The 288,358-nt window shown below is 39.1% G+C and overlaps 5 protein-coding genes across 8 annotated transcripts; 2 read left to right on the forward strand and 3 right to left on the reverse strand.

Annotated features, from left to right (window-relative positions):
* Positions 1–76,382: 76,382 nt before the first annotated feature.
* Positions 76,383–204,702, reverse strand: WDR27 (WD repeat domain 27). The gene is given in 24 exon segments (XM_075748612.1): positions 76,383–77,076; positions 129,409–129,507; positions 144,180–144,282; positions 157,538–157,635; positions 166,249–166,370; positions 166,681–166,778; positions 175,413–175,546; positions 176,135–176,256; positions 180,621–180,710; positions 183,596–183,699; positions 184,891–184,962; positions 185,497–185,575; positions 187,162–187,238; positions 188,548–188,681; positions 190,216–190,283; positions 190,702–190,805; positions 193,847–193,979; positions 195,307–195,421; positions 196,304–196,374; positions 197,491–197,542; positions 199,591–199,704; positions 200,200–200,324; positions 202,779–202,920; positions 203,805–204,702. Coding segments are annotated over 24 exon segments (2,487 nt in total). The 5' UTR covers positions 203,988–204,702; the 3' UTR covers positions 76,383–77,028.
* Positions 204,703–208,100: 3,398 nt separating this feature from the next.
* On the forward strand, positions 208,101–211,243 carry C3H6orf120 (chromosome 3 C6orf120 homolog). 2 transcript variants are annotated; one of them, XM_075748627.1, is made up of 2 exons: positions 208,101–208,789; positions 210,218–211,243. In XM_075748627.1, exon 2 carries the CDS (start codon positions 210,263–210,265, stop codon positions 210,818–210,820), a length of 558 nt encoding a protein of 185 aa, XP_075604742.1. In that variant the 5' UTR covers positions 208,101–208,789; positions 210,218–210,262; the 3' UTR covers positions 210,821–211,243. The 2 variants fall into 2 exon arrangements, with proteins under 2 accessions (XP_075604742.1, XP_075604743.1); XM_075748628.1 differs by having other exon boundaries at positions 208,101–208,506.
* A 798-nt stretch (positions 211,244–212,041) lies between these two features.
* Positions 212,042–231,071, reverse strand: PHF10 (PHD finger protein 10). Of its 3 annotated transcripts, none has more exons than XM_075748614.1 (12): positions 230,436–231,071; positions 227,547–227,653; positions 226,862–226,992; positions 225,992–226,069; positions 224,481–224,614; positions 224,217–224,366; positions 222,919–223,028; positions 221,265–221,418; positions 218,693–218,848; positions 213,832–213,940; positions 213,357–213,545; positions 212,042–212,246 (listed from the first exon to the last, which is right to left on the reverse strand). In XM_075748614.1, exons 1-12 carry the CDS (start codon positions 231,054–231,056, stop codon positions 212,161–212,163), a joined length of 2,025 nt encoding a protein of 674 aa, XP_075604729.1. In that variant the 5' UTR covers positions 231,057–231,071; the 3' UTR covers positions 212,042–212,160. The 3 variants fall into 3 exon arrangements, with proteins under 3 accessions (XP_075604729.1, XP_075604728.1, XP_075604730.1); XM_075748613.1 differs by having other exon boundaries at positions 212,044–212,246; positions 225,992–226,075; XM_075748615.1 differs by lacking the exon at positions 218,693–218,848 and having other exon boundaries at positions 212,045–212,246; positions 225,992–226,075.
* Positions 231,072–232,174: 1,103 nt separating this feature from the next.
* Positions 232,175–238,812, reverse strand: DYNLT2 (dynein light chain Tctex-type 2). Its single transcript, XM_075748626.1, is given in 6 exon segments — positions 232,175–232,467; positions 233,749–233,800; positions 233,802–233,899; positions 234,734–234,940; positions 238,173–238,275; positions 238,360–238,812. Coding segments are annotated over 6 exon segments (618 nt in total). The 5' UTR covers positions 238,407–238,812; the 3' UTR covers positions 232,175–232,356.
* A 364-nt stretch (positions 238,813–239,176) lies between these two features.
* On the forward strand, positions 239,177–257,559 carry ERMARD (ER membrane associated RNA degradation). Its single transcript, XM_075748616.1, has 18 exons — positions 239,177–239,247; positions 240,257–240,425; positions 241,507–241,646; positions 242,127–242,228; positions 243,984–244,073; positions 245,142–245,239; positions 245,828–245,964; positions 247,281–247,395; positions 247,970–248,072; positions 248,520–248,549; positions 249,056–249,121; positions 249,917–250,087; positions 250,899–250,982; positions 251,806–251,885; positions 252,702–252,830; positions 255,441–255,650; positions 256,207–256,320; positions 256,999–257,559. Exons 2-18 carry the CDS (start codon positions 240,257–240,259, stop codon positions 257,156–257,158), a joined length of 1,998 nt encoding a protein of 665 aa, XP_075604731.1. The 5' UTR covers positions 239,177–239,247; the 3' UTR covers positions 257,159–257,559.
* Positions 257,560–288,358: the final 30,799 nt, after the last annotated feature.

A 288,358-nucleotide genomic window follows, 5' to 3' on the forward strand; every position in this document is an offset into this window, starting at 1 on the left:
GAAACAATAGCATTACATATTCATCTTTACATAGAGATATCTTTAAGGAAAGAAACGCAAACCCAAAAACGATCACAAGTGAAATACTTGGCAGTGACAGAGATAACTCTGTATTTATCAGAGAGTTCTTTCAAGATGTGATTTACAAAGCAGAGGCAGCCAGCAGAAGTCAGGAAGGGGAATGCCATGTTTCTCAGCAGATAAATGACGAGTGGACCTGGATGGGGCTCAGAAAATGAGAAGTGTTGACTGCTTACAAAGCACGCTTCGTTCGCTGTGACTGATTGCACAGTGTCATCATTTGGATTAGGTGAGCCGGAATGCAAGACTGGCCTAAAAGCTTTTTAGTCATGTTGGAAAAAATGCACATAACGATGAATATTAACCACACATCTCTGGAAACTTTTTTCAGCGTCCTCAGATTACTTGAATTGCAGGCTTTTGAGCAACTTGTGGTCCTCCCATGATTCTTCTAAAACATTCCAGGCAATACTTGTGTTTATAATTTATTGTTAGATAAAAAGGCAGCTACAGCTTCAGATCAACTGTCTTGAAATCCTGTAACAGTAGGGAAAAAGGACTTCAGAAAACAGAATTGGTGTCACAGGTCTCATTAAATACCAGCAGTATCCACGCTTATTCTGAGTTGGCCTAAAATGGGACATTAATCCAAAACTGTGATCCCAAAAACCACTGGTCCAGCTGCTACCGAACCTTGTAGGCAGGCAAACTACAGAAACTGACTCCAAAACTCCCTAGGTATCTCAGATGTCCCTGAGGAACTGTGGAGAAGTCTCAAGGTAGATCAGTGTCTGGGTCACCATGATCAGAATAAAAATAATAGGTGTTTCTTTGTTTAAAAAGCTTAAGTACCTTAAGGGCTCAACTCTCTTAGTTTTCTAGACCATGCATCACACATACCTAGAGGCTCCTTAAAATATGCAGCAGTGGCTGCTACTTTCTTTTAAAACCAAGCTGGAGGAAAAATCTCTTTTATATAATGCCCTGGGTATTAAAAAAAAAAATAAAAATCACACAGTATGTGGAAGATCTGGTTTTAGTCCCCTCCACTGCCTATAAAGATTGAAGTCCTACAGCGAGCATCCTAGTTACTGACATAGGGCAGTAGGTGTGCAAGAAGTGGAGTGCGGTGGCTGTGGAGGAGAGAGGAATCGTCCACTACCCATCACCATCCTTTCCTTCAGAAACTGTTCCCTCAACAATTTGAATCTTCATGCCAGAAACAAGGCATACAAAAGGGACATGATTCCGCACCCCAGTGAATGGGGAAGTGATAAATGGAAAAGGACTAGTCGTCCAGTTCTTACTCCAATAACTGTTTATTAGGCATTTGAGAAGACAAAGATTGGATGACATGAACAAATAAATGGCTCTCAGCAATTTAGGGTCTAAAAGAAGACTGTGGATTACACCGTGGGACAATGTGACATTTTGACACTTAACTTTTGGGTGAGAGTCCCTCTTTAAGGCTGGTTAGAGATTTACCTTCTAAGAAAGAGCTGCTGTCACATTCCAGGCCAAAGAATATGAAAGCCTCTGTAAATATAAATGTCCAGGACCTCAACCTATCTCCTGGTACAGTAGTATTGGTGCAGTAGGAGCTGAGAGGATACCACACTGACTTGCTCTTGGAATGATATCAAGTAATGAAATGCTCACAGATCTATGAGGGATAAAAGTGAGACTGTTTCATCTATTTTCATTGCCCAAACTATGAAAATTCCATGGAGTGAACAACTAGCATAATGGAGCAAGTGATAAATGGAACAATAAGGCTGACGTCAATGCTCTTACCACAGTTTATATATTCAACTTCATAAGCAATGTTGTGGTACTGTTCTTTTCTAGTGGGAAAAAATAATAATAATAATAAATTTGAAAATAAAATTAAATAGCAGAAAGCAGAGACAAACAAGCAAGGAAGCTTTATGTTCTTTCTCACAGAGCATGCCAACATGACAACTGTAATGTGTCATGCAGCACCTAACAGCTGTATTTTAGAGTTCAAGAAAAAAGGGGTAATGGTTTCCTTAGAACAAGGTCTTGCAGAAAATGTATATGAATAAGAAAATTATAAAACTGAATTCTTAGCCTACTTGATCAACTTGTCTGAAGCTATTGCGCAAACTCTTTCTAATGAAGTTTGTGGCTTGCTGAGTGATTTCCCAACATTGCTTTTTTATTGCTGTTACTGAACGATTCAGAAAAGAAAAGTTAAAAACATTGTATTTGGTCTGTGATCATAACAAATCTTTAAGAGATACTGACAACCGCACAAATCTTTCACTTAAGGAAAGATGAGTGTTGTAAGGTCTGTTAATGTAGACTGAGACAGTGCAATTTATCTCCTGACTTAACTATCTAAAAGTGAGTGCGTAGTGTCTGCGTATATGATAAACAGTGGCATGTCCAAAGGGTAACTGATCTCACTTATCTTAGACATCAAACTCAGAGGAGATTGAATCTTGCTCTAGAGATATTTGTCTGTTGCACTGATAGTATGGAGAGCCTATACAAGTAGTTTGGGCCAGATGTTTAGTTTTTAAATGGATAAAGCCTTCCAGTACCTAAAGAGGGCCTACAGGAAAGATGGAGAGGGACGGTTTATCAGGGAGTGTAGTGATAGGACAAGGGGTAATGGCTTTAAGCTGAAAGAGGGTAGATTTAGATTAGATATAAGGAAGAAATTCTTTACTGTGAGGGTGGTGAGGCACTGGAACAGGTTGCCCAGAGAGGTTGTGGATGCCCCATCCCTGGAAGTGTTCAAGGCCAGGTTGGTTGGGGCTTTGGGCAGCCTGGTCTAGTGGAGGGTGTCCTTGCCCATGGCAGGGGGGTTGGAACTAGATGGTCTTTAGGGTCTCTTCCAACCTAAACCATTCTATGATTCTATGAAAGTTATATTCAACTAATACCATCCAGAATGTCTATCAGTTGTATTTGGCACCAGATTAGGGTCATGTTAGTATGTCTGTAAAAACAATATCCATATAATATTCCAATATATCTAGCACACAAAAACCTTTTATTTATCAAAACTACAGTGAAATACTTCTCCAAGTAATTTAAGCATTCCAGTCTCACGTCTTTTTTTACTATCTCTACCATGACTTCCACTATGAACCAAACTCAAAGAACACAAGCCAGGAGAGTTCTCTGTCGATTTCAAAACAATATCAGTCAAAGGTCACCTCAAGTTTTCAGTGTTGTTCTGATTTTTTTTTTCCCTAGAAAGCTTTTTTTCTCTTGACTTCCTCTGCCATATCTAGGTATGTTCATTTCATATATTCTATGTGTTGTCCTCTCCTGTTGAATCATAGTTGAATATTCTACCCCATCTTCAGCTTTTCCTTTCTTCAAGGATCTTAAATCATAAAGTCAGTGTAGTAGCTTCTTACTCAACAGCTGTGATCCCTATGTGTATCCAAAATTATATTTGCTTACTTTACTGAAAAATACATGTTTTACTACTCTGGGAAAGATTACTTAAAGGTTTTATAGGTCTATAAGAGTAGTGAACCAATTTTCCAGTAGTAACTCATGTAGTTGCTATAAAAGACAGTATGAAAGGAGTTCTTTAAAGATTTTTTTTCTCCAGAAACTATGAAACAGAAATGAAGAGAAGCCAAAGAGGAATAAAGAGATGTAAAGAAGCAATTTGAAATGCAATTTTTCTCTCATGAACAGCACAGGGACTGAAAAAGGAGCATACAAGTGTTCTTCAATGTTGTTCATATATTTTGTCTTATTTGGACCCCAGCACAAGTTTGCATATCTTTAAGAACCTACATACCCTCCTTGAGGTCAATAAAGTTACTCATGTTCCTGGATTTAAACCCACTGTGGAGTAGGTGCTATCATTCTGTGTTTTCATTAATGACCAGCACAAGTTGCTCTGGTCTTTTCAAGGACTGCCACGTGATGAGATAATGAGTGTATCATTCACAAATATTTTTTTGTTAGAAGGGAAAGTAATTTCCTTCTGTGATAACTGCTTGATAGATTTAATTTGCATATTTGACATGCAGTGGTTATCATTTTGGAAAACATCACAGACATATGAAGGCTCTTGGTAGTAGTTACATACTTGGAAAGCTAGAGGCACAAGCCAGCTAGTGTCAGAAAGAAGTGAAAGGACATTTCAAATGGTACCAGTCACAGATAAACAAATTTTTTCCTTGTAACTTTTCAATCCACTAATCCGTGACAGATGTCAGCTACACTGCTTAATTTTGCTGTCAGCCAAGATAAATATTTTTGGGATGACCTTCTCAGAACAGAGGAACAGAAAATTGTTTGGAAATATTATGAAACTAGAAAATAAAAGATAATTAAACAAATCTCAAGCCTTTGTAATGTGTTCAAGGATAAGATCCAAAAAAAAAAAAAAACCAAAACATGTAAGCACACAAATTATCATTGATGTTCTTAACTCCAAAATAAAGAAACAAACATCCTCTCTGGCTTCCTTAGGTGCCTAAAGGCCACAGATGTCTACTTTTTTTTTTTTTTCACAGACCTTCCTTAAGTACCTCAAGTGGTGCTGCTTTCCCTGTGCAGAAGGGCTGCCGCCTTTGCCAGGGCTGAGCATCGAGGCAGCTCACCCACTGTAGGGACCACGGCACACTGGCAAAGTGTCCCCAGAGCTTCCTCATCCAATGCACAATAGCAGAACCAAATCCACAGAAACACATGGGAGACGGGGGTGTATCCATGGACATTTTGACTATAAAACATGACTGGAAGAGGAGAGGACGAATATTCTTATAGTTAGGATACTTCCCAAGGTATGGGGAGGCCCAGTCTAAGTTCCTTCCCCAGGGATTCAGACATCTCCCACTGGAAAGGGGAGTGCTGTACCTAGCTGGGCACACAGTCCTTGGGATATTTGAGGGGCCATTCCTCAGAGCTACTGTTGAAAACCTGTGAGCACAAGAGTTATGGGACCAGAAGGAGAACGTTCAGAAAGGAATGCTACCCCAAAGCCTAGCATGGCCAGAGTACCCAGCTGGGACAGGGACACTGGAGTGAAAATATGTGTTTGTGAGTTTTGAAAGGAAAAGGAGGGAGGACAGACAAAATTCTACCTTTAGCTTGAATGTTGTAAAGACAGATTGTTACTGGTGTGCCTGAGGTTTTTTTTTTTCCACTGCACTTAGCCCAGACAATCATTTTCAAAGGTGAAGAACACAAATAAGTAAAATTAATGTAATCATAAAGTAACATCACATAATTCCCAGTGAAAACTGGGAGGAATCTGATAGTGTGAGGATCTACATTTAACATGTGCAGTGACGCAGAACAAATACTTGGTTGACATGTTACAAATAATAAATGTAGTCTGCATTACTGGTCTGGCTTTGAAGAATTTTTCCTGAATATATTTTGGCCTAAGAGTATCAGCTGATATATCACCTATTTTCTTTGGCTCTGTAATGATGCTGTCAATTACATCATGGTGGAACTTAGACATATTATGCTTATGAAGTTGAATGTTACGGCACTCGGGTGCATTGGCTTAGTATTTGATCTGCCTACACATACAATTGCTCTTTGAGGGAATGGTTATGAGGCATGACTGAAGTGCCAGCACTAAATAAAAATAATGGTGACTTACTTTAGTGATAAGTGATAGGAAAAGAAAACTGTATGCTTAAAATGAAGGCTTACTCATATCTGTATAGAACTATTATTCTGTCTTGATTATTAGTTCCTTGTATTTCTCCTACTTCTATCCTATATGATCTGGCAAATTCTTTACTTGCAAAATCAAATAATTTAAATCAAAGTTTCACAAACCTTCCATTTCAAATTTGCAAAGCTGATATTTCTGGGTACATTCTCAGCATTGAAAATTCTTAGGCCCCATTCAAAACCAAACCAAAGCTTGGAGAAATACTGAAAAATTCCTATGTGGAAAAAAGAATGTGTGTGTTTCAGTATTTCATTCATGTTTTATAATTTCCTTGCTTATTTCTGTCTGGTTTTGAAATGATAAAGAGTCTTGATCATAGCCAGTTAACCAGAAACAGAATAAGACAAATTCTATGCCAAGGAAAGATATGTAATATTTAATATTTCAATGAAAGATAAGATAGATGTAGGAGAGCTTAAGAGAAGAACAGGATGATATTAATCACCCCGACGGCTGAGGAGCTGTCAAGTTTTCTGCAGCTGTTATCACAAAGCAGAATCCCAAGGATATGCTTAAAGGAAAGCAACGATTTCGCTGTTAGGGAGGTCCTCCTAAGGAAAAACATGAGCATGAAAAAAGGAAGAATTAACATCCTGTTTGAAATAAATCTAACAGGTGATGAGGCCATGTCTCATTAGAAGCAGGCACAGGACTTTCCAGCAATGAAGAAAAAATGACAATTGGAATACGGATAGGTGAGTAGATACATAGGCTACATTTGATAGAATATAGAAACAGAAGCCAGTAAAGGGGTGCAAAGAGAGATAACTTACAGTGGTTTAAGAAGTGGGGAATTTGTAGTAGTTGTCCTGGAGCAGTATTAAAAAGGAAAAAATCCATTTGTCTTAGTTGGAAAAAAAAAAGATATTGTATTAATTTAGGTGAGAAGTGAAGTTTTAATTCGAGGGGAGGGGAGTTTATAAAAGAGCCATATCTTAGAAAAGATAAGAAGAAAGAACCTGCCAGGCTGAGATGTAATCCAGGTAACAAGGAGCCAATAAGTGGTCTGAACAAAGGTGATGTGCTGGCTGCATACCCCAGGAATGTGGGTAAAGCAGTGTCGTGGTGCTGTCCACAGGCTACGGAAGAGGCAGAGGGAGAGATTAGAGTGCACGACTGACTCCCTCGTCTTGTAACAGTTTTATTCGGTCATTCTTTCCATTCTTCTATTATAAGAACTAGGTAGATTTTAGTAGATTAAAATCTGATGTTTGGGAGACAGCAAGAAAGGTATAGCTTCTATATGAATCATTCCAATTAAATGGTTCTATTTCTGTTTTCTGAAAACTCACAGGTATGTGTTTAATGAAAGTTAGAAAATGTATTGTCCTGGAAATAATTTTCTACTAAAACAACAAATGGCAAGAGGATATTTTACAATATTAATCAAAATAAAATCTTGCATAATTTTCATTTATAGTCTGATCATTCCAAACCTATTAATTTCCTGTTCTGTTGTTAAATACAATTATTATCTGAGGAGAAGTAATTTGAACAAAATGTTCTGACAGATGTCTGCTAATCATGTCCAGAAATCCCACAATGTTCCAAAAAGGTGTTTTCCATAACACTGGTGAAAATGTCATGTGTTCTTCAATGTTCTTATCATTTTGTTTCACAGTCACCTTCTCTGACGTGGCCTGCAGGAGAATTCTTTTGTGTCTGATCTAATCTGCATTTCTGTACAGGTTTTTTTGAACCTAGTAAGCACATTGCCAGTGTTTGGATCATGAACATAAAATGCTATATTTAAACCTTGAACTCTGTCTTGTGCTACAGGACATTTCAGAACATGTGTTTAGCCTAATCATAAACCCAAATATCCAAACACCTCCGAAGTCTTTTGAGATCAAGTTCAGTATTTTGCCTCACTTTCTAAATCAGTGCAAGCAAGACATTGCACATTTTTGCTTTCCTCTTTCAGTAGTATCTCTTCAAGAAGATATTGAGATAAAACATAATAGACTGATGTATTTGTCAGCCTTCATACTGGTGTGCTCAAGGTGAAAATGGATTATTTTCCCCAAAGCTGCTTCAGAGTGCCAGATAGCTACAGTCTTGAAGCTACATCCTAGCCCCAAGTGTTGCACATGAGGAAATGTTGACCTCCTGAATTAGCCTAAGCCTGAGACAAACTTATGACAGGGCAATCAACATAATATGCTTTGTAATGCTCAGACTCACTGCTTTGTATAGTACCTGCCACATTTCTCACATGGGGGCGGGGGGGGGGGAAGCAAAATATGTCACCTCCAGAAAACCCTCTAATCCATGTACTGAATATTCAAAGGCATTAATGTATCTTTTATCTCCAGTCAAACTGAAACTGTAGATAAGTATGAGGAATGCCCCTACATAACTTAAAACTTAAGAAAGCCACAGTTGTTTCTTATACTGAATTGTGAATTTTTATGTGAACAAACTGTTCTTGGATTACTATTACTTTAGAAGGAATCTGACAAAATTATATACAGTTTTTACTCATTAACTGTGATACTGAATAACAGATTCTAAAGATAAGAATAAAAACTAACTGATGGAGTTACTTTTGAGTTAGGTATGTATTATGTACTTTTACGTTAAATATGTATTATATGCGACAGAATTTTTGGGGTATATATACCGCTAAATATAAAAGTTTATAATGGATTTACATTTTGAATTACCCAAGAGATAAATAATCCAAAGACTAACAAATATGTCAGTGCTGGTGCCAGTCATTATAAAAATGTTATTTTACCAGGAAGGACTAAAAATGAAGGAGTCCTTACTTTTGGTCTAAATTAATGTAAGAATACCATCTTTGCTTCAAACCAGGGGTAGTTCAGCCCACAATCCTGTTTCCAACAGTGGCCATCAGCAAGCAAGCAAGAGTAAGAGCAAGACATATTAGTTCCCCCTAATACTTTCCAGGTCTCCAGTGAGGGTTTGATCATTGACTTCTTAACCAAATGTAATTACGCATGTTTAGTAACTGTCAGTGGATATATCTCAAATATGTGTTCTGTCTCTCCCTAAGCTGAAGTAAATTTTTAACATTCACAGCATAATTTATCAGAGAGTTCTACAGGTCTGTTATCTGCTCCATGAAGAACTGTCTCCTCCTGTTCATTTTAAAGACGGCAGCACATACTTCATCTAAGATGAAGTTAAAGTGGAAAAGACAGTGAAACCGTTGATCCTCCATCCATCCTCTATAAGCTATTCATGATTTTCAGACTTTTATAGTGCCTCTCAAATTTGTCTCTTTTTTTTAAGTTGAAGAGACTAAATTTACCTTCTTGGTCCTCAAATGGATGCTATTCCTTACCTTTCATCATAGAATCATTAAAGTTGCAAGGGACCTTTAGATGTCTTAGAGTCCAACCTCCTCCTCAAAGCAGGGCCACCTGCAATGTTAGATTCAGTTGACATTTGAGTATCTTCAACAGTGGAGTTTCCACAGCTTCTCTGTGCAATCTTGTTACCCTTTTTCAACCTTCCCCATTCTAACATGTCCTCTCTGATGAAGGCACCACAACTTCACACCATGTTCAGAATACAAATGAACTGTAAATTTAGAGTGGCATGATGACATTCTCTACTTTGTTCTCTCTTTCACACCTGAGTACTCATAACATCTGATGTGCTTCTCTCTTTTTTTCTGCTACTACAGAGTGATGATTTGATGTTTCCATGGGAATATCTGTCATAACCTCAAGACCATATTCTTGAGAAGGAAGCTGAGGTCTGTCAGAGCCCATCTGTGCCTGATCCAAGGTGCAGGTTCTGACCTGATACCTAACTGGTGGGATTGGTCTAAAAGTAGTGTCTGCCCAAAAATGGAGTGACTTGACAGAGGTAGTTCTCAAGCATTCCCCTGTAGCCAGGAGAGAGATTACGAAGTGATTTATCCTACATTGAGATCTCTTGTCACAAGTGCTGAATTGCCCTCTGTGCCTCCCTGTTGATTTCTAGGAGGACCCTAGTCTCACAGTTTTTCAAAAGAAAGTATCAGGTGAAAAAGATCCCAACAAAAATCCTCAGCTAGGAACACCTACTTAGCCTACTTAGTTGCGGATAAATCGAAGGCAGTGTACGACTACTGAAAAATCCACACCAATCTCTTCTTCAGAAATTTTATTTCCACCATGTTCAGTGCGAACCCACTGCCAAAGTTGTACATGCACTTTGAAAGGATGCTGTGAAAAAAATTGTGTAATGATGTGATATGTCTAGCATGAGGTAGGGAAAAATATGGCATAGGAAAATTATAGAAGCCAGGGTCTTCAAGCATCTGGCCAGTTTGCTATTCTGCATTCTCTGGGAATGAGCTGAGTATTTTCCATTTTTAAAATGTTAAGTCTACAAGTTAATTGAGTAAGTAACTTTCAAGTTCTATAAAACAAAATTAATAATTCCACCTTCATGTTCCAAGTCCCAGTAGAGATCAGGTTGTTAAGTATCCGTGTAAGCTGAAAGTGTCATTCAGCTACTAAGTTTCAACCAACTTGCTTCCACTTAAAAAAAAAAAAATACAGTTAATGATAACATTATATAGATTTATGGTGTGATAATTTATCTAGATCTCAACTCCTAAATAATTATCATCTATCATAATCTGTGCGGAAAGGAAAATGCCCCATTCAAAGATTTTTAGTGTAATTCTACAGACTGAATCATCTATTTTACAACCTTAGCTGCAAAATCAGTTCTACAATCATCTTTTCTTCATTATTCAGTTGCTTAAAATGCTGAATCTTATATCATTGGGTGTCCCCTCAGTCATATGTGTATGCCTAATGGGAAAATAGTGAGTAGTTCTGAATTTGATCTCAGTCTTGCCTCAATAAGTATTGCTTGTTCCAGCTCTCAACAATAATTTTGCTCACATTGCGCACACAAGCCAAATCTGTCAGAACAAGTCTTTGGACAACAAGGGTTTTTTATCTGGAATGCTTTTAGAAGCTTCACCAACCAACCAGAGCATATCTTACAACCCCCACTCTGGGCATTTATTAAAGGATTCACTTAATTCACTATTAATTGTCTGCTATAAAGCCACTTGGTGTTTGCTGTAATAACTGCTTCAACAAAGTGCTGTTTTAGCAGAGTACTGATGGAATTCAAAGGTCCGAGTTTCTGTGTTAACAGTAGAAAAAAAGAGGAACAGACAAATTTTACTGAAAACACCAAGCTGAAGGCTCTGGGAAGGAATGCTAGAAAGGTGTTTACTTTGCTGCATTAATTATTGTCAATTCTTTATGTAGAATTGCTAGCCTTGCTTAGAAATTGGTTATTTCTCATTTGCAAAGCTTTTGGGATGCCAGTTTTCCAATGATGCCTTTGTTAAATGGCTATAGACTCCATGGCATTTTTTCTGGGTATTTTTTTGAGATTTTTTAAGAATAGTTATTTAACTTCTTGTGGTACAGCTGATAAACATTGGTGAGTTGGAGTACTGCCACCTATAGAAGATCAGGAAGATGTCAGAAGAAGGCTATGTAGATGTACCCAAGGCACATCCATTTGAGGCAATGGTAGGTAGTCTAGTCTCTTTGATGGGAGGCAGCACTTAGATTTGTGGAAGGAAAAAGAAAATAAAGACCTACTTTTCTCCAGGAAAAAAAAAAAAAAAAGGGGGGGTGGGGTGGGGTCGCAGAGTCAAAAGACTCAAAGCTGGGTGCAGGGCAAGAACCAATAATGCTTTTAAGCAGTTGAGATGTGGAAAAAAAACACAAAACTGTTTGTATGATGTATGCTCCGTTTTTGAAAATACCTGGATCCTCTCTCTGAGCCTCAGTGACTAGATTGGTCGGATCTGTGCATGAGACAGCTAGAGAGTTGTGAATTCTGCACAAGTTTACGACATCACTCCAAAGAAAACCAACTTCCTCTAGAATTATTTTATTTTGACCTGGGTTTCAGTTAATTACTGAACATTATGAAAAACATTCCTTTCACAAACTAACAGAATGAAGAGTGTACACACGCTGCAAATCAGTAGTGTCAGGTTATTTGCACATGAGGCCTGGGGAAAAAGTCAAACACAGAGAAATGAGCATGAGCTGTCATACTGCTAAGATCTAACATGCTTAGTTTGCTTTTGTTTTCAAAAAAAGACCTCAACTAACAAATGCCATGGGAAGTTGTTTTCTTTACAGCCACTAACTACATATTGGGGACTGAGTTTCATCTTGCAGAGAAGACAGCATTGCTTCGAACAAATAAGAAGGAACACCTAATCCTTAGTGGTCTAGACAACAGTATCTTTATACATATGCTGTGCTTTATTTGCAGCATTCCCTGGTATTCTTCCAAGAAATGTAATTTCATGAAGATTCATCTCAGAAGACTGGCTACTCCCTCTTCTCCATGCATTCCATATGGTGTTTTCTGGGCTGCCTGGGATATGTTAGTTCTTAAATACCAAAAAACAACACACAAATATAAACCTCTCCGTGGCCTCCACTAGCATTTTTTTGACTGTTGGTTGAAACTGCTGATAGGTACAGCTAGCGTACCTAATTGTCTCACAAGATGTGTTTTTACTCTGGTGGAATGACAGTGAAATTGCTGTATAAGTTAATTATATAATCTGTGCACATTCAAAATCTGTGCAGTCATAAAAAGAAGATTGAAAGGGACCTCTGGAGGTCATCTTGTCCAACACTGCTCAAGCAGGGACACCCAGAGCCAGTTGCTAAGGACCATGTCTGGACATCTTTTGGGTTTCTCCAAGGATGGAGACTCCATAACCTCTCTCGGTAACGTGTGCCAGTGCTCAGTGACCCTCCTGGTGAAAAAGTCTTTCCCGGTGTTATCTTTTTTCTTATTCTCCTTTCTCTTCTTCGTTGGTTTTTTTTTTTGGTTTGTTTTTTTTTTTTAGAGGCTTTTAATGACACTTAGCTAAGGTGTGTGGGGAAAAAAAACAACCTGGAGAACCAAAGTTTTTCCAACAGATTGAATTTAAAAATGCCCATGAATTTCTAATAGAGCTGTGATCAATTAATGTCACCAGTTAAATATATCCTGTGGATCTTGGACATGTATTACCTCTAACAGGGCAATTAATAATTTTTCCTTTACAGTATTACTACACTGAAGTAGGATCTGTTGCTTCATTGCATAAATGATGGAGAAAACCAAGAAACAAAATGACTGAAAGCAGTAACAGAGGAGCCCTTCCTGGATCCCCAGGTGAAGTTAAGAAACAGTCTTCATATTGCATTTTGGTGCCTTTGAAGTTTTGTGAAGTAAGCAAATTATGTTAGCAATTTTTCTAACCTCAATAAATTTATCTCCAAATAGAATGTGAATTTTGTGACATTGATGGGTGAGCTAGAGATATACAGAGTCCTAGAAATATATGGAAATCAGGGTAGAAGAAAAAGCCACACAGTGTACTGTACTCCTTCAGGAGTTCTTTTCACTTGAGAGCACATTTCTTTATTAATAAAATGCATTTGATGTGTGGGCCTTGAACAGATGTACACTTTTCAAAACTTAATAAATCATATAGTCTGTGGTTTTCCAAAAATGCTGTTCCACCCACTCTCCTGTTCAGAGAAAACTGCAACAAATAACAGTCTTTTCCTTTAAGGTTCGCTGATTCATGGTCTGTCAAAACAACAGGTAAAAAAATTCCACAGCTCAGGATCTTTCTTTGAGACTGCTTAGGTCCCTCTGATTTTCATTGAAAAGACTCAGACGTAATAACGCAGGAAGAAAGAGAAGGACATCCAGAAAGGAGTAGGTTTTATAGGCCAACATCAACTACTTGAACTGGGCACAGAAATGAATGAAAGGTCATACAGCTAGCAAGACAATTGACTAAAAATTAACCAGAAGTTGTTGGAAGCTCTTTTTCTTCATAGAAGCTGAAAGTGTTGAATGTTTTCCTCATCAAATGAAAAGATGATGCCTTTGCTTTAGTGAATGTGCCATTTGTACACACGAAATGATGAGTGTGTATAGAAACTACGGCAAATGCATGTGATATAACTAGGACTATTCATACACACATCCATGCACAATTTGTGTAATTAATTTTAACACAGTATTAATAAAAGACTAGTTAACATATGATTATAATGCAGTACAGTTCATAAGAAACAAATGTTTCACCACAGCTTTGAGCATCTTAGACTGAAAAAGACTGAATGACAAGAGAAGGGTTTACCTGAGGGCCAAAGAAGGCTGTGCTGTAAGCCTTCAAAGCCAACACGGTGCATGTATCACTGGGTGGGGAAAATACTGCTGCTGCCTGTCCTGAGCAGCACTCTAACTACATCCTGCTCTGACTCAGTTTTGGGTCTTTGTTCAAGCCTTTCTAGATGTATCAGCACAAAATAGCATTGCTGCTGGGGATCAATCCTTCATCCGACAGGACCTCTGCTTCACAATCATTCACGAATGCTAACTGGCAAGCAAGGAAAAAATCAGTGCTAAAGGTCAAAAAAGGCATTTGGGAAAGTATGGGTTTATGTGGTGTTCTAAAATGATTTGCATTAGCTGTCTTATTTTTGCCATGAAGTGTTTTTACTAATACTGCTGCTAGCAGCTACGAAGACCTAGCCTTTTAAATCCGCTCTTCCCCCATAGTGGTTTTTTTCCTTGTGGGGCAGATTCTCCCTCACCTTCAGTGAACCATCTTGATATGAAGAGCAATTATGTCATTTTGGATTGATATCAATGTATCTCACGCTAGAATGTGGCGCATAACATAAATACTTAACCCATCTCAAACCAAGACACCTCTAAACAGTCCTGCTGGCCTTCATATAAATACTAAAAAAAGTAAGTTTTTGAAGAAAAACTCAGTTCAAAACTCATTTCAAGAGTCATTCCTTGCAGAGAATATTACTGGAAGAGAGTAAGGCCAGAAGATCTGTGCACAATGCACAGTCCTGTGCTGTCCTAATGTAAAGCACAGAGAGCACACTGGCTCACGCTCCCTGCAGTAACACCAAAAGCAAGTGTCCTTTGAACAGTGCGTCACTCAGCCTTATTATGAAGGATGAGTGTTCCCAGGTCTTGCTACCTAAACTTGTTTAAAACAGAAGAGCCTAGTAAAGCAGATAATGAATGAGGGACTAGCACAGGGGCAGAAAAGAGCTGTTATCAGAGGGAATTAAAGAGTCCCTTGGAAGTGATGGGCCAGCAATAAGAATTCTGCTTGAATCCAACTAGAGGACCTGGTTCAAGTACCAAAAGTTCTCAGTATGCAGGACTCGTTGTTACTAGGATAGGGTCTCTGTACTATTCCAATTTGGCTGCTTCAACACTGTCTTTAATTTCTTCTCAGAAAGGCAGTTTCCCTCCAAACATTTTTGTCTCCAGCTGTAAGCTAAAGCAGCTGATTTAATTTTTCCAGAGGTGGCATATCTTCTTAGTCACTCGTATGAACTGCTATTTCAACAGACATTTTTGGGGACAAAATGCTGTACTGCCTGTACTGCCTTCCTGTAGGAAAACGTCAAAAAGCATGGAAAAATTAACATAAAATCATAGAGCTTACAAAAAAGCAGCCAGAGTCAGACTGATGGGGGGGGGGGGGGCAGTGGGGGGGTGGGTAGTGAATCCGCAGAATTTTGGGGTCTGTTCAGCTACAAAAGCAGAAAATATGAAAATGAACTTTATTATGCTGCACAAAATGGATACTTCTTGAAGCAGTGTAAGATGAGAACAAAGGTAGCAGCAGCCTCATGGCCCAACACTTCAGGCAGAAATGCAAAGAAGTTTGGCAGAAAACTGAGGCATTTTCCACTTAATGCCTAACAGAAGCGATCTTTGGCTACTTCCAGAAAGCCTTCGGCTGCTGAGGGACTCTCCTTTCAGTGGCTTCATGAAATGCATCAACAGCTTTCAATGTTGGACTGCATTGCAAGTCCAATTTATTTTTAGCTAGCACTTATGTTTCTTTGCCTTACATTCCTTTTATAAAGAAAGTTATCTGGAGGTACAGTCATTAGCATCCTTTGGAGTGTTAAACTAGAAGTTACTAAGAAAAGCAGGTTACATATTTCTATTCATACAACTACTTTACATTAAAAGGATATGTATCAGGCACTACTCGGCATTTTTAAATGTCAGACTTCCATAACATCTAAAAGAATTTCATTTTATGGTGACTAACAAAATAAAAGACCAGGATAAAAAACTTCCTTGATTGAACGTTTTCTTTTTATTCTTATTATAAGAATGAGACCTGGAAAAAAATAAATTGCATCACGTGCAAAAATAATTGTTTGCAGATTTGATCTAGATGTATTAATGCACAGACAGGTATAGACAGAACTGTGCACTTCTGTGTCTATAAACATCTGCTTTGCAAACATGTGCAATTGCTAATGTACATTTAAGAAAATGACTGCATATTTCTCCATCTGTGTCCCAGTAAAATGAGTTTCTGCTAACTGTGTATGCTGTGCTAGATTCACAACCTCTAAACAGCTTTGATTTCCCTCATTTGCACACAGTACACATTATTACATATTGTGTCAACACATGAAGATTTGTGAAGTATATATTATGCATCCACCTGCAATTTCTCAGAAGGAACATTTTCCTTAAAATGTCTTGAGCCTAAAAGCAAAATAGAACAAAAGCTGGATACAGAAGAATAAAGTGTGGCTGCTAAATCAGCAAATTTGAGCCAGTAATCTTTTTAAAAATAAGGACAATCCTGTGATACCAAAATGGCAGATGCCTGATTTATTAGGCACTGATGGAGACTGCTGACACAATACTTGAAGTATGGTTATGGACATTTTCTTTCTTCTTTCCTGTAGATTTTACCATTATGGAGATATTAAATTTCAAAAATATTTGCTGTCATGAGAAGGTCTCTCTCCCACTGTTCCTTCAGCAAACTAAAAGTGGCAGAAAGAAAATAGTTTGCTGGCAGTATAAGTGCAGTCTTCATTTACAGAAGAATAATTCGGAACATTTGTCACATGTAAAAATCTGTAAGAAGCAACATTTAAAGGCAAATTAATGATGAGCTGTATTACATTCTCAATTGCACTGATGCAAGTCAGAAGAATTTCTGTTTGCTGTAACGAAGTTACCCCCTCTTTACACCAGTATAGCTGATTGCTGAAGTGGGTATTTAGGTTGCAAAGTATAGGTGGAGTGGCAGCCTCTGCAGACTCTGCATGAGCCCATCATTTCTGTTCAGGCTATGGCACATGCAAAGCTGACCAATTTCTGCAGACAAATAGGAGCAGCCTCACGTTCACGAGCCTTGGTCCTCATGGGGGATGTCAACCACCTCAATATCTGTTGGAGGGGCAACACAGCAGGGCATAAGCAATCCAAGAGGTTCCTGGAATGCGTTGATGATAACTTCTTCCTCCAAGTGACAGAGGAGCCAACGAGGACAGGTGTCATGCTGGACGTTGTTCTCACCAGCAAGGAGGGGCTGGTGGGGAATGTGAAGCTCAAGGGCAGCCTTGGCTGTAGTGAACATGAAATGGTGGAGTTCAAAATCCTCAGGGCAGCAAGAGATTGCACAGCAAGCTCACTACCCTGGACTTCAGGAGAATAGACTTTGGCCTCTTCAGGGACCTGCTGGGTAGAGTACCATGGGACAAAGCCCTGGAGGGAAGAGGGGCCCAAGAAAGCTGGTTAGTATTCAAGAATCACCGTCTCCGAGCTCAGGAGCAATGCATCCCAACAAAAGTAAGGAGGCAAAAAACATTCAGAGGCCTGCATGGATGAACAAGGAGCTCCTGGACAAACTCACACACAGAAAGGAAGCCTACAGAGGGTGGAAGCAAGGGCAGGTAGCCTGAGAAGAACACAGAGAAACTGTCTGACCAGCCAGGGATCAGGTTAGAAAAGCTGATAGAATTAAGTCTGGCCAGGGATGTCAAGGGCCACAAGAAAAGCTTCCATAGCTACATCAGTGATAAAAGGAAGACTAAGGAAAATGTGGGCCCTCTCCAGAAGAAAATGGGAGACATGGTTACCTGGGATATGGAGAAATGAGAAATTCAAAGAGTTGCAGTCAACGGTTTGATGTCCAAGTGGAGACCAGTGACGAATGGCGTTCTTCAGGGGTCAGTATTTGGAATGGCACTGTTTAACATCTTTTCAGTGACATGGACAGCGGGATTGAATGCACCCTCAGCAAGTTTGCCAACGACACCAAGCTGTGTGGTGCGGTTAACATACTGGAGGGAAGGGATGCCAGAGGGACCTGGACAAGCTTGAGAGGTGGACGTGTGCAGATCACATGAAGTTCAACAAGGCCACGTGCAAGGTCCTGCACATGGGTTGGGACAATCCCAAGCACAACTACAGGCTGGACGGAGAATGGAGTGAGAGCAGCACTGAGGAGAAGAACTTGGGGGTGTTGATGGATGAGAAGCTCAACATGACATGGCAATGTGTGCTTGCAGCCCAGAAAGACAACCATGTCCTGGGCTGCATCAAAAGAGGTGTGACCAGCAGGTCGAGGGAGGTGATTCTACCTCCCTATTCTGCTATCATGAAACCGCACCTAGAGTATTACTCTGGGTTCCCCAACATAAGAAGAACATGGATCTCTTGCAGTGAGTCCAGAGGGGGGTCACAAAGATGATCCAAGGGCTGGAGCACCTCTCCTATGAAGACAGGCTGAGACAGTTGGGTTTGTTCAGCCTGGAGAAGAGAAGGCTCTGGGGAGATCTTATAGCAGCCATCCAGTAAGTAAAAGGGTGTACAAGAAAGCTGGAGAGGGACTGTTTACAAGGGCATGGAGTGACAGGACAAGTGGTAATGGCTTTAAGCTGAAGGAGGGTAGATTTAGATTAGATGTTAGGAAGAAATTCTTTACTGTGAGGCTGGTGAGGCACTGGAACATGTTGCCCAGAGAAGTTGTGGCTGCCCCATCCCTGGCAGTGTCCAAGGCCAGGTTGGATGGGGCTTTGGGCAACCTGGTCTAGTTGAGGGTGTCCCTGCCCATGGCAGGGGGGTTGGAACTAGATGATCTTTAAGGTCTCTTCCAACCCAAACCATTCTATGATTCTATGATTCTATTATAAATCTTCATCTACCTAAATCATGGCAAAGGATTAGAACGTGGCTGTACTGCCTGTCGTACCAAAATGAAGAGCAGCTATTCCCAGGTCTTTGTTTCTAGTGCAAGGCTCTTAGCCCCTGCAATTGTGTCATAAGCAGCTCTCTGTAGTGTCAGAAAATCTGTAAAGTAACTGATAGCAGCAGATTTTATCAGTTTCTGCCATTTTAATAAAGATATGTTTTTTTTTAAAAAACTAATTAAAATGGCTGCAGAAGATATATTGATCCAAATGCTAATTTTAACTGGTTATAGTCAGGAAACTGCTGAAATCTAGATAAACAATGAGAGGACAGACAATTCCCCTGCAGTAATTGTTCTGATTCAAGAAGGATTTTCCTTGTATTTTATTTAGTCATAAAAGTGTCCATTTGCAAATTTATATCCCTCCTTCCCTCTTCCTTTCACTTCACTCACTGTACATGACCAATCACATATTCCTCGGGAAATCCAGCAGACTGCAGGAGTGCTAACGCTGTGCCAGTATTTGCAGAAAGGCAAGCAAAATGGTCAGCTAGTGTGACAACAATCTTAGACACAAAAAAAGGAACCAGCTTATAAAACACATCCGAAAAGGACCTCAGGTGGTCTATTGCCCTGCCTTGAGACAAAATGAACATTAGCAACAAGGCCACTTAGACAGCCAGTAAAAACTTTCATGCACAAGGCTGAATACATCAAAAGTGACTGCAAAGATCTGGGTTTCTGCTGGCATTTTTATCAAGTCTAAGGCTAAGAACCCAGGTGAACAGTTTTAAAAAAGATGTTTTCTTCCTAATACAATCCATCTTAAAATGCATAGATGCAAAAACTGATTCCCTGAGTTTCCAGAAGACTTGGTGGCAGTACAATCCAAAAAGAGCTAAAGGACAGGAATTGAATCAATACTCTGGTCATTACTGTGAAGAGGCAGTACAGATAAAAGTCACAAAAAAAGGCTTTGGGATAGAAAAAGCAATTTATTATGAGAGATGAGAAACATTTAGCAAATTTGTCTTGCAAAAAGAACCTTGACAGGTGCCTTATTTGTAGTAGGTATAAAGTGTGTATGAGGAGACAATATGAAGTACCAGAATATAACAGGAGAGAAAGCAATGACAGAAAAATACAATGTCTGATGATGGAGGTCAGCCAAGTGCAACTGAGAAAGAAGCTGTAGTTGCTCTGGTTTTAGCAACTGGAATAAAGCACCAAGGAATTCTCGAGTCTTCATGCTTCCAGCTTCAAACTTTCCATTTTTCTAAAAGCTTTCACCAAACAGAAGTTATAAGACTCAGACCAAGGCCAGCGAAAATGATACAATGAAATTTGATATACCGTGATCTTATGCTTTAGACCTAATTGCTCAGCTTCCATTAAATTGTGTGGCTCTCAAACATAACATAAGGAATGGATAGCATTTAGATTGAATGCCTCCAAAGGAAAGCAGATGCCATAGACAATATTGCCGGTAATCCTTTCTGGTGCTAAACCAACTCCTACTGCACACCCTGCTCTCCTGGGATGTGCTATCCTTAAGACAGGAATTTTATAAAATAGAACTTTGATCTATGTTGTATCTGACATTATTCCAATTATCTTGCCAAATTCCAAGTGTGACTAAACACAGTCTTCACCTTTACCCTCACAGCTTCTGCTGGAAAAAGATTTCCTTTCTTCTTTTCCAATGCAGCATTCTATGAGGAAATGCATATGTAAGACAGTGAAAAATAGAGTAGAATTATAAGGTTTTTATACAGCATGGATCTCTTCTGAGCAGGAGAGATATTGTTCTGACGTTAAGCTTTTTCAAATACAAATATGCCCTCTAAATAGATAGCCAAATGTTGAATTAAAAACAGTGGAAAGATTCCCATTAACTTTCCTGAGCACGGGATCAAACTTAAATACAGGTAAGGTAGCCAATGAAGTGCTGTACATGCTATGTACACACAGACAGATTTTTAGATTTTAGCTTTGTATTCAACTATTAACCTTATCCGGAGATTTTCTTCACAACTGTCTCGTACTGATAAAAAACTCTCTACTGGATTTAAGGGCAGTCATCCAGTGCTGTTTACGTACACTGCTTTAACCCTAAGTGCACTTTGTATGGATTACAAAAATACAAATAGCACCTGATTAAACAAATTCAAAGAATATGGAGTGTCAATGGATAAAGACAAAGTTGCAATTGTATGTACCTCAGCTGAGGAGTATGACAGTGAGGATCAGAAACTCAGTGACTGCAGCATGTCTAGGGTGAGGATCAACTTTGAAAACACTTGGAAATAGACTTCTTTTCCACATCACACTGGTGAAATATTCCCCAGGGGGTGGAGGGGGGAGGAGGGGAAGAAGAAGCTAATATGTCAGCATTTTGATTCATTCAATTTCAAACACCACCACCACCCCTATGCTACAGTCCAAAATCAGAGTGATTGTTGCTACTCTGTACTAGTAAACTACTGAGAGAAATGGGAGACCAGTGGTGTGAAATTTATTGCAGCTCCTAGGTCTCGCACAGTAGTATCTTAACAGAGTTCTTGACTGTTAATAACCCCCTTTACCAGCTTTCAATTCCCTCATCCTACCCTACCACCATCATTGTTGTGAGCACATTAAGGCAGCTGTATGGAGATAGGTTAAAGCTGGAGGTGCAGGCAGGTGAGAGTAGCCAGGGACATGTGCCTTTGGGGAAAGCAGTGGAACTGGTGTAACTTTTGGTCACTTAAAAGTTTCAAGCTCTGTAATGCTAATTTCATGTTAACAAGATGATTGCGTGATAACATGCTAACTCCCTACTCACCTACAGCTGTTAGTACACTGGAGACGTTTTTCTGCACGCTGAAACTGCCGAGAGCTATGCCGGGCACGAGGCTCCAGAGCCAGGAACAGCTCTCATCGCTGATGCAGTTACAGCCAGGTGCCACAGACCTGCCCCCAGCAAGATGCTAACTGGGTTTGAATTTTTGAGATTCTTTTTTGTTAGTATACATACAATCTCCTACCCTGAGCCTCATCCCAGAGAGGAAATAATTGGCATACTCTTGCCAATGGTAGCCAATTTTCAAAAACATGAGTGAGGGAGAGAAAGTGTTTTGAATCTGTCTTCAGTCATGATGCTTGATCCAGTTGCTACTGTTCAAAGAACTGTAAAAAGCATAATATAATTTTCCCAGGCTAGACAATGCAATAAAAGGCAATTCCACAGGTAATAGAAATCTCAACCAAGGAATTTCAGAGCTGCAGTGCTCAGATTCCCTTTCCTTTCTGTTTAGCTGCATAGAATAAGCCTTTTTTTGTCTTGAAACTCAGGGTTAAAATATGAAAATGTTCACAACCACTGGTACCATTGGTTTACAGAGCTGCTTACATTTAAAAAAAAGGGGAGAAAGTGATTCAGCAAACTTTTTAGGACAGCCTTGAATATTGTCTTCTGCAGATCTCAGGGCTTGTTAACTGTTGAGCTGGTTTTTTCTGTCTTCAAATATTGCTAGTGAAACACTTTGCCTAAGGGAAGAAAAAAGTTCTGCTTATTTTTACAGTAGGGATTTAGAGGTGTTCCTGATGTGATGAAACTGCCAAGTTTAGACAGAAGTACCCTAAATCTGGCAAGATTTGTGCAAATTTCTCTGCATGCAGCAGAGCCCTAACACCTCTCTCCTGGTCTCTACAACACCCTTCTGAACCTGTTCCCGAGGCGTTCCTGAGGAGACAGCCAACCATGATGTATGACGTGTGTTTGCAAAGGATCAGCTTGATGTGACCACCAGAGGAATGTTGCCTTTGCTGGAAGAACTGTCTTTCACAAGAGATTTTCTGTTCCTTTTCAAGTTGTTTTTCAAGCATTATTATTATCATTAGCATTTAATGAATGTTCTACATGTTCAAATATGCACCATATTTATTAGTTTGTGTCTGAGATTATCTTGAATTCTTTGAATTTCCTGTTACATTTAATCTATTCATTATAAAAAGGCAGATGCAGGTTTCTTACATCTAGTATGCACAGGAAAATCCTAAAGTTATTTCCCCAGAGCAAAGGATTCTTCATCCATGGGCTAGAACACTGGTAGAAAAGTGTAACTTTGTGTTCAATCTGTGTCAAAAAAAATTGTAAAATTAAGTCACTAGAAAGTAAATTATCCTTATATTAATATATAAGCCATTACCATTACTCTGGAGAAACCAAGTCATGAGACATGCTGTTCCATCCCTCCACATAAACATCCAAATACAGGGGCATATTAAAAATATTTGAAATGAATATTTAAACAAAAGTTTTGAAGGTTTCTTTGTACAAAACCAAGTACCAAAAAAGAACACAAACTCAATTTTCATCTGTGTGTACATTAAAGATCAGCACATGGTATACTCCACCCTTGTCTGGCTCACACACAAGTCCCATTATTAGACAATCCCTTGATTCTCAGTTTACATTAGATGTAGCTAAAACCCAAGGTGGGACTGCAAATCTGGCGCTAGCTACATAGATCTTTCTTTTTCTTGTCCTTTTCCTACTTTGAAACTTAAGCATCTGTATATATTTTTTCCCTTAATGTTAAATAAATTTAATTTTGTGCTTAAATGAACAAAGGGGGTTTGTGCAATGAAGGTGTGTTTGAGGGGAGTTTGATATGTCATCAGTACTAAAGATCAGGCTTATAAATACCATAGAAAAAATGGCATCCTCCAGCCAATTAGTAAGTCACTGCAGCTGGTTTGATTTAGTCATCCCAAGGAAGAAATCCTGGCTCCTTGTAAAAGGGGATGTGAACAAAGTGAAGGAACTGGAATCCACTGACCTCCACAAATACCCATTTCTATGCAACAACATAACAAGAAATTATGAGGGTCATTCTCTGAAGTTACCAGCTGAGAATTAAAAATGATTAATTCCTGACTTTAGTTTTCCACAAAGAAACTGCAAATCTCAAAGAGGAAGGGAAACGCACAAGTATGAATAGGAGGTGTCAGCAGAGCAACCTTTCCAAAACTGCCCACCACTGGCGAAAAAAATTGCAAACTTAAAAGTTGAGCTAGAAAGAAAAAGAAGAAAACAAATTCTGAAGTGACTGTTAAGAGCTTGGATTTTCATCCACTTAAAATCCATAACATTTTTTAATTCTGTGTGCCTCCAGTGCAGTTTGTTGGGCTGAGCATATGCCTGTTAGCATTATGTTTTCATGTGCTCCCTAAGATTTCTAGGTGCCATATAGACACATAACAGGCACATATCCTTTCACTTTCCTCTGTTGCAGCTTTTTCCCCTGCTCAACCAGAGAAGTGACTAGCACTAGGTCATAAATAGAAAGTGATGGAGTATGAATGTTTCGCGGAAAGCTGATTGGAAAAGGACGTTTTCCTTCTAACAATATTCATACCTCTGGGTAATTTGGAACAACACTTTTTTTTCTGGCATACCACATCAGACATTTTGTTTTTTATTCTATTTTTCACTGAAACTAGAAACAGCTGCTGTCTGATGTCGGCTGGTATATGTGGTAGTAGTGTGGGTGGAGGACGAGATTTCTTTTCCCTCACAAGAAAGACGCAACTATGGAAAGTATGAGGTTACGGAAAAGTGGTAGCAGGTGATATAAAACATTTCTATGGTTTACATAGGTTAGAGGACATAGATCCAAATTGCCTCTGAATGATTCCAGTTGTCACATCTGTAAAGTACAAAGGTTGGATAACCGCAACAGTGATTAGCAGAGCAAAAGAATCTATTTTCTTTGAAATTATAATCCCTAGGGGAGGATGCTTGGCAAACATTTTTTGGGCTATGACAACCAACACTTGCCCCTCTGACATATTCCAAAGCCACTGTGTGGAATAGGAGAATAAAAGCAGCAAGGGCCTAGCTGTCCATCACTCCCTTGTAATTATACCTCTGGTTTTTTCATTTCTCTTCTCAAAGCAGGAATATTTTTAGCAGTGCCACTTAGTTATTTTGATTTTTGAGCACTGTACCACAACACAAGCTTTCCCTGAGTTAGTTAATCCTATATAATGTTCCTTCAGAAGCTCCATGAAAATCATAAATGGAAGGAAGTTTACCAATCTAAGCAGAAACAGGTAACATGCCTTCCAAACACCTACTCATCAGTTCCTACATCCACATACTCAAGTACACAGCCCCAGCGATTCAGGCTGAGACGTTACAGTACCTGCACAGTCGCGCAGCTACCCCCTGGACAGCTGTAGGGACATGTGCCACAGCCATCAGTAAAGCCATGGCATGGAGAGATGAGCAGGGAGCAACTGCTCTTCCACTACAAGAAACTCTAAGTCACAGGCCCAATAAAACCAAAGAAAAGCTTGGTTTTTTTCACACAGTGTGTAATTGTATTGAGGAATTGTTGCTTGTTGCAAAATCTACATGAGTTCAAAGCTGACCAAATTAATGCAAGAAAAACCTATCAAAGGTCATCAAATACAAAGACTCCATCTCCAAGTGGGGAAGTTTGTAAGCCACAACCCATTGGGGGCTAGAAGAGCATTTAGGGGAAGTATGGCTACACTTATTTTTTATACTCTTCACTCTACATCTGCTTTCAGGTACTTTCAGAGACAGGATGCAGGATACTGGTGAGCCTTTGCTTGGAGCCCAGTACATACCTCCTTATGGTCTTGTGTCATTTAACATAGCACAGGACCTGAAAAGGTCTTTGTAGACCGACATAGGAATGGGAATGTCCTAACAAGTTCTAAGACCTTAAATTTTGAAACGTCTCTGAAAGAAGGATGGATGTTTGGGATGAGAGAGCTGGTGGATACTCTCTTTCTTTCTTCTCTGCCTTTGGAGCGATAGGCTGCCTGTGTTATTCTCTCCTTGCTCTTTCTCCTTGTGCCTTGGCAGACAGACCTCAGTCTTCTTTTGCAAGGCAGCCTTGCAGGACAGACTAGACTGCAGCATTTTCATGCTAATTAGAGCCAAATATTACAATCATGGAGGCACAGGAAATTTCGAGAGCTTCTATGGAAGTGTCATCATGGGCTTTCTTGATGTTTCTTGTCTTTTGCTGAGTCTTTGCTCAAGTATGCAGGCAGCCTAGGTCTAACTCCCAGTCTCAGAGCACCTAGTTTCAGAGCATTGCAAACAGATCAAAGCAGGTTCCCTTCAGTATGACTCCTGGATGTTTTACAAGGCACCACAGACACAGGAGTGCTGCTCTCTGGGTTGAATATGGGGACCTGTTCTTTCTATGTGCAGGTAAAGAAAGAAAATTACTCTTTCTCTGTCTTGAACAACAGTAAAAGTCTGACTCCTGCTGGGACTGGAGTTGTGCATTGTAGGCTGTTATACACCCTATATGGTCTGAATAACTCCCCTTGGGCACCTGGCTCTTAGGGACTTCTGCTATGGTCCCTCTCCACACACATCCTCAAAAGCCTTGAAATGGGCTGGTTTTCTGCCCCTTGGGTGTGGATGAGTTCAACCGGGATCACCCCAGGCTTGTGACCTCTCTAAAAGAGGGGCTCCTGCTTCAGTGCCAGGGGATAATGTAAGGAGACCAGGGACATGCTGCTCTGTGCAAGCCTCTGGGCAGGCATGCACCACCAGGTGGGCTGTGAAATATAGGTTGTAGCCCAGATTGGCCTTGGGGAAACAGCACGGAGGACTGCAGAAACCTAGCCCCTGGCCAGCCTTCCCTACTGCATTTTGCCAAGAGTTGTAGAAAACACAAGGCAGGCCGTTCACTTTGTGTTGTATAGCTAAACAACGTGGCTGTGAGGTCTATGGGAAGAAAGCAAACAGCATCTCCATGAGCCCTTTAGAAAACCTGGGTGATTGTACAACCTCAGTTCAACAGACATAGAGCTCACAAATATTTGTGTATTTATTCTAGTTAGTTTTCCCTTAAGGAAATGCAATCTTCCGTTAATCTGTACCCTATAATTTCTCATGTCGAGCTCTCCTGAAGTGAACATATGCTGTATGCCAGTGACTAAAGACTAAGTAGAAACTAATTTCAGGGTTTGGCCCATGGTGATTTTAAGAAGTCACACCTGGGCTGGGACTTTGGGTGCCAAGATTTTATCTTGGAGCTAATTTTTACAGCCAAGTTTGAAACCCCTGAAAATGAGAAGAGAGGGGAATGTTATAATGGAAAGGCTGGCATAACTTCAACTACTGTAGAGCAGCCCAAGAAGCTGATGAGGCTGAGTTAGAAGCAAATCTGCCAACTTTCACTCTGTTCAAATAAGGTAAGTCATGCTAAAACGTTTGACTGCTTTAAAAAAATAAAATAAAGTTGCCTTCACCTCTTCAGAAAGCTACCAGTTAGAAAAAAAAAACAGTTAAAAATAATGCAAATACACTTTCAGTCAAACTCTGTTTTGTTTTCTTTGTGCCATGTGATTTTTCTGCTCAGTAAAATGGGATGTGGGAAACTACCTTTAAAATGAATTTGACTATTCCTGGCTTGAAATTCGGGCTCTACCTATCCAGAAAAAGGCAGTGTAGTCTGGGCCATTCCCCAACAATAGAGTGGCGGCAGGCTAAATATAACCACACTCACAGTCCTAGAGCTGGCATCTAACACCAGGGGCTTACAATAACACTGGAGCTGCTGCTGCTCCAGCAACAGCCGAGGCAAGGGGAGGGAAAGCTCTGTTTTTCAGCCGGGACCTCATTCTTCGCTCAGCTGTTTGCTATTAGGGCTGGAGCAGTAGCAGTGAGAAATTCATTGCTGCTTGCTCTCTGAATCCTGACACAGTAACAGCACAGATCCAACTAGCCAAATCCACAAAGGATCAAGGGAAGGGGAAAAAGAGAGCAACAAACTTTTGAGTGCTTGCCGTCTCGCTTTTATAGCACCTTTCATCCCTAAGGAACCTATTTACTGAGGGTCAGACTCTGCCCCATTCCTGCAGAGGTGCATATTAGCGAGTGCTGGAAGCAATACAAGGAATTTCCTCTCACCCTGCTCCTCCACCCTCCTGGTGCAACCTGTGTGATTGGGAGGTATTCCCATCAGCACGAGGGCTGCCGTGTCCCTCCAGCTGTCACCTGCACTGCGCCTCCTGCCAGATACCCTCCCCTGCCTGGCTGGGAGGGGAGATGAGGGACAACGCGGAGTGAAATGGTGGGGAGACAGGAGTGTTCCCAGCACGGAGTTGCAGCTCTCTGTGCCTTGAAGGGCACAAAATCAAGCACTAACTTGGTTAAACTCATCTTGATGCTCTGACAGCTATTGGATCCAATTCTGCTGGCACTGACACAGGTGTAAATTGAGGTGTTTTACACTGTAAATATTTTTTGATATCTTGTTTTAGAGGAAAAAAAAGGAGAATCGGACTCATCTTACCAGCACATCTCTATTTGTATCAGTGGAGTCAGTAACATGCCCCAGTGCTGGGGGTGAGGACTGAGCCCCACTGGTGTTTAGTGGAGAATATAGACTCCATAAGGGTGACACAGGCTGGGTGAAAAGCAAAGACTCCTTCCCAAGATGACTGCTCCGGAGCATTTGCCACTTGGGAAAACTAAAATTGCTCTCTGGGACTCTGCTTTTGTGCAGTAGGTAAGTGCTACCAAAGTGAATTGCTGCATTTCAGAGCAGGCTTCCCTGCTACTGCAGAGAGCAGAGCTTTCAGCTTCTCACAGAGGAGAGCTCTGGAGGAGGAGCCTTGGCTTGGGGTCCCTGGGTACAAAGGGTGATTTCTGCTAGTCCTGCTCTAAAGTACTGCAGCTGAATGACGGCTGCTGGATGCAGACAGCACGGGTGAGAGTTCGTGCTTAGAAGCTGGTCACAGCAGTGGAGCTGGTTTGCTTTCGTTCTTCTGCAGTCTATTTATGCTTGAAAATAAAAATGGTATGTGAGAACACAGGCGCTTTTCTGCCAGTATTGCTGCTTCCCCTTCTGGGGACTCCGTGCTGTCTGGCTTGGGAGCTAAGCGATAAGATTCCCAGGACTGGGAATTTTGCATTTCATTGCCTCCTCGTCCTGTTGACATAATGATCTCATATGCAAAAACAAATCACCCCCTGACCTCAGCATAACAAGTTTAATGCGATACTTGACACATGGGCTCTGAGACTGTCTGCCTGCTTTCTCCTGCTGCTCTAGAATAAAAGGGTCTGTTTCCTGCTATCTGCAGCCTGCAAACTCCTGCACCGTTGGGGCTATTGCCAGCTGTCACCTGTGAGCCTATCCCTCCCAGCCATGCTTTCTGATTACGCTGAATGAGTCAAGCACGTCCCCATAGGCTGACAAACTAGACACGAAGGAATTCTTGAGTACATTCGAAAAAAATCAGGCAGCAAATGATTGCCTTTATACAGAAATAATCTGTATTACTAAGAAGCAAATCTGTCACTAGTAACCAGGACTGACTGTAAAGGGTACACGTACAATGTAAGCAGTATGAACAGAAATATCTTGATATTCAACACACTTGGAAGAGAACCCCATGTGCTACACCACCTTAGATCAGGTCTAAGTCAATCAGTGCATGCTATGTGTTGGCTTGCATCCTAGCCCAGATGTGGATGGATCTAGCTGGCTGAGCTGGTGAAGAAAATCAGGTGGGGACCAGCTTCAGCTTGAGCCTTTCCCTTACAGGCAGGAGGGCCAGTGCCTCTTTCAGTGATACAAAAGAGGCAAAAAGAAAAGATTCACAGTTGAGAAAGCATCATCCAGCCACCCCACAGGAGCAGCTCCCCTTTGTTTCTAGCCCATGGCACACCATCTTTACCTCTTCTTTGTAAGCTTCTGCTAAACACGTAGCTGTTCAGGGCTGGCTGTTCTCAGAAGCATACCTAGTACATCCAGGGGAGCTAGTACATCCCACTGCACCAGTTGAAACCATGAGGTTTTGATCTGATTTTTTGATGATGTCTGCAGACCATTTGCAATGGGTACCTGAAAAATAATTAAGAAATACGTAGTTGTTCACAGGCTTACATTACATTGCATTGGCAGACAGGGCCTCTATGCATACCAGAAATCTTCAGGAGCACATCTGCTGAGGAACCAGGGATCACTGCTACTCGGGGCTGTACTCCCAACATGTAGACATGCAAGTCTTGAGCTGTGCCTGATCCCTGTAGCTACTTAATTGAACAGGCTAGTGTCAGCCTGGATTGTGACACCTTTATTCACTTTAAAGAAAAAAGCAACTTGACCAGTGAGAAAGGGGAACAAAATAGAGTCCACAGCCTGTGTCACACTCTCTCTATAGCATTACTATGAAAATACAATGAATAAAAGCCATAGCTAATCAATTATTTCATCACTATCAGAAGTGGTTACATTTGAATGTCTGTTAAGAAGCCCAGTGTGCATCTGCGTGGAGTTTAGATCATCTGACACCTGTCCTGAGTCCTCTGTGACTTTTTGGTATAAAACCATGACATCTCCCAGCAATGGATTATTTTGCCCTGGACACCTGAATTAGCCTTTCAATAGACTTTTATTCTAACCATTGAAGTATCCATTTCATCTCTGAGAAATAACTGGAGTTTACTGTGCTAAGGCACATCTGGTATGAACCTCATTAATCTTGAAGCAGTATGGTATATGCCTAGCACAATTTTGGCACTGTGAAAGAAGGAAATAAGAGCGTTCCTTCAAAAGCTGTGGACACCTGGTATTCTACACAGGTTGCTATAGAAAGCATAGCCCACCTTAACAGCACACTTACAGATACAGCATCGTAGCAGCCATCTTGACTTATTTTGCAGGGAAAAAAAGGAAAAGTTTTCTCCATGTGCTGCGTGATGTGTCTTTACTGGTCCTCAGCTGATTCTGCATGTTATCTACAAGTCCATTGTCTTCCATGAAGGCTCTTCCTGGGTTACGAATGTCTTGCCCCATGAAATCAGCTGTGAACACTGAAGAAATATTAATTTCAAATATATAAAGACTTCACAAGACCTCCGAGGACATGTTCATTGAATTTTCTTTCAGCAGCTTCTGTAACTAAGACAACCATGCAACCATATGCCAGCCTTCCACACTTGCTCGCTCCATGACGAAAATCAAATCTGGTGTTCATCCTTCCACTACTATACTTTATGTGGCAAATAGTAGCTTCCACCTTGTTAGAATATGAAAAGCAGAGAAAGGAAATGCCTTTGTAAACATTTGAAATTATCACTTTCTTTACTAGAGAGAGAGACAGCAAAATCTGTGCTTTTAAAAATACCACTTGAATCTTTGAATTTCTTCAAAAACATTAACTAATCAATTCCTCTGCAGATCTTTGTGCTGGTAGTCATCATCTCTAATATATACCTGAGCAAGTGATCCTAGAGAGATTTGCCCACTTACGTCTGAGCTGGTCACCTCAGCTTTGTCCTCTTAGCCTATTTCCTCCTTTCATTCCCTATCTGACTATGCATGAGTTGAATACAACCCTCAATCATGGTGACAGTGATTTTTTTCAGTGTTTTGGAGGCAGGCAACCATCAGGGTTCAGTTGTGACATCCAATTGTATCTTACAACCTAAAAGGGCCATTTAAATTTAGAGTACCATGTGTGAGTAAAGATAGCACAGTGTGATTTAAAGTTTAGGTTAAGGAACATGCTAAATTATTGAACTCCAAGCATGTGCTTATATGAAATACTCCATTACTCTTCGATTTCAGTGGGATGTGTCAAGGAAAATGTACTATGAATAAAGCTGTCAGACAAAAATCCAATTACATCTTACTAAATTTTAAAGAGATTACCTACTATTATGATGACATTACCGATGGTGTTGCTGCATGTGCTTTTAGGTTCTCAGCACTCAACTCCTGTTCAGTATTTGAGGAAATAATGCATTGTTAGCTTTGCAGTGCTAAGTGGCCATATGCATCTATCTGAAGCAGCAGTATTTTTGACAAGAGAGAGCTATGCTCAGGCATACTGGTCTAGCTCCAGTGTCTGAGCTAGGAAGGTTTATATGTTTGCTGTTTGATTGCCTCTCTTCCAGAACAGGAGCACACAATACAAATAATACTAGTTATATTAGTTAAAAGTGCTCCTAGGCTGGTTTAGCCCTCAAAAGGAAATTAAATTGCAATCCTTCCAAAATGTGCTATTATTTTGTAGGGACAACATTACATCAAAAAATATTAGAAAATTTATGACCCACAGGGAAATATAAAGTAAAGCTGCTAAATTAGTCTACTTTGGATTATGTTAATGAGTTTCAATGACAACAAAAAGAAACAACTCCAGAGCAGCCCTATCTGCATCACTCGAAGACTCTCTTTCAGTTGTACCTTACCTCAGGCACCTACTCTGGGGCCACAGTGAACTGGGTCAGCAATGTTTGGGCTCCCATAACAAACTAGCTGGTGTAGCCATAACATATAGCTATGTCTTAGTATCAGACAATTTACATAATTTTGGATATGGACATGCTGACTCTGAGCTTGGTGGGCACCAGGAAGCAGAGGGCAACTTCATTGCTCCTGAGGGAAAGCAGCCGCATGCTGTTCTTGCTCTGACAAGCAGGCAACTTTACCAAGTCTTAGCCTTTTGTTTTCAGTCAATGAACTTTTCTTGCATTTCACAAATGTTGGTGTTTATTTCAAGCCTTACAGACAGGGATGGTATGAATTTATTTTTCCCACAAATCTTCTCACACTTATAGCTGTAGAGAAAAGCCGAAGAATTTGATGTAGTTAAAATTTAAATTCCCAAAGACAAAAGGGCAATAAAGCAAATCCAAATGAGTTTATTTGAAGCTCAAGGTTTTTAGGACAGTCACATCATTTTTGGGAAGCTTAACTTAACCCAGAGAAAGGGAGGATATTTGCATGTTTGGGATTGAAGGTCATGAAGCAACAGTCTACAGCAGAGCAGCGCACACATGGTACCGCTCCTTCCTGCCCCAGGGCTCCCACGGCAGCACACCGACCACACACAGCCCAGACCGCGCTTGTCAGGGGCCAGCAAACAACAGCCCAACAGCAAGGCTTCCCTCTGCCTTCAGCTGCTAGACCAGAGGCAGAGGAGCAAAAAGGAACCGCTTCCTACTGTCACCTTTCCCTGAAGGACAGAGCTGCAATGCCTACAGAGTGGGAACAAGGCTTGGGGAACCGGCACACGCTCCCCAAGCCACGTAAGCTTCCCAGTGACACAGCGCACGGGACGTGGAGCAAGTCTTGACCAGTGCAATGTGATTGTTCACAGAACTATTAAGCCTAAAGGCCATATGAAGTCTCGAGTTTCTGGTGTTTTAGTGAGACTAGAATTGAAGAGAAACGATCTTATTTACCACATGGTAAATCAGCTGTCCTTTCCTTTCTGAAGAAGAAAAAAAAAAAAAAAAAGCTGCTGTAAGCTTTACTGTAGCAATAGGCAAAGTTAATTTACTATCATCTTCCTTCCTCCAGGGCACTGTCTGCTAGAGAGCACATCTGAGAGGGTCCCTAAGCAGAGCTGCTATGTGAGGAATCCTGACCAGCAGAAAAAAACAGGACACAGGAAGCGCTTTATTCCAGGGCAACACTCACCTGGTTCCTATTGCTGGTGAAACCACCTCCTCTGCCTGAAACCAGCCAGGCTTACAGGCCGTGTTGATGCAGGTCACTTCAAGTGTTGTGAGGCCATGGTATAAACTCACCTGGATCACCATGAAGTATGGGTTGCTTTATGTAGTGCTCTGTACTTTTGTGACTGAGAATGGCAGAGGCTTCACAGCCATGGAGCCAAAATATGACCCTGCAGTGTAGAGTAGCAGCTTTGCAGCAGGCTGATGGATGTGCAAGGTGATCAGGCCACCAAGGAGGGAGCTGAGGCTCATTCCTTGATCTGTAACAAGGTGCTATAGGACAAAAACAACAACAACAAAAAACCAAAAACAACCAAAACAAACAAACAAAAAAAAAGAGCTCTCTTCACTGTCTCCCTTGTTCTCCTACTTGGATCCTGGGGTGCCTCAAAGGTTTTCTCACCTGTTCAGAATGCAAACAGATGCTGCAAACCCAGCCCCTTCATCATGTATTTGGAGGGGGAAGTACTTTGTGGTTCCTTTCAGTCCCAGGGGACAGATCTTTCCTATTTGATGGCTCTGTTTCAGTCTACACGTATATAATCTCTCTAGCTGACCCCTCTGAGATGAATTCATCCTCAGCTCCACAGTGAAAATCTGGGAGAAGTCCTTGACCCCTTGGTCCCTCACTAGGAGAAGAGAAATGGGAATTACAAGGCATCTAATAAGGTTTGTAAGAGCCCGTACTGCAGTATTACGTGTAGCCAGAATGCAGAGATTATTATTAGGATGCTCAGCACCTTCCTTTCTTGGTCCCAAACACTCTCTGATGCTTCAGTTTGTCCTCTTTCAGGATTGTCAGATTTCAAAGTTGGAAAACCTTTTGGAAATACCTCTTTCAAATTTCAGTTGGGGATGATAGAAACCCACTCCCTGCTGCCAGGCAGATCTCCATCTCTGCAGATAAAATGTTTAAGCTGCTCAGACTTCACCCAGACCCTTTCGTGGGTTGAACAGGATGCTGACCCATCACACACAAAGCCTCCCTTGATCTTTCTCCCTGTCAAAGCACCCGCAGACCGCTGCCAAACTGTTCTGCAGTGCCATCTAGTGAGACAGACACATTTTCACAGAGCTTCTCACTCAGCCTGGGCACATCAATAGTTCCTACAATGCTTTTCATTTTTTCACTAAGGCTTCTCTTTCCTTCTCATATAAACCCCCTTCTGTGTCTTTTGGTGTTCAGAGTCCAGCCAGAACAGTTCTTCCCTCCTAATATGAGGCCAAAGTCTTGGCTCCCAAGTGGTTTACCAGGCTACCAAGAGTAACCCTGCTGAAAGTGGATAGCAGCTTCGCAGTCTGCAACACATTAGATGGGTGTAGATGGTATCTCCTGCCCTTCAAGAAAACCTGGAAATGTGGAGTTAGGACACGTGTGAATGCAGTCTTCCATGCTGGGGATGGTGTGCAGGTGGGAAGGAGACAGACATGGGGTGTATGAGGGGAATGACTAGCTAGATAACGGACTTGGGTAGGGAGGTGAGAAGAGGGCAAGCGATGAGTTGGGGAAGGAAAATCTGAGGTTGCAAAGAGGGTGGAGCTATGGAGCAAGAGGACCAGAGGTGTGGCAGAAGAGGAGATGGAGACACAGCAAAGCAAGGTGTGAGGACCATGTTATGGGTGCCTGCTCAGAGAGGCAGGATGAAGAAGAAGGAATTAAATTAGCAGAAGAGCCAAATGAAGGAGAGTAAGACTGGAAAGAGTAAGGATAGACAACATAGTGAGGCAATGGGAGACAAAAGCAGTGGAGAAACGTAAATCTTCTGTGGCCCACCTGGGAAGTTGTGACAGCAAATGGGAATGGCCAGGCATGAGCAGCAGCACTGAGAAGCTGGGAGCAAGCTAGGATTGGGCTGGGACGGTTGTTCATGGGGATGTGCTGAGAATGGGCCTGTGGCAAGTGTCAAAGGTAAGTGCTGAGTGCTGACTACGCACATGTGTCAATATTCCAGTTTTCAGTTTGATTGTTTAAAGACTTATGAAATTGAATGTATACATGTGAAGCACGTGCAGGCAGAAACCTTACATTATATTATTAATATATAATATAAGTTAATATATAATATAAATTCTATCTTATACTGCAGGACTAAAGCTCCAGCTCTGAGCTCCCCAAAATTAATAACTGTTGGATAGGATTGCCTATACTTCTTTATTCACCACGTGCCTTTAAATGAATACATGTTGTCACTAGAGAGAAGTCAAGAGGGTGCAGTAAGAGACTTGTCTGTGGGGGACTGTGCCTGCCTTTTTGTAGGCAGCAGATTGCAGGAGAGGATGAGCTCATGGATAAAGCAGCTGAAGGATGCCACAGAGCCAGACTCCATCTCTTCCCTTCCCCCAGCAAGCCCAGGGGACACATGTAGTCTTTTAAGCCAGACTTTTCTCAGGTGGTTCTCAATGTGTGCTCTTTGCTTTGGGGGTGCTAGACCAGAGATCTATGAATGTGGTTTGCAGAAAGGCAGAGACATAAAGCCATAAATAACATCATGACGAATTCCCACACTGAATCACTGCTCAGGACTGTACCATAAACCCAGCCTGGCTGGAGGGCACGTATACGACAGGGAAACCATCAGCTTGCACAATGGCAGTTTCTGGCTTTCTCATGCCTAGCCAACCCATTTCCACATGCCCAAGCACAAATCTACTTTTTCAGAAGGTAGGTCTCCCTGTGGTCTGATCTGCCATGATTTTTCATGTACCTTTATGGGGCTAGGAGTCAGTACTAATAAATGTAACTGCATGTAAACTGATCTTTTAATAAAACTGCAGTTATTGGGGGAAAAAATCTTTGTCAGATTTCAGAATAGTCTATGTTGCATTTTCCATTTTGCTTGGACAGAAATGTGAAGTGGTGGCTGCACTGAGGAAGAAGAAAGCAGCCTCTTACAGCCCTTAACTGTATCTCCAAGCACCTGAAGGAATACCACAATCATTCCCTGTTTTCAGTTCAGTAAGGGTAGGAACTTAATGTATTTCTAAGTAGCAAAAGGGGAAAAAATATGAAAGGGAGAAAAGCCACAATAAACTCATGGGGTATTTTCCATCCTGTGCGGCTGGCTTTTCAGTATTTACATTACATAATATACAGCTACTAGAATTACTGTGTCCTATTCCAGAGAAGCTTCCGGAAACCAAATTATTTGGTGGCTAGGCATGAACACTAACCCCATCATTTGAAACACAAGCTAATAATATAGAAGTTTATTCTACCCAAGGGCATGTGTATCAATCATATTTGAGATGCATTCCTCTGTATGATAGATTCAGCTTGATGGGCATGTTTACAAAGGCTTTCTTCCTAGGATAATTGGACGGTTTTGGTTTGGAGGAATAGAGACATTTGAAAAGTATTCTAGCATAGTGTAAAACACTCCAGAGATCTGGCTACAAAGAGTTGAGGCCTGAGGAAATGAGCAAAACTCAGAAAGGAGAAATGAAATCATCAGACTCAAACGGCCAAGAGGCCTGCTTGGGTAGGCTGTGGTCACTAAAAGAGCCATGGTCAACATAGTTGCCCCTTCCTGCCTATACTACACAAGGCTCAAGACCACTGGTCATTTGTAATGCATGATCTCACCAGGCCTCCCTCTGATTTTTCCCAAGAAACCCTTCCCGTGGATCAGTAAAGACCTGTCAGTGAGATCCCCAGGGCTTGCAAAGTCTTTACAGCTGACGTGGCATCCAACTGCCTGAAGCACAGCATGAAACTCATGGACAGTGGACTTTGCTATTGCAATATCACATTTAACTCCTCAGCTCCAAAACATAATTCACCACCAACATACGAGGTCAAGCATGACAGCTAGGTTTACACAACAGTGGAGATTCACTGCTTCCTGCATGTTCCTCTCTCCCTACTGCCCATAATGACAGTCCAAATCAGCATCTTTAGCAGTTCCCAAATGCTCCACTGATTTGTCCCATAAAAGATTTCTTCCCACAATTTAAAACTATGAAAAGATGCATTCATTTCCCATATTCGCCCATGAATTGTCTGTATTTTTTTCTCAGAAATATGCTGAAGACTTCTATTCACAAACTACCAGTAATTCGTTACTCACAACTAGCCAAAACCAGAGATGTTACGTGTGCTAGTTTTACCAGAAAGTCAGGGGTCAGGTTGGACTGGGTCACCAAGCTGCTATTTCTTTGCAGCTGTCAGACTGAGCCCTTTTACAAATAAAAGAATAATAGTAATTTAAAAATCCCAGCTGTCTAATGTCCATTTTCAGAAGTAGAGAGGAGTCCCAGCTTGCAAGAGCTTCCTTTTAAGCTATGTCTGGTTCAGACCGACTCTTCAGGACAGGGAGTGCTGGAGGAGTGCCCCAGCTATATCTCCTGCCTGAGGACCTCCGTCTGTCTATAAAGGGTCTGGCCCCCAAACCATCCTCAGCACATCTGAAGAAATTAGGTCAACACGTTTCATATCCAAACTTGTTATGAGAATGTCCATCTTTTATGTAATCATAAACCTGAGGGAAAGGGAAACAGTGATGAGAGCCAAGTCACAAGAAACAAAAGCATCACTACAGTGGGAGAAGACAGGGAGGAAGCGTGGAAGACAATGGGCAGCCCAAGGGGTACTGTAAGGAGAGGCTGCTAGGTTTTAAGGAATAATGAGGGAAGAAAGCTGTAGGGGGTATGAGATCTCTTTCTTTCTGTGCTGAAGTGGCAGGTCTCCTTTCCCTGTGAGACTCTGGAATAATGATGCTTCTCAGATATTAACATGTTACAGCTTTGGGGCTCTGAAACCAAAAAGCATTTTTTCCTTGGTATCAAAAACATCAGTGTCCCTCTGCTTTTTCCTGGGAAGTTCAGAGTAAAATTCATGCTTGCAAAATTTAAAATAGACAGTCTTTACCCACACATCTGTTTCTAATGACGAGAAAATGATACTTTCCTTGCATTTTCTTTAAATCTTACCCCCATTCCTCCCACCCCAAAGCCCATGTTTGCTGGTTTCATCCTTGCAAAGAGATTTCATGTAGCCCTCACTTTCAGAGGAGCTGGCAGCTGCCACAGAACTACTGGAAAAGTGTTTAACCAGTGTAAGAGTGTTTACCCTGTTTAGGAACAAGTTTGGGGGTTTCATGTTCATGGTGCCAGCACTCCAATATATCTCTGAGGCAAGGTCGCCTGGTAATAAGTCCAGGTTGTGTCTTTCTTGAGGGCTTTGCCCATTTACTGGGAAGAAATGTGAGCTGGCCACTGTTTTAGCTTCCAAAAGCATCAACGTTATGTTCAGAAGCAGATGGTATTGCAAAAGGGTGCTAGTTAAAAACCTTTATCCACCAGAAACTGCCCACAAACAAGGTTAGAAACCATCAAGTGTCAAAACCTACAGCTGAAGAGTAACTTAAGTGTCTACTACCAGAAACTATGGTCCTCAGGGTTGACTAACCACAAACAGAAACAATGATGTCAGAATGTACAGAAGTGTGAAGCTGTTAAAAAGTGTGGCAGGACAGGTAACCACTCACATGGCTTAAACTGTATGGTATGGGTCTATAAACACCAAATAATCCTTTACAGGTTCGGTACTCCCATTTGGAGCACCCAAAAAGCAGTCATTTAACACCAGGGAGATTTTTAAACAGTTTCTTCCAAATGGGCAACAGCTCTAGACTAGAAGTTGCCAACACTAGCAGGAGTACAGGTCTAGTTTTTACAGGCCAACCGTTTCCCTCAGCTTCACAGGCATGTAGATGCAAATATCCACCCTAAACCAGCTCATTACAAGTAAAATCGTCAAAGACGAAACTGGACCCAACATACCACCAGTGAAAACATCCTTGGAAAGCTGCATTCCTGATGAGGCTCCAGTGCTACTTCAAGGGCAAGATACCCCATGGATTCAAAGATTCCTGAAAACATTGGCACTAAGAAGAAAAGTAACCTTTTTGCAAAGGGAGAACACCTGTGAGAGCTTGTTTTGCTGTGCAAAGTGTGCTCTACCAGCGGAGAGGGAAAGAGGAGAGGCAAGCATGCTGCAAAACCTCATCGTACATCTTGTCATACTCTGAAATGTAGGTTTTTTAATAAAACAAAGCAGACTGTGAGTTTAGCAAGTGACTTTCACATCATTAAAAAGCTTTTTGATAAGATCACCTGTCACACAAGCAGTCAAATGCCTCAAAGTCTGAGAAAGTCCAGGTTAGCAGACAGAAACACTACCAGTTTCATCGGCTATATTGAAAAGAAAACAATTCCAGACAGACAGTAGTTTTATTAAGTTATGACTTGTCTCTTAGCATCACATTACTATCTTCTGGATGATTTATGTTGTCCTAGGAAAACTCTGGCGTGCAAAATTTTCAATCAAAAGACATGAGTTCAGTCATTTCTCTGAGCCTGCCATAAACAAAGTTGTTTTATGCCAACTGGACATAACCAGGCAAGCTCTCCGACATTCCTGCTGCAACAAGTAATTGTTATTATTCCAGATTTAAAAATGACAATAGCTTTCTTGTCTCCTTACATAAGAGTGAGCCATCATTTGCTTTGTTAGGCCTGGAAGGGAGCACTTTGTACCTCAGAGAACTACTTAATAGAATTGATTTTAGCACACGTGCTTCAGTTTGGTCAGCACAACAGTATGTTCACTTTACTTCATAGGGTGAATGAATCCTCAGTACAATAAACTTGTTTTAAACTGTTGAACTTTCAACCTGTTGAAGCCTCACATTGGTTTTTGTTGCAGTTACTAATAGTTTTTTTGTTAGGGCAAAATCCAGATGTTGCAAGTGACCCCAGCCCATGTTAGATATCTAAATAAACAAGGCAATTGAGGAAAGTAGCAAAGAAGACATTCAGACTCATAAGAAAAAAGCAACAGCAGCATGGAACAATAGTGTCACTTGTCTAAAATCATTTGACAGGTTTCATATATGTTGTTGTATTACTACAGCAGAGCCTATTAGAGGCCCAGTTCAGTGCAGGGGGAATGAATCTTTGACTGACCAGCCTCCATTGCACAGATCCTTCTAGCCTTTCTTCAGAGACACACCAGCAATTACATTCCCTAGAGTAGCTCTCTGAAATGCAGCGGGTTTGCCTTTAACTAAATTTTGTCTTTAACATAACTTGTGGAGGACTTTTCACATCCACAAGAAGGAAAAGCATATTAAGAGAGAAGGGATTTTTTTACTCTTTAAAGATGTTGGTTGTCTCAAGCTGAACTGCAGGAGCAGAAGGATTAACAGGCTTGGTGCTGCAAAGGTAATCACAGACCTGCAGTCTATCACACAGCCAGACCTGCTTTTGTATGATTCCTTAGAACATGCCTTCTTGTGGAAGCAACATTGACTGTTCTAGCTGTGAGCATCCAGAATTTCCTGTAGTAGCTAATCTCATTCTCAGGGAAGTAAGGGGGGATTCACCACAACATCTGTGGGAGCAGGAATATTCCTGTCCAAGAACAAGATATGTTTTCTGTTGACAGAAAAATTTACCAGAGTTCGGATTTTATCTGATTTTCAATCAGACATTCAAATGAGTTACAAGGATTAATTAAAAATACCAACATAGAAAAAGTAAAAGTTAAACCAGAAATGCTTTAGGTCTTAGCCAACCTTGAACTGCTGTGGATGACTAACCTCCCTCTTCCTTCTACAAGGCTATTTGTGCCTTTCTCCGGAGCATCTGGTTCTGGCCATGGACTGAAACTATACCTAGGGCCACATGGATTTCGAATGTAGTTCAATTCAGCGATTTCCATGTTTCATTTAGAAATATCGGTAGTTCAGCTGTGCAGATATTTGTTGATCAAAGATGGGAAACTGTCCCCTGAAAGAATTACTGCAATCCCCATTCTCTTAGACCCATTTTTAACACTCTCCAATTTTGAAAGCAGAGCATCCCAACACTGGTGCTTTGCACTTGGATTCCCCCTGCTATTAAAAGAAGGAACATCAGGACACCAAGTTATCTGATAAAGAGAGGCACTGAGAACTGTTCCCCAGAACACGCCTTTGCTGCCAAACTCTGCCTGTGAGAGTAGCTGGTGCTCGGGTCATTGGGGCCCTAAATGCAAAAAGCATCCACTGATGCAGAACAGCAGAACTTCAGTTTTAATGTAGCCCATCTCTATACAATGCAAAGGTTTGACCATCAGCAAAGTAAACAACATTCTAGTCCACCAAAAAGTCTCTCTCGCAGTTATGAGAAACAGATAATACTTCTTAGGAAGAAAATGTTTCCTTTCAACAGATCTGGGCATAACAGTCCAAGCATGTTTTACCTGGAAGGCACTATTTATTTTTTTTTTTCCCCCACCATTTATGTCAGAACAATACATTTAGTTTCTTTGGCCTCTTGTTTTAAGAAAATTCCATGTCTGTGGAAACGGTCTCAACAAGCTGGAAAGACAGAGTTGGCGTCAGGCCAATGGCATAGTAAGAAAGCCTGCACAGTTTGCCTAAGAAAGGACTTTTCATTAGAAACAAACCATCTTCATCCTCCAAATGCTGAGTCTGTCACATATCTTGCAAATTCACACTTCTCTTTCTTTCCTCCTTTCAGAAAAACAAGCAAAACCAGAATCCCAGACCCAACAACAAAAATATAGCTATAAGCAGCAGCAATGTGTATAACTGAGAAGGACATCCTCTTGCAAGTGAGGAATGAGCACGTGCTGCTGTGACTGCTTTGACTTGCTCATCGCTGTTCCTCTTCCTTCCCCACCACCAGTGCATGACCCAGCATCTCTCCCAAGAAGAAAAGCTGAGGAGATGTGCAGAAGAGGAGGGGGCTGCTCCTTTGTTGACAGGGCAGAGAGGCTTCTCTGACAGCGCTGGAGCCCAGCAGACTCAATGGGCCTGCAGGAATCTCCCACAAGTAGCCCATGGTCTTGTATGCCCAGGGAGGTGCAGGAAAGTCTGCGTCCTCCTGTGCCCCATCCCACTCAGTGGGTTAGGGTGAGGTTAACTTTTAAATTCTCTGTGCAGTAATGAGGAGTAACGACAATTACTCTACAGGTCCAAAGAAATCACAAATTTACTTAAAACTCAGCAGAACTACAAAAGATAGTGGCTTGGCAAAAGTTATGACAATACTTAAAACTTAGCAGGACTACGAAAGGTAATGGCTTAGCAAAACTTGTGACAATATTATCCTAATGTGCCAAAAATGAAGTTAGAGAGAGTGATAGAGAGGAAAAGAACGAGTGAGAAAGAAAAAGAGAGAGAGAGAGAAAGAAAAGATATCACCACCCTTGGATCCAGCAATGAGGAATGTTCTCTGCTTGTAGCTGTAGTCCTCAGGTGGTGGGCGCGCACCGAGAGCTTGTGTTTCCCCTTTTTATAATCCAAAATGCTCCGCATAGGTGGGGGTCTGTCATCACTGAGCAGGCGCAGGATGTGCTCAGGAATGTTCCAGAAATGAGTCGGTGGGTTGTGGGGGTCTTGGGGGTCTCACTGTCCCCCCGCACTTCGGGGCTGACCGAGTGATGGCCCTTCAGGAGCACGCACGCACAGGACACAGATGGTCTTTTGTCTGCGTGTCTCAGGAACAGGGGAGGGGCTCACAATATGGTATCCTGCCTCCGCAGGTTCTGTCCTTGGGTGAGACGGATGTCTGTGCCATTTCCTCGACATTCCCTCATTATCAGTTTATCCCTGCTTGGGTCAAGACGGATGTTTGCAACATCCACTTGTTATCAGGGCCTTACAACCTGTTAAAACTATCATTCTGGAGGATCATCTTTGCTTTTCTCATCCTCACAAGTGTGATTGCTTGTCACAAGTGATCCTAGGCAAAACTGCAAATGTGTCAGAGGGACTTGTGAGCTAACAAACAACACAGAGAAGAAAAGCAAAGCCAGAATACTTTGCATCCATCTTCATCTTTCACCAGCAAAGCACAAAGCCTAGCAAATGCAGAAAGACACTTCCGGCAGCTCCAAGTCCCTTATACTTAGTCCCGCACTGTTACACACCAAAAAAATCACACTTCAGTGGGTGCTTTGCAAATGTCACTTGGGAAGGAATGTCACAAGACAGCCTGCAGAAGGATATGAGCTGTTTGCTGCTTATCTCCTTACAACGCACTATGCTGTCCAAGTCTGCCCAGGGTTTAGACCCACACAGCTCCTCCAAGTTTCCCTGGTAAGGACCAAGTTTGATCTCACTTGTGTAGAGATGTGGTGCATAAAGAAGCCACTGCAGGTTGCCTTGTATTAATTTTTGGTGAGATCAGAATCTGACCCAATACAGCCTTTTTGTGTGTGTGTTTATTTCTGTTTAAATCCTTTCAACAGGCGTTTCTAGCTACACCCGCAAGGGATGACTGCAAACATTCTTCTCATATGACTGGTGCATTGTAATTATTGCAGCTCTCTGGTGTGGGGTTGGTTGGGGTTTTTTTTAGGATTGTAGCCCTTCCCCATCCTTTTACGTCCCATTACAAAGGAGAGTAAAGGTTCACTGGCTGGATTTCCAAAAGGGCGGACAAATTTATTACCGCTAATAATATTTTCAGCTACAAAATTAAATCAGCTGAGCAGCCAAAGCTTCTGACTGAGGTAGGAGGATCCCACGTTTGGGACTATTCTCTTGCTCTGTGTAACACATCAGCAGTCCCCGGTCAGAGCTCAGTCTCCTCTGGCCACGAGTGTGAGAGGGGGAGCGCTGACGGCTCAGCAGGCTGGCTCCTTGCAGGCGTTTAGGGGTCCCCTGCCACCTAAGAGCCTAGCAGGACGTGGGACAAGGAGGGCAAAGCAAGGGGGAAAGAGCAATGTGGGAGAAATAAATCTCTGTTCCCTGGACACCATGAGCTCAGGGAGGGCAGCAGGGGGAGGGGGGATGGGAGTTGGGCCATCTGAAAGGACAACCAGCTGTGTTGGCCCGGGGTGCAAATTGGCTGATAGGGAAGAAATGGTTTCCAGGGCGACACGGGGCTGTGGTGTCACAGCGTGCCATTGCCCTGTTTTGTTCGGCATGTCTTTGCTTCCTCTGCAGCATCGAGTACTGGCAACTGCCCACAGACGAGGAAGGTTTCCTGCACTGGCAAAAATGGCTTACTTTCCCATTCCTGGCTCCCTCATCCATTACTCACACCCGTCCCCAGGCTGCAGCTCACCAACCCCCAAGCCTCCCCCCCTCCCCATCTCCTCCCAAAACAGTTTCTTTTTGGGTGGGGTCATGTCAGTGGTCACAGCCAAAAGGACATCCCACAGAAAGCTCAAGCAGCATGCCTGAAGGGGTAGTGAGCTGTGGCACAAGAGCAGGAATGAACCTCCTGTGATGAGGTAGAGCCAAGGGATCATCTTTTGTTGTCTTCATACCAGAGGAAACTTTATCACGTAACGGCACCTGAGATGGGAAATTCTGGTCTTCTCTACCATGATGTGAGCACAGGATTCATCCACCAACTTCAGAGATGTCCTTCTTATGTGCATCTTCCACCAAAAGCCATTTCTGGAAAAGCATGCCTTGCCTTGCCACACCACTGGCTCTGGCAGGATGTTAACCATATGGGCAATGCTTTCATAAATGTCATTCATTGGCTTTCTTCTTCCCTCTCAATCTCACTTCATTTTTCTATTACCCTTAAATATTTTTAAAATTTTTCTTATTGTGTGAGTACATAAGAGTTTTAAACAAAACTTTTGCGATGATATGCAGTACCTGATTGGCCCATAAGAGTTAGATTATATGGGGTACTATTAATATATGCTAATTAAATGTGCCCAGTGGTGGTTTATCATATAAGTAAAAAATAAGCTTTAAGCCAAAGAACTTTCGCTGTGATATTCAGGGTTGTTTTCCTTTCCTTCTTCCCAGACCGTGAAAGTATTTAAAACCAGCTATAGATCAAGTTTATAATGGGAACATTATAGTTTTGTTGTGCTCCTGGAAAGAGATAGGAGTCAGGCTAAATCCAGAGTATCAGTAGCAATTTTGAATTAATTCCAACTTGTGCACATCTTGAGAGTCTATCTGTTAGAGGTGGTTAACGTTCATAGCTTAATCGTAGACGTTTGCGATTAATATTGATCTGTTTCTGCTTATGACTCAGAGTGCTTTGCTGCCAGACACACTGAAAACCCCCAAGAGGCAGTGACAATGAGTGCATTCATTACCTTAGCAGAGAAAGCGAGGGGAAGGGGGGGGGGGGGAATGGTAAACTCATTTTACAAATTGAAGTTATGACTATTATGGGTTATTTTATTGTTTGTCTCACTGCATGATCTTGCTGGAATCTCTCCTGAGCATCATGCTGAGAGAGAGCTTGTGCCCTTGGGAGCCGTCCCAGCCCAGCCAGGCACCAAGCTCCTCCAGGGGAGACATGCAAACCCTCAGAGTGACTGCTCCCATGGGGCTCAGACAGGGCAGCGGGGTCTCAGCAGGAGCCCCAGCTCAGCCCAGGAGCCCCAGCTCAGCCCAGGAGCTTGCAGGCAGTGCTCACATGTCCCACAGGCTGCTTCTCAGGGGTAGGCGGCCCCAGGGGAGGAGCAGGAGCTGTTTCCACCCAGGCTGGTACCACTCAGAACCAAAAGAAGGGAAAAAGAATGGATCCTCCTGCTCCACCTATAAGCCTAGTCATCCTCCCTGGAGGACCTCTCCCTGATTTACTTCTAAGAGACAATTCCAGATCTGCCTCAGTAGTGAGCATGAAGGAAAAATGAAAATAAAACTGTTGGACATCAGCAAGTAATGTCTCCTTCATTTCCGGCCACACCTCATTTGAAGGAGTGGGATCTCTCAAGCAAGCTGCAAAATATTACAGACATCAGGAGCAGCAAAGGAAACTCATTTCTACCTTTTAGCGGCAGGGTGGACTGTCTGAGGCTCTGGTTCCCATTCTTCTGAGGCAGGATTTGTTTTATTCACCCCAAGGGCCAGGGCACAGCGTGGCCACGTGCAGGAAGAGAGCTATCGGATATCAAGCTCTAACAGGATTTCTACGGTGGGTCTGTTTTCCCTGTCCCAAACAGCCATTTCTTCCTGCATGTCCTGAAATAAAAAATCTGCTCCCAAGCCTGGACAACAAAAACTACCCTCTGTGCCTTCTTTCTCATTTACTTTCCACAGTGGGCTTTCTAGATTTGGCACCCCGATCCCTTCTTCAAGCCTTCCGCAGTGCCAGGCAGTACCTCGTGGGAGTTTCCTCAGCCCAGCCGATTTTCAGAACTTCTAAGATTAAAAACATATATGTAAGAAAGAAAAACAAAGAGGTCCAAGCAAATGCCAAAAATACAGCACAGTATCATTCAGATATTAACTGAAATATAAGCAAATAAAGCGAATAAATGTGTCCAGTTAACTGGGGTGGCTGGTTGGTTACACAACCTTCAAAACAAGGACTGAGCTGAGGATTTCAGTGTGTTTGTTTCTCTGAGTCATAAGTGTATCAGGCTCCCTGGGAAAGGCCAGCCAAAGGAGATCGCTCTCTGTCTTCCCTTCTGCTTCATTCCATTGACCATAAACAATTCCCGTACGTGTTCTTAAATGGTACCAAATAACAGGAATTGGATCTGGTTCACAGGGAGCGCACCAGTGTCCCATAATCCTCATTGCTGTCTCCCTCCTATCAAGTTCATTATCTCAGCATGGCTGTTCTGCTGTGTTGTTTCTATTTATATGACCTTTTTTTCCCCTAAATCACTTGTTGCATTGATCCATTGGGTAAATAGAAATGAGAGGCCCCAGACACAGAAATAAACACAAAATTATTGATATTTTATTGTTTCTGCAGAATATTTAAAAAAAAAAATCACACACACACACACACACACACAAAAAAAAAACCTCTTCAAGACAGCGTGAAATTTGCAAATGTCTCTTGTCCCCATCTTTTAGCTGACTGATTAAGGTCCCCAGAGGGTACCAGGAAAGGCAAGGCTGGGTACTGGAAGTCTGTCATCCTCGGAATTAGGTTTTGCACACATCAGATTCCTGCTGGGACACAGAGCACCTAGTTCCAAAACTGTAGCTCGTGGATCACTGTGCCTTCACCACAAACTTGCTGAAAATTATTTGATCACAAAGATCAGCTGAACTTGTCTTTACTTCCAACTTCTAGGTCCCACTGAGAGAAACTAGAAATACCACTGTTTATTAAATGCCTAAATAACATTTATTTTCTATAGTAGCCATACTTGTAGGTTTTCATAACAAAGAGACTAAAAACATTCACATTGCAATCTCCCTGCAGTTCAGAATTTAGGCATGAAAGTGTATGCTGGAAACATGTAAGTGTGGGACACATGTATGTGTGCATGTATAGGTGAAAAACTAAAGGCTGACAGACAAGCAGAGAAATAAGTAGTTGAGAAAACACTCTGTACATGTTTTTAACAAGATCTGACACGTGTTCTTAGGCTGTAAATTACTTTATGTTACAAAATGCATATGTGCATGAGTTATTTGCTTAGTGATCATCCCTTTTTTTTAATTGGACATGTACAATATGAGGTTACAATGTCTAGAAAGGTCTCATAGCAATTTTTGTTTAAAGAATCTGTCTTTCCTGATTAAAAACCTTGACTACTGAAACTTTTCTCACTGGTCTTTGTCGTTAACTAAGGTTGGTCTGAACTCTCTGCCTGATGTGCCTTAAATGTTGGAAGAGGCTAAAAAGAAGACAATAGAGCTGCTTTCTCCATCTCTGCTCTGAAAAAAGTAAGCAGCATGTAGTCTCGTTATGGTGCTTACACTGTATGAGGCCAAAATGCTTCCCTGGTTAGCCCCTCTCCAAAAATCACAGCCAGCCTCATTCTGTGCAAATGCTGCCATCAACAGCAGAGCGTGCCTGGCTGTACCCGTGCCTCCTGCAAGGCTCACGGTGAGGCTCTGCTTTCATTTCCATCTTCTCACACCTGGAACCCACACCCAGGCAGTGGGTTTCCATCAGAAAACAAAACACGTATTTCCCAGATTCTCTGTTGCAAAGTCAGCCAGGACAAGACTCAGCTCTCATCCAGCCTTGGGAACCCAACTCCATTTGTTCACAGCCCAAGTGTCTAGCTAAGGTAGGAGGTGACACTCTTGACTATATATGCTCCAAGGTAAAATAGATGCCACCTCCCACTTTTAAGATCAGTGCTCCTTCATGACGTGAGGTTGGAATTGTGAGGGCAATTGCATTCGTTTCACACCTTCCTTGCGAGCATTGCATAGCTGAGATGTCTGTGGCTCCTGTGATTCAGTGGAATAATTTCTTAAGCCAATGTTGAGAGTGGAGGTTGTTCACTATTTCTATACAGCAAGTAATGCAGCCTGTCAACAGGTAACGGCACTGTTCAGTGTCCTAAAGATTTCCTTACCCTACTTAGTTTGTATCAATTCTCCTCGAGCTGCAGCAGCAGCATCTGCTGCACTTACAATATAGTCTTTCACTTCCTACTGTGAACCTTAAAAAAAACATCTACAGGGGCAGAAATCACACCACAAGGACATACACATTCATCTGCCTCATATAAATAATGCCCAAATTCAGACGCAACTCCTGACTGCAGGGATCTTTGTTCCCTGAGTTTAGCTCTATTTCCACTTCCACAGAGCATTTCCTGGTGGAGGAAAGTTATCACCTCAGACCCATTGGATTTATTTTTATTACAGCTTATGCAGGGCCACTGATCTGTCAGTCATCCCTCTTCTGAGGACGTGAGAATAGGGATGGCATAGTCATCCCTATTCTGTTCTTACAGCAACAGACCCCAAGCAGCAAAATCAAAATAACTCTTGCTTTCTAGCAAGAGTCTCAGGGACAGCCGTGAAAGATTAATGACTGGTTTCCATTTTTCTTGCTGTCTCTACAGCAAAAAGAAAAGTAGAAACCTTCATTACACACATGTATGCAATGAGACCAGCGGTCAGCACTGACACTTGATGTGGTTTCAAAACTGCAGAAGCAGTCCCCCAAGGTCTATTCTACTTGGCAGGCAATATTTTTTTTCCTGCATGAAATAAAAACAGATACAAACCTGGGACTTCCAGTTGCTGCAAAGGATAAAAAGTGTACCATGTAGTTAATTATTTGGGGTTGATCAAGATCCACCAACTTGGATTTCTGACTAACCTTCAAATGGGTTTTCCCCCTAAACTGACTGGAAAAAAGAAACATCATAAATATCTCCTGAAGTGATCTTCTTACAAGATTTCTGACCCATTTGCGCAAACTGTAGTAGTTTGGATAGTTCAAATAAAGGTCAGCTGAGCATTCAACTTTGTACCTTACAAATCATGGAGTCTTGCCCCACCACACTAACATCCAGCATTGTGAATCCTGTGATCACATCAAATTACCTACACTACAATAGAGATATTTGCAGGTGGAGCTGTAAAAATCAGGTTTCAATGGGAAACAATAGGAACATTTAATTCCAAGCAATATGCAAATAAAAATTAACAATTTTACACAATCTTTCTTGAAGGATTTACAACTGGTTTGAATTCTTTTCAACTTTTTATTTCAGAAAATATTTCTCCTAATTATAAAGAAGAAAATATTTTTAATTCATTTCCCAGTAAACTCTAGTTTCAAGTATGTTATTAGGATGGAATTAGGCAGTACAGGAAATGTGTGTGGTGCCCATTTTGGACATGCAAAACAATAAAGATTTAAAAAATGTAATGATTTTTAACATGGAGCATTTGGATGATTAGCAAACAGGAACCACTATATCACTACAGTTGACAGAAGACACTAAATTTGTGTGCAGCTTCTAGGTCTTCAAATACTTTCTTTAGTTGTCGAACCATGGTAGAACATGGATTAAAAACATTCATCGCAAATTAACTAAGAAGGTAAATAAGAACAACACAGTCCTCTTCAGACTGCCCCAACCTGTCCAGGAATACGTAGCACAGAAAGAACCCCTTGCAGATCTCAGAGTCTTTGGCACGGTCCCTAGTAGCTGTCTGCACTAGGTGCTGTCACATCATCTAAGGTAGAAGAGTTTCAAGAGGCAGAAACTTCCAGCTTTGCTTTTTTCCTGGAAAACACAAATTTCTATTTGCTCTTTACCAAAGATGAACAAACAAAAGAAATTGCATCCCATGTTGAACCGAAAACAATGCATTACTTCTGCCTGAATTTCTTTAGCCACATCTGCTTTGTGTCTTGCTAACCTTATGTAGTCTTTTTGATTCTGAATATGTGGCGGATGTCCAGGATGCCTTTCATCCCAGAACCTGTGGTTGTGTGCTCTGAAGGATCAGCCAACAGCAATAGCGATGTTGCCTCACTCTTCAAGCAGCAGCACAAACATGCCCCTCTAGGATTCTACGTGCAGTAGTAGTTGCAGCTGGACATTCCTGGTGCATATGATTTGTCAGGGAGATAGAGGTATCTAAAAAAATTTTGGATATTTCACAAATATTAAAAAAAAAAAAAAAAAGACAACTATATTTTGAATGCAAAGGGAACGATAGCTCCTTCCTGTCTTCTGCACAGGTCACAGACAAGAAGAAGATTCTCTCTTTTGACTTTATATTGACAGATTTCATTCTCGTCTGAAAACAGGAGATTTGAGGTTGGGGGGAAACAGGGTCTGTCCCCCATCCCTACCAGAACTGGAGTTGAAATTCACCTTTTGTTCTTCCAGCTCTTACAAAATCAAAGAAAGCAGATGTAGGGAGGGCTCTATGACCCAACAAAGGTTAAGATGTAAACATCCACAGGTTCTGAACTGTGAAATATATTCTAGCTTGTTCATGGCCTGGAAAATAAACACATTTGACCACAGTAGTGCTCAGCAGCTGGTTGTTGGATTAGAGCTGGACAGCTGGAAGCCTACAGTTTAAAAAGTGTTATCTAGAACACAGTGGTAAATGGAATGGTTTGTTATAAATATCTGAGTAGCCAAAAGGTCAAGAAGCAAATAAAGGAACAAGGGGAGAGAATAAAAATGTTAACTCATTTTTTGAACTACGCATTTGGGTTATTCCTTGGTATAAAGCATATCCAAAGTGAATGGAGTGCTCAGCTTAAGCAATATAAAATTTATAAGAAAAATACTTTCTATATTCTGAGAAAAATTAATACTTTTCTATAGAGAGTTCCTCCTGATGAATCCTCCAGAATTAATGGCAATGTCTAGTGCATCTGTCTCCACTTAGGGTTGGGTTCATCATGCATAGTTTTGGGTCTCAAAAACATAGACATCCAATCTAAGTTAGTTATGTATACATCTTCCACAGACAATGGAGAGTGCTAGCTATCTTCCCAGAATATTAATTTCACTCATCTTAGCCATCCACCTCTGTCCAAAAAGCTCACAAGATTTTTTTGAGACCCATCAGTATAATCAGGTGCTCTACATCTATTTCAGGGCATGGGAACGTTAAGTATTCCGCAGGCCATGCCTGGACTCCCAACACACTACCTTTGAGCAGGCTGGAGGGAAATAGCAGAAGGCTGGCTGCAGAGTGAGCGTGAAGTCTGAGAGAACAACTCTGACAGGCCATCAGGGAGGTATACAAGTGTTTGCAGTGGTTTTTCTGTAAGCCTAAATAGCATTTCTTGTACAAAGTAATCTCATGGCATTCTACAGAAACTGATCATATTGCCTGTGCCGTCCCCAAAAGAGAGCTAAAAGCACTAACCCCCTCTCTCTTCCAATACAATACACGTAGGAGTGGTACCAGACTAGAAGAGGCTGGTGGTAAAGTTAGAGTAACTTCAGAGACCTGCCTTACCAACAACAGAGCAGATATAACAGGGATAAGGTATTCCTTCTCCCATTAAGGCAAGAAGGTGGGGGGGGGTGGGGGGAAGAGAAACTACTAGTTGCTGAATATTGGGAGCCTGTTATTTTTATATAAATTCTGTAAAAAGTTGGGGTTTTTTAAATGTAAACACAGGCAATCAAATGAAGTCAACATATGCTCTGATCTCTAAATATGCTCCGATCAATCTGTAAGGACAGGACATAGGTGGAGGGAGCTAATGAGGTTGTGGTCAAAGGCACTAAAGGGCCAAGGTGAAAGACTGAGGAGTCTTCCAGAAACTACTGAGTGGATTTTGCTAGTATCTCACAATATCATAAATGAGTGAAACTGTTCTGTTTGATAATTTGCAAACTTAGAAAATTACTAGGCGTCAATAAGCAGATATCTGAATAATAAATCATTTCACTGACAACTTCTAACTCATTTTCCTTTGTACTGGGGAGGGATTGGCTCTCACAATATTGGATAAAAGTTCTCAATAACAGTTAAGTTTCCTTACCAGGAGGTACACTATACAAATCTTCCCCAAATGTAAAGGGAGACAAAATAGAAAGGAGCTGAACAAAGTCAGAGGAAAAAGAAAGGAGACAAACCAGAAGAAGCATAGATTATTTTTTTTCTTTGATTTGCTGATTCATTTGGCTTTTTCAAATGAGTGAAAAATCATGAAAATGCACTACAAGAAAACACTATCAGCATGTACACATCAATCTCATGTAAATATATAAAAGTGAAGGCACATTGTATTAACTACAACCTTTTAAAGACTCTATATTTGAAAAGCTCATTCAGACTTAATTCAGTACGTAAACTGCAGAAGCATCTAGTACACTATATTCAGCTTTATTCACTTATGGAAAAATCCTTTGGAATGTAATAAGAGTGAAGCCCAAACAGTCCAATAGAAATTACTTTATCCAACATTTGTATCCCTCCTATACAATTCTATAAATTGATTTTTAAATTCTGTAGGAAGACTATCACTCTATTAAAATCTATCATATATTTTCCATACAGGTTACGTGCAAAAGTGCTTATAGAAAATATTCCTGTGTTCTCCTGCAGCAAAAAATCTCCAGCAAAACCTGTGACCTTCTATATATCCATTCGTTAATACTCGATTGATACTGGAGAAGAGAGAACTTTCCTTTTCTTTGGACATAATGGTATTTGGAAAGAGACCCCCTGCAATCCATCCAACAGGGCTCAGTGATGTGAGAAAGGAGACCACTAACACATCAATGCTCTGTAATATTGGAAGGGAGACCCCCTTTTCACTGAATTAGTGCCTGGAAAATCTGCTCCCCTTATGCTTTTTCCATGTGATTTGCTGGAGCTCGCTCTTGCTCCATTGCTGGGAAGGCCAGGACATATCCCCTGGCAGTTTTTAAAACTTTTATAAACTGGAAAGTATTTTGCTGGCTTGAACTTTGCTTGCCTAGAATCTATGAAAGATGCTGCTGTTATTGTTGGGGTGTTAGTTGAGTTAAATCATGTTATTCATTCCTGTTCAATGGAGTGGTTTGATTTATTTTTAAAGCTTTGTTATTTACCTCAGGATGTCAATTAATTCAATTCCCAATTGCTTATTTGTGCTTCCTCCCTTTGGTTCATTCTGGTATGTGCAGGAACTTAGTGGGGGGGAAAGGGGAAAAAAATTTATTGTTCCAGCTTGGTTTCCAATTTGTTATTTTAGTCTAGGTGAGAAGGCCAATCTGCAGTGATTCAAATACCTGCAAGGTGGGACAGAGATGGGTGTTCTGGTGCCAAGAAAGCAAGCCCTTTTGCTGAGCAGAGTCCACTTTGTCTTAATAACAGCTGTGTTTTCAGCATCCTTGAACTCTGAGGAAGCCATGTATGGGGATCCTTGATGTTTCAGGTGAAACAAAACTGTGAGTTTGTGATAAGAATTTGCATGTATGAAATGTTAGTCCAGTGGCACATCATGGTGGTTTTTTTAAGGTGATGACCTCAGTCTTCCTGAACTTTCATTGGCTGAAATATTGACATGAAATCCTGGAAATGCATGTGTATGTGTGTGTGCTCACAAAGAGGGAGGAGGAGAAAGATGTGTTCTTAAGTATCGTTCCAGTTTACATAAAAATCATGTAAAGATCTGAAAGTGTGTATAAAGTTGAGATCTTAAAGTAATTTACCATTTAGTGCACTCAAAAACTTGCCAACAATTCATTCACTCACTTACTTGGCTCCTTGTCTACAAAATTCACTGTGGAAAGGATTTAAACAAAGAGTTTGATGGAAATGGGAGACTGAGTCAAGACTATATTCCTGTGCTACTGAGGAAATATGTCTTGAGTAAAGTAAGCATAATATTTAGTGTGCCTGGAATTGAGTTTTAAGCTATAGTTTTAAGCTGGTGATTTGTGTACTTTGAACTCTATAATGGAAATAATACCAACCGTTGGTTTGGGTAAGACTAAATCCTGGGAGGGCTTTTGTTTCAATGGTTCATTCTTCTATTAAAGAGAAAGTTATCACGTCTGAAAGCAATCACACTAGAAAACCATTTGGGGAGTATAAATAAGTCTCCTTAAATCAAACTCAAAGTTTCCTGCAAGTCATAAAGTACTAGGAAAACATCCGTTTGGATGTTTCTATTTATCTGCCTACTTATATTGCTATTATAAATGCACCTCTTAGCTGCAGATAAACAGAATGCATTATAAAATACCATGGCTAGTTCCTACTGTCAGCATTAATAAAGACTTGAAGGTAGAGAAAAGCAAACAAATGTGTAACACACGTACATTTATCTGTGCTAGTGATTAATTTATGAATCAGCTGAGAAAGGGTCACTGGGACCTCACCAGATCATTACACAGAAGACTAAACAGGTGGGTGTAATATGAGGGCACCCCTGGCCCATGTCAGATTGGAAGTTCCAATCTGCTGAACAACTCCAATCTGCTTGTCAACTACCCCGTGGTCTTCTACTGCCTCTTCAAAGCATCCAGCAAGTTGTTTCCAACGCTCCACATCAACGAAGCTCTCTCCTGGTGTGCTCCATCAGCTGTTGTCTGGCACAAGGGCACAATATGTGCTCTGTATCATTGGAAGCAAAGTACCTTGGGAATGACACACGTAAGAAGAACTTTTGGAAAGGTCATTTTAATCTGTGTCAAAATAGAGTGCTTGGAAGAGTCACAGCTTGGACGAAAAGAGATTTCAACTGTATTCTTCAAATGTGGCATTTCTAAGAGGTCTGGACGTGAGTTATATGATTCTGGTCTCTGGGCTCATAAAAACATAGAAAAAGTAGGGTGAATCATGGTGAAATATTTTCTGGCCTGGTCTGAAATAGCCCAGATGAGTGCCAATGTAGTTGGAATGGATCTCGACAGTTTGGGTTTTTCTCATCAAAATAAGCATATGTGCTCTGCTCTGTATACAGCACATGGATGGCAAACCCCACAGGGCATGGGCAGATGGGCAAGAATACTGGATGTCTGTGCAGAGAGAAGGGGCTCATTGAATTAGCTGAATTTCTGTAGATGTAAACAGACCTTGCTAAGCAACATAAAATAACTAACGAGCCATAGTTCAGTGAGAATCACTGGCAAAATGGCATTACTTCTGGCTTCATTTTTTGTTATGAAATTATAGTAAGAAAATGAATTTGTGAACTTTAATTTCAGTACCTTTGCTCTGGGCAGAAATTAACTCTTCCTCTTCTGTATGGGCCTTGTTTCCTCCTGATACCACAATACTCCTTCATTTTTTATCCTATCTAAACCGAACATTGCCTGTTGCAGTGCTCCTGGACAACTTTTTCACAAGGTTGAAAGGAGAGCAGAAATTCAGGTGGACAGGAAGAAAAGAGTTCAGTATTGCCCCCAAAATGTGTTGCAGAGTGCAGTAGCTGTTTATTGTTGGTTTTTGATGGATTGTGAGGAATGGAGGGCTAGTCTTGAAGTCTTTCGTCATGAACGATCCTCTGAATTGCAGGTACAGCATACTCCATTACAACAGTGCATCCATGCTTATTGACAGTAAAATGATCCATGTTTCAAAATAAGCCTATTTATTTTTGCATGGAAGGTTGCACAATGTGCAGCACTCCCTGACTTTGGCACACGGGCTCTGGCAGACCACCCGCATGCTCTCTGCTGTATGTCATCCACAGAACAGAAGTAAAGCCCTGCTGAGATCTGAAGTTATTGATCCACTTCTCAGACAGAGATCTTTTTGTGGAGAATGACTAGATTCTCAGGGAAAAAAAAAGAAAAGAAAAAAGAAAAGAAAAAAAAAGCAAAAAGAGAAAAGAAGGGTGAATCATGTCTTCACTAGTGTAATTCTGAGTAACAGAACAAATTCCTCAAGGATAACTTTCGCTTTTCACAGAAACAACTAAAACCAGCAGCATGTACCTACTATTTAACAATTCCTTAAAATAACCCTATCATTAGGAGGTGGCAAATACAGTCTGGTTCTCAGTGTTTATTCCCAGTTCTGACCAAAAATGTTCCTGTGGGCATGCTGCACAGAGACCAAAACCCATGAGTGCCTGTAAAATGGTTACAACTGGAGAAAAACTGCCAGCTACCACTAAGCAAAGCTTTTAAAATAACAGCACTTCATGAAAATAGTTTGCAAGTGGCTTTAAGTACTCCGATCATTTCTGTTGTCTAAAAAGCTTCAAAAATTAAATTTACTTTGCAAATACCCACCATAAGAAAAGAATGAAGCAAATGGCACTACTGTCTTACTTGTGCTAGAAAAAAAGAGCAGGCACCATGAACACAGGTCTGGTATCCCACAGTAACCCAATTAAATTCCAGTAGCAAGGCTATTAAAAACTTACCATCCTCCTATGAAGGAGTATCAACAGAGGACACCAAAGTAGATATGATATCAGTATATACTGTACCCATAACATCATGGATTGCAATACCCAGTTTGGAAACTGAATTTCCTCAATACAAGAGGAATATACTTCTCAGCAACTCCAAAACACACACTTGAATATTCAAGGGACCTTTGCACTAAGACGAAACTAATCCAGGCCCAAGGCTCCACAGCAAGTCTGCAGCCTCCCAGGCTCTCAGCATGCTCACCTTCAAATCTATGCAATGTCTTCTCTGAAGGGCTTGAAACGCTGGCCATCCCAAACATGTGTCTTTCCTAACTTCCCCTGAGGTTCTGCATCCCTTTCTTCTGACTTCACCCCTTCACGTAATGGACTCCTATTAGGATTGTTTATTTCAGTATCACCTCCCAAATTAACATTGCTTGTCCAGGTGAGAACACCAGACCTACAGTTTCCCCATGAGTCTAAACTAGATGTCAGGCACAACTTTGGCATCTGATTCTCTGTTTAAAAGAAACTGCTTAGCATTGATTCAGGAATTACCCAACACTCAACAAATCCCCTACTGCTTGATTTACCTTTAATAATGAATTGGGTCTAGTCAGGATTTATGAGGCAATTGATGGCCAACTGCAAAATACCCATCCCAAGGGCACCTCCTGGGTTTGAAATACTAGCTCGGTCTCTACTTTATTCAAGCAAACTTTTTGGACATCTCTGAGCTTCTAACTGACTCCCACAACGCTGTCACTTTAAGAAATGACCATCTCTGTACCTCAATCAGCCTTTCCAGACCCACCAGCCCAGTCAGGAATGGTGGATGGGGGCAGGGGAGGACTTCTGGGGGTTTTGCTACTCTTCTGCAGAGTTGCAGAAGATGCCGGTAGCCTTGAATGACAAAAAGATTAAAATGGATGCAGGTCATTGACAATTCCATTGTCTGTCTTATCCACTGTTCTGGAGACTTCCCCAGACGTGGAGTTCCATGTTGATGACAAACGTCAGCAGCATCAGCATCCAGATCCTTGTCTTCTCAAATATAGCTGTGTACTGTTAATGAAAACCAACAGCTGGGGAGCCAAGAACATGGGAGCAGACATAAGGCTTCTTACTTGAAACCTTGTCCCTGATCTACCACTTTTACTATATTTATAGGAGAACAAAGAACAAGTTGGAAATTGTTGTTTAAGGTTTTCCAGAGTTCACTAACTGCCTCCTAGGAAGGATCTGAGTCAAGCAATGCAGCCAAGCATCTTCCCCACAGCCACAGGGCTAGGCTGGATTTAATGGCAGTCCAGGAGGTGAGTAATTCAGGTCCTGTGGCACTGTTGTGAAGGAGGTCCTTTTCCCCCCCTCCTGTCACTTGATTCACTCCCAGTTCTGACAAAGGCACTCCAGCTTGGTGACTTCATGGGATGAAGAACCTACTAGTTCCCTCGATAGCTTTCCTCATGCACTGTTAAAAACATATGGCCATAGATTCTTGTTATCTTTTCTTGCATGGATGAAAGAAAAATTTAGTACTTTCCACCAGACATGAAGGTATTCAAACAGAGCAACCAAGACTCATCTTCGTTTTGATAATCTAAACAACTGAAGCAGTTTAAATACCTCAGTATGAATCATTTCTCCAACTCTTCAATTGTTTCTGGTGTTCTTTTTTACAATTCCTCTCTAATTTTTTTTCATTTTTCTTGATGACTGGTTGACAGAAGCATTGAATGTTTAATGTCTAACATGTTCAAAGCAAAATAACTTTGCTACTCTTCTAGGTCTCCTCAGCTGTGTCCCAGTTTTGTGTTGCAAGTTAATAATCAGCTATAAGTCCTCTACGACCTCTTTTCCACCTGCCGTGTTCTCATTTTTTGTATATGACTGCCAGTTTTGCTCCAGTGGCTAACTTTATCGTAATTTTATTTTTATTTCTTCATGTTAGGGTTACATTGAAGATTGCCAGCTCTACAATGACTCATTGGAGAGCACCCTTTGAAATAATTAATTTGATAATGATTCTCTAGTGACAATTACTTATTTCATTGTGTTTTGTGAGATTCATCTCACACACAATTCATCCATTTAAAACCCACTGCTACTGTGCAGTTCTAATTTCAATTATCATACCATAGTAAGCAAATTGTTTTACATGGTCTAAATACACTCCATTATGCAGCTCTTTAGCATTAGTCATTAGAAACCTCATCAAAGATTCACACAAGTTTTGTTTAACAATAACTTTTCATGCATTATTCTGTCATAATTTACAGCCTTGTTTTTTAACCACCATTTGATATCTGTATCACTTTGCCTGCTATTTTATCCAAGACCTAATTCAGATCAAGTATTTTTCATCCGAACATGGTGTAGTACTTTTCTTAAATATTGGCAGAACATTAGCACACTTCAATTTTCTGAAATGTTCTCAGTTTTCAAAGATTTATTTAAAATTAGTATCAGGAGGCCAAAGATATTCTCAGCTTTCTGGACAGAAGTTATCTATGTCTGTATAAGAATGTAATAAAAATATATTGACTTTGTCTATTTTCTGCTCTTACAATTACTGCTTATTATATTTTTTATTTTCAGCTAGTGCCATGAGTTTGCCATTGTACCATGGTTTTAGGCCAGAGACATCCCTTTTTTCTGATGGCAGAAGGAAGTCTTGTAATCATCTCAAACCTCTTTAGGGACAACAAGCATCTCACTTCCAAAACTACCCTCCCGCTCAGCAACACTGAGTTCATCCTATGGGGGAGATGTGTATAGGACGCAATGACCTCAGAGAGCATGCTCCATTGTTTTCATGATGTTAAGTGTACATTTGTCTGTTCAAAGTTAAGGGCTTTAGGAAGGAAAAGTTTAATTTCTATTTTTGCACTGTTAACATTGAAGCTTTTTGTGCGTAAGTATTAGTGTAAGTCTTCATCATTGCCCAGCTGATATTTGTGAATTAAATGAGTCATGTACCCACTGCAGCTCTTGTATTTGCCTGGCTGAACAGTTTTGTTGAGGACTTTACAGAAAGAAGGATCAGTTCTTTCCAGCTCTGAAGTTCTTAGATGATAGGAAACAATGGCTCTGAGGATCAGGGCCCCAGTCATTTTATTTATGTTTTCCTTTATTATTTTTAAATGTAACATAAGATTTTAAATAACTTTTGTCTGACTCTTGAGCCTAATCTTCTATTATTTTATATAGTATGGCTCACCCAAGAGCATCCATTAAATAGAACTTGATTCATAATTCAGAATTCTAATTCCATAATTTTTATCAGTATTATTTTGTCTACTAGAAAGATGCTACTCCATACAGTACTCAGCTTGTTGAGATCAGCATATGCCTTCAACCACAAAAGGAAAACAATAAAAACCGACCTCCTTATGAAGGCAAATATGCTCTTTCAACTGAGTATCAACATGGGGAGGAACTCAGCAGAGATGCCTCAGAATGGAAAGAAAATTTCCAAAGAGACAAAAATCCTTTCAAATGTGCACTTTAGTGAAATCCACTAACCAACACCAACTGTGTCCCTGTAAGGAAACAGCTAGCTCCTCCAAGGGAATACAACAGCATGTGTGTTGAGGTTCCTGAGCTTCAACGTTGTCTAGAATCACTTCAAAAAATGTGGGACAGAAACCAACAAGGACAAAATAATAATCATGATGAAAAAGTAATAAATAATGGGGAAAAAAATATCCACACTGTAAACTGCTATATTTCAGAACATCCTTTGCAAAGCAGAATGGTAAGGGTGGCGATTACCACAGTAAAAGAGATGTGTTGTACCAAAGGGATCCCTTAAGCTTTTTCCCTTGATTGGCTCCATCTGAGCCTAGAATGGTCCCACTCAGCCATGAAGAAAACTGATGCCATCTTCTTCTAGCCCCCAAACTAGTTGTCCTCAATGCATATGCCTGTCTTTGCAGCTAACATCGTCTTGACCAACGGCTTGCAATACAGTAAGCCTCTATATTAAGTAACCAGTCAGTGCAAGTCTGCTTAGTTCAATATACTGGCTGAATGTAAGCTTGGCATGCTTTCAAAATGTGGCTTCATAACTTCTATTTAGCTCTCTTGTAAGTTATATGGCCTCATAGCATGCATGGCTGCTTGCTCTATGCTTTGCAAAACACCGGTGTTTCTCTGCCTTCCTTGATGCTTTTGTCCCTCTTTGGGTCCCCTTGAATTCATGTTCTCCACTCCCACTCCTGCTCTTGCACCCCTCAAGCAGAATGGGCCTTTTCCTCTAAGAAATCAGAACCTGGAGACTGTTGTGGATAACACCTTCACCCCCTCCATCCCTTCTGGTACCACTGCATGCCCGTGGCCCCTTCCTTTCGCTGAGGCTCGCCCTGGTTCTGAGCCTGCACCAGGACTGTGGCCCTGGGAAGGACCTGGGAGCCACACAGACCTGAGCAGCTTGACAGGGAGGGCAAAGTCACCTTTAGCTTTTGGCTGTAGATAGCACGCTCTGCATGAACAAAGACAGAGTTTCTTTGTTTCGGGAGCGGAGGACTTGGCAGACAAGATAAAACGTCTCAGATAAAGAACTTATGTCAGTCTCCCTTTGGCTGTTTCTGAGATTTCTGAATGTTTTGGCAAATTTTGACCCTCTCCTCTGGACCTGGAAAGCAGCTCCTTTACTTCGTAGTACAACCTGCTTTGTTTCCACAGGTTGCCAGTGACCTAATCGTGGCGCAGGCTAGTATAAATCTCTGACCTGGCCGGCACGTTACTGCAGCCTGCCAATTAGATGTCTGCACTTCATATACAGCTTTATGTCTTAGCAGTTGAACATTTTGCACTGAAATGGGGACCTCCAGACTTTACTCGGTGAACTGGAAAGTTCTGGGCAAATTGAACTGCTGCCTCACCTGCAGCCCTGATCTTACTGTCAGAGTCAAAACCCAGAGCTGAGTTTCTGTCCATCTGATAGTTCTTAACTCAGACCAGACTCCAGAAGACACACTGCAAAGCTCCTGTGGGTCAGCGTTGCTGATTGCAACTGAGGGCGAAGCAGCCCTTTCAGTACTTTTTAGACAATGAAGTGTTTACAGTTACTCAGTTTGATTAACAGCTGCAGCCATGCTCAGCCCAGCTCAGCCTAGAAAAATTACGTGTGTCCTGTTTACAGCTTCAGCTGAATGGAGGCAGGAAAGATAAAAGATTTGCTTTATAAATTACTGATATGTTGCCTAAATCTGGCTCACGAAGCAAAACATCAACAGCTGTGGAGCATGGGATTTTTAATTCCTGGACAAACTGTCATGGTTGTTTTCCCAGTGACGTGGCCAATTCACAGCCCTGCAGCCGAGATACCACTGAAATAAGGCAGCTTGTGAATTGGCTGGAGGGAGAATAATGAATCTGAGCTTCTCCCCCAGCCTCTGCTACAGATTTGCTGTGTAAATGAAATAGCTCTGTGCCTCCGTTTACACCTCCGTGAAGGACCTAAGCTGTCACAGTGAGGGCGAGTAAAGGGCTTCACTGCTTCTCCAGAGCATTTTGAAGGCAGGTAACTGAAAGCATCAGAGCCGGCAGATTAATAGGAACAGACTTAGAGAATAAGAACATGATTTGCGAATGATAATACTGTAATCAGACACTGTTGAGTATTACAAAAATATTTTTTGTAAACTTCAGGATTTTTATTTGGTAACACCCATGTTTCTTCCTGGTCGGTCAGCAACAGACTACCATCTAGTCTTCATCTAGTACTTCTTTATTCCTGCTAAAACCCATATGTGAATCACGCAGGGGGACTTCTAAATCAGAACTGGTATTCACTGTTTGTACTGGAAGATAAAAAATTCACAGAAAACTATTTTTTTCATCCAATCAAAGGACTGAAGTGGCTGCAGGTGACTCAGTTTATCGGTCCCATGTGCCATCCACATACTCAAACATATTTTTTATGTACACACACAAGTAATGCAAAAAAAAATTTTAAAAAAGAAGCTTTTACAATGCCTATATTTAGATAGACACTTCAGAAGGAATAATTAAGAAAGCCAGGACAAGAGCTTGTGTACAAATTGCTGTGTAAATCCTGCTAACCCAATTTTCATTTGAAAACATGCAGCAGTGCTTCCACACTGTGCTTCAGGTATTAAATACGCCTGGGGAGACAGCAATCTGCTGTGGAAAGGAGGAAGGTGAGCCTGGGGCAGTGGGTGCAGGCAGATGCAGAGCAGAACTCTTGTGTAGCCATCCAGGCAGTTACCCCCACCTTGGAGAAGGAAGTTTGACACACTGCTCCCTCCCGGTAGGAGGTTTCAGTAGCTTTGTGCAATTACTAATAGCATGTTTATCGGAGCCCAGCTGGCACCGCTCCCAGCCAGGAGACATATTCCCTCCTTCCCTACCCCCTGCCTGTCCCCAAGCACCTCAGAGGACCTTCCTGGACCCCTGTACCGGTCATGTCATTCCTGCCTCCAGACATCAGGAATTATAAGGCATGAGATGAAAGGAAGTTGGCAAGAAAAGAGTGGGGTCCAAGCAAAGGGAAATAAAGAAATCCCTCAAGAAGCAGCCAAAATGATAAGGGGTTGCAGGCTTGAAAATTCTGTGGCTGACACCAAAGCCTGTGGCTAATACCAACAGTATTTCTGAGCACTTGTATGAACCAAAGCAAGCTATTCTGTCCCATCCTTTATTTATTATCTCACAAAGGAATAACAAATCAGAGGAATAGCATCATGCAAAACAGAATGAAAAAAAGAAAACATTTTCAAAGTTGCTTCAGTATGTAAAGATCCTGTGCTTCGATCCTGCTTCTTAGATCATGGATGCAGCCTGGAGTTCAATGTTACCAATATATTTTTGCTACTAAATATCCTAAACACTGCTGTCAGTAATGCATTAAGCTGAAGGAAAATAACCATCCCGTTAGGGTCCTCCTATTTGTGTATGTGTGTCTCTGTTCTTGAGGAGATGTTGCCAGAGAACACAACTGGAGAATCATGAGTCAACAATCTTTTATATTCACATAATATCCTTTGGGATTGTGTACGTTCTAGCACAAAGTCATATGTTATGTGATCATGGAGAATAAGCATTTAATCGTTACTATTATATACGGCCATGACTTTGTTTTGATGGATCAACTGAGCATTGTTTGCATAGCAAGCACCATAGAGTCTACATTTCAAGCCAAGTGGCTAAACAAAGCAGTACCGTTTCCCATATGTTATGTGAACTTCATTATCACCCTTCACATTTGGAACTGGAGGTGACATTCTTTTTTTTGCATGCATTGCTTTTTTGGCATTTTGTATTTAAATCTTCAAAAAGAATGTCATAGCAAAAAAATTTAGGAGGGTCTCTTCTCAGCAGCCTTTGAGGACAGAGTCTCAAGAAATAAGATATTCTCCCAAGCAGAGACAGCAGAACCCCACTGTGCCAGTCAGGAGGAACACAAGAACATCAAGACAACAACACTGATCCATTATACTTTGTCTATACTTTGGGGCAAATCTTAACATGACATATCAGCTCTGACTGTGCTCTGCAGCATGATGCTTCTGAGTTCAGACACAGTGTACCCAGCCAGCCTGACCACTCAGTGTTAGACTGATTTTCAGACCAAATTAAAAAAAAAATCTTTAAATCATTTTGCTCTCTGGAGCTCAGAGACAGTGGAGGATGCAAGGGAAGGGATTGGCAGATGGTGGGAGAAAGAACGAGAGCCAGGATGTCCCAGTGTTATCCTAATCCATGCACAGACTTTGTTCCCTTCTGGTCTTTTGCAGAGGTTTATACCACAGCAGTCCTGAATCTTGCATCAATTGAGTGTACCTATGCTGAATTTCATGTAGGATAGTTATGAACATGGCTATTTTTTTCATTGAGACTTACCCAAAGCATACAAGGTGCCTGGAAGAAACACTTGCAAGTCTGGTCCTGCAGTATAGAAGAGTCAAAGTGAATGCAGAAGACATGACTGGGCTTGGAGGAAAAGCTGGTGCCCATTAGTACTGTTTGGTTCCTCAATAAGACACACACACTTCTGGGTCATTCACCTAAATACATTTCTCCTCTGTGAGACACAGAGGTGGGTTGCAGTGGCTTCTGTCTTAAAGCAACCTCAGTGAAGTGAAGTGAGGTGGCTGGGCAATCCTGAAGCTTCTTGGCACACGGATATATTTCTGCAAGTTCCCTCTGCCCATCAAAAATCTATTCAGTCTGGAAAAAAGGAATTTAAAGCAGTTAAAACTTTGTGGGAGGGGAATTTCAAACATTTTAAAATAGAACCTGAGTAATCAATGCCACAGCATGCCAAGTTCAACATGTATGAAGCATACAGTACCAGCAATTACTAGTCTGTAGTTAACACTCTGGTTGCCTTGAGGCCAGGGAGTTCAACAGACCCAAGAATTTTAACCCTTTTCATCTCTGCATTTGTACCACTATAAAAATTCACATCACGTGAGTATCTCTGTGCTATGAATGTACCTTGATTGAAAACGATTGAGAACCCCAAAGCTCAGACTTGTATGTACTTGTCCTATAGATAAGATTGAAAATAGAAAATCTGTACGTAGAAAACTTAAAATGCTATCAAGAAGAATATTATTTCGTATTTCAGATTGCATTTGAAAGTCATGTCAGTAAAGACCTACTGCTTTTATTTTCCTAACAAAGCAATATTGAATGTTTTACCTCTTAATTTGGATTTTCAAGGTCCTCCAGTGCTAGAAAGAGTCCAAATGAAAGTGGTCTAAGGCTGTAGGCTAGAAGGACTTGAAATATGTTTTTTCCTTCCGATTTAAAGACATGGCCAAGGCTATGAATAAACCACTCCTGGATTTGATTGTTAACTAATAACAAAATTGGCTTTTTATCCAAGAAGCGCACACATGCAACAAAACCAATCAAACCTAACTTACTTGTCATTTCTGGAATACAAACAAATTCCTTTCAGCCACCCACTGAGTTACCCAGAAGAAATGGTACTGGAATTTCTTTATTGCACTTGCAGGAAACATGAGATGCTTTCCTGTGTGACACACACTGCATGTGTGTCAGTACTGCCACAACTCTACTCCTTAGGTGGCAGAAGTTGTCAAACCTGACTAATATGAGTACCTTTGAATGTAGTCCTTCAACTTAGCTGACAAAACCTTTAGGTAGGTTTTAGGCTAGGGCAACTAAGTCAAGCTGAAGTCTGAAATTCTTTCATCCTTCCAAAAGCCTGTTTAGTGCTCTTAGTTTAGCATTAAAAGCATTTTCCAGCCTCCCTGTGGCTACCTAATCGTGGCAATGCAGTGGTATTTCAGCTCATCACAGAATCACAGTATGCCTGAGGTTGGAAGGGACCTCTGGAGATCATCTGGTCCAACCCCTCTGCTCAAGCAAGTTGTCCAGGATCTCGACCCATAACCCCTTGACTGGCTCCTAACTCATCCCAAGGCAGAGCTCCATACATTCCAACTGCCCTCTCATCTGTAAAGCAGGACAAATTTCAGACCCTGATGCCTGAATTTTGTGTTCCAGCCCAGAGGAAGAGTTTTTGGTTTTGCATAGGAGAGATTTGTGAGTTGGATCTGGGAGGATGTCCACAGGGCTAGGTCTCCTACCATACTGCCTGGAAACTACGTCTGGGTAGAATCGGAGGACTTAGGATATCTAGCAGATATCCCACAGACCTGTCGTAGCCTTATCCTGACTAACACGGCAGGCAGAGACCCTGCCCTCGCACGCACCATCAGGGCCAGGTCAGTGCCACGGCTGATGTTTCCCAACACGCTGGCTCTCTGGTGCATGAAGTGTGGCAATGGGATGAGCAAGCTCTGTAAATCCCATGGTCTGCGATCTCCTGGTAGAAACACAGGAGTCCTTTATGAGCAGATCCTGGAATAACTTCGGTGACAGGTCTTGATAGTAAGCAATTGACTTTAAAACTGCAGTTGGACTCAAGGAAAGCCTCCCCCACTTCCTGCTTTGTTCAGCAAAACAAAGTCAATATAATTTGAAGCTGTGGTTCTGCTATTAAATTTAGGCCACTCAAACAGCACAAAGTGATCTACCAGGTCTGGCAGCTGTCTAGGGGGTTGCACTGAGCAAATGTACTTCTCATAGTCTGAATGCGCCTGGAGATCCCGTGTGGTTGCTGTGCATTAGGACGCAATCTGAATCTACTACTGTCACTGGGATTTTGCCAGTTAGTCTAGTCATAACCTCATCTTCTGACTGAAACCTTCATTAAAATTAAAATGGTTTAACGGACAATGATTTATGGGACAAAAATATGAAAAATGCAATCTTTTGTCCTCCTGCAAAATACAACATGGAAGTAAGAATGGGCTGATGAACATAGGCTATTCCCAGCCTGGAAATTCAGGATTTCAGGCCATCTAAGAGAACACTAGTGGAAAGGAAGGCAATTAACTTATTAAAATAGCATATAGACCAGCAGGTTTTTTTTCTCTGAAAGGGCAGAGTAGCAGGACTTTTTTCTAGTCTGGATTTGCAGACACATCCTATCAGAGTAAAGGGGCACTCTAGTTCCTAGCCCCTTGAAATCCCGTACACTTCTGGAGTTTGCTGATACAGGACAGGTAACTAGACCTGGTGGAAGTTTTTCCACTGAGAAAATTTTCCACTGGAAAAGGCTGATACTGTGGCAACTTCAGAAAGAAACTTGGCACATTTCTGGCAGAGGACTGGCTGCTTATTTGTCAATTCAGCTCGCCTATGGTTTGGACTCCTGGTTTCTCTGTACACATCCTGGTGGACTTGCTGTTTGAGGCCTTCACGTCTCTGCTTTTGCTCAGGGCCTCCAAGAAGATACCAGGGATTTGGATGCCTTTGGTTTTCCAGATGTCAGAGGCTGCTACAAGCTGAGTAAGCAGCTCACCAGTTCCCCAAGCTTTTCTCCCTTACTATATGGGGCAGCCCAGCAGTCAAGCAATGGACTCCATGGCGAGCTCTCAGCCCACCCAGCAATTTGGATTCTCAGACTCCCAGGCTCTGCAGTGCTTGGGAACAAGAGTAGCTGTTCACTGGCTCCTAGAGCTCGTCTGGGACTTTGGGGGTCCCCTTCCCAGGTATCTGACTTATCAACTAACCATCTTCCCATGATCTTTCCTATACTGAAAAGCAGGACAATGTGGAGGCAGGCAGCCTGTCTGCCTACAAACCAGGCAGGAGCAGCAAGGAGAGCAGAACATTTCATTTTTCGTCTCGTGAAGTACTATTTCCTGGAAACCCTCCCATGTTGGGAAATAAACCCCAAAGTCTGCCATTTGACGTTTTGTCCTCATTCAAAACAAAGCCCTTTTTACAATACAGCAACATTTCCCAGGAAGAGATTCTTATTTTGCCAGCACCACGGATGGGGCTATTTGTTAATTATATTTCAGATGGGAGCCAGATACACATTCCCTCTCTCTCTGAAGCGTGCACACAAAGGAAGGGTGAGGGAAGCAGAGCTAAATGTGACTGCAACGTTGAATTTCTGCAGACCTCTCTTCCTTAAGGAAAAAATGCCAAGGATGAGTCCTGGAGTTTCAGGCATTTCAGATGATCCTTTTTTTTTTTTTTTTTTTCCCCCCTCAAAATAAAGGCTAGAAGAGCCCTTTTTGTGGTGAATGGCTAATGGCAAAAGCAGAGGAGGACAAGCATCTAGAGGAAGGGTTAAGAGACCAAGAAAAGCTCAGAATGTCTTTTTCTGGCATTGCTTTTGAATCTAGACTTTTATGTTAGGAAGTTTTACCAACTGAATAATAGTGAAGGGATTAGGATTGGAGAGGAAGTAGCCGTAGCAACTAATTTCATTTTATTTATTCTTTTTATAGAAACATTTCTTTCCTATCACACAGAAGGCCAGTTTTATGGGGAAGACTCTTCTGTGGGTTACCTGATGTAGGGATCCATGAGCCTGAAGTCAGTATCTTTAGCAAAAAGATCATTTCTGATTTGACTATAGCTTTTACTATCATATATGTCCTTGGAAACACCAATTAAACCAAAACAAATACTTCAAATTAGTCACTTAACCAGGCTTATTTTCTGGATATCGTTTCCTCTGCTCCATTTAGAGAAAATACAGGGAGTATGTGTTCCTAGTGAATCTTAGAGAAGGTTGGGACTTGAAGCTCTTGTATCTTTCACACAATTTGGTAACCTACTGGAAAAGAATTTGGAAAAAGCACTACAAGAGGAAACCTCACCCTTCTTACAGGTTTCCCTCTGGGAGGAAGCTATTTCACTTCCTAATTGCATTTTTTATAGGTGTCTTCTTAAGAAATGTATTAACTACATACAATAAATATGAAATGCATAGGGATTTTGCTGGGTGTTAGTTCTAGTTGTCATTTATTAACTTAAAAATGTTTTTCCAGTCTGTCTGCCAAAGGACTATGTAGGATGATGATGGTGTGTGTATACTATGACATATATAAAGGGTGTGCAACTTCACTACCCTTAGTGAATGTCCACACTTTGAAGAAAAATGCCTTAAATCTCCAGTCTCCTCCACCCAAACTATATTTGTTTTTACATCATCCTTATAGTCTTTATTTTAATCACTGTATATTAGATTATTCCGACTGTTCTCAGCATGCAGATCATTTTTGAAGGTGCTTAAAAGTGAGATAATAAAGAAGATTATTTATATTAAGGTACTGACTGTCAATCTGGAAAGTGCAAAAACATAAAATATTTCTGAAGAAGAATAGTAAAAGCACATTTGAATGTCTCTTGAATGAAACTTGAAATGATATTTTTACAGCTATCTTATTACACCACGTTGTTTTCTTAAGCAGTTTCAGTATAGCTTACTATCACAAAATCAAAAAAAACTGCAGTGGATGAAAAAGCCTTTGGATGAGTGAATGAAAAAAAAAAAAAAATCATACTACTCCGTTAGGACAGAAGAAGGTAATTGGCATTTACTGGCTCCCACAACTCCACATCATGCTTCTCTTGAATATATTCTCTGTTATGACTTCATGGGTGGGAGCAAAGAGGAAGAATGGGTAAAAGGAAACATACCACTATGTCAGACCACTGATCACACTGGTTTCAACTAGGGGAGGGAAAAAAACTCCTTCCAACTGTATTTTTCATAGCCCAGGATCACACATGGTGGAAGGCATTTCATTCATTTTTTCAGCTTCTATTTCCTTTCCTCAAGATGTCTTTTTATCTACAATTGTGGAGTGTGTGTTTTATATTCATTAGGCCACACTCGCCCCCAGTGTAACGCTAGCCAACTGTGTGGAGTTGGGCCAGGAACACTTTCAGCCTCTGGTCTCCTTCTTTTTGGGATCGTTACCACCTGAAACCAGCATCCTCCCCCGAGGCTTTTGGGTCGGCTAGTCAGTGTGCACAGACGTGAGGCAACACTTTCTGCCCAGGATTGGTAGCTGCCTGCGAGTCCTGTCTACAAATCGGTAAAACGAGATGCCTCTGGGCGTTGTGGGAGAGTAAACTATATACAGACGTTTCTCACTTCCAAAATGAGAGCTTAAATGGCAAGTTTAGGGGCAGGTGCTGTCCTGGGAAAGCAAAAAGTGCTTAATCCAGGCATTTTGGCAGATCTCTGAGTAATAGCATGGAAGCAGAACCACAGCTACATTACTACGTGCTGTTACTTTTCACAGCTCACGTTGCAAGCTGGCTCTAGGTTGAATTTGCCATTATAGACTCCACAAAGCAAAGTACTCACCCAGTATTCCAGTGAACTCTGAATTTGGGCCTGTATTTAAGTTATAGCTGTCTTTTCTTATTTATTGTCTCACTGTGCCTTAAAATAATGGAATGTGCCACAAAGATTTGGCAGTGCATAAGCTTACTCCCTGTAGGAGCAGAGTGCAGCCTGACTGTCCACATCGCAGTCCCCAAGCAGAAAGATGATGGGTGATGCTTGTAAATGATTAGAAGTCTTCTTTCATGTAGAGACTAAAAAAATTTTGGATTAAAAGGGCTTTAAGACTAATGAGGCTCAGAACTTTGAAATCCTGTCTTGTTTTAAAATTAAAACAAGGCACAGCAAAATCACGTTAACTTTTATCCTTTGCTTTTATTGCTGTTAATTGCCACATGAAGAGCCTGAAACAATGGGGAAAATGCTTTCTTCAGATAGTCTGCATTTTTTCTCTGGCCTGAAGAAAATTGTATAATTCTTTTCTTCTGTTAATTCAACTGTTCAGAGAAATATTACGCAATAATATCCAAGCTCCCTGTTCTTGACACAGCTAATGAGACAAATGGCAGCAGGGAGCCTCCAGTAGGTCTCTTGGAATGACCAGTCCTGCAATGGGATGCTGTAGCCTTTACAGGAAAGCTGCATAAAAAACCAGAAAATGCTATCTAGAAGAATAGACTAGTAACTCTTTTCTTTTCCTGTCTCTTTCCAAAAGATGCAAATTCTCTGAGTCTGAATCAGTACAGCTAGACTGCAGTATTTGGTGCTACTTTAATACAAGGCCGTTGGACAGAAGAAAAGTCAGAGATTTAATTAATCTTAATTCTATCAGTGCAAATGAGGAACGGGTCTTTGAAAATTAATGCAGAGATTATTAAGCCAACATGAAGTCATAGTGGCTAACATGCCTGGTCCGAGGGCCAATTGCCTTTCTCACGGTAGGAATCTCCTTGAACCTATCAGGAGAGTCAGGCCAACAAATTGTTTCAAAGCCCATGCCTTCAGATAAAACTAAAATGCATGCATATAAGTATGTGCATGATTGATTGATTTTTACAACAGGGGACTAATGTATCTACACAAAGACCTGATGAATGAAGGAACAAGAAATTTGCTCTGTGACGTAGTAAAGTAATGATGACACTCACATGTTGTTGACCTCAACAACATCAGCAAAATCTGAAGTGCCCTGCCTTCACTGGATTTCTAGAATAAGGCAGTAATTTCAGCTAATTATATCTCACTGAATGTCTTCTCCCCCTGCCACCATCTAAATGAAATAAAAAGAACGCCTTCCTTGGCAGTGAATATATAACCTAGGAGCCAAGTCAGCAGGCGATTGACTTCCTCCACCCACCAGAATCATTACTTATTCAATTTACAGACAATAATAAATTAGGATAGGCTGGAGGCACTTGGGAGCGCAGGATTAGAATTCAGTGTGTCAATTGTAAAAATGAGCTGAAATTTGCAGGATACAGAAAACATAGGGGGTGAACATGACTCAGTAATGCCACGTAGCTCTAGACAAACCCAACATCTCAGTAGAATGTCAAATTATGAGTGCCGTATTTAAGATGCACCAAGCTGTGGCTTTAGCCTACACGGCACTGACATAGCAAGTAGTGGTGTGATCTTCTGGGAGCACTGCACTTCCAGAAAGAGGAACATGGGACTGTACAGAAAACAACAAAAAATAACAGAGGTCTAGAAAACATGACCTCTGAAGACAGATTGAAAGACCTGGCTTTGTTTAGACTAGAAAAAAGAAGTCTGAGGGGAGACATAATAACAATTGCCAAGTATGTAGAAGGTTGCTACAAAGACAATGTAATGAATTATTCCCTGTGCCTAATGGATTAAGACAGAGAGTAATGGGTTTAAATTGCACCAAGGGGATTTCCCACCTGGGGAGGCTGTGGAGTCTCTGTCAGCAGAGGTTTTGAGGAAGAGTTTAGACAAACATCTGTCAAGAATGATTTATAAGTAGCTGCTTTGGGCTAGTGGACTGGTCTTTGGAGGTAACTTCTCAAGGGTTCATCTTTCTTCTGCAACTGGATGACAGGATCAACCTAATTGCCACATTATCTTACAATACTTTTCTGCTCAGAACAGATTTTTGTCCAGTAGCAAACAAAGCAAAACAAAACACAACAAATTACAAACTCTCTCTTGTTTGAACAGAAGGGAAGGCATGAGTTCATTTGTTTACATTAATTAAGACAGCGCAAATCTTTCATTGTGGTTCATTTAACATTGGCCACAACATGAGATTAATCTGGAAGCTCTTAATCTGGGAATGGAATGTATATCACTTTATGTGAAATCAAATTCATCATAGCTATAATTCTGCTCATTCATGCCACATCAGTTACTCTGTGTTTGGTCCAATACCTTCCTTTTAGCAACATTTGGCTTTCATGAAAATGTATACAAGAAAGGCCTTCAGCTAAACACTAACTTTGGATTAAAATATTTTTTCAGGTAATGGTACCGTATTCATATCAAACATATAAAGATTTCATAGAATCATAGAATCACAGAATGGTTTGGGTTGGAGGAGACCTCAGAAATCATCTAGTTCCCACCCACCTGCCATGCGTAGGGACACCCTTCACTAGACCAGGTTGCCCAAAGCCCCATCCTCTGGACTCACTCCAACAGCTCAATGTCTTTCTTGCACATAAAACAGTTAACATAGAACTTGCTTGTCATCAGTAACTTCTGTAGACCTCCTCAGGTGTATCCAGCTTTCAGAGCTTACACTGTTCCATCACTAAAAAAAAATGTTATTAATAGAAGCATGCTGTTCTCCCTTGAAAGTTATTAAAATGTCTGAGACAGAGTCCATCCAAGTCCATCTCAGTCCATCTGAGACAGCAGCACCATGTTAAAAAGAAGTAAGCAGAATTATCCTTGTTTTACTGAAGAGCATAATTCTGAAGAGCAGAATTTGGCTTAAGTGATCATAGGAATACTGGTGGGTTGAAGTCCAATTTAGACCGTAAGATGAAAAGGCGTATGTCCCATCTCACTGTCCTTAAATAAGATTACTCCTTTAAACCTGTGAGGATTTCAAGGAAGGTACTATATTAGTCTTCCATTTCTGTTGGTTTGTATTTTTTGCATTGAAGCAAAGCATCCTAAATTATATTAATAGCAATTTCATAACACTTAATTTCATTTTTATTTATCAGGCACATCCCAAAATTTTTCTGAAATTGTTTTATTCAATTTTTATTCATATTTTTTCTCCCTGCAATAAAATATCATAAGACAAACAGGTCTGTTCATTGTTTAAAAGGGAAAATACGATTCACAATGCAGTTTTGAAAAGATAATTTGGTATGATTAAAAGAAGAAATAATGGAAGGAAGAAAAGAACAAGTGCCACTGACTACCTCCAAATATTCCAGGAGTATTTAACAGTGTATTTAAATGTAATCATCATTATAATGGAAAGCAATATAGTCTTGAAGAATACATCCAAAGAGCACTTCTTTCATGGTGAATTAGGGAAATGGAAAAGGCTAAGGGAAAGCAAAGTTCATTCATGGGCTTGCTTTTCCCCTTCTTCTGACAGTGCAACCCAAACTTGTACATTGCTCATTCTATGCAGAAAAATGGGTAGTACCTGATATTTTGCAAACTATTTAATCCCAAACAGTTTTTAACAGGATCCACTACAGAACAGTGCTGGCTGCCCCCTGTGCTTTCTGACCCATAGAGCACTTGACCAAACTGCTGTGTAAATCGATTTTAAGAACTCTGCAACATTTGGTAGAAGATGTTCTTAGGTGCTTAGGGACACAGTTTAATGGTGGACTTGGCAGTGCTACGTTCACAGTTGGACTTGATGATCTTAAAGATCTTTTTCAACCTAAGCAATTCCATGATTCTGTGATTCTTCTATGATTTTATGTTCAGCTGGGAAAGTCTCCCACATAACAGCATAGAGAAAGTCACAAAAACACCACTCCTCTCCCCAACATATAGGACATTCAAGGACAGATGTTACATGATGACAAAGCAAATATTTAATGAAACTAGGCTATTCTTCCAACTGTTTTCCTCACACATTGCCACATATTCCTTCGAAGCCAGACCTCTAATTTTCATAAGATATTTGGGAGATACACTACAGTCATTTTTTTCCAAAAGCAGACTGAAAGCATACTCAAAATTCCTGACAATGACCTATCAAATATTTACACTTACAGCTGTCTGTGCAATTTTATATAGCTGAGATACACTATACGCCTTAGCTAATCAGGAAATTTTCCTATCTGCTTTTAGGACTGTCTCATTTCAAATAGTCTTGTCTTTGTGCCAGAAACTGAAAATATAAACTGTCAGGTTTGCCTGTTTAAAACCAAAGGTATAGTGCTTCTGTGGGTACAGCATTATGTTGAAGAGTAATCTTTTATGACTGTAACTCTTTAGTAATTAAGTATAGTCTCCTGTTTCCTTCTATCAAACAGATCTCAGAATGAAAATCTAGTGATTATGAAAATTTAATATATAATATTGTAAGATGGTAGCACCATCCATGACTGTTTTTTCCTCCTATTTGCCATTAGAAAACCTGCTTTCAAGCATTTAACTTTGCCAAACTTGAAGTGTGTCAGCTAAAGTTTTCCATTCTCAAAACCACAAGCATTCAAGCATTTCTGAGGAGCCTGGGGGGGGTGGAAATATTTTTTTTTTTTTTGAACATATGAAAAAATTGTAGTGAATTGCCATTTGAAAAGTTCTAGTGCCTGTGTGGTAGGGCAGATTCTCTCTCACTCTCGGAAGGAAAAAGGGGTTAACAAATTTTTGGGCTACCAAAAATGGGCAAAAAGATGGGCAAAAAGCTGCACATCTATAAGTCCTGAACAGATGATAGTCTCTATTCAGCATGGATTGGTGATGCTGTGGTCATGGCCAAAATGCCTTAAAGGGCTTTCCTGTCCAGCAAAAGTCCTTGATGAAAGTAACCAGAAAGCACCAGACAGCTGAGTCTCACTTTAAGGAAAGAGGGATTAGGTTTGGAAGAAGATTAGGAGAGGTTTTGGGGATATACACTTGCTGACAGGGAACTGACAACAGTTAGTCCTAGAAGGTAGGAGATCTAGAAAATGGAAGCCTTTCCCTTTTACTTCAATCCCATGGGACTGTGGCAACCTCCATGCTTGCAGCAAGGATTCAGAGTTTTTTTCTGAGAGTGTCCTCTGCCTTGAGAATGTTATTCTGTTTAAAGAATGTGGCACTTAAACAAACAAGAAAAATAATAATTACAGTTCACACCTCCTCAGCAGATGTTTCAAGCTCTCCAAAGAATGAGTCACTAACTAAGCAAGTTGTGACCCAGGGCTCAGGAACATTTTCCTTGCAAATACAACTATGAGCCATTCTATTTTTTCTGTATTTCAATAGTCACTCTTGGGATGGAGTCCAGAGCATGCAGATGAGAAAGTTAGCTAAATGGAGTTTGGAGAAGACCATGGAGTTTGGAGAAGATCCTGAGAATCCCTGTGGTGGAGATAAAAACTCCAGTCTTCCTGATAATGCATGAGTGTAGTGTACCATTGTGCAGCCACAACATAGAAGATGATCTCTTGGTTAATCTGATTTTGAACTGAAAAAGTATTCAAAAAGTACTTTAGTTAATCTGATTAATAAAGTTTAGTGATTCTGTTCTGGCAAATTTAACTGAAATGGCAGCACAATTTAGTAAGGAAAAGAAAAAAATTCTGTCTCCTTCCACCAGTCATATACATGCTCTCTACTCTTACCTAGAGACAATGAACAGTTAGAATGCCTAGTTTTAAAAAACTAGTTGTCTAACAAAACTTTCATAAGTTTTGTTTTAAGACAAGTAAACTAGGAGGAATACAAGAAATGAACATTTTTTCCCATAACTTTATTTTCATATTAGTTAAATTTAAAAAACAAATATTTAAACAGTTATTAAAAGACAGAAATAGTTTCTTTACATTTAAAGCTGTTTTAATAATAACAGAGTGTAGGAACAAGGTAATATTTTAGAGAGAAGATTTTTCTCAAATATTCCCTAAGAAATTTACAGAATGTAGCACAAAGAGTAAACCAGTAAAATTCTGCCTTCAAACAACATCCTTGCTGATTGCAGTATCCCCAAAGGAGTATAGCAGAAGGACTCTCAAAATGTTTCTGAAAAGACATACAATTCTTCTCTCTCTCAGATTAATTTAAATATTTAGTCACAGGCAGATCTGGCTTTAAAAATGGAACAGTTGTTATTTTAACTGCATTTTCAATCTAGAGTAAAGTGGTCCCAGTCTAGCAAGGCACTACAGAATACACCTAAGTATAAGCATCCAAGAAGTCCTCTGAAAGCCACTTCTGTGGTGATTTGCTAGAATGAAGGCAGAATGAGTAGTCTCTTTTCTTGATCTTTTGCTCTTATTTTTGCAATAAAGGTAACAGACTGTACAATAGAAAAACTTTGAGAACAGCTTGAAGAACTTGCAGAAAACAAAGTCAGAAGAAAACTGCAGTTTAAAAGGGAATATTATGCTGCTTGCCTATGGCCAGTTACCAGTCTCCTTTCTCTCAGCAAGTCGTTATTCTCAGATCACCAGGGCCAAAGCTCCACAGGCTGGAAAATATCAGGGTAGAAACAATTGGAGTTTGCCATCCAAGGTGGCTGTGGTGAGCTGCAGTTCAAAAGAAAAGAACATAGGGCTTTAATAAAGATTTTTCCAGTGAGTGAAGTTTGCTTTAGGGCAACGAACTGTATGAAGATCATTAAGAAGACATTTAAATTGCTTCTATGATGAGGTCCAGGATTCGTTTCAAAAAAGGACCAACTTAACCTATAGATTCTTCTCAACCAAGCTACTCTTAAAATAGTGATTTATTTAGATTTTTCTTTTCCAAGTATTTTCAAATTTGTGTCAACATCCACTAACACATCAACAGTCTGTAAAACCGAAGCATATGTTTAAACCACATAGAAAGTCAAACAGACTTCACTGTGTATGACTCAGAAAGGGAGCATGGAAGAAATAAGAAAGAGCTGGACTAAATGAAGATGGAAAATACTATGAATTAAATCAGGCATACCAACAAATGTAGTTTTCTGATTTTCATTGGTGTTAAATGTAGTATATGAATTCCTTTGTAAGAAAGTATGTTGGAAAAGGCCACATATTTTTATGAAGAGGCAAGCATCGAAGACATGCATAAAGAGCCTTCAACTGCATTATCTTTCTTTTACTAGTCTCACAAAGTCTTAATTATAAAATAAGAGCAAATAATATTTTCTGCAATTACTTCTGCAAACAAGTACTTAAAAACCTGCTGTAGCTCAGAAAGTGATGATCTACAAATGGCACCTTTTATTCAAGATGTTTACTCCTTGTATATTAGGATTTACAGTAATTCACACCAGTGACAAATATCTGAAGAGCTGGAACCAAAAATGTATCTCATGCTCTAACTGGTTCATCTGGTTAACTTTTCTCATCCTCATTTTTCTTGATCTGTTCTTTGTTTGATGTGTTTACTCATTTGTTTTCTTCCTTTGGATAAAGTGGCTCTGTGGTCAATAAATTATCTTCTTGGCTTTGTATTCCCTCCTTCAACATCTCCAATGACAAATTCTTTTAATCTCTCACAACTGTTATCTCCCAAGACAGTGACTTTTGTTCTCTTATTCTTTCTCACTCTCGCTTACGTAATCTTAAAGTATAGACTACCCAGAAATATCCAGTCTAATTCCTCCAACTATATTTTTTACAGCTATCCAAGACTATTACATCTTTCCAAAGACTTCTATTAGCTCCTTATCTACCTCTGTAACGTACTATTGGAAAGATGGTATATCTATATAAATATCTAAGGAATGTATTCTTTCTGAGTTTCTGTACCCATTTATCTTGTGGGAAAAAAGAAAATGTTTTTATTATTATTTCATCTTATCAGAGAAATCAGAGGTGGATTCTATTCTAACTGAAGTTTTGTTATTATGGGAGATAATATAGAAACCTTGTTTAGTTTTCAATTGAAAATAAAATAATGGGAAATGAACTTAATTTTTACAAGACCCAAGGAGGTCATCTGGTCCATCTTACTGCTCTAGGTGCAACCACTGAAAACATTAGAAGAGCTTAGCTATGGCTTTGTCTGGCTAAATGTTGAAAAACCATAAGGCAATTTCACAGCTTGTTCTAGGGTTGCACTGCCCTCCCAGCGCCTTTTTTTCTTTTTTCTTTTTTCTAATGTCCAACCTGCACCTCAAAAGCTGCAATGTGGGGTCAATCTCTCTTGTCATATTCTCTGGCAGTTATGAAACACTGCTTGGCTTCCACCTGCTAAATGTAAATGTATTCCCTGCACTATTATATTCTTCCAGAGTTATCCTGTTTTTATTATCCATTAAAAGTGATCTTTCTACTCCATCTAACCACCTTCCACACTTTTGACAACACCAAACCACAGAATCATTGAAATTTTGGCTGAACTAAAAATGCCCACCTGTTGGCTTTCAGATGTCTCTTTGTTGGTCATGTGCTCTAAACCACTGATCATCTCACAAGTCCTCCTCCTTCCCTTTTCCTTTTTCCTGCTTTTTCAACCTGCTTTCCTTGGCAGCAGATAAAAGAAGCTGCCTTTTGAGTGCATCATTCTTCTGAGAACTGTTACACTCAGAATCTTGCCATGGACAAAAGAAATATACCCTATATAGAGAGACAGTAATCTTTTTTTTTTTTTTTTTAGTCCAACCAATGTTTTAAAAGCCTAATCAAAACAAAACAATTATTAGTTAAAATGACACTCGTAATCCAAAAATTGCCTAATTATTACAGAAAAGTTTCATCAAAAATAGAGCTTTTGATGGGCTCAGTGAGTCACTAGCATCCTGAGCTCTTCCCTGAGAGACCCTGAGCTCGAGGAGTACCATGTCATGGTGGGGATTTTCTTTCTGCTCAGGCTGAGGTTCCCTTGGGTTATTTTTAGACATTCCATGGGTTAATGTAAACTAGCTCTACTCTGGTCCCATGGATTGAAAGTCTGTTAGCACACTGAGTGCATCCCTGCAGTTCAACTTTTGGTTTCACTTGATCAGAGGCAAATCCAATTCACATACTCAGTGAGTGTACAGCAATGAGAAGCAAAGCTGGATAAGTACGGACAACTGGGAGATTCACTTCAAAAGCACATTTTAGATCCAAATTAAAATGCTAATGCACATTCACAGGGAGTCCAGCTTAGCCTGCAGATTTTAGAATAAAATTCTATGCCTGATTGTTAGACAAGCATTTTCACTTCTAAGAGTGTCATACTTGTTTCAGAACTGACTGAAGATAAATGTAGAACACCCATAGCAACAGTTTTACAGTGTGTTACATTTCAGACAATATAGAAATCTTAGTTAATAGTACAATAGTAATACAATAACAGTACAAAGTTAATTGTACACTGATTCAACATAGATTAAAAGAGCTACTAAAAATCTAACCTGTAGGGTTCTTGAAATTCCTGAATTATTACACTTAAGACCTATCAAAATTTACAGATAAAGAATGTGCTCAGCAATATTTAGAAACTATAGAAATTTAAATAAGATTTTAAAGAAAAAAATAATATTTAAATTATGCCAATGTTACATTTCCAAAAAGTGCAAACATGTAACTTCGTTCAAACCCCTCGGCTCCCAAACATGCTACTCCAAAATTGTGTTTTAAATTATATTTGAAATGTCTATAGTAGTTAAGTCAATATACTACTTAAAATAATAATAAAAAATTTCTATCTTATAATTGTATATTCAAAATTTGGCATCAGTTCTGTGAATAACTTGAAACCTATTTAAAGATTTCCTATGGGACGAACACTAGAACGTTACAGAATATTAGCATATCAGAGCATCGACTATTTTTCATATTGATGGATATATGAGTAGTGAAAAAAAGATCTTCAAGTAGGGCAGAGAAGGTGGTATAGTTTTTGTGCATTTTAGAGCTTCTTAAATAAGCTTCAAGGTTTAGAAAGCACATATGACATCTGATGCCAGAACTGGGGAAGAACAAGTTCTTGAACACAGTTGTCTACTTGATGGGCTGCAGAAGATATAAAAGTTTACTGCAATAAAGTTAAAACAGTGACGTGTAGGTTGGAAGGCTGAGAGTAAACTAACAGGATGAATTTCAAGACATTGCTTACTGAATTTCCTTTTATAATAACATAGTATGTATTCTTTGTAGAATTATCTTTTGGGGGTGGGAAATATGCTTCTGTAGTGATGCCACACACAAAAAAAAGTGCTGTAAATTAGAGACCTGGAGTTTTTTAAGCCACAACCACAAACAATTGACTTTGTATAGAAATGCATATAACAAATATTTTGGCTTAATATTTCACACAACACTTATGTGTATACAGTGTAAGCTTCAAGATATACTGTACTTCAGGAAATAGTAAGAATCAAAGTAATTCCAGCTAGTTTCACATTACAGGCACATAATATGATTTAGATTTCTTTTAATTAGTATAAATATGTAAATATGCATAATATGCAAATAGAGATAAAAATCTTGAAAAGGTCCACTAGGTACACAGCAAAAAGTGTCATCTTGCCAAAAACGTTGTATCTCAACAGACCAGATGGGAACGTAGTTTTTAGGGGTTTACTATTTTCAGTTTTCATTATTCAAACTATTTTTTGAAAATAGCAGGGCATACGTAGAACCAAAACTGCCAGAAGCAGACGATGTAGTCCAATATGTCTCTGTAAAGCTATCCTTTGAGCTTCAAAAAGATAAAGAGGTTTTCAGGTCAAGCTGTTATATATAATTTATGGAAGTAGCTGCCACAAACTGTATTTTCAAAGTAGCAATCACTGTTCAGGGAAGCATCTGTTTATGGTTTGGTTAGTCAGTTAATCTTATTGTTCCCTTCATTTTCTTATATAGCATATATTGATATGATAGAAAAAAAGTGAACAAAACAGAAATGAAAGTATCACATACTGAGTTGTTATTGAGTAATACTTGCATATGTGACTGGAGAAATATTTACATATAAATAACCTAAATGTTGTTGACGCACCAATTGCAACTCCAACTTCTCTGTAAGAAACTTCTGACTGACCACTACATAAGTTTAGAGCCTTTCTGCATTCCACCACATACTTGAAAGGTAAGATAAACATACCAAGTTAGATGAATACACACATTTTCTAATTTAACTTGCACTTTTTCACATCTGCTTTTGAATGTCCTAGTGGCATTTTTACATTATAGAATTTAGTTCAAGAACATCTCTTTAACATTGTCTGGACTCCTATTCCGCTTGTTACAGAGACTTGCCATTGCCTGTGCTTCACAGAATCATAGAATCACAGAACGGTTTGAGTTGGAAGGGACCCTAAAGACCATCTAGTTCCAACCCCCCTGCCATGGGCAGGGACACCCTCCACTAGACCAGGTTGCCCAAAGCCCCATTCAACCTGGCCTTGAACACTGCCAGGGATGGTGCAGCCACAACTTCTCTGGGCAACCTGTTCCAGTGTCTCACCACCATCACAGTAAAGAATTTCTTCCTCATATCTAATCTAAATCTACCCTCTTTCAGTTTAAACCCATTATCCCTTGTTCTATCACTACACTCCTGATAAATAATCCCTCTCCACTGTTTTTATTTTTAAAAGTGTAAACTTTAAATGCTGGTGGAAATCTTTACATGCCAACACTCTTTGAAAACTTACAAAATTGAAATAACTCAGAACTAAACTTATATCAGAAATAAAATGTAACTGTAATGATTTTTAACATCAGCTAAGTATATATTTGCATTTATTTTTGTATTACATACATATAAATCCTTATACAATATTTTAAAACTCCAGACTCTTAATAATACTGGTAACCTACACTGATACACATTTTAGGAAACAACTCAGATATCTCTTCAATGGATATTGTCAGTCTATTACAATAGATTTTTGTTTATATCACCTTTGAATGAATAGATGTAATCTCTGAATTTACTAGTGGAACACTCATAGCTGCAATATAAATGTGTCAGAAAGCAAATGATGTGGCTGAAATGAAATTGGCAGGAATGCCACTAAACACCAGTGTTAATCAATGAAAACAAACCCATCAATACTGTAGTACTTACTGTTGCTCTTGAATTTTGCATTGGTTTGACAGCTAGCAACAATCAAGAGCAACAGGAAAAGGAGACATTATGGAACTGACTTTTATTATATTTTTCCTGTTCAGAAAGTGGTGTCTAAAGCAATGTAGAATTCACCACCTTTACCCCTGAAGATCTACAGCACGTGAAGGCTTTACCAACTCTGGGTTTGTGGTTTAACCTAAGAACAGAAGACGTGTAAGTAGCACTTTGAAAAGATTTGTTTTCTTGAAAGATGATTGCTTAATTTGACAGCTACACTCTAAGCATTAAATCAGTTAGATCAAAGCCACATGTTTTTTAACAGACAGAAGACAGAAGTTTTTATTGTTAAGATAGTTCCCCTATTGCAGAAATGAGAACTGAGGAGAAAATATAAAAAACAGGTTAGCGCCTTTAGCCATAATTCCCTGAGGTGTAGCATACACATGCATAGGAGGTGATTACATGTAGTGTCATTCAAGAGCTGACGACTCTTCTGTCTTCATAGTACCCCTAGATGATATGTTCACAATTTTCCTGCCATTATGCTCAATGCATGGATAAGCGTAGACTGAGAACATTGCTCTGATTATCTTTCTCTCAAACACAGAATTCACATCTCTAATTTCCAGACAGAAATCACCAAAGAACAGAAGACTGCCAGAAAGTGAACTTAAGCATGTCTAAAAAAATTTCCATGTGGCTTAGATCAAAAGGGTTGACACTTTAGGTGGAATTCATCTCACCTAACTTTTAGTGTCTCTAATAGCTATATTTGATATGTCTGGCATATCAGAGATGGTTTACGTATCTAGAGGGACCCAAGTTCAGAGGGCACCAGGAATAAGACATTAAAACAGTTGTTAGACGAGCCACTGATGATGTATATAGAGAGACATTCTAGGTAGGACTTGGGCCTTAAAAAGAAGAAAGTCTTTTCTAGAATTGGTAGGAAAGATAATTGTAAAGAAAGCCAAATCATTCAACAGATTGAATTTATAACAGGCAAACAATGCCTCAGAGTTGGCAAGATGAGCTGTAGAGGTCAAAGAATAAAGATATTTTTCCAGACCACCTATATGTGTGGAATCCCATCAGAAAACTTATGAATAATGTAACAGATCCACCATATACAGTATTTTCACTAGTCACTCAAGAAAATCAACATTTAAAGAAAAAGATAACTGAATGCAACGTAGAGAGGTCATCTAAGTCAGCTTCCTACTGGATCTTCATAGCAAAACTTTATTTTTAACACCTTGTATTTTTATTTGTAATTGTCTCTCCAAATAAAATATTCAAGAAACACAGATCTGAAAGCAACAGATCTTAATTTTATGGACTCACCTGGCATTCTTGTCATTTAGAGATCTTAAAATTGTTACATCAAATAGATACTTTGGCAAAGCCAAACCATGTGAACATATTTATTTGAAATTTCTGTCCAGACTTCTCAGTGTGTTTATTCAAGTGCTTTTATTTGGAGCAGAAGAACAGATATAGTGGAGCAAAGATCCACCTAGCTAGACTCCATCTTGGAGTCTTCTCCAAGAGTGCTGTAAACAACTACCCAGGTAAGACTGAGAGGCTCTTGCAGCTTTAATGTAGGTGCACCTACATTCAATGTTAGGGAACCTACCACTAGGACCTAACCTAGTGTTAGGTCAATGGCTGGACTCAATGATCTTAAAGGTCTTTTGCAACCTAAACGATTCTATGATTCTATGATTCTATGACTTCCTGAGCCAGATACAATTTCTACATATTTTGTAATGTAGTCAAGGGTTGACTCGGGTGGCCCCCTCGCCATGAAACAGTCATTCTAGAAGCTAAAATCTGACCTCTACATACATCCTGATAGAGTAGGCTAATGGACCTTCCTGCCCACACTGATCTACCATAACACAGGCAGTGTTGTCATCCTGGTCTTGTTATTAGGATATAAGTCTAATACTCTATTCTTCCTATACAGGCCTGGAATTTCAACCTGTACAGGACTCCTGATTACTTGTTGAGGTTTATTAATTTGTCTTTCTTCTGCATTGTCTTTAACATAAAGCATACCTTCACTGCCAGCAAGTTTTAGTCTATGTTCCTCGTACATTTTGTAACCTTGTACTGGAGTGTCTCATTGATTACCCTTCTTCCACCGAATTTATGATAAGCCTAACAGATCACCCAGGGCTGCCTTCACCCAGCGCTGATCATTCCATTTTCCCATCTTATTTATTCATATTTGTGCAAAAGCATCACTAGGTCCGTTCTTGGCAGCCTAACTTCTATTTCCTACCTGACTATTTTTACCCTCTGACATATCTGTGAGAATACAGAATTTCTGCATCTTGATCTTTCATTGAAGTGTCATCCCAAACCCAAGCTTAAGTTTTAAAACCTTAGTTCCCTTATGACTCAGATTAAGTTCATCTCTTCAGGACAGATGTTCGTGGAACCTCCTAGGTATTTTCCATAAGGTATCATATTTTTAAATATATTACCTATTTCAGCACATGCATCTCTGCTGTCAGCTTTTAGTAAGTATTATTTATGTGCTTAGAAAAAGCAAAATTCTCATTTAAATTTAATATGACTTCTTATAGGCCAGTAAAACCAGTAATTCCCAATAACTCTTTTGATGTGTGAAATTTACTTGACCAAAATATAATATGTGAAGCAATCTTAAATCTATCTTCTCACTTATATAATTACATTCAGAAATCATTTTATTTAAATCTAATATTGATGAAGGAAACATGAAGGATTAAGCTACCCCAAATAACTACAGACTCCTGTAATGGATCTAATTTGTTTGACTTTGCCTTCTCAAACATATATAAGAATCCGTGTAAGTATATACAAATTTTCCATCAGCAAGATAATAAAAAACAAATTAAATACCCTCATCTAAAAGAATATAATCCACTTCATATTTTTCTGTCTCTAGACCTAATGAAGAAACAAATACATGACAGAAGGTAGTTATACTGCTTATACCACTACTGTAAAATAGGTCAACACAGCAGCAATGCAAATACTCTGAGGATAGATGTGATGCAGAATAGGATTTTATGGAAAGCTCTGCACATTTTCCAGGGTTAAGATCTAACCCAACACTTGTTAAGTCTGGCAAGGGGCATTGAATCAGATCTTAATGTAAAAAAGCCAATAACTGGAACAACACTAATTTAGAGTTACTCTTTACAACTCACAGTGATCAAAAAAAATCTAGTTTCACTGCTTGCTTCTATACTATTAATGACAACTTACATAGGCCCCCAAATGCTGTTTTTCTTTTAATAGGCCATATTAAATATTTCCATTCCAGAAAGCATGCCATTTTGGCAGTAGACACTCACATGTGCAGAGCACTAAGACAAAGTAGTGGTAAATGTTCCTTACACAACTAAATACATATCAATACATCAAATCCCAGTTGCTAGAATCCAAATGAAAGGAGAGAACTTAAAAAATAACTGAAAACAGAAATAAGTCAGACTTAATAAAAGGATAGGGTGAGCAGCGGCAACATTGGAGACTGGTTCGATAAACATAGCATTCATGTTTTAAGCACTCTCATATATGAAGTGTTGTTTGACAGGAGAACTAGTGGGAGAGTGTCTCATACAACATTTGGATCATGAACCTGAATAAATTATTTTTTCCTTTTTTTAGTGTGAGCTTTGCTCACTACAGATGTTCTCTTTCTCCAAACTTTTTATTTTTTAATGAAATCATTATATTGGCTTGGGTTTTATGACATCATACCTGTTTTTATGTCAAAACCTATTATTATTTTTGTTTCTGATTTCACAGCAAGCAGAAAGCTGAAGTGTAAAAGAATAGCTACTTTAAAAACCCCAAACATCTTAGCAATAAAATGTGAACTTAGGAAAGGACTCATTAAGTACAATTTTTTTTTTTTTCATACAATCTTTTATTTATTATTAAGTTTGGTTCCAGCAAAAAGTTCTGTCTCAACAGACACTCCATCCTGGTGGTCTAACACCTTAGGGGACTGCTCAAAGAATGTGTGGAGCCTGACGCTTTGAATCAGCTAATTCTGTTTCAGGTTAGTATTTATCAAACACAGTGCAGTGCTCATTTTGAAATGGGGGGATGTGGTGGTGGTATCTATCTCACTCTTGTAATGGGAATGTGTTCACACTTTGTAAAGAAAAATCACAAATGGTAATATTGCGGAAATAGGTGTGAGATTAGAGGATGAACTACACTTTTCTCTTCCAGAAATGAAACACCCAAGGATGGGGTCGAGGTATTGAAGCACAGCAATAAAGAAAAGTACAATTCATTACTTTACATATTTTGTGATTGAAAGGGAAAGTTCTCTACAGACCACATCTCTTGTAAGAAGAGAACACCACAGTTCACCTCCCATATCACAGAGGTATTTAAGTTTTACTTATTATCATTTTAGAGATGAAGCTTAGTCCTTTTCTTTGGAATCACAGATATCCTTGTTAAACAATGTTCAGTATAAAATATAAATTTTGGATTTGTCATTGGTGTAATTACAAGGCAACAGCAATGGAAGTAGGTAAATAAGTATATATAAATTCTTAAAGTAGCCTTCCATCAGAATTATTCAGTTCTTTCAAATACACATCTCAGCTTTTCCACTTTTAATTGAAATCATACATTGATGTATCAATCAGTACAAGAAAGAAAAAGTACTTTTTTTTTGGTAAATTTTCTTCCACTTATTCAGATCCAGAAGAAAATAATAGGGAGGAAATCTAGTGTGGATAAGGATTGATGGAAGATTAAAAAAAAAAAAAAAAAAGTTAGTATTTCCAGTTTTCTGAATATAATTTGAAATGGATCTTACATAAACATAATGAAGAGTCCAAGACAAAAACATTTGTTCAAAAGGTAATCATGGTAAATGTCTTACTGCATATCTCAGGTCTCAAATTAAGAAACTAAAGTTCAATAAGGAAGAACTGGAACAAAACCTAGAAAAGTGACAGAACTTATTTAATCTTTTCCTGGATCAAGGGAGAGAGAACATGAATAAAACACAATAAATATTGATGAAATTATTCAAGCTTAAAAAAGAGTAGAAATTTCAAAACAAGAGTGAGCCATTTATATCTAATCCATGCTCACATCTGAGGTTCAGGCAAATCATTACTGCTTTCCAATGCATTCAGCCTTAGTTAAATTTCTGAACAAGCCCTATATCTCAGGCAGGGATTTTATCCTTTAGTATAATAAAGGTAAAATTCCAGCTGACTTCTATTTCTATGCCTCATTACTACTAATAATTCTTCTTTGTCTCCCATTTTCTTTCCATTGTGTCAACATCAATGAGAAATGAAGAACAGAATTCTTTTACACTTTTCAGTCACACTACATAATCTTGATCTTGTTATCCCCCCAACATAACAGCTCACTTATTTTGTTGCTTCTTTTATATATTTATAGCTAAATATAACTTTATTTTTGCAATATTGGGATTTTTTCAACATCTAATTTACCTTGACTCTTCGTGTTTGTCATTTAAATCCTCTCTGTGTTGTTAATATCTTATAGATAAGTATGTGCCAACAGAAAATGATCATTCAGGAAAGATAAGAAATATTAGTTTTCCTTAGGGAGAGGAGGTCATCAGAGATCTTCGCTGGTCAAAAAGGCAATATTAGATCTTCATCATCATCATCTAGCTAAGCTGCTCATAAAGACAGGTTGCACAAGCCGAATAAGCTTTCAAAGACTCCTCTGTAAACTACGAAGTCCTAAAGAAGGTTAACAGATCTTGTTCTGACCAGATTTCCTTCAGCAGTTTTACCTCTGGGTTATCACTTCATTTTTTGGCTCACTTCTGAGCAGCAGGTGTTGCCATCAGCCATGAGGGACATAGTGAGCAGTTTTGGTCGTCTTGCACTATCAGCCTGCCTCCCCAAAAATGAAACGAAGCTCATGGTATAGAGTTGAAAAAACATTAAGTTGTTGGTCGTACATTTTTGGGCATGCTGTTTCACTGGTCTCAGTTATGGGGTTCTCTAAGATAATCAAAGCAGTGCACGTGCCCATCACCAGCCAATATAAAGACAGAAGAGGAAAAGTAAATCTTTAACAAAAAAAACTTTGGCAGTGCCATCTTACTCAGTATGATATAATGTTCCCAGGAGAACTGACTTCGAGAAGAAAGCAAAAAGGAGAGAATAGTCTCTCAACAGTAACCACTGTGCACACAGTTTACAAACAAAAATGCTAAGAGGGAAAAGAAAGAGAAAAAAGACCCAAGTAGTGCAGGAAAGAATGGTACTAGAAACCATAGTTCAGAACCATTTTGTACTAAGAAACAAGAGAAAATGCAGTAGTCACAATGCACAGGAAGAAAAGAAAAACAGAAAAAGAAATAAAACAAGAAAAGATTTATTTCTCTGTAAGCACACAAATGAACTGACAAAAACTCTAAGCATAAAAAGCAATATATAGCAGATATATAAATCATGTCCCTGTCCCAGGGAGTGGGATGTATGTGCCCTTTCTTGATACAATCTAGGTTACAAAGTCTCTGCTTCAAGTACTGATGGCACACCCACCCACTTTGTGAATGAGTGTGTGTGCTCCCATTGGAAAAAAAAGGCAACATACCATGACCATTGCCTCTTCTGCTATAACCTTGCTTTCACCCCACCATCGGTAAAATCATGCCATACATTAACAATGGATGTTTATATGGCCATATATGCATGAGTTCATATCCATACACATATATAAAGTTTACTTTTTACTTTCTTCAAACTTCAGAAGTTGGTTATGTGCTGGTTGTGTGTCAAAGAACACCTCAGAGCCTCTCTTACTGAAAGCACAAAGGTTCAGAAAGCTGCATTTAAACAAGAGTACTATGTTAGTATTACCATGTCTTTATAAATATACATCAATTAACATATAAAAACACACAACACAATGTAAAATACAGCTGGTTTGCCTCAAGATATTATCCTGAGGGAATTAAAAATGTCTTATTTTGCTGGTACATGTACATAAAAGCAGGAGACCGATTACATCTTTCCATTGTTAGAATAACATAACCCAAACCTATACTATTTGTTCAGAGTTCACAGTATCTAGACAGCATGTGAACATTCATATCTGAGATTTCCTTTGAGAGTTCGTACTCAGAGTCAGTGCTTCTTTGCTTTCTGATAAAAACGAGAAGAATGTCCGTGTTCCTGGATGAAGCCCTGCACTCACTGGACTCAAAAGGAAAGTCATCATCAGCAACTACAAAAAGTTGGAATTCATCTTTAGGAGTTTGTGGTTTATACCACCAACAAAGATTACCACTTCTTCTTTAGGTATTCATATCAACTGCTACATCTGTTTTGTAGTCACAAAAAGAGACTCACAAAGCATTATCTTTGCTTAAAAATCTTGAGGAGATTGAAATGTGGCATAGGAATGCCACAAAAATATTTTCAATTGTAAGAACAGTGAGAACCTCTGCAACAGATTCTCATTTCTGACAGGATTTGAACTGGATAATTCTACTGGTTTCCAAACTCAAAATTTCCATTGTTTTGACTGGTACCATAGTCAGTTACATCTCACTTGCAAATGATCCTTCTATCACAAAATCTGACCATGCATTCCTCAGAATGGAATCCATAAAAGCAGCATGCTGAGTGGGGAGCTGTTTGACAACAGAGAAAGGATGAAATCAAGAATATGCCTTAACTTCTGTCTTTTCCCAGAGTTCAGTGCCTCACCATGGACTAGTCTGTGGGAAGCTCACTTCATTCAGGATTCATGGCCAAGAACACTTTCCTGAAAATTTTGTTTATGGGTGGCATTGCTGTAACTGGTGGCTGACTACTGTGATCCATGAAGGATTGTTTGCTTTGTTTTGTTTTATTTTGTCTTCTTCTGAATGTTTTATTCAATGTTCACTTCATGTATATATATATATATAAAATTCAGACAGCAAGCTCTTCTAGACAAGCACTACCACATTTTTGGGTACTATCAAAGAACTGGTACTGCATAAGAGAAACTGGTGCTAGGAAGAGAACCTCCAGTATGTGTTACATTATGTGGCTGCAGTTATGTGCACAGCAGTTGTTTCGGTGTCACTCATTTCCAGATGAACCAAATAATAACCTGCACTGACATTTCCCCACAAAGGGAGTATAGGACATGGAAAAAAAAGAATATTCTAGATCAAGAAATGTTGATCTGTTTTATTTATTATCAAGATTCATTCTGTAACTAAGAGGTTTTCTGTCCCTACATGTCCAATTAGAAGTCTGTTCCAGGTCCCCAGTCATTTGATTATTGGGCAGGAAACTAGGACATAGTTTTTAAGTTTTTTCCACAATTGCTGTTTCTAAGGATTCGTTTTTGAAAGTTTCATGGCTGGACTAAGAATTCTGCTAAGAATTTCACATATGCCACATTCCACAGTATGTCACAATTCCGTAAAATTTTCCTTTCCTTGTAGTTCCGTGCAGCACACAAGAATTTGCCCAAACCAGAGGACAGCTGCTAATCTGGATATTAATTTTTTCAGCCACATATCCACACCTATTTGACTTTAAATGAGGGGCACTGTAGTAAAGAGTTTGTCATAGTTAGAGTATACTGAACCCAATCTTAAAGCAATCAGATTGCTGTCAGGTTGCCCAGAGAGACTATGGAGTCTCCGTCCTTGGAGATACTCAAAAGCTGTCTGCACACAGTCCTGAGCAACCTGCTGTAGGTGGCCCTGCTTGAGCAGGGGAGTTGGACTAGATGACCTCCAGAGGTCTCTTCCAACCTCAACCACTCTGTGATTCTGTGATACCAGAATGGTGAAGCAGGGATCTGAAGATACTGCATGATGAACAGCAACAAAGAGTGCAATGAAGTAAAAAGTACATTATTGACCTCAGTCATCATTATAGGAGAAAGAAGGATGCCCAAGGTTAGTCAAACTCTTGGCTACATTAAAGAAAAATTCCATTAAATTCAAAAGAATGAAAATATATAATTAGCAGTATGAAAATGTCTAATAAACCAGTTTTTAATGTAGAAAACACTTTTACTATATTCTTACAATACCAGTTTTTGAAAGTCTGCAAAATACACTTAGAACTCAAATGGATGGACAAATGATCAGGAATGGTTTCCAGATCATTTTCTTTAATGATGGGTTTGAAACAACTTAAATGTAATCTCAGACATTCTTCAAAAGACTGCCTTAATCTCTGAGGCTGCTAATGTTTGCATGACATCATTGTCATTACGATCCTGTCTCTTCACTCAGTAATGAGAAAAACTGAGGGAAACATGAAAAAGAATTTTTACTAGTGTCCTACTCAGGTGTACAATTTCAAATTCCACTTCAAAATCTGGACATTAGCTCACAGCGTAATACACTAAAAAACCAAAATTCTTTCATGCAAACCTAGCCACACAAGCATAGTCCCCTTACAAAGTAGCTGGTTTATACCCCTAATTATCCTTGATACACCAGAGGAATGGATTTTTCTTCCTAAAACTGAACCATGTATCAGAACTTAACAGGCTCACATTTCTTCTTTTATTATTCCACACTCAAGAGACTGAACATGTTTACTTAGAGTGTATTGCTTCTTTCCTTTTTTTCTCAAAACCCTGATATTCTTTTACAACTTCTGCTTTTAAAATAGTCACTTTATCATGAAATAATGTATCACAAGAGAAAGACAACTATCAAAAGAGTAAACTTTTATATGAAGGAACTTCTATGACTTCTTGCATTCAACATTTTCAAAATAGAATGCAAGAGTAAATCCAAATTTTCAATATGATTCCTCTTCAATATGATTCTTCTATACCCATATGGTATTTACAAAAATTCTTCTACTGGCATAAAGTTCATGTGTTGCAAAAGCAGCAAGAAAGATCAACATTTTTTTAAAACGTGAGTACTAACTACTGATCACTTAGGTGCAAAGCAGCATAATGAAGTCATTTGTGCCTGGCAGATCAAGACCCAATTGAAAGTAACTGCAAGTGGATGTATTTCTTCAGGGTACCTACATATACAGTTCAAATAGTCACCATAGTTTAAAAGATTTTAAAAGATAAAAGATGTCTTATTAATAGAAAATCAACATTTTCTCACATTAGTTGTCTAAAAGAAAGATATATATACTAAAATATTTAGCAGTTACCAAAGTGACAGGAGGCATCCTAAATTTTGTTGGGTTTTAGTTTACTTCTGGGTTAACAATTTAAATAAAGAAAATAAAAGTGATTAGTTAGTAATCTTATATGCCCATACCATGAAAATTTGCTGAGATATAGTAAATCTATTTAAATGCTTAATTTATACTAAAAATAACACCAATGTAATTTTTAAAGAACACTAAAATAGTAGAAATGCTACACGTCAGTTCTGCCTTGACCCTACTAAATATAGTATGATCTTTTTATATAAGTTAAATTTACTAATGACTTTCAGGCACACTAAGTAATAGACATGTATCCCAAAATTTATTTAAAATGAAAGTACAGTGATTAACTAAAAAAAATACCAGATGTCTCCTCTTCTGGCCTAAAATAGTAGAAAAGAAGGAAATTTATATTTACATCTTCCATAAACACCTGTATGCAAGAAAGTTTAACCTGAGACTAAAATGTAACTTTATACATGAACTTCAGAATTGTGCCTTCCTGATCGAGGTTGTGGAAATGTAATTTCATGAAAAAAACATTGTACTAGTATTATATTATCACTTTCCTGAAGAAAGAAACAGAAGGTCCTGGGAGATCCTACTGTGTGAAAAATACTTCTGGAAGCAACTACTGAATGTAATTCTTAAGATGAACCTTGAAAAAAAGGAAAAGCCAAATGTGTTGCCCATGTATAATGAAGTACAGTTGTTGGCAGTCAAAAAAACATAAAAAATAATGAGACTTCACCACATGATAAAAGTATCTTCCCAATACTTGGTAACACATGGCAACAGTCTGTACATGAAAGAGTCCGGGTAGCTCATTAATAGCAATTTGAATGTGCCTTTATAGTCTCCATAAACTATATTCTCAGAGACATGGGCTATTGTCACTCAGAATCTAATACACTAAAAAGCATGGATGAGCCCTAAATCTGAGTGCTTTCCTGACTTTAAAATGAGCAAGCCCACTTGTCAAAGAATGGAAGATGAGTTTTTTACAGTGCAGGCAGCTACAAGGCAGCTACAAGACTCTATGGCAGGATCAGCCATATGGCGTGAATTTTCCATTCATGATCGCTACAGTATGTATAAGCATCTTGAGGAGAGGGAACGTTCATTGCACTTTTGCCATTCCACAGATGACTCTCAAAATTTCCAAATAGACTTACATTTTGAGATGATCATTGTTGACGTTAATAATTGCAAAAAACATTCTGAGATGCAAAGTTTTAAAGACAAAGCAGAGCATCACATATCTAATGAAAAGAAAAACTGTGGACACATAAATGTAGATCATTTTTGTTAAGAGGAATTTCCCAAAGAGTACAAATGCCATTTATCTGAAGTCAGCAAAGCTGGCTTTTCTGATAGTGCAAAACACTCATTTAGCTGGAAAACTCTAGACTGTTAGACGAAAGCTCAGACTAATGATTCACAAGGAATTTGAAAATCATGCACACCAGGGTGTGCTGATTCATCTTGCTTACAGGCATTTTCTACATGTCATCCTGTAAAAGCACAGGTCATGATGCCTCCCTAGCAATCATTGGTGTGCAAGATCGCTTACCAGCCCATGCTCTGAAACGACAATGGGACTTGTTCTGCCACGGAGCAGGCACACCTTCGCTCTTGTATTGCTTGGCTGAAACAACTGTCCCAGCTAATGCATTTTCTGGGACCACACATAGCTCTTTTCCTGAACAGTAAGAAAAAACACTTCCATTTTCCGGAACCACCTTCATGGAACCCTGCCTGCCATCAGTTCATGAGTGTCTTCAAGCCTGCACTAAACTAGTCAGATTAGGAAATAGGTCTAAATCCCTACTCTAATACCTCTGTGTATACTCAGGCTGCTTTTGGTTTTCATCAGGAAAACCAAACCTTCATGACTAAGTGCAAAAAAAAAGCCTTTTAGTGCCTTGGTTGTCCAATTTGAAACTGGGGACAAGACTTTCCTACCACCTGTAGTAGGCTCGTATATCAGTCAAGATAACACAGGAAAGAAAGAGGGAGAATTTACATGTGTTATAGAGGCTAATTATTTTTAAAAGTATTGCTTTCTTGAACTTATAAATATATTCCTTGTTGCATAACAAAATCATAGAATCACAGAACAGTTTGGGCTGGAAGGGACCTTAAAGATCATTTAGTTCCAACCTCCCTACCATAAACAGGGACAACTTCCGCTAGGCTAACATAGAATATGAAAAAAAAAAAAAAAAAGAGTCCTGTGTTTTGATGAAATTTAGATTTTAAAAATTTTTAAGATTATTGAAATCTTGTGCAGAGTCACCTTTAAATCTTTTAAATCCATACTGTAAGTTTTAGTGATACTTAAATATAAATGTCTCTTCAATAGTCTCCTATTCCAATGCAAAATATGAGATGAGGGTGTACATATTTTTTCCTCTGTAACCTTGCACTGTTACTAAGAGTAGGTCATCACATCTGGAATACTCTTCACTTCTTCCCTCACAAAAGAAAGCAGGAATAGAAGGAAAGCATGAAGTGATTTTGCTTTTCACTTTACATTTTAACTTGGTTAAATTAGGAAGTTTAATGTTTCTGGTAGCTGAAATGAACCCATCAAAGATGCAATTTCCAGATTCCTCACCATTGTGATTTAACTATGAAACAGTGGAATTACTACATGTGGAATTACTTATTTCATAATATGAAGATTATTTATAAACAAATTATTTAATGTTGTTTGCTGCCATTTAGGAAATAAGTTCCTACAAATGATACACTTTGCTGTGTGTCAGTTCCTCATTAACCTGATACCTTGTGGACAGCATATATTATATAAATACATCACACTGGAAAATTGCAATGAATGTATCTGAAGTCATGCACTTTGAAAAGAGATTATATATATGGGGAAGAGGGAGGAAGGGCATGACGAGAAGGCATACTATGTACTGAGTTTATAAACTGCCCAAAAATAAAATTCTCAGAAAAGAGGATTGCTACTCAATTGACACATTCCTCAGATGTGACTTCAGTGCACTCGGTGCTGGAGATCCCAGTACTCAGCACATGAAGAACTGAGTGACTTGCCAGACTATTAGGAACAAATAGCTTTCACTAGCCAGATACTAGATCAACAATCGTAAAGGATAATCTGAACCAACTTCCATGGCCAAAGCCCAGGGACTTCAAGCATTTACAGAAGTATCACTAAGACAAAGACTCATATATCAAATTTGTTATTTTACAAAGGAAAATAAAATACTTTTTTTAGGGCATGTTTCATTTCTAAAAGAAAATTTTGCTCATGTGCTATGGTTGGGAAAATTCATTATTTAATACAGGAGGCTAAAATCTTAGTATACATAATCCCTCTGAAGTAAAAAAAGTTATATAAATGATCAGTTTGGTTCTCTATTCACATTTTTAATTCCATGTGATTTTCTACAGTGTTCTGTTCTCTCAGAGATGTTACAGGCTAACTGAATCATATTTTTCTTTTCTACCTTAATGTAATTTCTATTAATAATGAATTGTTTATCCTATGGTAATGAGGGAAATGTTATTTATGTGAACATAATGTAAAATATCTTCATGCTACATATGCTTTTGACTATAATCCTATAAAATATGAAAGCCCCTAAATATGCACCTTGGTAAACATTTTCTGTACCTATCAAGTGACATGGTGAACACACAAAATTAATAATATTTTAATTTTCAGAGCACTGAATATTTACCGATTTCTGTTAACTTTTCAAAATTGTAAATATGGAGAAATATTCTGCAGGAAAAACTGCAATGCCACATTGCAATTTGGAACAAAAAAATTACTAAAATAGTATACACTCACAAAATACTCAGAACACTAACAGAAGACTAACTAGAGTTAGTTTCCTGGAATTTCTTAGCTCACAAAAGAAAAACAGAAGAGAAATTAGATTAATAGCTTTCTTAAAATGTGTTTTTCCTAAGTGCACGATTTGTACAGCCAAATGAGAAGTTTAAATGTAGCATGTCAAGTAACAAGCTCATTCAGTGTGCTGTACCTCAAATATACATATAAAAACATTTGCATTAAGTAACTCGGGGGGGCGCAGTTAGAATGTAAACATTAAATTTAAACCCAAGTTTTAAGACAACTGTAAGTCTCATAGGGACAAGTCTGCTATTTATATTATAATAGAAACAAAACCAAAGAACTTTAAGGCATGAAATTTGGGGCATGCCTATACTGTGAAATGGACCGTGGTGCTGTTATCCTTGAGTCAACAGAGAATCAAGGCGATACGTCCATATGGCTTAGTACAGCACTATGCAGATGTACTTGTGTGAGTTCACAGATGATGTAGCCATGTTAGTTTGGTATCATCTTCCAGTGAGTTAGTGAGTCTGACAGGAGTTATTAGATCACCTACAATGCTGGAATAAACCAGTTAAACTGTCTCAAGCCACAAACTGACTTGCCAGTACTCCACTGATGAGTTTATGCAAATAAAGCAAGGCTGGAGTGCACACCTATACAATTATGTCCTTACTGCTGTCAGGACTTCAGTCTTTACTGATAAAGGGAGGCCATTTATCAATAACTCAAAAGTGGAGTAGTCTACCCAGACATTCAGTCTGTGTATGCAAGTGCAGTCAAGCATCTCAGACTACAGATATCTGTGAGGTATACAGATACCTCCCCTGTTCCCCTTCCTGCTGTCTGAACATGAGATAAAAGCCAAAGAGAGTGCCTCACCTTTTACAAACCCAACCTATCCCTTTGAAAAAGGAGTTCAAACCAAAGGGAAGGAATGCAGCTGTGAATATGCACAACACTTTCCCAATCAGGTTTTAAGGAAACAGTCTTTTCCTTCAGGTGATTATCCCTGGATACTCATGCTCTGGGTGACCCCAAGCAGTACCATTCCTAGTGTAACTGGTTAGACAAACTCAGAGGTACTAGAAGGACATAGGTCAATCTTCAGGTGGCAGGAAGCTTAGAAACATTTCCAGAATTTTCTTGGGAGTCTCTTTGGCTTGAGCTGACACCTTGCTGCTGATAATTCTCTCCAGGACCTTCACAGTGGATATGCTCAAAGCTGGCACTACTTCGAAGAGGAACTTAGTGAAAGCCTTAAGAATAATGGTATCAGGAAAACAAAATAATATGCAGTAGTTCTTTTTAAAAAGCTTGAATCTATGTATTGTTCCACGGAAGACAATGGTCACCAAAAGGTAATTTTCATTCAAAGATGAAGATACTAAGCTACAGACAGAAAGATTCACAGCAAGTTGATATTGCTTTCTGTGATATGGTATCTAGAGGGAGAAAATGTCACTCGCTCAAAGAAGTTAAGGATGTCAGCATGTGAAAAAATTAAATACTCTTTCATAAAAGTACTGAGCAGACACTGATGCTAAGTGCATCTTCATGCAGTTCACAGAATTCCTCATGCTAAAGGGGGAAGAAATGGGATTTCTGGGATTGAAAGGGATCTGATTACATTAGCATTAGAATGCCAGTCCACTACACTACATATTTGAAGGTTCCTTTCCATTATTAATTATGTGCCAAGTAAACCTGCTTTAACCCTCAGAGTCATACAATAGTCTTGTAGTGTGGAGCAGATTTATAAAGTTTGTGTGGAAGCTTCATTCCAAGCTGTTTGACAAGTCTGTCACCAAAGTTAAAGACTCCACTGATAAGCGGAGTAGGTTCTGAAATCAAGAGTTATCGCTACCATGCATGTGAAGTAATTTTCTTGGAAACATGCTGCCCTACTTTCCTCTGTATTTATAGTACTTAGAGGAAAACAACTTGAAAAAGCAGGAACAAAAGGACATATATTAGAGCCTGAGATAAAGACAAAAGATAGATCCAACAGGGATCCCTAGACTGGTCCCGGAGGAGAAAAGCTGGCATCTTCCTATAGGTGGTCCTATTGGCAGAAGAGGGGAAATTGGGAAAAGGTCGGTTGTGGGGCCAAGCCCCAGTTGGCAGCAGGAGCTCCTGGCATCAAGCCTGAGGCCACTGCAGACACTGGCTGTTTCAAGGGAAGCAGAGCTCGGCACTTTTTCTCTCCTCTATACTTGCCTGAATGGTTCACATCTGACATACAGAAGCACCAGGTTTTGATCGAAGTTACTATGAGCTGCCTGAGCTCCTTCTGTCGTACACCAGCCACACAGAAGGTGAGAATGCCCTTTGTATAAAAGCCTGGACTAACAAAAATCCTTGAAATCTAGAACCAAATTCTCTACTGAAAACACTCAAGTTTTTCTCAGTAACTGAATAAGAATCAAAGAGTGAACATCCATGACTTCCTGATGAGACAAAGACAGTAGAGAGAATGTTGGAATCTTTCCTGATACTTCTGCCTAGTTCAGGGTTTGGATACCCAAACACTTAGCTGGATGTGTTCTTCCTTAAAAACAAAGAGTGGAACCAGGCCTCCAAAATGAAGGCACTACTGAATCTCAATCAGTTCATCTAGGAGGTGATAAAGAGGCCAACAATGAAAGAAAATGGCAAAATTAACACTGAAAGGTCAATGATAAAATTTACACTAAAATGTCAACACAGGCAAAACATAGACAAAAAACCAGTAGCTAATCTAGAAGACAAACATGCAGAGTATAACTAAAGCACTACAGCAGAAGAGATTTACCTTCACTGGATAGTTATGAAGACAGGTGGTATATGCTCTAGAAGTTTCAAGCAGTGAACAGTAGAAGATTAGGAACATGTCCTGTGGTATTGCAGAGGCTATAAAAGCCTGGGGTCCTGTTTGCTGCCAAGGTTTGCAGGTCAGGTTTTAATTTTATTCTTACACTTCTAGTCCATTCAAGTTAATTAGCAAATGCCTAGATTTGCATCAAAACTTACGGAAATCAGTCCCACTGCACCTGCATGGAATACTTACTTACACAGAAAATAATTACAGGAATCTTCCTTCACGCTTTAAAGATTTTAACATTTTCTTGAATAAATTCGGAAAAAAGCTATTGTATATGCACCTTTCCACAAAGAACTGTGTTATTTTGTGTATTTGGGTTCCCCGTTTATCATGTTATATAATGTCATGACTGTGGCTCTAAGTACTACTCTAGTAGGCTGTTTATTATAATTCCATGACAGCCTCTGGGCACAATATTGCTCCAATGAAACAGATGGCTATTTCCACTAATGTCAATCAGAGTAAGATCTATAGTTTCAATCCTGTAATTTGAGCACACAAAACACAAAAGCACCCTTGCTTATATTTTGAAATCACTGTAAAATAAGTACAACTGCAATGATTAACCTTTAAACAAGGTTCTGTATGTAGAAAGAGATCCTGTCTCCAAATATCAAGATTTTTCACCATACATATTGTATAATGTCTTATTTAGGCCAATCAAACCCCAAGCTCTTGGCCTGAAAAGCAGACTCCACGGCCAAATAAAATAGCACAGTGGCTCTGTTATAAACATTTGATGAAAATTTGTCAAACCCAGAGTTTTCAATCCTCTGAGTATATTTTGTATTCTAAAGGAATGAAAGTCCTTATGTAATTAATTAAGCTATTTTCCAGTTTTTCTCTAAATTTTAACTTGTATTAGAAAATGGCTCTGGTGTAAATTAATAATATATTATTTCTTTTAAAATTAGAATACATACTAAAGCAATTTCCTTCCTAGAGCTCTGGGATTTAAAACTACATTTTTCAAGTTATAAGTCTGGAAAATTTGACATACAAAAGTATGTTTGATATTACTCTTACTATTAGTCCATCCTTATGCACAGTAATCTAGATAATCCTTTGCATTTTACATGTAAACAATAACATAAGAATCCACTGTTCCATAACACAAACTTTCTTCCATATGTCTATTAGAGCAAAATTCAATTTGTGTTTAATTAATACTATTCTTGTGAAATGTATTTAATTTCTAATGCCATTGTCTTGCAAATACAAGACAATTATCTTTTTTATTCACCTCATATTTACTGTTCTTTTTTATTTTAGCATTTTTTCATTACCCTTGCTCATTTTAAGAATTTTTCATTTTATAAAAATAAATATCAGCTCTACCCTTTCCAGCACTTTAAAGCTTTGCACTAAAATTGCGTATGAATACACAATTTTTCTTCATTTCTTTCTTTCCTTCTAGATTCTGTTCTACTTCTGTTTCTTTTTTGTTACATTTGGCAAGTTTAATTGTATACAATTATTTTACATAAAGTTTTAGTACTCTGATGTACTAAATTGCTAATACTTTTTTGAAGAATAATTTTAAGTCAAATCACTGTCAAATATATTCCAGTATATTCCAAAGAGCAAACCTATGATCTAGATACATTTTTCTCTGTAGTTTTGCCTGACTAAGATTTCTCCTTTTTGGTCGCAGACAGACCAGAAACAGGGAGAAATCTTAATACATATTTACCGAGTAGATGCATTGCATTTCCTTCAGGAAAAAAAGATTTTGCAAATTGAAACAAATAATCTTTTTTTTTTTTTTTTTTTTTTTTTTTTTTGGTGCCAGTACAAAGACAAGAACATTAGACTGTCAAGGTCTGAAGGTATGCACAGTGCTAATATCTCGCCTTCCAAAAGTACCTTTTGAATAAACACAAGTAACCAGATTAATAATATGTTCCATATATAAGTGTAGAGTAGGATGGTGCAATTAGCCTTCTGAGAATCTAGAATTTCATATGGGAGAACATAAAGTATAAGTATTTCAATGTGTAATTATCCAAACATTTATTAATGGCATAAGCTAACACTAGCAAGAATTATATTCATAAAGCAAATCCTTTCCCTTGGTTCTTATTTCATTTGAAAAAGTCAAAACTTAAAGAAGTTGTAAGACTGATGGAGCACTTTGGAACAGCATTTCCTAGAGTTGCCATCATTCCTATAAAGTTTAATCCATAAGGAATATTATATTGCCCTACATAGCAAATAAAAAAAGTTGAGAGGCTCAGGTTGATTTGTGTTAAAATTGAATGGAAAGCATTGTAGAAACTTTTAAAGATGATGACTCTACTCAATCCTCTTCCCCAAAAGCATAAGTTTCACAGCACTTTGCTGTGAAATGACACATAATACCAAAAAAGATTAAACAGGGAACATTTGCAAAGATCTCTGCATATTCCATGAAGGGTTATCTCTTCTACCTTTATGAGGAAAGATCTCAAAGACAAATTCTACTGAACATAAAATATGGGTTACCAGGAATTGCAATTGCCCTAATGACAGACAGTTTGTTCAGTATGTATATGGATCCAGGAGCATCAATCTGACCCAGACCTGGCTGACTGTGTTGCATCAGTTGAGCAGATGAGCAGAACACCTTTAACTGTAGGAACTGCCAACAGGTGTTTCAACTAACATTCTGAGAATTTTCTTTCTCTGCTTTTGGTGTGGCTACTATCTTGGATAAATAATGCTACTTTTCTAGCATGAAATTTCATGTCTGTAATCCCCATTGTTTCTTTCCTAACCATCACTATTTCTCCACAGTATTTTCCAACTTTTGTCTTCTTTTTCTTTTCCCTTACTTCCTTGCTTGTTTCCTTGTCAGTTGAGAAATTTCTCTACTGTTCTCCTTCCTATGCCTCAGAGGCCCAATCTCACAAATTCACTTGTTTCCTTTATTCTGTCCATTACTAACTAACATATCAATGTCATCTGGCTCTTCCTCCTTCCAATGTAAACATTCCTTAGTTTCTGTGTCCTTAAAAGGCCTGCTGTTATCCACACTTGTTTCTCCAGTTACAGATCACCTCTCATTTACTTAATAACAAAGAATGTGCTGTGTGCGGTCAGGTTTGGTGGGTTTTTTTCCAGTCCTCTAATGTACCTTTTGCCCTTGCATTTCGTTGAAATTACTCTTGACAATCCTTCTAATGATCTGTTCCTAGCCATAACTGAGAATAAACATGACATCCTTATTGCTTCCATCTATCAAGCTGCCTTCAATACAGCTGACAACACTTTTCCTGGAGTCTAGATCTGTCTTGGCTTAGTTGATTCTTCTCTGTCCTCATTATCTTCCTGCTTCATAAGTTGGTCTTTCAGAAGAGCATTCTCATTTCCCAGTCAATTCCCTACAACATGTCACAGAAGTCTGCCCTTTTCTCTTTTCCTTCCCTTTCGTTACATCTTCAGATAATATCAAACTACTATTTCTCTAAGCATGACTCAGAGTTAAGCCTCTGTTCCAGACTTATCTCCACAGCTATCTAACGATTCACCATTATTGCAAGTCCAACAAGATTAGAACAAGGATTCTCATTTCTCTTTCACTGCAATTTTTGCTCAAATCCTCTTCATCATTGTACACAGTGACTTGTCACTGGGACGGATAAATTTGAGGTCATTTGCAACTTTTATTTTCTACATCATCACATCTAGGTTATGTGTTAGTCCTACAAATTCTCTCTGCTTAAGATCTCAATGACGTAGTCTTCCACATTCTTTGAAATAGCTAAAACACTTATCTAAGTCTAGGTCTGATTGCAACAATGTCCTTTTTCCTCAGCTTGCTAGTTGTTTTCATCCTTCCTTTCCTTCACTATTGTCAACCCTTGATTCTAAACAAAAATCAGAAATCCACCATTTTGACCATGCCACCACCTTCCCTTCTTTTTTTCACTGCATAAGACCTAAGTTGTTTTCACTACCATATTTGCTAAGTTTGTCTCTACATCAAGCTTTGAGCATCTTGCTTACACAGGAGCACAACTCATCTGTGTCAGGCATCTTTACAAAAAATAATTCATTAGCTTGCCCTTCTATCTGAAAGAACAAAACAGTTATTGTGGAATGCTGCAAACAGTTTATTACTGCTACACTGATATATTTTGACATTCATAGATAGACATTAATCTAATTTATTCAAAATTAAATTAATAGCTAAAATGGGAAAATTAAAAAGATTATGTTTGAATGCCAAACAAAATTACTTCTGAAAAGATTATAAACATAATTATAATAATCTTTGATTATTGAGGTTCACTGTTATGGTAACATAGAGAGAAAATATGCATGTAAGTTATACTGTAGTCTTCCAGAGTGTTAATTCTTGCAGGTTATCTATAGAAAATGTCCATGTTGGATAAAGTTCTTTCACAACCAAAGATTTCATATAGACTTAGAGACAGACAGGTCTGGAGAAATTCTTATGTGTTTACTTTGAGCAGCATAGTGAGGACTCACAGGCAAGTGGATAAAAATTACTTTGATTTATAAGTGCAAAGAGACAGCTAGCTATTATTTTTTAATATCACAAATCTTTAAATTGAAAAGATTTACTAGTTTCAAAACATTTGATCTATAGCTATAACATTATTCTTTATATAACCTTTCAGTTAAAAAAAAAAAAAACAACCGTATTACATCAGCTATAATAATATGCCTTGCATGTCTCCAAAAAATAGCCTAAAATGGGCATTCAACACAAATTGCTAATGTTGAACACAGATTAAGTTTCTTTGGAACTTGGAATATTTAGCTTTGGGCATGCTGAATGTGGGTCTGATGTGAAATTCCAGTACTCACAGTTGCCCACACATTGACCATAGACTCTCTCTACAGCACAATGACCATCTATAAGAAGGCAGGGTAAGCAATCTCTAAATTTTCTTTAACTACATGCTGTAGTAAGAAACTTTCTGAATCAAGCAGACACACAATGGATGCTCATGAAGTCATTTCTTTAAAAATACATATGTTCTTACCTTCATGCAAACTCTCCAGCTCATCTGTTGGATGTTTAGAAAATTCCCTAGCACTGGTCCCAAAGAAATATGCCCTTAATAAAGGTCTGGAATTCAGTCAAAATGAGTAATTCTGTCCATTTTTTTCCTGTGGCTCCCTTTGTTTTCTTTCTCTTGCTACTCTTTCCTTACCTACACTTAAATCACTCTCATCAACCTACTTACTTCCCACTTCTCTCCAGTTCCACTGCTGACTCAGCACTCATGCAGGTCTGAAAGGTCACAGTTTCATTGCAGATCAAATGCTATGCAGAAGCCTAGATAGGGAGTATATTTCTGGCAGTCTCACTACCCTGTCAAATCTTTTGACAAGAATGCAACTCTTGACATTTAACAATTTCTTGAGAACATTGTAATTCCTCAGGTTTCCATTATTATAATTTTTACATAGAAAGTTATTTAAAAAAAACCAACAACAACAACAAAACAACCAAAAAAAACCAAAAAAAAAAAACACCAGCAAAGATGGATGTAACACTTTGGTTTTGTCGCAAATACTTCTATGATTGATCTTGTCCTGCTACTTGATATAAGGCAAAGAACAAAAGTACAAACAGTTGATTACATCAGCCTACCATTCATTATTCATCCTCAGCATCCAAGGTCCATTAATATGAATGAGATAGAGGCACATGAGCCATTCTGTGGATACTTCGCTTTCTGAAAAATCTGTTAGCATGATATCTTTTAAAAATCCACTAGTGAACTGGGAAGAGATTTTGTGAACAGTCCTTGAAATACTGAGAATGTTGCACCTCAGTATCACAGACAAGATTAATATTAAGTGGATTTTCAATAAGGACAGTTCTGATCAGGAGCTGTATTGATAATTAAGCCAATATATACTTTCTTTTCAAACTGTATTTACAAAAGTAAGCCAAAACCGGCATTTCATTAATGCTGAATTTCGAAAGCAAAGTAATGTTCAAGCCAAGGCTATGAGTTGTCCAGGAGAGCCACCAACCAATCAGAGACTGTTTGAAATTATCATGGAGTAGCTCTGATAAAGATGCATGGAAATCAAAAAGCACTGCCAACAGTTCTGAAAGACTTATTTATCCTTGACCTGTGCACCTCAGCATGGTATCAGATCCCATATGGGATCTAGCTGTGTAAAAATATTTTTTCAGCTGTACTGACAGAAGAAGATTGCTGCCTAAATTAACTTCCCATTTAGAAATGTTCAAATACATTGAAAAGCACAAATGGATCATTAATTTGCTGTCATTTTCTGCAATCCCATGAAAGATTTCTCTGCCATTACCCATCAGAAAAAAGGTTTTCCTTTGCCCAAAGAAATAATTAACTTTTTAAAAATACCTGCATTTCTTAAGTAGCATGAAGGAATAAATGTCTTCAATGACAAGTGATAATATTTATACATCACAATTATAAGCAGGCTGTAATGGCAGTCACAAATGGTTGTACACAACTACACATGATAAACAACAACTTTCCTAACATGCTTAAATCTATGAGGCTGATTTCACCAGAAATCAGGCCAACGCTTTCAGGATCTGGGATGGAATTGGACCATTAATAAGCTATAAAACATCTTTATTTCCTCCATACTAGTCATATCCCTCCTACAAATAATATTAGTTTACAAGACTGCATTCCCAGCCCCCCTTCACCATCTTCAGTCAGGGACCATATTTTTGCTGAACAGAAACATTCAAATGCCATATAAGAACTCTGGACATGCCTGAACACCTGTAGTTTGGCAATGTTAGACCTGAAGTTTTCTTCAGAGTAAGATGGTAAATTCTAGATTTTCCTATGATCTCTGTGAGCGTGAGTAAGACAGGAAGTCTTACTTATCAATGCACCAAACAACAGGGATGTGAATTCAGAAATCAAAAAAGGGATAGTTTACTCTTTCATAAAAACTAACATACAGAGATGTGGACATACCATCTGAGAAATCAGCTGTGAAATCAGTCTGTTGTGAGGCAACAGTTGATTTAAGATTCACATTAGGAATTTCAGAATCAGAAGAAACCAACAGTCAATTTTTCTGAATTCTTCATCAAGCAAACTTGCAGTAAATTCAAGCATATTGTCAAATTTGCACTTGCAAAATCAATGTAAGGATGGCTGCTTACTTTGATCTTGGAACAATCTTTTAATTTTTGTAATATAATTAGCTATGTATTTCTAAACAGCAAATGATAAAAGAAATCAACCCTACTTACAGCTAAAAGAACTGGTCTGTTTCTATTCTCTCTTCTATTATTATAGAAGTAGGGGGATAAGAAAAAAAGAGGACGTGTTACAGATTTCAGTAACAATATAGACTGGCTTATATGTTTGCATAACCAACCATAAAATTACCAACAGCTCATTCCTAACTGACCATAAGGTCACTCTGTGTGCCAGAATTAACTAATACTAATGCAGCGTAGTTTATTGTTGCAGGGCTGCTCTCAATCCCTTCATGCCCCAGCCTGTGTTGGGATCGTGGGTTGCCCCGACCCATGTGCAGGACCTTTCATTTGGCCTTGTTACATAGGTCCACTTCTCAAGCTTGTCCAAGTCCCTCTGGATGGCATCGCATCCCTCACGTCAGGTTTGTTGTACATATGAAACATGATGTAGTAAAAAATAAAGACTTGTCATAAATCAGTGAAAGATGCTTCATGAAAATACTAGATCCTTGCTATGATTTTGGCATCTATTTCATGCTGCCGAAGTATTCACATTGTTCAAGACAGAAACAAGCACCAAAAAAGTGCGAATGATAAGTCTTTTTGCTCACTTTTTACTTAAAAAATATTGAAACATTTTTTCTTGAGAGCTGAGCAGAAAAACATGTGTAAATAATTTGTCCAAAGAGCGAAAAATGTCAGAAATTAATAAACAACTAACATGCGAAAATGAAAACATTCACAAAACTCTAGTATGATTCAACTCTAATAGCCATTTATAGCAATATGATTTTCTGTTTTTTCTTCATTTTGTTTCACTTCACATAATTTTTTTTTGCTATTGTAGGATTGGCATTTTATAAAAAGACAGAAGACTACTTTTAATGCAGAATAAACATATATTACCCAGACTACTGGAAATGAAAAAAATTGCTACTTTGCTGATTTGTCATGGTTAAATTTCACAGTTTACCATCTCTGACATAAATACATTGACATAAACCACTAAGAATGGATAAATCCACTGATATATGAGGAATACATGGAAAGCATTGAAACCATTAGCAATAGCAGCACTGACATTTTAAACAAAAGGAACTGTACTATTGGAGGTAGGGTCATTCTTAAGAAACCATCAACAAAAAGAAACTGCTCTAACTGCAAGGTAATCAAAGTGATTCACTCCCATACTAAGCAAATATAATTCAAATCAATGGTTCCCTACAGCAGTTTGGCACACAAATTCCCTTCAACTTCAAGGTCTGGAAAAATTCTGTGGTTTGGCAAGAGAGCAGCACAAGGGTGCAACTGTATACAGTATTACGAAGCAAAACTGTATTCTTTCAGAAGAATGTAACTATACTAATAAATGTAAAGAGTTTATCTGTTTTTAAAGATATTATAACACGTGTATTCAGACATTCTGATCTTTCACCACCTTACCACAATCTGGTAACTATACCTGCCTCCGTAGTTATAAATTTAGAGTTGCAAACTCTGAATAAAAAGTCAGTTAATCAAAGTATACCTTAAAATGAGACTGTGACCTATGAGGCCATTTCATATGGAGTTATTATGTATGCAGAATCTGCTTTTTCTATAATGCCTCTCTCCTTCCCAGTGGAGTGGCTGTCACAAGGTTATCCATGGTTAGCAGAATTAAATGGAGAGTACACCTATAAACAGAGAGCACTACTCTCACTCTAGCTACAGTGAAACTGTCCCTCCCAGGAAATTCTTGGACCACCCATGATACATGCTGTTTAAGAGCTATTTGTTACTGATGGACTCTCGCAGATTGCCAGCGTATTATGACCACCCATTGTGGGTTTGCTTGAGGAATGCGGCTCAGGCCATTCAACAAAAACAGTAAGAGCCTCCATGACTTGAGCTGAAGGACTAAAAGCTCAAACACTGAATAAAAGATCTAACAAATGAATGAATGATAACTAAATAACTGACTTAAGAGTAGATTCCAATCCCATCTTCAAAAAGAATCTGTAAACTCTCAGAAGCCTAAAACACTTGAGTGTTTTTATATCCTGCTATTTAGTCCATAAGCCAACATCTGTAGCAGATGCCTTACACTTTCATGTATGAAATCCTGGAAAAGTACAAAAACCTTGGATACATTAATATGGGTTGCATGTTCTTGCAATCTACTTAGATTTCCAGACTCTAATGTTACTATTAATAAAGTGCCACTGTTGTCTTGTGAACATCTCTGACATGAATATTGCCGTATGACCTACTCTCTATCTACACTCCAAAATTCCATTTCCTACAGAATATTGTCGCTACCATCTACTGTATAAATCTCAGTCACTTTGATGTTCTCTTAGTTTTAACTGTAGCCATATTTATTTTTACTTTTAAATCATTCCAATTTTTAAAGCCTAGAAATTTGTAACTTAGAAGTGTAGTGGAAATGAAAATGAAACAAGATGCACAGTGGATATGGTTTGAATATTGTCCATTAATGACCTGTAACTGAAGTTTAGCTCTTAGGAAACCTTTCATTCTGGGTCTTGAATATAACTCTGATGGACCCTCTCATTTGTTAACCTTTTGAACTGTGAGGCCATATTTTGTGCTCATCAGGCACAAAAAGAGCAAATATTTAATAAATCAAATAATGTCAGAAAAAAAGGTATACACAGCTAAGTTGAAAGGCACTTTGCCATCTAATATATAATATTCTACTAAATTAAAGTAAGTGATTTTCAATACTGCTTTTTATAATCTACTCATTGGCACCACTTCTTTGGAACCACTGCACATTAAAACTGAAAATAACTCAATGGAACAGGAAATGTTTACAGAAGCGGGAACTTAAAAACTATGACTGTTTTTCGCTTCAGGCATAAGCACTATGACTGCTTGACCAGCTGTAGTGATGTCAGTCAAATGGATTCCAGGCCTGATATCATATAGATTATTTACAAAATTATTTAATGAAATAAACAAAAATATTTTGCTTCCTTACAATTTCCCATGTAGTACAATAGGTTAAAGAAAAGCCTCTCTCTTTTCTAGTACAAGTCTTAATTATGTAATTAAACAAATATATTAACATTTGTTTATTTAACTTGCTCCTGGAGAACCAAAGAACATTCTCTTTTCCTCCAGACCATCATGGTCTGTTTTGCTTGCATTTCTTTTTTGAAGAGGCCAGAAGTGCTAGCCCTAGTCCAGAGAATCCTATTAGCTCTCCTTGCATGCAAACAGCAGATAATATGGCTCATTTCACTGTATAAAACTCCCTTGCATTGGTCAACTTTTATTGGTTACACAATAAGCATATTTTCATGAAAGGTTAATAGTGATTTGCCTTTTTCAAAAAAACCTGTCTAAAAGAAGTATTTCTGCCATTCTAACAAACTCTGCAGTTCCTTAATACGCAACCTCATCATTCCATCTGAATGACTTAGTTAACAACTAGTTTTGTTAATTCGGTATAGCTTCCCTTTTTTAAAGGTTTTGTTTTCCTCTGGATAGTACTCATCCTCTGTGGCTGAGATATTTATAATGTGTATATATACCTGGATGCTATAGCCTGGGACTGAAAATATATTTTGTTTCTGAATTATTCCTCCCCATATCTATTTACCCACAGAAAGAAAGTTCATTTTATTGTTGGGTAATCCACCTTTTCCTCAGGAAAATATTTTGCAGATCATAGCAAATTCAAAAGCCAAACCATGGTCTTAAATGACATACAGCATATTTAAAGTTTTTCAAGAGAAAAGGATATTCTGTTTAAAAATAATAAAAGCATGTAACTCACACTTAAAGAAAGTGGAATCATATTTATTCCATATAGACTTTTGTATCACTTATAGGAATCTTGAAATAATGCACTTAACTTTCATGAAGGACCTTATTATTTACAAGATGTTTTAAAAGTCTGTGTTTCTGTATCTAAAGTAAAAGTAACAGGAGCTGTTCAAGTCATGGGATAGCAATGCTTGCATAACACTCCGTAAGTCAGTGTGAAAACCAGCCAGACTAGCAGCTTCCCAATGGAGAGTGTATCATATTCTGCAGTGCAAACAAAACATTTTGAAGTTGAGTCATTCATAGACAGAACTTGTTCCAACCTTCAAATATAGAGTAAATCTGAAATTTGGAAAGAGAATGCACTTAGAAGTGAAAAACACTTCACTCAATAAGTATCATAATATAACTGCATACATACATTATTGATAAGAGCCTCAAAAATTTCATTTCAGAGCAGATGCCAACATTTCAGATGCTAGCTGGAATCTATTCAAAACTTTCATATCAAGTATAGATTACAAGGAAAACAAAACAGTCATTCATGTTCATACTTCACACTAAAATACAATATTCTGCAAAGCAGAAAAGGAATTTTGGAAATTCTTATTAATTTTGTAATGAATCACAGCTTGGGTGTCCCTCATTAGGTATTTTTTTAACCTTAAGATGAGTCCTAATAGATATTTAACTAAAACATCCCAATGAAAACGTGATTTTTCAAAAACAGCACTTTTTTTGTAATTATTATTACTTCACAGCAAGTAAATTACAAATGACAGGCATTTATAGGCATCTTTGTTATTATTGATGTATTCCTCCTGACATTTGGACTGCTTCTTAAGCAAAAACAAAAAAAAGGTATTAATTTGGTATCAGACTTTATATTAAACCAGCCCTGAAAATAAAATGGAAGGAATGTAACTTCTAGTTAGAATCACAGGAGAAAATGTTATGTGCTCCAGATACAATAAAATGCTGCCAGATGTAGTGTGATATTTGGTTTACAGTACAGTTTCTTGGAAGTTCTCAAGATTTGTCTGCTGGTTCTATATCTACTACTCTTAAGAAATTCTAACACAAATATGTACACTTGAAAGAGTAACCTTTATGTCATGCTCTCCATAAATTTGTATGAACTGTAATCTTACTTTATGCCTTTTCTTAGAATGATAGCTCTATGATTTCTGTTTTCCTTTTTATTATTATTTATTATATTTGGCATTATACATTTATATATATAAAAAAAATCTTTACTATAGGAAAGTTAGCTAAAATCTGATAATTGGAATCAGATGTTGCTTTTCACTACTGCAGGCTTCTCACCCCCAGTGTAATGTCCAAATTCAAACTGGGCAATTAAATTCTGGTTATTCTGTTCTACAAAGGCTCCTATACTACACTCATCATCACATCTCACACCTAGAATTTTAATTGTAAAAAACATAATGTCATTCTGCAAGGGCATGTGTTACATTTTAATGTAACTATTAATGTAAACTATTTTAAAGCAGTGAAGACCAACCAGTGGCTTTGCAGGGCTACTGCTGAAACAGAGGTAGTAAAGGCTAATGGACTCAAGCTGCCTACACATGATCAGTATCTGTACCAGAATCCCTTACCTATAATAAAATTGTCCATATTATATATAATTTTTCATTGCCTGCAGTATACCGGACTTTATAGAACTAGGGGAAAAAACTTGTGGAAAGGCTGGCTTTCAAAACTTTTGACCTGCAGTAGATTTACAGTAACGATTCTCTCTGTGGAGCCCATCACTCATCCTGGGTAATACACTATCAGCATATGAATAATTTTACTCAACATTCTTACTGGCGAAGGACATTATCATATTGATAGTAGACCTACTAATTTTCACCTTCCCCATTAAGTTTCTGAATGCTAAAATATCTCCAGCAATTACAATGTTCTGAAAGGTCCCTCTTAATTTTTTTTTCAAATGCTTAAAAGGAGAGAAAAACGAAAACACAAATGGACAAAAACTCAAAGGTGAGTGAAAACAGAACTGCATGATGGAAGATAGAGAAGGAGGAGCTTCCTTAAATCCATAGATGATTATGCCTGCAAATGCCATGCTTTACAGATGTGCTGCAACTTGGGAAACTTCATATCATGTAATTACAATACAAGGTCTATTTCTAACAAATACTGTTGAATTTATGGCCACAAGTTTTGGGCACATACTGTGAGACCATGATTGACTGTAAGCAAAGAAAAAAATATTTCTGCTAAACATACATTTATAATTTGAGATTTAAAACTATGATTACTTTATCTCTGTTTGGATACATTAATTAAAAGCCTTTGCCTCAAATTTATCTCAGCATTATAGTGAGAAACAAGATTCATATTTCAGTAGTCAGCTTTTAAGACACCCAATAAATTAATTATATTTCTCATTTGTTTCAAGAATTTGTATTTTATTAGATTGATAAATTTGAAAGTAAAGAATATAACATTTTAGGCATATGAACAAAACTGCTCTGTCTAATCAAGGTCAAATTTCTTTAGAAGTAAAAAAGCCAACTTTTTTTTTTTTTTTTAGTTCTTCTGACACTAACAATTTGATGTAGAATTTCACAGCTTAATCTATTGCTTAGATTTCTTAAATATGCATAAGAAAATATAGAAACCTCTCTCTCCTTTTAGTTATTAGGTTTGTCAGATGGACACCTAGAAGGGACCTAGCCTAGTAGGTATCTTGGGTTTCAGTGAACAGTTAATGAAATTAAAGACTTTTTTTCAGAATATGACCAAAGCATTTGTGTGAAGTACATTGAAATAGCAGAAATATTTTCTTGCTCTTTTTTCAGTATTTATTAAAGGCATCATGAACTCAGGATCCTCTGTGTATAGATCTAGAATTAAGTAAGCAAAAATAAGATTTCCCAAATATGTTTATGTGCAAATATCTAATTAAAATAAGGTTTAGTAGATTCTTAAGATATATTGTGTAGATCATCTAGTTGTGGTGACGACAGCCTACTTTAAAAATAATGAAATCTAGTGATTTTTCTCCAAAAATTTTGTATGAAACCCACAGGGAGGTTTTTTTGTGTCAGTGGGATAAAATACAGACTGAAATCTTACCAAAGGGGAGTTTCTGAGACATTTAAAACATACTGTACACTCATAACAAAATGAACAAAGACTCCAAGACTTCTGCTTCCAAAAATGAGGGCAGAGCAATGATTCAAAATTCCACTCTATGCAGAGATACTTGCACTTGCATTCTATGCAAGTTTCAAATCATACTTCAAGATTGCAAGAACTGCTGGACTTCAGTTGTTTTCTCTCCACATTTTGTAAAATCTCTTAAAATAGTGATAGTAATGCAGAGATCTGTAGTTCTTGGTGTTACAACAAGTAGGTCAGCTAGTCCTAACACTAAGGTTGTAAAACAAGGTGGTCCAAATAGTAAGGTATAGAGTTCTTTATTCTCTAAATTTTCCAGTATTCTTGTTACTGAGAGCATTCCTCCTGTGACATAAATGACAGGATGACATCTGAGTCAACCTGAACACTCAAAAAAATAAAGGAAAAAAGCCTGAGGTGCAGAATTAACAATATTGCTGTACCACAAAGATGACACTGCTCTTGAGAGAATTACTTAGATGGTGTCCATATTACACACTGTTATGACCCAAAATAAGTAAGACAAACTGAAAATAAATGGCCCTGTTTCTTACCAGCATCACAACAGAGTACTTTACCTTTGCTCCAATAGATAGTGGAGAATATTCATTGTGGAAAATAATAAAGAGTTAACATTTCTGGAGAAGTGGAGCAGAGCCTAATTCTTAGGGAGGATAGGGATGAAGGAAGAAATGGGGAAAGCAGAAAAAGAGGGGCCTTGGCAATTTTGTATAAAGAGTTCAGGCATTATAGTAACTAGAATAATTGTTAGCTATATGTGTTGCCTAAACATATGATATAGAAATTTTTTAATGACATCATAACCACATACATGAGGTTTCAGTTGTTTTCTTTATGACATAATCAAACATCTAATATAACTTTAATCAGATCACCAGCAAAATATTTATTTAATGTGTAACTATAAAATAAAAACTAAGCTATTAAATTCAAATATAGAGGTGACTCTGCCTGTGGGCTGGGGAAAATATGTGAAGTCCTTCATCCAGCCCTGTCAGGTTATAGAACTTCTCAATCTCATATCATTTCTAAGCATCAGAAAGATCACAGAGATTTTCACTGCAAATAGATTATACAAATTACTATACTGGTTCAGACTACGCCACTATCCGGCCTCTGACAGTGGTCCAAAGTGGATGTTCAGGAAATGAGAATGTAGGAAAGAATGAACTTTTGAGAATATTAAGCAATATTATAAGAATAAACTAAGGATATCATCCCAAACATTATGCTTGCAGAACTTGAAATCCAGGTACATTTTGCAGAAAAAGGGATCTCTATGTATTTTAATTTACCTTTAACAATTTTCTTGGCCATGAATGCATCTATTCTTCCCTTAAAACAATATAGACTTTCAGCATTTGCAGCATCCCATTGTAAGGTATTCCAAAGCTTAATTACATGTTATGGAAAATCATCCTCTTTCATTTGTTTTTAAACTATGACAGGTTATCTTCATGTAACTTCCATTCATTCTGTATTGGAAGATGAACAACAATTCCTTATTCATCCTCTGCAGGCTGCAAAATTTACTCAAGATTTTTTTAGACATCTCATATAACACCTTAGAGTTGCTTCTTTTCTGGGCTGAAGAATCTTTACTCTAGTTAGTAGTTTCCTCTCTTGAAGCTGTTCCATGTCTTTGATCAACTTGGTCTTTTCTGAATCTTTTCCAATTCTATTAAAAGTTTTTTGAGATTGACAACTCAGACTTTGCACACAGACTATCATGGATTTATACAATGACAGTATGATGTCTCTGTTCTGCTTTCCATTTAATTCTTAATAATTCCTAACATTTTTTTGTTTACTCACTGCTACTGAACATTAAACTGATGCTTACATGCATCTATTGAACCCCAAGATCTTGTTCTAGATCAGTAGCAGCTGGCTCTAAGCCCATCAGTTTACAAAGTCAGGACTTTTTTCTCTTACTATGTGTATCACTTTTCTAAAATAGAATAGTAGTGAAACCAGTGTTCATTTTTTGCCCCAGACTCTAGTAATAATTACTGCCTAGTTAGAATTGTGAAATGTCTATTGCATCTGTTCTTATTCAGAATATTGACTATCTTCTTTTATTAACTGTCCCAGTTACTTGTAGGTGAAAGAATTATACTAATTTTAAACAAATAATTTGAATGGTGTATATTTCAGAACTTGAATAATATAAATGTAATTACACTAACCTCTGAAATACATGAAGAATTGATGAAATCAGTGATTGTTAATGAGGAGAGGGAGAGGAGAGGAGAGGAGAGGGAGAGGAGAGGAGAGGAGAGGAGAGGAGAGGAGAGGAGAGGAGAGGAGAGGAGAGGAGAGGAGAGGAGAGGAGAGGAGAGGAGAGGAGAGAGAAGAGAGGAGAGGAGAGGAGAGGAGAGGAGAGGAGAAGAGGAGAAGAGAAGAGAAGAGAAGAGAAGAGAAGAGAAGAGAAGAGAAGAGAAGAGAAGAGAAGAGAAGAGAAGAGAAGAGAAGAGAAGAGAAGAGAAGAGAAGAGAAGAGAAGAGAAGAGAAGAGAAGAGAAGAGAAGAGAAGAGAAGAGAAGAGAAGAGAAGAGAAGAGAAGAGAAGAGAAGAGAAGAGAAGAGAAGAGGAAGGGAAGGGAAGGGAAGGGAAGGGAAGGGAAGGGAAGGGAAGGGAAGGGAAGGGAAGGGAAGGGAAGGGAAGGGAAGGGAAGGGAAGGGAAGGGAAGGGAAGAGAAGAGAAGAGAAGAGAAGAGAAGAGAAGAGAAGAGAAGAGAAGAGAAGAGAAGAGAAGAGAAGAGAAGAGAAGAGAAGAGAAGAGAAGAGAAGAGAAGAGAAGAGAAGAGAAGAGAAGAGAAGAGAAGAGAAAAGAGAAGAGAAGAGAAGAGAAGAGAAGAGAAGAGAAGAGAAGAGAAGAGAAGAGAAGAGAAGAGAAGAGAAGAGAAGAGAAGAGAAGAGAAGAGAAGAGAAGAGAAGAGAAGAGAAGAGAAGAGAAGAGAAGAGAAGAGAAGAGAAGAGTATTTTCAGATGGAAGTGGCCTACAACAATCATCTAGTCCAAGTGCTTGACCACTTCAGGGCTGACTAGCATGTTATAAGGGCATTGTCCAAATGCCTCTTAAAAACTGACAGGCTTGGGGCATTGACCACCTGTCCAGGAAGCCTATTCCAGTGTTTGACCACTTTCTCCCTAAAGAAATGTTTCCTAATATAAAGCCTGAATCTCCCCTGACACAGCTTTGAACCACTCCAACAAGTCCTGGTTTCTGTCATGGCCTGAGAGAAGACTAACAGCACTAGTTTGTCCTTGGGAGCCAAGTGGCAATGGACGTGCCAGGGACACCCAGTAGCTGTGCCCAGTGCATGGCCACCAAGGGCAGCGACAGCCCCATAGGGACAGGGACTACCTTAGGGCCAGAACCCCAAAGGCCTTCCTCCAAAGGATGCTGGGTGGAGGGGCGGCAGCAGGGCTGCAGGTGCCCCGTCACCACCATGTCACAGTGCCACCACCTGGCAACGCAGCAGTCACAATGCCCCAGGGCAGGATAAGGTGGGCATCCTTCTGTGTCCCACTGCCAGCCTGGCTAGCTTTGCCCTCAGGACAGAGCTGGCCTCAGAGCAGTCCAAAGACATCCAAGAGGAAGTCCTTGAGAAACTGGTGGAATTACTTGGAGGGCGCTGAGGGAGGAAGACTAGGGGCTGAATGAGGCTGCTGGAGGTTCTCCACTGCAAGACCAGCTCCTGGGGGGCCACTTTCAAAGTTCATCTGATGGATGGAAATCCTTTTCAGCTGGATAGCAATGACAAGACCAAGGGAATGCCTTCTTGACGAGCATTGCAGAGCTTGCTGTTCTCATCCTCTGTGGAGCCAGCAGCAGCAGCTGTAAGATATGGGATGCACAGATATTGCTAGGGGTCCCAGTGCTTTGGAGTACCCAGTGGTTTCCTGCAGGGAACAATTCTTACCCCCAAGGTTAATCAGGCTAGGGGCATTTGGCCAGGCTCAGAAGCCCCTGAGATGGCTCCAGGTTGAGGGAGAGTAGGGTTGGGCACCTCCTGGGAGGCATGACCAGCCTGTGGAAGGAGGCTGGTCTTGCTCACATGCTCAGGGACCAGCCAATCGCCAGTTCTGGGGTCAGGCAGGAATTTTCCCCCAGGGCAGATTGGCATTGGTCCCTGGGGGGTTTTTGCCTTCCTCTGCAGCATTGAGCATGACCATTTGTCAGGGCTCCTCTGGTTCATTTTGGCTAGGTTACTCCCTGCTGCTCGTGCACCATGAAGAGTTCCCTTCATCCACTAGACAGGTGTCCTTACCATAGAAGAATATTGTATTGAATTAGTTAAACAGGACTTTCCCTTTGTGAACTTCTGCTGAATGTGCCTGATGATGGCATTGTTCTTTAAATGTCTTTCAATAGCACCTGGTATGAGCTTATTCATAATTTTTCCAGGAACTGTGGTTACGTTTTAATTAAAAACATATAAAAAATAATTTTCTATGAAAATCTATTAAAATAATGCAAATATTGCACAAAATGTACATGTATGAGTTTTGCTATTCTACCTGGCCACTCTCAACACAGAAACTATTGGAATTAGAAAAAAGTTCAAAACTATGACACATGTAGAATTACTAAGATGTAATATGACTATAGGTTTCAGGCCAAACATTTAGAGAAAATATTTTCTGCTATCTTTGAGAGATCATCTGGAACATGTGGAAGGTAGGTCCCCTCCAAAGCTCCCCACCAAAAACTGAAAAGCACACTGCCAGCTAAGAGGGTAAGAGAAGACTGTTGCTTACAACAGTAATTTCACTCATCGCAGTGACACCGTTCATGTAAATAACTACTGAAGGAGGAAACAATATAAATAAAATCAGATGTCATACAGAAAGTTGGTATTAACATAAATTAAAAGTGAAAAGCCACCTTCTTCCCCAAGTCTGAAGAGCTCAAGTCAGTGTTGGGAAACACAGGAAGATTTCAGGTACTCAACACACTGTTATTCTGTTTTGATTTACATTAACTTCAACTCAATTTTGTGTGTGAGTAAATATAAATTAGAATTGTACCTTCTCTCTGGAGTACAAGATCTTTGTGAGATTTTATACAGGAAAGCAGCAGTGTAGCAGAGCAAAAGGCCTGCCAGACCACCTCCTCAGCATTCACTATATGTATTTGCTTTCACCTAATACATACACTTTTCTGTCACGCTCATAGAATAATTTACACAGGGTCTGGTTTCCCTACCTTTGAATCAACAATGTAAGGACAAAGATGTAAAGATATAAAATATCCACATTTACAGCCTCTAGTTTTTAAAACACAGACTATATTGTTAGTGGTTTTCTCCTTCTGTTAATTAAATATTGCGTAATATGACAGAGGGCAATTTATAGGCTACAAGGAGCAGTTCTTGAAGAATTGAGCCCCACTTTCTTTTACAACACATTTCTTACTTTAAGTTCACATTTTAGGTTATTGCATGGCAGGTGTCAACTAAGCAGAAATGTTTCATTTTTTAGTATGGTATATGGGGGATAAAATGAGAACGTTGTAATAAGATAAATGATGGACACTTTCCTGAGATCTTAATAAAAATAACTAAAGCATTATCTAATTTAATATCCATCTGTTTTAGAAAGAATGCTAAATGTTTATTTTGTCTCAAGTAATTCCCTTATAATTGGAAGTTATAATCACATTTCTGTTTCTTCCACTCTCTCCCTGCTTCCAGTAATAACAGGCAATGAACCAGTGTTCTGTTTAGCTTCTCTGGGAAACCAGAAGTAAAATTACTAAAGGCACTGATAGCAGTTGGGCTTGAATTTCATGCTACTGTCATCATCCTCTACTGATCCTTCTTCAGAGTCCATATCTGAGTTAAAAAGTAGTTCACTTGCATTCAGGTGAAAGACTGACACACATACTGAGGTGTCACTTTAAAAGACAAACTGCAGCTTTATCATTCATCTTCCTCCAGACCTAACTTTGACCTATGCACAATATAGGTCACTCCCTACCTGGTCACAGACAAAAAAAGACAGTGGCAAGAGTCAGTATGACTCCAGATGTTCTTAGCAGAGGAGCTGAAATGAAGGTCATAAATGTTGGAATAAGTCCGGATGTGGTTTGTTTTATGGTATGGTATGGTATGTCAGTGGGAAAATGATCTATTTGTTTCAAGAAAGGCTCTTAAATGAGTAAGCAACTAGCGGGATAGAATACAATTCTGTAAAAAAAAAAAAAAAAAGTCACAGGGTGTCTCAGCTGTGATATTTCAAAGAAGATACATTGTGACTGAATTATGAAAAAGCATAGATCAGCCACTCCCCTCATATTACAATGCCAGCATTTTAATGCATGAATTACATCTCAAATACCACTCTTCAGAAACACAGCAGCTAGGAACAATGGTGATTCCAGCTGTTGAATATTTCTATGGCATGAGAAAAAGGGTCACAGAATCCCCTTATCAGCACCTACTCTTCCCTGCCTACTCCAGCACAGACTGCAGGCCTGAAAGGAAGAAGGCAGAGCAGAAGTCTCCCCAGTTCCCAAATCAGCTAACAGGGAAAACTTGTCAGAGAGTGCAGAACCGAGCACTTCTCACCCTGTTGTACTCTATTCAGTGGACAGGAAGAAAAGAGGCACAAAAGGCAGCTTTAAAGAATTTCTGCTTCCCATCTTCCCCTCACTATGGTGTACACAGTTCAGATACTGCCAGGAGCTGGGCCAAAATGTTTGGTGTGGCTATATCATACTCCATTGGGCAGCTGGAATCATTTTATGTTGCTATTTTAATTTGAGACAGAAGTTGTATCTGTTTTTCTTTTCATATTTAATCTGCTAGCTAAGACTTAACTTTCCCTTTTCCAAAAGCTCATTTAGAATGCAGTTTATTCTACACTTCATTTTCCTTGTATTTCATCTAATTGTATTTTTAATGGCTATACTCTGCTTTGTTATACATCCTCTATACATTTATATCATAATTGCCAATCAATTTGTCCCTAAGTTTCTTAAAGACCATGTAAGAAGGGAGGATCTTCTTGGAATGCAAATGCTTGAATTTTAATCGAAGTGTGGGAAGAAGCTTTGTACCTGTTCTACATGAAAGTCCAGGAACTGTAGACCTGACACCTCCCCTGCAATTGTTTCTAGTATCAGCAAATGTTCAACTGCATTCTATGAATATTATTTGTTGAGCAAGAGAAATGCATGACAGCGACACTTTTCAAGATGGCAAGAAAAAGAAATGAGATATCTTAAGGACAGCTTCCTAGAGGGCTATGTAAGGTAATTAAATTCTAATTCTATTTCTATGGCATGAGAAAAAGGGTCACAGGATCCCCCTGTCAGCACCTACTCTTCCCTGCCTACTCCAGCACAGACTGCACGCCTGAAAGGAAGAAGGCAGAGCAGAAGTCTCCCCAGTTCCCAAATCAGCTCACAAAGAAGACTTAAATATATAAGAAACTTAGCTGAACAAAATCCTAATGATTAGTCCTTTAGTTCTTCCTGGTTGTCAAAGCTTCCTCAGTTCAGCTTCTCAGGACAGAGGAGGAGACTGTATTCAAAGCACAAAGTACACTTCACAAAATATGTTCCTACATGCCTCTTCACGGAGCATGAGAAGTAGATGCTCACTTGCTTATCCCTTTCAATATTGTATTACTGGCTCCTGGAAGACAGTTGTGTGGTGTGTGAAGGGAGAAAGACAGGTTTATTTTATCTGGCAGTTTCTCTTCATGTCCTTTGAAAAGCAGGTTTTTTCTGCAGCATTAAGCACACTGATTTTCAGAACTGTTAAGTCAAGAGCAACCTCTGGATCTCAGCACCTCTGAAAACCTGGCCATGGGCAGCTCACTTTTGCTATCTTTTTCAGAAAAAAAGGCTTAACTAAAAGTTTAGAAACTACAAAATTGCAGCTATCTTATCTTACTTCTCTCAGCAGGGCTTTCATTCCCTCCCTCTAGGTACTCTCTTCATCTCTCCAATATCATCATATCATTACCCCTATGATACAGTTAGTGCCTTTCCTTCCCACTCCCAGGCAATCCCATCTCTTTCCAATCCACAAATGACCCCCACCCTCTCTGTCCAGACACTTGGAAAACAGAATTCACATTGAACAGTTGAGTAACCGATTGTTTAGTACCACCCCTTTCAACCTAGTAGTGCCATTCAATAAAATATCTACACTTGTAAGAAGTACAGTAAAGACTTTATGACAAATGTGCTATGAATTGAGAAGCTTGCCACTGCAAGCATATTTATCTAAAATCATGTGGTGTACAGCTGTTGTTTGCTGGCAACACACTCAGAGTGGCTGGAGTATCCTGTGATTAAGCTGAATTATATTGTCCTTTATAACTTACAGAAGGTTTTTTATTTCTTTTTTAAAATCTGCCATCCTTCTTCAGAGTTGTCACACATACTTACAAGATCTTCTTTGGTATAAAATTTTTCCATTAAACAACATCAACTCCTATATTAGTTGTCACACAGCATTACTGGGTTTTGTTAGAAACTGCAAAAGAAATGGTCTTCCTGCCATAAGCAGACATACATGTGCAGTGAGGAATTCTGATTCTGAATTCTCAGGGACTGGAATAAATTCAGTAGGACTATCTGCTGTGTCACGCTAATAGGTTCTCCACAGGCTTGACCACCCTCATAGCAGGAGCATGGTACAACCCAAAGCTTTACATTCTTTTCCATCAAAGCTGTTCTTAAAAAGGCAAGGGCAAGATTTGTAAACATAACCAGTGACTTAAAGGAAGCAGCCTAACTAGGCGCTGTAAGAAACGAAGTCTACTCTGAGGATCTCCCAAAGGTGGATAAAACTGAAGCCTCTCTTTTGCCCCAAGCCACTTAGATCAGGACTAAATTTAGGGTAAAAGACAAGCTGTACTTCTGTGCTTTGGCTGAATTTCTAAATCCATTTAACTGTTGAAAGTTGAATGGTTATTCAATTCTAGAAATTTGAAGAGTATCTCATATATTATTAACAAGTTATGTGCTTGTAAACTACACAGCTGCATCAGTCAATGACTGCTAATAATTTTTTTAAAAAGCACTGTCTTACATAAAAAAAACCAAACGTCTCACTCGTTGTCACAATGATTCATTTGCTCAATAGCACTCAGGGGGCTGTTACCTTTTGCAGAGATCTTTTTATCCCAGTGTTTGGCCCAGTGAATTCAACTTCTCCCTCTCATAAGTCTTAAGAGTCTTATAAGAATAAGAAAGTGCGCATGCAGGTGCCTTGGACTACTTTACACAAATGTCTTGGTACCATTTACAGGCTGATCAAACTGGAATAGCCTTTAGCCCATGAGAGTTAAGACAAATTGTGTTAACTACCATCTCAATTTTTTTTTTTTTTTTTTTTTTTACAATTAATACCATGATAATAAAACTCTACACTTGAGGATAAAAGAAGAGGGATATTGAACATGATGGTGAATGAAAATGAAATGTTAATAAAATTTAGTAAGACTGCTATTTCAGTAAATTGGATAGAAAAATTAAACTGTTACGTTCATTAAGAGATGCCTACTCCAAATCCTCATTCAATTCACCGAGATTGCACAAAGGAGAGTACACAGATTTGGCTAACAGTTCAAGGAGATGACAAGGAGAGAAATACATTCAACCTCAGAAAGCATGTATATGAGGTCAGCAGCAAGCTCTTTTTTCTTTTCAAGGCAGCTGTCATCTTTGGCTGGACATGGCTAAAGGAAATAACTTCTCATCAGAAACAAACTGCAGTACAGTCTTTGGCAAAGACCATCTTCATACAAAGCCTACATTACTGCACACTGCTGCTCATAAAGAAAACTGACGAAATTTCTTCTTCAGCAGCTTAAAGTAGTATGTAGAAAGAGAACAAGTTTGTGAAATGAGCGAAGGTTTGAAGAGTTGATATTAAGACACACAAGGACGTGCTGAAAAAACATTAAATATTCTTTCTCACAGTCTTCTCTGATTTGTCACCCAATTTTAATCACACTCTGCATTGGAAGGTTCTCAGCCAAGCCAGTTGACTGACTGCATATATAGCCCCAGCTCATCAAAAGAATGAAGTAAAATATGCTAGCTTAAACCACTGCAGTTGCAAACATGTTTTGTTTAACATCTACAATGACATATGCATACAAATTTTAAGATAGCAGCACAGCACATCAGATGCTTGAAGGCCTCTACAGTAGAAAGGCCTAAGGTAAAAAAGACGTCTACAGTAGAACAAGTGAGCTTGGGAATTTTTGTATTCAAGAATAATTCACAATTTAGTAGTTCATTTCCAATCAAAACAAGTTTCTCTCTTCTACTCCTTTACTAATAATTCCTAAGCAGGACATTACTGCATTTAGAGAATTCTGGTTTATAAGCAAATTAACTGTAATTGTTTAACATGCATAGTAGAGGCATATTCAGTTAAGCTCAGGACAATCTGTGAATTTCCTAAAATTCCAGGAAAGTACGTCTTCTGAGATAAATAGTAACCTATTTGCAAAAGCCTATTCCTTCTGAAGCTAATTAAAATCCAAAAGAAAATAATCAGTCTTCAGATTTTTACCAGGTATCCTTTAACACAAATATGCTTACAACCCTAGCCTCAGTGTCTAGTTTTCTAGGGCTTCAGGAAACCAATTCTAGTCTTTACAGATTTGGATGATTTTATTATATCAGATAGTACAAGAGGATCTCTGTCCATTGGCTGCTACTGAGTTGCCAGATTTTAAGTTGAGCTACCCACCCTAAAAATAAATGTCCCAATCGCTTTTCTCAGACATCCTTCTCAAGCCTTTTCATTGCTGCTTCCTCACTCCTTTCTTGTTCATTTTGAGAGCACTCACACTCCCAGATACACTCCCTCTGAAGTCTTTCTGACATGACTACAGCTTCCTCTTAGATGTCCAAGCTAGATTACTTTCCATCTTCTGCTTCTGCTTCTTTCATGAGTATAAACGTTGCTCCATCCAAGGGCCATATATAAGACAAAGAATTTTACCAAATAATTTTTCAACAAATGTCTATAGAAAACTTTTTAAAACCTGATTTTCTAAATTTGCTCTAGTCTTCCAGCAGAATTCAAAAATTTAAAATATATTTCAGAAAAGCAAAATAAAAACTAGAATTTTTTAGAATTTGGTGGCATTTTCTAGCCTTTGAATTTGATCTGCCAGAATGGAAGATCAAAAAAGCTGACAGCTGGCTGCTTATTCCTCTCAGAGATAAAATTACAGGAGAAAGAAAAACAAAAATTACCAAATTCCCTTTACATCTAGTTTTGATGTATTTGTGGGCTACGAGAGGGAGTAGTTGGGATTGACTTGGCCAAACAGTAGGGTCAAAACAACCATGTGAAAGAGCTTTCCTGACTTCAGGTGATATCATATTAGAGATCAAGCTGGTCAGACGTTTTAAATCCACATGATTTAGTCTGTGACGAGATAGTCCTGAGTCCTAAGGAAGAATATCATACTGGAAAATATGTGCCCTACATAGGAATGAGACAAGACAAACTCAATACTAAAGCCAAAACTCAGCAAATTAAAGTCTGAAAAAGAATTTTCCATATGACTAAAAAAAGCTACCTCCATTGTGGAAAAAAATATGATTAAGTGAACCATCAATGGTGACCAAAAATCGCAAAAGAATGGAGTTTTCATACAAGTTGTTCTAAAGTGAAATCTCCAGATGTGAGCACCAGGAAAAGTATATTTTGTTATTAGCTAGTAAAAGATGATAATTCATATTTCCAGATGCATCCAAAACCACCTGTAGCCAATTCTGACTAAAGTGGCAGGTTTAGTGCTTTAGATAGTGTTACTATCTGAGACACCCACAAGCAAACATCCTTACTGGGAACATTAAATATCTCTCCCTTCAAGCAGGTCAGCAGAAAATCAATATGAAATTTTAAGTGTCTCTCACACAAATCTAGCTGTGAAAGAGATTTCCAGATCTCTAGTATTCATTTAACTTTCTCCAGCTGCCAAGTAATGCACTTATGTTTAGTAATTATCTAATATAAATATGCCACAATATATATACTTATAAACATAAATTCAGACTTATAAATTAATGTAAAAAAAAATTCTATTGAGTAACAATTTGAATTAATAGCTTCCATACATGAAAATTAGATATTATACTAATAAACAGGACACAAGTTGAACTTATGTGGTAATCAAAAGATGTTAATGTTTTCTACATGGCAATTTTAAACATGGCAATGAAAAGAGAATTCTGGAGTATGTGCACTATCACAAAATCAGAGAATAATTCAATTTACAGGGACTTCAGGAAATCTTATCCAACCTACTCAAAGTAAGGTCAACGCTGAACTCAGACCAGGTTGCTGCAGACTTTTTCCATTACAGTCTAGTTTTGGTCTGTGGTTTGGGGGGTTTTTTTGGTTTGTTTTTTTTTTTTTCTCTCAAAGTTATGTCCCAGTGTATCATTTGGGAGGTCACATCAAACAGTTGCGTATATGTACTTCCTTTAAATCTATAGACAAAGAGAATGGAACAGTTTTGCCATATTTCATCCAATGCAAATTATATTTTTGATTATTTTTCATCAAATTCCCTACATTGACTTATTGAGCATGTGTTTAAATATCTGTATATTTCAGACAGGTAGCCTTCTGAGGACTTCAGGAAATCATCTCATCCAGCCTTCTACTCAAAAAAAGGTCAATGCTGAACTCAGATCAGATGGGCCAGGGCTTGTTCTATTAAAGTGTAGTTTGGGGTGGGGTTTTTTTTCTCTTTCTCAAAACTACCTCTCAGTATATCAGTAGGGTGGTAGCAATGCATACTGATTTCAAAGCCACGATTCTGTCATGAAAAAATAACTTCCAGCACAGTATATTGGCTCAGAACTTGGAGCTTTGCTGCTGCTTCTCTGCTTTTTTTTTAAGCAACTACCGATGAGGACAATAATATGCTAGAGTGTACTTGGATGGCTTTGTCCTCAGTGTTCACCCAGCTTCTACAAAGATGAAACCAACACTCAACTACACAAAAGCCACCAAAAACCAGCAGATGACAATAGTGTCCCCATTTGCTTTTATCCTGCTTCAAAAACATTTCAAAAAGAGGTGATTTATTGTTCTCATATTTGGAAGATAAGATTCCCACCCTATTTTAATTAGATTGACTCAAATATGTTATAGTTAACAGTTATAGTTATTACAGTTAAACACTATAATATGCCTTAATGTATATTCCCTAAAATAGATTGAAATTCAATTAATATTTTTGGTAAGATAAACTGTTTTCCCTATATAATTTGTGAAAAATGACTGAAAACTAGGAAGTGACAATAAGAAGCTAAAACTGAGAAATCAACTTGAAAATAAATCTAAAATAAATGCAAAACTTCTTATTCCCCTTCTCCAGCTTTCATAGCAACTATTTTACAAATCATTCCAGATTACCATATGATGAAAGCAACAATGCCCCCCATCAGTAAAAAAAATCACTATTATACCCATGCAGGTTTCCCCCTCTTTTCTGGAAGAATATTTATGCAAGTAAGAGTTATAATAATGGTTGGAACAAACTACCTCATGGACAGGTGCTGGGCAAGCAACCACTGAACTGGAGTGCTGCCAATACACCTCACTCTTGGCTGGATCCTTCCACGGCAGAAAGCTTAGCCATAATGTTCGAATTTCACTCATCAGCCACTTCCCTTTTTTCACCCCTTACTTCTTCCCCTGCCAGTGTTTCCTTTTGAATGCAATGGGGCTTTGTGCAGAGGTTATTCAGAAACCAATATAATTCTTAATTTCATTCAAACTTTGGATGAAACAGGAATAGTATAAATTTTAAATCCCTAACTAGTGGTAGCAGTAGGTATAAAAATCTTTCAGTGTTGGAAACTCTGGCTGCCTAATACAAAGTCTTTCTTTCATGGCATGGGATTCTTCTTTTCTGATTCATTTGTGGTTTTCTTCTTTTCCACTCTACAAGCTTACCATTGCATTTCTTAGCTGCTTCTCCTAGTGCCTTTGAATGTAACTTCATGTTAAATCCTATATTGGAAAGCTCAGGTGATTCTTTTTTTCTACAACTTCCCCAAAAGTACTTATTTAGAAAGTATTTCAGAGTGCTTATTATACAGAATGACTTCGTTAACAGAATTTACGTTTCAGTTGTAATCCTTGAGAGGAGCAGTCTCTGCACGTTCCTTGCTTTTTAGTAAAATGTTCCTGATAAGATTGGCTTCAAAATCTTCCCCCAGAACCGCATCTATGGGGAAATCTGTCAATTGGTTCAAATCCACACCTCTTGCTTCTCAGGAAAGAGCTCTTCAAGAAAAGGGTTTCTGGTCCTTGAACTTCAGATTTGGCTCTTAATCATAATACTAAATTGACTGTGTGATGTTTCATAAAGTTCACTATTAAAGGCTTTGTGCCCCAAGGCACACTTTCAGTGTTAGACCAGTCTGGCTTGGATCCACGGCCAATGTTTATTTTACGCCATTTATGGATTCTGCCCCTTCGATCAACAACTGCTTTGCCTGAATGTAGTTACTTCAAGGTCTTGATTCATAGTATTATTGCAACTGAGTCTCTAGACTTTTAACAGTTAAACTCTAATAAGACATTTTCCACCAAAACGCATTTCAACAGCTGGACCACACATCAGGGTGCTGCAAGACTACAGTCATCTCTGTTCTGCAGTATATAGCATCTTTTTTGCAGAACTGTATTCAGTGCTAAACCTGAAACTAGTCTTAATCTGGGTGCAAAATTTAATAAACTATTCTATTTGGTTGAATATAGCATTGCTGAATCCAAAGAGTAGAAATTGAGTTGACCACAATATAGTAATTAACAATTTTCCAATTCAAAAAACATATACACAACTTCTAAAACTTCTAGAAATGCTAACATCTTTATTTACAAATGGAAGGAGCTATGCCAATGTGACAATATTCCCACATGTAAAGAAATTATACTTACTCCATAAATATTTTTTAATAGTCACAAGTACAGCCAGTGTTCTGGAGGTAGTGAAGTAAAGAGAAACTACTGTGCACTCTTTTCTATGTATAGTAACCATTGCTGTCTCTTTAAAGTAAGGAGAAGTGTAGAAAGTAGAAAGCTTCAATGCAGTTTCAATACATGAAAACAAAAAAGGTAAGTCTATAGGATTCAAAACAATATACAAAGAATTCACATAATAAACTAGCTGTAGGGAAGCTAGCTGGTTTCAAGATAAAAGTCAGAAAACAGACTCCTGTGTATATATTGCTGCACTATAATTAAACCATTGCATTGAAATATAATGTTGTTAACACAGCATAGTATTAATGATCAGTAAAAAATTAGGAATTGTCATTGCCTAATGCCTAACTTCTTTGGAGTACTTGTTACCTACAGGTATCTGAAAGGCTCAGAACACAACAGTAGTAGTTTTTCAAAATACTTTGATAAAGCTATTTCACTATTTATTGTGACACAGCAAATTTAAGATAACATTGCTTTTTAAATCTTTCAGGCCTTTGAGTACTTATCGCAGGCCTGAGCCTCTTGCCGTTTCCCTGCCCCTACTTATTTCTCTCTTAAATTCTCTGAATTAGTAGTTTACTCAGGTAATTTGAGGTGGATTTTCCCAACATTCAACAAGTACAGGTTCACAATAGTTTCCATGCCAGAACTCTTCTTTCTAGGCAGTTAGTCAGAGCATTTGTCTCTGTGGCATGCAGCAGTTTGCATTTTATAATTTACACAATAACTACACTATTGTTGGAAGTAGATGAACAGCCTTACAACTGCACAGCACATTGGCAGGTAAATAAAAGAGTAGTAAAAATCTTGTAGTGAAGATTTTACATATTTTAATTACAAAGAGGAGAAAAAACAATGACTCACCTGTGGAGATGAGGGACTAAAAGTGACATTGATGACAGATTCTGTGTGTCCCCCCAGTTTATGGGAAAAAGTGCTTGAATGCATTTCATATATGTAAGCCTAAAAAACAATGAGATTATATTTTCACTTTAAAGAAATATATCACATTTTAGAAGCACTGTTTTAGTATAGGAATACTAAAGATTCAGCCTACAGTGAAGTTAGTTAGAAAATTTTCATAATAGCTAAACAAATATAAAATCAACATCTTAGAATTTATTTCTATAATTCAGGATAATTTAGCAAATGCTTTATTTAACTCAAATGAAAGAAAAAAAAAAATTTAGAAGAGTAATGCAATATTTTCCCCTTAAATAACTAAAAATGAGGTAGGTAAAAAATGACCCTTTAAAATATATTTTTAAGAGTGTTCTTCAGATTTTAAACCCTTTCTTTTGAGTAGAAATATGTAGAATCTAAACCATTGGTTTCTAAGTTTGGAAACTTTTATGTTTGTCACTATATTAAATAAAATTTCTTGATTTCTACATAGGTCTTTGCAGTTTTTAATTGAACAGCATAGAATTCAATAACAAATCAATAACATTACAAATGATGAGGGTATCACCAATGAGAAAAAGCATACTGCCTGCCTTTGCTTCTCAAAGAAAAAAGGGAAAAACTATTTCCAAGGAGTAAATTAAATTCAGTAGCAAAATAATTACATTATTGGTACAGCCTCAAATAATGAAAAAGTGCCAATGCGAAACTGCATTAAGAAACCAATCCAAAACTCAGTGAAAGTCATAGACACACTGATACTATGAAAACAGTTGGATTGTGATATTAAATTAGCATTATCTTACATAGACAAAACAGAAAATGTTTTAATATAAATCCTGTAGTATAGACCCTCCACATAAGAAACACTTGTGAGAGTCACATGCAGGCACGTAGGATTTAGACTATGCCTTATCTACTAAAAATAACAATTATTTGCAGGATACAGTCCACGTGCATACACAAGGCATAACAAAAAAGACACATACATATGTAGAAAATATGCAGATTTATTTGATACATGTCGTGGTTTAAACCCAGCTGGTAACCAAGTACCACACAGTCAGTCACTCAGTCCTCCCTCCCCAGTGGGATGAGGAGGAGAATTGGAAAAAAAAAAATTGGGAGTTGAGATAAAGACAGTTTAATAGAATAACGAAGGAAGAGAATAATAATAGAAGTAACAACAACAACAACAACAACAACCAAATGATGCACAAATGCAATTGCTTACCACCCACAGAAAATAACCCCAATGCCCACTCTGTTTCTGAACAGCGAATCTGCACCCCCCCAGCTAGCTTCCCTAAGTTCTATATGGAGCCTGACGTTCCATGTTAGGGAATGTCCCTTTGGCCAGTCTGGGACAGTGTCCTGGCTGTGCTCTCCCAGCTTCTCGTGCACCTGGGAGGGTGTGGGAAGCTGAAAAGTCCTTGACTTAGTGTAGACACTACAACTACCCAGCAACAACTAAGACATCAGTGATCAACATTATTCTATCCTAAATTCAATACAGCACTATATCACCTACTAGAAAGAAAATTAACTCTATCTCATCTGAAACCAAGACAGTATATTATAAATAAAATGTGTATCTCAAAAGAAAGAATAAATTGCAAAGCATGCAAAAAATAGTCAAAGATGATAAGCCAAACTTTACAATTTCAATAAAAAATTAAAATGTTCCATTGTCTTTACTAAATCTCTTCATTTAAGACTATGAACATGGAATTCAGAGCACAGCCTAACATAAATTAAACCAAACTGTGCATAGACACTATTACAAAAATGTATTACTCTGTGACTTAAGTTTTTTGTTGATAGTACCCTAAAATGAGTTTAATCATTCAGAACCAAGGCAGATGAGCTTCCCCTAGCAGACGGAAAACTGCTACAAGATATATGTCCCAAAACCTGACACTCTTCCCAATTTATGAAAAGTTTCATGGACAATGCAGGTCCTGAAAAACAATGCCTCACTCAGAAAACAAATCTTATCAGCCAACACCAAAGGTTCTCTAGTCAAACCAGCACTGAATAAACACTGGGTAGTCCTCAGTGTCAAATATTCCATTCATGACCATATTCACTGAGAGGCAAACCAAGAGGCCAACTGTAAATCTACTTAATTGCATCCAGTTTATATACCTCACATGTTCTAGATTCAGGCCAGGATATGGAATTAAAACCATCTACTGGCATAAATGAAGTACCTAAAAACAGAAACGTAGGTATCCATTTTTAACCTCTGGATCTTTTGTAGCATTCCACATAGATATTGCCATACCAACTGGGAAAGTAGCAGAGTCCTCAGTAATGTGTTAAAATCATTGTGTCCTTCCTAAAAGGATACAGCAAACACTTGTTAATTGGAAATGCTGCCTTAAAAAGTAAGACCCTCCTCCCTACTTTTAAACATCTCATGAAACTAGTCATACTAATGAGTATTTGATCACTAGTAATATAAAAGCAGTAATTTTTTTGTTTGTTTGTTTTAAAATATATGGCCATACCACAGCTACTGTGACTTATACCACTTGGAACATGATCAGTTCACAAGGGAACAGATAGGTAAGGGGAACCCAAACAAGAGAAAAGTGATATAATGACACAAAAGAAAGCATTCTGATGTGTCTATAGACATGAAATTATTTTCTCTGATGGAAAGTACAAGGCCACCTATTAGTAAATTCAGTCTGTACACAGGACTACTCAAGTTCTTGCTGTTTCCATACCAAAACGCCAATTACTGTTTGTAAATACCTCCAGTTAGTCATAAGATTCCTCTTTATTGACATAAAAATATTAAGAGGTAGTGTTGGTTATTCACAACCTAAACGGATTACAATATTGCCAAGTAATTAAGGCTTAAACAGAGAAGGTTTCAGAGTTCTAACATAATAATACCCTTCAAAATTTTCTTTATTTTATAGGGCTACTTATACCCATTCTCCTTCTTCCATACTGGCTCTCCATTCTTCACTCTGATGATACTATACCATGACTCAACTGGTATCAAAATTATCAGATGCTGACACCTATGTGTTATCTCAGTACATGTAAGATTCTGCTCTCTTCTTCATAGCCAAGCTTTGTATCACCTGGCCCTACTGTCCAGACTTCCCACAGGACTTCCTTCCAAGAATAGAGTGCTAGCAATGACCTTTTCACTCCAGCAGGTATGATGTGTAGAGACTGCAGTCAGGTTGTACTTCACCACCACCACCACAGTGCCAGAGAAGACTATAGCAGTCATGCTCACATAATTAATAGGAATCTGCAAGTGTCAAGAAAATGAGAGATGAGATGCTGTAGAAGTCCATATTCTGGGGAGATTCCAGAAAGGAAAGGAGTACGCTGAGCGGAGGAGAGCAGGAAGTATTACAAGCTGCACTGCAGTCTCCAGAACAGGATGCTCCTCCACATCTAACTAACTGAAGACAGACAGTATTTGTGAAAACAGGGAGAAATCATTCTTACCAAACAGCACCCCAAAATCCCATGGACCTCTTGTCAAAATAGTTCAACAGTATTACAATAGTCAGTAATGCCATAACACTTTTTAGGTGTTTGTATCATAAAAGATTCAAATCCTATTCCTCATAGCTATTGTACGCATGTCCATCCCCTTTGGAACTGTGTGAATGACCAAAACAAATACGTCATGTTTCTTAACACACTGCAGAACTTTGTTAGATATAAGAACTTAAACAGAATAGAACTGAATGAGGATGATACTGGAGAGAATAAAATCAACTCTGAAATTCAGGTACTTGGTACATAGCATAAGTCCTCTGGACTCCGCACAACTGATACATGGGGAGCTAGTAAAATAGATTTACAAAACTACTATTGCAAGCAATTATTTCCCTTCACAAGCTAATTACTCTGTAGTTGCAAGTTTTTGGAATGCCTGCATCAGTTCTTCTGCATATACTAAGACCAGTCTTTGGCAGAGAGGTATAGGCAGCAGACAGGACTATGCTTTCTATCACTCACCATATTTTCTCTTTCTGGCCGCAAATTGCCTTAATGTCACTTTTCATTTCCTTTTCAAGCCTACTCTCCTTCCTCTCTTTCATGGAAGTCGGCACAAAGAAGAGGCAAAGTCAAGGACAGCAAGAGTCTAGAGCACAAGATGCTCTGAATCACAGATCTACAATGCTTTCCAACAATTCCTGAGCCAAGAAGAAACATGGCTCCATGTTTTATCCAAGAGAATATATCACAGAGAGACATGGTTAGTGAAGCTGAAAATTTTCCATCATAAACTAGTGGCTTACAGAACTTCGCCAAATTTATCCAATAAAAATCAATTTTCCATTCCAGGTTCTCAGTTTAATTTGGGGAGGAGCACACTCATTTTTGGCTTAATCTCTATGTCCCCATTCCTCTCAGTAAAATAGATGTGATAACATTTCATTGGGTTTTTTTGAAGACAAATCCAATGTTTATGAAACCCAGGTATTCTAGTAATTTATGCTTTTCTACACAGTTCCTAAATCAACCTTTTGGCTCATACCTTTCTTTCAAAAAATTTTATGAAGCAGTTGTGCGGCTTCAGTAGGATCTAGCAAGTGCATATTCGGTTGTCTAAAAAGAGATGTTAGCTAATCACACTTCTCAACCTTAAAAGCATTCAAACTCTTACCTCACACCTTTCAAGAAATTATTCAAAGTCCTGAGCTAGAGGTTTGGCTTGGATACAGCCCTCTTCTGAATCGTCACATTGTGGAACAAGATTCACTGGGTCAGAGAAAAATAATAACAAGCAAGTACAGATAGAAGCCCACCTGTAGCAAACCACTGAAGCATTCATCAGCATGGGAAAGACCTTTACTCTGATCTTTCCTACAGAGACTACTTTTATATTGAACAACTGCTAGACAAAACACACAGAACACGGCTGGGAACACAACTTTCCCACTGTACATCATTCCTACAATTCTATCCTAACAGAACTACTGTTAAGCTTCTTTCTGATACTGTATTTCTAGCCCTGTAAATCTTAAATATTTAGGTGTGGTGGTTCAGCTTCAACAGAAAAAGTGGCAGATTCCCTGACTACATATCAGAATAGTTTATTATGTTGTGGCAGCTATCATGTTCTCTTTCAATAACTGTGCTTGTAAGGAAACTAATAGCAAATATTTTAAATCAGAGTAGTTTTCAAATGTAACACAATAAAATGTGATTAAAAGAAAAACATCACCATAAAAAAGTGTATAAAAACAGCTTCTGTTTAAGGAACTCTAGTCACAGATATTTAAGCTAGCCAGTGATAGCCTAAATTCTGAGAATAAAAGTTAACTTGGTGAAAGATTGAAAATAAACTTTTCAGAAAATTTATTTTTAACTTCAATAGTAAAAAAAAAAACCAAAACCCAAACAAAACAAAAAAACACAAAACAAAACAAACAAAAAAAAAAACAACCCAAACAACTCAACCCAAAGGAAATTGTATTTTAACAGAAATGACATTCAGGTATTCATAAGAAGTGGAATAACTCCAGTATAAACATTCTCCTACTATAGTCTGCCATCATTCTAGTTTTACTACATTTCTGATGTCATTCAAATTGTTTTTCTATTCTATACTTACTAGATTTTTTTAGCATATTCTTCTCTACAAAAAAAAAAAAAAACAAAACCAGTAAGTGAATTATAAATGATACCATAACGCTAGCCACAGAAGAAAAAGTTGAAAATAAGAATTCAATGACAGAGAAAGAACAGATTTTCAACAAACCAAACGTAATAAAAAAGAAAGCAAAACAGTCTAGGAAGTACTCAGAAATACCCAAAATGCATATGTGCATATAATCTTTTATAGGCTTTAGCCAAAGTCAATCCGTTTTTTTTATATTAAGACCAATTTCTTGTAATAAAAGTACTGATTCAGTAGATATTGGTATTTCCTTTCCATTTCTGTCCAAGGGTCAGCCAAAAGTAAAAATCATTTACCTGTATCAACAGCTTCCAAACAAGTTTCCTGCACCCGTAACCACATACTTACTTGTGTTTCCTTTCACTTGAAGTTTGAAGAAAATTTGGAGTAGTCAGTTTTCATTAACCCACAGTGTGAGACTGTATTTAGCACCTTATATGCATATACAAGCTTGTGCTTTCTTCTTTAAATTTGTATCAAGAAACAGGGAAGAAGGGTGAAGGTCCCTCCTTGAGGCAAAGAATTTGTATCCAAATGGAAAACTACTTAATTCTACTGCATTTGTTGAGAGAGCGTGCTAAATAAATTGACTCTTTATCTGCAGAGTTTCACTATAAATTCTTTCCTCTGTTTTCTCATACTCTGTCTTCAAAGCAAACTTGTCCCCATCTGTTCCCACTGCCCCCTAGTCCAATCCATGGCCATATGCATTTGGGCCAAACACTCCTACTCCCTCCTGGGAAGGGAAAGAGGGGGGAAGCAAATCAGAAAGAGAAACACTGAAAGCATAGCTGAAAAATATTCCTTGTTATCAGCTCTTGCACAGGGATCCGAAAAGCAACACCATTTTCAAGAAAAATCCTTTGTAACTGCTGTGGCTTTAAACTGGAGCACATATTTTATGAACAGATTATAGAAAAAAAAAAAAAAAAGAAGAAGAAGAAGAAAAAGAAGAAGAAAAAGAAACCCTTTGGTATCTAAGATACCTAATTTGACCTTATGCAAATAGAGATTTTTTCCTTCAGAAATTTTGCTTGAGTTGGCCAAAGCCATCCCTTTCCTTTGACTATTTTTTCTAATATTTCAAATGAACTACAGAAGATAACAGTGTTAAAACCTCTTGATAGAAAAATAAATAAATAATCTTACTTACACTTTTCTGAAAGACATCTGGGTTTATTAGTAAAGCATTAGTCTCCATTTGCCTCCATTAGTGCCATCAAACCTGATGCACACTCTCACACCACATAATATAATTGTTTGGCTTGCAATCCACTTTTCCCTGTTTACACTGGGGCACATATCCCACTGAAACATGCATTTTTCCTCAATCTCAAGCTGAAAAAGCACCTTAAATACTTATACTGAAATGAAAAATAACAATCAGCCTGAAGCAGACACCCAGAATGGAAAGTTTCAGCCCCAAATTTTCTCAATTATAAGCAACTAAAACCAGTATTATAGTGGAAAGTGTTAGACTGCCTTAACTATAGGCATCACTGCCAAATCCACACATAATAAAACTGATTTCACAAGTATCCTAAGCACTGATTAACACTCTTCAGTACCAAGATATCTTATACACTTGCCACATGGTGGCATGGAAAGTCTATTCAAGCCTGTCACCAAAATGTTAAGTACAGCATGCTCTGTCAGTGTTCCTTCCCTTTCTAATGCCACTTATGGAGGCTGTCTTTCTGATAGTCACAGGAAATTGCCCACTACAGTAAGATCCCAGTTTCCATCTGAGTTCCTTTTACATAACTACAAAAGGTGTAACAGTGAAAATTAATAATGCTCTTTATTATTCATACAGTTAATATTATTGAGATCAGTCATCTTTCAAGATGCAGGGGATATTTTTCAAATGTATCAGTATGTTGGCAGTTATAGCTAACAGTTTGAATTTTCCTGACTAAAAAAGATGACATAAACCTCTAAACCATATCTCAGATTTGCCTCTGTAAGCCACTCTTCTTAGAAGCTTCCAATTTATATTTTTCCTGATATTATTTTCCATTTAATTGGCCAATTTCAAAGCCTTATGTATATGATTGGTTTTATTTGTCTGCCCATGGAATTCATGTAACACCAAACACTCCTGTATTTAGATTGCTTTTACTTTTATAACATACCTAGCTTTGGCAGAGTGCAGAATTATTACTTGAAGATTTTGTTTTACGAAAATTTACCTCACCGCTCATTATGAAGAAGCATGGTTGGATCACACCCACTTCGGAAATGACTCTAACTGCTGCTAAAACTCTCTTCTGTATCAACTTTACCAATAATTGCGTTCCCTGTTTCTTTACTGCTGTTGGCTGTTCAACAGAAATACTGCAAGATTCAGATGATGCAGAGTATCTTCATTCAGATGTTTAGGCATAACAGGGAATTTCATTAGCTTTACAAAGGGTTACCCCATCTTAATAAATTTGCAAGCACAATGCAATCAACTAGTAGGATTATAGGCATATGTACCAATGGTACACAAAATACAACTGCTGTCAAAGTTGTAGATTAAGAGGTATACATATAGAAAACACAATCCTTGTGGGTATAAATCTATACATATCCACTTTTAGCACCTCACTGCTGCATACATTCCAAAATGAAACTTGGGTATTTGTATCTACTTTGACTTCCTGTTTGCCTACATTTGAATATGGGGTATTTTCTATAAAATTATTTTTCTTCAGCAAAAAGACTATTTTCTCATACCTCCACTGAGCCCTCATAGGAATTACCGAACTTAAGTTTAACACAGTAACGCACTGCAGCCTCATAAAGTTCAGTTTGACAGGCAGCTAGGACAAAGGTGTTCTGTAGTAGTTAAATAAGCACATGTCTATAGCCAGCAGAAAATCCTTCACTACTCTCAGCTGCCAGTCTAGTTTTATGGTGGTCAGGTCTGAGGTATAGAGGCATAGATAAAGAAATATTCCAAACCGACCAAGAAGTAAACAAGAGGAGCTAATTTGCTCATGCTCACATGATTCCATGGTTCATAAAATAGTCTAGCAAGGCTAAGATTTTCAATCATCTTCAAAGATGTACCCAAAGAGACAGCAAAGTAACAGCACACTATAAAGTCACCACTGTATTAATATGAGAACAATATTTATCTCTTCTCTCCTAGGATAATAGGCCTAAAAGCCAACCATACTACCAAAGAATCCAAGAATCTGAGGATCAAGAGTAACACAAAGTTGTGTTCCTCTTTGGAAAGGGATAGATTTTCTCCAGCAAGAGCTTGCAGAGAGGTAGTCGCAGTCTCTTGTCATTCATTCTCTGCCATGGATTTCCTTCTACCAAGCAATGTCAGTCCTGGTTTTTCCACAGCAAGCATTACTAATGCTATTTTCTCCAGATGTTTTCTCTTAAAGCCTATCTTAGTTAAACAATATGGACATATAAAATAAAACTTGAGTAGTATATAATTGGGATACCAATGACAGTGAAAGCCAAAATACCCCAGATAGTCCCTACCACGGCCTCATAAAATATATTCTGTTCTGCAAGCCCTCTGGTATGAAGTGTAGACCAAGACACTAAATACTAGACAACACCACTATCAGAAATTTCTAAAAGTAATTTTCCAGTAAACAAAATATCCTCCTATTTTTCCAAACCCAGCATTAAAGTCAACACTACAGCATACTCTATTGCATCAAAGATACCTAATTTAAACATCAGTGGTACCTCCAAGATGTACTCCCAAGAGATAATGAACTAAACACTCTGAACTATTAGCAAGTCCTGTCTCCTCCATTTACATACATCCATACCAGAATATATTTCTCAACCCCCTGCCTCTTCCCTTATCTGTAGTCTTTTATCTTCCATTCGTTAGTACCTAAAAAGTCCTAGTGAAATTGTGGTCTCAAAGGTAAAACAACCAACCACACAATTTTGTCATTCACATTTTGTGGTTCTTGAAGTGTTTTTTCTTTGCTATCTAATCTAGACCATTGTATGCAATTTTGGATCTAATCAGATGCAGTTTTTAAGCTTATCACACCACAGACACACAAGGGCAGAAGTATTTCATATAAATAAGATCAGAATAACTGACCACAGTGGTAACAAATTGAGATAGGCTTCATCTAAATTCTTTTAAAGAGAAAAAGACAGAAGAAAGATACCAATAGATTCCTAATCTCCATTTTATAAATCAGAACTGAGCCACAGAAAGACTAGTAGGACTAATAATATATTTATGGGAGTCAAGAAATAGATCATAAACTCCTATGGCAATGATTACATTAGGAAGTAGTGCAGCGCAGCAGGAGCAGATGTACAGAACAAAACAGTGCTGGCAACCCAACCTCCAAATGTATTTTGGTGCTTTACTTTGGGGTGTCTTATCTCTGATTCTGTGGACTGAACACCATTAGCATACAGAGAGCATTCAATTTGCTCAAGGAGTTGTGCCTCCACTTCAGCCTCACCTGAAAGAATTGATCTGCGTGATCCAAGACGACTCTGTGATACAAATCAAAGCACAGTAAATGGGGAGGACTGGGAGACATGCTCCAAAAAGGGATGTACACACTGCTTATCCAAAATAAAAACCATATGCTCACTCTTCACCAGTGCACTGCAACTCATACACTAGGCAAAACAAGGCAGAAAACTTTAAAAATTTAAATTACTTCAAATTATAGACCCCCTTTCACTGTGGCTTCTCAAAGCCAAAATATATGTGGCTGAGTAAAGTAGATGACAAGTTTAATAGATAGCAGTGTTGCATTTTGAATGCATTTATAAGTGACAAAATAAAAACATTATTTTTAAAGCTACCCATCTTGACATGAGAATAGATAAAAATAAAAATAAGAGTTCTGTTATATAATATATATTTTTCTTATCTTTATAAAAGAAGTTATTACTCTAATCCAATAGGGAAAGTCATAAAGATATTATGTGATTTGAGACAGTGAATTTTACAACTAAATAAATATCTGGTAGCAAAACATTAAAAGTATATTGCTCAGTAGGGCTGACATTCTATTTGGAACATCAACCTCTATAACTATTTAAAACGAAGGTGTCAATTATAAACAGATTTACAATTTGTATTATCTCAGATGCAGAATCTTTTATCTGAAAACAACTGTGTCTGAAAGCACTATCAGGCCCAGGTTTGCATCCAGCCGCCACTCAGAGGTTTGCAGAATTCTTTGGATATGCCGCCTGACCATTGTGTTTCCAGCATCACTTGCATAATGGGAATTTACTCTAAATCCAATTTTGCGCAAATGTTAATATTCAGGGATTAACAAGTGGTTAGTACACTGATATTATGCATAAGAATCAAATTGCCTTATCCTGTCTGCTGTTAAGTCCTTTGAGTATTGATGCCCTCTGGAGAAGAAGAAACAATTGTCCTACTCTCTCTACCTTTGATGCCTTCACAGTTGGAAGGCATAAATTTAAACCTGGATTTAGAATGTATTTCAAAGACAATGTTGAATGTTGTAGGCAAAATCCTATAATTTGATGAAAAGTGTAAATAAAATGGAAGACCACTTCATACATTACTCATGCATTTTTGTTATTGATGTAGCAACCTGTTATGCTGAAAAACTCCTGGGTTTGGGTCAGTCAGTGTTAACTGTGAGCCCAGGCTTAGAGATTTGACAAGGGCACAGAGTTTTATGTTAGCAAATTCCATTTCAGCATTAGGGTCAAAATATGCCCCTTAAAGTCTACAGTTCAAAGAGAGCTAGCAAGAATGAATCTGAAAACAATTAGAGCCAAATCTTTATTTCTGCATTCCCTACTTCATTTCTGGAAACTTGGAATTTATTCAGAGAGCCCTAAGGTCTTCAAAGACAAAAATGAAGGACCTAATTAGACATGAAGTAAAACAGCTATCTAGAGCTACATGGAGCACAGGAGAAGACTAGCTATTTCTATTTTTAAAAGTAGCATTTCACACTCTCAAGAAAATTTTGTCCTTTTAGACCAAGATTTCTTTGGTCAACAAATGCTTAGGTAAACATATTTGTACAGAGCCCAGGAAAATGGAAATCTAAACCCATTTAGAGTATTTGTCCAACATCCTTAATACTATTGTCAGATAGTCAGAAACATCAAACTGTCCACTTGTAAAATGGTTAGAAATTAAAATATTATGCTTATTCAGTTAAGAAAAGCTCAACCCATGTCACCTGTAACCTTAGGCTATTTAAGATGAAGATAAGATCTTATATTAGAAATGTTAACTTTCTACATTTTCTAATCACAATGAATTCTGGAAAGAATAATCACAGTTCAAAACCAGGATACTGTGGGTACCTGCTTTGATCAGACCATCAGGTCTGTGCCGGTTTTGGCTGGGATAGAGTTAATTTTCTTCACAGTAGCTGGTATGGGGCTGTGGTTTGGATTTGTGCTGAAAATAGTGTTGATAATACTGTTTTCATTATTGCTGAGCAGTGCTTACACAGAGTCAAGGCCTTTTCTGCCTCTCACACCACCCCACCAGTGAGTGGGCTGGCTGTGTACAAGAAGTTGCGAGGGGACATAGCCTGGACAGCTGACCCCAACTGACCAAAGGGATATGCCATCCATATGATGTCATGGTCAGCATATAAAGCTGGGGAAAGAAGAAGGACATTTGGAGCGATGGCATTTGTCTTCCCAAGTAACCATTATGCATGAAGGTGTTTAATTGCCTGCTGGGGTTAAACCATGACAAGGTCCTACACAGTTCTTTACAAAGGTTCTCTTAAAGAAGTTGGAGTAATTAGTTAGGGGACCACTTTCAACCCGTGATTTACAGTATGTACCAATCTCATACTAACAAACACAGAAGCAGTTCAAATAAAAACAAGTGGCTACTTCAGCCACACAGAAGCTATACCAAGCTGTTTTCACATAAAAAGGTCATATACTTTGTAAGTAGAGAAAAAGGCAGACGGAATTTGCATCTCTTTGTTTACAATAGCATATTTTGGTTTTCTGATTCTATGCCCTGTATGAATATGGTTTTGATTTTGCTATTAATCAATGCAGCCAACATATTCTTCTCTGTCAAAAACTTCAAATATTGTGAAATATAAAAGGCAGTTTAAGATTAATGTCTCTTCCAATTCTGCCTCTTTTGGCTTTAAAATCAATCATATTTGTTAACCACAGGGTGCAAGCGTTGCACTTGATAAATTAAACTCCAAGATGATTAAAGATGCAGTTGCTGGTCAGTGGAAAGTTACATAACTTATTTCCAGAATGTGTTATTTCAAGATAACACTTTGTATCCACACTGTTGAATTTTTATGCAGCTTTTTGAACTCTAATGAACATTCACTCATAGAATACAATCTGCAAAAATACGTGGCTTCTTGATACTCTTAAAACTGTTCCAGTTGCACATCAGTCCATCTGTCAGGATGTTAGTTTTACAATATGAATGGACTATTCAGTGCCACGTTCAATTTTCTTTTTCAAAAGGAAACACAACAGTATATCCAGTCTAAACATTTCAAAGAGAAGCCTCCTAAAAATGCCCCAAAACTGTATTTTGTCCTAACAGTACAGTTGTAGCAAGCATCTGAAACTTGACTCAGTTTTCCTGAGGGGACAAGAAGAAGAACGGTGACAGTTCTCTATAGACATACGATGCAAATTATGCAAAATTCCAACCCAGCAGCCACACTAAAAAGTATTGACTGGCACTGTGCCCATCAAGGACCATATGCCAACTGGAGTAGGATGCAGTTCAGCTATTCAGCTTCCTATGATGAGCAACCATGTGCCAAGAATTTGAAGTATGGGCAAAATCATGCTCTATAACTTTCTTTTCTTGTATCAGCAGTAATTCCAAACAATAGCCTTAATGCAAAAGAGAAGACAAAAGGTCTTGTGACTGCACCTCTTTTTATACTATTCAAAATCAACCTTAATTAGTAATCTTGACTAAATATATTTATATCACATACATCATGAGCTAAGATCAATATTAGAAGCATTTTGTTTCAGAGACAAAGCAAAAAGCCTTTCTTTTGTATTGCAAACTACATTTTGAAATGCAAATTACCAGAAACTTGAAAAATATATTTAATCTGGAAATGTCAAAAACACAGTAGCTATTGCCAAACTCCAGCAATCTGCCAATAAAATCTCTAACCTTCACATATGATTGGAGCTAGTATTTCAAAACTAGCCACAACAGTAAATTTATCTTGTTCTGAATTTGAAGTTGACCAGAAACCCTGTGTCATAGTCCTGATGAGTCACCTAGAAAGACCTAGAAGAAAATTAAACAGCTTTCCTGCCCAGCTGTTCTGAAAGTATCTGTTTACAATGAACCCTACCCCAATCCAGTTTCAAAGGCCTATACTACAAGCTAGCAATCATCTATCTCTTAGCAAACACCAAGAAAAACATTGTGCCAGCAATGCAGGACTTACTGACTTAAAATTAGGTGCATACTCAAAAAGGTAGTAATACATGTTTACTCAGGAGTCTTTGCTAAGTGTAATAATTTAAATACAGTTGATATTCCATGAGAAGAGAACCTGTCTGGGGAGGAAAAACAATCAAAGTTACACCATGAATTATGGAAAGTTCTAACTGCAGTTGTAGGACTTTTCGTTTTGTATTCAGCTGACTGGTTCATAAGGAACCAGAAATGAAAGATTGATCACCCTGTATTTGGGAGCTTAAATAAATTAATGTGCAGTTGCTACATAGTTCCTAGTGGTCAGATATGTACACGCTACTTAAAGCAGTGCTACAGGGGATACTATTCTTCTCGTTATTGATGGCACGTGAAAATTCAGAGTCAAGCACTATGAAAACTTTTAGAAACCACATTTTAATAATTACCTTGAGCACTAAGACTTGGTTGTTCAGGGATTTTTCAAGCAAAATAAAGAGAACATACAGATCAGGAATCATATGTAACTGCTACATATAAATGAAGTATATGTAATTATAACAGACCTCAGTTTTGCACATTAAGATGAATCCTAGCAACGTGTATAAAAAGACTGCTTTGTGTTCAATATGAGTAGCTCCTATAGTTAGGAGGAAAATAAGCAAAAACATTACTTACACATTTGTCATCTGATCCACTGGCTATAAACTGTCCACAAGGAGATACTGCAATTCCACATGGATAGCAGCGGCTACTGTGCCCTTCAAAACGACGTTCACACCTTCAGAGAAATTTCAGTCTTATTAACACTAATGAATAACTAGCTCTTTTACTGTCATTTTCATTAAATCCTGATGAAGTCTCATCCATTTTTCTTAGTCTACAAATTTACTAAGGCAAATCCACAAATTAAGTTTTAAATATCTCTGCAATAGGATTTTGACAAAACTGAAAAACATTGAAGAATGTTAACAACTAAAAATAAAATGCTCCTACCCCAGGACAATGCCCAAAACCATGCTTAAACTTTGTTTAGTTTACAAAGACAGAAACATCATTAGTATTTAGAAATGACGAGCCGTAATGCCTACCTTTAAGCTACCCCTAGTTAATCATCTCAGCAGGTAAAGACAAACTCCCCTGCATTAGGGGGAGGGTGTTGTGAAAGCCAGTCTGCTCTGTGAAGCTTTAGAAATCTTCCTCAAGTACTTTATATCAAATGAAGATCCAGTATGTGGAATCATAACAAAAGTAATTATTGTTTGCTTTTCTTATTCCCAAATCTGGATATTTAATCTGAGTTGCTTTATTTACTTTCCTACTCCATGCACTAATTTATTGTATCTTGTAAATTCAAGAAAGGTAATATCCAAATGACATTCCAAACTGATAAATCTAGCCATCAACCCTACAGCTGTAGATAATGTCTTACCTATCTGAGTTAATACAGTCTAAAGGAAGGAATGCATTTAAATTTAACACAAAGAATTCATTTCCTACTTTTCATATTAATATTGCAAGGCAGAGTTGTGGAGTAAGTTTTTGGTAGCTAAGTACAATTGACCCATTTAAAAATAATAATGTTTTTAATGAGATGAAGATTAATATCCATCAAAAAAAAATCTGTGGTTGTAAAGAACTGTGATAGCTCTATAGTCATTACAAAATTAAGGAAAAAAGTGGTACTTAGAGTTGTTTCAATGTTAAAAGACATTTTAATATAATTTTCAACTCCATTAAGAATTATCATTTACGTACATATACCTCATTTCAGAGCTTTATTTTTATACCCATGAGAGATAATTTCAAAACAGACTTATAATTGTATTCTTCTTTTGCCTTTATTATTAATGCTAAACAACCTAATCTTCTCCTTACAAAACAAATTCATATTCTTCACGATAATACAGCTGTCACACTTTTTTTTTTTTTATGCATGCTAGGCCCAGGAATAAATTTGAAAGAGTAACATCTCCTGCCAACACCTGTGATATACACTTTTTCCTGGCCAGTGAAATCACAGACACTATGTTAATTCAATTGACTGGACCTATGTGCAGAAATCTCTAAATTTTTATACCATGTTGTTCTGTTTTAGACACGCATGTATGTGTAAGAATGCACTGAATGCCAAGTTGATTTCGTTCACCCAGGTGAAACAAAAACATTACTTTGTGACTAATCCAATGGCTATCACTGAGTAAAGCATAAAAAAAAGACACTTTTGAATGCATGAAAATATACCATTTTCCAGAGCCTAACTCTGAACTTTCACAGATAGTATATATTTGGCTGAATTTCTGTATAACAAAACTACTGATATCAATGGACATTTTGTGTATACAGTAACCAGACCTTTCATCTCAGGTTAGTTCTACTCTAAAACTGTTGTAAATAATCCAATTTAAGAGAACACTACAGTCCAAAGAGAAGTAACTTTTAAAGACAGTCAGTTACTGTGACTAAGATGTAAAATCATTCTTCAACTTCAGTTTGAACATAGGTCTTGCAAGAATATTCAGAGACTTTCAATGGCCGCATTTGGGCCATTGAATAACCTGCCTCTAATTCAAGCTTCCTATGCAGCATTCTAACATATATGACTCCAAAGGTTAGGCAATGGAGGACAAGTCACAGAATACTTATTTGATTTATACTTTCAAAGAACTTTAGATTTTGGAATGTAACGTTAAAAAAACCATAACGGATAGCATGTTTCTCATACCACAGCTTTCACAGAATCATATAATGACTGAGGTTGGAAGGCAACCTCTGGAGGTCATTTTTCCAGCTTCCCAGCTCACCCAGAGTCAGTTGCCAAGGACCATGTCTGGACAGGTTTTGAATATCTCCAAGATGCGAAATTCCACAACCTCACTGGGCAACCTGTGCCATCGCTCAGTCACTGGAAATGGTTTCCAGAATCAGTTGTTCCATTACTTTCCCAGGGATCAAGGTGAAGCTGACCAGTCCATAGTTCCCTGGGATCTCCTTCTTGCCTTTTTTGAAGATAGGAAAGACATTTACTTTCCTTCAGTCCTCAGACACCTCTCCTGATCACCATGATCTTTCGAAGATAATTGAGAGTGGCCTCACAATGATATCAGCGATCAATGAGCTGAAGGCAGGCTTTAAAGAAGACAGAACTAGCCTCTTTTCAGTGGTGCCCAGTGACAGGACAAGAGGCAATGGGCAAAAACTGAAATAAAGGAGGCTCTGTCTGAACATCAGGAAGCAGGTTTTAGTGTGAGGGTGACTGAGCACTGGCACAGGTTGCCCAGAGAGGTTGTAGAATCTCCCTCCTTGGACAAATTCAAAAGCCATCTGGACATGGTCACGGACAACCAGCTATACGTGACACTGCTTAAGCAGGGGAGTTACATAAGATGACCTCCAAAGGTGATTAAGCAGCAAAGGCATTATTGTAACTTTGGGCAAGTCTTTCTTTCAAATATCTTAGACAGAAATAAAAATGCAGCATGATGTATTTCATGTGCTTGCTGTTCTTCTTCATGGTCAAATGTCACATTGCAAGATTTTGCCCTCAGTTACGCTCCTACTAAACATTACTCATTGTGTAGAGTAGATCTCTCCCACAAGTCAGCCTCAGTCATGTTTTTTCTTGTCTCTGCCAGAGTCCCAGTTGCACTGTTTGTGAACTTCAGGATTCCCCCAAAAATACAGTCTTTCCCAGTGCCTTTTCTCATTGTCACATATGGACAATGTTAAAAGAAATGCTTGGAGAAAAAGTTGCTTTTTAATCTTATACTTGTAAGATACAACAGCATCCCCAGAAAGAAATTTCCTCATGAGAAAAATAAACAAAATTCATATATCATCTGTGTCTCCTGAATACGCCTTCAGGATCACCATTCTTCCTTAAGTAGAGCACTGGCCATCAGGACTAGTTCTCGGTGTTTAAGACCTCGTTCTCAGGGCCTGTAAAAGCTAACTTCCTCAATGAGGTGTTTCTTCTTCACAGAAGAGTCTCCTAATAAATCACTGCAGACAACTTCCTTTCAAAAGAATTTGACTCCTCTGCATTTGTGATCAATAACTCAATTACTCCACCTATAAACGGATGCATAAGAACTAACATGATGCCAAGGCTTTCACTGATCTTTGCTATACCACAGCAATATAGAGCAATGTCTGAGTCATAGGACAGTGCCACTTTTCCTTGTGCTACTACAGCCACAGTAATAACTAACATCCTAGATTCTATTTTCTTAATTGTTTTCCTGTTCAGCTTTTCCATTATAATCAGGACGTATGTTCTATTACAAGTATAGCTTCTTCCCCGTCCCCTCAAAATCCTGCTCTAAAAAGACATTTAAAAAAACTGATTCCAACTAAAACTTTCCACAGAATCCAATAGAAACTTTGTTATCCAATGTATTAACTCCAGCTATCTCCAGATATCACAGGAATGGAAAAAAAGTGGATAAAAATCCTAGAATAAATGTTTTTCTAGGAGTTCTCTCATTTCAGGCTTTTTTTTTTTTCCTCCTGTTGGGTTTTTTGTTGGTTTTGGTTTGTTTTTTTTTTAAGTAGCAACAGGTGGTGATCAAACTTATTTTGGATATTGCAAGCCTTACGTGGCCAGCTGGAATGCTGTTCAGCCTCCTAAGAATGCTTTTCTAGTCAGAGCTTTTCAGGGGTTACCATGACAAACATCTGGCAATTGCATGGGACAGCAAACAGCCAAATTTTCCCTATGTTCTCCATTGTACAGCTTTTAATCTACTTTCCAAAATATGAATCTTTTTATGTCACAAACAACTTGCAGAATATTAGGAAAAAAGAGTAACATGTTTCTGTCTTTGTAAGAGAAAGATAGCAGAATGGTGCATGTCTTTATAAATCAGGGAATACTCTCACAAATAAGTCTATTTCATTCTACTTGCTGCATTAAAAAAATATCTTGACTGCAAATCAAAGTTTCCTTTTTTTTTAACCACTTTTCCTTGTATGCTATTACTTTGTCCCAGTACTCTGGTATTTGTTCAGAGACCTTTCAGATCCACTGAGGCTCTACGAAATCTGAGTATAACTTGACAGTAGTGGTAGCGACCTTAGATGTTCTGTACACATGGATTTAATTTTAAACACAAACCAAACCCTTCACATAGGAGCTCAGCATGTTTTCACCAACAGCATCCAGCAGTTGGGGAACCACATGTTCCCCATCCTGCATGCTTTCATGCATCCCCAGTCTCAAACTTGGAGGAAGTCCAACTACTGCTTTATCCCTTTTTCCCCTCAGAATCCAGATAGCAAGACTCAAAGCTCCAGGGAAGAAAAGATAGCAAATCATGGGATCCCCAGATTCAAAAGAGACCAAGAAGTAATCAAATTCTGAGCATGTGTATATGTGTATCTTGCTTAGGATGATCACGCAGTTAGTTCACAGTGGAGATGCAAACTGAAAAGTATCTGAAAATTGAAGGGTCATTCATTCAAACTGCATGTCTGACCCTAATACTCTCAAAGTGTAACTGTTTGAAAATGTATGCGATGAGTTACATGTGGCTGCAGGAATTCTACTAAAATAAGTTGCCAGGGGAGCTTATGATCTAGTTGCACAGGATCATAATACAAGTTGGAGGTTTTACCTTAATGTCTGAAACTATCTTTATACAATTGGCAAATCTTTTCAGAGGCTGAAAGAGGGTGAAACTGATTTTCCCTGGGATCATGCATCAAAGCCTTATCATGCATCTAAATATTCTGCAGAAGGAATTCAGCATGTCCAAGTAGTCTAATATTCTTCAAATATCTTCACTGTGGTCCAACAAACACCCACTGCCTTTTTTTCCAGAAAGAGGTGAGGAATGGCTATTTCAGCAGCAAACAGCATTAGAGCAGCTGAACTTGTATTTCTGAACTGTTCAGAGTGAGAGTCAGAGGCAGGCTGCTCTTGCCACCAAAGGTGTTGGTGTGGTGGTGGTTAGGAACTCCTTCCAACATCTTGCCCCTGCCAATCTCACTACCTGCAAGTCATTTAGCAGCTGTCACATCTACCTCCCCACACCTACCACAGCAGCAGCCCAGACCTCTAAATTTTCCCTGCTCTTCCCACCTCTGGGTAGATAACGAGCACATCTGACAGCATAGCAGAACTGTCCCATTCCCACCTTCTAAATTATTTCCCAATTTCAGCTGTTATTGTCCATCCTGGTCTCTTATTCAACATTACATCAGTTCCTCCAGCAACCTTCACACTGCTATATTTCTCTGGCTAGTAGAAAAGAGCAAAGGCTAGTTTCATAGAATCACAGAGGCACATCATGGTTGAGGTTGGTAGACAGCTCTGGAGGTCATTTCATCCAATCTCCCTGCTTGCATAGAGCTACAGTGGCTTCATCAATGCTAAACAAAGTGGAAGCACTACCTCCCTCAACCTGCTGGCAACACTCCTCTTGATGCAGCCCCAGATATCATTAGCTTTCTTTGCCACAAGGGCACATTTCGGGCTCATGCTCATGTTGGCATGCCCCAGGATCCCCAGGTCCTTTTCTGCAAAGCTGCTTTCCAGGTAGTCACATCCCCAGCATATATTGGTGCCTAGGGGTTGCACTTGGTGCCAAGGAGACTTTGCATTTACACGGATACACAGATTGGTAGGGGTTGGAAGGGACCGCTGGAGATCATCTAGTCCAAGCCTCCTGCTAAAGCAGGATCACCTAGAGCAGGTTGCACAGGATTGCGTCCAGATGGGTTTTGAATATCTCCAGAGAAGGAAACTCCACAACCTCTCTGGGCCACCTATTCCAGTGCTTGGTTAACCTTGGAGTAAGGAATTTTTTTCTCATGTTCAGATGGAACTTCCTGTGTTCCAGTTTGTGTTCCTTGCCCCTTGTCCTGTCGCTGTGCACCACTGAGAAGACTCAAGCCCCTTCCTCTAGATATCCACCCTTTAGATATTTATAAGCATTTATAAGATCTCCAGACTAAACAGACCCAGATGTCTCAGCCTTTCTTCATACAAGAGATGCTCCAGTCCCTATCTTTGTAGCCCTCCACTGGACTATTTCTGGTAGTTCCCTGTCTTTCTTGAACTGGGGTGCCCAGAACTGGACACAGTACTGCAGACATGCCCTCACCAGGGCAGAGTAGAGGGGGAGGAAAACCTCCCTCGACCAGCTGGCCACACTCTTCTTAATGCATCCTAGGATACCATTGGTCTTGTTGGCCACAAGGGCACATTGCTGGCTTATGGAGAGCTTGTTGTCCACCAGGACTCCCAGGTCCTTCTCCACAGTCCTGCTTCCCAGCAGGTCAACCCCTAACCTGTACTGGTGCTTGGGGTTATTTCTCCTAGGTGCACGACCCTACACTTGCCCTTCTTGAATTTCATATGGTTCCTCTTTGCCCAATTCTCTAGTCTGTCCAGGTCTCACTGAATGGCAGCGCAGCTTTCTGGTGTGTCGGCCACTCCTCCCAATTTAGTATCATCAGCAAACTTGCTGAGGGTACACTCTGTCCCCTCATCCAGACCATTGATGAATATGTTGAATAAGACTGGACCAAGCACTGACCCCTGGGGCACACCACTAGCTACAGGCCTCCAACTAGACTCTGCACCACTTATCACAACCTTCTGAGCTCTGCCATTCAGCCAGTTCTCAACCCACCTTACTGTCCACTCATCCAACCCACACTTCCTAAGCTTGCTAACGAAGATGTTATGAGAGACAGTGTCAAAAGCCTTGCTGAAGTCAAGGTATAAAACATCCACTGCTCTCCCTTCATCCACCCAGCTGGTCATGCCATCATAGAAGACTATCAGATTGGTCAGATTTCCCGTCACTGAATTTTGTGATGCTGCTGTCAGCCATTTCTCCAGGCTGTTGAGGTCCTTCTGGATACCAGCACAACTTTCCAGTGTATCAAATACTCCTCTCAGTTTTGTGTCACCAGCAAACTTGCTACACTCTGCCACATCATCCAGATAGTTAATGAAGGTGTTGAACAGGATTGGAATCAATACTGATCCCTGGGGTACACTGCTAATTACTGTCTTCCAACTAGACTGCATCCACTGATCACCACCCTCTGATGTTCCCATTCAGATAGTATTCAATCCTCCTCACTGACTGCTCATCCAGCCCATTTCATCAGCATCTCTGTGAGGATGTTATGGAAGACATTGTTGAAAGCCTTACTGAAGTCACAGGAGACAGTATCCACTGCTCTCACCTCATCTATCAAGCCAGTAATTTTATCATAGATGTTTATTGAATTGGTCAAGCATGACTTCTTGGTGAATCCATGCTGACTACTTCCAACTAATTCCTTGTCATTTATGTGCCTGGAAATAGTTTCCAGGATTAACTGCTCCATCACCTCCCCAGGGATTAAGGTGAGACTGACCAGCCTGTAGTTCCCCAGATTCTGAAGTGTCTTTTCCTCAGAAATTTATAGAATGTCTTCTTGGTCAGCTAGAGATAGGAACAATTACTGAATAAATATTTTAAGGCAACATAAAAATCACCCAAGCTGCAGCTACAAAAACAACTAGTGTCTTGTTTCATCTCATATTCTGTCAAACACTAAGTGTCTTAGTTTAAGAAGTCTGCTGTTGATGCAGGTGTTCTTTCTTCAAAGGGAAGGCAATGACTGATAAGAGCAGAGACAAAGTATTTTTTCATGCCTTAGATCATGAAAAGACCTGAGCAGCTCTTCACTCACCCAAAAATGTTTCTATGGGGTAATCTCTGCAAAATCAGTAAATCTTTCTTCAATTATTCATCTAGCTTGAATGATCAGCATATTCATATGCTGATTGTGCTTATAATCTAGCAAATTCATCAGTGCATGGCTTCCCCATGCAGAGGTATTGACCTTGCATTATCTTAATCTGTTTATGTAATACATTACAGAGCTTTGTATATACTTCCTGTATTACTATCCCTTTCAGAAGTGGAAGGAATTACTTTCAAGTTAGAAGTATTGCTGAGAACATTAAGCAGCTTTTGGTTTCCAATTAACTACATGGATCACATGCTTGATAATTACCAGGATGGACTTATAAGCACTTTTTTTGGAGTAGAAACAAAAATAAAAACATCACAAGGCATTCCTTAGTGTGCATTTTGCAGATCTTTGCATCTTATGTGAGAAATAAAGGTAATGGTGAATATGCATGTCAAAGTGCAGCAAGAGCAAGGCTGCTACAAAAGGGAAGATGAGTGAGAAGCCAATGGTGGTCATGGTGCAGTGTCCTCACCGACCAGGCACTGTTCCAACATATCTGAATAGGGTGGGTAGTGTGCTGATAACAAGGTCCATTGACAGTCCCAAACAAGTGAGGTGATGAACCAGGTCCAGGGTCCATCCCAAGAGTCCGATCAGGAGCAGCAGGAGATGGAGACAGATGCAGGGCTGGAGGCAAGACTGCTACATGGGTCCGCTGGAAACAGAACTCAAGGCAAACTACCTACAAAGCAGGTCAAGGTCCATGGAGAAAACAAGGCCAGAGGCAGGACTTGAGACAGGTATGCCAACAACACAGTTCAGGCAATGGCTAAATGTCCAGGTCTGACCTTAAATGCAGTGCCTGAAGCAAGGAGCAGAGAGTGTATGGGTGAGGGTCCAAGGCTGGTCGGGGAATTAAGGTCCAATGGTGCACTCAGGGCCCTCACAGTGCAGTCTGTAACTTGAGTAAAGATACATCTGAAAATCTGAGACCAACCCAGGCCATAGAATTAGTGTCACAAAGAAGGATGAAGCTTTACTACACTGTGACTTTAGCTACATTTTACTGATGAGCAAGGAAGGTCCACACCAGTACCTAAAAGCTTTGCAGATCTGAAATCTGTCTTGGGGAAGAAAAGCTTACACCACTTCATATTCTAGAACCTCTCTTAGGAAAGTGACTCTTTGGAATGAATCATGCAAGGGAAACAGCAAACTGCTGCAGAAATCTGGACAGCTGATTTTTCTCAATATCAGCCAGTCATGAAGAAGAGGGTATTCATGTAACTTTGCCAGTGAATGTGAGCTGGTGCTACAACTAAATGTTTAGCTAATATTCTAAATGCATTTAACAAAGTGAAGAGGGCAACACTTTGAATTGATAGTTTCCTCCTAACTTAATGAATGAACTTCCTTTCTTCTGAATGTTTTAATGCACAGAATTATCTAATCTGCAAGTGGGAGGAAATGAGAAATTGAAAGGATCCAGACTGGTAAAACAGAATCAAAAACTGTCATGTGAAATTTAAATGACATATGAACATATTAAAGCAGTTGATATTTAGTCTAGTCTGCCATTTTTGGTTGTGACGGGTTTACTGTGTAAGGGAATGGAATTTTCCTTAATTCCTAAGCTTTTACACTCTTTCTACGCATTGGTTTTACAGCACTGGGATGCCAAAATATATCTGTCTCTCACTGCCCTATATGTTCATGAACATAGTCACTAAAACCAGGCAGGACTGGCAGTTAAGGAGGCTTAGTGTACTGGAATTTTCTGATATATCTAGCCTGGGTGATCTATAGGACTCACGACCTTGTGTCATTCCAATCCAGCCTTTCCTGAAAGATTAAAATTAAGTGGTGGAGACAACAGGTACAGAACTCTGTGAATCATTGCTAGATTCCTGATTTCAGGAGCTATGATTTCTCTAAAATGCATTCAACGGAGATACAGCAGAAGGAGGTAGAATGGTGGAGTTTCTTGTGTTTTATGGACATTTAAGAGTCTACAATGTTTCATCATAAAGAACACTTAAACTCCTTCAAAAAATGTAAGCATGCATCAATCTTTTGTACCTTCTGATCATGAAATGCTTGTCTGACTCTTTCCTGGTAATCCTGAAGCTAGTAGTTGTAATGTTCTTCTCATTCAGATTTCTATTGCACCTCAGTCTAACTCCTGTGTTCGCTGCTTCCACTTTGGACCCAAGAGAAAGTGTTTTTTACTTGTTCTCCAAGTAGCCATTCTTTTAGACAAGATAGACTTAAATTGCTCTTCATAATGTCTTGGAAGTTGGTCAAAGGTCATTATCTTACTGTAACACATGTATTCATAAAGCCTTATGGTTCATTATCCTAACCTGAAAGAAAAGTAGCCAGAGTTGGTTCTTCTTCCAAAAAGATCTGTTCTCCTCGGTTCTTTATTTATAAGTCTTTGTAGATTGTCTGGAGGTTTTCTTAGTTAGTTATAAATAAGGAGAATGCAGAAGTATAGAAATATTCAAAATCTTCAGATGAAACTTTATAAATCCATGCATTTCAAAGCAAATGAAGCAGGAGTCTGTGTAAATCCAAAAGTCACTAGCAGTGTCCAAGATTCCCTCATTTATTGGCAAGATGACCTGGCTGTGTGAGGTTGGCTGACAACATCAGAAAGTTAAAATGCCTTTTCTTGTACCACCTTCAGAGGAACCCATAAGACTTTCTGGCACTCTCTGAAGCCATTTTGGAATGCCTCCAGATCATCAATAGTGAAAGAAACAGACAGATACACAGCTTTATCCAGTAAGAACGATGAAAATGGAAGTTGCAAAATACTCTCACCAACTTCAAGAACAAAAGAAAAGATAAGTTAAATTAATTTTCACTGGAAAATAAATGTTGTGTGATAATACAGACTGAATGGAAAACTTCTTGTGGAACTCAGAGCAAAAAAAAAAAATCAATATATTCAAAACCTATACAGGTGCATGCCAGGATAACATGTCTGAAGATTTACTCTAAGCAAAGATCAAAAAGAACTTGAGCATCCTGCTATGATTCCTCAATCAATTATAAGAAAAAGAATGCATGTCTAGAAGAATAAAAAAAGGAACATCATCAAAGAAATTGAATAAAGAAACAACCCAAGGAAATTGGAATTTCCCAAGTAAATTGTGCAGAGTTACTCTGAAAATTATTTCCCATGCTTTCAACTGCAGCTTTCGAGTGCACCATGCTACAGAGTGTTTTTTTTCCCTGTTTAATCAGAATTTCATACTTTACAGTATTATTAAATAAAGTAACAATGGATAGAACTCATTAAGGGCAACAAGCAGATTAAACAAAAACAAAACAATTTTCACTGTGGATGTCTAGGGCAAATATTTAGAACAAAATCAACAAACAATAAATTTGAGATCCTGCAGTTAGTGTTACTATCCATAACACTGCAAACAGTATAAATGAGAAGGTGGACTGACCTTTGCTATATTTCAAGTATGCTGGGCAAAGATTTCACTAAACAAACCCTATTCTGGCAAACCCAAAGCAGAAACAAAAAGAGGTCACTCCAGAGGGACCATTCAAGACACAGTAATGGCTGATGCACCAACTTTACAAATCAACAACTTTAAGAGATTAAAGGTACTGGCCCACCATACCAGTACCTTTAGGACCATTAGGAACTAATATCTCCTGTAAGCACCCAACAGTGCAAGGGATGGACTCAATTTGATTGGACAAGACCTATGAACAAAAACAAAATAGCAAAAGTTTTCAGTCTGTGTAACTGTATAGTAGACCTAACACTTCACTGGAGACTTGTTCCAAGTTCAGATAGAGGTTTCCAAAAACTCAGCCATTTCGGATTTATTTATGTAAAAAACACCTGGTGAACACATTAGGAAAAAGTGAACAGTTTGCTTCCTTATGAGAACTCAAGAATAGTTTTTAAAATACAGAAGACTCAATCTCTGGTCTAAGTAATGATAGAAAATTTCAATTTTTATAATTGGGTTTTTTCTCCTGAAAGTTACTAACAGGTGAAAAATAATGATTTATTTTATCTATTTCTTCTCCACAACAGTTACTACCATTGATCACTGTGTGATGTGTAACAAGCACATATACATAATACCTAATAACCACCCTTAAAATATGTGTCATTAAGGACTTGAATTGCTTTTTTGAAGTTTGGCTAACAGAACTCAGTGGACACTAGAATACACTGACTTTGCCAAATTAAATATAGAGCAAGAACATACATAAATTATTCCCCTCTTCCCAGGACACCTTCATTTAATTGATTGCCCAGATTTTACACTTTAACTATTTTACCATTCACCTGCTCTACTTATATTAGTATTTAGAAACAAAGAGACAGATAAGTGATCTGTGAAAAGCTTTCTACTTTTTCATTACTCTTCAGCAACACAGTTTGAGCAGCTTATTAGAAAAACATAAGAAGGTAACAGCTTCCAACCCCAGCAGTCTCTAGTTTCATTATTTTCTGACATTCAGTGCAAGTAATACAGCAATGCTTTTGGCAAGAACATATATGCCCCCTATAGGTTTAATGTATTCTTAAGACGGAAAGATGGAAATAAATGAAAGGCTCATTAAGCATTTCCTAAATACAAAAGTCAGTACTAGAAAAATTACATCACATATTTCAATAAATATATGTTTACATACACACAAAGCAAATATGGAATTATTCTTTAAAACTTAAACATCCTCCTGTCCAAACCCCTTTTCTTTTAAACATAATTCTTTCAGCCTGCACAACAGAGATTGCCCCAGGTATTTCCTTTCCTGAGCAATCTTCCCTTCCCACCACTCTCTCCCTTTGTCCCACAGCTTTCTCAAGTACAACACTGAAAAGTTTTAAGAAAAAGTATAGCATTTTATTTTGAGTTTATGATAACTTATTATGCAAATTTATAGCACTACATACCTGTAAAAATGTTGTTACAATTACATTTGTATTTTAAAAGCTGGATCATAAATTTTACCTCCCTTAGAAGTAATGATGTACTGTTTTGGAAATACCATTAGCATTCAGTTCAATATACTATATTATATACACAATTAGATCTACAAAGGTAAACATGGGTGATAAATCTTGACCATTTAATGGCTTCCACCTAACTAACTACAACTGAGGAACCAGTATTTTGTTTGGTCTCTTAAAAGTAGTAAATTCCAATTAGCCTTTAATTTTCTTCTTTAAAGGACTGACTGTAGATCTGATTCCACATCCAAATTTCTACTGGTATATCACAGCAAGTATGACATTTCTGAATAAAGATAAAGCATGGCATTTTATTCCAAGATACCTAATTCAGCATTACCTGAGTGTTCTTAAATCCCAGAGTTTGATGCCATCACCTGCAGCTGTGGTCATGAAAAGATTGTAAGCTTCGGGTTGCTGAGTACTGAAGGATGACCCCTGTAAAATGAGAAATCAGTTTCAGATAACTATTCTCATGGTGCTAAATATTTATAGAATCATAGAATATCTCAAGTTGGAAGGGTTCCATAGGGATCATCGAGTCCAACTCCCTGCTCCTCACAGGACTACCTAAAACTAAACCATATGACTAAGAGCAACGTCCAGACGCTCCTTGAACTCTGACAGGCTTAGTGCCATGACCACTTCCCTGGGGAGCCTGTTTCAGTGATTGACCACTCTCTCAGTGAAAAATTTAGTCCATTTAAACAATAAACAATAAATATTTGTTAGGTTATATGATAAAAAGCTTGTCTGCACACACACAAAGGAGTGCAGAGGAAAGTTAGCATGTGCAGGAATCCCCATAACCCAGTCAGAGAAATGGAGCACTGCCTCAACTCCTCTCAGTGTTGTCCCAGGACATACATGAGCCCTTTGGTCCAGGAGTGACACCCACCATGAGGAGCCAATGGGAGAGGCTCTCTGGGTCACCTCGCAGACTGATGGGGATTACTACCTATGAGGGCATGGAATCCGTTATGGGATGTATGAGAAAATCATTTTGTGATTGAACAAGACATTACGGGATGTTTACGGGAGGAAATAAGAGTGGAGAAAGGGAGGGATCAAAGATACATCCAACATTTAATTATAAGCCATGTCTAGTCCTGGCATAAGTGAGCACGCTTTCCATTAACTTCAGTAGCAACTGCATTCATTCATAACAGGACTGATTTTGGTTTCGTACCTTTAAATAATTAAATCCAGTCTATCTTTAAACCTCTGAGTTTTTAACACCCACATTGGCAAATCCTGGCCTTTTTGCTGCCTACAAACTTCTTTCTCCAGGGTACTAAATATAAATAGTTAAAACTCCTTTTTTCCTTTCCCCACCATTCACATTCTTGATTTGGCTGAATACATCACAGAAACCTCAAGGCCATTTCCCGCAATCAGTGCTTTACTGCCAGGAATCTTCTATTCGTTATGAACACTGGTGTATAACTGGAAAATGCTCTAGTATTTAGTCAATAGAATTCCCCAAATGGCAAGGCAAGGTGGGGCACTTGGCATTAAAAAGACTATAGGAGCTTTCACTTACTTTTCTTTAAACAGGTTTCCTTCTCAAACTAAGGATTATCACAGCCTGCTCTAACAGATGAACTAAAATGCACTGAGCACAGATTTCCCAACAAAGTCTACATATTCTCACATTAGCTGTCTATAAATATAAAAAAAGAGTAATTGTAAAAGAGAAAGACAGTAGTTGCCCAAAGGATAGTATTCATTAAAAGTTACAGAGCGCTCTTTGTGTTTTTGAAACTTTTACTCACCATCCCTTTCTTCAGTCAGCAATGATCACAGAGTGGAATACAAAAGGTACTACAGACAGATACATATTTACTTCATGCACTACTCCTTTACTTTAGAATACACTAACAGCAATACAGATAAGAACTGTAATCCCTTTGTTCCTTTCCTGCCCTGGTATTTTGTCAGTAATATTCTTTACTAACATAAAACAATACTTGTATCTTCAAACTACATTTGCTACTGGATATTGTGGAAGAAGACAAAAAAATGTGTACTAATTTGGATAATATGCAAGCTGAATTTCATTTTTCCCTTTGTGTTTTTATAGACCATTAATTTATGATAATCTCTAATTTATGATAATTTAGTGCAAAAAGTATGATATTCCAAACACTCTTCAAACTACATTGTTTCATTCTGACAGACAAATCCTTTGCCTATGCCCCATCATCTTCCTCATCCACCACTCTAATCCCTTCTCAGCTTCTTTCTAGACTAACTACATTGCAACTGCCACATAATTTTGGTCCCAAGAAGGACATGGTTCAACAGAATCACTATCTCATTCCCTAATTCCATATGAATATCACCCAAACAGTGCAGCTGGCTCATGCTAACGGCATCGATCAATAGATGTCTCAGAAAATACTTCACATCTTCCAGGCAAGCACATACCTTCAGACAGGTTTTTCACTCTGGCTAGGAAAAGGTTAACTGATTGAAACTTCTGAGTCGCCTATTATATTTTTCAGCCTTCACATCATGTATATTTCCTAATTAATGACCAATGAATTTTGAAACATAAGGGCCTGGGCAGAAAACTAGAAACTTTGTTGTTTCTCTGAAAATGAATGTTATATATAACTGTACTTGCTAGCAAAACATAATACCATCCAAATATTTGTGGCTGAAACTGATAGATTCCTGTTCAAGTAATATATTTTGCAGCACTACAAATGTACTGCTAACATTAAAGGTCTGAATCTTTATGGTCTGATCTCAAATTGCCATCTATTTCTGTATCTCACAGGTTCCTAAACTCTAAGACAGGAACGCAATTTTGATATTTCAATTAATTCATTTTACTATGTTTCTTAAAAGTTAGTACACAAAGTAATGGAACCACGAAAAGTCACATAATACTTTGGTAATCATTCATAATCAATTTTCATTAGGCGATCTTATGTATCAAACCAAAATCATCAAGTTGAAAATCACTGGTTCAATAAAACAACTTACAGCAGTGTAAACTCATTATCATCAGCTTAGGATATTTGCCTTGTCAGGCTTTGTATAAGATAGCTAAGGACTACTTATCAGAGTGAGATGAAGATACTACAACCAGAAGAGTGACATTTACTCATTGCCTCAGAAGGAGCTTAATGAGATCACTTGGGTCTTGTAACATCCTGCACTAAAATATCGTAAGCAGTTCTGAGAGTAGGGTCTGGAAATCAGACACAGGTTCAAGGAAAAGAATAGAGTGTCCCTCAACACCAGCCTATCACTGAAAAGTGGGAGATTTCTACCAGTTTCCTGAGTCTGAGGAGAACAATGAACCTCTTTCCCCCCAGCTCCTAAGCAAATGCTCTGAAAAGTAAGCTATTATGTGAACCTGCAGCAGTATCATCACCACATCTCCACAGCACCATCTATTTAGCCTAGTTTCCTGATGAAATTATGCTTATGCAACTGTACTCTCTGCTGATTCCCAACCAGAATTTTTTTAACTTGCTTCACTATTTAAATCCAATCTGACAGAGAGACAAAGGTCTTATGATAATTATGTTTCCACAAGATACATGTAAACGAGTAACTAGCAGACAGAAACTCAAACCAGCACAGCCATTAAGGAAGGTGATTTTGTTTGACAAGCCATTAACCAACCAACACAAGCATAATTTAGAACAAGCGTGCAGTATGGCATGCCTCTCAGTCAACTAGTAATAAGGACATGACAAGAAGATAAAGTTCCGATATGGGAGGAGTGTTTAGGAAACATAGGGAGCAAAACTGAAAGTGGATGTGGTGAGGAGGTGAAGGTTACAAAGAACACAATAGTCTAATTGGAGTTTTTGTGGTTGATTTGGAAGGTCATATTTAAGGACACGGGCTTAAAATCCTTTAGAAAGGATGCTTAATTAGTTTTGTTACTGCTGGAAGAACCTGTATATGAAGAAAGACAAGCTTTGTATCATTGCAGTCTGCCCAGAGCACTTCAGGGAAATTTGGTGCCAAAATGCTTTTTAAGGAAACAGAAATACACTGAAGTTTGGAATAAGAAACATTAATATGCTCAATTAAATCAAGATTATAGAGGTTCTAAGCAAGCAGTATAAGGCCTAAAGTTCTGCAAGCAACTTAATTGTGTAAACTTTAATCATACATGGAGCTTCAAGAACTAGGTATATATTTTCCTCTCCTGGACCTCAGTAAGCTAAGTTGCACTATTTTGGATCTAGGACTAAGGGTTCTGTATATATCAAATCCTAAATAACTATACTAATCTAAAGTAGATGACAAATGGGAAGTAATATGCCACAAGTAATACAAATACATAAACAAAAATCTGGTAGTAAGCACACTACCCAGAACAACTTCTTCCTAGGTGAGGGGGGGTTTTGTTACGATTTTGCCCAGTTTCCTCTTTTCCTTCTACTGTTTTCCTTCATCAAATACTTTAAATTTGTCACAGCCCCATAAGTCTAGATCTAAAATGGCCTTTTTATATTTCAGATTACCTATCTCCCATCTGAGACGCGCTTGCTACAGTCTTGCTTTGATTTTCCTTCCCTGATGTTGACAAAATAACAAAAATTCACAACACAAAATACTGTTCTGTAGAATTGTCCTGGTTTCAGCTGAGATAGAGTTAATTTTTCTTTCTATTAGCTGGTATAGTGTTGTGTTTTGGATTTAGGATGAGAATAATGTTGATAACACACTGATGTCTTTAGTTGTTGCTACGCAGTTGTAGTGTCTACACTAAGTCAAGGACTTTTCAGCTTCCCACGCCCTGCCAGGTGCATGAGAAGCTGGGAGAGCACAGCCAGGACACTGTCCCAGACCGGCCAAAGGGACATTCCCTAACATGGAACGTCAGGCTCCGTACAGAACTGGGGAGCTAGCCGGGGGCCAGATTTGCTGCTCAGAAACAGGCTGGGTGTCGCGTTTTAGGTTTTTTTCCTTCTGCGTGTGGTGAGCAATTGCATTTGTGCATTACTTCTTTTATTATTGTTGTTGTTGCTGTTGTTGTTATCTTCCTCTGTTAACCTATTAAACTGTGTTTATCTCAACCCTTGAGGTATTTTTTTCCATTCTCCTCCCCGTTCCCTTGCAGGGGGGAGGGATGAGCAACTGGCTGCTCCGTTACCAGCTAGGGTTAAACCACAACAGTCATTATTCTTCATCTCACTATAAACATGTAACGACATAAGGCAACTTCTTACCTGGTGCAAATATGGAAACTACTGTCTGTAAAGATTTACAGCCAAGATTTTTTTTCTTACATTTCTCACTGCTCTGAGACACAGTAATGACTATTTTTTCCCCAGCTTCCATTCAATTTTTATAATTTTTCTTCATCATTATACTATTGAATTTTTCATTTCTAGAAGTAATCTTTTGCATTAAAAGCTGAGTTTAAAATGGGAAGACTTTCTAACTCTGCTACTGCATTTAATATAAAGATATTTAAAATTATCCTTCATACTAAAGCAGAAGTCCCAACTTTCTGGGAGTGAGCTTTACCAATGCTTCTCACTTCACTTTCTTGCATCCTTCTCCTCCCTCAAGGGGGAGGTTACCTCCCCAAACCTAGTTTCTTCCAGTCCTTGCATTTGTCTCCTCTGGATACTTGCAAGACACTGAGATTCAAGGAGGTGAGTAGGGAAGGCATAATCAAGGCAAAGGAGCTCTGGGAACAACAGTAATCTACATAGTAGTGGATGACTGCAACAGTATGGGGTGGTGGGGCAAGGATTCTACTAGAGTGAGGGAATTAAGAAGAAGGAGGAGGAAGGAAAATGGTTGTAGGAGATAAAGAAGTGAAGACTCATAGCTGCAGAGACAGAGCACCTGTAATGATATAGAGAGATACAGCCTAGCTTCAGGTTTGGAGATGTAAACTGGCCAAGTGGCACAGGATCAGAGAGGCAGACTTCAGCCAAAGGCTGGCTATTCTTGAGCTCCAGCAAACTGTCAGGAAGCTTGAGGCAGTACAGTCATCACAGAGGTTGCCAGTGAGAAAGAGAGAAGAGTGACAAGATAGAAGACAAGCTGGAAGCCCCATCTGTTTGCTGCCGCTGTTCTTGTCTCCAGGGAAGAGGGAGAAGAGTTAGAATGGGCAGAACCACCACCAGATTCACACCTCATCTGAAAAGAAGGACCACTGCAGCTATTTCCTAGCCTACAACAGCAAACACTCCATGTACTTATTCTATATATGCACACTGTATGACTACATATTCTACGTTCATCTGTAATATTTCACAAAGTGTTAACAACAGAGATTGCCTTGCATAATTCAAGCTTCAGATAAAGGACAAATTTTCATCAACTGTACTTACATCTGTACAGAGGCTGTAGGCTGAATATCTCAGGCAAGGATACAGTCTGATTTTACAACCTAATTACAGTCAAGAAGATTCAAAACATTCCTCCTAAAGAAAGATAAACTGTGGCAAGTAATGATTCAGTAGGGTGGTTTATCATCTTCAGCATACCATTACTGGATCAAGGCTTCATCACACTGATAACTGCCACTGCAACAAAGGATGTGCTATACTCTGCTAAATGTAAAGTGATGTTTTCAACTGCCTATGGTAATTAGAGAATTTGGGGGAGGGGGGTGTGTGTGAATTCAATGATTTTAGCCAGTATATTTTGGACAGATTTCAAGAGGAACAACTATAAATAATTATACTCTGGCTTCATTGCAACTACTGCAGATTTTGATAAGCAAACCAAGGGTTTCTTGATTCTTGAGAGACAATACTTTTATATTAATTTTATTTAACAGGCCACAGAGAGAGATTTTCAAAATTAGACAAGAGAATAAGGCAACCAGTTCTTAGATTCAGTTGACATTTAAATGTTTGAATGTTCCTCTGAACATTCAAAATTTCTGTAGTGTCATGCAGATAATCTGTGAGTATCTTTACAGAAACACTGATTTAGCATCAGCTTATATGCACATACAGGTAGTATGACAAGTTTATTTAATTTTCACTCTCAGTCTGTGCTTCTTGATTAATAAGTCATAGTGACATAGGAATATTTATTATCTTCCAAATATAGTTTCACTTTTAGAGTACTAAAATTGTGAAAGAAAACAGGAATTACAGGTACCCATTAAAATGGGTGTCCCACCCCATTATCTTCTAAGAGATATACTTTATAACAGTCAGTGTAGTCAAATATTTTATATGAATATACATATATATATATGTATGTATATATATGTGTGTGTCTGTATATATATGTACGCAGTATTTCCTGCTAAACTTCTGGAGGAAGATTCAGAGTACTGTTCTATTATGTATTAGACAATGTCTGCTGTGAAGAGAACATATTCCAAATTATATAATAATCTTAATCGAGTACACTGCATGCCGAGATGAATCTCACACATTGCCAATTCTTGCAAATGATCTCTAGAACAGACCAAAAGAACAATTTAAAATCAAAGTCATTACAATGCAAATTATACATACTTGCTTACAGCTGCTGCTGTCCAAAACCAGAAATAATAGAATGTCATGCTGTTCACCTATGTTTCTAGAATATCCCGTTTATTTAATAATTTGCTAACAGGTTTCTCCCACACTTAATCAGAACATATCTTCCTTAGTGTTTTACAAGACCTTCTAAGTAGATTGTCTTTCTTTCTTTCTTTTTTTTTTTTTTTTTATTTAAAGAACAAATCTCCTGATTGTCCCCACTTACTGCTGTTCGGGTAGCATCACAAAGCAGTCCTGGAACAATGATACTGATTTACGTGAATCTAAACCAGAAAATGCACTTCAAGAATATACATATTGCAATCACTAATAAGCGTTGAGTCCACAAGACGAGACTAGGGCTAGTCCAAAGGAAAGCCTTCGTAAGTTTTATTATATAGGTACTGGATCTTCAGCATCAACTGTTTCACTCCAGGGATTTGCTTCTATTGCACCACCCCTCATCACTAGCTAACCTTAGATTCCAATGTGTTTCACACTTTAAACAGGATGTAATTTACACACAGCATTCTGCATATTTTTAGAAGTCTATAAAATATTTTAGTGTATTATCTTAATCTAAATGAACTGAATTATATTTACTCTAACAGCTTTAAACTATACAACTGTAACAAAATAGTTGATGTGTAATAACTGTAACAAAATAGTTGATGTGTAATTTTCCTATTGATTTATCTAAAGTATTAATTTTATATAACTGAAAAAGTAGAGAAACTTGATCTACAATTTTCCAAAAAATGGTCAATTTTCTTTGCTATACCACATACATCTCGGTTTTTTTCCCAAGTGAATACTTGCCTGCAGCTTTAAAGTTTTTCTTGATTAAATAACCTGAAGCCACTAAGCTGACCAAGCAAAAAGAAAAGCCAGAACTTTAAGCCTATATGTGTTACAAATAGTACTGAAATAGTTAGCACAATTTTAAGTGCTTTACCAGATTTCATCTCTCAGGAGAACCCACAAAGAGTTCTACAAAAGTAGTAATAAGGAACTGTTTTAAACCCACAGAAGCAAGGAATTTCCAACTGGGAATGAAGAACCATATTCGACCAAACCTAACGCAGTTGGCATTCCAGCATGTACGGTACCATAAAACCTCCAAACATTCAAATGAATCTTCAAGTTTAAAAAAAAAGAGCAAGGATGAGGGGTTTTAAGTCATCCATTCTAATGTAGTACTGAGCAATTCTTTTTTTTGGTTGCTGTTTCTGAAGTTTCAGAATAAATCAGATGACTTCACATTCAACTGTAGAGGAGAACAGTTACATAAGGAAAAGTTCCTGCTGAACTACAGTATTACAGTCTGGCACAAGTAAGGCAAGGGGTAATATACACTTCCCTAATAGCAAGCTTCTTCAGTCATTCTCACTGCTCGCTGCTTTCCACTAGGAACAAATGAGATCTGGATGCCTTTATCACACAGACTTATGACCTTGACTATCCTCCCCAACATATAAAAACTCTATCAATTACTATCAATTATATTTTTAGCCTCCAATTTCTTTCTTGATGGAGTTGTAGTCATACTACAAATAAAATTCAATAAAGCATATACCTTATTTTGGCAGATCTGATGGACTGATCTAGTATGAACTTCTGGTATCACCGCTGTGCTGCAGCCTGCATTGAGGTCAAAAACTTCCAATGCTCGGTTGCTGCCAGCTGTAAGTACAATATCTGTGCAGTTTTCTGTGTTAAAGTCAAACTTACTTATCTAAAAGAAAAAACGCATATAGACAGACAAAAAGACATATAAATAGATATCAAGACTCCGTTGTATTTAGTTCTCTATGAGCAGGACCAAAAATCTTACAGTCCTAAAAAATTTATGTCCAAGGCTGAAGTTCAGTATCACAAAAAAATATAGCATTTTTACTCTGATAGAAAAAGACTAGTAAAGAATCAAATGCTAATTATTTTAATTGAAGTTATTTCCATGTCATTAAGTCCGAAGAACTATAAAGAAAATAAGAAATACAAAGGATACAGGAGTAGAAATCATTTACTGCTGAAAGGCTGGTAATCTCCATTGTTGAAGCCATGGGAAATTTCTGTACCAATTTGCAAACACTTCTCTGTTTGTATCTGTGAAAAATATTGAATGAATGCTAATGTTAATGAAATAAGTTATGATTTGTGGCCTCCAGTAAACTCCCATTGAATCACAAAGCAAATCAAAATGCTTTCTTTCATTATTAAAAATTAAGGCCACAGACCTCTTGACTTGCTGCTGAACTGTATTAAAAAACTTAGTAACAAAACTCATTTGGATGAAAAGAAATATGATATTCATATACATAAGATAAATCTTTCATCAACCTGAAACATTAAAATAATCCTCTATGTATATTGAAAATGTTGAAGAGAAAAAAATCTGTCAAGTATCTATAATGAAAGAGCAGAAATATCACTAGTTTCAGTACAGCATTCAATGTGCTGATCTTAGGGCAATAAGAAAGAAAATGAGGAGAAAACTGAGGAAAATAATAGTTTCCACTTGGATGGGAACAGAACAAGGGGCTGATCACACACTACCGAAGAAATTTGACTTCCCTACATACACTGGACTCAAGGTCCTGTGGGGTATCTGCCAGTTCCATGCAGATGTTGCAGACATGCCAAGCCCTCTAAAATGGCTTTAGACTTATATCACACAATGCAGAACTGTGTTGTTAATCAATATGATTAGATCTTTCTGTTTACTAAATATATTAGCACAGACAACATGGATCTGATCTTAAATCCACCAAAGTCAACAGAAAACATTCTTCCACAGATATGGATATGTTGAGCAAGAAGAGTGTGATTTCCATAGAAGAAGTCATCTAAGAAATATAGAGTTGTTAATACCTGTACCAGGTCTGGTTGGGGTGTAGTTAATTTTCTTCGTAGTAGCTTGTATGGTGCTGTGTTTTACATTTGTGACCAAAACAGTGTTGATAACACACCAGGGCTTTAGCTATTGCTGAACAGTGTATGCACACTAAGATACTCTGTGTTTCTCACTGTGCCCCCAGAGTGAGTGGGCGGGGGGAAATGCAAGAGGTCAGATGGGGAAATAGCCAAGACCACTTACCTGAATTATCCAAAGACATATTCCATAACATATAATGCCAAGCTCAGCAATAAAACTGGGAGGGGAGGAGTTTTTTGAAAGTAGCCATTGCTCAAAGATTGGCTGGGCATCAGTCTACTGGTGGGAGCTACAGAGCAATTACTTCTGCATCACTTGGGGTGGGTTTATTTTCTTTTTTCTTCACTTATTAAATGGTCTTTATCTCATCCCATAAGTTTTCCTCACCTTTGCCCTTCCAATTCTCACCCCATCCCACTGGGGGAGAGTGAGTGAGCAACTGGGTGGGGGCTTAGCTGCCAGTGAAGGTCAACACGCCACAATAACTCAAAATTTCTACATTATATTCTAAATGCAGACACTTCTATGCAGTAAAATAATTCCAATGTAACCATAAGTATTATACTTCCATTGTGGCATGTCAGTCTAATGACAATACAAAAGTACACATGTGACACACTTGTAGGAATAATTGTCGTTTCTCTCCAACAATGCTAAAAGCTTGCAAAACTGAGATAATTTGACAAAAGCAATACATTTATCAGCCAGAGTGGTGTTCCTCAGGGGTCAGTACCGGGACCGGCACTGTTCAACGTCTTTGTCGGCGACATGGACAGTGGGATCGAGTACACCCTCAGCAAGCTTGCCGATGACACCAAGCTGTGTGGTGTGGTCGACATGCTGGAGGGAAGGGATGCCATCCAGAGGGACCTTGACAGGATGGAGAGGTGGGCCTGTGTGAATCGCATGAAGTTCAACAAGGCCAAGTGTGAGGTCCTGCACGTGGGTTGGCACAATCCCAAGCACAACTATAGGCTGGGCGAGGAATGGATTGAAAACAGCCCTGAGGAGAAGGACTTGGGGGTATTGATTGATGAGAAGCTCAACATGAGCCAGCAGTGTGCGCTTGCAGCCCAGAAAGCCAACCGTGTCCTGGGCTGCATCAAAAGAGGTGTGACCAGCAGGTCGAGGGAGGTGATCCCACCCCTCTACTCCGCTCTTGTGAGACCCCACCTGGAGTACTGCATCCAGCTCTGGGAGCCCCAGTACAGGAGAGACATGGAGCTGTTGGAGCGAGTCCAGAGGAGGGCCACAAAGCTGATTGGAGGCATAGAGCACCTCTCCTATGAGGACAGGCTGAGAGAGTTGGGATTGTTCAGCCTGGAGAAAAGGCCACTCCGGGGAGATCTAATTGTGGTTTACCAGTTTCTGAAGGGGCTTACAGGAAAGATGGTGAGGGACTGTTTATCAGGGAGTGTAGTGACAGGACAAGGGGTAATGGGTTTAAGCTGAAGGAGGGTCGATTTAGATTAGATGTTAGAAAGAAATTCTTCCCTGTTAGAGTGGTGAGGCACTGGAACAGGTTGCCAAAAGAGGTTGTGGATGCCCCAGCCCTGGAAGTGTTTAAGACCAGGTTGGATGAGGCTTTGGGCAACATGGTCTAGCGGAGGGTGTCCCTGCCCACAGCATGGGGGTTGGAACTAGATGATCTTTAAGGTCCCTTCCAACCCAAACCATTCTATGATTCTATGATTTGTTCGAAAGAACAATGGTTAATGATTGGCTTTTGCCTTTCTCTGTCACAAAGATCTGCTGAGCTTTTCCAGGTACACATTAGAGTTACTTTAGCAGTGATGATGAAGCAGAAGGCAAAATACAATGTCCTGCAATTTTATCAAGAAGCTTTTGTGGTTTCCATAATATTTCATTCAAGTAAACTACAAACATAAACTGCTCTAGAATTCAGGAACAACTGATTTATCTCCATTTTTTGGTAAAGATACCCAAGCTAACTTTAAATAAGCTGATTGAGATAATAGGAACAATCTAATGAAGGCAGCATGAAGCTTCCTCTGGTCTAATTTACCCTGCTGAAAGAGGCTTACTGAAACAGTTAGATTGTTCCCAAATGCAAGAACAGTTTGAGTTAGCTGAAGTATCTCTCTTCTACAGTGCAGTCTGCTACATAGATAAACACCTCACAGGGTGTTTCCCAGATAGAATTTCAACTAGAAAGCAAATCTTCAACCAACACAGTAAAATGAGATTCATCAAATATAAGTTAGGACAAAACTGAACCAAAGTAACAGAGGAAAAAAATACAACAAGGGTACCCATTAGCAAAAAAAGGAGGAAATTTAGTATATTTAAGACCTTATTTTTTTTGACACAATGGATTTGCCACATGTCCTATAAACATTCAATTCAAAGTGCAAGTCTAAAATTGTGGACTTTTTGTTCTTATCTTTCAGAGATTAAAATTAATATAGCAATCTAGGTTACCTTTTTATTGCTTTAATAATACCTCCATAAACTAAGAATTAACAGGCAAACACAGAAGGTAGGTCATCAGATTATGGAAGAAAGGTATTACATAATTCAGACACAAGACAAAAGCTCAAATGCCACTTGCTTGTAATATATAAGAACAGAATTTGAGAATAAAAATTTATGTTGAAACATAAGCAAATGTACACAATCTACATTTTAATTTAAAATAATTTTCTATTGTCAGTAGAAGAGATTGTTATATATCTTTCAAAGGGCTTGCTGAGGAATTGATCAGAGGAATTAACCCAGTAAAGGTCAGAAGGTATTGTAATGTTTATCAAGGTAAAGGTGTGAAGAGCACACAAAGGAAAAGCTTTTTAGATTGTTGAAAGATATTACAACTTATCCATAAGAAGGCACCTTTAGCAAAATAACTGTGCTTTTATCTGCAGAAAATCGATAGATTTCTGACAATATAACAAAGGTTACTTTGTAAGTAAAAATATATATATATAAAATAAAAATAAGAAATCTTCAGAAGGAAAGAAATATGATTTTTATTTTCTAATCAGAAGCAAATTCTGAAAATAAAGTTATATACAACTACGTTAAGAATTCCATCTCGGGACTGGCCACTTTCCAATGATAAATTTGACAGTCTGCCATTAGTAAATCTAATTCCTTTGTTGCAAGGTTTCCAATATGAATCAATGCACTGTCACAGACAGTTGTGAAGTTGTTTTCAGCTGTTACAAAACACTACAAGCACTAGAAAATGCTGCACAGATGAAGGCCAGGAACGTGAAGAGAATATAGGCAAAATTCCATCTCACAACTCAACTGGAGAGGCTATTGTAGCACAAAAGTGATCTTAAAGATCTTTTCCAACTAAAATGATTCTATGATTCTAAAAATTGTCTAAATTAGACCAACACCTCCTCAAGCCACAGAAAAGCTTGTGTTGGAGGCAAAGAAATGGATGAATGGTGTTTTCTTACTACATTTTTTCCAGGTCTCCAATTCTAATGCACAGCACATAGTCTCAGCTGACAATCCCACAGACCAGATATCCAAATAAAACCACATTTGTGTCGATATACTCAAAATTACAATTCTGTCCTCCTTTAATGCCTTCAATCATTAGAATTCTAACAACAGTGTAAATAACTAATCTCTGTAAACTCATATATCCCACATACTTTGGGGATGTAATCATTTTTGGGGAATACATTTACAGTACACAGTTATTTTCAGGAAACTGGTATATCTTCAGAAATAATACATAAAACCAGATTCTAAGATACAAACATTTCCTGCAATGATTGCAGAGACTGATGTGTCTACTTTCCAGCAGATTTGAAGTCCTTTGCTGAAAGCATTTTTCAGGAGTCCTGATAAAGTAGAAACATTTTGATGACAGACCAAAAACTTCAATTACGGAAGTATGTTACTATGCAAAAACCAGAAGATGAATCGGCACGTAAAAAACCCTCCCACAACCCCCCAAAAAAGCTTAATGCAGATCTGACATTTAAAAATTTAAGGAAATGGCTGCACATGACAAAGTCAAAACTAAGTGACAGACCACAAACATCATCAGTATAACATGAAAAAGAAAAGAATCACTTCATCTTCTGGAACGCTTAGAATTTATAACTGAAAAATATTCTCTTACACTACAGAGGAGGGTGGATGTCATTCACTAACACTATGTAATGAATCTTAGACAGAATAAAAGATAAGTGCGGGAAAATTTAAAGCATTTAGAGATGGTTGCGGTTAGAATGTTGTTAGAATTCATCTTGATTTATATACTTCTCATCTAGTTTCCATTCTGTTTCTGACAAAAAACAGAGTTCTTAAGTTCTTCGATCTAATGGCTAAAGCCCAAAGGAACTAAGCTTAGAATGTTCTCATCATCATACTACTGCATCAGGTTTGTGTACCCCATTTATTTAAGAAATTTAGACTGGCTTAAAGTTGTTTGCATGAAAATAATTATCCTGTTAAACATTAACTTCCCACAAGTATCCGAAATTAACACTCTCCTATGTATCATTACCATGCTAAATTTTAAACCCACTTAGCATGGCCTTTGTTCTACCTATAGTATGTTCTGGTATAGTTTCCCATTTTGTCAGAGTAGATATTTTATCATTACTTCCCTTACTGTATGTATGATTACTACAACCAGTTGCTAAATATAATGGCTTTAAAAGGCACTGTTTCTGTTAATGGACACAATTTTCTCCTTTTTTAACTTGTTTCAAATTGCTTATGCTGATCTTTTAAACAATACATAAAACTACAAAAATGAGATAACAACCCACAGATGTTTTGTTCAGCTCAAATTCTTATGTGAACTAAAAGTCATTAAGAATTAAAAAAATAAACTGAGAAGCAAATAGTTACACTTCATATCAGCATGTACAACTGCTAACGAAAGTGGAAATTCAATAGTTAGTAATTCCGGAGAATGTAAAGAAAATGGTTTAAGTTGTTAATCATTTTGAGATTAATCACAAAGGCAGAAGTCAGGAGATCTGTATCCTATTCCTAGAACTGCAATAAATCTCTTCTATGATATTCTTATTTCTACTTCTCAATTTTCAGTTTTCACTTTTAAAATTGAACCAATATTTAACCATTTAATTAAGTTTTTGTGATGCTTAGTTAATTAATACTTATGGGGAGTTCTTTGAAAACTCTGCACAGAGAAACAGTGATATGATTTGTCACTGTACCGTCTTCCATCTCTGAAATACAGTAGCAATCTATTGGTTGGCCAGACTGTATTGCCATGCCCTTCTAATTAAGGGTATAAAGCATGCTTTGAGGTTAGATCTAGCGTCTTCTTGAATCAGTTCCATTCAAGCATTCCTCCAAACTTGACTCAGAAGGCTGAATGAAAAAGTTGTGAGAAAAGGAATGATGCAGTGTTCCATAAAAGAAAGAAATGCTGGGAAATGAACTGGAGGGAATCCACAAGAAAATGTCAAAGCAAATTAACCTTGAATACCTTTTTTTATAGATATATATAACCAGGCCTCAGACTGGTTTGTGGATTTGTTGCAATGTCTACAATTGTGTGTTTGGTATTTTGTCATTACACTAATATCCCAGAGAGTCTAACTGCATATTTTTGAGTTGGTGTTAATGCATCAAGAAACACCGAGAGCATGGCAATAACAAAATTCTGCTATAAGCACAACCCTACATACATACTTTAACAGCTTTAAACAGGATATTATACGCTTCTAACAAAGCAATAGGAACAATACAGAACACAGAAGTTGTTCACTGTCCAAGTTCTTGAGTTTCTTGAGTGGGTTCTACAACTACATGAAGTTCCATACTACCATTAGTTTCTGAACTAATCAGCTTAAAGGCAGTTCAGATGAGTCTTCCACAGTAGTAACTGCAGTATGGAATTTCTTCAGGTTACTGGATACTTTCCTCTAGGAGGCATGGGTATTTGTTAAAAAAAAAAAAAAAAGAGAGATGGAGAGAGATAGAGCCAGCACATTATATACTACAATAAAAGTTCCTTATTAAAGCCTAAAAATAATCAGAAGATGAAAGGATCTAAAAGATCAGAATATTGTTTTCCATTTTCTTTTTCTGAATTCCTCCACGATTGCGTATATGAATTTTAAGAGTTAAGAATGGTATAAGAGGAGCAGTTGCCTGCCTCAGTTTCCAAATATTACTTGTTTACACCATGAATAGTTTTCAAGCAAAACCGGGAAGAGGAATCACTTTTCCTGCCTTCCAGGTTCCTCCTGTACTATTACACTTTGCTACAGGGTAAGCACTTCAGAACATGAGATCTCATTAGAATCAGTTCTGAGAAAAGAAAGTCAAAGGGGAAGAAAAATCCTTTCAAAAGAACTTGTGTCTGTATTTCAGTATTTTCATTTTATTCTATTAGTTTTAGCCTCCTAATGTACTATGTATACTATAAAATCAAAGCAGGAAATTCTGTATTCCTTTGTATTTAGTTTTCCAGTCTATTTGCTACATTCCAATTCCAAATAGAGTATATGATTCAATAATAAAAGTCAGAAATGGAAGGTAAAGAATCACAAGTGACAGTGGATTAACTGTAAAACTAAGCAGCTGACTGAAAACCACAATTAATTAACCATTTTGAAGAACTTAGATTATAATCCATTAGCTACTTTTTCAAATAAGAAGGAATTTCTGTTCTTAAAAAAGTGTATTTTAAAGGAGTGATATAATTTGGCATTTTTTCTCCTTTTTTTTTTCTGTATGGCCATTTAGAGTTTCAGTGAAGTTCCACCTACTAGGTTCATGCCTCAATCCAGGAAAGCACCCCTATTCAAAAACATATTTAAGTCTGTGCTTAGTATATTTTTCTGTGTAGTGGTAAAACTACCAAGGAAATAGGCCAGTTTTTCCCACCTAAGGATGCAGCCCAATACTATTTAATATCATGAACAAACAGAACATATCACTCATAATATCAACTAATAGACTTCAGTGTTGTAACCTTAATTCTCTTTGTCCTTCCACTCAAAATCTAAAGTCATAATATCAGACAAAGAAAAATATCTCTCCAAAGTATTTTCAAATGATATTGTGTCTAAACATATACATATATATACATACATATATGCATATATTTGAATATAATAAAGTGTCATATACACAAATATTGCTGAAATTTTCTTTTTATTAAAGATACAAGGACAGTTTTAGCTCCAATTATAAACTAAAAGAACAGAAAAGGTATATTAGACATTTAATAAAAGAACTGATTCCAAGTCGGAAAGAAGGAGCCACATAATGATAAACAGAATAGTATTAGTAAAAAGTACATGAAGGATGTCTAGCAAGGAAGAAACACAGGGACAAAAGAGGACAATATGAAAAGTAATTAGATACAATATAACAGTTGGAAAGTCAGTGAAAATTATGAAAGTGATCTACTTTCATTTGACAGAGAAGGAAGAAAACAGTCACAGCATGTTGGAGTCTCTGACAGAAAAAGTGTATAGAATATTCGCACAAGAGAAAGATTTGCAATAGCTACACAAACATAACTTAAGACATTCATGCACACTGAGATGTAAACAGGCAGAAGGTAAAGCTCAGAAGGTCCCAAATCATAACAATAATAGTAAACCAGTATTTGCAGAAGTTAAGGTATGCACTATAAAAAAATTATTTGACATTTCAATTTTTTTCTATTATGCCAGAACAAAGACATTTTTACAATTAACTTCTAGTATTTGTTGATTTTTTTTTCTTCTGTATTGTTCTTGCCCCTCAGCCCACCTCATCACTCACAAAATCCCAGATCAAACAGTACAAGTACTTTCACTGGTCTGTTAATGAGAAGTTGCACTCACCGTTTGAGGTCATCCTTTGTTGTGTCTAGATGGAAACTTAATAGATGAAATTCAGCTCCACAAGCCAGCAATATAAATGCATCTATAAAATAAAACTGTGCAAAACGTACAGTCTTATGGAACTTTTCTTTGCCCTGAAATGAAAAGAAAATTATTAAGAATGGATTCTAAGATGATGAATATTTTTTGTCTGAGATTCCTGGTGTTAAGGCGTAGCCTCCCTGTTATCCTGATCATAGGCCAAGAGGTTAAGCTACTATGTAGTAGCCCTTCCTATTTTTGACATCTATTAATCTCAAAATAAAGTTTTCATTCTACTTAAATTAGTTGGCAGTAAAGTTAATAGTATCTGTACTCAATTGAATTTAATACAATCTAGCTTCATACTCTAAACTTCCATTTGAATTGGGGAGTAGACTTATAAAGTCAAGCAGCACTGAGTCAACGAAATTAGAATAATACAGAGCAGACAATAAAACCAAAACTTCCACACATGCCCATTACTCTTGTCTACCAAGGTTGGTTTTCTTTCTTTTCATAAATTATCATGATAGAAGCCTAACTTGAAGTCAATAGAGACCACCCAGATCATAGTATCAATTGGAATCAGCACCACTCAGTAGCTCTGAAAATCAGGCTGTATCAGTTCCTTCTACAGAGCTGTAGATGAAAGTGCAAAACAGTGTCCTCTGTGAACCAAACTGACAGAAGTTTCCAATTACCAGAATTAGGGCAGGTTCATTGCTGCAGACTGACCAGACTCTTAAAGTCCTGTCTTCTGATGCAGAAACTAACCACTTCTTGTCATGACTCCAGCCAACAGAGTTAACTGCACCATCATGACCTAATAAAAATAATAATGGAAATATCATAAAGCTCGTTTCTTGCATTTACACATTTCTCCAGCGTGAATAGTATTGTTTTAATATAATTATACACAATATTAAAATACATTTCAAATGCAGGCTTCAAATGGTTGGATTAAAACTGGCAACAGTAAATCAGTTATTGATTTTTTTCTTCCACCAAAAAACATAGAAAAACATCTCCCATTAATAACCAGACAATGATAATTCTGACTCTAATCTTTTCAAAGTTGTTGGAAGAGCATTTTCAAGAAACATCCTTGACATTCAGTTTAAGCAAAGATGCAGTATTACTCAAATTGAGAATATGAGTATTATATTCTAATGAAATTTTATATTAAATATGATCTGGAAACCACTTAAGACCTTGCAAATAGTTGCAATACTTTATTTTATTCATTAGGCTTTTATTACTGATCTAGCTGTTTTTGTAAAAACACAATGGACATGCAATAGCTTCTGCAGGACTGTCTCATTAGATTAAAAAAATGTAACTTCCTGTGTAAAAATCATAGTTTAAAGTATTACAATCTCCAGTAAGTAGCAAAAAGGTTCTACAAGAAACAGACTTTTCTGGTTTGGTGTCACACAGTTAAAAACAAGATTAGAAACTTACAGAGAAAGAACTTCAAAAGCCAGAAACATCATCCACAAGCTAAAATTATTAATTTGATCTAAAATTATATTGATGCTGATCAACAAGGTCAAAAAAGAAGAAAATATGTCAAACAAATTCAAGAAACTTTGGCCCATATTATTCTAATTTGTCCAGATGAAGTCTGATGAATTTCATCTAACCTCAAAACATTCAAAGTTCTTATGCTGCCCTCTTGTGCACATTTTCTCTTTAGTCAACTGAAACTTTATATTAAAAAAAAAAAAAAAAGATTGTTTTAAATTACAGGAAGGCTAGTGAATTTATCTCAGCAATTAAGATCTTCTATGATAAAATATATCTGTGAAAAGACTTATAAACTAGATATTTTAATTCCCAGTTACCAAAGACCTGTAGAATTTTCACCAGAAAACTGCACAGGTACTGGATAAGTACATATGTAAGTACTATACCTATTTTATTCTGAACACAAAGATTTATTTGGAGGCTTTGGTGTTGTAAAACCAATTGGAAGTCTTGAATTATCTGCATTAAAGAGGAAAAAAAAACAAACAAACAAAAAAAAAAAACAAAACCAAACCAAAACAAAAACTTACCAGAATATACAAAACAGTTTTCCAAAGTGGTAAGGAACATGAGAAACTTCAGGAAAATCTGAGGTTTGGAAAATTGGAAGAGCCATGCAAAAAGCTTTAGAACCTCTGCACTCCAGGTCTCCCAGTCCCAAAGCAGAGCAAAGAAGATGCCAGCTGGCTTGCAAGAGGCTAGTAAGCTTGAAAACAGGCATTACTCAAGGTTCCTCTGTTCTGAAGCACATTGAGAAGGACAGCAGCTGGTTTTGTAAAAAGACTAGCTGTAACTCTTTTAAAGCTGTTCAATATTACCTGCACTTCACTATCAGACACAGACACCTGAAGAGCCAACACTGAAGACAAACACAGAACTACTTAAAACTGTAACTGAGCACATCAGGGAACAAAAGTAAATAAATTAGGCTTATAGCAAAATTGCTGTTGTTGTACCACTCCTCTCTGATGGTGCATCATAAAAATAGGATTTTCGATAATCAGCTGTATTCAGAGGTTAACGCTTCCTTGAAATTGAAATTTTTTAACAGAATATATATCATTGCCATTTCTTAAAAAAAAGTTTTACATTGCCATTGTTTGCAGCTCTGAATAAAAGTAATGCATCATGTTTTTTAATGAAAAGAAAATACATTTATTATGACACTTCAAAACCAAAGGCATCTGAAATAGAAAATAAATAGGTGATTTCATGATAATCTGAATTGTACAGAACTACATGAAGGAAATAAGCATGTAACTGATGGTCTGTGGTTCCTGCTCCCCTACAGTACAGTATCTGACATTTTCACATTTATGTTGCTTTTGAAAAAACCTACGTGCACAGGTTGCATTCTTATGCTACCTAAAGAGCCTGACGTAGAATGTGGTTTACACTTCTTTTCAGAATGTGCATCATAAAAAAGACAGAATAAAGAATGAAAGGTATCAATGAAATAAGATCAATAGCAGTGCAAAACCTAAGAAACCTAATAGAACAAAGCCAACTGTCAGAAGAACAATTTAGTAATAAATCAAATTATTTTAGAGCAAAACAAAGAATTAGCACTTGACACCGTATCTACTAGCACCAGAAAAATCTTCTCTGTAGTAGCATGGAGTTTGGTGCAGGTCACTTTACTCTTCTCATCACAATAAATTAGTTTGCATTTGCAGAGTACTTCAGTATTTTAGGGAGCTCTGAATGTTGAAACATCTTGTAAAATCATAATATTAATTTTACTTCATAGAAAGACAAAGCCTTTTGTTAATAATGTGTTAAAACCTAAGTATTGTTTCTTTCATGATTTACAGAGCAACATGAACTAAGGTTTTCTTTCAAATTGTAGAAACCTCTAAATTCTAATCCATTTTTTTCTGCTTTCAAATATATCTACTTAGATGAATATTTTTTCTTATTAAAGTCTATATTTTCTGTTATTGCCAGTATTAAGCCATTCTTTAGGTATTATTTAATATGTAGCAAGTATATGGAGGTACAGATGCAACAAAGAAATTAGTATCTTCTCCTGAGATGAAACAAAGATAAAACCCAGCTATTACCAGTCCAAAATCAATAAAGCCTGCATAAAAACAAACTCCACTGGAAAAAAATATCAAAAAAAAGTATTTCACAGAATTGAAATGTCCCTTTCTGCAGCACATAATCTCTATAAACATTCAAGTAAAACCAGCCTAACTTCTTGATAGTGGGTCACATAAAGAGAAGCTGGATCTGCGATGCAAAAGACAAACTGCAAAGAACAGCTACAGAACACATACTGTACAATGATAATTTATAGCCTCATGGAATAATTCTTCAGATTCCTTAAGAAAGATTTGTTAATAATCTGAAGAAATACTGAGTAATACTGAATTCTTTGGGCACAACTTTGTTAAGCTGCTGTGTACTAAATTCTATAGCAGTACTGTATCATTATTTCTACAGATGCCTATAGCAAGCAAGGGAAGGAAATACATACTTTTGATTTCTTTTGGTTAATTGGTTTTTTTTTAGAAATTCAGATCTTCTAAACCAATGTTAAATATATTCCAGATATCTGGGGTCTCTTTGGACAAAATTACTGCTTTAGTTCCAGTACTACCTAAATAACAAAATTATGTCAATAAAACCTGAAAACACTTCCTGTCTGCAATTTATATGACTTACACTATGAAGTTGCTCAAATTAGTTGGTGATACATGAAGAAAAATATTTCTTAAAGTTTATGAACTTGCTATTGTGGAGAAAAAAGACCTTACTGCCCTGCCCACGAGGCATATTTTCATGAATTGTGTCACACGAAGAGGACAATATCAGAAATGTTGTCTCCCTTAGTTGTCACAATGCCACAGCTTCTTCCACTAAATACAATGAAAATTACTCAAAAATCCTCAGTTTTCAGAAATCAGTTTTCAGAGTTATTTACTGAGAAATAACTTTCTAAAATAACTTAAAATAGTCTACTTTTATACTTTTTATACTAGGTCTGCTAGGAAATGACAGTCATCTTCCATCATGAACTTCCATAGAAAATTAATCTAGCAGGACTGATTTAAAGTCATAACATTCACTGTTAGTAAAAATTTAACAGATAATACTTGTAGAAATTTAGAATTCTTTTTTTTTAAGGCTTATTTACAATGTTAAGTAATGCACTTGTGTTCGCATGTGCATACGCTTCTGGACATATGGATTTCTCCATAGGAATAGTCTCTTTTTTTCAAAATATTTGTTCTTTAGAAGTCTGGAGCTGCAAACCAAACACATTTTTTGCCAAGTCATCGCAATCAATTTTTCGCTAATAATCTATTACAATATACTACTGCAATATATATATGGATTATGATTACAATATCTTGTCTTTATTACTTCTATGTAATTATTGCAATATACATTCACAATGCAGATTGTTATATATATCATGATAGATTACTTTTTACCTCCCGAAAAATTGAGAAATGGGAAAACCTGGTAGGTACTTTAATTCTAGAACAAAATTAACCAATCATAGAAATAACTTCTACATCTTGATTCAGCAGTATCCCTTCTCCCTCACTCTTCTCAAGGTGATGTAGATGGAATCTTTAAATTACTATGCCATTTTAGGTTAAACTCAATCATATACTATTTTTTTAATAATGTAATTCATAAATTTACCTGAAAAAACATTATATGTATCGGTGAGATTGGAATTGAATATCAGTACAGTTTTGTCAGCCAGGCCGCAAGCCAGCATCTCTCCATCCCCTATAAAGAAGAGTGTCTAATGTTTTATACTTGAAAGCAACAAGAACTTAATATGCTCTTACTTTTAATCATAAAAATCACATATGTCACTACAACAAAACAAAAACCAAACATTCATTTCATCTGTTTAACACATACTTTGTATGAACATCACAAACTCATGGTAGGAATTTGTATGGAATTCATTTCTTGTCCTGACATATGCTCAAAAATTTCAAAGCAGAAATCCACTTTTCATGAAAAAAGTGCTACCAAATTTAAGTGCAGAACTTTTTAGCAGTCATTTAAATCTATTTCCTTACACTCTTTCTTTTATATCTTATTAAAGTTGCATCACCTTTTCTTCTATATTATGATAAAATGCACATATTAGTCATTTTGGATCGCTTCTCAAAGATGGTAAATTTCCTTCATAAGGTAATCCTAAAAACTGTCCAAGTGCAGTCAGATTATTCATTTATATTGGTAATCAGTGGGGGCACATAATGACAGGATAGACTCCCTTAATGTCTACATAATAGCAGTCATTTGTGAAATTTAACTGTTCACTCAAAAGCTTTTCCTGAAAAAATTAAAATAATGAAGAGCAGATAAATGAACCAATGGGAAAAAATAAGGAAGAGTGGAGCAAGAGAAAATAGAAATGAGAGAAAGTAAGGAAATGAAGCACAAAATTCAAATCAATACTACTAGGTTCACTGTGAAAAGTATTTTTAAAGAGGTACCACCTGAGCATCCCCTTCATAAATCTCCCAAGCACCTTTACACAGGGAGAGGGAATGAAAGTCATACTTGACTTCACCAACATTACGCACCCCTATCCACTGTCCAAGTACCATCCACATTGCAGGTTCAGAATACTATATTCCACAACACATTCTTTTCCCACATTATGGCAATATAAATAGATAAGGGATCCATCTTTCTAATCTCTGAGACTCATCTACTGGAAGTGAACATTGAGACACACAATGGGGTAGACATATATGTTAAGAAGAGGCATTCCAGAATCTTTTTTTTCTTGTTATCAGTTATTAAATGCACCGGTATACTAAACTGGCTAAGAACAACTTTATAAAAATATTTTTCATTTTATCTGACAAGCAATATTTCAGTAGAATTTTTCTCAACGTACTAGTAATTCCACATACTAAATAAAGCTGTTAAATATTTTCATCACAAAAATAAGGTGAGTAGTCCTGGACAAAATATTCCAAAAAATGCATGCCCCACAGACTCAAAGGTATGAAGTCTTTGAGATAAAGGGTAGTGCTCTTCTGCAGATTTTTTTTTTTTTTTCAGTTTTGACTGTATGTATTTTCAGCATGAGAGCTGATTTGTAAGTATATCAGGTAAGTGATATAAAGTAAGTCACACACCCAGAACTAACTATATATAAGCATTCTGGTGCATACAGAATGAGAGAAAATAATTTTGCATAGAATTTTGGACGCTTGTTTAATGGAACATCATCCCAAATCCTGAATAAAACTGTTTTTTAACAGAGCAACAAGTCATAATTTATAACACCTCCAACATGACAAAAGGATGTTTAATAAATCTAAGGTTTGCCTTAACTCATTAATGCAACTTTACAACCTCTTAAGTTTTACTTAAGTTTTCTATTTAGTTTTCTTTCTACTATGTTTAAAGATGCACATAAATATTAATTATTGTGATTCATACTTTAAAAAAAACATGTGAAAGATAGTTCCAAGCTGCAAATCCAAGTTGCAAATTTGCAACAGAAAATATATTGCAAAGCTAGGAACCATCTGGTCAACACAGAATATAACAATAACAGAACACCTCTTTACAAGCTTACAGTAATATGATTTTTTTACTCCAAGAAAAAAAATCTCTGCAATTTTTGCTAAACCTTGTTTTGCTAAACTGTGGTTGTTTAAACCTGTGTGTGCATGCGTGAGTGCTAGAGACAGACAGAGACAGAGACAGATGTTCCTTCCTCAAAGTAAAAGAGGATTTATACTTAAAATGCATTATCAAAACTATAGTAATGCTTTTCTGTGCTAAAAAAAGAACTTTTAGTTTTAAGTGCACATAACATTCCTAGAAATAAGCTCTCTGCAATCAATTTGTTTCAGGAGCCATAAAAATAATTTCTTCACACTCTCTAGGGAACGAAGAGATGGCTGGAATATATTTCAGAAAACTTACTGATTGCATTTAATTGCTTTTATTTCTTGAAGATGAAAGTTGCTCTTTCTCTCAAAATATTTATAAAGGTGTACATTTTAAAATACTTTGAAAATATCGTGGTTTGCAGAGTGTACATTAACATAATTGTATACTTGGTAATACATTTGATTGCTAATATAAGTGTTTTTTCTATAATCATATTTATATGGATTGAAAATGACTAAACCTATTACAAGACTCACTTCTACAAAGCAGTTAAGAAAAATACCCTTCTTTGGATTATATGGAAGATTTTTTTTTTATTTTAATATATAAAAACTGAATAATCTTTACATAAGAAATAGGAGTATTCTGATTCTTTTGAAACAGAACTTCAGCTTTTAATACGCCCTAATGACACAAGGTAAATGTCTCAGAAAATAAATTCCTTAGTGAAAGAACTTGTTACACTATCAATTTTCAAGTTGTAGTGGGAAAGCCATACAATAAGTCCAAAAGGAAACAAGATGTAAAATCAGAGAATTAGAATCCTGTTGCATACATGTTACTAGCCTGCATGGTTTTTCAAGTTAAAAAATGATGATCAAACAGTACATGGTATTACCAGAAAGTTTTCTGGGGGATTTACCCAATAAATCTATGGTCTTAATAAACCATGTCACAAAAATTTTGTTTTTCTTTCTGCACACTGATACAACTGTACATTTTATAAAGCCTGTACATACCAGAATACTGAATGCAATAAATTGGGGTTGGTTTACAAGTAACAGATATCTCTTTCTCACATTTGACTGGAGGATAACTTTCCAATGGATACTCTTTATTTTTACTTCAAAGAAAGAAAAAAGAGAAAGAGAGGAAAAATATTAAGATATCTGAACCCAGTACATTTTCATTTCAATTATCAAATTAATGTGCTTTGGGAGCTATTCTAAACATCTTTATATATTTTCTGGAAAATTTATGTTAAATCCAAGATAAGAGGTAGAATGAATTTTAATTTGTCATACTTAAATTACTCCTATCAGTAACTGTTATATATTCATGAGATCAAGAATTAACATGGACTTGTACATAAAATCAAAATTCTTAAGCTGCATATCTATCTAATAAAAGTATTTAAAGAATGTAAACTACCCTGTTGTGACAATAAGCAATATGATAAATATCTCCATATGTAAAAATAAGAATTACACATATCATCTATTTACAAGATACTAAAAAAACCCATGCTAAGTAACCTAACGTATCATAAAATAGCACAAATCAATCTTGAAATTATCTGAAGTACTCATCAAAAGGCTTGCGTATGTGTGCAAAGATTACAAAAACCTAGTCTTGAGCTATTAAGTGTTTTTTAAACACTTTAAAATTTTCTTAAAAGAGAAAAATGATGGCATTAATCATTCTTTTATGTTTGCACTACACAGAACAAAAACTCTATATAATACTAAAGAGAAAAAAATGTGTGTAATTTCCCCATTTAACATGTCACACCAATTAACATGAGAGTGCCAGCTCTAAAAAAAGTTCGTTGTGTCCACAGTGATGATGAATCCACTGCTCAAAATATACCATTGTGTATACTCTGTCTGAATCCATTAGAGTTAGCTTAAGATAACATGATTTTAGAGTGAATGAGGCACATGATCTGAAATCACTAAGTCTCACTGTGCCACATTCAGTTATTTTTCTGACTAGAACTGCAGCTTAAGAACATTTGGACTATGCTTCCAATCATATTTAGCACCTGTTCTTCGTTCTAGCAACAAAAATCTAAGAAAATACATATCTATATTTTCTTTTATATGCAAGACATTAAAATGTAATTGATAGTATGATAGTCTGAATAACCTGCTGCAGTCATTTTACAGCAAATTTACACAGGCTCTTAGTTCCGGTGATACCCCTAACTAAATGTCCCAATGAGAGAAACAGCTACAGACCATATTTCCAATAGAACTGTATTTATCCTCATTTTAATTTGTTCCTCCTCTAATGGAGTTGCTAGATTACCTACCGTTTACAACTGGTCTTCCACTTTGACACCTCAGTTTTCTTCAGGTTATTATTTGGAGAAAACAGAGTCATTCTGCAAGAAAGAACACTGAGTCTCCTATATGAAACATTAAATGTTGCATGAGATATATAGTTTATTTCAAATGAAAAGCAATCCTACTTCCTCCTAACTATTTATGTCTACTAGTAATGTCAGTAGGTAAGATAACATCCACATCGATGACAAGATAACTTTCTAATCATCTAATGCTCACGTTTGCACCTAGGTTTTGCTTTCTGTGAGTTGTTTGTTGGATAATGCATTCTGAAGGTCAAAATCCATTCATATAAAGTTCTCAGATATTTCCTTCTGCAAGCTGAAGAAACAACAGTTTAATCATATGAAAGAGACAGAATGCCTAACATAGATTTTGAAAGGAAGTGAAACACTGACCAGAAGCTGTGAAAATTTTGTTTTACCACATATTATTAAAATTATTTTGTTTGATAACATCATATCTGTTTTTCACAGGCCATTAATTTCAGAGTAATGAGACTACACAGTTCTATTATGTGACAAAATATCAGACACCAATAAAACAGACAAAATAGTAATGTATCTACTCACCGTGGTGGTGCTGTATAACCTGATGACTTAATTTTATTATGAAAAACCAATGGCTGATCTTTCACCCTGCTTTTCACTCCTATAGTAAAATAATTTAATTTTCACTGAAGTGCTTTTTTAACATTATATTTTTATAGTTAAGGTAGATACTTAGTTGGGCTAGCACAGTAGAAATATTTGATGTCTCCTTATGTTACAAAACACATTTATGACCAATCATTCTAAAATAATAATTACTGAGAAAAGAAAAGAAATATGAACTGTTACATTGCATAACATCCCTCCTCCAACAATATCAATGAGTAGGAACTTCTTTAAACTTTGAATTAACAAGTATATTTTTCTGAGGAACTTTTTTCATCATTAATTCACAAATGTGTTTTCTAGTGGCCTATTTTATGCTTAGACTTTATATGAACTAGCTATAATGTATTCACACCTTCTACTTGGAATATGGAATGCGTCAAAAGATTATTAACTGGGTGGCTGGTGGGTACACATAAATGTTTGTGGGTTTACGTGGCTTAAGTCATTATTAATGTCTGCATTGACACTGCTGTACTAGGAAACCTGGACCACAGCCTCCAGCCCAAAACTAAGTAAGAGCACTTCATATCAGCAAAAACAAACTAATCAAATAAATGCTGTAAAGGGGGAAATCTTGTTGATATTCCCATGGAAAATGTTCGGGTGCATTGCGAGTGACCTCATGGACACATTTACTTCTGCTGAGGATGGAAGCTCCATCAACTCCCACCAGCTACCCTTTCTCTTTACGTAGTGATGAGGCAGAAAAGGGACCTTCCTGGGAAGCTCACAGTACCATGTGCCATGAGGCCATAGGATTTCCTTACAGCACCTAATCTATCTGAGTGTGAGGTGTCAACAGGGTAGTACAGGTGTCAGTGCTGGGTGTCCAAAGCAGCCTGGAATTCTAGCTAAAACACTGTGGATGCATTCTCGGAATATCATAGAACACTAAAGATACAACCTTTGACATTCTAACAGGTCCAAAAAGTACAATCAATACAGTAAAAATAGATTATTTCTACATGTCTACAACTACCAGTATTTTTACGTCTTTCCTAAAGAAAATGTCATGATGAAAAAATTATTTTGTAAGTATTTTTTGAACTTAGATTTACTGTTGCTAAGCAAAAAAAGCTACAAGTGCTTCAACAGCAACTGGAAGTCAGAGATTTTTTTTAAAACAGTAGGATATTGAGGCAAAAATTAACTTCCTAAATTTGCAGGTATTGACAAAAGACTATTCAGGATAATAAAATTAACTAAAACAGGTAACCAAAGTTAAGAAAGAAATGACAAATTATACAGAAAAATATATTGCATGGAAAAAGAATGACTTATGAAAATGTAAACATTCTACACTCTTTAACTCTTTTAAAATCCACAGAATGTTCTCAGAGGATTGTTTTTGAAAGAAGAAAAATACCTTATTACCACAATTTTCACTTCAAATACATATGGAGGATATGAAATACTACAACTATAAAATTCTTCCTACTAAAATAAAAATATAATGCAATCTATGTTTAAAACAGAAAACAATATATTGATTGTATTAGGCACCAGCCAGTTGTAAATCAGTTGCTGTTATTAAAAATAAAAATTTATTAATTCATTTCAAGATTGGTTTATATTTACCAAGTGTTTTACTAGAAGGTTCCTTCATGTTTTTCTTTGAACTTTTACACAATGGAGAATTTGTCAATAAAGAACACCTAAGTTATAAAAACAAGCACAAAAATCAATCAGTGCAATGGACAAAAGCATTAGATTAGGAAAAGACATCACAGCTTCTTTTTAGCTATTTGTGTGCATGTGTGTATGTACATGTGTGATACCAGTGAGATTTTCATAAATACAAACAAGGCATAGTAGATTAGTTATCAGCTCAGATACCCAGCAGTACAGACAAGCTTTGACCCTGACTAGATTCACAGACTATTGCATTTATATGTTAAATCCCATTTCTGTGAATATTAACTGATGATTTTATTATAAGCACTGAAATCTGCACTACACTTCAGTGTATATTGTAGGTTTCTTATTGTCTTCGAGATGTCAGTATATTCCTAGAAATCATTGACAGGGACATGAAGGATAAGGAAGTAGTAGTCAGCATGGATTCACCAAGGGGAAGTCATGCTTGATCAACTCGATAAATTTTTATGATAAAATGACCAGCTTGTTACATGATGTCAGTAAGGCTTTCCACACTATCTCACATAAGATCCTCATAGAGAAGCTGACGAAGTATGGGCTAGATGAGCACACAGTGAGGTGGACTGAAAACCAGCTGAACAGCAAGGCCCAGACAGTGATGATCAGTGGCACAGAGCTTAGTTGGAGTCCAGTAACTAGTGGAGTACCCTAGGCCTTGATACTGGCTCCAATTCCATTCAACATTTGCATTAATTATCTGGATGAAGGAGCAGAGTGTACCCTCACCATACTTGCTGATGACACAAAAGTGAGAGGAGTGTCTGATATACCAGCAAATTGTGCTGCCATCCAGAAAGACATCCACAGGCTGGAGAAATGGGCTGACAGCAACTTCATGAAGTTCAGCAAGGGGAAGTGCAAAGTCCTGCACCGGGGGAGGAACAACCCTATGCACTAGGCTGTAAGCAGAACTTTAGAGCCAGTGTCCAGTGAAAGGACCAGAGGCAATGGGCAAAAACTGAAATACTGGAGGTTCTGTCTGAACACCAGGAAAAACTGGTTGCCCAGAGAGGTTGTAGTGTCTCCCTCCTTGGAGATATTCAAAAGCTATTTGGACATGGTGCTGGGCAACTGATTCCAGGTGGCTCTCCTTGTGCAGGGCAGTTGGACAAGATGATCTGCCTTACAACCTTCTGTGATTCTGTGATTTCTCCCACTCAATACAACTAAATCATGATAGGGAAACAAGTAAAATAAAACCATGTCAACAAATAGTACTGTACGAAACCATCTGATGCACTTCAGTGTCAGGAAAATAATTGTATAACCCAGCTCAGAGGGAAAAAAAAATTATTTGTTCTGTACCTCGCAATAACTGATAGACTGCCCTCCTTTCCGCATAGGAGAAAATTACTCTGCTGAGTTCTCACCAATGCAGCAAGGTTAACTTCCAACACAGCAATCACATCTTCAAACATTGAGGTGATCAAGCATAAAACCTGCAGCAATTATACCATAAGATAACACTCCATTTATTTCATAATTTAAGCTCCAACACTGAAGCATTTATAATAGAAAATTAAATCACTTTCTGTCACTCACAAAAATTAGTCCAAAATATTCATGGTTTTAATATTGCAATGCATTAAACAGAAAAAGTGGTTAATGCTGTCCTCCAAAAATATGCTTACGTTGCTTAAACATGTGTTTTAACAGACTTGCATGTGTTACAATCATGGAAATTCCAATACCTTCTACAATAGAAATATTTCTTCAGTAAGAGTTGTGAGAAGAGAAGCACATATGGAAGGAAGTTTGGTTTAGAGTGTGCTGGTTTTGGCTGGGATATAGTTAATTTTCTTCACAGTAGCTGGTATGGGGCTGTGTTTGGGATTTGTGCTGAAAGCAGTGTTGATAACAGGGATGTTTTCATTACCGCTGAGCAGTGCTTACACAGAGCCAAGGCCTTTTCTGCTTCTCACACTGCTCAAGCAGAGAGTACATTGGGGTGCACAAGAAGTTGGGAGGGGACACAGCTGGGACAGCTGACCCCAGCTGACCAAAGGGATGTTCCATATCATATGACATCATGCTCAGCACATAAAGCTGGGGAAAGAAGAAGGAAGGGAGGGGACATTCAGAGTGGTGTTGTTTAAGTAACCGTTATGCGTGATGGAGCCCTGCTTTCCTGGAGATGGCAGAACACCTGCCTGCCCATGGGAAGTGGTGAATATATTCCTTGTTTGGCTTTGCTTACATGCGTGGCTTTTGCTTTACCTATTAAACTGTCTTTATCTCAACCCATAAGTTTTATCACTTTTACCCTTCCGATTCTTTCCTCCATCTCCATGGGGAGAGTGAGCAAGTGGCTGCATGGTGCTTAATTGCCAGCTGGGGTTAAACCACAACACAGAGACATGCTGAGAACATGCTAAAAGCTGAATTTAAAACAAAATACTTCTTTAAAACAAAGCACTGCTATATTAAATATGTAGAAAGGCCTAGATTGAACTCAGTTCTGTAGGAAAACTGTATCAAAAATGGAGTATACAGTCAAGAATGCCTTTCATTTCCTTAAAAGCAATTTTAATGACTTTCCACTGAAATTTTCTCACAACTCAAATAGTTTTCACAGATTTCTTAGAAGGATTCACAAGCAGTTCATCCTAACATTTGTTTGAGAAACAAGATGTAACAATGCTTATAACTTTCTTCCTCTAAAATATTGTCTCTGCTCCCCCAGTGGTAGTTCTTGATATTCAAGGTACACGCTGAACACCATAAAAAACAATTCACCTTTTGCGTATTAATCACTTGGACAGTATACAAACTGTGAGACCTTGAACTCTACCCAGCTATTTAAACTATTAGATTCCACAAAGAAAAATCAACCCTCTCCAGAGAAACTACTGTGCAATTTACATCAAGCAAAACAAATGTGCACATTAATCTGTAAACAAAATGTGCAATTATTATTCATTGACAATAACTGCAAAGGTAGATTCATTAAATCAATGTGTAATATATACTTACCTTTCCATTAACAGCCTTCCTTGTTAATGCACACGACCCGGCAAATCGAATGCTGAGGTCACTGTAATCTTTACAAAAATACAATGCTACAAAATTGTATTTGATTTCAAAAGAAAAAACTATCATGTCTAAAACAGGAAAAAAAATTACTTACACTAATCTGACACCACCGTAACCCACTATCTTCAGTGTATATCCTTCTACCTTACCCCACATTGTAAAGTAGGAGTAGAATAACATTCCTTGTATTTAACACTCATGAACAGCCAATTGAACAAAAAATCATTGCTTAGCCACTACGGAAATCTAGAGGCAAGTCAACAGTGCCAGAAAAACATACAAAAATTAATTAGAAAAAATATTTTTAAAAACCCACTTAGTTTCTACTATATTCTGCTATTTCAGAAACTAATTCTTACACTATTTATATCAGGTAACAAAGGAAAGAATCACATTATGGCGTAGTCAGATATCTTATAATCGTACCTTTCTAAGATAAAAAAGCTTCTAATTCAAAGTTTGCCAAATTAATTATTAACAAGCCAGTAGAGCTTCCTATCCAAAAATAGCTAGTATTCAGGGCAGAATATCTATTAAAAAAAGGAGAAAAAAATTTCTGAGTATGATAAAGAAGTTTTTCTTATTACCATAAAAGATAAAGCAACTGGGGTTTTTTAATACTTGTTACCCAGTCCCAGTAAAACAACAATAATAAACCACATTAAAAAAAAAAAAGATTTTAAATTTACAGCATTTTTTTATAATTTGTAGATCAAAGTAAAAAGTTTCAATCAAAATTGGCCAAGTTTTGAAAACTAAGAACAGGGCACAATCCTTGATTTTATGTAAGTGCTCATGGTAAGTCTAAAACAGCATAGGAAATACTTTTCTTCAAAAATTACTCTGGTTTGTAACAGTTGGGAGATGCTGTAAAAGTACTGTATACACAAGGAGTAAATTCAAAGAAAGATGCAAATCCACATATATTTTTACTTTTCCCGCCTGTAAGATGAACACACAAAAAGCAGTGAAAATTAAGGTTATTTGTACATAGTTAAAGTAGAAGAGAAAAACCAGCATAAGCGAAGGGGGAAAAAAACCCAGGCAAGCCTGGAATGTCTGTCTCAGTCTGTGCTTAGTGACAGGAGTATTGTAGTTAGGTAATGAAATCCAGCCTTTGCAAACACCAGAGAGAAGACCAACTGGTTACAATTTCAGTAAACACCCTCACAGAAGAAAAATGTTATCAAGCGTGATAAGATGATTATAACAAAATAATGAATGTCATTCTCAAATACTAAAAACATTTTTATGCCATAGTAAATAAAAATTGACATCAACATTTTAATAAATTTTCCAAATAAGAGTGACTAGACTTATCAGTTTGATTTGTAAAGTCAGACCACAAGAGTTGAAGTAAGGGTATGGAAAAATATAAAGCTGAAACTTGGCATGAAAAGACTCATCACAGTGGCTTGATACTTTTCTTATATAAAAAAAACCAAACAAAACACAGGAACAGTCAAATACTTTAAAAAGCAGACTGAGAAAGACAGTTTCAGTTCTGGTTTGTTATACTTTTATGTGCTCTGTATAGTTTTACTTGTGGTTTGCACTACTTTCATGCATGGCAGTAACAGACTGATTTAATTTGTGAATTCTCTGAATTACTTATAAAGTGGCACTATATAAGTTACTATGAACAATGATATCAAGTGATATATACAGGAAGTTGATCTCATGCCCACTTTACAATAATAAAATGCCATCCACTGGGATGAAATTACTCAATATCAAAAAGCTTAGGGAAGTGTGAGACCCATAATTTTTTGGAGGTCAGTGATGCAAAAATGTTCCATTGTTGCACTTTGTTGCAGGCAGGAAAAGTGGTAAATGAGGGACTGCTCAGTTCAGGCAAATCTGAATCATCTGCTAAAACCAGCACATGGTAATTTTAAAATTAAACAGAAAAATACTTCTAAATACCAAACTCTAAAACCAAAAGATAATGGAACTGGATTAATAGTAAGAATTTAATGGTCATGGTTGTTTATAAGCAGAACAAAACCTCCAACTGTGATGTGATGGCCGAATGAGTAAAAAGTCCTTAGATGTTCAGTGCCAGGCAGTATCAGGGGGATACTGGAAAGTGATGTGGTTTCAATTCAGAAAATTATTTCCATTAACATATTACTGTGGATCCATTTCAGGCAACCATGTGCAAAAACATCATTGAAAAACAAATAAGATTGAATTTCAGAAAAAGTTAAAAAGCAAATGTTAAAAATGTTGCAAAAATCACGCCTTATACAAGGTGCAAGCTATTTTATCCAGAAGTGTAGAGATAACTTGTTCCTGAGCTATAATTTGCCATGCAAGGGGGGAACTTGATAGTAGCTGGCTCTAGACTATCAGAATTAAAAAACATACTAAGAGCCAATAATTGTACGTGAAAAGAGAGTAATTCAGGTTAGAAGTGGAATGAGTCAGTTGCTGGAACAACTTAACTAGGGACATGATGGATTCTCTATCACTGGAAAACTAGCCATCTTTAAAGATGTGCTGTAGTTCAAATCAAACCTATAGTCTTGATGAAGACAAAGTTTTGATGATTTGAGAGTGGTATTATGCAAGCAATAAGACTGACTATAACAATTCATCTTCTGGCCCTAGAGTTCTGACATTCCATTAACATCTGAGATGTACATCTTAAAAATCACCACTTCCTTCCTCTCAGTGACAGTCCTTCTAAAATGTAGGCATCATGAAAATAACTGTTAATAATTACTTCAAATTTGACATGAAGAAAAACAAAATGATCCAGGACTCCCGGACATTTTTCTTCTCTGTTTATCAAAAATTGTTTATATATCTAGCCAGAGGATTAATCAGTTATACCTGCACAACCCACCATAGGGCAAAGGTTTCCTAAAACAAAATGTGGCTGAGAAATTTATCCAAAAGACAATTCTAAATAACAACAAAAACAAGTTGTTCTATGAGACAGTTCTTGTGGCAGTACCCTGAACAGATCACCAGGTGCCTGATAACATGATTAAACTTCTTTTCAGGAAAGAAATGCAATATAAAGATTAATTTAGGTATCTCTCCTCTACCTGGCCAACCAATACCATGGGAAGGAGTAAACATACCATGCTTTGAAATGTCTGTCTCTCTGACAGAAGTTTGGCTAGAACAAGTTATGTAGTTCAAAAGTTATTTAAATTTGGAAGGCAAACTGACACAGGCACAGTAATTGCATCAGACTTATTTCCTAAAAATAAATTTGGCTTTTTAATTCTAATTGGCTTCTTAATTATTTTTGTAACTGATCTTCCCTGATCAAACGGTATCAATAGATGCTAAAATGGATATTCCCAATGCCATTTTTATAAAATTATCTTTCGGACTAGAAACCAGTTTTAACTTTTTATCAGTTTGTGTATATTATCTGCCTTAGAGTAGGCCACCAAAACTTGCAGATCATTAAATACATTCTTTGATTGTCCTATTGTATGTTTTTAATTTTTTTTAAAAAAATAGCAAGTTACAGTGAAAATAATCCAAGAACCAATGGAACTCCTAGGAACAGATTCCAGCCAAACACTTGGTGGAATTTTAAAGGACTTACATGTTTTCTTCATTATGGAAACACATTAAAAAGTCACAGTGTTCAATCAAAAGGATAGGCAATGATGTTTCTACTGATCCTTCTGGTCTCATGTTGTTTGCTTTGCAAAGCTTGGAAGTATTTTGCCCTTCACCTAAGAAAGACAATCAACAATACTAGTTATCGAAACACAATGAAATAAGGGAAACATATAGAATTTAAGAGAGAATTGGAAATAGTAAAGTAGCATGAACTAAGACCACACTCAAGAAGTTTCTGTTTCAAAAGATGGATATATCCAAAGAGCCAGCCATCTTGAAATATCTTTCCTCATTATTATGTGATTTTTAGTAGTGTCTTCTTTCAAATACCTGAAGATAAAATCCAAAGAAACTACTTAAGGACTGAAGAGGAGGTGGAAGAATTTAGGTGTGTTCATCTCAAAAAAGTGACTCTTTAGTCACTTTTTTATGGAAAAGCCATATTCCAACAACCCTTAAATACGCTGGGTACCTTTCCACTTAGCCTGCAAATTCCTTTGACATTAAAGTTACAACATAATCCAAAAACAAGATGGAAAGCCACCTCAGTTTCATCCTCCCAAAGAGTCTCCAATCCATTATGCACATGCAGTTCACACCTAGGAACTACTAGCACCAAGTCCAGCATTAGGCACAGATGCTACATCGCTCTCTTTCAAACATCCAAAGATGAAAGTGACATCTATATATTTTAAATAATAACAAGAAATGTAGCAGTCTCTCTCATTAGGTCAGGACCTTAGGATTATTGAAGCCAGACCACTAGGCAGCTAAGAATACAACAGTCTCTGGAGGCAGAAAAAGAGCAAGCAAGGGAAAACAGATCTCCCTTTCCCTAAAGAAAGCTTCCTCTTGCTTGCCTTTTGGAGGACCTCAACTCACTTCAGCTAGTGTGCAGGTAGTCCGAGTGCCTCATTTAGGAACATAGAATCACCTTCCTGAGGTTACCAGTGCAGTCCTTAAACACTTATAAGTACTCTGTGTTATTCCACTAGAAATACCACAGACAGAGAAATATCATACCATGGATGCACTGGTATGGATTGGAAAAAAAAAAAAAAAAAGAGATTCCTAGAAGCTTCAGAGGTAACTGAGAAATGGTACTCCACTTAGACAATGGATGAATTTTTAGGCACTGATTCTGTTCTCACTGAAGACTTGGGCAATGAATTCAATAAAAAACAAATACTTAATACACCGTGCAATGTTTTATAAACAGATGCATTGGCCAAGATTTTATTACAGACATACATGCATAATTCTTTGCAGATATGCCAATACCCAACTTCATATCAGCTGCAGTAAGAATTCCATGCCACAGTCTGAGACTCATAACTCTACCACTTATAATAAATTCTCATGGTATAAAAAACACACACTCTGTAGCCAATAACATATATTGAATATACCATAAACAGCATTCTAGAAGTACTGTGCTACCTATTTCTTTTCCAGATTTCCACACTTTATTACAGAATTTCTCTTGCTCTTTCTTTAAGTTGATATGTGCTACACAACGGTAATTATGATCACTGATTAAACTGAAGATCCACAGCTGCAAGAAAAAGAAAAAGCAATTGCAATAATCTAAACATAAAGCTTATATGAATACAAACTAAAGGTCCAATATTTAAAACTGTTGATGCAACTAATGAATTTTTGTATCTGCAATCTCACCTTGCATCAGAAATTCAATTATATGCATTTCTAAGCTTATCAAAGGATATATGCAATATTAGCAAAATCAGCCATTATCAATTTGAACTGCATATATAATTCCCATGTCTTTGAAAAAAACCTCCTCACAGACTATTTCCCACAATTAAAAATCACAGCTAACCTGCATGTATTTGCTCACTGAGTCATCTACATAAATTTCATTTATACCTTTCTCTTTTTAGGCACCACTATAGTTAAATCTTTTATTTTCTTCACAATTCACTGAATGGTGACACTGAGGGAAAACAGCTGAAAAATCTCATGCAAATATATTCTTAACATTAAATTAAAGAGGAGGTGAAATGCATATTCACATTTATTGCATTTTGATTAGAATTCCAATATGCTGAAATCATAGTCTCTTCCATTTATTGTCATGTGTTTCATTCTTTGACCAAAATAGGAGAATACTGTTTTTCACTTCTTTCCTTTTAAAACAGATATATTTATAGCCTCTCAGTGTACTCTTCTTACATAATCACTGACTATGCTCTTAAAAACTTTCCTGGTTTTCAGGAAAAAATTTCCATTTTGTAATAGACCATATAGTAATATACCATATATGGGTTATTCTCAAAGCACTGAATTATGCTTACTAAAATAGCAGTTGTAACAGTTTGAAACATGTATGCAGAATGTGAAGCTTTTTTATAGAGAGATACATTAATAATAATCGATTGTTTTGACATACAGACTAAATTTAATGGGTAATTCTTACCTGTCCCTCAGCACATCCAGTGATAATCTGTTTATTTTCTTCATCAATTAGCAGACTTAGCAAAGGAAATGCTGCTCAAAAAAAGATAAAATTATTTCCAGAGTAGACAGAAATCAGATATTTAATTAAAATACATGATTCAAAATTTAATTTATAAATTCAATATTTTCACCCTATTTATAAAGATGGGTGGAAAAAAAAACCCCTTACTGCAATTCTTACAGTTGCACAATGCTTTATGCGCCTTAGCCTTTGTGTTGCTAAAGGGTTTCCATTTGCAGGTATGTGGCCTGCCTTTCACCCCAGCTGCCATGGCAGTGGTTTTTTGCAGCCGTTCACCTACACTGCCGTGGCAGTGGTTTTCTGCGCCCTTTCACCCAAGCTGCTATGGCACGGTTTTCAGAGCCCCTATGGCAGTAATTTTTCCTTGTTGTTCCCATGCTGTTATTCTCATGGCCTTGCACCTGCAAACCCCAATACTGTGGTTAAGGCAGGTTTTCAAGGGAAGCAATTGCCACAAGCAACCAGGGGGGAATCACCCCTTCTTCCTTTCCTTTTCTACTATGTGAGTTTAGCTTTTAGTTTACATGAGATCACTCAATAATATGTATGCACAAAGTTTAACAACCAATCTCCATGCAGCTCGTGCTCCCAAAGTGTGCTCCAATCACCACTAACAGCACCACAAGCAGGAACAACCAACAGGGAGTTCGAGCAGGTCCTGTTGAAAACCATGTGGTTCCTGAGAGAAAAGTGCTATTGGAGGAGATGACAATATATGTCATCAACTGCAGACACTGCTAATAAATCTACACATGGTATAGTGTTTTATGGCATGTCACATACAAAACATGAAAGAAAACAAGCACATAGTACTCAGACAGTGGAACTGTACTTACAAAACAAGAGACCTCTATTTGCATATCTCAGTAAATGGCAACAGTTACATGCACACTCCGTACAAAAAAAGCTGTTTGTGAAAGTATACTAAAACTATCTACCCAGAAGCACACTTTAAAGGAAAATATATTTACTACTGGCTTTAAAGGATAATACATTTACTACTACTTCTTGTCTACTAGAATTATTTTCACTAAATCAACCAAACACTTGCATAATAATTTTATATTATTGTTTAGAGATATTTTTTTTCCTAGGAAAAAGTATATATAAAAAAGAAAACTTACCTGTTAATACTCCTGACTGATATATTAACTGGCCGGTAGAATAGTCCCACACCTTTAGAAAAAACAAAAAAATGTAAACATAGGTACCTACCTAGATCGTTAAGGAAAACACAAACTTCAACGGCCATCATGTGGTGAAAACAGAGAAATGCAGCCATTGAAACTGATGCAATATAGTAAGGATTTTTTTCAGCATTTTTTCGTAACTATGTAGGGCTTGATTTAATTGATCAGTATCCACAGTGAAAAAGGTGACACTCAGTTGGTATGGATACAGAAAGTAATTAGAAGTACTTATTATTATCTTTGCTTAGGTTGAGCCCTTTGTGACTTAAGCTAAATTAATGAAAAGACATACTTGAACTGGTTCTAGATTTCACAGAGGGAGCTTGCAAAATTTCAGAATTTTCATATTGGGCTCTGGGATAAAAGGTCATTATTAATAATAATGATACTTATTATGATCTATAGACCCACATATAAGTCAACTTTCATTATTAACATAACTGTTAATTCATCTAAGTGATGAATTCTATGTTTAATAGTTTATTAAGAAAGCTAAATAAGACCAATTTTTTCCTCTCATGTTGTTACTTCTATGAACTTTCCTCTCCACAAATACTTCCACTACATTTATCATGGCTGTCACAGCTGGGATTGAAAAAAATTGCAGTCAGACAGTCCCTGCTTTCAGAACATGGCTGTGAGCCTTTGTTTAGCTCCCAAGCTTTTCTCTTTGCTCATGTTTCATTTCTCTCTGAATGTAAACATCATTCTTCCGAAAAGCTGTTTCCTAAATCTTGTTTCACAAATATATCTGAAGAGATTCTCATCTGTTTCACTTCTTTAGCCAAGCAAAAGGGCTAGGGGAGAATAAGGTTTTAGACACTGCAAGTCCTGCAAGCACAGGAGTCAACTATCAGAGATTCCAGCATGGCTGCCCTCAGAGAATTACCCCTGATCTGCAGAATCAGGCAGAGAAAATAAAAGTTAAAGACTTACTAAATTATTTGAGAGACTTGCAAAACATTTTCATTTGATTGCCATTTTAGTCCCAACATTTATCAAAGGTAAAAAAAGGAAAACAAAACTTATTCATTAGGATTTTGTATAATTTATCAATTCTTCATTAAATTAATATGAAGAATAGATCTTTTCCTTCAGTCATTTTTACCTTGATTTAATTTCTTAGATCAACATAAACTAAATAAGAAAAAAATCAATCACAAAGTCAGAATTATTAATATTTCCTAAAATTCCAACTCAATCTTTGTTTTGGGGATTTTTTTTCTTTTTTTTTTTTTTTTTCCCAAGACCAGGACAAAAATCAAAATAACATTTTCTCCAGAACAGACAGTTACATATAAATTAAATTTAGGAAAACAAACAAACAAAACCCCAACCCCTCAAACAATCTTTGATATAGCAAACTTTAATTTTATTTTACCTTGTAGAACCAAATGTTGGGCTATGTTTAGAATCATATAGAGGACAATCGGCAGTAGACTAAACTGTATCTAATCAAGGTAACCACTCCAGTATCTCTTGGAAAATACACCTGGGTTCATTCAGGGTTCTTGTTTCCCCTTACTGTCTAAATTGTCTTCAATTGTCGACATGTACAGCAATCCATGGTGTCGTTATACAAAATGCTGTCTGGCAAAAAATCCTGCCAGTAAGCAATAGCCCAGCCATTACATGCAATAACCCAAACCAATATTCCCAAAAGGGAAAATTCGAATCAATGTCAGCAGACTCAAAGTGAAATGCTTTCATTCAGTTCAGCATACCATAAACATTTCAGTTACAGTACAATTGATCAAAATATTTTATTTCCATTTGCCAGATTATAATAATCACCATAGTTAACACTTCACTGCAGAAAGGTTTGAATATACAAAACCTGCATTGTTCTTTTAAAAAAGTATAAGTAATTTTTGCAATAACTTCCCAAACATCTCTAAGAACAATGTCCTGATCTCTAGAAAGTCTAAGATGTTTTTTGCTTAACCTTCAGAAAATATTTAAAGGGGGAAAAAGACTACTTCACATATTCACTATATTATATTTTTTTTAAGTGCAGCTCTACAATTTCCTTGCCTTAAAGGTTCTGTCTTCTGACACTGATGTAAGCATACTTTTCTCCCATGTACAAAACTCAGCAGCAGTCACTGGAGCCAGGTGGCCAGCCAATTCAGCTAGTATAGCTTCATTCTGTGATTAGTCAAGTCAAAATTAAAACAGATTAGCTTTCAAACAAAAAATGACAATTAGTTTAAAAATAATAGAAATTAATAACTGTTGCTACAAATTTTCAGATTTTTATTCAAAATATTAATTCAGTATTTTTTTCTCATTGAACCTGCAGCCCTGTATCCTGCTAGCAAAACCACTACACATTACACCTCCTTCTTCAGAATGAATGATATAGGAGTAATTTTTCAGATATCCTCAGAACGTTTTCTTCTTCTAAGTTATTGAGATATTGTTTCATTTCAACTTTTTTAATCTAGTCTTCTATATGGTAGATGATGCATTATCAAGCATTAGTTCATACTCATTTTCTTAAGCATTAGTTCATACTCATTTTCATCTATATGAGAAAAATGAATGCTTTTGCTTAATTATACTGACATTTCTGTATCATGATTTTATTTGAAAGTAAGTTAAAGAAATATCAACACATGGCTACAAAGAATGGTGTCTCACCTTTGCACTTAACATGTAGATCTTATTTCCAGCACATACTGCCACTTGTTGATCATCTGGACTAAATCTTACATGAAGCACCATTCCCAAAAGAGTTCCTATCACAATTCCTCGAGGTGTTAGCCCTGCAGCAATTTTATTGTTAATGACAGTCAATGAAATATAAAACTCTGGTGCAGTGAGATTCTTAGAAACTTTGCATAGCAATTATCTAATCACAGAGCTATCCTAGTTTCTGTCAGGAAGATGTACAGCACAACTCATAGTTTAATTATACCCGGCTATTGGAAAGCAAAGCACAGAACTATGCAGCAGCAGGATTCCTCCATCTGCTTTGCTGCCTAGACACGATCTGGTACTCTTTGAGATACTAATAATAAGTGTGCCCATCAAATCATGCTTCCATCGAAGACTGTCAGGGACAGGATTTTTGGAGTAGCGTGATGTCCCCAAGGAACCCAGTAGTGCCAGGTTTATTTTGGAGGCAAGAATTCCTGACTGAAGCCCAGAAAAACAGAGGGCTGAAAAATACTTCTTCCAGGAGAATATCCCAATGGCTCAGCCATCAAGCAAGGGGGACTTTCATTCTGTTGGCTTTAATTCTTCTGTGGAAAAGGGCTGAAAGAGGTGTACACCACTAAATATCATTACAGAGTCGGACGATAAGACTAGCTTTGAGAACAGGCCCATGTTTCATCCCTCTCTTCACAATTTCATTCTGGTTATCTCACTGGCTCAAGCAGGCTGGTTTCTGCAGATCCCTATTTTATGATGCTACTTTTAATGATGTGAGGAGGTTTTGGACATGTCATTGAATTTTAAGATTTCACAGACAACAAATTAACTAGGATACAGGCACAATGACTATGGGTGTCCTTGTCTAGATTTTATCCTAGATGCTGTGGAGTGTTTCTACAACTGATTAACATGCCAAAATCTACCAGGATGCAGAGATGGATCGTGCAAAGAACTCCTTGATACAGTTGATACAGTTGAACCTTGATACAGTTGATAAAATATGGTCAGAGAAAACATGCCAAGACTGTGCAGAGCACAGTTTGGGGAGAGAAAGCATCTGCTAAAGACCCTGCAGATAGAGAGAAAAAGAGGGAAAAAAATACAGCAGCAGAAAATCTGGCTATCAAATGTCTTTGTATTAAAACAACACATACTCTTTGTCTGCTACTAACTGTCTATTCCTAACTTCCATTTTTGTTTCCTCCAAGTTCATAGTCCCATTTTATGCCCACTCCCTGAAGCATTCTTTGATTCTCTATGTCACTCTTACATGGATTAAAATGTAATAATTACACTTGAAGCACTTAAATTGTTCACTTTTCTTTACAACAATAATTTTCATAATATGTAGATTTGCAAATTCAGCATGGAGTAGAATACAAGAGACAACTCCCACATATTAAATCATAGGCAAATCTCTAACTACAGGCAACAAATGGAAAACTTTTAATAGTGTTAGGCAATGCCATGCGACTCTCAATACTGTCACCAAAGCAGGACTGTAATATCTCTCTTTTACCATGCCATAACAATATATTTTGGACAGTGTCATTTGGACTTCAGTGAGTCATGACTCTGGGGGGTCTTTCTTTCTCTTTCATTACTCCTCTACTTACTGATTGATTTAGGCTTGAAGAGGAGTTAGCACTGCTCCCTAGAATCTAAATCCATTGGTTGAGGCTCCAACCCAAGAGGGCGGTCAGGATATGAGAACTTCTGCTCTTTGTGTTTCTATGTGTCATCATAACTCTCCTTCACTCATGGACTCTCCTCCCAAATCAGATACTCACATTGCTCCTCCACACACATGACAACAGTGTTCCAGACAGACGCGGAAGGAGAGGCAGGACCAGACAAAGCAGGATATAAAACCCCAGTTCTACAGATATTCCAGAAAAGGTAGCATGTAGTTATTTAGGGATTGCATGTTTAGTTATGCGGTGCTGCTATGATTCAAATTTTTCCTGTCCGTTTTATCCCGTAGCGGTAGAACTTAACCGCCTTTGCAGTGCTTCTCTGCGTTTCCCTTGCGGTTGCGAGCACTCGGCTATTCCCGCACAGCACCTTGGCCAGCTCCCGCGGCCGCCCCGGCGGGGTCGCCGCCGCCGCCGCCACTCGCCCGGCTCTGGCACCCTCGGCCCAGCACGGCACCCGCCGCGGGGCCCGCACCCGCCCGGGCGTGCCGTCCGGTGGGCGCTCGGGAGCGCGGCGGTGCTTAACGTGCGGTCTTCTGAGAAGGTGTGATGACCAGACTGACTGGGCTACTGGCCCGATTCAGCTCGGCATTGCCGAAGAGCAACAGAGAAATAAAGCACCATTTATGACAGTTAGGGCTGCTGAATCTGAGTGGCTAATGCATGCTACTCAGATATAACAATCTTTTTATAGAAGTAGCAGTGGAAGAAAATGGGGTGCTGTGGGGCTGTCTTCTAAGGTGGCCATTGCTCAGAGACTGGGTGGGCATTGAGCTGCTTGTAGGAAGTGGTGAGTGATTGCCTTTGCATCATTTCTTTTTACATATATATAAATAATATGTATATATTACATAAATAATACTCTACCTTCTTGCATCTTCTGTATGCATTCATCAAGATTCCATACTATCACACGTTCATGAGAAGCAGAGCAGACCAGAAGTGGATTGATTTTACTTCCAAATGACAGCGCAGAAATTGAGTAATGATGTCCTGACAAACATAATGGCTGACAAATACAGATAAAGAGGAGTTAAATGAGTCACTTCAAACTAAGTTTATAAACAATACAAAATTACAAGTGGATAATGTACATGCAATTAACAAAACAATAACTAATTTTTCTTTATTGTTTCAAAATCACATAACTACAGCGTAGCTGTACTGGGTTTTGCTGGAATAGCATTAACTTTCCTTATAACAGCTTGCATGGTGCAGTGCTTTGGATTTTGTGACAAAAACAGTGTTGATAACACACCAATGTTTTGGCTGTTGCCAAATGCTGCTTGCACAGCATCAAGGCTTTCTCTTTTTCCTACTCTGTCCCGCCGCCTCCCTCCCCTGCAGCAAATAAGTTGGGTGTGCCCAAGAGACTGGGAGGGGACACAGCCAGAACAGCTGACCCGAACAGGCAAAGGGATATTCCCTACTATATGATGTGCTCAGCACTAAAACGGGGTTATTGGATGAAGAAGGTACTGGGAGCTTGAGGGGATTGTCTTCTAAGGTTGCCGTTGCTCAGAGCCTGTATGGGGATTGGTCTGATTGTAGGAGGTAGTGAGTGATTGCCTTTGCATCACTTCTTTTCTCCTCTCTCCTTCATTCATTAAACTGTCTGTATCTCGACCTGTGATTTCTCCTCACTTTTGCTCGTCTGATTCTCTCCCCCACCCTGCTGGGAAAGAGACTGGGAGGTGGTTTAGCTGTCAGCCAAGGTCAACCCACCGCAACAGTTTGTATTAGTCTCATCACAATAACAAAGCTCATAACAAATGCTAGTATCTTCCCAGCATTAAAGTGAAACATTCCTACACTACCCTCAAATAGTTTATATCTTCCTTTCAAGTCGTCTTCTGAAATAGCAGCCTACGAAGAGATATATTCTCTTTTTACCTGAGCAGTCACTGTATTCCAGATGCATAACTCATTTTGATTCACAGGGAAAGCACAGTGATGGTGACTACACGCCAGCTGAACAAGGGACTCTGATAGTTTGGATTTAAACAAGTATTTTTCGCGGACAACGTCAGGATTGCAGCTTCCTCCAGAAGAACAACGGTCCCCGTCACTTTCCATCCTACGGCTGAAAAAAGCCCCGCAGCTGAGCACCACAGGGGGCCGGCTTCGTCTCACCGGCTGCGTCCTTACCGCCTGACAGCGCCGGGATCCCAGGGCCACACAGCCCGCCCCGGGGTCACCCTTATGCGGGGAGGCGGAGGGGCCCGCCCGGCTCCGCGCCCCCAGGACGAAACAACGCAGACCCTGCCCTACCCGGCCTCACAGCCCGGCTCCGCCGCCCAAGGGCCGGCCCGTAACCAGGGCAGCGACGCCGCCGACGGGTTGCCGAGAAGGACAATCCTCCAGCGCCGGCGAGCGCGGCGGGCCCGGGGAGGCCGTCTCCCTCAAGGCCGCGCGCGGCCGCCCTCCCGCCCCCAGCAGCGAGCGTTCCGGGCAACGGCTGAGCGCGAGCCTAACGGCTCCCCCGCGCCCTCTGCGGGCGATCGGCAATAGCCGCTTGGGGCTGTTTTCCCTTTCTCCAGAACACAGTGGCATCGCCAAGGGGCGTTCGCTCTCCACAACCGTACCTTGGGCTGCATAGAAAGCAGCGCGGCCAGCAAGTCGAGGGATGTGATTCTCCCTCTCAACTCCACTCTCATGAGACCCCACCTGGAGTCCAGCTCTGGGGGCCCCAGTACAGGACAGACATGGATCTGTTGGAGCGAGTCCAGAGGAGGGCCACGAAGCTGATCAGAGGGATGGGGCACCTCTCCTATGAGGACAGGCTGAGAGAGCTGGGATTGTTCAGCATGGAGAAGAGAAGGCTACAGGGAGACATTATTGCAGCCTTCCAGTACCTGAAGGGGGCTTACAGGAAAGCTGGAGAGGGACTGTTTACAATAGGACAAGGGGTAATTAATGGCCTTAAGCTGAAGAAGGGTAGGTTTAGATTAGATATTAGGAAGAAATTCTTCACTGTGAGGTTGGTGAGGCACTGGAATAGGTTGCCCAGAGAGGTTGTTGATGCCCCATCCCTGGCAGTGTTCAAGGCCAGGTTGGATGGGGCTTTGGGCAACGTGGTCTAGTGGAGGGTGTCCCTGCCCATGGCGGGGGGGTTGGAACTAGATCTTTGAAACCTAGTTTAGTGCAGAAAGGTGATTGGCAGGAACTAAGGAATAACAGTAAGAGGCAGAAAGAGGGAGGGGGAGCAGAGGTGCAGATGACCCCTTCCAACCCAAACCATTCTGTGGTTCTATGATGCAGCAGGACAGCACAGACCAATCCATGAAAGTGGGTGCAGCAGCATCACTGAAAAGAAAAACAAACCTCTTGCTCTCACCAAGTTTGCGGACGACACCAAATTGAGGGGGAGCAGTCACCACAGTGGTGGGCAAGGCTGGCAGTCAGAGGGACTCATCAGGCAGGAGAAAAAAAGCTGATGAGAATCTCATGGAGTGCAACAAGAGTAAGTGCAAAGTCCCTCATCTGGCACAGAGTACTCCCATGCAGAGGACAGGCTGAAGGATGTGAAGCAGCTCCACAGTAAAGGATCTGGAGATCCTGCTGGACAATATGAGCCACCACTGCACCCTTGCAGCACAGGCAGCCAGCTGCATCTGGGCTGTATTAGTAATAGCAACCAGCAAAACCCAGGAGTGATGGTTCCCCTCTATTCAGCACTTGTAAGGCCACATCAGCAGAACTGTGTCCAGTTTTGAGGTTGTTAGTACAAGAAAGATATTGATGTCCTGGAGCAAGTCCAGCAGAGGGCACCCAAGATGGTCAGGGGCTGCGGAAGGTGATATGCAGGGAGAGGCTGAGAGACATGTGCCTTTTCAGCCTGGAGAAGATACAGCTGAGACCTTATCATTGCCTGCAGCTACCTAAGTGGAGGATACAGGGAAGAAGGAGATAGACTCTTCTCAGAGGCACACAGTGATAAGACACACTGGAACTGGGAAAACCCAGTTGGGATTTTATTTTAAAAAAAACAACATGAGGGTGGTTGAATAGTACAAGTTTCTGAAGAGAGGTTGTGGATGTCTGTCCTTGGAGTTGTCCAAGAGTTAACTGGACATTGCCCTGAGCAACCTGATTTAATTAGACCTGTTTTGAACAGGAAGTTGGACAGGAGGATTCTGGAGGTCCCTTTCAACCAGAGTTATGATTCTATGATCAAGTTTTTGATCTGCACCAATTTAAACCACTTCAATGAGCATCGATCTGTGGACTCAATATCCACCTCAACTGCATTTCAAACAGATACTTTCTACAGGAATGTCTTTCTTGTGCCTGTAATTAATGCTATAAGCATTTTTGCCCTGTATGAGCATCTAATAATATATATTATAGATATATATTATAGCATCTAATAATATATATTATAGACAACACAATCTCCTTGTGTTAGTTTTGCCTGGAGAAAGTATCAGTCAAATTCTCTTTCACGTGTCCTTGTGAATTTGGATAAAGCCACTCTATTGAGCACCAGCTGCAGAGAGGCAACTCAATGCACTGCGTGTGACAGTATTTATTCTCTGAACTGTGACTCATGGCTGAGAACATTAGAAAAAAATTTTATTGTAATATGTTGATGACAATTTTCATGAGTGATACAGTCATGAATGTGTTACGACTTTAGAAATCAGTAAAGAAAGACAAATGCTGATACAGAAAAAAGGTGTTGTTCAGACAGGCAAACAACACCTAGGAGTAAAGAACTTGTTCTGAAATATGTGTCTTTGTCTGTAACTGTGTCTAGGCAGTTTAGTATGGTTTTTTCCAGTTCTTTTCACTGTAGTTTATTTTCATCATCCAATGTTTGTAGCTACAATACTTTCAATAACCTACTGTCCATAACAACTAGAGAATTAGTAGAAATCCAAGGAAGTATCAGAGATCTTGGACTGATCAAACAGGAGTTAGAACACCAACTCCCTTCCTGCAGCTGTGCCCCGAGCCAGTAAAGTCAACCTGATGGAGACCAGTTCAGACAGGTGTGGACCACCACTGCTTTCTGCCCTTTCCAATGGGTGTCACTGAGACGCCACGCATCCACATGTAAGTGTGCAGTGAGGCATTTATACCACACCCCCATGAAACACACATCCTGGTGATGTCCTGTATCTATGCAATACTATGCTAAAAGACCACATAAACTGTCACTGATTGTTAAAGGGAAACTTATCCTCCAGTAAGTCTAGTACATCCAATTTCAGCGTAGATAAAATTAGAATTCATTGTGAAAAATGCTTAGCGTGTGGTAGAAAAACCTACATATTCAGTCACTCAATGTCTCACCATCCTCCTCAAACGTGTCATCCTCAGCTCTGAATTTACAACTAAGCAAATCTTACTTTACTGGACTTACAAGCGCCTGGTGGTCTGAAGCCATGCTCCCCCCGCACCCTCAAACACATCCCGTCTGGCAACAGAGCAAAGCTTTCCCCCTCCCCGCCCACAGTTCAGGTAGCTCCTGAAGTCCAGGGTGACCACTGTCCTGACAGGACAGGGGAACTAGCCCAGGCCTGGCCTGCTCCAGGGCAAAGCTCCCACCCAGCCACCCCGGTAGACCCCAGCCTGCAACAAACGCTCTGACCCTCACAAGCAGCCGGCAGGAACCGCCACAGGCCGATGCCCTTCCCGTGGGGACCCCCCCCGCCCAGGCGTGGCATGAAGCAGGAGCATGAGCGCCCCCACTCCCAACCGCTCGCACGGGAGCCGGGAGCACGGCCCCCGCGAGCACTGGCCTTGGGGCCCTCCTAGCACACCCGGACCGAGCAGAGGCGCCTGCTGACGCAGTGCGATGTCTCCCCGCTTATTGGCCATTAATAATATACCACACACACCCCCGAACTCCGCCACACACCCCGGGCCGGGGGGTGGAGCACAGCCGCAGCCATCCGCCTGTCCTCCAGGGCGGGTCCCCTTCCTACAGCACAGCAAACACTGCCACTGCGGCGGGCGGGGCGGGAAGCCCAGCCCCCCCGGGCCCAGGACTCCCTGCGGGCATCCCCGGCGGGGCAGCGTGACCCAGCCGCCACCGCGCTGGTGAGGGGCGGTGTGTGTGTGTGGGGGGGGTCCCTGTTGCCATGACGACGGCTCCGCGCCCCCCTCCTCCCCCCGCCGTTCGCTCTCGCGATAGCAGGGGCGACCCGCGAGCTAGAGGCCCGCGCCCCGCCCCGGGGAGGGGCACGGTCAGGGGCGGGGCGGAGGGAGAGCTCGGCGGTTCCGGCGGTGAGCGCTCGGAGGCCTCCTCCCCCTCCAGCTCCCCCTAGCCGCTGCTGGCAGCCGTCCGGCGTCAGCTGCTGGGCCGGCATTGGCGGGGCGTGCAGGAGGAGCGGAGCGGCGTCCTGCCCTGCCCTGCCCTGCCCTGCCCTGCCCTGCCCTGCCGGCTCCTCAGGAGCGGTCTCCGCGCCCGCCCGCCTCCCTTCGGCCGCCGCGCTGCCCCGGGGCCCGCCCGGGCCCGCCTCAGCCCGCCCTGGGGAGGGGCTTGCCCGCGGCACTCCAGCCGCGCTGCGCTGCCGCACGTCCGCGAAACTTGCTGCTCTGCCTCGCCTTGGCCTCGCCGTTGCCGGAGCCCCGTGGCAGGACGGAGGTGAGCCGTGCCCCGGCCCGCGGTTGGCGGGGTGACGCCGGAACTGCAGCCGTGCCCGTCGGGGCCGCCCGCCGCGCCGCCTGCTGTGCCGCCGGCGGGGCCTGCGGCCGGTGGGAGCGGCCGGCAGAGTCGCTCCGTTGCCTCCGGTGGCCGTCCCGCCCGCGGGGAAGGCGGGAGTTGGCGGGGGCGGGCAGAGGCGGTCGTGGCTCTGTCCAAGGTCTCCTGAAATCGCCTCTCCTTCCAAGTGCCGTTCCAGCGCCAGAACGCTTTCGTTCGTCCCTAGGTAACTTAATTATTTTCTGCTCAGATGTGGAGTTTTTCCTGTTCCTCCGCTCGGGTATTTCATCACTGCTTCGATTTAAAAGTGGTAGAGAGTCAGTTCCCTGACACAGAAGACTATTTTTTTCTGTCGCTGTTGAGGGGGTTTTGTCAGTCTGGCAGGTTCTGCGAATGCTGTGCTTCCTTCTTTTATGCTGTCTCTGCAGAATTGCGGCCTCGCAGTATAGAGGCCTCTGGGGCAGAAAACTTGGAACTACATACATATTTGTACATTTTTCCCCTAGGTCTGTTTAACTGTAAAACTTACAGTTTAAGTGACGCCTCAGTCACAGTAATGCAGTTTGTTTTGATGCTAGCAGGGTACAAAACAACTTACTGGTAGCTTTCATGTTTAAGATAATTGTAGCGCCCTTATGGAAGGGACGAGGGGATGAGAATCTCCCTCTTAAACATGAAAGTGTGCATACTTCTGGCTCCTGTACTTGACCATGATTTTCATGTCAAATTCAGTCAGCTGTATGCTTTGGAAGCCTTTGGCAAGGTTCAGAGCTTGCTGCTTTGTACCTACACACACTTGGTACACCTGTGCAAAGGACTGGAGCACTGCAGGCGTGCTCAGGCTGCTTGACTGGGAGCGTGCAACAAGGAGGGAAAGGGTACAAGGGCCTTAATCTTGCAGCAGTCCTTTCCATCTCCCCCTTGCTCCTGCATCTTCAGCATTCTGTTTTGTAAACAAGTGTTGTAAAGAGCTGAGCATTTGTATGGTAAGAAAATATTTGGGAAAGTAAACGCATTTTTTTCAGCAAAAATATGACAAGTTTAGTCCTAGAAACAATCCACACAGCAGAATCATAAATTAATGTATTATCTCACTAGGTAACTTGTTTTTAACTCCATTCCCAATGCAAGTCAGAACGCAGACTGCTTCATGCATACATCCAGATTTGTACCTTTACTGTCTTCTGAAGTTAAGATGAGAGGATGGGAGAACAAATAGGATGCCTTCAATACCTGGTACAAAGTTAAGCTTCTTCAAGCATGCAAAAGCATTCTTTTTAACTTTTTTAAAACTGAAGCTAAAATCATTATTGGGTTTCATCTTTTCTGGGTATCTGTCAAATTTGGCATGTATGCAAGTAGAATGAAACTGAAGTCTCTGTGTCAGTTCTGGATGAAAGAGCATCCGCTTGATTAAGTTCTGTGTAACTACTTTAAGAAATTCAAGCCATTTCAAGCCTAAAGAGCTCTGGATCTTAGCAACAGGTTTTACTATCATTAAAAAAGAAGAAAAGTTAATGAACATACTTAATTGAAGTTGCTTAATTTTGTATGGACTAGAGGTGATTTCTAAAAATCATCAAATTAAAAAAAAAAATCAGTTCCTTCCAGGAATAGAACATGCTAAAATCTGACTTATGTTTTGTATTCACAGGGTAGCGCACAGGACACAGGAAGAGTCTGAATATAACTTAAGACCATGGCAACACGCTGGAGAAGAATCCTGGTAATATTTATGGCAGCTCAAGTCCTATTTGTGGTAAATGCCTTTGAGGAAGAGGATGTACCCGAAGAATGGATTCTTCTTCATGTTGTTCAAGGTCAGATTGGAGCAGGAAACTACAGCTATTTGAGACTAAACCACGAGGGAAAGATTGTACTTCAGATGCGGAGTTTAAAAGGTGATGCAGACTTGTACGTATCTGACATGACTCTTCACCCCAGCTTTGACGAATACGAGTTACAGTCCGTAACTTGCGGCCAAGATGTTGTCCATGTACCCGCGCACTTCCGCCGCCCGGTGGGAATAGGGATTTATGGTCATCCCTCTCACCTGGAGAGCGAGTTTGAAATGAAAGTGTACTACGATCGAACAGTTGTACAGTATCCATTTGGCGAAGCTTCTTACAACCCCGAGGAGATGGAGGCGAACCAGAAATACTCACAGTCTACAGAAGACGAATCTCAGGATGAGGAGTCTGTTTTCTGGACTATACTGATTGGAATCTTGAAATTAATACTTGAAATTCTTTTTTAAATTGATACACACTGGACTAAGTCACACTTCAGCCTGTGAAATTGAATGTGAATGACTTGCTGGAATATTTAATACTCCTTGTTCTGTTTCCTGAAGAGGTATTCAGGTTACTTTTCCTAAACCAGAAAGGAAGTGGGGGAAAAAGCCATATTTAATTTTATATTGTAAATCCTCCCCTATATGTAAAATGAGCAGCGAGCACAGTATTTGCAGTGTTCTTCAGAGATCAGGGCTTAAAAATGAATGTACAGTTGGGATCTTGTTGAATTCACTTTAAACAGGTGCTTAGGAAAATCAACTCGAATTCAGTATTTTCTATCACTTTTTTTTTATATATAAAGAAAAGTAAAATAAACTGCTGCACTTCAGTACCCCCCTCTCAATTTAGAGCATATTTTAAAATAAAATCTACTCCTTTTCTGAGCAAGTATCTCCAGTAAAACTAATTATCAATGGCTTTTGAGTGTATTCAAGTTGAGGAGCCTGGGGTGAAGGAAGGAAAACCCAGTCAGTCACCTGAGGGGATGGATGATCTCTATTTTAACTGCTTGTGCTCTACACTGTCAGCCATCTGTCAAGCAGAGGTCTGTCCAGTCACTCACCACCTCTGCAGATCCATGACCTGAATCGAGTGTGTGTTACTTCTTCACTATTACCGCAGGCAGCATAAAGCCTTCAGCTGTCGTTACTTGTCAGTACGACATTTTCATTCCTCGTTAAAAGCAAGACAGCATATCGTTATCTTGAACTTGAGAGGTGTTTTCTTACACCTCCCTTTCTAGCTTTTTGTGATTGATTTTTATTTTTTTTAGTACATCTTTATGAGTAAGTCATTAGCTTGCAAAGAAAACTTCTGCTGAAAGAAATCTGCAGTACATGGTAAGGTCAGGTCATGCCCACTCTTCCTTGAAAGTTAGTTTTTCCAGGAGTATTTTTTTGCTTTGGTTGAGTCTCTGAAAATAACCAGTTGCTATGCAAATAGTGTATATTTAAATTGCTCTGTAATTTTCACAGAGCTTACTGATGAGTGCACTGAAATAAACAAGTACGTTACAATAATTTTATACAAATGGTGCATGTACAATTTAAATTTGATTACTGAAAGCCTTTTAAGTGGGAATTTGGCTTATCTATCTCTATCTAGACATCTGACAGGACATGATTAGTCACTTGTATCACCAAAAAAATCATTATATAGCCAAAATTAAAAGTTTATTTGGTAAAAAGGAAAAAAAAAAAAAAGTGGTATTGTTCCTCTTAAAGTGGTTGGTTAAATAGCACCAAAGTATCACTTTAATTTTTGCAGTTAAGTTTTGGACAGCAAGGGGGTTTAGGGTTTTTTAGCCCTCCTTGCTGTTTTTCCCCCTTCTTCCTCCTCTTCTGGGTACGGGAGAGTCTTTCTGACAACAATCACAAATCCAGCGACCTAAGAAAAGAAAGTTATCAATTATTGGGAAACTACCTTTGTTACTCACTCATCCAGTTACCAAACCCATGTCAGTTATTTCAGTGCAGTCAGGCAGCAGAGATTAAGCTGCTGGCTGGGGTTCAGCACCAGCCCTTGTACTAAAACTCATTTACTGAGGGAACAATAAAGGATGGAGCACAGAGCAGAAGCATTTAACTGTTTATAGTGCAACAGCTGGAATCATAAAGGCTGCTTTGGTAATTTTATACTTTTGTAAGCATATAAACTCTTTTGTTTAGATTCTGTCCTGAGGTCAGCCTGAAACTTAAATCGGCCACAGACCCTGTACTAAAGTGACAGCTAGTGCCAGTGCTTCCCAAAATGGGGAACGTACAGCATGTTTGAAGTACCATAGTTACAGAGAATACTGTCACTGCAGAACATGCAGCCACTGAATACTTATTCATGAACTAACTTACCATAGATGTAGTATTATGTGAAAAGCAACAGTACTACTACCAGTTACTTCTATGTCTGAAGCTTTCTTTACACTGCCTTGAGTTGGCCGGGTGATAGGAGTGACCCCAGGACAGTTAAAGGTACAGGCTGCCTGGCCCTAGGTACTTCAGTTCCAGCTTTGATGGTTAAGAAAAAAAATGGGAAAGAAGGGGTTTAAAAAGGTATTTACAAATATTGAGCATACTTTTTAATTTAGAAATGGAAATAATAGCACAAACACTTTATTAATGTGAAAGCTATACTCCAGCAATATGGCCTCTTTACAGGTTTCTTTTATGAAAAGAGGTGATTATTCTCAGTATTCTGTGGATATGGGAAAAAACCTACCACCTAGTTCTGAGTAAGTCTGAATTCTGTTGTAAAAGCCAATTATATTTCCTATACAGGAATTGCCAGGTTAAACTGTGCACAACCAAATACACAGAAATAAAGCTTATTAAAAAACCCTGGGTCCTACAGTGTGAATGCTTTCCTACAGTACTGCTTACTCCTACCCTTCGTGCTTGTCTTAAACTGTTCTTTCAAGAGCAGTGCATATATTAATTCTAGGAGAGAAGGCCCAGGACTTGGAGGAAGTGGGAAGGGAACTATTAACTCTTACTTTATTACCTGAAGGGATAGCATCAAGCCCCACACAAAAAGTGTGATAACCACGGTCACATACATCACAGAACATCATTTCTTCTTCATGGTGAGGCTGCCCGCATATAATGCATGTTTTACACTCCATACATTGCCAAGGATAAGTCTTAATCATAGCAACAAGCTCCGGGGTCATATCAAGGCAAGAAGGGTGGCCTAGATTAAAACCGATATTATTACTTTTATGTCTGAAATGAAATGTAAAATTAGTTAGACTGTTTTGCTTTTACAGAAGCTGAAGCTTAGCTCACCTCCTGGTGAGATCCCACACTGCGCTGAACGTGCCAGCACACGTAACATTAAATAGAGACGGAGTCTTAACGAAGGACAGAAAAGGCAATGGCACTGTTGGTACACAAGTGCAGTACACCAAGTATTTCCACAAAAAGATCTTGTCAAACGAACTCCCTTAGGAATCCACTTAGTGTATGCAGATACTTACCACTGTTGTCACACTGGGAGCAATGTATAAGAGCTTCAGCTTTTCCTTTCTTGTTGGACTCCTTACCCTTCAGACAAATCCCACATATAGCATTTGGAATGACCTTTGGCTGGAAGGGTAGAAGAGGGCTATAAATTCATTCCAGAAGAATTTACAGGTTTAAAAGGAAATCTCATATATCTCCTTAACTCTTAACTTAATGAACTGTTATGATGTGTGAACCTTAAAAAATATGACAACTGACAAGCAGCAGCACTGAAAAAAATTGTAATTACCTTCGTCAAATTTTGCATTTGGCACACAGTGAGTTATATGTAAATCAAATGAAGAAAAGCACATACGCGCTTCTTCCTATGAATTCATCAGCTAACATTCCCCACAATGTAAATTAAATGTGACATAGCATTAAAAATTTCAGTATTTTTTTCCCCAATATAGAATACTTCTTTATGAATCGCCATGCAGATTTCCTGTTTATGGAAGAAATTGAACACAATTTTCCATTTACAGGACATTTGTCCCTAAATAAAGAAAATTAATTACAAAAGCCATAAACTTGATTTTTGTATCTTTAGTTTCAAAATATCTGGTTAGCTATGCTGTACACGGCTCTGTTTTACCATTCTTTCTTGTATCCAGTCATAATCGCTATAAGAAATGCACACCTTTGCATTTATCTACAGGTTTACATTCATCATCTTTCTAAGTGATCATCTGGAGTGCATTTGGGTCCATGAGATCCACTTAAAAGGTCAGAGAGAAGCAGCTGGCTGCTACAATGAGTAACGTTTGTGTACGCGTTCTGTGTCCCAACCCAAGAGAGACCAACGGTTTTATCCAGGTGAGAACCAAGGAAGAAATAAGGCGTTACGAATTTCAGAAACATTTCAGGAGTTACATTGTTGAGCTTTGACCGCTGCATAATGAAATTAGTGACAAATGAGGTTTAAAATTTATAGTACTCACTGATGTTAAATCGACTAGTGCCAGAGTTTTAAAAAAACACGTAAATGTTGCTGCAAAGACGCAGCTATTAGAGGGAGCTGAAGGCATACCCTGTTTTCTAAGGACCTGAATGGCTTCTCAGTAAGCAAGAAGAGTCCCAGTCAACTACCAGCCACATGTGGGGAGACGAATCAAGTTTAGTTTTAAAATAAAAGTGAAAACAGAAATATATATAAAATATATATATATAAATTGCCAAGATCTTTTGCAATACAACTTCTCTTTAAGTGTGTTTATTATTTCCCAGCCAGTTTTTTCTAGCACCTAGCAAGACAATTAATATCTTGACTCATTTTTAAGTAGTCAGGATGCATTGCTTTAAGTTTTCTGAAGTTTTCTATCTACTTTTTAAGTTCAAGCATGGCTACAGTCTACTTCAAATTGTCTGGTCTAAAGAGTTTTAAGAAAACAAAACACCATACCAGATGTTTATAGGTAACTTCCTTCAAAAGATGACAGAGGCATTCATACAGACTTTTTTTTTTTTTGCTTATTTATTTTAAAAAAGCAGAGTCAACCTGGTTTATACATAAATATAATAAAACAATAAAAGTCTAACATTCACAAACATCTCTACAAAATAATAAATATAATGGAAGCAAAACCACACATAAACTCTTTTACTGTTAACTATACTATGTGTCCTACATGTATACCTTTATACCCTGCTCCTCCCAACAAAAGTGGCACATGCTTAAACCTCATCAGTGTTGCAGCATTTACCCTTCTGTTGTTTAGGCTACATTCTAATTTTTTTTAATTGTGTTTTTATCTATTTCTAAGTAAACCAAGCCTTTCTAGAATAGCAAGTGCACTTTTCTAATCAGACTTCTAGTTTGTTATGGATTTGTATTTTACTGCCTTTAACATACAGCAGCATACTCCAGCAAAACTAAAGTGAGCTACTTTTCGGTCACTGTACCTGCGTTAAGGTATGTGCAGTTAACACTCTGATACACATAACTCTAAAGTTAGACACTGATATAGATGCATTTATTAACAATGCTTCCATCTAGTCTTACTTCACTAAATTGTGTTCATTAGAAATCGTGCATGTTGGGGGGGGGGGGTGAGAATCACAGCCTATTAATAATAAAATTCCAACAGTATGGAAGTATTTTTACAAAAATGAAAAAAAATTAAAAATGCAAGACTATTCACATTTCAAATCAGTTCAAGTTCTATCACCATAAATGGCTTTTAGAAAAGCTATGAAAAAAGTCTATCAAATCCAAATGGGAAGTCACAATATCCCATCTGATTAGAGTAAATTTTGCTTTCAATGTCCTCATCTTATTGGGATGAGGAAGGGAGACAAAATGAATGCAGAGTCAATGATGACTGCCTGCTCTGGAGGGTTTCACTTCCATGCTGCTGTGCTGCAGCTCTCAAAAGAAGCATTCCAACTACACCATTTTTATAAGGTCCTATTCTGAAAGCAAAGCGTTCCATTCTCATATACAGTGACCCGAAGCAGAAGTGTTGTAAAATATAGTTTCTCAATACATTTCAGTTTTATGTGCAAAAAATCTCCTGTACTTTTAACAGTACCCTGTGTGTGCAATTGTAGTAGCCAGTCCTGCAGCAACAAAGACTCACTACATGACAAAATGTAAAAGACACGCTAACCGTTCTTTGTTAAAGAACTGACAATAAAAATGGCTCCATATAAAATACATTATTTCTTTTACTCAAAAATAACTCAGTGGAAATGTGTGAATCCTGTAATACTCATAATGTGGCTATAACTATAACATTTGCATGTTGATGCCATAGCAATTATCCTTCAATTTTAACTACATGTAACCAAAAAATTACTGTCCTACAAAAATAGTCAAATATTAGAGAACAATACAGAACAAAAGTATTACAAAGATTTAGAATTCACAGGGACAACATTTTAAATCAGTTAAGCTTTCAGCTCAAAGTGCCTAAACATTTAGGCACATATGGTATATCATTATCTGGTGTTTTTATAGACTAACAAACAAGAATCTTTCTGTCTTACCAATTAAAACAGCTCATGTAATTTGGTTTACTGAAAGCCTTTAAACGTTCCCACAAACAAGAAAGCCAATTCTCTCCCCCTCCCAACACAACATCACAAGTTTTGACTTATCAACTGCCCGATGGCTGATGCAGGCAGGGTACACTGACATTGCAAAGATGTGGCACTGTTAGTTTACAGTAATACCTTGTTACTAACACAATCGGTGATTTTGAACCACTGCGTAATTGCTCTGGGAATCCATTTTCAGAATGCAATGCTGTATACTGCCATTTCTCTTCTACAATTAGAAGTTCAGTTGCAAAAAGTTCTGCTCCATCAGTCCTCTCTCTATGCATTCAAAAGGCCATTAAGTAGATCGGACTAATCAAACACTCAGGTATTTCACAGCTCAGTGAAACTGCTGTAAACCAGTGGCACACAATGTCAAGTTAAACAAAGCCTAAAAAAATTCAAGCTCCATCTTTGGATTTCATGTTCATGGGAATATTGGTATGCATTCTGCATCTACAACAATTTGCAAAGTTACATATAAAAAAATATACATATGGTACCACAGTCTAAATCTCCATAGTTTGCATATTCTTAGTAAGTTCCTGAAAAGAGAAAACGCAACTGGAGTTTGCTATCTGCTACGAACTTGTACAGATACTGTATGTAGAGAAAATTTATCAAAGCTGTCCGATTCTTGCTGGAAATTAGCTTCTTAAGGTAAGTTACAGTTTATTTACTGTTAACTTGGTAAACACAGATAGTAAATATTTATGAATATAAAATGCAAGTCATCAACAGCTCACTTTTGCTGAGACAGTTTCTCAATCTGTATGATCTCGTCACTGACAAAAATGTTCCTTTTTCCATAGCCTCTCTTAACAAGCATTCCTGATTGCTAAATACTAAACCTCATCTTAATGTAGTGTTTTCCCTCTTTATGAGTCTATTCCTGCTCCCACGTAAGTCAATGGAAAATTCTCATTCCTTTCAGTGGAACAGGACTAGGCAATAACATGCTTTAAAAGCATTACATCATGTTCAGATCCTCTCTTAGTATGCAGAATAATAATAATAATACATAAATAATGTATGTCAATTCCCACTTCTTCTGAAAAGTATTTTTATTGTAATCTTATTTTTATTTTTTGAAATTATTATAGAGTAATACTGATGATTTGGGTCTTAGGTTTGGCAATCACTGCTCGACAGCTGAAATGTTTTAACATCCTCACCAAGTTTATAGCTTGGATAAAAGCATATTGCCCAGAAATGTTTCTACATAGTATGAACTACATAAAAAGCTATTTTCCATATACTTTTAAAGTGGTTACGTAGTGTTGCCTATACAACTGTAGTAAGCCTCTTGCCTTCCATCCTATACATCATAACATCTCAGGATGAAAGACTGTCTTTAAAATGAACGTCATAACAACATGTTCAGCCACATAGCTGCACTTTACAGCACTGATCTCTTGATATGCTGCCATACGAAACAGTAGAAATAAAAAAATGGATACTGAATGCTAGTTTTGAACTGACAAGTAATTCTGACTGCTATGTTAAGGCAGACAGAAAGATGCAGAGTTCCAGTGATAAATCCACAATGGATTTTTCTGGTGTTACTGCCTGGGAATCTGAGACATTAACAGAAACAGAGGCCACTGTATAGCTAGGGTAAAGGAAAGCCCCACGTGAAATAAAAGCAAAAAGGAAGTAAGGAAGCAAACAGATGGAGCACACAACAGGAGAGCAGCTAGTGAAGTACAGCAAGCAGAAGTTCCATATTATTGAAAAAACAAGTATTTCAGGGAGAGGCTGGTCAGTAAAGTTCAGTCAGGGGCTTTTTTCTTCTACCTTGTACCCAGGAACTGATTTGGATAATACAGAACGTTTGGAACCATCTTTTCTTGGAGTAGCACTTTTGTCTCTTGTTTTTTGTCTTCCCTGAAAAGAATCCTCCTGGTTGTCTGTGGCGCAATCACCTTCAGATACATTGCCAGACGAATTGTCCTATAATAAAAATACCATAGCTATATTTTTTATTTTTTGGATAGACAGACAAGTCTTTCCTATGCCCCTTAGAGCCAACTAAGATCAGAGAAGGATGCATCTTTCCTTCTGCAAAAGCATGGGGTACATCACAATCTAGAACACTTTTGCTCATAACATTCATTATCTATTATTTCTCATGCTAAGATACTGGCATCAGCAATAGCAGTCATGTTTTCCAGTTGGTTTTGACACCAGAGTGGGGAGCACAACAGTGTAATTCTCTGAACGGTTTTCCTTTAAAAGTCAGCAAGAAATCCACTATATGCAAGATGCTGTTTACAAAGTAAAGGGCCAGCAAAAAGTTACAAGTGCCCTTGCCATGCATTTAAAGTGTACTACCAAATAGCACTGCCTTGAATTAAACATGTGAAGGTTTTTTCTGCCACCCTCATCTACTATTTTCACCAGGAGCAATCTAAATATTTAATTTGGATTGCAGCAGCAGGATGCCATCAAAGGCAAAACACACTTCAATATTTAATACAGAACCAAACAAGAGAATTAATGCTGCAGTTAAAGCATTTTTTTGAAGAACGGGGAGGCAAGAAAGAGGGGAAGAGGTTCAAAGAGGACAAAAGATCAATGTAAGCATAATTAAGAGCAGCAGCACAAGATTTTTCTCAGAAAAGCATTAATAAAGGCCTCCGAAAAGCAATATGATTAATCGCATTTATTACAATAAAAACCAAAAGGCCAAATAATGGTGCCCTGCAGTAAAAGGCACTCTGTACAAACATAAAGTAATCAGCCTATGCCCCAGAGCCTAAAATCAAACCAGACAAAACAGACACAGGGCAAAGGGAGGAGTATAGCACAAAAGCAAAGCAACCGTGTGGCAACAAGAAATGGTATGTTTCATTGTTATTTTAGGGGAAGGGTTATTCAGGACAGGTCCATTAGAACACTATGGAACAGGAAAATTGCTACCTGACTCCAACAACGGGGAGGGTGAAAAAGGAAAAAGCATATTGTAGGACTCACCAGGGAGATCTGACGAATGGTAGGTAGCCCAAAACTCAGGGAAAGAGGCCTGACAATTGCCCTCCTTTGTATTCAACAGATATTTTTCCCAAACAATATGCCCCAATGACTAGCAAAGAACCCCTGCTCCTATAGCCAAAACCACTTCAAAGCAATCTCATTTTAAATTTTCCCTACACTCTTCCAACAAAAGGACATTTTCCCCTCTGCACTGTGTCACCAAAAAGACTTCTGAACTTCAGTGAAAAAGGAAAGAATAGTCTGCTCAGTCCAGTTACTTTTCTTTACCATAAAGGGGAACGGAAGTCAGTGGAAAAGGGAACTGGGAAGAAACGGTTAAAGACCAACTGTAAAAAAGCTGGAGTACAATTAAACCAAAATTTTGAATTTACATTTAGCACACTAAGTTTATATGATTTCTTTTTCTCAAAAAAATGCAAGCAGAAAGGGCGTAGTAACAACTGTCTCTCCCTTGTTAGCCTACAAGCTGACTCCTTCCTTTCTTCTTCAGTCATGAGTATCTTATGAACATTCAAAAAATGTTTGTATGGCAAAATTTAGCATTATATATACCCACCATCTAACGTTCATCAGCTGAACTAGAAACTGTTAAATGCACCTGTGATTTTACATTCTTTCTCTTAAAATTAGGGTTAAACTTCTAGAAAGTGGTTGTCACCAACCAACCAACTACACCAATGTACCAATGGTTCACTTGTACTCAGACAGCTCATCTGAAGCTCAGCTGCTCCTGAGCACTTAAAACACTATCAAGGTAGGTACATGAAAGTTTCCCTTAACTTCCAGTAACAGTTAATTTTGCGTTTGCATGAATAGAGAGAACATAAACATCTTTTTAAAGATGTATCATAAAGTAAAAAAACAGTGCTTTTTACATTCTCTTTAAATTGGAATAAAGTAACTGGTTCTATATTGAGTACTTCCTACTTCTACATCACAAGAAGAAAAAGTTATCAGGCTGTCAATACCTTTGCTTTAGTGACAGATTCTGTGGCACTTCAATACCAAAATACACTGTGACTTGAACTACAGTGTTCGTTCCCCTCAGAAATGCCAGAAACTTCCCCTTGGGAAAAAAGGGCATAACAAAGAGCTGCGGTTGGGAAGATTGTTCAAGATTTCTTTTTTTAAAAAAGGAAGAAAAGGCCTGAAATGTCAAATATTTGTTTGATTTACTTTAAAAATGGATCAAACAGAAAGCTGGAGAGCAATGTTATAAAATAAAGGGAAGGACTAAAAAAGGGAGAACGCTTTTAGTTTACAATTCTCCTTCATTTTGTAAATGTTAAAGACTCTACTAAGAAACTGCTGAAACTAACAAAATTGAAGGGAAAGGATTTTTTTGTTGAAGAACACTTTCAATTTGTCTCACCGAATTGCCTTTGGGTTTCCGTTTTTCATCACCTCGCCCTTCCTCTGCATCATCTGAATCTCCATCACTGTCTAACGCAGGCAGCTCTGGATCCAAAGGAGGTTCGTAAAGAGCTGTGTTTAATGGCAAGTAACGAAGTTCATCTGGAGAGTATCTAAAGTTAAGACATAAATAAAGAAATTCTATTAATTCATGTGTACTTTATGCATAAGTACTAAGTCACACGGCATACAAGGACTTTGATGAGAAAAAGTAAGAAAATCTCCCTTTTTTCAGGAAGGCAGATAAAAACATGGAGTTCTGAAAAGATAAGAAACATACTAATTCTTCCTCCCAAACACGGTACCATCTAGTACTTGTCTTCTTTGTACAACAGATACTTGTGGAACACAGGAAGAGTATTATTTGCAATGTTCCAAACCTACATAATCATAAGAGGTCACGGAACCCCTAAAAATCTTTAGCCAATCCACGTTACTACACCCAACAGACTATACACTTTGTTCATAAATGTACAGTGCCCACACAGCACGTGCACAACATTTCTACCCCTGGGCACACGAACAGCTAGGGTCCAAAGCAAAGTAAGTAAAGAATATAGCTATACATCTGAGTTCCTTGATTATTGAAGGAGAAAAAAAAATGCATATAAAAATATAATTTAAGAAGAACATTAAGATCTCAACATATTGCTTATAGCCATATACAGCTTAACACATGTAATCTACCCTTTCTCTTTTAACCTTAAATACGAAGAAAAAAAAGTGAAAGTCCTCTTACTATTAAGGACAGGCATTGTAAGTGGTTGGATATTATTTTGACGCATATTTTGAAAGGTTGTGTCCTTCATTAAGGAGGATAAGCAGTTTCACTTGCAGCTTATAAGTGCAAAATAAACAAGATATCTAGTATTTTTAGTTCAATTAATTTAATAAAATTGAAGCCCTTCAAGAATGTGCTGTAACATGCAAACTTGGGGTGGGCTGTATGCACACACACTGGAATGTGCGAGATATATGCAGATAAAGAGCTTCTCTAAAGAAAACTGTGCATGCATGGAATGAGTACCATCTCTGTTGTACAGATGGTAAGACTTAGGCAACAATTTTCAAATCAGTATGTATTTGTCAAATGGGAGCACGCCACCAGGTAAAGTCTTAAATTTGTGCAGACAGCCAAGTACACATTTTTTATGAAATATAAAGATCCAACTAGCAATACCTTTCTCTCTGACTTACAAATCCAACATTAAACTTAGCCCAGTAAGACTGTCACACAGAAAACATGTAATCACAAGCCAGCATTACAACATTTTGAAACAGCAACATTAATCTTAGCACACATGCAGAGGCACATGATAAGCAAACACATGAGGTGAGCAGGAGTGAAATCAATGTCTCCTTTTACCACAGTAAGTATCTGAGCAGGCCAATCTCAGGCACTGCAACACATCAGCAGAGACAGTACTCTTGCAGTCAGTGCTGTTTTGCTGACAAAAGCTGTCACGCTACGCCTCTATTAGACTAGCAAGTGTATCAAACATAAAATGAATTCAAAACCTTACAGTAAATACACTGAAATGTTTTCCATCTGCTAGAAGTAGAGAAAATAGATCAGTGCAACAGAATCGGAAGTTAGGATGCTTTTAAAATACCTTTTGTAGTACTCCTGGAACTGGCCGGGTATGAGAGCCACTGGATAAGGACTAACCTTTGTTCTCTCTGTAGGTAAGATTTTGTATTTCCCTTGAGGCACCTGGATAATCTGTATTGTTTAATACAAAACAATGACGTTTTTGTTTTACATAAAAACTTTTGAGCCTTCTTCACCATCTACCCTCCCAAATATTTTTTAACTAGCCAGTTTTATTGGTTGGAACAGCTACCTGAGCTCTCCCATAGGAAATCCAATTTATTAAAACAGTAAGAGATCCCACTCACAAAACAGTATTATGGATTAAGTCCAATCACTGAGTATCTAGTGACCTGAACAAATATGAGGTAAGACTACTTCTAACAGTATATTATGTAAAAGAATTTAAAAATTACAATCTAACAATTGAAACAGTAAACATTCATTTTTGTGATTGGCATCTTTAGCATGTTGGCATCTTTACCATTGTTGGTCCACATTGGTAGAGGATAGCAAGAACATGTCCATCTAATTCTGAAACCAGACTGTACTATAAAAAAATCCCATTAATAATACAAATATATGGAAAGGAGAAGCTTACACAGAAGCCTTCTTTCCCTTAGAAAGAAATAAAACTAATTACCCACTATCTTGTCTATAACATGGGTCAATAACAGAAAAGCATAAACTTTCCATAATAAACTGCCATGTAATAATTTGCATAGATAAAATTTTTACTTTACTGTCTTTACACAAGCAGAACAGACCTGCTTCAAAATGCCAGCTTATTTTTTTTAAATCAGGCACAGAAGCATGAAATATGTCTAATAGAAAAATAATATAACACCTAACAAAAACAAAGGCATAACACTGACAGGTAGCATTCTTTTAGAGGATAAACAATTTACTTTTTTACTCTAGGTATTGTTCAGGCAAAATTTTGGAGGTGTTCCAAAAAAGAATTAGCCATTTACATGAATAGATACAATAGCAACAGAAGCTTCTTAGTAACCTGAACATCTCCCTCAGTTTTATGCTCCTACCTTCAGATTAAAGACATGACAACAAAGTAACACTGAAATTTTTAAAACTTCCTGAGACAAGTATTTTCAAGTTTTTAAAAAAGTTTTCACATTAAACATATTTGAGATTAGTATTTTTAGCAGTATTACTCATTTAACAGCAAATCTGTTTAAGTCCCTACATGACTGAAACAAGACTAATCAAACCTCTTGATAATAAAATAGTACCAAAACCAACTTTATTAGAAGAAGCAAGGAGCTACCTATTGACATTGATAAGAAAATTAAATCTGCCTACATGTGTCTGTAAATCAAAATAGGCTCTTCTTTCTTCCATCCGCTCTCGGTTTAAATTGCTGTTGAATTCTGCAGCTTTCTTGGCAGCTTTTTTAATATATTCTGGAACTTTACTGGCTTCTACTTTCTGTGTGTTCTGCTGCTGCATTTGCTGGAATAAAAACAATTTTATTAATTCACATAGATTTCACTATCAGTTTGAGAACAGCCTTTTCTTATACTCCACATTTTACAGATCTGGTTCACTTATATGCTAGCTACTTACAGAGTACTCTTTATAATGATCTGTTATTCGCTGACGTTCTTTCTCTTGCAGTATAACAGAATACTCAGCATGTTTGGCAGGGTATTCTTTAATCATAAGATCAATTACTTCATCACTACGCAAAGCTGTTAGACCTAAAATAGATAAAAGTAATAATGATGCTATCTGGTAAAATTAACTGTAGGTTATTTATATCCCACAAAATTCAAGTTTTTGGGCAGCTAAAGACAACAACCTGCTGTGCACGTGGCTTCTCTCTCTCAAGGAGGAATGAACTTGTGCTATTTAGCTTTCACAGCTGACGAGGAGTTTGCTTCCACTCAAGAAGCCGAGGCTGATTTCATTTCTTGCTTACAGCTACTGACCCCTTCACATTGACTCGGGCACCTACTAAACTCCCCTGTGAGGCAGAACCTTTGTTCTATGCAGGACCTGGTGAACTGCTAGTTTCAGTTTCCAATATTGGTGAAGTGGTAGTTTCATTAACTTGCAGAACCTAAGTGAAATTATGAGGTTTACATAACCTCGCTACACAAATCAAGGAAGAATCACTGTGAGGGCAATTTAGAGTAGCAAACTGCACAAAGACCTGTCTCCTAATTAAAGTATTTGAAGTTCAGAAGTCAGAATGCCTCAGTTTGCAGCTACAATGCAGAACTCCTCCTTTAAAGGTTCCACCTAATCTCCAAACCTTGACAACAGAATGGAGGTTGATTTATGCTACTATCACTGATTATAAATATAACCTTAAAAATAGGAATAGTTAACACAGCACACATCTCTACTGGATATACAGCATTTTGCTTCTACTGATAAAAATTACATACTGTTCTCTCCTGCAAATTTAAGTTTAAAAAGAAATAAATAAATCAAGAGAGCTGGCTGGTGAGAAATAAAGGTGGTAGGCCAAAGACCATCAGTATATAAAATGACATAACATTTGCACAGACCTTCGATACACAGAAGAAAACACAACAGCCATAATCTCTAACATGCTTCAAGTCACAGGTATTAGCAGAGGAAGAAAAAAAAAAACCTTAAAAGTTCTTTCAATATAAGCCACATCGATGACATTGTTCCATTTCAAGTACATTAAAATGCTTTAACATACACCCTTCTAACATATAAGTTTAACCGTATAAGATACGCTAATGTTTGCTGAGTTCCAACTAACTCAGCAGAACACCACCAATGTACTTTTTAGTTTGAAGAATTAAGGTATTCTCTTTTCTAGAAGAAGAAAAAGGTTCTAAAAGTTAATTTACAACATAGAAGGGATTTTGCTAAGTAATTAGAAGAGATCCAAAATTTGGGGTTTTATAATACATCTGGAATACTGATACCTCATAGCCAATCTACACAAATTAAATATTAAGTATAATCCAGTTTTCATTTTGGAATTTATGTTTTCAGTTGAGAGTGACGTAATCCTCCTCTACCAAACCAAATCACATTTCAGTGTGTCCTATTTTTAAAACTGTAACAAGAAATCTAACAATTTGTTTTCTTACCTAGTGTGCACTGAGTCTCTGTGATAACATTTAGTTCTCTGAGGTAGAGTTTCTCCTTGTGAGATAGATCTCGTCTTTCTAAATCTCCAAGGAAAACAAACAAAAAAAAGCAATAAAAAATGTGCGCAGTTACTCAAACTCCCCCATAAACAATGCCAAAGTATTTTGACAATTTTATTTCCAGGCAGTGAGAGTCTGTATTATACTACTATTCCTACAAACATGATAATTTTATAAATTAGTTTTAGATTTAATATACACTGTAGGGCCATGGCCAATTTTTCTGAGTACCCTGCCTGTATTTATAATTTACAGGAATACTGAAGAAACTTGATATATGAGCTTGGATGCAGAAAACACTATCAAGCATGGAAGGTACATTCTTTTTTTTCTTTTAATACGCTTTTTAAAAAATAAATTCCATAACAAAAGAACTAGATTTGACAAGTCTGAATAATGAAGGCTCAAATTCTAGAACCTCCCCAATCAATTTTTTTAAATTCTTCTACAGTGTAGAAACGCTGCCACAATTCAAGAAACAGAAAATAGAGCTATATAGTAAGAAATCACCAACAAAACACCTAAAAATAAATTTGAGGTCAGTTTTCAAAAGGTACTTGCTGATCTAAGCCCCAGATCAGACTTGCTCACAGATTGTCAGTGGCAATACCAAAAAGTCTCCAGTTACTCCGAAAAATGCAGGATAAATTTTCAATATGCCAGTAACAAAAAGTACAACATACATAATTCAGATCTACTTTTGCCAGGGTCTTTTTTTATCAGTTGGTTCATGCTGTAGTCAAAAAGACAAATATTACATCCAAACTATACAAAGATGTTTTAGAGGACAAACTTTAAAAACACAAATACCTGGATATTTTCTTTTAAAGGAAGTCACACCCAAATATTCACTGACTTGCTCCTGAAGCATATAGTATTCTCCTGTTTCATCTGGTGGCCACTTGTATTCTATTAAGTTTTCAGCAGGAAAATAGCTGTATCTAAGCATAAAAAAAAAAGATAGAACAAAGTAAAGAATTCTTAAGGATACTTACATTTCCAGAAATTCACTAATTCCTATTTATGTCCATGAACAACATCTATGAAGTTGGACAAGCACTTTAGAATACTGCATCCTGTTAATCCATTTCAAAGTCATTTAGCTATACCCCACTTCACATATATTTCTCCAAACCAGCATTCACCAATATGCTGAGACAGATTTTGAAGAAAGGGATATTCATGATAGCAGGCAGGACACCAGGAAAAGCAGGTACTACAGTGTCAAAATTAATTCCAAAAATATGTAATATTTTAAAAACATGTAAGCTGTACTTCTGATTGCAAATTAAGATGCATCACATTTTGTGTCATTCTAAATGTCTAAAAATATGCTGGAAGAAAAAGACAGCAAGCTACTCATAGGACATTGCCTCGATTCAGAAAGATAAATGAAGAATATACAAGCAAAGAAAGAAGAGCTAATACTTAAGCATATCAAACAATACAGTAAGACTAGCAATAAAAAAGCGGGAATTGTAAAAAATGGTATTACCCAAGGTCCTGACTAGAAGTTTCACAGCTCCGAGAACTGTCCCCTGAGCCCATACGTCGTCTTTTGGACGGCTGGCTGCCGTCATTGGAATTTTCTTCTGTGTCATCCTGAAATGACAATTAAGATAAGTATTTAAAAAGTTAACAGTATTCAGCGGATTATTTAAAACATAAAAAAATATTGCAAAGCAATCCACAGTTTAAATATACTCGAACTACTGAGCTATTTAACTCTTTACAAACAACTCCTCCAACAGTTTACACAGCAAACTACTCGTTGCTATAAACTAGCTGCAGGACACATAGCGGCACAGAAGGAGAATTGGGTAGTTTCTCACCTGTTGTGTAGGTGGAGCACTGAATAGACAGAGCTGTGGCTGTCACCACCAAGTTCATCATTCTTGATGTAAACTACCTATGGTATCAGCACAGCCAGACAGCTGTAGACCCAGCAAACTTCCCTCGCTGGTGACAGTCAGGGCCAAGACTAACTCACTTAATCAGGCTAGCTCGCAAAAGCAAGGGCAAAGCAAAACCACCAAGCCCTTGCTGAGAGCTGATACTTATAAAATCAAGGGAAATATGACCAAAAGCAACACAGGAGTTTATAGACATACAGTTAAAATAAAAGGAATGGTATACTGTTTACAAAAAGATGATTACAACAAGTAGCAAAGACTTGTCTTTTTGCAGGGGTGGGGAAGAGGGAAGAAGTTGTATTACAACAGATACAGAAGACAAATTTTATCTTCAGGACAAAGCTATTACAAGGGAACAGTGAGACATTAACTTACAGGTGTTACTATTCAGATTTCATGAGCTCTATGTATAGAGAAAGATAATCAAGGGTGAAGAAATTAAAAAAAAAAAAAAAAAAAAAAAGAGTTCTGTAAAATCTAGCAGACCAATGATTCCATTGGCCTTCTTGTGCTTTTCACTGCTTTGTTGTCTAATAACGCTATACAACTCCTACCTAGTACTCATCATCAACAACTCTCAAAGTGTTTCGTGATCACCCTTGCATGATTATAATTGAGAAACAGAAGGCAGAAGTGTTCAAAGGAATTGCCTATTGTCACCAGAGCCAAGAAAAGATAGCTCTAAGTAAGCAAAACTCTGAAGTGGAATAGTAGGAAAGAATCACGTTTCATAATTTTTGTGAAAAGTTTAAGAAAGAAGAATTAACCTGTCAGAATTAAATGGATCAAGCCCACAATTACACTTACGTATTAAGTATATGACCAGAACAATATTAGGTCCACCATTTACTAGAATGAAAGACATTAGCTGTTTCATGTATCACTTGAAATATCATTAAAAAAAGATTCCAGCAAAAGAGAATACATTACTTTTGTTATGTAACATTTCACATTACTACAATCAAGACAGGCCACAGGGAAATACCATTTGTCTTCTGTATTTTTGGTTTATTTCATGTTTTTCACAATTCTTTACAATTTTTTTTCTTTCTTGTGGAGTAGTAAGAACAGTATTTTTCATACAGTAAGAGCAAAAACTTAAAAGCAAAATTTAATGAAACTGTACTTTCTTAATGCAGCTATACTTAACGAATCAGGTAACACCTGCATTAGGTATTACTAATAATATTCTTTCCTAATATTGCTAAGAATACCCTGTATAAACTTAGACAAACCAAGCAGCAGTCTCCAATCAAAACAAATATCACACTAGAGTATTTTGTAAAACAGCTATGTCTCATCAGCAGTTGATCTCTACTTCCCACACAGAACATTAATGCACTCCAAACCTTTTCAACTACTAGACAAAAACATGCACAGGCCCAAAGCTATGCTTTGCTATACCAAAGCTACCATGAGACTTCAAAACATTTTTAATAGATAGATCTCAACCTGACAGTTAAGAGGAAGTGCCTCGCATTAGTTTCTCCTTTTGCCTTGAAATTTTCTTTTATTAAATCCAGTATAGCCAAAAAATACAAGCACCCATACCACGGGAGAGATGAATGTCCTCTATTTCCATCTTTGCTTTCTTACGTGCTGAAAACTTCAGCAAATTCAACCACACAGGCTCAGAGACTAAAACAATCTAAGAAATGAGTGTGTTGCAGAGGACTTCACAGAAAAAACGACATTTGCATTGCAATTTAAGTCACACTGTAGTTCAACCACTGTTATTGCACCAAAAATAATAATTAGGGACAGTCTTGTGGCTTTCTTTACATAGAAAGTCAAACAAACCAGCCCCTTCTTCCCTGGTAAACACGAGTTTCTGTAAAACGCCTGTTAGTCCTTACAAAATAAGGTTACATTATGAATTCCTGGTACGTTTATCAACTATAAGATCTACGTAACGACCCTTTATTATGTAACCGGAAAGCCAGAGTTACGAAGCTGTCTTTCAGAAAGTAACTGCCAATCTGCATTCGAGCGTGGGCGCAGAAACAGCAGCAAGTACTCGGTGCCACAAGCCCAAGCAGAGCCTGGGACGAGCGGGTACAATCTAGCAGGCCTACGCAGAAGAGCCTGCGACTAGACCCAAACTTTGCGGGTGCGACGCTGGGGCGCTGCCGCGGTACGGAACGAGCCGCCGCGCCGGGCCCGGCCCGGGGAGGCGCGTAAGGACTTTTAGGAAGGAGACCGGACGCCGGGCACCCAGCGGGGCTTCGCCCCCGCCCCCGAAGTTCGGCCAGGGCGCGGGAGGGCGCCAAGCCCCCGGCGAGACGCCGCCCGCCGCCGCCCGGCTGCCCTGTGAGGCGAGAGGCGAGCCCGGGGCGGGAGGGTCTCAGCACCCACGCGGGGGGGGGGGGGACGACGGGACCGGGCGAGGCCTCCCGCCGAGGCGACTGTTGCGGCGCAGCCTCAGGCCGCCGCGCCGGGCCCGCAGCCCCGCAGCCGCCGCCCGCTCTCACCTTCAAGGACTGGGCGCCGGGCGTGGCCGGGTCGCTGTCGCAGAGGCGCGGGGACAGGACGGCCGCCATGACCGCCGCGGGGGCCGCCGCCGCCGGCTGGGCGAGGAGAAGCGCCGCCGCCGCGCGACCCGGCCTCGCGCCGCGCCCGGCTCCGCCTCCCCTCCCCCTGCGGGGGGTGGCAACGGCCCCTACCGGCCAGCTCGCGCACGAGCGCGGCGGCTCGCGCAACTCCTGCTCCGCCCCCCTCCGGGCAGCCCGCGGCGACCCCGGCCCGCGCCGCCGGACCGGCACCCGGCCCGCCCCGCCGCCGCGCGGGCCCAACGCCGGGGCCCCGCCGCCGCCACCGCTGCTGCTGCTGCTGCCGCCGCCGCGCCCTCCTCCTCCTCCTCCTGCCGCTCGGGCGGCCGCGCGGCCCGGCCGCGAGCGCGGAGCCGATCCGCCTCGGTAGCGCTTGGGCAGCAGCGCGGGGCGGAGGGGCAGCATCCCCCCGCGGTGCTCAGCGCCGAGCGCCGCCGCCGCTGACCGGCGCGGGAGCTGGCACCCAGCAGGGCTGGGCTGCTCCGCCGCCCGGCTCCCGTCTCCGGGAACGTCAGGCGGGGACGAGCTACGTTTGTGAACCATCAGCCCCCGCAGGAGGGGTGTACGGGGGGCGGGGGGCGCACTCGGAGGAGCCGGCACGAGCGCGCTCGCCCCTGCGAGGAGGGCGCTTGAAGCCGGCCCCGCCGCTGCGCGGAAGCGCCGACCCAGCTGCGCGCCGGGCGGCGCCGCCGCGTCCCGCTCCCGCCGTTACGGCCGGGCGAAGGCGGAGCGCGGCCCATCCCCGGCAGGAGAAGAGACCCTCGTCCCGCCGGGGCGGCGCGCGCGCCCGCCCGCTCGCACGCGCGTTCCGTGGCCGCGCACGGCCCCCGCCCCGGCGAACAAAGCGCAAAGCCGCTGCCCGGCGGCAGCCCGGGCCGCCGCTCCCGGGGACTCGCCTCGCTGCGGGGGGGTGCGCCCACCCGCTCCCCGGACCTGGGGCTGCTCCCCGGGCCTCGGGCTTTGCCCGGACGCGGCTCCAAACGCGCTGCGAGCCGAGCAGGCCAAGGGGTGTTCGGAAGCACCACCGCCCGCCTGCGTTCACTTCCAGCCCTTAACAATACCACGGGCACGGGAAAGGCTCCGTTTCCACACACGGCACTTCCAAAAGCGGTTGTCTACGCACTTCACAGATCTGCCAGAGTCTTATTTTTCAAAACATCATACTTGACTGGTCCATAATTGGCAAGGACAGCATCGACAGCCTCATCACCGACCCCATCATCCTGCTGCCGTTGCCATCAGAAGCCGTGCCTGAACGCAGCTGATACTTAATGCGAGTTTAAGGCGCTGGGAAGCTAATGACTGAACTTACGCTTCAAGGCAAACGACTGGAAATTTGCACAAATTTCTAAGTGCGCAAAACACAGCTTCCCTTCCAGCCAGGTTTCTACACAGACTGGCATTTTATCAAAGACACAACTAGAAAAAAACTGAACATTGCCTTTTAAGAAGTGCGTGCTTTTAAGAATACCAATACCTGCAATTTATTGTAAACATTCATTAACAGTTCTAGGCATGCAACAGACAAGCAGCATTCAAAATTTTGCTAAGTTTGGCCTCACATCACCTGCTTCCACAGCAGAGCATTACGACAGATGAAGCCCATGTGTACTCAACCATACACATTTCAAAAGCAGTTGGTTTTTTGTTTTTTTTTGGGGGGGGGGGTTGGTTTGTGGGTTTTTTTAACAGGGAAAAATGAGCAAAATTATCTCAACTGAAAGTCAATTTCAATGTGCCAACAGCATTAGGACAAAAATTAGTACCAAAACAATGACATTCTGAAAATTTCCAAATTTACCTGGCACTGTGATGCACAAAACCAGCTGTGCCTTTTAGAGTATTACTCATAATAACAAGCCATTACCAAAGCCAGTGCAACAAATGTTTCAGTTTCACATTTAGCGGAAACCCAAGTGTCTCTCTGAACATCCCAGACCCATCTGCTGGCAACCTAAAGGAAAGAAAATAAAAAGCTATTTGTGAATCTATAAACCGCACTGTTTTTATACTTTTTAAAAGAACACACAGCAATATATAAATACTAACATAATTGCATTATGAGAGTTAGAAATAGTAACAACAACCGCAAAATTACAGAGAAAATGAACAAGTCCTATTCAATGTTAAAACACACATTCTTGGTTCACAGTAAAGCTTCCACTCCAAGAGATCCAAAAAATCTCCACACCAAAAACTCAATTCTCTCTCATGTTCACTTGCTAGCACTTTAATGTACTGTAACAGCACCCCTTCAAAAGCAAAACGAATAGACATTAGTTTTGGGAACACAGGCAACCAAGAAGTCATGTCACGTCCCCTGCTCCTCTATCTCCAGCTTACCCCAGTCTACCCGTGACCATTTGCTAGGCTCTCAGCTTTTTTGATAAAATTGTTTTCAGAGCTAAAATGTGTGAATTGACTGCTGGAATAAACATACTCCCCAAGAGAAAAAAGTTAACTTGGACCATTCCAGTAATCCCTTTGAATCTACAGCTCCTCAAAGTACAACTTCAGAGGCAGCGCCCTGTGAGACATCATCAGACCAATAGGTAGATGCAGGCCCCTCACAGACCGGCTGCATTACTCAAGCGCACAACCCTTCAGACACTACTAAATAGAAGTGCTCTCTGACACTTGGCAAGATACCTTGAAGTATTCTGAATGCTTGCCATACACGTACATTTATATACAACACAGGAAAGTCTAGAATACTTTTGTTTTGAGTTTGCCAAGTTCAGATCACTAATGTTAATTTGCAGTCCCAGAAGCATGTTTGGTGGCAGCTACAGTTGAAACAGTTTCCATCCCTTTCCTTGCCACCAGTTCCTTTCCATGTCACCCCACACTACAATTCCACAGTACTCTGTGCTGAATGTGACAACTCAACTGGAGATCCAAGTACATTGGAAAAAGAAAAAAACCCACTGCAGTCATGCAGTTGTACTGGCACAGCACACAGTTGAACTAACTGGCTGACAAGGAAGAGCAGCATGGGCTGCTTATCACTGTTACTGAACTCAGAAAGATGACAACCTTCACAGGGTTAGGGAGAAGCACAGCAGTACCTTCACGTGTCACCTGGCATACTACTCCCCATAAAGAACCTAAAGGCTTCAAGACCACCTCAAAGTAGTTAAGCTGCTGAATGCAGATGAACGCCTAGGAGATAACATACAGTTCTAACAATTATTTTCAGTGTGCAAAAGATACTATGAATAATTTGTTTGCTCACATGTATTGCCTGACCTGCCTTTTCCACAATTAGTACTGATACCACATACTTCAAAGTCCAATTCCTTCACAGCCTTTAGTATTTCTTCTGAGATTGAAGCACACAAGGAGGGACTAGAAACTCCATCGTATTTGGGTTGTTGAAGTCTGTTCTATGAAAAAAAAATTTTGGAAGATCTTAGTTTTCATCCTGGTGGTCTTTTGCAAAAAAATTTTTACAGTCATTTCCATTACAAAAAAAAATTAGAAGAACTAATGAGAATAGTCAGTATAGATGATGCTCTCAAACAGCAAAGGCTGCACTATTTTTACTCTAGAATGGTATCTATTTTTCAAAAGTGACAAACACATCCAGCCAATCTCCATTTAACAAACAGGAGTGTATTCTTCTCCATCATTTGGACTCGGTTCACTGGAAAAGAGTGCTACAAATACCTGTTCCAAATACCCAAGGCATGTCTTCCAGACAGCAGAATTACAAGTTAGTTTTAACTATTGAAGGTATCACAAATAGCTACTTATCATCTCAACACATTTTTCTCCTTCATTTTTGCTTAACATTCACATGTGGCAGTCAGACTGTCAAGGACACCAAGTATATTTTATGCAGGTCGTGATATTAGCAGAACTAATTGAAGGAGTAGAATTCTACAAATTCAGGGTCAGGATCTTCACATAACTGGATATTTTGCACATTAGGGTACTTTGAACTGTGCTATAGCTCAATTTGATTTAGAAATGGTTAAGAGTTTAAGAAGCTTCAGCTCCACCTCAGCACATGCTCAGTGGCGATCTTACAGAGGGCCTTTTGCACTTTGCAGAATGCAGCACATTCACATTACATTTGTGTGCCAGAACTCAAAGTCTGCAAGGATTTATGCATAAATTTAAGTTTATGCAACTTATACTGTTCCATTAACATAATCTTTGCAAGACAACCTACTTTTGCAATAAAATTAGACAATTAATTTAAAAAAATACTATACCATTAGTATCGCTTGAGCTTTGTCTCTTACTAAACAATCCCGAAATTTATTACGTGACTCCAGTCTGTATGTATTAGCATATCTTATCTTCGCCTTATTAGCTTTTGGTGTCAATAGCTTAGCTTTCTTTGAATCACTAAAACACTCTTCTTCCACTGGAGCCATATCTAAAACTTCATAATTTGATTGCGTCCTTTTTCCTTTTGTCTGTGCAAAATAATAAAAAAGTCCACTTCACATCCCGATATTTTAGCATTTAACAGTGTCTAGATAATACGTTATGGTGTACAGTTAAGAGAAAAAACCCAATTAGTCTACAAATACGTTACAGAAAAAGAAAAGCTAGAAAATAGGTATCTTTTCTGCTGGCTGTTTTGACACTACCACTTTGACTGAAAAAAACAGAACAGTGGTTAAATTCCACTCAATTTTAATTTCTTTTCCACTGCAATCCAAATGAAGTTTGCATTTAAACTCAGTTGAGCAGACACACTATACTAGCACTCTGAATCCACTCAATTTTCCAAGTAAAAGAGCACTGATATTAACGTGTGCGAGACTCTAAACCAGAACTTCAAGCTTTTCATTCAAAGTCTACACAAAACCCAAAATATATGCTCAGTTCATTTAGTGTGTAATTTTACTTGTCCTCCTTCCTTGTGAAGCCACTAAACAAATGCCTTATGTATTAATGACTTAATTTGCTCATTAAAAAAAATAATGAAAGGAATAAATATGCTCCAATTTGCAAGCTTTGTAATTTTGCTTGGAACTTAAGAACAGAGTAGTACTTCTTTTTATTTGGCATCAGAACTCTGAAGATCCAAGTTTTCTCCCCATGCAGCTTGTGTAATACCATTCTCTTCAACACACATAATAAAGTTGGGCCGTCTATGAATGCAAGCAGCAATTCTGATGATGCACACAGATGTCACCTGCTGCCCTCCACTGCTAGCTTAAAACAGAACTGTAAAGTAACAACAAAGACAGAAAAGCACATGGAACCAATGAGATCATAACAAATGCTACAGTTTTCCATAACAGCTGTCTCCTAACTAATCACTTTCAAGTTTTGCTAACTTTTCAGTCCCTTGCTCCACTTCCTGACTACAACTAGAACTTAGGTGAGAGAAAATCATCACTTCCTTCTCAGAAGAACAGAAAAGAGCACAAAGGTGATATAACACCACAGTGCAACGATTACACTAAGAAGTATTAAAAAAAAAATCATATATTTATGGACAATATAAAAATATAGTCAGAATTATTTGAAAAGATGCACTACTCAGGGGCTCACAAATCTTTCAGAGGAGTTTGAGAGTAAGTGAAGCAATGCAGTTTCTTCTCTATGAAATCACTTACACTTTAGCCCTGCCAACACTATGGACATTACTTACATCTCTCCTTTGGTTCCTTACTGTTAGATAATTCTGTTAAAAAACAGTGATATTGGCAGTCCTAGTGCAAATTGGCCAAAGGTGTTTTGTTGATACCATGCCAACAATGCAAACTCTGAATAATACTTACACCACACTAAAAATGCAAGGAGCAAACACATTTGCATCTAGGCTGTGGACACTCATCATCTTCTAACTGAAACTCAGATCTATAAAGACTATAGCCCCTACATGCTCATCACAGGTCTCCTAGCAGAATAAAAACCACCTTAAGGCTACCATCTGAGCTGCTCAAATGAGCATACCAATCCATGTCAGTGGAAATTAACCTGTGAAAAAGGTCACAATCCAAACAGCAATTCTTTGCTAACGTGGTTCAGGATGTCACAATACCTTCAGGCTGTACCATTAGATGGAAGAAAATTCATGTCTATTGCACACAACTTCTAATATTGCTGTTAATAGCAGTTAAACTTGTGTTAGTGACTGAAGTTTTCATAATCATTTCCTCATGTGCAAAAAGCCATTTAATAATGAGGCAACCAAAAATCTCACTGATATCTCTACACAAACGGTTAATAAACCAAGCAATTTCTGTATTTCACAATACAAATACCAAGATTCCAAGTTTTAGCACAATGTTGCGATTACATTTCTATTTACTTCCGTTGTTGTATTGGGCTTGCATGGCAAGGTTTTGGTAGTGGGGGGCTGCAAGAAGCTGCCAGAAGCTTCCCCTGTGCCTGATAGAGCCAACGCCAGCCGGCTCCAAGACAGACCTGCTGCTGGCCAAGGCTAAGCCCATCAGCAACAGTGGTAGCACCTCTGGGATAACATAGTTAAGAAGAGGAAAAGTTGCCGTGCAACAACAATTGCAGCCAGACAGAGGAGCAGTATGAGAGAGGAACAACTCTGCAGACACCAAGGTCAGTGCAGGAGGGGGAGGAGGTGCTCCAGGTACCAAGAGCACAGATTCCCCTGCAGCCCTTGGTGAGACAATGGCAAGGTAGGCTGTCCCCCTGCAGCCCACGGATGATGATGGGGAGCAGATATCCACCTGCAGCCTGTGGAAGCCCCCAAGCAGGAGGAAGTGGAGGCACCTGAAAGAGGCTGTGACCCTGTGGGAAGCTCACACTGGAGCAGGCTCCTGGCAGGACCTGTGGCCCTATGGAGAGAGGAGCCCACGCTGGAGCAGTATGTTCCTGAAGGACTTGTGACCCTGTGGGGGACCCACACTGGAACAGTTCATGGAGAACTGCAGCCTGTGGGAAGGACTCGTGTTGGAGAAGTTCACGGAGGACTGTCTCCTGTGAGAGTGACCCACGCTGGAACAGGGTAAGATTGTGAGTCATCCTCCCCCTGAAGAGGAAGAAGTGGCACAGACGTGCAATGAACTGACCGTAACCCCCATTCCCTGTCCCCCTGTGCTACTGAGGGGCGGAGGGAAAGAAATCAGGAGTGAAGTTGAGCCCAGGAAGAAGGGAGGGGTGGGGGGAGGTATTTTTAAGATTTGGTTTTATTTCTCATTATCCTACTCTGATTTGATTGGCAATAAATAAAACTAATTTCCCCAAGTTGAGTCTGTTTTGCTCATGATGATAATTGGTGAATGATCTCTCGCTGTCCTTATGTCAACCCACAAGCCTTCTGTTTTATTTTCTCGCCCCTGTCCAACTGAGGAGGGGAGCGATAGAACAGCTTTGGTGGGCACCTGGCCTCATCTCACCACAGTTGTGAAAGAATCTCTCAAAAATTCAAGAACCAACTTTGCACTTGACTGTAAGAAAACCCTATTCTTACATTACTGGACTTTACTACATTGGTTTAACCTCAGACATGTGGAAGTAAGTATGCTGAGAAAAGAAAGCTTTTGCTATCTGAAAGAAATGCCATTTATTAATAAGTCTGTTTTAATAACCAATAGTTGCTTTAAAGAAACAGTTCTTGTTTGTTTCTTCAAAAGATGGCACACCTTCTAACTTAGGAGACTTACCGTAGCACCCCAAGTTGGAAAGAGAGCACCACCCCAGCCTTCTTTTTACCTTCACAAGGCTTTCACAACTCTGCCTCCCAATGCAGAAGGCAGCACACCTGCTGCAAGGTGGATTGGGAACACGACATCCAGACAAGTAGAAAGGGGACAAGCTATCCCAAACCAGATGTAAAACAGATAGGAATAGTTAAAGAGAAAAGCATTTCTGATACAGGTTTTCACGAGACCACACTCACCTTTTAATCACACACCCAGCCCCAAGTTCTTCCACAGACAGTACCATCCTTCCCAAGGACCCAAGCCTCGCCCCATCGCTCGCCAGGGGAAGAGCTGCAGTGCCGGGCCGGTGCCCCCGCCCCAGGCGAGCACCACGGCGGAGCGGCGGCAGGCCGGCGCCACCGGACCGCCAGGGCCGCGCGCAGGGCGGCCGTTGTTCCTGCCGCCGCCCTCACACCCCTTCCCTTCTTACACAGCTAGCCTGTCCGGCCGGGGCGGGAGCACCGCCGGCACCGGCCTCCAGCAGCTAACCCCCGCCCAGGCAGCCGCTCACGCTGTCTTTATCCAACAGGCCCTGGCGCCGCTTTCCTCCCTCCGGGGAAGCGGCAGCGGGCTTCGGCATCTTGGAGCGCTTCTTCACGGCCTTGCGGCACACAGCACCGCTTTGCCCGAGAGGCGCAGGCGGGCGCAGCCCCTTCCTCTCCCGCTCCCTGCGAGGCGCCACAGCCACCCACCGCCTTCGCGCTCCGCGCTGTGGCGCGGCCCCGTGCCAGGGCGGGGCTCTTCCCGCGCGAGCCAGGCGTGACGCCGCGCGCTAGCATAGCGTCGTGACGTAGAGCGGGCGGGCCCAGCAGTAGCGGAGGTAACGGAGCAGGTCGCCATGGCGGGGAGGGGTGGCGGCTTCTCTGAGCGAGAGGGGGATCGAATGTCTTGGGCCGGGGGCTGCTGCTGCCCTCACCCCCGCGGGGCTCCCTACGGCCCCTGCCGGCCCTGGGGAAAGCTGGTGCTACGGCTGGAGGGCGGCGGGGCGGGGGCAGCGGCAGCCCTGCCTCTGCGGCGCCGTCACCAGTGGAAGCCTGGGACTTGGTCACGTAGTCTCCCTGAAAAAGCTACCTGCGCCTTGTCTGGTCTGTTTTAGACAATAAAGGATGGCTGCGGTAGTTCAAGTTTTGCTCTGGCCTTCTGTCTCTGACAGTGAAACGTGAGGTGCCTCCAAATAACGTGAAGGACCGAATTATATGTTTTATGATAATTTTAGTTTATTTTTTAATAGCAGATAGGATACTCCTGGTGGCACTAATACCAGTTCATGATAGAAACTGTCATACTTGCTTTGTGCTGTAAACCATATAAATACGTAGTGTCTCCTTGAAGCCATGAATTCAGAAATCATGTACTGTGAGGGTCAATTCCACCACCTAAATAATGACAAATTTGGTTTGTTTTTAATGAAATGTTTTTATGTTTGTTGTGATTCTTTATTTGCAGAGAATTTCTTGTTTGTCTTTTCCATTTGATTAATGAGGAAGTGTGACATTATTTACTAAATCAGAAGCATATTCCTCCTTGTTAGCATGAGCAGTTTTATCTTTGCAAATTCTTTAATATAAATGTGTGTTTCTGACTCAGTCTGCCTTTCTGTTCAGACTAATACACGTTTATGCTGATTGTTCTAGCGTTATTACCGATTCATGCAGCATTTCCATGTTCCCTGCCCCCACCAATAATTTTGCTGTTCATAAGGACTAAAGCTCTTGGTTTTACTTGAAGTAGCATCAGTATCCCTGCAAGCTCAAAGAATAGGCAGAACATACATAGAAACTGGGATCTTTTGCTTCAGTCTCTCTTGGCATCAATTTAGTAGATGCAAACATTCAGAAATATACCATCCTGGCATTACGCAAATAGAGCAATTCTCCCCCTCCTCCTTCCCCTCACTTTTCCTCAAGGTGGTTCTGCTCAGAGTTCCTTTCATCACATGCATAGATGAAAGTTGCATTGCAAAACTTAACAACTTGTTTACAGATGCTGTATTACTATCTGTATATCTGTGCTTATGGGTATGCTTTAATAAGAATTTTCTTTGTTCTGATGTACTTTCTTAAAGCAAGGACTCTTTGTGTGTGTGTGTTCTAGATGGCATCATCAGACTCCATCAGTACTTGTCTTTCTCCACCAGTACATTATGTGATTTGCAAACTTGGATTTGAGAAAAAAGACACTTATGATATTAATAATATTTTGTCTGAAAATGGTGAAGTATGCTGGCAAGCTGTTACAGAGCATGTGTGTTACCTTGAATCAGGTTAGTGTTTACCTGTTGTAGTAGTGATATGGTTAAGACTGATACAGAATCTCAGTGCAGTTCATAGCAATCCTGGCTTAGTTACAACATTTTATTACAGTACAGCATTAGCTTTGCTGCAGATTAGAGTACGTACAGTTCATATCTACAAGGAGCTTTAAATTTTTCATTCACGTTTGGTATTTGGTATTTGCTCCCAAGATACATAAGTAGCTGCTCCTTTGCTTCCTCATTCATCTTGGTTCCCAACTTCATGTGCCTGTTCTTCTCTCCTACCTCATAACTGCTTTCTTCTGTGGTTTTTTTTATTCCTTTTGCAGTAAATTTAAAACACTCTTGGGCCATCAGTATTCCTACTGTTGCTTCTGGAGTTGTTTGCCCAACTTTAGCTTGTAGAGAAGTACCATTTGGTTTCCCTTCTCTATGTAGAACAGTTTATAATTGTTTTTTAGCCAAAACAAAGTATTTATGCCCTGATGAACTCACTGAATTTTAATTTGCCAAATTGCATCATGCAAGCTCTGTTACTAATTTCCAGAGATAGTGAAAATGATAGGTGTTCCTGCCTCAAGCAATATCTTTCAATAAATCAGAAGAATTTAAAGTGTCCCATCAAAGCGGAGCAGTGATACCACTCTGTAAGGTACCATATCCATCTGCGTTCTTTAAAGGGTGTAAGTGGCGTGACTTGACTGAGTCCTCTGAGCCTGCACTAGCTTCCAGCTTGATTATGTGGAATTTGTGTACTCTAGTAGGTTCTTCCCATTTCAACAAAATCCAAACATAATAATCCTCTTTACTTCCATATTTTCTTGCATTAAGGTTGGGGTTTTTTTAATTATTTGGAGAAGGTACTTGATCTTATCTGGTTTCATACTGCACTTTTACTTTTCTGTATCTTATCTGTGTGGTCTTTTGGACAGTAATTTGTAGTGTATTAGTCAAGATAAAATAGTCTGGATAAAATTCTCTGTGCTAAGTATGTACACAAGCTGTAGCAGGTTTTGCTTCTTGCAAGTTTTAAAATATTGGACCTTCAGAAAGTTTGGTACTCTAATCACCTTCTGTTTTTCAATTTAAGATCAAAGTGTGGACTATATCAAAAGCATACGATCATTAGGACCTGTATGTGAATCTGTTAATTTGCACTTCAAATCTCTGACCAAGGAGCAATTTGTAATTCAGTATGAATTATGGTTCCGCTGGACAAACTACACAGAGGTATGGAAATGTCTGTTGACAATTTGTATTTTGGCTCATGAACCCTTTGTGGAAGTTTAATGTAAGAACACACAAGAGAGATCAATGAACCAAAATGCTTGGCATTTGTAACTAATTGTCCTTCTCCGATACATAGTTGCTTCTAATTTTCCTGACTTTGTAATTAGATTTTGTATAAGTTATCACAAAGAGAACATGAGGTGCTTTGGGCCTGTTCTAACCTAACCTAACTGTGTAAAGTTATTGTTGATAGTTTTTATAGATGTGAGATACTAGATATATTGCAACTAAAAATGCAAGAGGTGTTCTAGGGCAGTTTCTTTCCAGGCATTTATGGTTTTATTTCCTTGGTCTGATTTTCTTTCTATATTTGCATAGCGACTATCACAGAGGAGTATTTAGGTTTCTGTGTGCTTTTGACAGTTTGATTTTTCCTTCTTGATAATTAACACAACATTCTTCCTCTCCTCCATCATACAGTTATTTCTTGAAGTATTTGATGTTCTACAATATACACAAACTACAGAAGTTGCTCTTGGCTTAATGAAACTAACATCATGTTTGGAGCGAGCCTTGGGTGATGTAAGTGCCAGCATTGAGGAGTCTATTGCAGATTTGGTTTTATAAAATGGGAATGAGCTCTTGAATTTAATTTAACACTGAAAATGTGAGATTACCCTGTACTGTAGTAGTACAAAAATAGCCCAGCTGCATTTTGTACGGATGTTCTTTCGTGGATTCGGTTGTGCTAATGGAAACAGCTTCTGGGGCTCCTTCACCTGTGCTGGTAGAGTTGCTTGTGTGAGCACTGTTAGTAACCGATTTCGTTAAAAAAGAGCAAAGTTTGCTTAATCAGTGTACATATAGTAGGTCTTTGTTACTCTGATTTATTTAACTGAAACAAGGAGCAGGATACATTCCACAGAAGATCTGATGATGCAGTAACTCCTTTAAGGAGAGACAAGAGCATGCAGCTGGAAATGGGCTGCTAGATAACTTCTTTCCTCAGAGCTCTGTTCGCGAGTGCACATCTGTTTAAATGCACTGACATGAGCGTTGTGCTACAAAAACATCTAGAAGTCAGCTAACAGTTTCAATTCTAGACCTAACTGATCAGCTGGATAAATCTGGGATCCATCTTGTGGTCCTGACCATTTGTCTTGTTAACACATTCCCTCTTTCCTTTACCCTGTAGTAGTTAGTAAAGGGATGCACTCTTGTTAAGTTTACAGAGTAATACTGCAGGTGTTCATGACCAGCATGAGGCAAGGAGTACATGTGTGATATGACTTAGACTTAGGTATTCTGACTGGTATTAAGAAACTTGTATTGTGAATCCTTTTTGATGGAACATGAATTAAGCTGTGGTTCAAAATTTGGTGATAGCACTGCTCAAGTTTGTTTAGTCAATCTTCACAGCCATCTACGTTGTTTGCAGGTATTCTATACGTTATGTAAATGCAAAGAGTTGAAGGCCTCAAAGAAAGCTAGATTGATGAACTGGTCTAGGTACCTTTCCACCTTTTTCCCCCTACCCCCATTTTTGTTTTTCAGCTGGATCAGTTCCTTAATCTGCTTTGCTGCATGACCACACAAACAGATGCTACCACTACTTATGGGCATGCAGGTTAGGGAGAAGGGAGCAGCAGCTGTTTTAAGAGACTGCTGCTGGGGTATATTGCCCATGGATAAGAAGAAAATGCCAGAGAATGAACAGTGGGCTAATTCACACCTAGACAAACCAATTTGCCCAAGTGTGGGGAGTGGTAAATTTTGAAGTAAGATCTTCCAAAGATTGGAAAAAACTGTCAGGGAGAATATACAGAATGGAAGGCTTCATAGCAGTTGAGACTAAAGATGCTGAGATTGCCCAACTAGGGTAAAATCTAGTTTAAGGAACAGCCAGAATCAGAAGACAAACCACAAGTCTCCTTCCTTTAACAATGACAGACCCTATAGATTTCTAGGACAGGAATGAAGTGTGGTGTCCTGAGTAGAGTTTATTCTCTTAATTATGTGTTCTTGTTGTGCTTTACTTTTTTTCTTTTCCTTTTTTTTTTATTTTGAAGAGAAGACCAGTACGTGTACAGACACTGTGAAAAGCCTAGTTATGGGAACATTAAGTAGGATGTGCCCTCTTTCCTGTTATGTTCCATAAATTTTGATTTCTCATGAAATCACATAATTTAAAGGCTTTTTAAGGATTTGGTGGGTTTTATTTGGTTGGTGTTTTTATGATAATGAAAATGGTTACTGGGTGAAATAGTCAAGTTGTACGTTTGAAATACAAAGTAATATACTGAATTACTTATGTTACCTGTTTTGCTTTTTTATTAGGTATATTTACTGATTGGTAAAGATTGCCCTTTCCTTCTAAGAGACTTGCTTGCTTCTGAGCAGCTTGCAGTTGTTTTTGGACAAGCTGTAGTAAGTGCATAGTTTTGAAATAAGTAATAAAATCTGGGAGGTTTCCAAGCATAGCACTGAAGAAGAGTTTGCAAATTCTTTAATATATTGGAAATTTTTTTATTTTATACAAGTTATGGTCTGGGGCATATATGGCAAAAGTAGTGGATATTGTAAATTGAAATTTTTTTTAATGCAAGCTCATAAGTTCTTACTTGCTTTTCTACATGAAAAAACTACATATGTAAAATTTCACATATCTGTCAAGGGGGGTGAGCAAGCTGCAGTGTTCTCTGCCTCTTTCTGAGTTGCACTACTTGAAAATACACATCCTGCACTGGCTCCTTCTGATAATCTGTGTTCCCCTTCACCACCACTGTAGTAAGATGTCTTATAACATTTACCATACTGGAATTTTTCAAAGTACAGGGAACCAATTTGTTCATCCCTATGTGCAAAAAAAAAGGTAATAAACTCAAAATTCTGATGAAAATTACACTTTTGTGTAAACAGAGTAGGTAGTCTTTCTCATACAGTTTTACAAACATGAATTCTTTGTTAGGACAAAATATTGGATGTGAACTGTAGAAGCTTGTATTGTTAGTCAGTCTAGTAGTGTTATAAGGATTATTTCTTGAATTTTGATGACATGTGGAATAGTTCAAGTCCTACAGTTTAAAAAAAATAAATTTTCCTTTTTTGTTTGATAGTGATCTGGGAATACAGCTTTTAATGCAAAATCTGTATTTTGTGTTTATTTGTATTAAATTACGGTGGATTTATACTATGAGAAGTAAGAGCTAAACTTGATCTTATTTATTTGCCTGTCATAACTGTTTGGAATGTCTAATAACTAGTTTTGTTCTTCCTGTACTATATTCTGTAACATGTGCAAGTAAACTGAAAGATTTCCTTTCAGAGAATACTGGGAATTGCAGATAATGAGTTGCTGTTACTGTGACAAGCTGTGGCCAGTCATCTTGACAGTAGACATTGTAGTTTCTCAATAACTTCTGAAATTTTCTGTCAGGGAAAGATACAAGGTAATAAATATTTCTTCATGCAGTAATCACTTTGTTTATTAATTAGATGAATGTACTGAGGGTATTCATTGGATCTCCATATGGTCTGAATCTTCGTAATGTTTTGTGGCATGGGTTTGCATCCCCACAAGAAATTCCTGCAAAGTAAGTTACCAAAAAGAATCTTATTTTCTTACCAGACAGACTTGAGAATGCTTGAAATGCCATCAATAAAACTTACTGCTCTTATTGAAAAAATTTAAAAACAAAATAAGAATGTCCAGAGGCCTCTGGCAGTACCCTGACAGTTTTCCCCTGCTGGTGCTGCTTCTTTTGGAAAGGGGTTTCCATAGAATACTTCAGCCATAATAAAGCTGGTCAGATTTTAGGACCAGTGGCTTTTTTACTAGCAGGAAAGGTAAGAAAGCTTAAGGTCTTTTTTTGCAGCCTGGTTCCTTGTCTGTCAGGGCAGTCAGGAATAACTCAGAGCAAAAGGCAGAGGAATGGGGTATGCAGAGGAGCAGCAACAGTCAATATAGTGATTTTTTTTTTCTCTAATTCTACATTGTTTTTTCATGCTTGTGAATGCAATTAATTATTAAGTGCCCCTACTCAAAAGAGATGAGGAGTATAGGTTTTGGATGTTCTTTGAAAGAAAAGAAACCCCACCTTTGTCCCCAACCCACAAATGTTGGTTCTTGGAAAATACTTGGTTGTGTAAGCTTTTCTAATATATTATGGTATTCTCCCTAGATATTGTGCTATGCTGCTTTTTTTAACTGCAGGATTGGGTCAGTTGCTGCAGACATATCTTCTGCAAACTAAATGCATTTTAGTACATCGACCTTATGTGATCTTCGTTAGCTTAGAGGAGCTTAATGTATTTCCAGGCAAGTATTGAACTATTAGCAAGTTTTTATTATGCTATATTTGCTATTGTTTCATTATCCAAAAGTCCTGTTGAAAATAATGCATTTTCCACAGTTCTAAGATTGAATCTTAGCTAAGATACCTGTATACACGTCATTAGATGAATCAATCATGGCTGTAGGACAACTTTTTAATATGTAAGGAGTTCCACTGACTATTGAATCAAAAAATACTGCATTCTAAAATAATTATAACACATTGAAACGTGTAATGTTTCTGCTTCTAAAAGACTTCAGCTGTATGTTCCAGTCTTTGATGATGAGAGTTCATTTCATGTAACAGTCATCTAGTTTGTCATTACAAAATCTAATTCTTTCCAGAATCAGTGGATTCCAGCTGCAAGGGTCCCAGCAGGAGTGCCCCGCATCTTACAGGGAAGATAGTGTTGAAACAGAGTAAAGGATGGTGTCACATCTTTAGTGACATCATCTTTTTTCCCTTTTCTCAGGGAAAAACTTGAAGTGTTAGATTAAAATCTTCTCATCTCCCTGTCTACAGACCTTACTTGGTTTATTCCTACTATTTTTAAAGTAACAACAGCATGTGGGGAATCTCGGTGTTCATGGTGATCGTAGTCAGCGTGTGCTAAGTATTCAATTTGCCAGTGGAGCATCTGTTCATGGAACTGAGGCTTTTGGGAATCAAATCAAGCTGATAAAATTCTAATCATCATGTGGTGTAACTCCTATAACTGTTGATTTGCTTTGAAAAAAACACCTACTGTGATCAAGTTGCACTTGCCATTTTAAGCTTTCTCTTGGATAAGATAGTTATAATGTGAATTCATAAGTGTGAGTTTCATTATATGGTAGCATTGAAGTATGAAGTATTAATTTATTATGCTAAATGTCAGCATAGACAGTTGATAGAGTAGGAGTAATGTACTCAAGTTCAAATGTCCATACTATTGTACTGATTCTTACTGAACTAAAGTGATTAATATATATTACACTTTTTTAAAGTATTTGAAGTGGGTGAACAACTGGGTCCAGCTGCTGTGTAGTCTTCTAGTCTCAGTAAAAAGCAGCTGGGACTTTTAACTGTTTTTATTCTGTAATTTTATATTATCTCTAAAAATGCAATCTTACAAACTCAGTTTCTGATCTTAACTATGACTACCATTGTACTTGCATAGTTAAAATAAATTGGATAACTTTTAAATCCACCTTTACAAATGTAAAAATAATCTTATATGTTCAGTGAAATATTAAGAAATAATTAGTAAACCGTAAACTGTATGTATGTAGTTTATCAATGTTGTTTTGCTAACTTGCAGATCTTAATCATGAAATGCTTTCCATAGCTGAAGAACTAGTAAAACTATCCAGTTTTGTATTAAAAACAATGTCACCATTGTGGATGGCTGCTTTAACAGCTTTCAAGCAAAGCAGGTAATAGTCAATTTTTTTTTTTAATTGTTATTATTTAATAGAATATAAAAAGAATTTATTTATTGAATAATAGCAGCATTTATAGATTTCAAAGCTTTTTTTTAAATCTGTTGCTGAACAACATATCGTTATGCATTGTTCTGGTGGTCTCAGAAAGTTTGTGGACTTTACTACTTTATTTTGTGCCAACTAGGATTATAAACTATATTTTGAACCTGAAAATAATTATTGCAGATGTAGCCAAAAAGGAGAGCTTTACAAGGCAAATGGAAACAATTCTTCAGATATTAACATGTTGAGTTAGGGAAAAAACAACCCTATGTTGTTTTTTTTTTTCCTCTCCCATGTTCTATCTTTTTGTAAATTATTCTCGTCTTTGAGCTGGTTTGAATTTGGTGGCCAGCTTCCACTGGGCACAGGTAGTCATTTATTGTTTGTTTACAAAGTGCATTACAAAGGAATTTTGGTCTGGGTTGTTTGGCCTGAGAGTATAACTCTGAGGTGGCTCTAATTTCCATTTGAATTATATTTATAAGGGGGAAATACCCTTTGGGTATCTCTGTTATTTTTTCAGGTATGCTGACTGTGTGATTCTCTTACTTCCTCAGCTGGAAGTTGGACTTAGATTGCTCTTCACTACAACTAATAAATGTCCAAATCGAATGCTAACAGCTGAGGTAAAATTTCTGTCTAAAGTCAATTATGTTTTCATGCTAACTGTATTTGTGAAGTAGTTATTCTAGAAGCATAATGTCTAAACATTTACAGATTTAAAATAAATAAAAATTAAATTCTGGAACTTTATTTACAAATTTCCAGTAGAGTTTCAGGAATGCCTCATTTTTTTGTAAAGATGTCTGCCAGTAAAAGAGGTCTGAAAAAGTACTTGAAGGTTATTGTTCAGAAACAGTAGTTTAGGGTAGAAAGTTGGTCATGCTATATTTATTTTAAGAAAACTTGGCAGAAAATGCAACAATCCCTTTTTTTCATTTGGAAGGAGGTGGGGTTTTTTGTATTCATGCACCTGTAGTATCTCATGCAAATTAATAAATATGTTTGGTATATGTTTCTAGTTAATTGTTTTCATTTGAAAATCAAATAATATTAATCGTCTTTTGTTCTAGCCTTCTGCTCTCTACACCACTTTCGATGAGGTACTTGTGATTTTTTTTTTTCCCCCAATATATATATCGACATCAGAATGTAAGCATGTGAATGTTTCCCATTACTAGAGACCAGAAAGCCTATTCTTGTGTTGGATAAGACATTATTTTTAATTTTTTTCCAAATAGAATATGATGAACAGTAAACATTTTGAATTTGGAATCCCCCAGAAAATATAAAAATTAATGCAAATTTTAAGGAACAGACTTTAATTTCTTCTAAATGTTTTTATCTTTAAATTCTTCATCTCATAGAAACATTCTGTCATTTTCCCTACATTGTTATTCAGAATAAATACAAATAAAACTTGCAAGCAGAAATCCTCAATTTTACAAAACTCTTGAATTATCTCAAATTGTCTGTCAGTAATTAGGGACCTTGATTCTTGAGTTGCAGAAGTAATTGCTTAAAATTAGGGAAACTAATTACTTGGTGTTTTTTTCTTTGCGTGTTTGGCTTTCAATAATAAGTTTCTATTCAAATTACTTTTTTCTAGATGCTAGCAAAGCATTTGGATAATGAAATCAACCAGCTTCCTGCAGTTCTTGAGGAACCTGCCATGGCAAGTGCTTGGAAAGTTTTTGGTTTTGTTTTTTTTTCTTGTTGTTGTTCTGTCTGTTTTTAAATTTAGCAATATAGTTATGATCATGCCTAATACTCATTTATTTCACATAGCTTATCTCTAGCAGCTTAGAATCAGAAGCTTGTTACCTTTTTTTGTTGTGAAGGATACAAGTAGTACAAGCCATATTGGGTTAGCATCTAGGACTATCCTTCTGTCTGAAATATAGAAGTCTCAGAGATATTTGTCTTTAGATTTCTGAAGATCAGCTGAATGGAGCAAAAGAAAAACTGATGCCTCATACAAGGAAAATTAAAACTTATTTCTGATTGCTTCTGAGACACATCTTACACTACTTGGGCAGATGGCACAAAAAAATAGCTGCAGACCTACCAGACCATATCCTGCATCTTGCCACCCAAACAAATAGAACATGAAAACTAGAGATGTTCAATTTAGAGGCCTTTTGAGACTGTAGAGTAGACCCGAGTATATTGTCCTGTTGCCAGAGGCAGCGGGGTGTGGGGGGCACAAAGCTGAAGGAGATCTGTTGTTACATCTCATGAAGTAGCATGCATGTTAGTTTTGAATTTCCGCAGAAGCTACCAAGATGGATGAGGTGCCTTTATTTTTTGCTATAACCATAGTTTGCATTGTTTTTTCTGAACATCTAAATGCCTCTTTCCTATAGACACGATCATATACTTACCTTTCAGAGATATTCTATACGCTGAATGTATTCTATGTGACTACACATAGAATAGAATTCTATATACTTGGTCTATGTTTCCACAGGAATTTCTTTGGGATTTCTTGAATCACCAGGAGGGTCCACGTATAAGAGATCGTTTAAGCCATGGAGAGATCAGTCTAAAAGCATTTCCCAGAGAAGTAGCTAATCAGATAGTTGCATTTGCAATTACTCTTCTCTGCAGATTCTCAGATGAGGACGTGTTTGCCTTTAAGGTAGAGATCAATGTTTTTTGTGGAAGTGAAGTATTCCTCCAAGTAAAAAAAAATGTGAAAGTATGTTTTTTCTAGTTTTGTGGTGAAATAAGTAGAGAAACATTTCCAAAAGATTACCCTTTCTTACTGTACCGTAATTTGTTTACTTAACCATTCACATGGTTGATTCATAAATTATACTGATTCCAGTTAATTTTAGTTGTCAAATTGTATTGATACCTAGCCTGTTTATCTGCTGAATTATCCAAAAGGCATGTAGAACAACTGTAGCTCACCCACTGAGGTATGTAATATTTGAGATTTTCTTTCTCTGAGATGCTATAATTAATGGTGGCTCACTAATGGAGGTATGATTTGGATCCACACTCTATACTGTGGATTCATGAATGCTTTTTGTGTAGCATTACATGTTTCTCAACATTAGCAATTATTAGATTTGCTCCCCCCAGTTTCCTTTTAATATTTGGGATTACTTCTTTCAATATCATACAGCAATCTGCGAGATAAATTTTCCATTTATTAGTTGCAGCTCTTTTTAGTTTCTCAAGATACATTGCATGCTGCTGCATTAAGAGAATTTGGTTGCTTTTCTGTCAGTTGCTGTCAGGTTTCATAGTTAAATGTGTCAAAGAAATTAAGCTTTAAACACTCACTGTGCTGATCACTGCTTTCAGCCCTCAGACATTTGGAAGTCTTTATTGACTTCAATACTATAGGTGGCTTGTGTAAAATTAAGTATAAGTCTAGGTCTGTATATGATGAGGACAGTTTAAAGAAACTGTTGTGTATTGTCTATGATTTTATAAATCAGGAACACATGGTCATAAAACCACTGATGAACTGTGCAAGTTCCTACCATTCTCGATTTCATCCAATTTCTCGACTTAAGAAACAGGTAGGTACTTCCAACTGTGAAAGCATTTCAGTCCTTAAAATTGTGAATCTTTAAAATTGGTCTAGTTGTCTTTGTGCTTTGATTGTCCTAGAAAAGTTAAAATCTGTCATATTTCTTAATGAGCTTTTTAGTTTTATCTTTCAGAATTTACAGTTGTTAAAATGAGATATAATTAAGAACACTGCTTCTGTTGATGCAATTGATGCTGTATTTGTGCTCTGGATCACTAAATAGTTTCTTACCTGAATGTTTGCTGTTCTGTAGTTTTCTTAATCTCCTTGTGCTTTTTTATGTCTGGAACACTCTGTTTGGTCACGTCTCTAGGAATCTTGGATTAGGCTATATCTAAGGTTTCTATTGTATGAAAGCCAACTGATTAAGATTCTGTCATTGTAGCAAAATCTTCTTTCAAGTGTCATGGAGGTTCTCTGCTGATCAGTTTATGAATTACTGAACTGCTTGAAGATGTTTCTCTATTGATTTGAGATTGTGGTAGACATACTTAGTACTTAGCATTTGCGTCAGCATTCAAACCATATGTTACCAAAGTCATGTTAGTTAATTTTTATATTGAAAAATGGAAGAAAGAATAGTAAATTAGTTTATTCAGATGGTGTTTTAGCATGAAAGTGTACTTCAAGACTTTGCTCTAACAGAAACCTGAACAGTTGATTTCAGCTTACAGAATTATGCCTACTGAACAAGTAACTCACTACCTGTTGCAGGTTTTTTTTCTAAAATAGCCACTAAGAGAAGTAAAATATGTTGTTCTGTCTGTCGAAGGCTGTACTTTACATAGCATTTTTCATGATACATTTTTGAGGTGCTGGAATGTATGAAGAGCATTCACTTATGGCCCGAATTGCCAACAGTGCCTGAGGAACACATTCAAACAAATAAAAGGTATTTATATGCTATTTAAAAAAAAAGTTCTTAAAATAGTTTTGAAGAATGAGATTTGAGATGGTGAAATGTCTCTTCAAATACTTTACTAGGAAGATGATAGACTCCAGAGGGGTTGTGAGAACATCCCTTTGTTCTTTTTAGCTTAATCTATGCTACGCGTATCAGTACAGATACTATACAAACTGTAAACAGTGTGCTGACTTGAAGGGAATGAGAAGACATCTGAAACATACAAAGGTGTTAGTGACTCCGTATTCAATTTCTGAAGAGATGCTGAAGGGGCTGTTAGGAAGTTAAACTGGAGCTCGAGTCTGTCACAATAAAAACAAAGAGATGGCTCGCCAGATGTAAAACAGAAAATAATTTCTTATTCTGAAAAGGGCTTGGTAACCAAATCAGTGGAAGACTTGACATGAGATATTACTTAGAAAAAGAATGTAACATTCTCTTGTTACTTGAAAAGGAGGAAGTTGTTAATAATATCACTGGAGGAAATTGTACTTGTTTAGAGCTGAGAGGTGACAATTCAGTGCAGCTGACACATACTCAATATGCTGCAGAATTCTGGTGAATGAATAGAGGATGAAGAGGGGTTCAGAAAACTGCTGAGACTGAGAAAAGGTTGGTTTTAGTTGGGAGAAAGAAAATCATAAGGTGGAGGGAAAAAGAACCATAATATTAGAGAGTGAGAGTGGACATTGAATACACTGCTATCCAAAAAATCTGCATCTTGTTCTATGTCATTTGAGAAATAATAAGCACTACACATGTTTATCATCTCAAATCTTAATTTTTTTTTCTTTTGTTTTTAAGGTTGGAAGGAAATGCTGAAGCTAGTACTTTAATTTTGATGATATCTGAAATTATATCTCAGTTGCAGCAATATATGCCCCAGAATTACTGTAGTTCAGATGATCCAATCAATAGTGTCCTAACAGAGAGGTGAGTTTGATAGCCTCCCGATTTCCACTATCAGCTTCTACATGCAGCCCAACACAAGAACTCTGTGGTGGGTTGACCCTGGCTGAGGGCCAGGTGCCCACCAGAGCCACTCTATCACTCCCCTCTTTCATTAGACAGGGGAGAAAAAGTACAACGAAAAGCTTATGGGTCGAGATAAGGACAGGGAAAGATCATTCACCAATTATCGTCACGAGCAAAACAGACTGAACTTAGAGAGGGAATTCATCTAATTTATTACTAAGCAAAACAGAGTAGAGGAATGAGAAATAAAATCAAATCTTAAAACACCTCCCCCCACCCCTCCCATCTTTCTGGGCTCAACTTCACTCCCGGCTTTAACCTCTGCCCCGCCCCCGCCCCTCAGCAGCACAGGGGGACGGGGAGTGGGGGTTACGGTCAGTTCATCACACGGTGTTTCTGCCGCTTCTTCATCCTCATGGGGAGGACTCCTCTCATCGTTCCCCTGCTCCAGCATGGAGTCCCTCTCATGGGAGACAGTCCTTCACAAACTTCTCCGACATGAGTCTCTCCCACGGGCTACAGTCCTTCATGAACTGCTCCAGCGTGGGTCTCTCCCACGGGGTGCAGACCTTCAGGAGCAAACTGCTCCAGCGTGGGTCTCCCACGGGGTCACAAGTCCTGCCAGCAAACCTGCTCTGGCGTGGGCTCCTCTCTACACGGGTCCACAGGTCCTGCCAGGAGCTTGCTCCAGCGTGGGCTTCCCACGGGGCCACAGCCTCCTTCAGGTGTCTCCACCTGCTCCGGCGTGGGGTCCTCCACGGGCTGCCTGTGGAATCTCTACACCCCCTCATCCTCCCTCCATGGGCTACAGGGGAACAGCCTGCTTCACCATGGTCTTCACCACGGGCTGCAGGGGGATCTCTGCTCTGGCGCCTGGAGCACCTCCTGCCCCTCCTTCTTCACTGACCTTGGTGTCTGCAGAGTTTCTTACATCTTCTCACTCCTCTCTCTGGCTGCAAAAGCGCTCTCTAACTGTTTTTTCTCTTTCTTAAATATGTTATCACAGAGGCGCTGATTGCCTTGGCCTTGGCCAGCGGCGGGTCCGTCTTGGAGCCGGCTGGCATTGGCTCTGTCAGACACAGGGGAAGCTTCTAGCAGCTTCTCACAGAAGCCACCCCTGTAGCCCCCCCGCTACCAAAACCTTGCCATGCAAACCCAACACAACACTCAAACCGAAGTTACTCATTTCCCTGTCTTTAGAACAATGCTTGAAATGTCGCATGCACTTTTCTCATGTTGCTGCTGATTTAATCTAGAAATCTTAAGAATGCAGCTGAACATCTTCTTCAAAGTGAAGATGAGACACTGTAGATTTGGGACATTATTACAGTAGAGATTTTACTTGGAAATTAGCATGAAAAAACCTTTTTTCTTTCAGACCGGTGAAGCAAAATCTTTTAAATATTTATGTACTGATCAGATTAAGTTGCTTTTAATCTGTTTTGTGTGCTACAGCTGCATCAGAAATTCGTTTTAATGTGCTTGGTGTGACAGCTGTGTGTGGCATTTAAAATAGTAATATGCTGCTACATAATTCTGTTCTTACATGCTTTAGTATCAAGATTCCAAAATAGAAGATACCTTCTTATATATATTGTCAGACTTGGAGGTGTGTTAGTTCCAATTATATCTGACTTGGAATAATGATCAAAACAATTTGACTTTCAATTGGCACTCTTACAGCAGTCTTAAGAGTCCCATGACTGAATCAATATGTTGGAGAAAACCTCACCTAATCAAACCCATTAGGCATGGGCAGGATGGTGCAAAGAGGATTTTACCTGTTGCTTTACTTACGTAGCATGTGTGCCTTCTGTTTGCTACCATCAATTTGCACTTTTATGAAAAAGAAGCCTAAAGTGTTAAAGCATTTTTAGAGTTTTTTGCCTTTATCACTTTTAGTCATGAATGTTTTGCTTTCTCGGAGATGATGTGAGCATGAGGGAGATCAGAAACATTTCTATAAGAACAGATGTTTAAAGTGATGTGTGACACATTAGGTCAGCAGATTAGGATATGACAGCAGAAACAGCTTTAACAAAGCATAATCTGGTGTGGTGTTGATTAAAACAATGGCCTCACCACCTGTGTTTTACGAAGTGTTAAATCTGCTTCTTGTTCTGCCCAGAAGAAAGACCACACACTAATGGGAGTACTAATTAATATCATTTGTTTGAGTGAGTTTTATTATGGTGGATGTTAATTCATTGTGAACTGAACTATGGTGGGAGGCTTCAACCACAACCCTGCTGTGATTTGATGTGTTCAGTGTATCATTTCAGCCAGGCAGTTTTGTTTCTTGTGGTTGTATTTCTTTGATCTGAAATGGGAAACATACTGATCACCAGCAGTTTTGCATTTATATTCAGTAAAGTGATAGAGAACACAATCGCTACCCCGACTACGTAGATCCTTGCTTTGAATTTTCAGTCATGAGTTAGACATAATCTGTTTCCAGGTTTTCTGACTTAAAACATTATTAATCAAACTACACAGAATGTGAAATGTATCTCATGTTAAATCCAGCTAATGAAAGATTGAAATTAACAATTCCTTCCTGTTTTGGAGGCTGTTGACTGAACTTTGTGATACGCGTATCTGCACACTTTATTCTCCACGACCTGTTCTGGAAATATTGGTGGTACTCCGTAAAATAAGCGCACAGTGCCATCAAGTGTCTGAACAAGTTATTGCCAGCACTGAGTTGAGATACAAACAATGGATGAACAAGACTCTACGTTCTCGCCAGAGGCATAACTATCTACGAATGTTAAACAGGTTGGCTGATGTTTTTTCTTTACTTTGTGGTTAGGTTTATGAGGGAGTGGCTGCATGCTGCTGTTGCTAGCTTTCAGTGGTTTGTCTTAGAAGTTTAGTCAACAGTGTTCATATGTTCTTGTTAACTGTTTCAGAGTTAAGTGTCAACCCAGATTTATATTACATAGTAATATTGAAATAACCAGAAAATCTCAAATTGGAGAATAATTTAATGGGTATTTTTAGCATGGCTAGATTACTTCACTGTGAATTACAAGCTTTCAAATAAAAGTATCGTTTAAATGTTAGATTGTATTTTTTAGTTGCTAGCTTTTCCTATTTGCACATATAAATGCCATTCAAGTTTTATCTGAATGCAGTAGGTTTAACTGATTTCAAGACTCTACCTATTTTAGTTCTGCTCTTTGCTGAAGGGCATTTCATAGTTGTTTTTTTTTTCCCCACCACTATGCAATATCCAGCTATTTAGGATGGATGCAGAAGTTTGAAGGATTTTTTTATATTATTTATATTTAATTTGGTTTAATTTGTTTAAAATATTTTTGCTTATTTCTAGCATTCAATTTTTGTCTCCTGTGTTGCGGCTCATCTTAGTGTTGATTACTCTGGAACTAGTCAACATTCATTTGGTTTGTAAGAAGAATCCTTTTGATTATCAGCAGTATCTAAAGTGAGTATATAATATTTACTTTATGAAAATAGGAAGTTGTACACATTCCATTTTGATCTATAATATAAATTCTGTATAGAAAAAATAAAAAGGAACAGCATGACTTTTAATACATTGTCATCCTTCTTTCTATCATTATAGTCATCATTATATCTCAGACAACATTCACTCAAGAACAAAAATAACTTAGTTGAAAATATATGGTCCAGTTATTCATGTTTTTAATTTTTATTAGACTCTTCCTTAGTATAGATAGAGAACAATCACACACTCAAAAATATGAATACATTAGAACTGTATTTCATATGTTGGTAGTTTTACTCCTTGTGTGTCAACTAACAGCTGGTTAGATATCATAGACATTGTGAAACATTTGACTGAGAAAAGAAAGGAAGCCATTTGGGAAAAATTCTATCACACATTCTATCACTGCATTATTTCTATGACAGTGTTTAATTGCAGTTCTGAAAGTCATCACTTCTTACTGTTAGAATGAGGGAGTGGTTCTCTTCCAGAAGTAGAAGAAGCCTTAGTGTATTGATCATCCTGAGGGAAATTTGGAAGTCTGGAGACCATAGCAGCTTTAAATCGGTCATTAAGATATTTTCCTTTTGTTTTGTTTTGTTTTGTTTTAAATCCTTTATATTTTTTTTTCTTCTTTGGTTTTATTTCTCGTAGGTTTTTGAAGTCGGTCTTGCAGTATACTGAAAACTTGGTGACATACACAAGCCCTGAGAAGAACAAGTGGGATGAAACCATGGAGCTTACAAACAAGGCTTTGGTAAAAATAAGGAAAATCAGTGACAGAAAGCTAACGTTAATGCAGTTAGCTACATAAATTAAATGGTTTTAAGATTATTTGGACATTTTTATATCTTAAGTGTTCTGGAGTCCTCAAATATGGCAAGTCTAATTCAAAGACAAACTTCATCAGTCATTGTCAAATTTTGGATGCAAAAGTTAGTCTTTTTATTAGAAGGTGGCTGTCGAGACTGGAGTTGAATGATCAAGCTTCCGAAAAATGGTCTTTTTGCCAAATCCAATGAAAAAGATGGACTGTGAGCTAAATCAAGATAATGCAAATTTAGCTTTATATCATGTGTTTTGTAGCTTGATTTTTTTTTTTTTTTGGTAGTTTTCTATTTTACTGAAAATATCGAAGAAAAGAGTTTGGATAAAAGTTCTGGAAAATTTTAAATCCAAAAAGTAATTTTTTACTTTGAAATATACTGACAATATCAGACACTGTGATCAACAGGTTAAGAAATGGTGAACATTTAGCATCAAGTAGTACTCATTGGCGGCTGTGGTGGTTGTTTTAAGTTCAAAATAGTCAGATCTTGCCCTGAGGTAGAGCTGATAACACAGTATCATTTATATACCAGGATTTAAAGGAGGCAGGGTGGAATAACTTTTGCCCAATATGTGTTTCTTTCGTTTAATTTCATCTGCTCATTCCCAATACATATCTAGTTAGTGAGTTAACTTCATGCAGATTAAATACGAACACTCACATGCACATGCTCAGACACATTTATTGCAGTTCGAAAAGTTATCCTCTTGTTGCGCACAACATTATTTGAATTATTTATTTTTCTTCAAAATAAATTCTCCTCCTTTCTCATCCCCAAAGAGTAGAATTTCAAAGGATTCACAGAAGACCACCAATCTCTATACATTTGCTTTCTCCTATGGAGAGTAAAACCAGAGGGCAATGTCTGGAGAATGTTTGCCTCTACAAAAGATTAGAGATGCAAGTTACATTTTAATAAGATTCTTTGTAGTGTTTCTTGACTGGAAATCACAGCACGAGAATTACTGGTTCAGTTTATGCAGTGTGTGGGATGAATGTAAACTAAGATCATATTGCTTTTATGCTACTCTTGCAATATATTGTGTATGTTTGAAATTTAACTATGTAACTTTCCAAGTTTTTTTTGTTACTATGGAACTAAATGATGTGAAGAAGTGTGAACTGGATAAAAAAGATTAAAACTAGGAATAGAGAATAATGAATATGATCCACAGTCTGAAATATCATCTTTTTTTTTTTAACATCTGAGTTGGCAAATCCTAATTACAGTTTTGAAGGCTTATTTTGTACCCATTGACTTTGCTCAGAAGTGTTAACTTCTGCCAAGTGTAGCTTGGTAGTGACATTTATGATGACACTTGTTTTGATGGTGATAAGTATTGTAAGGCAAAAATTATTTAAGCTTTACATATTTATTGTAGGAAAGAGATCAAGAAATTAAAACACAGTCATGGTTTAAAAGTACATAAACAGCTGACACACTTTCTCCTTTTGAAAGAATGTTCATGTACTGAAAAGCACCTTATAGACTATAGAAGCATATTCTCAACAATGCAAGTTCTCCTTTTGTTCCTGTATTTAAACTTTGCTGAAATGATCTTGCATGCTATACTCTTCATATGCTTTTACCAAAGATGGAGCATATTGACAGTTTCTCCATTACTAATTATTGCCATAGATGTGATTTACTGCTTTAAGTCTGCAGTAAGAAACATGACAAACCGGCAATTTTGTCAAAGATACTTTTCCAGGTTTTTTTTCCTACCTTTGAAGCTTTCTGATGGGAATGCTGCTACCATCTATTGTTAGACAAATCTGAACCAGGCTGGGACAATCCAATTTATTCTGATTTAATGCTGTCATTTACCAGTAGAGCTGCATGCAGGGCTTACGGTTTCTTCCTGCTCTTAAAAGACTTGCAGAATAGAGCTGCAGAATAAATGTATATTCTACAATGCACATGGATGAACAAATGACAAGAGACATGGTAAAGATCATGGGTTTGTTCTTTATCAGTTAATTGAAATGACTTTTCCACTTCAGTTATTCATCTTTGCCATCTGCTTGGAGTCACTTGAAGTTTTAAGATATTAGAAAAATCTTAACCCTGAACACTCAGTATTCCTGAGAGCAAAAGAAGCTTGGAATAACCGAAGACATCCAGCAGGTACATGCATGAGTAATACTGATGAAACACATCACGTTTAAATACAAGGGTTCTGATTTTTGTTGTCCTAAGGGGAATTAATTCTGGAGCTGAGCTGTCCAAAACTGCCTAGTCATCCATTAGGCATTCATGTTGTTCAGTCTTTTTTCAAAATTCTTTAATTCTTGAAATTTCAAATACCTAGAATTGTACCAAAGAATGTTTTCTTGCAAGTGCGGTATTTCACCCAAATACTACTTACATATGTATTAATTGTTGGCCTTGGTCCCCAAGGTCTGCATTTTCATGGAGCTAGTATTCACTCAGTGAATCTATACAGACATAGACATGGAGTCTGCAGCATCCTCTGAGAAAGGTGGTTGAAATATTTTGTTTACCTGGATAATGCTGAGGGAGTGATGATTCTTCAGTCAGTTCTTCTGCGTCCAATTGATCAATTTATATGTGTGTGTATATTAATTAAAAATAGCTGAGAATTTGTTTCTAATACTTCCTGATACTACAAGCTGATGTTAGGCATCCCAACTCAGAATGTATGATGGAAGTTTTGAGAACTTTGAAGAAAACAAGGTATCCATCTTTCTAGCTAAGTCATTGGAATTCCTTTGCATCTTCTTCAATATCCCATCTAAATGAGAAGAGGAACATCTCTAATAATTTTAGCTTTTCAATAGTGAGATGCAGTTCGTTTGTCTGCCTTCCACCTCAAGGGGAGTTTTCAGGTGAGAGATTGTATTAAATAATAAAAAATTGAATGCTTTTAATTCAAATTGGAATGGATATAGTTTCAAGTAAGAGTAGAGATCCTTTGCTGCTTACATTAGATCTAGTGAAAATTAATATTGTAGGAAGTCCTCTGAATCCATTGTCTTCATCATTATATGAATAAACATTTTTATTCATACACACAAACGTTTGAAGAAAAGCCAATCTCTGAAATAATTATGTTGTAGTTGTGTGAACATTTGTGGGTTTTGATACCTTCTAGGGACCAACCATCAAGATGAACTAGAAGTTTACTGAGGTGGGCACTGCACAAACACAATGAAACATCAATTATAGTAGGCATCTGTGTGTGGAAACAAAGCTGGTCCATTATTTTCTCTCTGTTATTCTCTAGTTGGTGCTCTCCACAATGATGATAGAAGGGCTTAGAAATGGAACCATGTGTTCTTACACAAATGTAACACAAGTGGCTAAAAATACTTAAAACCTTTTTGGGGTTGTCATTACTGCGTCATACAGAAACATTTTACATAAGAGACAGAGCAACAAATTTGATTTACTTTATCTTTTAATACTTATCAACTAGGCATTTTCAAGCAGCCTGATACTCTTTGAAGTGAACACGTGGTGGCAGTGTTTGGTAATTCAAAATACCATTGTATCCTGACACTGTCTTATCTCTTTTTTTAGAACGTGTATGAAGAAATCGTTTTCTTCTGATTTCATTAGCTGTGTTCTATGTGTCTTTAATTGGGGCCGCTGCTTCTGGTGAAACTTTTTTCTTTCCTCATTTGTTTCAGATCTCTTTTGGAGAAATTGAACTCTTCTGAAAAAATGTTTTGCAAACAGCATTTTAATAATTAGAGGTTCATCACGTGCACCACATTACTTCCTGAGGACTTTTCAGATTTGCCAGAAATTCATGTCCTCAGGTAGTTTAAGAGAATGAGTTCTTTGAATTTAATAAATAGTTTATTTTAATAAATTATTGTTTATTACAAAACATAAGAAGGTATTGACATTCCTAAAAGAAAAAATTCCAGATTGTTCTTTGTTAGCTGCTGTGATACAACGAAAAATCTTACCTCAAAACCAAAATACATCTTTTGAACAAAAATAATAATTGTCAAAGAACGTGTTTATTGAGAAAATTGCTCCGAGGGCTCACTCTTATTGCTGTGGTGATGATTTTTTCCAGTCTGTTAAAACTGAAATGTGCTGTTCATATGCCACCCTGTGAAGAAGATACAGTTGAGCACTGCTTGTTGGGTGGCCTTTGAAAACCTTGTCCACAGTAGCACTTTCAAACCATGCAGAGAGGTTGCAGATAAAAAAGATTTTCATTCACATGAAGTAGTTTTTGTATGCTGTGAAATCTTGTGGAGAAATGTTGGAACATCCTCAGCAGAGCTTGTTTTTGCCTTATATGACATTAGTGCATCTGGTCAATGTATGGTGTATCACCTTTTTTTCATAAATTGGTCTGCAGATGTGGAGCAGGTTCCTGGCTGGCGTAAACTATTCCTGTCCCCTCTACTTCAGTGCAGAAGCTTAACTCCACTGAGGATATGCCCCATGCTGTTTGGGTTTCCCTGGAAGTGGATTGGTTCCTATCTGTGCTTCTTTTTCAGGCTTGTGTATTTTCAGGGGACTGGAAGAGCGAGCTATGTATTTCAGACAAAATTGCTGTATAGCAAGCCCTAACTAATTTAGTGACTTACTTCGCAGGGAAGTGTGGATCGAGTGTGGGACTTCACAGCTATATACCAAATTCTTAATTCTTTAATATTTTTGTGTTTCAGAAAGAACTTCACCTAGAGTAGAAATCAGTTTTCTTTTGGGGGCTTTTTCAGGAGCGATGCTATAGATCAGATCACCTGATTTTTGCTTTTTAAAAATGTTCAAGGACAAACGCAGATCTGTTATTTAAGAAGTCTTTTAAGCCATACAGATTTTCAGATAGAAATTGACTGAAAGGAAAATGCCTGTTATTTGCCTTCCCTGGCCCCCAGGCAATAGGATGTAAATACGGGTAGTGAATACTGTGTGAGATCAAACTGGCATTTTTTCTGAAGGTGAGAATCCAAGACAATGTATACAATTAAAGCCAACAGCCTTGCCTACCAAAAGGAGTCCATGCCTTCTGGCATTCTCCACTGAATACCTCCTCTGTTCTTCTCCCATGTATATGCATCTCACAGTTTCTCTATGGAGAAAAAAAAAAAAAAAGCGTAGTAGAACCAGCCAGCGCCAGTTTGTTTTCCATGTTTTCTTTTCTCTGTAAAGGATTAGTTGTAGTAACAGATTTCATGTGCCAGAAAGTGGGTGAACATTAACTATTTTGTCATGCACTGATCCTTCCCACAGCCCTGCAAAATTTGAAATGCAGGAATGGTTATTCATTAACATTTCTTTGTGTCTACAGGAAGTACATTTACTATGTAAACATGTTTTATATAGAACATACAGCTGTTTTGAACGAGCACTCAATGAAACATAAGAGTACAGTGCCTACACTGCCACTTCAGAAACTCTGAGATACCACAGCATTATGTTTTGGAAGAGCAAACACACAAAGACTTTGCCAGGAAAAACGAATGGTGGAAGTTTCTTTTTTAAAAAAATAAATCTTTCTTTTAATTTGTTTGATTGTTTTGTATCTGAAATGCCTGGACATAATAAATATTAATAATATTGACATGCAGTCAATATTTAGAAGTGGGATATGTGGGAGTGTGTTTCTGAAGTTCCTTATGCTGATTTTAGTAGAGATCCCATTAGAGAAGGAAAATTCAAGCACCATCAGATACTCCATTTTTAACAGACTGCGGAGTATATTGCCACTGGAGAAAAATCTACCATATGGAGAATCATAGAATGGTTTGGGTTGGAAGAGACCTTAAAGATCATCTAGTTCCAACCCCCCTGCCATGGGTAGGGACACCCTCCACTAGACCACGTTGCCCAAAGCCCCATCCAACCTGGCCTTGAACACTGCCAGGGATGGGGCATCAACAACCTCTCTGGGCAGCCTGTTCCAGTGCCTCACCACTCTTAACAGTAAAGAATTTCTTTCTAATATCTAATCTAAATCGACCCTCCTTCAGCTTAAACCCCTTACCCCTTTACCTGTCACTACACTCCCTGATAAACAGTCCCTCACCATCTTTCCTGTAGGCCCCTTCAGGTACTGGTAAGCTGCAATTAGATCTCCCCGGAGCCGCCTTTTCTCCAGGCTGAACAATTGCAACCCTCTCAGCACAGAGAAAATGTGCCTAGAATAGCTAGAAGAAACACGAGCCTCTTGTCCTGAGAATATCAGTCTCAAATTTGGGAGGAGCTTTACTAGTAATGCTGCTTCCTTGTGAAATAGGTGGAATTGTGTCTGAGACACCTCTCTGCAACTCCAACCAGCTAAACTCTACCTTAAGTGTGTTTGTGGAGTGGGATGTTTTCTGAAAAGGTGAGGAATGTTTCTGCATCCCAGAAACAGCAGTGAAACGGTGTTTTGGCTGGGCTGTTGCCTCTAGGTGACTGAAGCTGTTTTGCCCCTTCAGAGCTGTAGGGTGGTGCGTTCACCAAGGCACTTCCCAAGCAGGCTGTACACTGCAGGCCCTCCCATGTAAAGTTTGCCGTTCCTGAGGACCACAGGACCGAGTAGCATAGGTGTGCTGTGGAGAGGGGTTATGTGCAGCATACCGAGACCTTGGACAGCCCTCCACTGCACAAGGGAATAGATGCTGAAGTACGGCATTCACCAGCGTTTGGACCGTGGGCTGGTATACTACAGTTTTTTGTTTGTGTCAGACCTTTAGCTGAGACAATCCTTGCTCAGAAAAGCCCAAGATGGGAGAAGTGGGTCTTGGTTGTCTAACCAGTCCTAAGTGCATCTTCTAGGTGTAACTTTTATTAAATGTTAAGGAAGGGGAGGCTTTCTAATTGTTTTAATGGGAAAATAATAATACTTTTAAACCGGCAGGATAGTACAATGATAGGAGATGACAATTAGATGAGCTCATAAATTTTGGACCAATAGCGTCTGTGCAAAAGTGGAAGGTTAATTCTATGCAGTTGCTAAAGAAAAAGTAACCAAAAAAAAAAAAGTTGCCGTTGACCCTTCAGGATATAATGCAGTTGTGTCAACATGGACTCTGCCCAAACATTGTTCTGCTGTGGAAGCAGCTGGATGCCCTGCCCTCTGGTTTATATAGCACCAAAGGGAGGGGGTAAGGAGAGATGAGGTGAGGGAAAAGGGAGGGGATGAAGAGGCAGGAGGGAAGATAAAGCAAACCCGGCTCACCTCTTCAACACCGCACTCTGAACTGAAAACGTCCTGCAGCTGGCCCTCTCGGTGCTTATTTCTTAATAGTTAGGGACCTGCATCAGCAGAGAAAGAGTGTCTACCTCAAAGTCACAGGCATTGTTAGAAGGAAGCAATTTTACTGCTTCCTTTACAAATATTTTTCTTTGGGAGGGTAGGCGGAGATGGGGAAAGTGGGGCAGGGGAGAGAATAATAGCTGTTTCTGTCTGGCCTGTTATATTCGAGGTCTAATTTATAGTATTCATGTAGCACGATGGTGTCATTTTAATGGTGTATTAACACTGAAGTCGGGAATATTTATTTGGTTGAAAAATGCATCTGATACTAAATACATCTCTGGGGAGATAGCTGTGGGATGATTACAGAACTGATGGCCATCAAATTGATAGCATTTCTCTGTCCTCCTGAGTCTTCTGCTGTAAAAGTGGGACAGGGCGTTTTCTGTGTAAGAATAATGGTCTCTGTGCTATCCTCAGGGGCAGATGTGGCCCAGCACCTGCGCTCTGGATCCAGGATAGACAGAGCTGCTACACAATTATCTTCCAGTTTGCTGTTAATTTCTATTCAGATTAATCAGTAGTTGCTTGACATGAGGAATCACATTGTGAGCTTTAAAGCTTTACCACACACCATTGTTGCTTATTTATTTACAATCTATTATTCATGCTAGGAATACTGGCCAATTTAACCTGATTTGTAATCTTCCTTCCTGGTTTGTTTATTTTTTTTTTTTGGCTGAAGTCTCCCCTGTGATTTGCATATGCACAAAGCTGGGGGGGGGGGGGCGGTGTTATTGTTGGGGTTGATTTGGGGTTTTGTTGTTGTTGTTGTTGTTGACTATCTGTACCAGGTAATATAAGATAGTGCCCAATAGAGATTCTTAGCATCTCTTACTTTAAACCAGGTTAATGTACTGAAGAAAGAGAAACATTACCAATCTCAGGAGAGGGACCTGAGCATTACAACTGCATATTGTTTATTATTTGCACTGTGGCTGTGACTGGATGTCCTAAATCAGATTATAAATCATCTGAGCTGAACTGGATTTCTCAGTTTCATTATGCGATGTTATGTACAGATCAGGAGTGAGCAACCACCTCTGTAAACACATGTACTTGATTCACAGAGATTAATTTAACATGGACTGTGTCATAGCTATGCTATGGATATTTTAATAGTTTATTTTGACTGACATTCAAGCAAGGTGCAGTCTTGTCTGTGGGAAAGACAGGTCGCATGATGGAAGGAGCCCTGCGTCCCTGCATCTGCAGTTCGATGATCTATACCTGTGGTTTCTGCAGGCTCATAGGAAACAGGGTGTGAATGCGAGAGCACTGGTCATGTACGTCGGTGGGTCTGTGATGGTGGGGATTCACTTGCCAACACCCTTGCTGGATAGTAGGGATTGCAGCTGCTAGCAATCAAGAGGAAGCTATCATTTCCTTTTGACTTTTACAGACTGGCCTAATATAATTTCTATTTATTCAGGTGGTTTTTATCCAAATTTTCCAAAGATCCTGAGTTTGACCTTTGTATTAGTAGTTTCCCCTCCAATTAGTGAAAAGCGTTTAGAAATGTCAAGGATGGGACTAGAAGGGGCCTCCTAGGTGCTGTATACTGCTGTTACAGCCAACGAGATTGCATGCTGTCTTTTTCAGTTGTATCAAATACCAGAAATAATTTGTCTCTCCTACTCTTCTGTTTGCTGTACTGCTGTATCAGAACCTTGCTCAGGTTGCTTAGAAACCCTCTTCTAGTATCCACTTTTTTTCACAGCCCATTCATATTCATTTGTTCTTGCTCTAGTATCGTCCCCTTGTCGAGTAGCTCTTCTCTCTATCTGATGTTTACACATCACCTCGATGTAGTCATAAGGAACGATATCCTTTCTCAGTCTTCATATTATAGGCTAAACAAGCTCAACCTCATGAAATAGGTTCATTATTTCCTGGATATACCAGTACCCTTTCCCTGCACCTGTTCTGGTTTCAGTTCCTCATCCATGGGACCAGTCCAGCACAACCCTCCCAGTCTTGCAGAGGTGGTTGCACCACCATCTGGCATAACAGCAGAAATATCTGCCTGCCTGCCTGTACTGGCTTTACTTCACATGCTACACACTAGGACCATATCTACCTTTTCAACATCTCCTGTTGAAAGGTCCTGATCATTCTATGATCAGCTAATAAATAAAGGGCTTTTTCCTCTTGGTCTTCTTTAAGTAGGCATGCAGGGTTTGGTTTTTTGCTCTGGGACAATGCTGTGCACTTATTTATGTATCCCTTGCCCCTTCCTCACTTGAAATATTTGTTAAAAATATTGCCACTGATCTTGCAGCTTCCCATGATGCATTTTTTTCAGGCTGCTGCTCAGTCCCTTTCTTAGGTTACAGCTTTTTAGGATGCGGTGACTTCCATCTCCACAGTCTCCTTCCCTTTAGCCATCCTACCTTTGCTCCCACCTTTTACATTGCCCTCCCTCACCAGGCCTGGTGGTGAAGCCTTCATCTAGACTTCAGGTTATGCTACATTTGTGATGTCTTTAACTTCAGAAGAGCCTCATTTTCTGTGGTTTTTATTATATTTAATACCTGGATTATTTTTTTTTTACTTTATTTTGTGGGTAAGTTCAAGGTGAGATCAACTGGTGGCACACTTTCTCATCCCCAGTGTGACTTCTTCAGAGACCAATTCCAATTTCCAGTGTTTATGTGATCTTTGCTTGATTCGATACTCTTTTCAAGGTGATCATTCATCCACATGGGTTTGGTGCTGCCCTTACAGAGTTCTCCCTTTGGCCAAAGGTTTGACATTTCATGTAAATTTTGTCTTTAAGACTTTCCAGGTTTCTTCTGAAATCCAGGTCAATGAGATTTTCAACCCAGTTCACTACATTAACTCATCCCATTAAAACCTCAAATTGAATTAAATTTCCAAATTTAATTCCCATCATTTTATCCCACAGGACAGAAACACAAACGAGAAGTTTGTGTTGCTTCTGTAAAATCCTCTAAAGCATGTTCGATTTTAGCCCAGCACCCTTCTCGCAGGTCAGGTGAACGGGTAATGGAGCTTGTCTGCTGCTGCCGAGTGCCAGCGCCTCGAGCTGGGACAGGTGTTCCCGTGCGAGTGAGGATGTGCAGATGCAGGGCTGGGTGCTTGCTCAAAGAGGGACGGACGCCCACCCTTGGATCCATCCCTCTCCTGCAACGGCATGTTTGAACAAGAAACAATAACACGCTCGGTGATGGCACGAGTAAAGTTTTACAAGGAGAGCAGGTGTGCCTGCTTGAAAGATAAACTCTTCCCCCATGCAACGATAAGATAAATGATCCAAATCTTGTGATTTAGTTAATGTTTCTGTCTTTAGCCTGCTGTGTACACAGCACCCTGCTGGATAAGCTGCCCAGAACTGTATGCCTCTGTATGCACAGAGCTATAATAGTCAGCAATATCATTCTCTCACCTGGTGTCCTTAACTAAACAGCCTTTAATCATTATATATCGTTAATATGTGTTCCTCATTGTACAGTGCAGCAGCTACCTTGCATTAAAAAAAAGGCTAGTGCCAGCATTGAAAATAAAAGGCCAGCGCCAACATTAAATAACATCATTGGCTGTGACTGGAGGATCTTGTTTCACTGCTATTTCAGGCTGTCACGTTTCTCTGGAGCAGTATTTAAATTATGTCTGAATTTAGGCAAATGTTTTTGTTCAGTTGCCTTGAGAATTAGAGTTAATCCATCTTTCTCACCAAGGGAAAATTCCTCCAGAGGCATCTTGCTCTTGTTTCACTGCTTATTGATTATCACTCCCAGTTTGCACATTACTGGCTGTGGCGTTCCAGCTGCATTTGAATGAGCAAAAGAAAAGCCAGCTGGTGCTCTGTTGTTCTGATTTTTATATCAGCATTTTGGTTTCAAAGACATTTATCTAATCTTATTAACTGGCTTTACCGGGAGGATTTCCTCACAGACTTAACTGGGAAACAACAAATAGGCAGCGAGGAGGGGGTGGTGGAGGATATCTTCTGTTACTCTACACAGAAGCACATTCTTACCTACTGGGAGAAAAAAAGAAATCAGGTTTGCCATTGACTCAAATGCTGGCACGTCCCGTCTAAGGCAAAGCTCCTGATTTTCCCTTATGTGAATGGCCTCCAAGAAGGCAAGGTGATGGGCATGTTCCTTCCACGCATGTGCAGAGAGAAGTCCAGAAGGCATGACATGCTCCAGAGGGAAAGGTGGGCAGTGGGCCCATGCCCGGCACTCAGGGAAATGTGGCCAGGGGTGTGGGGGGCTGCAGCCGTGTCCCTGGCACGTCCCTGTGCTCCCTTTCTAGTGTGAGCTCGCTTGTCATGTGTCAGGCTTTTTACATGTCACTAAGAGCCACATATCCACTCAGAGTGAAAAAACAGAACAGATTTGGGGAAATTAGTTCAAATGGTGCCTACATATTTGGGATCTCTAAGGTTGAGAGTGGCAAGCATGCAGCCTAAGTTTCAAATTCCCAATGAGACACATGCACAGGTCATGGTATTCATAAAGTCAGAGTCTTATTCGACATAAAATAAAAAAAAGGAATGTGAATGTACAAGCATACATGTTTGTTATTGGGTGCCTAAAAGTAGTTGCTGTTAAAACGGGATTTCTACTACAAACAAAGAATAGTATCTTTAGTCGGTCCTTTGTTAATTTAGCAACTCTCAAGTTCACCAAACAGGGGCTGTATGTCCAGGAATTCCTCTGACGAAGGGCACCCCGGAATCTGGAAGATTATCCAATTACGATTTAAAGAAACTTACAGCAAGGATGATTAACTAAAGGGAGAAGTCTCTGAGAGCCTTAAGAAAAGAGAAAGAAGGAGCATGTGAGTGAGAGAGTACTTCACTTTCTCATGAGTAAAGTGAGGAGAATTAAACCTGTCCTTATGTTTTGTGATGGGGTAGTCAAGCTCCCTGGTGTTGGGTATGGACTTGTTTCCTTTCTTCTTCTCTTCTCCTTCTCTCTTCCTCTTTTGCTGTCTGCAGACCTCATATTTACATAAAAAACTTACCTTGATTCTTAAGGAATCTTTTTAGATTTACATGTATTAGCAATGAGGGGCTCTTACCTTAAAAGCTCTGTTTGGGGTAGCACTGGCAGAGAATAAAGGATTGCTGTTAGTCCTGGGCTGAGTCAGGGGAGTGGTAGATGGCTGCCTTTTCTGGGAACAAAAGGGAGGTTCCAGGGAGCCATTGCCTTTGAAATCCCACCCAGAGCAGCAGCATCAAGAGCTACTGGCTCTTCCAAGCTCTTTCTAGGTGCTGGGAATTGTCCATAGAGAAGACTATTATCATGGTTGGAGGGAGAGTTGCATGATGATACATTCTCATCCCATGCTCATCACAGGTATTGCCATCCCTGAGCAGGGACAAGAATGAGTCCAATTGATTCAGAAGAATTTGAGATTGACTGCAGTTCAAGCCCATTCACTCTTCCTCATTGCTAACAGTGCCGACTCACCCTTCGGCATGGCTGGACAAACCTTACTGCAGCTTGTGACCTGCTCTGGCCACCTTCTGCTTCAGCCAGCATGGCCGTGAGGCAGTGGGTTGCCCGGACGTAAGCTGGGAGCTCTGTGTTACATGCTGTAGCCTCTCCAGGAGCTGAAGGATGGTGCAGAGCCATCCTACCCTGGCAGGGATCTCTCACCACCTCACACTCAGGTGTTTTTGTAGAATGACATAAAGGGAAGAGAAGTTCTGAGGACTGCTGGAAGCAACATACCTATTACTGAAAGCACATCTGTTAACATTGCATCAGTAAAAGAGCAAAATGCAAGACATCAGTGCATCTGTCATGATGCAAAGTTAAGTTTTTTACCCCAGTGAACATAACTCCTAAAGCACCTACATTTCTGCAGGCTCAACACCTGTCCTCATGGGGAGGCTATTGCAAAATAAGTGAGAAGTGAGCGTGTGTTTGAATTGAAAACAGTGCTCTGAATCAGCTTTTAAATGGATGCCTTTATTCATCACAGAGAACACCTTTTGGTTACTCCCCTTAACCCAACTCCAGAACTGGCTAAATGTAGGCAGCACTCAGTAGAAAATGAGCACATCCAAGCTGGAAGTTAATACAAAGCAGCCACTCTGGGCTATTTTCCTACTGTAGCCGTGTCCTGAAATGACAACAGCTTCTTGGGTCTCCAAGTCTTGCATTGTGCACCCAAAGAGGAATATTTATTTATTGTGTGAACAGATTTATTTCCTTCTCTAATTTAGAACACATTAAATCAGGCAAGGGCCCTTTGAAAATCTGGATGTGCAGCAGAGTGATGGCTTTTGATTTTACAATCTGAGTCACTGTCTCCCAAGTCCCCATGGCCTGAACCCAGGCTATCAATAAGATTTTAACTGAACAGGGTGAATAAAGCAGCAGTGATCTTCATTCTCCTGGTAAAATTGAGTTGCCTGTGCTAAGAATAAAGCTTGTATGTCCAGTAAGTGAAGCTTTGTTGGAGCATCATCCAAGGATATAATAAAGACCATGCCAAATTTTTACTTCACCACTAAGAAGCAAAGTTTCTCACCTGTGAGAAATTTGTGTCTGTTTGAGTTCTAGTATCAGTCCAAAGTGAGCCAAAATTACCTCTAACCAGAACTTTCTCACACTAGGATCTCACAGTCCAGTGGCTTCAGGATCTCAGGAAGGGGACTTGCCTTTGCACTACGAGCTGCAGACTTCCCACTTGTGCACACCCAGCCCTTTCCAAAGCTGCATCCTTAGGGGTACTCTGGGGCCGCGGACAGACCCAGTACGAGCATACAGAGGCACAGACGGGCTTTGCACCTGACTCTAACATTGTGTTACAAACTACTTAGCAGAACACGAGAGATAAAGATCTGAATAAATAATAAGCACATTTATATACCTTTGTTCTATTTCTATTTCTCATCCTTCTGAAGAGTTGGAAAAGGGTGAAGATCTCTAAAGTATTCAACTTTTCCCAGTTGGTAGGTTCCCTTCAGAATCATACCTAGGTGGACTTGTTCTCCCTGTCCTTAGAGGGTTCCCTGATTCAGCTGAAATTCCTGCAAGAAAGTGTGCCTGTTATTTCCTGGTTTTCATCTGAAGCTTATTATTTAGTCACTATTTAAGCAGTTTTTCATCTTTTTAATGACAGCAGGCTTCTTTGCTTTGCTGCTATTAATTTTTCCTCTGTATAGCCATATCGTGTTGAACTATGTCCTTGCCTAAACAACCTCTAAATATTCCCACTCTTGGATCAGCGCACAGTTAGTAAGTGACTGACGCTCCAGCAGAGCAATGCTTCAGTTTCCACAATAAAAGAGGGATTCCAGTGCATCACAATAGTTTATGGCTTAACAGGGCCATATGAACTGCCTAACTTCTACTGTAATTCTTAAATTACACATAGATGACTAGGAGAGTGTTATCTTGTGCCACCTGCAATGTCAAAACTCATTTTTCCCCACTGATAAAAATAGATATACATTATGTGTATAAAAGTCACACCCACTTACTAGAGACTGATGCCCATGATAAAGATTTCCCATTTCAAAATGCACTTTGAAAACTATCAGTTGGTTTTTAATAAATCTAAGAGCTTTTATCTTGTAATGTCCCAGTTTCTTAATTAAAATGCCATATGGTACCAGGTGAAATGCTTTGTGGAAGAAATCTAAATCTTTTGTGTCATTTTTTTGCCCTTATTAGTCAAATGTGTGGTTCAACAGCTGTTGAGCATCCTCTGCACAATGCTTTTTCTACATTTTATCATGGCAAAGTACCCTCCTTCAGGTTTGAAATAACTACAGGAGTCAGAACTCAGAAGAAGTCTTCTGGCTTTGTACACAAGACCTACTTCTGTTCTGACCTTTTATGCACATTTAATCAATTTTGTGAAAGCATCCAACCACGGTGGGTGTAATCCTTAATCTCTGTTCTTGTTAAAGAATTCATTTGAAGTTTGCCAGTCACTTGGGAAACAACTGCAGGATGACTCCACTATCAATATTTGGCAGGGATCTGTCTGCCTGGTAGTTTGGAAGAAGCACAAGTTCATGAGTCTGTCTTTTTTTTCCCATGAAATGTTGTACAAAATGATGACTTGGTGTAGATGAATGCTTATGCACACCTCCACAGCTGGGATGTAAGAGGCTGATTTAATGAATTGTTTTAATTAGTTCAGGTTCTGTGGACTTGACTATATATCTAGAACACATGTTTCATCTCATCTAGCAAAGAAGTAAATGCCAGAATTCAGGTCCAACCTCCCTTTTATAGAAATCTACCTTCGGTTCCAACTTAAAATACCAAGTGTTGACTCCCTTCTGAAGTTAGCTACTTCTATGAATTTCTCTCTGGGCTGTAGATATTTGCAGTGCCTTTCCTCTTCCTGTGTCTTAGAGAGACTCAAAGCCACCCTAAGTTTTCCAGGTGTGTACTCCTTTCCTTTTTCTTCCCCTTGTTCCCCGTTCCCAACCCTTCTGCCAAGCAGATACCCCGGGAGCATGGGTTGTGGTCTCCACCGGAGGGAGCCAGAGGATGAGCTAGCTCCCACCCCACTGCACCATCGTCCCTCCGCTGGGGCTGGGCTGGTGGAACAAGCCCTTCACCCCACCGCTCATGCTTCCTTTGCAAATTTGGTTATTGCACTTGTGGGGAGGAAAAAACCTGAAAACCAGCTGGCCAAAGAACATACGTTGTTGGGTCAAATATTAATGAATAAGGTCAGTAAGCCTTCCCAGAATTTTTCTTGGCTGTATCTCCCATTGCTTTTCTTTTCTGCATCCCCACAGAGATTTGCTTCACCACTTGACCTATTTTTGATGCCATGTGAATCATTGTTCTGTGTCCTGTAGTTACTCCTTTGAAGTGCCATTGTGTTGTGAGAGTCTGAGAGCAACCATTTGCCATGGGGTGAGATGAGAGCCATGACTTAAGGATGAATTAGGAGGAACTCAGTTGGTACCTGCCCTCGAGACAGTACGGTTTTTATTTCTCAGGTTATAAAATCTTTCACTTGTGAAGCAGAAGCTGCAACTTTCAGGTGTTTGTTGCAGCCAGTTTATCCAGTTGCGCACGAATGATGCTTGTATACTTGAAGAGAAGTGGCTGTTGACTGTTATTTCTCTGTGCAACTCTTGTCCATCATCACTGTGATATCTGAGCATGGCTACCACCCCGCATGAGCACTGAGAAATTTGAGCCTATTTTAGTGAAGTATTTGCCTCCTGCTCTGTATTCCCCAGCAGGTGGAAACCTACAGATCCAGCTTTCTTGGAGAAAACATGCAACAATAAGTGACAGTTTTGCATACTAAGGGTCATAATTTCTGCTAGTGACTGGTCACCTGAACTTGGCTTTACAAGTCACTAAATAATAATACAAGGTTTATGTGCAAGGACCTGCCTGAAACACAAGTGCATTGTGGATGCATCTGCTTTCTGACTTTGGTATGGTGGTGGATTTGTGGCCTTCTCCTCTGTGAAGAAAAAGAAGGAAACTGCATCTGTTTACGTATGTGCACTCATAATTTGCAAGAAACCCAGATGTTAAAACACTCGCATATCCATGCATAAATAAATAGCAAATAAGGACAAGGTTTCTGAATTTAGGATGCCTTTTTAGTGCATGTTCTCGAAGGATTTTTCTTTTCTGAGTATAAAGCGCAGTTACTTTTGAAAAAAGAAAATCAACATGCACCATAAATGACAACTTGTTATGGAAGTAAATATTAATTATACATTGAAATTCTGGAACTGTTTTTACTAGAAGCTTGTTAGCTTGTTAATTATCATAATTATCATACAAGGGGAAAGGGAAGAGAGAGAGGGAGACTGATTAGTGTTGGTAATTTGCCTCGTCCTTTCTGTGCTGTTGCCTTTTTTTTTTATTTTGGGAAAATTAATTCTGTGAAATTATCACTAGGGTGCTGTGTGCTCCAGGACACGTCTGTACGATGTGGCATTGTTCTGGCAGAATGCAGACTTAATTCATGCTTGGCACCTTTCCTGTCCCGCTCCTCCTTGCCACGTTTGAGTCTGCCACTCTTGGGCAACGCCAAATCGTGCACTATTCTTCCCTCAAAATAAAACAGAAGCAAAAATAGGGACAGACACACAGCAGTCCTGAAACCTCAGGCAAACATGGGCTGACAGAGGAATAAAGGAAAATAGTGGTGTTTGAATCACAAGAGCATAGAGGGAAATTACCCCTCGGAGGCATAGGGGTGTTAGTGGATACCACTGGAACCATAGCCATCCTTGGTGTTTCAGAGAGGTCCTAGGGAAAGATTCCTCCTCCCGCTGACCTTAGTGGACTCTTTTTTCTCTGATTGCATCTATATGGGTGGGACAGCTCTGAGTCCTGAGAGACGAAGGAGAAAAAAAAAAAAGAAAAAAAAAAGAAAAAGAAGTTTGCTCATAGAAGAATTTTAATTGACTCTGAGATAGGAAACAAAAAGTGGCTTTAAATATCTATGTTTCATCGCCGCAAAAATTTGCCTTTCGGTTTATTTAAGGTTCTATACAGCCTCTTGGGTTGCTCAGGATATTCAGGAAAGATCTGGAAAAAGGTGTCTGTGAATCCACCAAATCTGCAAAGAATACAGAATTAGTCAAATTCTGAAAAGGCTGTGAGAAACTTCAGAGGCACCTAATCCAACTAGATGAATGGGTGACACGGTGTCAGACAAAGTTCAGCTCTGTTCAGACAAAGTATTGCACACTAAAGGGGAGAAAAAAATGGATGTGCTCATGTGCCTTACAGGGCTCTCAATTACCTGCAGTGGCTTGGGAAAGGCAGCTGAGTGTGACTGTGGACAGCTCAATGATCATTTGGATGCAGAGCACAGCTCTAATTTATTGGTCAGGCAAGATGTTAGACTGCAAAAGGAACAGGATAGAGTGTAAAAATGTGTAAAATACAAGCAATTAATAATGTCAGTCGATGATGCATTCACATTTGGAATAACATATGCAGGACTGGTCACCCAATACTCCCAAGTTTCACAAGAAGCCTGCACCAAAGCAAGACGGAGTTCAGAGAAAGGTGACAGGAGTGGAAAAGGACATGTGAAATTTCCCGAGTGAGAAGAGATTGGACAAACTACCTTTAAAAAACGGTGAAAAAGAGGTGATATGGTATAAACACTGTAAAGGCAGGTTCTCATATATAGCTAGCAAACAGAAAGCCTGTTTGGTCTGTGTTACAATTCAGGAGCAAGAGAGAAATGAGTGAATTGAAAAAGCAGCAATTCCAGAGCTGATAAAGAACAGAAAATATTTTGTACAGATATCATTGGCCTGTAGCAGCAAGTGGTTTGCAATGATAGGAGTGGGCTTGCAGAGTGGACGGCTGATGCTGGGGACTCACTGTGCATGCTGTGTGTCTTTGGGGCTTTTACACTGGAGCCCACGGACCAAACATCCATCGGCAGCAACTCATGAGTCGCGCTCCTTGGGTGCGTGCTGTGGTTTATTTTCATCCAATGCAAATATAGAAACAAACACTCATGGTACATGGGGACGACGGGGAGAAACGATTCAAGAGCACACCTTGGATCCAAACTCAAATGTTAATGTGGATGTATCTTTTGAGCCCAAGAACATACTAAGACTCAAAATGAGGCTCACCATTCATACTGTAAAAAGAATATCAGAATTATACTAAAGAAACCTGGAAGCTAATAGCTATTTTATTTTACTTTATTTTATTTTTATGCTGGTTTTATTTTTCATTTAGTGACAGTGAGGATGTAACATTTTGGGATAAGAATCAAGGAAGACACAATAAAATTATCTGATGCCTCTTCAAATCTAGTCAACTACGGCATGAAATGGAATATTTAAGTGTGTTTAATACAAACTATTCAATAAACTTGTGCATGCTTAACATGCATTTATTTAGTGAAATTCCTAGGGTGTTTCTTGCGCTGCTGTTTCTTTATTGCACTTGTCCACAGAGCAGACTCTGCAGTGGCCTTTGAAGTGAAAGCAGTCATGTGTTGCACCAAATCCAACAGGTGAAACTTTTAAAAATTATTATTTTGCTGTTTTCAGGTTGTCAGAGATATTCACGTGTTTCACAGAATAACAAGAGCCAGGCTGAGGACACCTTACACAACAAGCTGCAGGGTGATGGGTAGGACAGTGGAGTGGGTTATATGAACACGTAGGGCTTGAGATGTTTGCTGCCACCTGATCTAGTCCATCAAAACACATACATTAGGGCTGGTCTTGCAAGTGTCACTGGAGTGGGAGCAATGCCATGCACCGAATACCCACAGCATGACGGGCACCTCAGTATCTGCACCGTAGGCAGCTCTCTAAGAGCTGAAGACAGGTTCATGTTTTGAGGAGAACTGATTAACCTCACAAGCTGGTGCAGCGACAGATCTCCCAAGCTTAGACTTATTTAACTGGAGGTAAGCATTGCTACTCTTAATACAAATGGTATCTATTTGTTCCTTATTTAGATTTTGCCTAAACAATACTCTGAAACTCTCTACCACCTCTCAGCTATCAGCCAGTAAATGGGACCAGGAGGGACAAGATGTGTCTCAGCTCTGGTAGCCAAGCCAGCACAGTAATTCAGGTGACAAGGAGTCCTGGGGGGGGGGAGGGGGGAAGGGCAGGGGTTAGACCCGTGTTAGGACTCTGCCAGAAAATGAAAAGTTTCCACTTACTGAAGACAGCCTGGGACCTCCTGTGCTGGGCTCAGCTGGGTGGTGCCGTGGGGACAGGGGACAGGGATGAGACGTGGCTGTGCCCAAGCCGCTGGATGGCAGCCAGCCCAACAGCATGTCGGTGGCAGGGGGACACATTTTCCTTCATGTATCTGCCCCCACAGCGGCACTGAACACAGCGGCAGGGGTGTGTGCAAAGGGGCAACCCTGCAGCTTCAGTGCAGTGCTCTGGGCATCCTGCGAGCCCCCCTGGCAAGCCCCAGCCCCACAGAGCCATCCAGGGACCCTTCCTGCCCTAACGTCACACCCAAGGTGATTTTTGGTCACTGCAGCCTCTGCCCATGTCTTCAAAACCCATCAGGAAAGGGCTAGTGTGGTTCTACCATACCTGTTTCTGGTAGGGGGTTCAAAAGCTGGGGGAGGTGGTAATGACCCAGTTTTTAAATGGGTGAGCTACCATGGTCCGTTCCGACTTGGGAGGGGGAATAAGAGGGAAGGAGTTTTATGAAGTAGTGTTTTAGCCAGCACTCATTTCTCCTTGCCTGCAGGTTGATTCCCCCACAGCTGTGGTGCAATGGCTATCCATTTTACTATCCCCAGACCCTCCAAGCAGCTCTTTTTTGTGTCTTCATACAGCTACCTGTCTTGCATTCAGCACAGGCAGAAGCTGAGACTATTGGAGGTAGAGGGGAAGGTGACTTTTGGGAGACGAGGATCAAATGAAAGTAAAAGAGGAAACGCGAGAGGTAAGACGGGATGTAAAAGGAAGAGTATTTGGCATATACCAGCATGGTGACATCAGTGAATGTAGCCCAGTCAGGGAAACGTAGGGACTTTCTATTACCGGTATAACTAACAGAAAGCACCCCAATCCAGTTAGCTGTAAGGTCAGGGAGGGCCGGTAGAGACCACTGGACTCTGGTGTCCAACGGGTCTCAGTGGTTCCATCTCAGTCCCTTCCTGCAGCCGGCTCATCCCAACAAAAGGTCTCGGGAAATTGCCCTGTGGAGACTGCGGTGTGACATCTGGAAGATGCACCTATCTCTGGAGGATAGTAGCTCTGCTATAATTATTCATGTCTGATAATTAACCAGGATGTAATTAGATATAATCACCCTGACAACAGTGCGCACCTTTTTCAACAGACAAGGAGGAGGTCTTGTTGTCCACCTGTGTCTGATCAAAAGGGATAATAGAGGAGCAAGCCATTAGCGTGCACATGGTAAGAGAGCTGGGCCAGTGCTCCCATTGAAGGCCTGATAAGTGATACAGCCAGGCACGGGAGAAAATAATTAATTCATGATATTTTTTTAAACTGTCTTTGCCATCATGATCTCAGTTGTCAGTAGCCAACCTGTTTGAATAATGCTGCATTAAAAAAAAAAAAAAGGAAAAAAGGCCAGGGCAGCTAAAAGAGAAGAGAAACATTTTCTACACTATCAGCAGGGTTCGGTGAAATTATTACATCCCTTTGTTGTAGCAAACAACAAGGGAACAGCTGAAATGTTTTATATCCATCTGTGCATGGCACCTACCCAAAACCTGCTTAACACAAATGCGCCAAGGCCCACGACAAGGGCCCTGTCCTCTGCTCATCTAGAAAGACCAGGGTCATGCATAGAAATCCCCAATCCACGGAAGGAAGGCTTAAAAACGTGAGCAGGGAGCATCTGGTGCCTGCCCGAGCCTCGTTCCAAGGGGTGGCAGAGGGCCCTTTGCTTTATCCCCGGGGCAGCTGCACGCAGAAAAGAGCAGCAGCGATCGGTGGAGCTGTGTCAGGGATGCCTCAACACCACGGGCAGCTTTAGTCGAATCGCCAAGAGCAGCCCTGATGGAAGCCCTCTGCCCTCGCCCAGTGCCGCGGCCGTGCCGCCTGCCCCAGGGCAGTAACACATGGCTTGTCCCCTTCCCAATCCACGGTGTCCATCAGGCTACGCTGGAGGGCAAAATGGGACACCTGCGGTCACGTGCGAGGGGGTGCCCCGACACCAAAAAGAGACATTTTCTGGGGTTCCTCTCAGGAGGTGCTGCTGCCAGCTTGCTTGCTGAGGCTCATGCCATCCATCCACAGGGACCTGAAGAGAAAGCATTTCCCAAAGGGAGACGTGCATGCACTTTTGCTGTACTGGACCACATGCAAAAAATCATATCAGCACTGAACTTTTCTTTTGCAGGAGGATATGGACCAGATCCAACCCCCAAATGTCTCAGAAGTAAGATGAAGTACACACTTGGTTCCCAGATCTAGAGGCTGAAGTGGACTCTGCTCTTACACAGGGTAAACCCAACATTTCTGGCCTTCTGCTTTAGATCTTAGGTTTTCCTCCTGAGCACTGCACATAGCACGCAGTTTGCCCTTAGCACCTCTGAATGATCTTTCAGGATGCCAAAATATCACTAGTTTGTACCTGAACTGCAGCCCAAGGCTTTCTAAAGAACAAGGTCTCCTAAAGCAGAAACATTTTAATATGCTTTAGATTAGAAATAATTAGAAATTAATACATTGCAGTAGAAAATGCTGTTAACTGGCTTTGTAACAGATTCTGTGCTACATGCTCATAGACTGCCACAAAAAAGCCAAGCTGAGGTCAAAGAAGTCTAGCCAGAAGTTAATCTCTGTCTAAACCACCTAGCCACTACACTATAATTTTTTTCTGCTCCCTGGGTTGAACATGCGGGTCTTAGTCAGGCTCAGTGATGATACCTGCCCCTGCCCATGCTTGATTCATCCTGTGCAGGACAAGTGCTGGATAACCACCAACTTCACCCATCTGCGCAGGATGGCACCAAGATCAGACATCTGCCTTTCAACCAACTACCTCAAGGTAATTGGTCTTCCCCCATTATCCCTTTTACACAAATTTTTATTTATTTTCTTGCTTATTTATTTTTTACTTATTTTTCTGTTTTCTCTGGATTCTGCTGCTTTTTTTCTGCCAAGGCAGATGTGGGCAAATCCTATTTTTATAAGCCCAAAGACAGATGTATATTTCTATTGTTGAAATCTTGAAAACATTTGATGAGACCATGAGCTAGGTTTTGTTACTTCTAACTGAAGATCCCTTACTCCTGTGGTTTCCCATATTCACCTGCCACTTTCCATGTCTCCACCTTGCCTTTGCTGTCTGACTGTGGGATCCTGACATGTACCATTGTGAAAACGCTGCAGGCGAAGTACCCATTGGAGAGACTCCTCATCACATTAACCAGAAATGTCTCTACTGGCACAATCAAAGCCTAGAATTTTGCTTTTTCTAGATAATCCCAGCATTTACTGTGTTTTGGCAATCAGTGCTGCGTTCTTAGAAAGCAGGTACTGGAGCGGCATGGATACAGTTGAAGCCCAGGTGCTTTGAAATACCATAAGTCTTCTGGCAGTTTTCTGAGCGATTTTTAATGTCAATACTTAGGAGTTTGGTTTAAGTCTTTCTAACACCGCTGGGGAGGCAGCCTTGCGTGGTGGGAGCAAGGCGGCCAAGCTGGAGGGGAACTGGGCGTGCTGCAGCAGCCACCCTGCCCTGCTGGAACCCCCCTGCTCCCTGCTCCCCCTTCCTGCCCGCCTGCTGCCGCCCGTGCCCTTCCCAGCTCTTTGGGGCAGAGTTTGTCTCTCTCCACGCAAGACCCTCATTGCCAAGGTGTCCAAGCATAACAGCACCAAGGGGGCCTGTAGGAGCTGTTTTAAAACAAACATCAGTGTCTTTCCTTTCAGAAGCACCGAGTGGACGAGCCAAGCCCCATTTGGTAGAGCTTGTGCTCACCAGAGAGTCTCCGGCTGTGGTGCTTCACCCAGGATCAGACAACGCCCCTAACATTTTACATCAGTAAGGCATCCTTGCCCCCTGCAAAAACATAACCCAGCTACTGCTGCTTTGTAGCACTTTGGTCAGAGCGCTGAAGGGGAGAGTCATTTCCAGCCCTACCTCAGACATTATACAGATGCCTGATGAAGCATGGAAGAAAGCAAGGCTAACGGGGGCCAGCCCAATTAGCGCAGCACCCTGGGCAGGGCGTTTCAGCTGGGCCCTCCGTACCGCCTGCCGGGCTGGGTGCAGATGTGCGAGCGGTGAGTGACAGGCAGAGGAGCTGGGACCTGACTACATTCAAAATCCTTCCCTGAGATTTTCCTGCTTCCTTTTTCTCTTTCTCCCCTTTCACCACGTGAAACGCGCGGTGGGCTGTATGTGCAAACACTGACAGATGGTGACACTCGGCTCCAGCTCAGGCAGATTAGAAAGGGAACTCAGTGTTCAAGGGACCAATTACCACTCTGTCCCCTCAGGGAAGAGCATATCAGATGTTTACTGGGGGTTAATAATAAATGAATTGAAAAAAAAATCGGTCTTCGAACACCATATTCTGTGTATTCATGTCAGCAGGTTGTAATTAGCTAATTAAATGCTTGGACTGACAGAACGGCCCCAGTGGGGGTTGCAACATTGCAGGCCGCTCCTGAAATATGAGCAGGAAACATCTTGGAATATGTAGGCAGGAGAGCAGTTAACACCTCACATTTAATGGGACACTTCTTCCTGCAAAGGTTACTGGGAGAGCTGGGAGGAGGACTTGGACAAGTCCTGCGTCTGCAGAGCTCGCTGCCAAAAAAGCTGGGGACAGCGTGCGAGTGAAGGGGGCACGCGAGATAAGGAAACAAGCGGTCACGGGCTCTCGGCAGCAAGCAGCCATGGAGAAAAAAGGATGAAGCTTTCGAAACGAGTATACAATTCAAAATGAGTATCAAATAGCTGATAACTCCTGTCTCCTCCTTAAAAGGGTAGAGAGCTCCACGGTGGCGAGAGAGCTCCAGGAGATGCAATCTACTATAAATATGGGTGTCCAACCATGTGTGATTAGTTTGAGTCATCAAAACCAAAGCTACACTTAAGGAACATGAAAGGCCCACCTTTAACCTCCCGAAGCAGAGGAAATGAGAAGGCACATTCAACCTCTTGGCTGCCGTTCGGGTATTAGCTCATGCCGTACGCCCCTGCCCTCGCTGCTGGCCTTCGGAGATGAGAGTGTTTTGTACCACTGGCATGTCACCACTGCTTGTTTGCTTTCCTGGCTCCTTAGTAGCAGCGGGGTTGGGTTCATGAACAGCAAGGCACCTGGCACACTATACAAATAGGGGAGCAAAATCCATGCCAAATTACAGCACGAATAATGCATCCGTCTGGAATGTATCAAAAGAGGCGTTTGCAGCACCGGCAGTGAAAATGATAGTGTGTCAGGCTTTTTCAAGCCCTAGGTTTCTTTGGTCTCACTTTCTAGACACGCCGCTTTGGAGGTAAAAAAACCCCCACGCTTACAAGGAAGCAGCCTGGAAGCGTGCAAGCTGTCCCAGTAGGAACCTGAGCTCACCCTTGTCAGCCACTTTTTGATTGTGCGAAATGACCCATAGCATCATGCGCTTGGACCTGCAGCCTCCCAGCATGTTGTAGACACAGAAGGCAGTGCTCATCTGCCCCGCGGGTGGGGTACAGTGACTTGACGCAACGGGAGTTTGCCCTCTTCCCCTCCCTCCCCAGCCCCGTCCTGCTCCCAGTGCAGCTTGGCTAGATGAGGAGAGCTACACAAACTCTCCAAGTTTTGAACATTGATTTCTCAGAGATGAAAGGCTATGTAGATGAAAGGGTTGAAAAACATATAAAAGATGCCTTCAAAATGTAAACCATGAAATATCTATGGAACATGAGAATGCAAAAGGAAACATGCCACTTTGCACCTTTCATTCATTACTGCATCAGAAGTTCAGGGTACACAAGGCAGCTCACTGGAAAAGCGTTTCGAGATGTGCATTGGACCGTGAGCCAAGGCAGATGAAGAGCCAGCAGATGAGGGCTGTGTGCTCGGTGATGCTGGTGTGCACAGGACTCGGGGAGGACCACACTCTGCCAAACCCCGCGTGTACGAGGGCTTGCCTGCTGTAGATAGGAGGTATCATCTGACTCCCAAAATCAGGAATGCTATGATGAACTCAGGAGGTCTAACCAAACTTTTCTTTGCTGCAGCTGTGATGTTTTCCTCATGCCCCTGCTAGTGCTTTGTGCTCTCTGCTGTAAACATGCCCACCCAAAGAGCCTGAGAGAGGATGGCTGTGATGCATTGCTGCCAGACTGGGATGTGTTTCCCCTAGGAAAGCTTGTTGATCTTCCCTTTCCACTCTCCCCGAATGCTTACTATGATTGCAGAGCAAAATCACTACTGTTCTATGCGTGCCGATCTGAACTGTCCCTGTCCTGTGCCCTCCCACCCATTTCAGGGTGGCCATCCAGCCTCGAGGGTGAGTTTGGGAGGGCAGCTGTGAGGATAAATAACCAGTTTTCTTTTTCTCCTGCCCCTGCATGTGAGGGAATAAGGCAGGTTACTTTGCCTGTGATTCATTTTTTAAAGCCTTTCCCTTTGATGAGCCAGCTTCACAAACTGCAGTTGTTCAGGTTCCTTTAAGGGCTTTCTAGCACTGACTTGTTGGGCAGATTATGGAAATAGCCTTTTTCATAATATTTTGGCCAGCTGGGACAAATTCAGCCCTCTTTACTAGGCCAGTAAGCTCGTGGGTGGCAGACTGCGTGCAATTTAATCAGGTGGTGGCAGCAGCAAGCAGAGCCTTGTCCACGGGCAGCCTTCACAGCACATGGGTGCTTGGAGGCAGTGGGGTCTGAGCAAGATGGTCTGAGCTTCATGGAGGTGCCCACAGGAAGCCTGTCCTGATGGGTCCAGACATGGGTTTGTAATAGTCCTCCCAGGCTCCCTCTGCCATTACCCAAAACCTGGGAAAAAGTGTCTGTCCGGAGCCACCTCTGAGCCTGCCCTGCCCTTGGTGTGCTCAGCACCTCTCCAGCTGCACAGGCCTGGCAGGATGCTCTGGTCCCCGGTAAAGCTGAAACGTGCAACATGAGGGCAGCCACCCAGCTGGTGACTGCTTTCCAAACCGCTCATGAGAGTGCCTCTACCAGAGTAACAGACTTGGCTTTTGGGTTTCAGTTCCCCGTGCAGTTGCTGTCAGAACAACCCTTTGTGTTTTCCACTGTAGGAGTTCAGCTTGAGTTTTTAAAATCCTTCAGGAGCTACTCCGTAAGGACAAGCCACAAGCAGGGAGTAGACAACCTCAGCTGGCTGGCTCCCATGCACAGGGAGCTCCATGCTGCTGCCCACTCCCTGCCCGTCACCCACTGCTGCTCTCAGCCCTGCTGAGATACCCTGTCATGATGTCTTCTAGATTTTGACTTCCTCAGGCCTAGGCTTCTTTTTCTAAACAAGTAGCACTGTTCCTACATATCTATGGGCTCAGGACCTTAATTTGTGCTTTGAGAAATGTTTCTGGACCCTCAGATGCCATCCTGCACTTAGTCTGTGCCTCATTCTACTCCCATTGCAATGACGTAACTGATGCTTGAAGTTCAGCGTGCTTCTAAGAGCTTTCCCAGATCCTAGCCATATAGCTTGACTCTCTGCAGGAATGATTTGTAGGTACAGATATATGTTGGCATGGTTGGGATTGCAGGCAGTAAGATATTTTCTGTGCAAATGCGCAGCAGAGAACGTGCTGTTTATTGCGCCCACTGTGCCCAGCTCATGTCACCTGTGAGGATGGAAGGCAAGCACGCAGCATCCTCCAAGGGCAAGGAAGGCCTGGCCAAACCACCGGCTCCTCGTTACTGAGCTGTGATTAGCTAGTACAATCCTGTTCAACCATAATATTCCAGAACTGAGTCATCCAACAACATCAGCTACACTCGTAATTGCCATATCAGATAACCACATATATTTATTATTTACCAGCACATGCTTTATTCGCGTTCATTACAAGCTGTTAATGAGGTGTCTGTTTTAATGGCAGCTGTAGAGTTAGTAAGCAGGAAGTGGAAAGATCTTGCCCTTTGCCAACAGATTTGATTTCTTTACTGGCTTTTATGCAACCACATATCCTGTCCACAAATGACAAGCAGCAGGATTGCAAGGTCTGCCTCAAGCATGTCTGCTGTCGCCTCATTTTGGCAGGGTACAGAGAAACGGGAGGCTGTGTGGGGGCCAGCGGCCAAGGAGGAGGTGAAGGGGTGAAAGGTACCACCCGTGGATGTGGCCAAGAGCGACCTGCCCCGCATGGAGCGATGCCCCCCCAGGGACACATGCGGCACGCTGCCCGTCACTGGCAGCCATGGGGCTCCGTGGGGTGCAGCCGGCTGCTGGTGGCACGGCTACCCTGTGCAGGCAGCACTCAGCTGCTTTGCATTTTGCAGAGTGTTTTAGGAGAAACCTGTGTCTCCCCCATCACCGCCATCCCACACAGGCACAACCGTGCGGGGCATGGGTCCCAGCTACCAGATGAGGGGGTGGTGCTGGGAAGCCCCTCTCCCCATGCTCGCCCCAGCTGGGCTGCCTGTGCATCAGAAGGGTGCCTTCGGGGTCCCGCTCACCAGCGGGATGCTTCTCCAGTACAAACTGTAGGTTTGAAGGAAACCAGGAGAAACTCTCAGCAAAATTTCAGGTGCACCCAGACATGCAGGTTGCGGTGGCTGAGCCCGTGCTGCGGGCGCAGTCCTGCACTCTGCCGTGCCCCCTGTGCCAGCAGTGCAGCTCCTCTCCCTACTTGCACACCCCAACCACAGGGCAGGGGATGTGGGGCACTCCCCAGGCCCCCCAGCTCCCATTCCTCATCCCCAAAGGGGGAAGGGGGAGCATCCCAGCAATAGCCCCTCGTTCCTGGGAAGGGGCCATCCCAGCAATGCCTGGGGCAGGAGGAGATGGCGGTGCTGGTGAGGGACAGCGTGCAGGATGAGGCCCCGCGTGGTGCAGGCTCGGGGAGGCCCGCAGCAGCTCCGCTTGCTGTGCTCAGCCCAGCTCTCTTTCAGGGAGATGGGGCAGCAGATGCAAGGCAGGCACCAAGAGTGGAGGCTCCCATTATTTTGGCCTTGGGCTCTTTAGGAGCGGTGGTCGTCTTGAGAGTCACCCAGCGTTTGGCCAGATCCCCGATGGCTTTGCACATTCCTTTTCTTTCCCTGAATGAATGGTCTAATCTGGCTGGAGGGCATTGCAAGGCCCAATAGCCAGTTTGCTGCACCTGCTCATCAGGGATTGAAACACCTGCTGTGGTTGGGGCTTAGCATTTAAGTGCTGCTATTTGAAGACAAATCTTGTCTTTTGTCTCTGCCTGAGCCTCCTCCCTGCTCCCCCCTTCCCTTAAAAGAAAACACACACAGAGATACAAAAAAAAAAAAAAAAAAAAAAGAGGAGAAAAAGGCTGTGCTGGGTGTTTTTTGGACAGGGCTTATTTTCCCCTTGATTTCCCAGAGAAGCAATCCTTGCTTTCCATGTTAGGTGCATCGCTGGGAAAGAGCTAAAGAGAAGCACAAGCACTTTCATTTTGCTCACAGCTGTTTAAAAGACCCATGCTGATGTTAAAACTTTGGAGTGTTGGGCAGTTGCACTCTGAAGCGCTGCTGTATTGCCCTGGTACCAGCAATCAATGTTATGCAATATACTGATGCTTTTAATGAGAACAGATGTTCTTCTTCCACACAGCCTCCTACACGCATTTGACCTTTACATTTTTTCAGGTTATTTTCTTGTGACAACAAACAAATAATATTGAGTCAATAGCTAATGTGATATTTACTTAATGGGGAATTAGAAGGGAGTTGTATCATTTGTGCCAGTAAATTAGGAAGTAAGGAAAACAGATTTTACCCAAGAAATGTGATTTCTCCTTTTTTTTTTTTTTTTAGTGGATTTGTGTATTTGGGTGACTAAGGCACTTGCGCTGTTTAAGGAAGCTTTGATTTTGCAAGGTTTGTTAATGAAGAGGTTAGAAAGATATAAAATGCACTAAATGGATTGGATAAGAACCAGCTGATACATCTCCAAAGTTAACAGAAAGCAAAAAACTATGTTTCTAGTGGCTCTTAAAGGACGTGTTCTTGAACCAAGCTCTTAAACACTTTTAGCAGTGATCTGGAAGAAAAATAAAAGCCATGTTATGTACAAAGATTGGCAGAGACCAAAGTGTGCCAGGAGGTAAGTAAGGAAGAGCAGGCTTCAGGGAAGGGAACTGGGCAGAGCTACAAGCTTGAGTAAAAACTGGGGAGTCACATCTGTCTCCAGTGTCACCAAAAGGGCTCCTGGCCCTGCCCAAGCACCTGCCCTGGGAAAGGAGAGGTGGCAATCCGTCAGTCCTCAGTCCGTCGACGTATAACAAAATCTAGAGCAAGAAGTTGAAGTTAGGCAGATGCAAGCTAAAGGGTAGATGTGTAACAGAGGATAATGAACCACTGAAATTACTTATTGAGGGCTGTGATGGATTCTTTATCACTGGACACTTTTAAATCACATCAGAGTTTCCTTATCGCTCCCCTCCCCCCCCCCCCCAAAAAAAAAAAAAGAGATGCTTTACTTGAATCGGAGGACTTTTACATGCCGTGTTGCAGGGAAAATCAGGCAGGATGATCACAGCAGTGCTGGCTTTATAACCTATGAATACATTAGATCAGAAAATGATTTTAACAGAGCTTATTTCAGTTTTGTTTATCAAAAAATACTTTGGGGATAGTTAAGAAATACGGAGGGAGGGCTAGTACATTCATTTTAGAGATAGTTTTTGGGCAATTATAACATCATGTTAAATAAATGGGGAGAAAATTTAGGCCCAAAATAAGAAAAGACTAGTTCATACAGTGATGGTCAGCCTGCAAAATTCTCTATATTGGGGGCAAAATAATCAAATAGTTGATTTTTGGGGAACAGATCCTAATAAAAGAAGAGCAAGAAATCCTGTGTTCATCTGCACAAGAAGCTGAACTTGCTTTAGATCACAGATCAATTGCTAGAAGGTCTAAGAAGAAATTTCTCTTGCGGGTAGTTTAGAAAGAGTGGCATGTGCTCCATGAATGCCTTGAGAGAATGGAGAAGACCACCCCAGTTCACCGGGAGCTTAGCTTGAGCCTGCTTCATGAAAGACACCAGGAGTTTTATTAAGAATTTCAATCAGCTGAGTATTCATACAGTTTTATGTAGTGGTGCCCTTGATTTCTTTGTGATCCTGGTATTTTTGCAGCTAAAGGATGAGGGACTGCCCACTGGGAGCAAGGTTTGGGTTGGAGCTTTCTGTTGTTGTCTTTGCCTGGAGCATCTAGCGGGAGGCCGCTGCTGGAGGTACGATGTCAGCGGTGATGTGATCTGGCACAGGTTTCACTCTTACAAATTCCCTTGGCTGTTGCCTCTCAGAGGCTATACCAGCAAAAACATAAACCAAAATAAAGATCAGAGACAACTCTACTTACATGTCCTTAGCAGTACAGAGAGAATATCTTCATTATTTTTG

Source organism: Balearica regulorum, chromosome 3 (genome assembly GCF_011004875.1).
Source record: "Balearica regulorum gibbericeps isolate bBalReg1 chromosome 3, bBalReg1.pri, whole genome shotgun sequence".
In the NCBI taxonomy this organism is placed as follows: domain Eukaryota; kingdom Metazoa; phylum Chordata; class Aves; order Gruiformes; family Gruidae; genus Balearica; species Balearica regulorum.

Bases quoted from the DNA above. Each gene is read 5' to 3' on its own strand.
- C3H6orf120 (XM_075748627.1), top strand. From the start codon at position 210,263: ATGGCAACACGCTGGAGAAGAATCCTGGTAATATTTATGGCAGCTCAA.
- ERMARD (XM_075748616.1), top strand. From the start codon at position 240,257: ATGGCATCATCAGACTCCATCAGTACTTGTCTTTCTCCACCAGTACAT. The intron at 247,396-247,969 runs GTAATAGTCAAT...TTATTTTTTCAG, and splicing joins ACAGCTTTCAAGCAAAGCAG to GTATGCTGACTGTGTGATTC. The intron at 248,073-248,519 runs GTAAAATTTCTG...CTTTTGTTCTAG, and splicing joins ATCGAATGCTAACAGCTGAG to CCTTCTGCTCTCTACACCAC.
- PHF10 (XM_075748613.1), bottom strand. From the start codon at position 231,056: ATGGTTCACAAACGTAGCTCGTCCCCGCCTGACGTTCCCGGAGACGGG. The intron at 224,367-224,480 runs GTAAGTAGCTAG...TTTTTATTCCAG, and splicing joins ATCATTATAAAGAGTACTCT to CAAATGCAGCAGCAGAACAC. The intron at 213,546-213,831 runs GTAAGTATCTGC...GTTTTAATCTAG, and splicing joins CTCCCAGTGTGACAACAGTG to GCCACCCTTCTTGCCTTGAT.